The 288,358-nt window shown below is 44.9% G+C and overlaps 3 non-coding genes and 1 pseudogene across 3 annotated transcripts; all 4 read left to right on the forward strand.

The window, feature by feature from the left end:
- The first annotated feature begins 272,040 nt into the window (after nt 1–272,040).
- Nucleotides 272,041–272,254, forward strand: LOC112101736. The gene has a single exon (XR_002907688.1). It is a non-coding gene; the product is annotated as a small nucleolar RNA U3 (small nucleolar RNA).
- A 693-nt stretch (nt 272,255–272,947) lies between these two features.
- LOC112101733 lies at nt 272,948–273,130 on the forward strand (annotated as a pseudogene).
- Nucleotides 273,131–276,520: 3,390 nt separating this feature from the next.
- LOC112101732 lies at nt 276,521–276,736 on the forward strand. The gene has a single exon (XR_002907686.2). It is a non-coding gene; the product is annotated as a small nucleolar RNA U3 (small nucleolar RNA).
- A 3,141-nt stretch (nt 276,737–279,877) lies between these two features.
- LOC113405982 lies at nt 279,878–280,096 on the forward strand. The gene has a single exon (XR_003369592.1). It is a non-coding gene; the product is annotated as a small nucleolar RNA U3 (small nucleolar RNA).
- Nucleotides 280,097–288,358: the final 8,262 nt, after the last annotated feature.

A 288,358-nucleotide genomic window follows, 5' to 3' on the forward strand; every position in this document is an offset into this window, starting at 1 on the left:
TGCCAGACAGTAAACACATTTATTCTTAAGGTGAAAGCATTACAGAGAAAACATAAAACCCAATCAAAGTGCCTATATGGAGCCTAAAAACGTCCTCCCCCCGCCCCACTTTCGTACAAAAGGTCTTGTTTTTGCTGACTTCCTCCACCCATTTTTTGTTGAATTTTCAATTAAAAATGTTCTGACCATCTCAACTAGCCAGAACTATAAGAATCTAAAACTTCCAACAATGTCTTTTTGGAAAACAAACCAACTGAGACCTTTGATGTGGGTTCGGCAAAGGAAAAACAGCACTTTATAAAGAACATGCATCATGTGATATTAAAAAACTTCTAATACTAGCAATAAAAGACTGCCCTGATTCACTAGTGTGACACTGCCAGAAAGAATGGCCGTTTGTGCGTATGTCAAAGATCCCAAGCTCTCTTTAAATATGCATGCAGTCTCGCAGCATTGGAAACTCACCATTTGCTACCGGACACCTGCATTAGCTGTGGACTCTTTCAGATACTTACAATGAGAAAAATGTGGTACCATTGTAACACTGCTAGATATTGAACTTTCAATAGTATCTTTAGTATTAGGGCTGTCAAGCAATTAAAAAAATTAATTGTGATTAATTGTGTGATTAAAAAAATTAATCGCGATTAATCGCGCAGTTAATCACACTGTTAAACAATAATACAATACCATTTATTTAAATATTTTTGGATGTTTTCTACATTTTCAAATATATTGATTTCAATTACAACACAGAATACAAAGTGTACAGTGCTCACTTTATTTTTGATTACAAATATTTGCACTGTAAAAAACAAAAGAAATAGTATATTTCAATTCACCTAATACAAGTACAGTAGTGCAACCTCTATATAATGAAAGTTGAACTTACAAATGTAGAATTATGTACAAAAAATAACTGCATTCAAAAATAAAACAATGTAAAACTTTAGAACCTACAAGTCCACTCGGTCCTACTTCAGCTAATCGCTCAGATAAATAAGTTTGGTTACAATTTGCAGGAGCTAGTGCTGCCCACGTCTTGTTTACAATATCATCTGAAAGTGAAAACAGGCGTTCACATGGCACTGTTGTAGCCGGCATCGCAAGATTTTTACATGACAGATGCGCTAAAGATTCATATGTCCCTTCATTCTTCCACCACCATTCCAGAAGACATGCGTCCATGCTGATGATGGGTTCTGCTCGATAACGATCCAAAGTAGACTGGACCAATGCACGTTCATTTTCATCATCTCAGTCAGATGCCACCAGCAGAAGGTTGATTTTCTTTTTTGGTGGTTCAGGTTCTGTATCAGAGGGGTAGCCGTGTTAGTCTGACTCTGTAAAAAGCTTTTTACAGGTTCTATAGTTTCCGCATAGTTTCCAGGTAGGGACCGTCGAATTGTGGAGGTGAATGCATGGTTACGCAGGTGGTGTCAGAGAGAGGACTTTGGATTTTTTGACCATGGGATGTTGTTCCGGGAAGAAGGATTGCTAGGAAGAGATGGGATCCACCTAATGAAGAGAGGGAAGAGCATCTTTGCAGGCAGGTTTGCTAACCTAGTGAGGAGGGCTTTAAACTAGGTTCGCCGGGGGATGGTGACCTAAACCCAGAGGTAAGTGGGGAAGTGGGATACCGGGAGGAAACACAAGGAGGAGGGTACAAGATGGGAAGCCTCTTGATTCATACTGAGAAAATAGGGCAATCTGCTAGTTTTCTTAGGTACATGTACACGAACGCAAGAAGCCTGGGAAACAAGCAGGAAGAATTGGAAGTCCTGGCACAATCAAGGAACTATGATGTGATTGGAATAACAGAAACTTGGTGGGGCAGTTCACATGACTGGAGCACTGTCATGGATGGGTATAAACTGTTCAGGAAGGACAGGCATGGGAGGAAAGGTGGAGGAGTTGCACTGTATGTAAGAGAGTAGTATGATTGCTCAGAGCTCAAGTTTGAAACCGGAGAAAAGCCCGTTGAGAGTCTTTGGGTTAAGTTTAGAGACGAGAGCAACAAGGGTGATGTCGTGGTGGGCGTGTGCTATAGACCACCGGATCAGAAGGATGAGGTAGACGAGGTTTTCTTCAGACAACTAACTGAAGTTCCCAGATCACCGGCCCTGGTTCTAATAGGGGACTTCAATCACCCTAACATCTGCTGGGAGAGCAATACAGCAGTGCACAGACAATCCAGGAAGTTTTTGGAGAGTGTTGGGTACAACTTCCTGGTACAAGTGCTGGAGGAACCGACTAGGGGCTATGCTCCTCTTGATCTGCTGCTCACAAACAGGGAAGAATTGGTAGGGGAAGTAGAAGTGGGTGGCAACCTAGGCAGCAGTGACCATGAGATGGTTGAGTTCAGGATCTTGAAAAAAGGAAGAAAGGAGAGTAGCAAAATACAGACCCTGGACTTCAGAAAAGCAGACTTTGACTCCCTTAGGGAACTGATGGGCAGGATCCCCTGGGAGGCTAATATGAGGGGGCAAGGAGTCCAGGAGAGCTGGGTGTATTTTAAAGAAGCCTTATTGAGGGCACTGGAACAAACCATCCCGATGTGCAGAAAGAATAGCAAATATGGCAGGCGACCAGCTTGGCTTAACAGTGAAATCTGCAGTGAGCTTAAACTCAAAAAGGAAGCTTACAAGAAGTGGAAATTTGGGCAGATGACCAGGGAGGAGTATAAAAATATTGCTAGAGCATGCAGGGGTGTAATCAGAAAGGCCAAATCACAATTGGAGTTGCAGCTAGCAAGGGATGTGAAGGGTAACAAGAAGGGTTTCTACAGGTATGTTAGCAACAAGAAGAAGGTCAGGGAAAGTGGGACCCTTACTGAATGGGGGAGGCAACCTAGTGACAGATGATGTGGAAAAAGCTGAAGTACTCAATGCTTTTTTTGCCTCAGTCTTCACAGACAAGGTCAGCTCCCAGACTGCTGCACTGGGCTACACAGCATGGGGAGGAGGTGAGCAGCCCTCAGTGGTGAAAGAACAGGTTAAGGACTATTTAGAAAAGCTGGCCGTGCACAAGTCCATGTGTCCAGATTTAAAGCATCCAAGAGTGCTGAGGGAGTTGGCTGATGTGATTGCAGAGCCATTGGCCATTATCTTTGAAAATTCCTGGCGATCGGGGGAGATCCCGGATGACTGGAAAAAGGCAAATATAGTGCCCATATTTAAAAAAGCGAAAAAAGAGAACCCGGGGAACTACAGACCAGTCAGCCTTACTTCAGTCCCCGGCAAAATCATGGAGCAGGTCCTCAAGGAATCCATTTTGAAGCACTTGGAGGAGAGGAAGGTGATCAGGAACAGTCAACATGGATTCACCAAGGGCAAGTCATGCCTGAACAACCTGATTGCCTTGTATGATGAGATAACTGGCTCTGTGGATATGGGGAAAGCGGTGGATGTGATATATCTTGACTTTAGCAAAGCTTTTGATTCGGTCTCCCACAGTATTCTTGCCAGCAAGTTAAAAAAGTATGGATTGGATGAATGGACTATAAGGTGGATAGAAAGCTGGCTATATTGTCAGGCTCAGTGGGTAGGGATCAACTTCTCGATGTCTAGTTGGCAGCCGGTATCAAGAAGAGTGCCCCAGGGGTCAGTCCTGGGGCCCGTTTTTTTAAACATCTTTATTAATGATATGGATGGTGGGATTAATTGCACCCTCAGCAAATTCGCAGATGAGACCAAGCTGGGGGGAGAGGTAGATACGATGGAGGGTAGGGATAGGGTCCAGAGTGACCTAGAGAAATTGGAGGATTGGGCCAAAAGAAATCTGATGAGGTTCAACAAGAACAAGTGTAGAGTTCTGCACTTAGGAAGGAAGAATCCCATGCACCACTACAGGCTGAGGACCCACTGGCTAAGCAGCAGTTCTGCAGAAAAGGACCTGGGGATTACAGTGGACGAGAAGCTGGATATGAGTCTGCATTTGTGCCCTTGTTGCCAAGAACGCCGCGGCCAATGGCATATTGGGCTGTATTAATAGGAGCATTGCCAGCAGATCGAGGGAAGTGATTATTCCCCTCTATTTGTCATTGGTGCGGCCTCAACTGGAGTATTGCATCCAGTTTTGTTCCCCCCACTATAGAAGGGATGTGGACAAATTGGAGAGAGTCTAGCGGAGGCAACGAAAATGATTAGGGGCCTGGGGCACGACTTACGAGGAAAGGCTGAGGGAAATAGAGTTATTTAGTCTGCCGAAGAGAAGAGTGAGGGGGGATTTGATAGCAGCATTCTATTACATGAAGGGGGGTTCCAAAGAGGATGAAGCTAGGCTGTTCTCAGTGGTGGCAGATGACAGAACAAGAAGCAATGGTCTCAAGTTGCAGTGGCGTAGGTCTAGGTTGGATATTAGGAAACACTATTTCACTAGGAGGGTGGTGAAGCACTGGAATGGGTTACCTAGGGAGGTGATGGAATCTCCATCCTTAGAGGTTTTTAAGGCCTGGCTTAACAAAGTTTTGGCTGGGATGATTTAGTTGGGAATTGGTCCTGCTTTGAGCAGGGGCTTGGACTAGATGACCTCCTGAGGCCTCTTCCAACCCTAATATGCTATGATTCTATGATTCTAGGAGTGTTGCTCTTTTAAGACTTCTGGAAGCATGCTCCACACCTCATCCCTCTCAGATTTTGGAAGGCACTTCAGATTCTTAAAACTTGGGTCAAGTGCTGTATCTAGCCTTAGAAATCTCACATTGATACCGTCTTTGCGTTTTGTCAAATCTACTGTGAAAGTGTTCTTAAAACGAACATGTGCTAGGTCATCATCCGAGACTGCTATAACATGACATATATGGCAGAATGTGGGTAAAACAGAACTGGAGACATACAATTCTCCTCCAAGGCGGTCAGTCACAAATTTAATTAATGCATTATTTTTTTAACGAGCATCATCAGCATGGAAGCATGTCCTCTGGAATGGTGGCTGAAGCATGAAGGGGCATATGAATGTTTAGTATATCTGGCATGTAAATACCTTGCAACGCTGGCTACAAAAGTGCCTTGCAAACGCCTGTTCTCACGTTCAGGTGACATCGTAAATAAGAAGCAGGCAGCAGTATCTCCTGTTAATGTAAACAAACTTGTTTGTCTTAGCACTGTCTGAACAAGAAGTAGGACTGAGTGGACTTGTAGGCTCTAAAGTTTTACATTGTTTTGTTTTTAAGTGCAGTTATGGAACAAAAAAAAATCTACATTTGTAAGTTACACTTTCACGATAAAGAGATTGCACTACAGTACTTGTATGAGGTGAATTGAAAAATACTATTTCTTTTGTTTATCATTTTTACAGTGCAAATATTTGTAATAAAAAAATAATAATATAAAGTGAGCACTGTACACTTTGTGTATTCTGTGTTGTAATAGAAATCAATATATTTGAAAATGTAGAAAAACATCCAAAAGTATTTAATACATTGCCATTGGTATTCTATTGTTTAACAGTGCGATTAATTTGTTTAATCACAGTTAATTTTTTTGAGTTAATCGCGTGAATTAACTGCAATTAATCGACAGCACTACTTAGTATACTTAATAGTATACTTAGATTGCAATAGTATACTTTAGATTTAATAGTTGACTTAGATGGTAAGCTCTATAGGCCAGGGTCAGTCTTTTTGTTCTCTCTGTGTACAGCACTTATCACAGTGGTTGATACATGACTGCAGCTCCTAGATGATACTCCAGTATAAATAATTAATATTAAATAATATCCCCTGTGAGTATAGGACACAATTTTTAGGGGCTGACCCAAAGCCCATGAAAGTCACTGGAAAGGCTCCATTAGGCCCTTTATATTTTTAATACATAAATAAATAAATCACTGAAATAAGTAAATGTAAAGGTGACATGCCCTGGTGGATGCTTTGGTTCGGGCCAGTTGCCGAAGGAGTAAACACCAGTAATTGGGATGCCTCGCTTGTGTCTGTTGCATGAGCCAAAGCCCAGCACCCTGTATGGGACTTTGTTTGAAAAGACAGTTCCAGCTGCGTGCGCTGAGCACTTGAAAATCTGCTCCTGACTGCTTCTGAAAACCTGGCCCCGTGTATCTCTTGTTATCGCTGTCCCAGGAGTTCATACGGATGCTGACGTTAATGTTTTTAAGTGTGATTTTTTTTTGGTCTCCAGGGTGGCTTTTGACATTTGGGGATGGGTAGGTGGATGTGATAGTTAACAGCTCTGCTATTTGCCATTTTTCACCCAGAACCTAGGGAGCTGCCAAGTTAAAACCTGGGCTATATCATCAGTGTGATGAGAGAGAGAGGGAGGGAGGGAGAGGGAGAGCCTGCAGAAACTGCCATAAATTTAGGTTAGTGGTTTGTCACTGGGTCACTCAGGGGTCATGCATTCCAAGGGTTGGGGCAGAGTCACTGGTGCTCATGCGGGGCTGGGACCACAGCACTGGTAACTGGCTTTAAACTGGTATTTTAAAGTTACAAATGGCTTGAATAGTTTTTATTGCAGAACAAAGGACAATTTAATAAAACAAATGGAAGTCTGGCTTTTCTAATTGGACATCATGACTTTTTCCCCAGGACCAGATCATGCCCGTTTAATATAATCTGGCAAGGTAAACTGCTCGTTCAAATAATCTGTATTGCCCAATTTCGTTTAATCCACTTTGGGTTTATGGCGAAGAAGGATTTAAATGGAAGTAAGTGAACTGTGTGTAGCTTAGGGCAGTGGTTTTCAAACTGCGGGCACTGGTCTGAAAAGGGAAGCAGAGACCGAGCCATTAAAGTCCCCTTGGCGGTGCTGCCCGGCTAAGGCAGGCTAATCCCTACCTGTTCTGACACCACGCTGTGCCCCAGAAGTATCCAGCAGGTCCAGCTCCTAGGCCGGGGGGGGCACTATGAGGCTCCACATGCTGCCCCTGCCCCGAGCACCGGCTCCGCATTCCCATTGGCCGGGAACCGGGGGGGTGCCTGTGGGCGAGAGCTGCATGGTTCCACTTGTGCGCCTCCACCTAGAAGCCCAACCTGCTGCTGGCCACTTCCGGAGCACAGCGCGATCTCTGGTGCCAGGACAAGTGAGAAGCCTGCCTCTGCACCTCAGCTATGCCGCTGACCGGGAGCCGCCACAGGTAAGCCCCTGCCCCAGCCCTGAGCCCCCCCCGAAGCCCCTCCTCAAATCTCCCCTCAAACCCTTCTTGCACCCCAAACCCCTCATCCCTGGCCCCAGCCCAGAGCCTGCACCCCCAGCCCAAAGCCCTGACTCCCTCCCACACCCCAACTCCCTGCCCCAGCCCAGAACCCCCTCCCACACCGTGAACCCCTCATTCCCGGCCCCACCCCGCAGCCCTCACCCCCGCACCCCAAGCCTCAACCCCAGCCCTGAGCCCCTCCCACATCCCAAACCCCTCATCCCTAGCTCCGTTGGGTCGCAGGCATGAACAATTTTCTTCAACTGGGTCACCAGAAAAAATGTTTGAAAACCACTGGCTTAGGGCTTGCCTACAGCAGTACAGCTGTGCCACTACAGCGCTTCAGCCACTACCTATGCCGATGGTAATCCATCTCCCCGAGACGCGGTAGCTAGGTCAATGGCAGAATTCTTCTGGCGATCTAGTGTCTACAGGGGGACTTAGGTCAGCTTAACTACGCTGCTCAGAGGTGTGGATTTTTCACACCCCTGAGAGACGTAATTATGCCAACCTAATTTAGAGGTAATTATCCGTAGAACAAGGTCCTAGGAATATCCTAAACTCAGCCCTTCCACTGTCTTTTGTCTGGTCACTTCCGGCTCAATTTTCGGAAAGTTTTAGTTTTAGCTGCTTCTAGTTTTGGGTGCCCAACCGAGGTTCAGGTTTCCAATTTGAGCCACAAACTCTCTGTGCCTCGTTATACCTATCTGTGCAATGAGGCTAACAACAGCTAACAATAGTGCAATAAATCTTATGTGGATATACGCCTTTTTTCCTTGAAGGATCCCAAAGCCTCTTTTAAAATTAACAAACAGTTCACAGAGGTCACTTTATCTACCACTGAAGTGCAGCCAGCTTTGGGGTGATCTGTGGCAAATATTTAACATTCCATAGCAGCAGGAAGTGAAGAAGAGTCCCTTATCCAACTGAAACTAAAGGGTAGTTTTAAATGGGCAGGATGTAGATAGCTATATTGGGATTTTGTTAATACTTGGCTACCTCACAGGGCTGTTGTGTAGCTTAGTTACCTATTTATAAGCCCTGCAATCCTCAGAGGAATGGCACTATAGAAAGGGAATTTCCGAATCTGCTCTTGCAAACTTGAATGAGTTAAACATTATCTGATAAGAAGTCACTGTTTTGGGGTTTATTTTCAAAACACCCCATGTGCAAATGAATAATGCAACATTCAACCTGTTGAGCAAGTGGCCATGTACATAAGATGCTGTTTACTCAAGATACTTCCATCAAACACAAGCAGGTTGCTTAACTTAAGTTTGCAAGCAAACGTTACAAGACCACCATTGCAACAGGTACTGACCTAAAAGGCGGCAGGCGAAAGGTTAGGCATGAATTAAAACAAAATGTGACGCAGGTCGATCAGAAACATAGGGGCCCCTACAAAAATGCTGTCGTTGAGGGGGAGAGGAGGGATCTAGGTGCTGCTGGAAATAAAACTCCACAAGCAGCGGTGGAACACTGCTAGGGACTAGCTGCAGGCAAGGGGCAAAGCTGAGGGAGAGTTAAATGTTGATGAGAAATCAAATTTTAAGTGTCCTTTCTGGGGCGGGGGGGGGGGGGGGGAGAGAGAAGAGGAGCACAGGGCCTGAAGGTTCATTTGATCATTGCTTAAACCAGTCTGTCCTGAAAGGTCACACACACTTTTACCAGGCTGCATAAAATCTGGATCTGACAAATGAAGCTTTTTATAAGGCCTATGATACAAGATATCAGTTTCCTCTCGACAAGAAAGCCATAAACCTGAGAGGTAATCAGCCGACGCGTCATAAGGAAATACTGCTAGGGGGCATAGATTATTGTGAAAGTGCTGGTCCTGGAAAGCTAAGATGTAAAGCTAATAAAATACTTGCTCCACACAAGAGTCATCAATCTGTCAGGGCTGGACCATTCCCACAAGGACTGGCTGTGGAAGGTAACGTTCAAAGTTATGGTGCTAGCAGAGGAGGCAGCGCAAAGCCCTGTGTCCTGTGCAGTACATCACACCTGAATTATACTTCAGAGGCCCTGAATTAGATGGCAAGAAACCCAGAATTATACACTGCTGCCCGACCCCAGCCCTTAAGCTCTCTCCCCGTGTCATACCAGGAGCCCTAGGGTAATATTAAGTTCAAGGTATTTTACTTTACCTGCAAGATTTTTGTATTGAAAATGCATCAGTGTATCAGGGGAAGCTGGAGGTTTTGACACCTGTAGGCAGCCAGGAAGGCATAGCAGTTTTCCCCCCCTGACAGCCAGGATGCCCTTGAGGCTCTTGGGACCTGAGGAAGGATTAAGCTCCTCTTTCCTTACCCCCTGCCCCTTTGGGTGGAGACTGAGAGAACCTGAAATTTGCGAAAGAGGACTGAATTCCTCATTCACAGCTCTGCCAAGCCTTGACATGGCCGTCCCACTGCTCTCTGTCCAGTGTCTGTCCTGGCATGCAGTGCTGAGGAAGTGCATTTGCTTCAAGTCTGTGCTCAAATGGATCAGCAAGGAATGTTAACCAAGCGTCCTCATGGGGCTTCAGCATTCTGGCTAGAGAGCCCTCCTGCTAACCTGCTCCAGAAGCCTCAGGCTGAACCTGGGCCAACCGTGTAACCATGGGGGACAGTACACACAGAACCGGTGGGAGAGGGGCAAAAATATGACTTGTTTTGAGAGGGGGCTGGGAGCAGGGAGGAACAGGAGATGGCGAGGGACTGAGTGAGGGGAAAATGCTGGAGAGGGATGTGAGAAAAGGGAAAGAAAGACTTGCTGGTTGGATGGCTAGGGCAGTGAGATTCAGGTTCTATTCCCATCTTTGTCACTGACCTGCTGTGACCTCTGGCAAGTCACATCATCTCTCTGGGCCACTGCCTCCCCTACCACCCATGGTCTGCCTTGCCTGATTAGAGTGTAGGCACTTCAGGTGCATCAAGTGTTTCCTCCTCTTTGGGTTACAGAGCCTAGCACAATAGGGCCGTGATCTCAGTCCCGATTCCTGTGCTGGCAGCAGAGCCTGGCTATCGGTTTCAGTCAGTAGCGGTGCATTTCAGATTGGCATTTGGTTTCCCCATGGTGTGACTCAACCTCGGTGTGACCCACCGGCTTTTCCTTCCTGCCTTGAAGAGAGTGGGGCTGTTTGGGAGGCTGGGGAGCAGTGGTGGTGGAGGTGGAGGTGGAGGCGCAGGGGGACTCTGTTAGGGAATGTCAGAAATAAAAGTTTGGCTTCAGTTTTGCGATTGCCAGGAAACTGCTGCATTTGTTTCCTTTGAGCAGCTGAGGGAGGTTGTTTTTCTGTCCGTGGAACTTTGTATGTTACCTGATTGTCAAGGGAGCCTAGAGTTTGGGGTAGCTGCTCTCAGTTGAGGTCAGATACATCAAAATAAATGACAGATACACTTCGCCCTCCAGCCGAATAAATGGTGGGGGCGGAGGGGAAGAGGGGACTTTCACTGGTCATATTAAAAATGCACAGCACAGAGAGGGGCTGTATGGTGCACTCGCACAAATTAGAGTTCTTGTTTGCCACTGTAATCAAGTGAGCACTACAAAATCAGTGTTATCCAATATGATTATGACCCACAAAACATCATTACAAATGGAGTCAAATGAGTCCAAGCCAAAATAGCTTTCACTTGTTGAAGGACATGCGCAGTGCATTAAGGAGCAACCACAGCACACAAGGTAAAGCAGGCGATGGTTCCCTGAGGGAATCTTTCCATTGACTACAGAGGGCTTTGGATCAGGGTGGGAGGTGTGGATTGGGCCCATTGGCAGATGAATGACATTGAAGTCAATGGGAGTCTTGAAACTGACTGCAATGGTAGCAGGATTGGGGCTACACCGCAGAGGAGTTTATACACGGGGATTACGTGTATTGCAGCAGTTTGCACTGGTTCCAGCATGTGAATAAACAAAAGAAACAAGTTTCCATGCAATGAGCAATGGACAAGTATTTACCACGCCAAAAGTCAATATTTTACTAGCAGTAGGACTGGGAGAGCTTACGAAACCAATGTATTTTGTTTGTAAACAAGCTTCAAAGCTTTTTTTTATGTGACATGTTGTCAGCTACTAGTATTTACATTTATTTTTAATGGCGAAACATTTCCCAGAAGGATGAATATGGTGAGTTTATGACCCTAACAAAGAGGCAGAGTCACGCCAACCCCTGAGTGGTAAGCACCATGGAGCAGGCCCCAGTTGGCTGGCATACTGGGCCAAGATGCTGAAAGATGGTGCCTACTGTTACGCTGCTGAGTCTGTTCTTAGACACCGAAGTAAGTGGCCTGATTTTCAAAAGGGCCCAGCAGTTCCCATGGAGGTCAGTGGGAGGAGCTGTTTGGGGCTCGCCACTTTTTTGCAAGTCATGCATTGGAATGTGGATCCAAGCTTTAGGCACCCATGTTTGTAAAGCTTAGCCCAGGTAAACAACACTGTGCGCTCCTCTAAGGACCTCAAAGTGCTCTCAGAGACTTTAACTGTTTAAAGCTTCACAGCACCTCTGTCCAGTAAATAGGAATTAGACCCATTTTACTGAGGGATAAACCTGGGCAGGGAGGGGTTAATGCCATGATCCTCAGAGATATGCAGAGATAAATATTGAAATCAATGGGCATTAGGTGCCTAAATACCTTTGAAGATGTGGGACTATGTGACTTGCCCAGGCCACACAGCAAACTGGTAGCTGAATTTGGAAGACAATTCAAGGGTCCTGTCTCCCAGCGTTTCTCCGGGCTCCTCTTGTTAACACTCCCTGCTTATCAGCAGAAAACTAGCAAGGTACTCTAAGCTCACACTCCAGCCTCCATAACACCTCATTCTAATTTTCAAATGCTAAAATAAAATGGATACAGACGTGTGCTTTATACTCAACCCTCCTGCCTAGCTAGGCACTGAAATACAAAAGATAAGGTACAAAACTGAAAGGTCACGGAAAGATCACCAACCACATGTAACTCTAGAGTCAGCAGTTTTTATCTTACCCGGCAAATTATTTGTTTCCTGCTTGACAACTTTGAATGGGCTGCTTATTAGCACTGCCCTCCTGGGCCAGGGCATCCACAAAGATTCACCTGCCCCACATACGACAGTTTCTGTGAAACAAATTCTGTGCCTTGACCTTTTTATATTTTTGCTTTCTTACTATTTCTCATAAGTAGGACATCACTGCAGCACAGCTCAAGGCAGCATGACCTTAGAGTAGTAGCTCTGTGTAAGCAAATCTCCGCTGTTTGGCTGCTGCTGAACGCTGCCCTGCGGTTGGTTAATGTGACAAGGCCTGCACTTTCCAGCTCATTCCTAGAAAAGCAGTGTGGTTCAGTAGATAGGGCATGAGGCCGCGACTCAGGCATACAAGAGTCTAGTCCTGGCTCTACCAGTGGCCTGTTGTAGGACCTTGATCAGCTCACATTTTGATCATGGTAATGATATTTGCCTCTCTTTGTAGAGCTCTTTGAAATAACTGGCTGAAAAGTGCTATATAAGAGCTCAGTGTCATTCCCTGCAATTTTGCTACACAGCAATTTTGTGATGCCAATGGCAAAGGTTTACACTGATAACACCAAACTTATTTCATTCGGGAATTCTGGTAGCCCTTGAACCCCAGTGGCACAGCTGAGCAACTTTGTGCTGACTCCATGAGTCCTCTAGCCCCTGCCTCCACCCCACTGAGTTGTCATCTCCCGTGCTAACGTGTTATAAACTCACACTAATTTTAAAGAAAGGCTTATCTGTACGGCAGGGGAAAGGGTAGTACAATAGAGAGCATGCCACCCTGGAGGAATGGCATGCAATGAAGAAAAGGGAATATGAGGCTGGATTTCAGAGGAAAACTTCCTGACAGTGAGATGTCTCTCTGGAATGGCTCTCAGACAGCCAGAGCCCAAACCATATAGCAACATATGCCCTGATCCTGAGAGGTGTTGGAATCAGTGGGAGTTGTGTGGAGCCAAGCATTGCTCAGGATCAGGCCTTAGTAAATCAGAGCCAGCACCATGACTGTCGCCAGAAGTGACTAAGAAGCCAGTGCAGTGGGTGCTTCACTCAGTATATCCTCAGCTAAACTGCGCTGGAATTGGAACCTACCCAACCCTCCTCCACAGTCTGGGGCATGGCTCAGATGATGTTATTGGCCTTTTCCGTCTCTAGTGATTATGATTCTATGAGTCATCTGGAAAGGGGAGATCTCCGCTATGCTGTTTCATTGGTTTTAATTGCTTGTTTGCTAAAATGGAATCTGGTAGGACACAAATATGGTCTCTCCTCCTCTGTCAGTTTGTCTCACGTATGGCTGTGTTTTTACACCCTCTCTTCAGAGAGGGACTTCTGGCTCTTTGTTTCTCCCTTACATCCTGCCCATTTCTCTTGCTTCTCTCTCTTTTTCTCCATGGTCCCAAGGTTTTCTAAGGCACATCTTCTTTGGATCTCCTCCAAGAGGGGGATTGCTTGCAGCAGGAGTTTGGTTATGGGATAGGAGAACCATTACCTCTGTACTGCTACTTTCCTCAAGCCCAGGTTGGTTATAGAAGTTACCATCTGAGGGCTGTTCAGTGGCCTAAGTGAAAGGACAATTTCCCAGAGGACAAGTGTCCACATCATACAAATCACTCAGAGCAGAGGCCAAAGACTGAATGGGCATGTAGCTGACCATGGTCATCCCTCCATTTCATTATCAAGAGACATGAGCAGTTGAATGTGAAGAAGTTTGCGCTACCGCTGCCTGTCTTGTATGTGTTCTGTGGATAAATAGCAAAATTGATTGTCCAAGGTTAGCTCCTTCCAGCACCCTTAACAAGCACCAAATTCCAATAAAAGGGCAAACAAATTGACCAGAGAAGGTCTCTTTTCTCCCTAGCCTACACTCCTTGTATGCTGGCTCCCTCTGCCATTACTCATTATTTTAACTCCGTAGGCTAATTTCTCAGCTCTTGTAAATTGATGTAACTTCAGTGAAGTCAATGGCGCTATGTTGAATTATACCTGCTGATTACACTTGGCCCTGTAATTCTGTTCTCTCATGCTGACAGTTGTTTTAAGATGTGTGAGCGGTGAAGTTGTAATATATTGTGCTGGTTGGGCTTGTTCCCTGCGTTTCTTTTTCTGCATTCCCATCTTGATGTTTGTTAATATTGCTCCTAATTTGACTGATTTAGGCCTGATTTTCTAAAGCAGCCTCTAATTTTGTCTCTATTTTAGAGTGACCAATTTTGTGCCCACTAATTTCTCAAATTGGGTACCCAACCCTAGTTCATGGGAAATTTGGAACACTTTAGCTCAAGGGCCTATTTTTCAGATGTGCTGAGCATGCAGCGATCCTGTTGGTGGTTTCATCACAATTCCAGATGACTTGAAAAAGAAGTCGGGGAAGAAGGGGACCTAGCTTTACGGCTGTGTGTTCACTTTTGCACCAGTAGACAGTGTAAAACTGGAGTAATACAATGGTGACTCAGGCTAGGTCTACACTACGGGGGGGTGTTGACCTAAGATACGCAACTTCAGCTACGCGAATAGCGTAGCTGAAGTTGCGTATTTTAGGTCGACTTACCTGGCTGTGAGGATGGCGGCAAGTCGACCGCTGCCGCTCCCCCGTCGACTCCGCTTCCGCCTCTCGCTGCGGTGGCGTTCCGGAGTTGACGGCAGAGCGATTGGGGATCGATTTTTATCGCGTCTACACTAGATGCGATAAATTGATCCCCGATAGATCGATCGCTACCCGCCGATCCGGCAGGTAGTGAAGATGTGCCCTCAGACCCAATAAGGTTCAAGAGACGAATATGCTGTTGTCTTGATTATGTAAGAGTATCCTACAGGCGATTTTGTGAGCACCTTACATTGGGGAGCAGTTACTCTCACAAATAAGCCCATTGGTGTCAATGGGGACTATTCATGGGAGGAACTGTTCACCAATATGAACCAGGGGTTCACTCTGACCATAAAGCACTTTTTTTTAAATCTAGTCACCTTTCAAGGATGCTGTAGTTAAAGCCCAATGCATTAATCAAAACCTCCACCCTTATACATAGGCTTGAAGGATTAGATTTTTACTGGTAAATGTTGGAAAATGTCAATTTCACTGTACGTACAAAAAACATATCTATCGCTAATAATCAAAATTCACAGCTAGGCCAGGTAAGAAAAAAGCTGCTTGAGAACTTATTAGAGTTTGATTTAAGGATATTGACTTTGCATATTATGACATGCGATGTTGACTATGTTTTAACAATTATGAAGCTTCAACTTTTTGAATCTCAAGTTCTATCATTAAATAATTATTGTCTGACATCCTGATTGTCTGACCTTTCCCCCATAACTTCTTGTAACTGTGAAAATTTAAATCAATACGTTTTGAAAAAAAAAGCTTAAAATATACATAGAAAATTATTGGTCAAAATTATAAAAAATAAATAAATAAAAAAAATCCTGCCAAGCCTATTTATATACAAAGGGCCAGATTCTGCTGCCCTTACACACAGAGACAACTCACTCACCTGACTAGTTCTATTGAAGTAAATGGGGTTACTAGAGTGACAAGTGCTAGTTTCCAGAGTATAAAATTGAACTGGGCCCAAAAGGAGCAAATGAGGGATCAAATAGCATTGATATAACATTGGAGGAAATGCTTTTTAATCGGATCACATGCTTCACTGTGCCTGACAGCCATTTACCTGTCTGGTGAAAAAGAAAAGAGAAATATCAGCTCCCCCGCAAAAAAAGAAAACACTCTCCACAGATTTTGTCTCCCTTTTTTTGTTGAGTTTGCATATTTCACTTCTACAGGGGGAATAACAGCTGCGATCTTGCCTCATCACAATTGCAAAGAAACGATGATCCCCTTTTGCTGCATTTCCTAATTCCCCCAGTTCCTCTTTCAGGTTTATGCCTTTCAGTATGAAGCTGTCTTGGTAGCATGGAAATTAATTGAAACGAGTATGACTAAGAGGGGAAGACCCGAGAATGTCAGGATTTCAGTAGTAGCTCCTGAATTGCGTAAGTGCTATTTTTAAAGTGATGGCAGACAATGTTATGAATCATGGCAAATGTATTCAGCTAAAGACAGGCCATTTCTTCTCAAAGGCTGAGCCTGACCGTTTAGCATCTGACTTTAGTCTGACTGTGACAAAGCTTGCAAATTGATACTGCATGGGTCCTAATAATAACCACCACAGTTAGATGGTGCTGTTAATTTGATGCATTACAAACGTGGGGCCCGATCCAGAGAGGTGCCATGTAACCACAACTCCCATTGGAGCAAAGCTCAAGTGATTACTGATTATTATAGTCTCCTCTTTTATGGCCTTCTTGATAACCACAACACTCCTTCAGTCCACTAAAAATCCCACAGCCAGGAGATCACACTCCATAGCCATCAATCTGACCAAAGCCTCATCTCTTTATATCATTCCACTTGCTCTCCCTGCGCCAAGACACCAAATATGAGTTTCTTGTCCTCACCTTCAGGTCCCTCCATATCTCTTCCCCTCCCTACTTATCCAACCTTGTTTCTTCTGGTGTCCATCCCTGCCTCTGCCTGCCCACCAACAACACCAGGTTTGATGCCCACTTTTCCTGCCAACAACTTTGGACTTTCTACATGTGGGATACCCTCCTGAGCTGTTCAGAAGGAGTCTTTTTCTCCTCCTGCAAACTTGCTCCAAAATGAACCGTCTAAGATATTTCTTCAGTTCAAAAAAAAAAAAAAAAATAGGAAAAGGAAACAAAGAAAGAGGAAAAGAAAAGTCATCCTCTTTATTCCATCATGCCATGCAGTCACCTTCACTAAGTAATCACATAATCTTATTGGCGAGTTCCGTCCCCTCTCCTCTCCTCTCCTCCCTTCCTTCTTCAAGCTAGAGTTGGTCAGGAATTTTCTATTGGAATACTTTTCCTAATGGAAAATCAAAATGAAATATTTTGTTTTGGACTGGGTCAACATTAATATGTGTGCACCTGAGCTGCTGCAGTGCCTCATGGGAGTTTTAGTTCAAGTGCCTCATACACCCATTTTCCTGTGTGGGCCAAGTTCTCTAATTGGACTATATCCCCCACTATGCACTGTGGTTTCCACTTTGGCTGAACTACCATGGTGCTTCGTGCGATCCAGTGACTGCAGTGTATCATGGAAGATGTAGTTTGGCCTAGGACCCAAGCCTGTAAGGAAGAATGATGGCATGGGGCACCCAAATAACATCTCCCTTGAGGTGCTGCAACAGCTCAGGCAGATGCAGTTTAACGTCAAACCTATCCAAACCAAAACATGTTTTGACATTTCTGAGCAATTTTTTCCCCTGAACTTTCCATTCCATGAAAAATGTCAATAGTTTGATTTTTTGGGTCATGATTTGAGATGAAAACAAATGTTGAAATATCAGTATTGCCAGCTCCAGATAGTCAAAAATCATGAGCAGGTCCCAGAAGTCATGAGACTGGCTTAGGGTATGTCTACACTACGGGATTAATCCGAATTTAGATAATTCGAATTTGGGAAACAGGTTGTATAAATTCGATTGTGCGCGGCCACACTAAGCACATTAATTCGGTTTTTAACCACATTAATTCGGTGGTGTGCGGCCACACTACCCCATTAATTTTAACCACATTAATTCGGTGGTGGCGGCCACACTAACCCTAATTCGAATTAACAAAATCGATTTTGGCTCTACTCCGCTCGTCGAGGTGGAGTACAGAAATCGATTTAAAGCGCCCTTTAATTCGAACTAAATGGCTCTGTTGTGTGGACGGGTGAAGGGTTAATTCGAATTAACGCTGCTAAATCCGAATTAATCCCGTAGTGTAGACCAGGCCTTAGAAATCATGAGATTTTAAGACTTTTTTTTTTTAATAGGTTTTTTATAATTACCTTCTGTTTTTTGGGCCTTTGCATGTTCAAGCATTTTTCAGCAACCATGGAGGCTAGAACTGAATTAAAAAAAAAAATCAATGGAAGTCAGGTGCCTAAACACCTCTGAGGGCCTGAGAGCTATGATCTGTCGAGCACTTTCATCACTCATTGATTTCCCATTGTAGTCAATGAAGCGGAAGGCACTTGCTATTTTGCATTCCGCACCTTTCAGGATCAGGCCCCTTGACTAGCAGTCTGGAACATGCCAGCCTTCTAAGGTTTAAACCCAGCCCTGAAAGTGCAAAACAGACTCCTCAAGTTTGAGTAATAGTCAGTTATTGCACTTAAAACTAGACTGGGTTTCCTGTTTCCTAGCTGACAGTCCTGGTTTCGAATGGCCTAGTCTGCCTGAGGTTAGCCCATCAGTATTGCAACTTGTTGCTGTCTTGTTTACTGTCTGCATTGGTGCTGGAGAGCAACGGAAGGAGCATATGGAAATCCCTTAAATCCAAAAGATTGAACTAGGCTGAAAATTGTCTCTTCTAACCCTATTATTAGGCTTAGTAGAGTGACAGTTAGCCATAAAGGATGACAGATTGCTTTTCCAAAAGAAGATAAGATGTGTAGCTCTATTTGTGAAAATCGGAGACGTTTTGATGGCATTGCAACCAGGCAGCACAACCAGATCCAGAGGCTGGGATTGGATTTGAAATGGAGTGAGATATGTCATGTCTAATAATAACATTTATAGTTCTGCCAGCTACTGCAAGATAAGGCTAATCAAATCTCATGTTTCAAGATGCAAATTAATAGCAGCAGGATACAGGAAGGATTTTAAAGAAAGCTCAAGATAAAGACTGTACAATTAACATGATGGGGAATTTTGCCTTCCTCTGAAGCATCAGGCAGTCTGGTTCAGTGGATAGAACATGGGCATGTGGTTTAGGTGATTTGGTCCTAGTACCAGCTCTGCAACGAATGCACGGGGTGACTTTACACAAATCACCTAACTTCTCTGTTAGGGATGATAGAAATTTTTGGGGAAAACTCAAATTGAAACACAAATTTTCCTCCTTTTTTCACCGATGGTAGACCTCATCTCAATTTTCTGAATTTTGACGCAATTTCAAAATTTTGAATTGCAAATAACAGGGGGAGGGGAAGGAGGCAAAACTTTTCCTGACCAAGTCTGTCCTCTGTAGCTCAGTTTCTTCATCTTTAACATGTGGACAGTGCCGTGATCCTGCAGTGGTTGTGGATGGAAGAGGACCAAGGGGGAGATCCAAGATTTGGTCCATGGACCGTATCTCAGTGTATCGCAGAGAGACCAATCTACAGGACAGCCTGGCATCCGATCACAATCATGAGTTCTGAAAGAAGGCTATACAAAGTGCCAACCCTGAATAGGGAAGTAGCAAGAAAGAAAAAGGAGAAGAAGAGATATTTTATACAGAGATAATTGAGATCTATAGATGACAAGCATGATGTAAAGGCTAAGTGTTATTGCTATGATGCTTTTACAGAGGCCCATGAGATCATAGTGTATCTGGTGACATGTCACACAGGCACAAAGCTTTATACAGGTTTCAATAAAAGTATTTTCATTCCGTTCTATGCTTGGCTGCTGACAGTTGATTTTCTTTGCTGTATAATGAAATCCCAAACTATTAAAGATAATGAAGACATAATGAATAACAAGCTTTAAATAAACCGTATTTTAACGTTTGAGATACATTCCTTCCAGGATCTCTGAGAAATTCTCCATTGAACAACTCATAGTAACACAATTTTATCAGTCTCCTATAATATTAGCATCCAGAAGCCCCAGCAGAGGCAGGGGCCCCTTTGTGCTCGACAGTATCCAAACACATTACAATAGAAAGTCTTTGCTCCAAAGAGCTAACAGTGTAAGTGAAGGAAGCAGGACATGCTCTGGGATGGGGTATGAATCTATGTCTCCAAGGGAGACTATCTGATCATCCTGAACTGCCCACTGCGCAACATTTTAGGACAGGAAGTAAAGAAGAATTCCATATTCAAATGAAACTGCAAGAGGATTGAGCTAGCTGGAATATAGGCCCATTGGAATTTGGCCAGTTCACTGGGATTAACACCCATTAACATCATTAATGAGCCCAGGCAATCAGGGTTTCAGGTTTACATGTCAGGAAGATAGAATAGTGCTCATCTAAGACCGGCGTTGGTCATTAGTCTTGAAGAGAAGAGCGCCTGGTACCACCTGTTGAATCACCACAACTTGTGCTTTGTTGTTCCTTGGAAGTCTCCCAACCAAAGACCAATCCATTTTCTTTTACGGGACCTGCCAAAATCACAGCTCAAGCAGGGCCAAGGGCCTGATCCTTTTCCTACTGAAGGCAACCATCCATCAGTGCTGTGCCCTGTGAAAACAGCAGCTGATGTCCAGTTACATGTATGTATTTCAGAAATGTAAACAAAAGGAGAGTTTCAGGGTTTCATACAATCTGTTATTCACAATCTTGCTAGAACCAAGAATCATAGAACTGTAGGACTGGAAGAGACCTCGAGAGGTCACCAAGTCCAGCCCCTTGCGCCGAGGCAGGAGCAAATAAACCTAGACTATCACTGACAAGGGTTTGTCCAACGTGTTCTTAAAAATCAAGGGCCACATGGCTTTGAGTCTAGTGCTGAATCCTGCAGCCCTGGTTCAGTCCTTACTCAGACAAAAAACCCATTGAAATTTCAGCCCTTGGGGCATTTTGCTTTCACAATCTCACTGCTTCCCTATGTGCGGTGACTCCTGAGTTTCCCTAAGCCTGTACGGATAGGGACGTTGGCACTCACAGCAGAAGGTGGGAGGCGTAGTCACCTGTCCTTGGAAATGTATATCCTTAGGCATGTTTTACACCCTCTCCCTGAAGGAAAATGCAAAAAGTGTAACATGTGCAGCAATCTGATCTGCTGTGCTCATAGAGAGAGGGGCACAGTCCTGCTTTTACAAGTCATGCTGCCTCCCAAGCCTCCCCAGCACACGGAGTAAAATTCTACGCTCCTCACGCCAGTCCTGTCCCTTGGCACGGATGTCACACTGGGCCCAATCATGCGAGAGACAAAATGTCTCCTCTGGTGCCTGAGCACCCTCAATGCCTGAGGAAATCAATGGGGCATAGCTCCTTTTGTGCTGCTCCAGTTGCTCTCACATGTGCCAGTGCTGTGCAGAGAATCTGGCAGCCACCGCCAGCTCTGTCTTAGAATCATAGAATCATAGAAGATTAGGGTTGGAAGAGACCTCAGGAGGTCATCTAGTTGAACCTCCTGCTCAAAGCAGGACCAACCCTTTGCTTTATGAAGCACAGAATCTAGCCTGGTGGGAACCCTGCAGGACCAAGACCACTATCCACAGTGCAGATTGGAGAGGGGAATTTGACCTGCAGTTGAGATCTCTCTCCCCAAGACTAGGAATGCTTAAATACATGAATAATTGGGTCTTCTACTGTGGGTTTGCTACCCTGCCAGCTTCTCCTGCATTCATGCATTACACAATGAACACAACTATGCCTGTGAAGTGCAGCCCTAAATGCGAGGTGGTGCAGACTTGCGCTACTCCTGGGGGAGCTCTGGGTGGGCTTGTGCATCGAGGCTGCTCCCTCCTGGATGGGAAAGAGAAGTATGCCTCTGTTAGCCCCCCACCTTGCACACTCATGCAGGGTTCAAGCACGGCCTCGCCTTCTCTTTCTTCGGTGTCCTTCTAATGTTCTAGGGCAGGAATCTCCTTTCCCTGACACTAACCCAGCTCCGCAGGATGTTGTGGGCAGTAGTATCTTTTATATGACTGGGCCGGGCAGCGGAATTCTTTTCTGGATGAAGTCCAGGCCTATTTTAAGGGAGCATAGGCCTTTGGCTGGCGTTCAGCACAGGGGTGAATTACATCCTCTGTCAGTGCAGGAATTGTTTTTCTGAAATGCCGTGCGACGGTGTCCATTTCTCTGAATTTCAGGCAGCTCTGTGCTGTTAAACATGAGAGTGGAAATGACATGTCTGGTAGTCCACAGATTATGACAGAGAAAGATGGTCATTTCGTTTAATGTGTGGCATGACAGGAAATGTTTCACTATCTGTGGACACAATCCCTACAGATAAGAAATTCCCTAGGAACAGTGGAGAGCTGGAAAGGGCCGGTTTAAATGGGATTTGCTGGGATCATCTGCAGAATGAAGAGACAGGAGGTTCTGGGCCTTTGCAATGGGAAGGCAAATGTAAAGTCTGCAGATACCATCTGAACAGTTTCCTGGTAACACTATGAAAGAGGCAGGTGGGATTTCCCTGCTACCTTGACGTCCAGTTTCAGCAATAGATAGAGCTGAAAAGTTCTGATTCCAGTGCTGGAAGTGTAATCTTCCTTCATTGATCTGTTGCTGATGGGAGCCCCTGATGTGTACTCGCTCTCACCACATCTTACTTGTATGTGAAATGTTAGGTTTCAACAGGCAGCCTTCTTTCTTAATATGGACGTTACTCCATTTCAGTTGCTTTATATCACCATGTACTGTGGAACTTCTGAAATGCTTCAGGACCAACCGACTGTTGCTTAGATTTGCTCAAAGATCAGGGCATGAAGATACACTGACTGGTTCTTTCAGGGCCACTTGCTTTTTATTTTCTGGGAGGGAAAAATATCATGATTCTCACCTTTTTTTTTCCAAAGTTTCTAAACCAACCACATTAAAAACAAAGGGCAGAGATGATTTCCCACGTCTACCCTGATGTGACACATTGAGGCAGGTTACAACAGTGCTGGTCGGTTATGTCACACAATATGATGTGGTAATGCAATGTGACAGCAAGACAAAACGCAAGACCCTGGGTCAAAAAAGGGTTGCTTTCAAAACTTTGCCTGTTTCTACCCTTCCCATGGTGCAAGAAACATTTCACCCAGAGTTAATGTCACAGATGCCAAACCAGCCCTCTAGCCCCAATCGCTGTTTGTAGCTCTTTTCTGTAGCTTTGGTTGGCATTGCTGATTTCGATCTTTCCTGGGCAGCCAAGGAAAATCGAGGGGAGAAAGGCAGACAGGAGATGCTACTTTTGTGCCTTTACCTCCCACTCACATCCCTTTCTTTTTTAATACTCAGTGAAGTATTGAGAGGGAGAGATAGCTCAGTGGTTTGAGTATTGGCCTCTTAAACCCAGGGTTGTGAGCTCAATCCTTGAGGAGGCCATTTAGGGATCGGGGCAAAAATCAGCCTGGGGGTGAGTCCTGCTTTGAGCAGGGGTTTGGACTAGATGACCTGAGGTCCCTTCCAACCCTAATATTCCCTCTATGGGGAAGCCAGCTATGATCAGCTTCATTTCTAAGAATTATAATGTTGCTTACCCATAGTTCCACCTGCTGAGTTACATTGCTTTAGTTGGAATTTATTTATGTTCTGAATGAAAGGAACGTCTGTAGGAATTGTGCAGGATATGCCCTGCAGGGACTGGGTCCTCCTGAGTTTACAGGTCGTGGACTTTGGGTTGGTAACAAAATCCAGGTTTAATAGAAAAGCGTTTGTTTTCCAGACCAAGGGTGTGTGTCTCTCTCTGTGGTAATTGAAGGGGTGATTACAAGTTGAATTGTCATATCCGTGCTAGCTGTAATCTAGCTAGCATGGCTAAAGATGGTAGTGAAGATGTGGTAGCACAGATTACAAGGTATGCATTTGTATTATTAGCCTGTGTGGATGGTTTTACTTCTGCATCTTTGTGGCTGTTTTTAGCCATGTTAGCTAGATTAAAGCTAGCCTAGGTAGGCCTTCCTGAGCTTCAGTTACACTTTTGATTGCTATTCTGTTATATCTTTAATTGCAGGGGACTGGACTAGATGACCTCTCGAGGTCCCTTCCAGTTCTATGATTCTGAGGAGCAGGTACTCTCAGGGTCCTGGTTTGCTCTGGGATCCTTCTCTGGAGTTTCTGTACTCTGTGTGGAGAGAATTGGCATGCCTTGAGCAGGTCAAACCAGCAGCGGCCCTAGTTCAGAGCTGATTTTGTAACACTGCCTGACCAGAGCAGTGGTGCAGAGCTGACTTTGCAATGTGGCCTGAGTGGACTGGCAGACACAAAGAACTGACTGCTCAGTGACTTGACACATGGTGGCAGTGCTGAGCTGACTTCATAACACCCCAAAATACCAGGCCAGCAGAAGTAGGGCTGAAATCACAGAACTGGACTAGGCAACTGCCCACTGGAGTGGGACCTGGCAATATCATGTCTCTCAGGGCTGGAGCAGATCAGCAGAGAAATGCCACCCCATGATATTCTTTGACTACCACTGAGACTAATTTGACCCACGAGTGGGATCTGCAGTGGGACTAAGAGTTCTGGATCTCTATAAGATGGACATTCGTTACTTTGAACTGTGGTGTTGACCAAACTCCTGATGCACTGATTTGGGTGGCTTGTTTTCTTTTATGTAGGTAGGGCTTGTTTTGTTTCTTTGGTTGTTTTACCCCTTTCCCCTCCAAATAAAAAATATATTTGTGGTTTCATGTTCACCAAAGCGCCTTCCTGTGATTGGGGGAAAACTGCCTGCAAAGGTTGACCGGGGAGGTTTTATTTTCATTTCCTGGAGCCAGAAATGAGTATGGGGACTCAAGCTACAGTTTTATTTATTTTAGAACAAAATCAATAGAATTCTAGACAGACCGAACCCAGCCCTTATTGGCCCCTGGCAGAAGGGTTACAGCTACATAGAGGTTGCCTGTTAATTTCTATGGTGGAAGTTGTTTTTTTGATGTGGACTATAAGTGAGCATGCTGGCTCCTCTAAGAGCTACCAGGCTGCCTGTAACTGGGGTTTGGTACTTTAAAGCAAGGGAACTCTGGGAGATGTAGTCACCAGAGACACACTGGGAATTGTAGGCTGCTGCAAGGTATGCTGGGAAGGAGTGAGTAAGACTATATAAGGAGCTGCCACTTGTTCAAAACAGATGAAAGAGTTGCAAGGAGGAAAAAAAAACCACCTTGGGAAGGGGGTGAAGGAAAGAGGCCTGAGGTAATATACTACTGATGATGGTTAGAAGCTCAGTGTGAGTTATTGTTTACAGGCTCCAGGTTGTTCAAAGGTGTGAGGGTGGCCCCTTCAATCCCTGCACCAAAATGGGAAGGGTCAGTGTGGATCCCGGAGAAGGACTCTGGAACTGCAGAGCCAGGGGTGGGTGTAGGAGCTGTTTAGTCCTGTGTTATCAAGGTAAGAGACTGCTTAGCAGTGCTTAATTTGTGCCAGGGCTTGCCAGAGCCAAGACCTGGCACCTCTGGGCTGGCTGCATCAGTTATGAAAGTAAAAAAATGGCTTGAGCCCCAGTACCTCTTTCATTACAAATTAAACACTGCTGTGTAGCCTGAGGAGGATGAAGACCCATTGTGTGTTAAGACTTCTGGTTTCCTCTTGAAAGGGGAAACTTTCACAGCTTTGCAGGAGGTCCTAGCTACTCAACCAGGGGTGGACACTGAGGCAGTGAACTGCTGGCCACGGGGTAAGAGTCTGCAGGGCCGGCTTTAAGCCGATTCACTTGATTCCCTGGAATCAGGCCCCGTGCCTAAGAGGACCCCGCTCCGGGGGTCTTCGGCATTTTGGCGGTGGGGGGTCCGCTCCGGGGGTCTTCGGCGGCATTTTGGCGGCGGGGGGTCCTTCGGCGCCGCGGAAGACCCGGAGCGGACCCCCCCGCCATGAAGTGCCGCTGAAGCCCTGGACTGCCGCCGGGTATTGGAATTGGGCCCCGCAGGTCATAAAGCCGGCTCTGAGAGTCTGCTATGTGGATGTTTGTGGAAATGGACTGGGATCAGCATCCTGCATTGCCACCTATCTGGAAAATTGCTCAACAGTCCTGGAGCTGTTGAACATCGATTCGGTTTCCTTCCTGTAAAATGGCTGTGCCAATAGCTGATCTTTCAGGGAGGGGAAAACCATATAAACTGCTCTGGTTGCATCTTCAATAAAAACAGAGATAGGCAAACCATGGTGTGGTTCAGATGCAGATCCCATTTAATCCAAACCCCCAAAGCTGAAGAGATGGGAGGCTTTGCCCAACTGGTTCCCATTTCTGCTCATTGCTATTTGAAACAGAGATCTCCAAAAAAAAAAAAACCACTTTTGGTTTTGCAAAGTCTGTTGGGTTTCTTGTGAAATTAAATCCTAACAGAGTAACTGGGATTGAGCATCAACTCTGTAAAGTGTAGGAGTGGTTGAGAGAAATACAGGTCATCTTGGGCCAGAGCTAATCTAAATCCCTGATGTCTACAGGGAAATAACAAGTTCCTTGCTAGCCCCTCTTCCCCACAGTCCTTCTAAATCTTTGTGTAATAGGTAGTTCTCACATGGTAGCCTTCTGCAAAAGCTGGCAATTCTACCACCATCTCATTTCACATAGATCACTGAACAGTTATCTGATGGTAACAGCCTATGACTTGGGCTGCTTTCAATTCAAGAAACAGGGTGCAATTCTTCACCCATCCCCTAAATCATCCACCCCCCTCTTCTTTGCAGTTTCTAAGGAGTAAAAGCCCATTATAGTAAAAACTAGTTTTAAACACTTTGGCAGGTTTTCCTACCAGTCTTATAATTCTCTGGTTACCCAGTTTATAGTGGGGGTAAATTTCACCCTGTGAAAAGGTCCAGCATGATATCTATGCATCACCTGAGTCTCACTTAAAGCCTTGCACAAGGACTTTGGTAGCATATAGACCTGGCACTTCGCGCAGGGGTGAATTTCACTCTGCACGATTTTATAACTACTTTGACTCTAGCAATCAAGGACACTTGTGCAGAGGACACATTCTGAAGAGCTTATTACTTAGTACTCGTCATTCGCTTAAGCCCTTGAATCCTTTGTAGGTACCTATAGAAGGAGCATTTTCATGAGCTTGAAGACTTTTATGCTGCATGCTATTCATTTCCAAGGGAACAAACAGGAATGACTTTGAAAAGCTGAATAGCCTGTGAGCTAACTTATGGATTTTTCAAAGTCTGTGGGTTTTTTTTAACCACTTGTTTAGAACTCATCTATGTTTGGAGAGATTCCAGACTTCAATCAATAGGGGATAGGATTTTCAAAATTGCTCAGCATTGGCCTAAATGTTCCCATTGATGTTCAAGGGGAACTTTACCATCGATTCGAATGCGAGAAGAGTTAGGCCAATGCTGAGTGTTTTTGAAAATCCCAACCTGCCTCTTCTGTGAGCCCTGAAACTTGACATGGGAGTCTTACTTAGGACAGGTCTACACTTAAAACGCTGCCGTGGGAAGACACTACTACACTGAGGGGAGAGCTTCTCCCCTCAGCGTAGTTAATCCACTTCTGAGAGAGGTGGTAGCTATGTTATCAGGAGAAGTCCTTCCATTGATGGAGTGCTGTCTACACCAGCAGGTAGATCGGTATAACTTTGTCACTCAGGGGTGTGGATTTTTGACACCCCTGAGTGACATCGTTATCCCAAGGTAAGTTGATAGTGTAGACCTGGCCTTAGTGTTTTATAGAAAAGAAAGGACCAAACTCTACCATCGGTGGGTTGGCACAGGTGGATTTGATTGGAGAATCTAGCCCAGTAGATTCAGACGAAGTTCATTGTATCAAATTAGGTGTAGGAATGTGCTAAAGAAGTCAGAAGAAAATCGGTATTGGAAAACCCTGGAAACACAGCTTGTCTTATGATCTGACATGAAAAGAATGTTGCTGTCGGTCGGTGTTTCTGGAGGGAGCTTTTCTGGAGTACTGTGTAACCTAACTGGAGTCCTACTAAGGTACTATTGTACTGTGTTTAGACTGGGGTGTAACCTTTCCCATTCCACTCTGGTGTGTCATTGTTCCACTGGCCGATAGTATTATGCAATGAAGATTGTTTTGTCATCCTGAATCGTCAGGTACTGGCCAATGCCAGGAGCATGGTACTATTAATTGCTACACATTTAAAATTAGATTCTGCCAAGTGCTGATCTTTGTCCCCAGTCTAGCAAAATAATTAGAAAAGAATACAAGTTTAGAATGTGCTCAGCTGAAGGCATTGGGATTAGTGTATAAAATTAAGTATGTATCTAGAACTGAACCTTGTAGACAGGGAAGACTAATGCAGACAAGAAAAAAATATGTGCAAAGGGAGAGTATTGGAAGATAACTGGTGAAGAGATCAGTGTTGGGAAGGTTCATGGGTGGGGGGAAAGGGGTTTTTAAGAATTCATATAAAGAAGGCTAGTAAGTATTGACCCTGTTTGGAACAGGCTGCTGTTGTACCATTGGGACGTGTGTTCTTACTGTGCAGACAGTAAAATAAAAGACAGGGTAATATGAATGTCAGTCTGTCTTGTAATGTTAAGGTTGATGAACAGATGTTTCTGGGTTTATCTGAAGCAGTAATTCAACCACTAGGGCTTCAGTACTGGTCTTGCTGCAAAAGTACTTAGGGGTCATTATGTCTTTGTTGTTTGATTTTTGCATTTAGCTGTGTCTCTATTGGGTGCTATTGAGGAATATGGCAGCACAATAACCAAAAGAGATTTAACAGACAGATATCTGGAGAGTGACTGTGTTGTTCTTTCCTTTTTGTCATTCTTGGGATCTATACAACTTTTGTTTTGGGAGCTGTACATTGAACATGATGTTCTGGAGGAATGGCTCAGAAGGCCCTGAGTTCTAATCCTGGTTTTGACACTGGGTAGCCTTGAACATATCTGTTTCCATTTTCTTATCTGTGAAGTAGGGACAATAATACTAACTCGCCAAATTGATAGGGGTGTTGCAAAGTTAATATCCGTACAGTGCTTTGTTCACACAAAGGATATATATCACTATTCAAGAAGACACAAAACATGGAAAAATAGCATTTTCTGAAATGCTTCATGGTCTTCCTGGGGCATTGGAAGTAAAAGGCATAATACTTACAATGAGGCTATGTCAGCCAAATAGCCAATCTGATGTCTCGAATCCAGAACAAGCAGTACTTGATTGCCTTTTACAATCTAACTGTTGGGGCTTTCTCCATTTATGACTGAACAATTGCATTATCATATAGGAAATCACTTCCTATTCATGCCATTCTTAATAGATTTTAAATGCAGGGCTACTTTAGGAAAGTGGATTATAATAGAACAGATTATGCATTTTTCTCCAGCTATTTAGGTGTACTCGTAACGACAGCTATTATTGTTGATGAGAGCATTGCAGAGCAGTCGTGTAGCAACCACCTCTGAATAGCTCAGTGTCGAAAGCTTTAATTCTCCATTTAATAATAGTGAAACTAGTTAATACTAATTCTATACAATCATTTCCAAAGCTGCTTAGAAAGCGTGCATTCATGGATTTAGTCTACGACATGGAGGAATGGCATGCGACATAATTACAAGGCCAAGAAAAGAGGAATTATAATAGTGATTAGAATTGTATGGAATTAGGTGCATCAAGCCTTGGCCCCACACAAAGCCAGTCCGGGTTCAGGTCTGTGAACATGTTCTGAGGTTCCTAAATATTTTCAAACAGCCTCTCCTCCCAATCTGACTTCCCTCCCTGCGCCAGAAGCCATGAGACCCCATTACTTGCCCCTGATTTGTCTGAGAGGCAGCAGAGTCTGTATTCAGGCCAGCCTGATCCCTTCTGGGGCTGAGTGACCCCCACAGATTTAAGAAGGTAGGATATAGCCATTCCTCCTATCAGGCTCATGGGTTGGGAACACACAGGATGGGATGACAACCCCACAACCTGCTAGTCTTTTGGCGGGGGGGGGGGGGGGAGGAATGCTCAGTGGGGATGAAATTCATTCTGTGCAGGGGGCTCTTCATACATGTTGCTTAACCCACTTTTTGAGGTTTGTGTGGTATCTTCTTCGAAAGCAAATTTCAAATTGCAATATTTGGCTGTAGATTTCACAATTCGCTCTTCACACTGAGTTGGTTAGTTACCTAAGACACTCAGTCAAGGAACAGAAGCAATACCACATAACTTGTGTAACTAGCCAAGGCTTATGAGGGACTTGGTGTTGAATAGGTGTTGTGCCAGCCCTCTACAGAAGGGTAAATTTCATCCACAGTGACTAACTTCCTGATGCCATGCGGCTCCAATTTGGAAATCCCGGAACACCAAATAACAAGTCAATGGGCATGCTCATGTGCTTCTAGAAAAGCACATATTTAAGTGCTTTGCTGGATCAGCATTAGGGTGCCCTGCACCTTACAAGATCAAGGCGCAAGTAGAGTCCTTTCTGGGACTTTTGTCCACACCATTATAAACTTCTATAACTCTAGCCAAAAAAATCATCTAAGGAAAAATGTAATCAACAAGCTCTGGCTGGAAACCCTTTTTCCAATAATAAATAATAGTAACCAATAATAACTTTCAATCTTCAAAGTACTTTATAAAACACTATCTAAGGAATCCTCACTACATCCTTGTGCTGGTAGCAAGCACTGTTTCTTTAGCTGCTGTAGCTGAGGTCCATGGTTGTAATTACACCCCCAGAATTCAGGCCCGGATCAGCCAATGTGCGCTCAATGCACTTGAATGGAGCTCCCATCTCAAATTTGGCCTGTCCCCAGCCAAGTCTGGCTAAGTGGCGTTGCGACCTGGCACACAGGATCATAGTGCTTCTCAGGTTTGGCATCTGCCATCAGTAGGGTTGGGAGCAACTCGCCAACCTCAGCTGGGCCCAGATTCCACTGTCACCACTACCATCATTGCACCAGGTCTGAGGCCAACCACCAGACTGAGAGCTCAGAGGTAAGAGCGTGTTTGGGGTTGGGATATTGGCAGTGGGGCTGGAGCTCAGGGAAAGGCAGCTCCCTGGGGAGAGCAGCAACCCCACAGTGGACTCATTGATTTGGAAGGCTATATCCACCCCCGCATTTGCTACTCCTGGGGGAATTCTGCGCCACTGCACAATGCAGAATTTTGCAGAAATTAATGTTGTGTGCACAGAATTTTCTTTCCCCCACATAAATGGGCTGTAGTGTTGCGGGCTGCCACTAGGGGGGCACTGAACCCAGCAGAACCCAGCTCGCACATAGAAGACACTGCTGGGGGGAGTGGGAGGGAGCTAGAGGGTTCCTGACAGCTGCAGTTCCCAGCATGCCCTGAGGGAAGGAGATGGTGGTGCACAGGAAACTCCATGCGAGCCTAGGACCGAGCATCAGGCTGTTTCTTGCTCTGGATCCCTGGGCTCTGGGGGTCAGAGAGGGTGTGAGTATATGGGCGAGGGGGGGGGGGGGCCCTGCAACTGGACTCTGGGGGGAAGGGTGTTGGGTGTATTGGCTGGGGGGCACCGTGGCTGGGCTCTGGGGAGGAGGAGTTGTAGTTGTCTGGCCCCCTAGCTGTGCTCTGGGACAGGGGGCGGGGGAGAGAGCAGAGAAACAGGAACTGGGTTTTCATAGGAGTTTCTTTAGCTCTTTACACCTAGGGGAATTTTTGTTTGTCTGTATTGTTACAGACATATTTGCTGACAGGTATTTTGAAATAAATTACCAAAATAATTGAAACTGGTGTGATTATGTAGTGTTATTTTGACAAATAAAATTTGCAGAATTTTAAAATATTGTGTGCAGAATTTTTAATTTTTTGGCACAGCATGTCCCCAGGAGTAATTTGTAATAAGGGAGTTGTAGGCAAGTCCCATGCGGAAGAGTTCAAAATCTAGCAGCCTACCTCCAGTTTGGAGTGCTGACTCTGGTGTCACACTGCTCAAGGTCCCTCCTGACCCTTTCTCCAGTTCCGCTCATAGCAAAGACACTTCGGGAGCAGATTAATTGAGGAAGATGTCATTGTTGTACAAGAGAGACAAGGTGGGTGAGGTAATATCTTTTATTGGACCAATTTCTGTTGGCAAGAGAGACCAGCTTTTGAGCAACACAGAGCTCTTCCGCAGCATCTCTCTCACCAACAGAAGTTGGTCCAGTAAAAGATATTACCTCACCTACCTTGTCTCTCTCCTATCCTGGGGCCCACACAGTGACACACCAACACGTCAGTTTTATACAGTCACTCTTTAGACAATTGTTACTCTTTAAATTGTTCTGTAAACTTCAACATTTATTAATCTGTTGCAGAGGTGGGCAAACTACGGCCCATGGGCCGTCCTTCCCGGCCCTTGAGCTCACAGCTGGGGAGGCTAGCCCCTGACCCCTCCCCTGTTGTCCCCCCTCCCCCGCAGCCTTAGCTCGCCGTGCTGCCAGCGCTCTGGGCGGCGGGGCTGCGAGCTCCTGCCGGGCAACATGGTGGCGTGGCTGGCTCCTGCCGGGTGGCACGGCTGCCAGTCCTGGTGCTCTGAGCGGCATGGTAAGGGGGTGGGGAGTGGAAGGGTTGGATAAGGGGCAGAGAGTCCCGGGGGGCAGTCAGGGGACAGAGAGCAGGGGGTGGTTAGATAGGTGTGGGAGTCCTGGGGGGCCTGTCAGGGGGTGGGGATGTGGATAGGGGACAGGGAGCAGGGGGGGTTGGATGGGGAGTGGGATTCCAGGGGGGTGGTTAGGGGTGGGGGGTCCCCGGAGGGGGCGGTCAGGGGACAAGGAGGTGGGGGTTGGATGGGTTGGAGGTTCTGAGGGGGTGGATAGGAGGCGGGGGCAGGCTGTTTGGGGAGGCACAGTCTTCCCTACCTGGCCCTCCATACAGTTTCGGAACCCCTATGTGGCCCTTGAGCCAAAAAGTTTGCCCACCCCAATCTGTTGACTCTACAGACTCTGGCACCATTTCTTCAAAGCATCACACCCATTGAACAAAAGGCCTGAAAATAAGGACATGCACTATAAACTGACCCTCAGCTCAATTGGAACTGCTTATCCTGTTTGAAGTCACTTCCGTGATATAGGTACCACAATGGAAGAAGAGTCATGAATGTGTTTTATTGCTACATTAGGTTGCTTCCGTCAGGATTCGTGACTGTAAAACAATGCTAACCTTGAGAATGGGGGTGCTGTGTGTGTGTTTAAGTCTTTAGCTAGCTAGGATGTAAAAATTATTCATGGGTTTAGCAAGACCTACCATTGTCTTGCTTCATGAAAGGAAAGCATGCAGTGTTGCACTCTGAGGTTTTCAGTGACAACACTTATTTGTTGTGCTGCCCTGAGTGGTAGTAACTACAGCAATACATAACAAGCATGGGAGGACCCTATACATTGAATCTGAGGCTCATTATACAAGAGGGACGCTGACTCTAAACTGCTTTTTGCTGAGGAAATCAGAACTTATTCCACTCATTAAGAGAAATCTACAGCAGGCATTTCTAAGTCAAAGTTGTCCTTGTTAATATAAATATCGTGTACGTGCAGAGTCCCCTCAACTCATTGAAATCAATGGGAGTTAAAAGTATGCTCAGAAACACCATTAACTTGGCTTGAATTCTGTAAGGTGATGAGCATCTCCTGTAAGTGGAATGATAAGTCTCTCAAAATCACCTGTCCTTTGAATTGTATCTGCAAATTTCTTCTGAAATTTAACAAAGCAAGATTTTGGCTGCATTCAAGCCAGAACTGGAAAACTGAGTCTTGCAAACAACATGGTAGCAGCAAGTTCAGATCTTGAGATTCCTCCAGAATTCAAAGAGGTTCCAGTCTGAGCATCCTGCTCCGGCCAATCACTAATATTTGATCCCTTTAAACTCTGTCGATTAGGCAACCACATCATTATTAACTATTTTTATTACACTAGCACCAAAACTTCCCAACTGTGATCAGGGTTCCACTGTGCTACGTTCTAGACATTCACCTAGTGAGAGACACTTTCTGCCCTGAAAGACCTACACTCGAAATAGACAAGATGCACAAAAGGTGGGAAAAGAAATGGAGGTGAAGTGACTTGCCTGAGGTGTTACAGCAGATCAGAGACAGGAATAGGTCCCCGTGTCCTACCCACTACACCATCTTGCCTTCAGCCTCTACAGGTCATTTCTTATTATTTTGAAACGAGCCAGCAGACAGTCATCTGCTTTGCTGATTTTACCTGATGATTACAGGGGTTTATCTATGAGAGAGCTGTATGTGATGAGCAAGGCCGTTTCCTCCCCATGATAGGATAATTAACAGCGTTTACAGTAAAATCTTCAGTCTATAGATGAAAATGTTGCTGTCTCAAGATGGATGTCATTAGAGTGCCCACGCTGCCGGTGCTTAGGTTCACCAGTAGTGTTTCCCTCTCAGAACCAGCAGTCTCTGCAGCTTGTATTGGCATATGTTGCAGTGGTTAGAGAGTTTGTTCCCTTTGTTTGTGAAATACCGCTGAGGCACTTTTTGCCTTGAACCTTCCTTCTCCTCCCAGTCCAGTTTTGCCATGGTTCTTGCTACCTTAGTTCACTCTGCAGACAATAAATAAAACTTTGATGTGATACCAGAAAACTCCCAAGGATGGAAGCATTAATACCACAATCTGGGCAGAAGTAACCTCTTCCCCTGAAATTTATGTAACTCCTTTGGGGTTTAGAGAGCATGGCCCTTTAAATCTTTTTCCTGAGGGGGAGAGTAAGAAAAAAGGAGGGAAACTCCAGGGGGCAGCTGGAGCTCCAAGGAGAGGCCGAGGCAGCCTGCAGGCTCTGGAAAAGTGAAGCGGCAGAGAACCTGCCCGAGGCCTGGGACGGACAGGGCCGATCGGGGACACCCCAGGACAGGAGCCAGGAGGAGCACTGTGCCAGGGAGGAATTGCCGAGAAGGACAGGCCGGAGCTGGACCCAGTATCACTGCTGCCCAGAGCTGCATGGGGCTGTGAGTACGGGGGCTTGGGACTCTGCATTGGGGACAAGGAGGGAGGCTGTAGCTAGTTAAGTGGGGAGGTGGTCGCTCTGTGTGGCTTTGCAGAGAGCGGCAGAAGAGGGCAGCGGAGGGGTCTGTTGGGGGGAAGTTCACTGGCGCCGAAGACGACCAGGAGCACCCAAGACTCACCACTGGACTGGAACTTTGCTCAGGACTCCTGAACTCTGTGTGCAGACACATGGCTCGGTGTCTGCCCTTCCAGACTGTGCTACCACTGGGCCTGTGGGGCCTCGGCTTGGATGCAGCCCTGTCTTACTGCTCCCCCTATACTTCCCCTTGTTGTTTTTCTCCTCTCATCCCTCTGTAAATAAATATTTCCCTTGTTATATCCACTGTACTTTTCCTGTGGGGGTGTGTGTTCTCTCTGGGGGGTTTGGAACAGGTGCCCCTGGGGTGGAAGGGATTTCTCCTGCTGCATTCCTGCACGCGCCTTCTCTTGGCCAGAGCTGCCTGCAGAGCAGACTCCATCTTGGCCACGAGGGCGCTAAAGTTATATTTAAAAGCACTCTAATTTTTAGAGAGAGTTTATAGCTCAAGCTAAAGGCCAAACCACTGTTTTAAAGTTGAACTAGGTGGTTATAAAATGATGCGCCGTTCATATGTAAGCTACACACCTCCTGGGTGTGATGTTCTGCTCTATCTAATGACACTGAGACCACTTAAAGAGAGAGATTAATGAGTCTGCTCTAAAGCAGTGTTTCCCAAACTTGGGACGCTGCTTGTGTAGGGAAAGCCCCTGGCGGGCCGGGCCGGTTTGTTTACCTGCCGCGTCCGCAGGTCCGGCCGATCGCGGCTCCCACTGGCCGCGCTTCGCTGTTCCAGGCCAATGGGAGCTGCTGGTATATCTAATAAGGAAATGAAATATAACAGACTGGCAAATTTATTTGCAAAACCCCTTATGGACTGAGTAATTACCCTAGCAGGTGTAATGACAAAGTGGAATAAGAAAAACCCAGACTCTCTGGCAGATTGTGCAAGAACATCACTGATACAGACACGTTCTGATATAGTACACAGATCACGTCTCAAAGTTTGCCAACTCAGTTTAGACTAGTCCTCATTGTTAACCCAACCTGGTAACTGCTTCAGCTCCCCATGGCTAGCTCCAAACTATTACTTACCCCCAACCAAGTCGGCTTCAGCCTAATCCACTAATGCCAGCTTCTTTAGGATGCTAGAATCACTTCCCCAGAAGGCTCCTACCCACAGCCTTAGACTGTATCATTATGAATCAATATTGTCAGATAAGAATCTTTGTCCACGGTGGGCTTGACTTCCCAAGCTGAGCCCACCAACTTGACCATTAGAGTATCCCATAGAGAATGTCAGGCACCATTTCACACACTTGTCCACCCTTCTGCACAGATAGCCACTTAGCCAATTTAAAGCACGTTCCTGTCAAGAACACAAAGAAACTGCAAGTACTTTGAGACTACACTGGAGCATGGGACAAATGTGCAAATTGAACTGGTCCATCCACATGTAACAGCACCTTCAGTTTCCCTTTCTACCTATAGAGGGAGCCAGAGAGCTTGTGTTTCCTGCAAGACCACTAGTTCTGTGGCTTTCAACTGATGATAATAAATATTATGCAGCTACTTCTGATTTACAGTAGTGTGAGTGAAGAAGCGGGCCTAGATCAAGGCTCAAATATCATAATTTTGCAGCACTGTGCTACAAGAGTCCTTTTTGCCCTGGCCCTAATCCTGGATTGCAGGGAGGAGTAGGAGTTTGGGGAAACTTGTGGCCAGAAGCAGTGTGTTTCTGTATTCAAACAGCCCCTAATTATTGCGTTCATTAAAAATATTAATAAAACGTAAATAACTCACATCTGATAATGCTGGAAATGCAAAGAGCAGCAACAAAGGGCCTGGGGATTGAGGGTGAGTGTTTTTTGTTTTGTTTTAAATCAGCTGTGTGTTTGTTGAACTGTTCCTCAAACATTATTTCTGGTTCTGCTTTTTTATCCTCTGTTAAAGGAATTGTAATGTCCTTTGATTGTGTTAACAGAAATGTATTGAACGGGCAGGAGAGAGGGGGAGGGAAAAGCAAAGCAGGGCAGTGTGATGGAGATGGAAATGAAGAATTCCCACCCACGCACTCAGCATGTACTACAATAATGGAATAATCATGTACGGTTTCTTTATAGCTGTCTTTCCATAACATTTACCCCCTCTGGCTAGAGATGAAGCAGGGTGGGTACTGCAGTCAGTTTTTACAGTCATGTTTGCATCATGATTTACATTTTATTATCCCCATTAGAAAGCTGAGATGCATAAGGAGAGCTAATGCAGTAGCTTCAGCTCACAGGGGTTCTGTTGATTCATTTCAGTTAGCATGGGCTTGCACCCTTTGATTTTTTTCAGAGTCCTTCAACCCCCAAAATCTTGAAACAAAACACAGTTATTTCCCCTGGTTTTACATTGATGTTGCCTCAAATTGAGCCTTACATGGTTTTGACTCAACTCTCTATATCTGTCCAGATTTTCTCAAAACGAGATCAATACTGGCCCAAAAGAATTGCCAACCTTTCAAGCAATGTGTGCTGGGTTTTGGATGAAAACCATAGCCAGATGGCTTCATATGATGGATGTAACTGCTACTAGAATGAGTAATACGGTAGAGTTCCCTTGCTGGTGTTTCTGTATTTATAGGCGGTTACAGGATGTTCTTGTGTATTCTCCATGCTTGTTGCTAATAAAGTTGAAGACTGGTTTTATGTGTCTCATCCTGCACTCCTGAAGGAAGCCTAAATGTGCTTGTTATGATTTTCCGTGTGCTGCACCTTTAAATTATTAGTATACCGCCGCTTCCTGAAATCAGTCACCAGTTTGGTTCAGTTGCAGTGTGTCAGATACACTGCCCCTCTCACGTTTGTTCTTGTTTTTGCTCTCTTAATCTAAACTAAATGACACTTAGACTGAAAGTCTCTGGCTGCTCTTGGTGTATAGGAAACAAAATATTTCATTTCCCATGGTGCTTGGGAAAACATTTCCCACTGCTCTGTGTAAAATAACAGCTTCCACCTGATGATCATTATCTCTATTGCGATGGATGTCATACTGTGGTCCACATAGCTGAGAAGAGAAATGGGAAGTACTTGCAGATTAAGAGCAAGAAGATCAATAAATAGAAATATAATGGGAAATAGATGCAAAAATTACCAAAATAATACTTGACTCTATAGCTACATCTTTTGCACCTTGTCTCTCATATAGGTTGTGAGCTCTTTGTGGCAGATGTTGTCTTTGTTACATGTCTGTACAGTGCTTAGCACCACAGGGGCCTTGAGTGAGGTTTCTAGGCATGATTGTAATATCAATTAATCAGATTAAAGCTCCTTTCATCTTAGGCCTCAAAGCACTTTGCAGATATTAACCATGAAATCTCATAATATACCTGCCAAATAGGAAAGGTGTGTATGCAAACATCCATCAAGGAACAAAGAGTCCTGTGGCACCTTATAGACTAACAGATGTATTGGAGCATAAGCTTTCGTGGGTGAATACCCACTTCGTCAGACGCAGGCTGGCTCCTTCTCCTCTGAAATTCAGCCGTCTTTTGGAGTAGAACAGAGCATACAACAACTTGGATGAGTTTAGGAAGAGAAATATTATCTACTAGATAGCACCTAAGTGTGCTAGAAATTTTACAAATAAGGAAATAAGGCCTCTCTCGTGAGGATATTGCAAGCTAACAATATTACTATTGTTATCCTAGCCAAGTAAAACTTTAAGGGGAATCTAGAGAGGCATGATGTAGTTATTAGAGCTGGACAAGACCCCAAGTTACTGAATCGGAAAGAAAAGTCAGATATGTGAATTTTTCCACGGGAGGCACATTATATTTAAATAAAAATTCTGTTTCAGACGCACCAAAATGGAATTAAAAAACAAAACAAAACAAAACTGGTCTGGGCTTTATGGCTCCCCAGGCACCCAGCAGCGAGCTAGGTTGGCAGCTGCAGAGCTGGGGAGCCTGGAAGCCCTGGCTCCCAAGTAACTTGCCAGGGGAGTTTCTGAGGAGCCTGAAGAGGCGGGTGCAGGGAACCGGGCTGCCTGGGCAGCCTGCCTGTTCTCCTTCAAAAGTTTCAACAGATTCAACAGGTTCCCATGAAACATTTAGATTCCATCAAATCATCATTTTCTGATGGAAAAAGTCTTCCACTGGAAAAATATGTCTAGTTCTCCTAGTTATCTAACGTGGATGACATGATGAACAATTGCACAAGGACTTTAACACTGCCTCCCCCAACGTAAAAAGACAAAGAAAAGTGGATGGACCTAGATTAGACATCATGGTCTAATGGACTGACCATAGGTTTGGGAACCAGGAACTCCTATTTTTTTTAAATCTCAGCTCTGTCTAATTTACTGTGCAACCCTGGGCAAGTCAATTCTCTGTAATTCTGTTTCCCTTCACTATAAAAATAGTGGTAGTACTTGATTGCCTGCTTCACTAGGGTGATTTAAGGTTTAATTTAGTTTCATTTTAAAGTGCTTTGAAGATTTAAACCACTAAGTACTATGGGAAACACATGGAGTAATAATAAAAAAAAGAGGCTACAGAAGACATCAGAGCCAGTGTTGCAACAGGCAGTACACAGTCATGAAGCCTAAAGTAAGAGGCTTAGGCCTTGGTTCAACAAAGCACTGGGGCACATATTACAGTCCTTCACTGAATCAGGGCCTAATACTGGGAGCTCCTTGGGACAGGGACTGTCTGCAGTTATCTCTGCCCAGTGCCTAGCACAATGGGGCTATAACGTGGTTGAGGCCTGTAAGCACTAGCATAATAAGTAAATTATCAAGAGAAATGTAAGACTGAAGATGATACCAATTGCCATAATACTACAAGTCCCTTACGGACCAGAGAAGAGAGATGCAATCTAAAGTTTCATATTATCTGCAAACCTATATACCTTACTGCTTGCGCTGTTCTCTAGGACCAGGTCATTAAAGCACAATCTTGTTCACTATAAATAAAGACTGCAAAAGGATAGGGTATACGTATGCACACTAGCTAGGCAGCTGAATGGGAATGAAAGGACTTGGTTTCCTTCCAACTCAAAATCTTGTTGTGTTACTATGTAATCAAATAAATGAGTTCTTAATCGGAGTGATGTCAGCCTAGGATTTACCCTAAAAAAAAAAAATAATCCTGTTGCAATCAAACTGTATAATTAAGCAATGAGGCACAACAGGGCATGAATTATGGTGTGACAACTTACACCTCGGAGTGTTACTGATGTGGTTGTGGCTTTATGCCACGACACTACCTAACTGTCGTTTGCTATACAACAATCCAAGCACTGACAGGGATTCCACAATTAAAAGTTCTCAAGACTAACACTGAAGGTGCAGTGTAGGTTTACGGGCTGGTTGCAGGGAAAAGCTTCCATTTTCAAGGTGCCCTGAGAGGTGAGGGTTCCTAATGCTGGGAGTTCTGATTCCCCACACGCCCCTCCCTTTCTACACTGCAGCTGAGACATGTTGATACAGATGTGCCACGTGTCACTCTGATTGAGAACTCATTTTTTTAACATACCCTTCCATAATGAAATACTAATGGCAGAAGGAGGAAAAACAAAATATAACTTTGGCTCGGGTTGTGGAGCTAAACGTCGTTGTGTAGATTTCTAGGCTCAGGCTGGAGCATGAGCTCTGGGACCTTCCATCCCTGCAGGGTCCCAGAGCTGAGGCTCTATCCCGAGCTCAAATGTCTAAACAGCAATTTTTTTTTCCAGCCCCGGAGCCCAAACCCCATGATCCTGAGCCAGCTGACCTGGGCCTACCATGGGATTTTTCTCCCTGTGTAGACGTAGTCTTAGTTTGTCTCCAACTAGAGGCTTTATTGTTCAAACATACATTTCATTTAAAATGTATTTAGCGTGATAGTAAGCTGCAGGTCCTGCAAGAAGTAGGGTTGCCATGTGTCCAGTTTTCGACCGGAACGCCCAGTCGAAAAGGGACCCTGGCGGCTCTGGTCAGCACCGCCGACCGGGCTAAGGCAGGCTAGTCCCTACCTGTCCTGGCACCGTGCTGCATCCCGGAAGCGGCCAGCAAGTCCGGCTCCTAGGCAGTGGGGGCACAGGGCTCCACGCACTGCCCCCGCCCCGAGCACTGGCTTTGCACTCTCATTGGCTGGGAACTGCAGCCAATGGGAGCGGAGGGGGCGGTGCCTGCGGGCAAGAGCAGCGCGTGGAGCCTCCTGGACCCCCACCCTAGGAGCCAGACCTGCTGGCCTCTTCTGGGACGCAGCGCGGTGCCAAGACAGGCAGGGAGCCTGTCTTAGCCCTGCTGCACCATTGACTGGGAGCCACCCAAGGTGAGCCTGCGCTCCAACCCTGAACCCCAACCCCCTGCCCCAGCCCTGAGCCCCCCCAAACCAAGAGCCCCTTCCTGCATCCCAAACCCCTCATCCCAGGTTCCACCCCAGAGCCCGTGTCCCCTCCTGCACCCCAACCCCCTGCCTCAACCCACAGCCCCCTCCCACACTCCAAATCCCTCGACCCCAGCCCCCATCCTGGAGCCCCTTCCTGCACCCCAAACCCCTCATCCCTGGCCCCACCCCAGAGCCCACACCCCCAGACAGAGCCCTCACCCCCTCCCGCACTCCAACCCCCTGACCCAGCCCAGTGAAAGTGAGTGAGAGAGAAAGTGGGGGAGAGCGAGCCATTGATGGAGAGGGAATGTAGTGAGTGGTGGGCCGGGCCTTGGGCAGGAGCAGGGCCTCGGGGAAGGGGTGGGGTTAGCTTGTTTGTTTTTGTGCAATTAGAAAGTTGGCAACCCTAGTAAGAGGGTAATGACTTTAAGCCATTGTTACTAATTAAGCTCCAACTATGGGCTTAGGCTGAGATTCTCATAGGTATTTAGGTGCCTAACTTCCATTGATTTGAGAATCTGGGCCTAAGTGTTGTAGGAGACACCCATAAAGACAGTTTCTGCTCACAGATGCATACAAAAACATACATGAGACCCGAGGAACAGTTAATGGCCTAACATTACATTTTTCTCCTCCTCCCTTCCCCATGCTTGGAGTAGACCGAGTATTGATGGAGTTAGGGTATAGCTACACTGGGAGCTTGGGGTGTGACCAGGAGCAGCGCCAGGGTTTTTGGCGCCCTAGGCGGCGGTCCTTCCACGCTCCCAGTCGTTGTCGGCAATTCTGCGACGGGGGGGTCCTTCCGCCCCCGCATTGCTGCCGAGGGCGGCAAAATGCCGCCCCCCAAATCCTGGTGCCCTAGGCAACCGCCTAGGTCGCCTAAATGGAAGCGCCAGCCCTGGGTGTGACTCCCATCTCAAGGAGACAGACTTGCGTTAGCTCTCATTGAGGTAGCATGCTAAGAACAGCATTGTAGCTGCACTTCCATGGGCAGTGACGAGCGGATGGTAGCTGTCCTGAATATAAACCTTCCTGGATCCTGTCGGTACATACTCAGGTGGCTATAGGGTGACCAGACAGCAAGTGTGAAAAATTGGGACAGTGGGTGGGGGGTAATAGGAACCTATATAAGAAAAAGACCCAAAAAACGGGACTGTCCCTATAAAATCGGGACATCTGGTCACCCTAGGTGGCTATCCTAAGCTGCTGCCCCGTGGCTATTCTACTATTTTTTAGCATGCTAGCTCAAGCTGGGACTAACACCCCTTGCGCCAAGGGTTGACATTCCCTTAGGAGAGTGGTGGTGAGCCTGCCAGGGGCAGAGTGCTTGGGAAGGAATTGAAAAGGGTGGGCTTTGGTGGCACATTCCATGCACAGGGAAGAATATAGCCTGTCAATTAAAGGGACTTTTCAAAGACTTAATTTCCTTTGTCATCTGAGGCTGATGCTGACTGCAGAACATGGTCTTTTGGTACTCAGGCAAAGCCCCCACTGAAATCAATGGGAGTTTGCCTGAGTAGGGACCTCAGACTTTGTTTAGCAAAACTTGGTTTTGAAGCGAAACCAAAAAACACTGTGGTTGAAAATCTTCCCTTTCAAAGGAAAAACAGGTCTTTGGAAAAACCAAACATTGCCCCTTTCTTTCTTTCTTTCTTTCTTTCTTTTTCTTCTCCTCCCTCCCTCCCTCCCTGAACATTGGCTCTGAAGAGGGATATTAAGTAATTGCCTCCGCCCCCACCCAAACTTTCCAATGGCAGCATGTCCTGGCTGCTTCCTGCATGGGAGTAGCAGTGGCAAAGTGCGTGCTGTGTTCTCTTGCCTTTCCAACACACCTGCACTGGTTAGTTTGGCGCTAAACATACCGTGGGACAGCGACAGCAACAGCATTTTCAAGTCCCATTGGGGAAAGGGAACACATTGTCATGCAAACTTCTCCAGTGTATAAACAAAAACCTCTCTTGGCAATGCTAACAGGCAACAAAATGCCCCAGAAGCTAAATGTGTAACAAAGCTTCACCACTGACATACCCGCCCCTCCAATCCTGGATGCAGTGCCAAAGTGTTCCAGGCCTGTAAAATTAAGTTGCTAGCAGAAATGATTCTGTGTCTGTTGGTGGATCAGTAAGTCAGTTCAGACGAGCAGCTCTTTGAAACCCATTTCAGCTGACGTATATGCTCCTGAGAATGAATGAACTTCCGAGTTGTTAATGCCGCTGTACTTCATAAGTCAAATTTCTTCACAGGATAGTCGAGTCCTCGGGTGATAGTAAAAACAGGAGCTGACAAGATGCACGAGAATCAATTCCTTGAGAGCTTTCACCTTGAAAGACCAGCGGTGTCCTTGGTTTTTAAATACTGTCAAATTAAAGTGCTCACAACTGGAATCCATGGAGAGAGGGATTTAAATTAATTTGCTCTTTTCTTGCCCTTCAGGTGAATTTGTGGCTGGTGGGAGGAGCTGGCTTGACAGTTGGATTCCGATGTCCTCCATCCATCAAAAGAATGGGTACAGTATTAGCAGCAGCAGTGCACACTTCTCTAAACTGTCTGTAGAGTTAAATTTATTCTGGAGGGGACATCTCTCAAGGTGAAAGGTGTCCCTGGAGCTTGCTATTTATCTTTCCTCATCTCTGAAGAACAAGGAGACATCCAATGAAAATTAAAGGCAACCAATTTGAAATTGATGAAAAGGACTCGCTCTTATTGTTAACATAATGTATGCTTAATCTGTGGAACTCCCTGCCACAAGATGTTATAAAGACCAAGAACATAGTAGGATTCAGAAAAGGGTTAACACTTCTTGATAATAAGAACATCTGAATTAAAAATATACAACCCTCATGCTTCAGAATATAAATCAACCAGTAACTAGGTGGGGTTAAGAGCAAGAAAGCTTCCCTGTAAATATGTTGTTGAAATCTTGTTAATTCTGGGGCTTTTTGCTGCTCTAAAGCACCTGGTACTGGCCTCTGTTGGGGACAGGATAGTGGGCTAGAGGGCTCATGGGTCTGATCCAAAATAGCAATTCATATGCATTACTTGGCCCTCATGTTGCCCAGTCTGTCACCTGACTGGATGGTACTGTCCTCCTGTCCACTGCCTGGTTCTGTCCTAGTGCTGGCCAGTCTACCTGCTGATGGGATGTTGCCATCCTACTAATGGTGTTTCAAGAGATTTTAAGGGGCAAATCTTATCCCCTCATCAACCGCCATGCATGTAGAGATCTATTATGGTTCTACTGTGCAAGAGCTAGGAGTCAGGATGCCTGGGGGCTACGTAGGGGATTGACAATCCTTGTAAGCCATAGAGTTTGCTATATGGATTCATCTCCATTGCTGTGCAGGGAGGCTTGGGACCTCTTGCCTGTGGAGGAGGAGGAGGAGAAGGAGAATGGCCAACCACCCTGACCAAAGGCAAAGGCTCTGTTACACTGCCACAGCTTGGGAAGAGATTCTGACTCTCCTATCCATTTTCTACCAAAACTTTGTATTGTGGTTTGATGCTAAGATCGGGATTTGCCATTAAAGGATGGGAGAGATGAGATCTCTCTCCACGAAATGTCTTGAAGGGCAAATTCTACCCTTCCCTTCTTCTGACATCCAGATATTTTGCTTCAGGAGTCTGGTTCTGAGGACACTGGGCAATTTGTTCTTTTTCCACTTCGTTCTCAGCTATAGATTAAACACTGCGACTATTTAATTAAGTAAACAACAAATCCTATGTGACATGAGATTCTGTCTTTAAGCACAGGCTATCTGCCCCTGTGAGAATAGAAAGCTGCCCCAGGAGTGATTTGGAAACTGTTCTATATTAGATCTGTCATCTTTGTAATTAAATCTTTACTCCTAATAAACCACCCTGAACTTCTTCTATAATGTACCCTGTGTCTCTTTAAGGCCACCTGTTCCTAAGATCAAGCTCTATGATCTCACTTTGCACTGTTGTAACTCCATTGATTTCAGTGGTGTTGCTCCTGATTTACACCGCGGTAAGTAAGATCAGAATTAGGCCCTATAAGTAAGAAGGAATTTTACTAGACCACGTCTTACAACTTGAATGGAGCGTGGTTTAGTTATGCCTGAGTGTAATGAATCAGGCCTTTAATCTAAAGGTGTTTGAAAGGTAAATAGCCAGTGCTCCTTGGGAGACAAGGTTTTCATTATAGTAAAACCACTTTAGCTAAAGTTTCCAAATAAACTAAACAACCCCATTGCCAAATTTAATGTACAGTGGGTAGGAACATAGGATATCCCTTCCGTCAGGATCACATTCCCTCCTTGGGACACATATGAACCAAATCAGGAAAACACTTAAGCACACGCTTAAGCCCCATTGAAGTCAAAACAAGTCCCTTTAACTTTGCGCGCATGGTTAAGAGGTTCCTGAGTAGGGACGGACTTAAGCCAAGCTTTCCTAAATCCAGGCCTATGTGACTCATAGAATTCAATGAGATGCATCCAGACTTGAATACCAGTGGACATATGTTACCCTCAGTTCACAGCATCACAGGCTGCAATGTTGCTGGCATAAGAAAATACTATGTAGTGTGAAGACTTCTTGCGTGCCATATGCAAACGAAGAGATACATACTAAATGCTGGGGTTGCAGAGTGTGTCTAATGTATTTACATATAGAAGTGTAAAAGGGAAGTAAAGATGGTAAAAAATCTAAGCCCCAAGAGGAAATGAGACCCGGAATTTTATTTCTGTTCAATTTCCTAAAGGAAAGGAATTAAACACTTGAATGAAATGAATGAACACAGGGCCTCATCTTGCATTTCTTTTACAGCCAGAACTTTCACTGACTACAAGGAACGCAGGATCAGGCCTGGAGTCCTCTGTGTCTAATTTAGGAATGTTACTGTGACAGGGTAATGATCCCTATGGTTTAACACTGATACTCAGATAAGATTACTAATTAACTTAGAATTCAGTCAAAGTGGGCAAAATTCATTTTTGTTTTCAAATTTAGCAGTGCCATCTGCAGGAAACTCTGTGCATGTAATCTATGCACCCAGAGGGCAAACCTCTGCTCTCGGCGCCGCAAAACAGATTTCACTGTCAATACTTTGGTCTCCAGGGATAAGCAGAATTCTCACTGATGATGGTGGGAGATCTGTGCATGCAGCTAATAAAGAATATTGGAGTAGAGAGCCCTTGAGTACAGAATTTTGCCCAGAAATCCCATGTCTGGTAACTACTATCTATTCTGACAAGCTTTTCCAGCACTCTGCATTGCATTTAAGGCTGGGTCCAACTCCCAGTGAAGTCAATGGAGTCTTTCCACTGAGTTGGATCCAGCTCTTAATGCTCTGGTGTATCCCGTGGAAAGCTCTTTACATCTGTGCACTAGGGCTCTTTAAAGGCACTCAAGTAGATAGACAGATTACATTATTTAGCCCCAAACAATGCTGCATAAGAAGTGGTGCTGGTGAGTCATTACATGGCATTCTTCCCTCTGACTCAGTATCGAGTCAATGCCCCAGCGTGTTGCTAAGGGGCCCTGTGTTGCTGGTGGTGCTCTCTTTCAGATGAGAAGTGAAAACCAACGTCCTGGCCCCCTTCTTTATTATTATTTATTGACAAAGACCATTTGCTTATGAGCCACTTGGTTGTACTTTGTAGAATTCTAGCCCTAGAACAAATTATCTTTAGTTTCCAGTAGAGAACTGGAGATTTCAGTGCCAAGAGGGATCAGTGTTTTTGAATGATCTGGAACAAAATGTTTTATTAAAAAACCCCAGCAACACAACACAGCTATTGCACATTCACTGCAGGGTGTGAGTCCTTAATACGTGAACATTTACTGTGCATAAATGTCACGCTCTCTCCACTTCAATGACTGCTTTCAATTACTGTTGCCTGCATGCAACCAGTTTACTTATGCCTACTGCATATGCAGTAGAGCTAAATGGAGAATGACAATTCTGTTTCATGGCAACTTTTGAGGTTTTATGAATTTGTTGTCATTCTGCATTGGAATGAAAACAAAATTGTGTGTGTGTGTGTGTGTGTGTGAGGGGACTGGTCTGGGAAATGGGAGACCCGGGTTAAAGTCCCCGCTCTGTCTGATCAATGCCATTCATCCCAGATCATTTTGAGTTAGGCAGAGAAGGGGCTTCAGCCTGGGTCTCTCACATCCCAGAGCAGTACTCTAACTACCCAACTCTAAAACCTTCCAGGTGAAAACGTCATCAAAATTGATATGTCTCCGCAAAACATTTTGGATTCAACAATTTCATTCAGTAAAAAATGTTCTGACCAGCTCTAATACGCAGCTGTGTTTACTTGACAAGATAAATAAATGGCGTCTTTAAAATCCCATAATGTTTCTTGGAAGTGAAGAGTTACCCTGTCAAAATTCCGGTTACTCCATTCTGCCCACAGTACCCCAGACTCCTCCCCTGGTTTCAGTTAGATAAGTTAGTCTCCTCTTTTCTTCTTAAAAAAAAAAATCCCCTCGTCCCCCCCAACATTGCATGAGGCTGGTGGTGCAGAATGGCTGCCATTCAAGAGATGGCTTCATTTGGATGGTTGGTCAGTGAAGCCTACGTGTGACTTTTTTTTGGACTAGATTCTAAGCTCAGTGAAAATGTTGTACATCCAGCGTAACTGAGATCACAAGTCCATGGAGTTACCCTGGATTTACATTGGTGTAAGTGAGATCATAATTGGCCCCTGTTCTGTAAAGTATGATGGCACCCTGCAGGCTGAAAAGGCTACAGAAATGTAAAGTGGTTCATAGTGGAATAACGGCATCTGTGCCACAAAAACCCAAGGAGAAAGAGGCAGAGAGAATTCAGAATTGCCTGGCTTTATCATTCGATATTATTTGTATTATTGTAACACCAAGGAGCCTGGGCACTGCATAAACAAGCTTGGGTTCTCACATGTGCAAATCTTTACATCTGTATAAAGGAGACTAGATAAAAAAGCCATATTAAAATAACACCTCATCTGCGACTCCAGTATTTTTATCTGTAACTCCCCTTAGCATCAATGAGTGGGAGTTATGGGCAATGAAGTCCAGAATACTCAGAAATCCAGATTTTGTAAATTAAGATGCTTTAATTAAAGCATGTAAAAAAGCTAGTGAAAGACTTCAGGTTCCGCAGCTGCACATCTTCTTGAGAGAGAGTAGTTTTCACATGAGTTCAGAGGAACAGAGATAACTAAGTTATTTTAATTGCCTAGGAAGGCATCCAGGGCTCCAAATGTGAGTTTTATTGCAGAAAGGTCACAAACCCCATAATTCTCACCCATAAATGTACTCTTGACAGCTTCCACGTATAAATTAGGCTGACTAAGCTGAGAATAGCAGAGAGATCAGATTAATTTTTTTAATGCCACAGTCATGTCATGTAAGGGACTCATACTGTCAGTTTATGGCACATTTTTATGGCCAGCTGCCAACCTGATGCCATTCCATCCTCCTCTTTCAACTGGACTTGGGACCATCTATGGCAGAGAAACTAGATGGGCAGACAATACCAAAAACACAATTCAAGTATCTGGGTTCCAGAATCCGGGGAAATGGAGGATGAAATGAGAGCTGGGATAATAAACGCCTGGCTCAAATGTAGAGAGATAAATGGTATGTGAGAAGAGGATACCAGTAAGATTAAAAGGGAAAGCCTACAAACGGTGGCCTGTCCAGTTGTATTGTAAGGCACTGAGTGTTGGGTCACAAGGAAGAAACATGAGCAAATGATCTGTTCCACAGGAATATGAATATTGAGATGGATAAGTGGTATAAGCAGGAAAGACCATGTGAGGAATGTATATGTTAGAGAACATGCTCAGAGTAACACTTATAAACAAAAAAATGAGGAGTGCAGGCTCTGATGATTTGCTCATGTAAAATGCAGTGCTGAAAACTGTGTGGGTAAAAGGGCCCAGCAGATCAAGATTGAAGGGCAAAGATAGCGAGGCCGACCCAATAGGAAGTGGTGGGAAATCATAGAAGAAGGCTTGTTAGCATGTGGTATGATAGAGGATATGGCAGTGAACAGAGCACTTTGGAGGGAGAGGACTTGTAGAGTGGACTCCTTTTGATGGGATTATTGCAAGGAAGAAGTCATATGCAAGGATTAGCATGGATGTACTGCATATGAATGCATATAAATCACTTAATTTTTCACTCTGGTCCATGATTTACCAATGGAGAGAACATACAATGGCATTGAAATGCTTCTTAAAAACTTATTTTACAGTTTTAATTAGTGTCTGGTTATCTCCACTGCTTCTTGGTGGTATTATGTTTCATCTCATGACATGTTGCAAAGGGATGTTGATAAATTGAAATTGTTTGATGTGAGTGATGTTACTTACCTCAGGATTAAAACTACATGGTACATTTTGATAGTTATGGCAAGTAAATGAAATTAGATTACAAATTAGTCATTTAAGATTACTTAGATTTCTTAATTACTGTTTTTATTACAGTAGCACCTCAAGGTCCTAAGACACCAGAGCCCCATTGTGCTAGGTTCTGTACAAACATATAGAAAGAGACAATCCCTGTCCTGAAGAGCTTACAGGAGATGGAAAGGGTGAATGAAAGGGAAATATCTCTCTTACAGAACTGAGCCACTGAGATCAAAAGAGTTGCAGAACAGGGACAGAATCTATGGCACAGCCAGGAATCAAAGGCAAATGTCGAGTCCAGTCCTAAACAAAAGATCATCCTTCTTCCTTAGATTCATTGATCTTTGTGCTGTGTTTGTTAAAACACATGTATTGGGCCACCTTCTGCTCTCACTTACCTGGGGTGTCAATCTGGAGTAATTTAGCTGAAAACATTAGAGTTCCTCCAGATGTACACAATTGTGACTGAGAGCAGAATCTGGCCTGTAATGCCTGAAGGTGAACTTCCCCCCCAGGTTCCAAATGATCAGGCCCAAAATGTCATGCACTCCATTTTTCAGTGCCAGTTTTCTAACACTATACATTCCCTGTAAAATGTTCTGGGAGGCCTGGCATACAGGGTGATAAAATAGAAGCTTGTTTATCAGATCAAAGTTTGTTTACCCCTGCCTTCATTCGGAAAGAAAGGTGAGTGTGAGGTGATTCCGTGCATGTAAGCTCAACATAATAGATTAATTGCTTTGGAAGTGAATTGCAAATAATAGTTTCTAGAAACTAGATACCACAAGAGCAAATTCTACTCTCCATGCCCAAACACCTCCCGATGACCTCAGTGGGAGTCACATGCAGGCATTTGAAGGCAGAGTTTGAACCACAGGGCATTACAAGAACTGGTAGTTGTACAAGCAAAAATGGAATGCATTCTGTGCTTTGAACATGAGTGGTCATGTCAATATCAGTGGAACTACTCGTGTGCTTTCATGATGGCTGCCATCTTCATGGACATTGAGTATTGAACTGGAGAATCTCCAGAGCGGAAAGGATGCATCTCTACTGCTTTAATTAAAGAGCAACTCTGCCAAACTAAGAGCTGACACAAATTCCCCTCCTCTGTGTATTGGGCACAGATGAGGATATGTAACACAACTGATGTGTGAGTTACCCTTAAAGTTAGGCACATGCTTCAGTACCTTGCTGAATCGGGGGCATGGTGACTAATTGGTCCCTATTAACTCAGTTTAGGACTCAACATTGGTTTTAGGAAGTAGGCACAAACCTGGGAATGAATGTAAAATTCCAGGATAAACTGGGGGTGCGTTGGGTGGGGGAGAATAACAACCTACTTTGTATACAGGACTGGGTTTCTACTTTTTTTTAAAGAGATCAGAAGCAATTACGCTACGCTAGCAGAAATGAGAGCAACTTTTTGGACAAACTTTTCCACAATTGCTTGTGGCCTTGTTTATGAGTAATGTTTCCAGTTACTTGGCATGTGCAGTACACAATGAAATATAAATACCATGTGGAATGCTCTTTGTCACAGAAAAATATTTATTAAGAGCAGATTTGCGTTCATCATCCTGACTTTAATTCAAGCAGGATTTTTTTTTCTCAGATAAGGTGCTTTTAGTCTGCTCAGCAGTGACTGATGTGTGTGTGTTTATTTCAGTTGAGTCATCAATGTCATTAGTATTATCTTATTTACCAATGTTTGTCATTTTTATAGCTTTTGCCTGTGCAGGGTGACTCACCTTGCACAGAAACCGAGAACGAGAACATAAGAGATTTTTTTTTCTTCTACTTCTTCCTTTTTGGCTTGGGATAGGAATTGAGAATGACCTTTGAGGCATAGTCTGAGTCATGCAGTTATCATATTTACCTCTGCTTTTGTGAAACTAATATAACTACAAACATTCACTCCCTCCCCCCAGCATACACCCCACAAGGAAAAAGTTTGAGGTTCAGGGCACACTGGCTAGGCCCAGAGATGGACGCTCATAATCAACTGCCTACCGCTTCTCAAATGGAAGGAGAGGTTCTAACCACAGCTCACTAGGCGGAGGAGATGCTCAACACCTTTTTATTATTGCCCTCTGCACTATGATAGGGGACGTTGGGAGAGAAAAGACAGAATAAAGCAAAGGAGGAACACTCCCAGAATTGCCATTCTATTGGCCATCATTGAACTAAGAGAAATAGCTTAGGGCTGCGTAAAATGTTTGCAGCTAAACCCAGCAACATGCAATCGCTTTTCATTTTGAATGTGGGAACAAACCTAGAAGAACTTGATCCAAACCTGTTTGTTCAAACCTGGAAACAACCTTTTCCCTCCCCATACCGGTGTATTAATTACTGCTGTGCATCATTTGCATTACACTGGCACCCTAACCAAAAACAAAAATACATACATGGGTCCATTTCAGATTTAGATTATATTATGTAAACGTCTGCTGTGCTGCTTTAATAAGGTGATAATCTGAGCAAGACTATGCCTTTACAATCACACAGTAGATAGAATCTCATACACTAGAATTCACAGGTCATAACTCATGGGCTATCTCTATGAAATCACAGGACTGTGACTGTGCTGTTCTACTAGATTTATGTAATGACGTAGGGAGACCTTTTGCTCTGTGCACTTTCAGTTGCTAGAAGTTGGGGTGCTCAGTGGCTACAATGGGGCTAGAGTGCCAAGGAGTTTTGACTGAATCAAATTCTCCCTGGGGTCTCCCAAGGCAGGGGATTGGGGCGTTCTGTTCCCCGCCTGACCATATTTATTGGCCGTTGTTAAGGATGGACTATGAGCCAACCCTGCCCACCTCTCTCAAGCAATAGTACTTATGCATGTTGGGGGTGCTTAGTTAAATACCTAACTTCCAAAGCTTGAGTGCCTAAAACATTGGCCTTCCAATCTCATCCAGAAAGGATATGTTTGCACTGGGGTCTTTCACCAGCTGTTAATAGTTGCTAGTTAACTCAAGTAAATTGAGGTTTGTAGAGGCTGATCCAAGATCTGTGGTTTGCCCTAGGGCTGAGGCCTGGATGTAATTGTCCTCACTATGCAACTCCCAGGCAGGGTTCTCTCTTTTATTGTATTTCACCTGGAGTATTCAGCAGCATCCTAGGTAATCCCTCACAGGATTATGCTAATTATCTTAATTTTGCTGACCTATTAAAGGTTCATTAGCCTACAGCAATGCAGAGGCTGTAGATAATTGAGAAAACCAGGGGAAAGAGCAGTCTGTAATGAACTGCAAAAAATGCAAATCTAGAAGAAACCAAATACCCTGGTAGTTTTCGGGAAATTTGGACACAACTCTCCCTTAAAGGAGGAGGCAGCCTCCTGGCCCCCAGGCCAGGCCAAGCCAGGCCAGGCCAGGCACAGCTGGGGGAAATGTGACTAAAAGCTGGTGCAGTCTGCACAGGCCTCTGTGTGCAGCAAGGGTCTTGGAGAGGATTTGAGCTCCCTTACTCTGGCATGGTGCAGCTCCCGCATTGCATTGCTCCCTAGTCAGACTGGTGCCTGACAGGCAGATCTGTCCCACAATAATATTTGTAAGCAACAAACGCCGAGCTTTTAGGCCACTGAGGGCTGATTACTGCACGAGCCCTTCCTCCAGTGTCCTCAATTCCCATTGCACTCAGCACATTTCAGGATTGTGGGTCCCTATTAAAGCACTGGGGACGCATTCAACATCTGTATGAGTAGGCACAACTCCACCCTTCAGCTATTAAACGATAGCTTCTGATATAATTTAGGGCTTGTCTACATGGTGAGTTAGTGTGTGGCAAGCCAGGTGTGATTCTAGCTTGCCATGCACTACTTGGCCATGTGGTCCCGCCTACCGCAAATTAAAATTCCATAGTGCGCTTTGATGTAGTCCTGTTTCAAATAGCAATAAATGAAAGTGTACTCTGGAACTTTTAGTGTGCATTAGCAGGGTCCACATGGCCAGTTAGTGCACGGCAAGCTAATGCGCTGTAGAGTCACACTGTGGCTTGCCCCAGACTAACTCTGCATATAGACAAGTCCTTCCAGAATAATTCCTCTGTGTGAACAGTCTGTTCTGGAATAAAAGGGATTTTATTTTGGAATCATTACTCTGCGTTTGAGTGGAGTAATTATTCTGGAATAACTATGCTGGCCAATTTCTCCATGCAGACAAGTCCTAAGTTTTAGGCCTAGTGTACAGTCTCCTGATTTGAAAGAACAACCGTGTGACTCTTTTCCACTGTTACAGACTATGTGGTAGATCTCAGAGTAAAACTCAGACATCCTGGCTCCTAGTCCGCTGCTCTTACCTCTAAACATCATTCCCATTCATTCGTTTGCTCTGCTAAACGAACCAGGAAACCTGCCAAATGTAGCCCCGTCTTTCAAACGTGCTAGACAAAACCACAGAAACTAATTAACCAGGGAGATGTACTTAATCCCATGTCAGCTGTTCCAACCTAAAAGCAGAAACCTACACACTTTAGTGCTAGGAAAATGGCTAAAGGTTCGCCATTGGGGCTCTGTATTAGAGGAACCTTAACTGGTTTTTTTTTTAAAGCATCTAAGTGACTTAGGCTCCTAAGGTCCCATTTTCAAAAATGACTTAGGATCCTACATCCCATTGCAAAGATAGTCAAAAGCATCTGATGATTTTAGGTGCCCAACTTGAGATGCTTTAATAGGGGCCTGATTCTCAGAGAGTGGGTGCTCAGCACTTTCTGGGAATCCCCTTTCAGGAGTGTCTAACTGGGTACCTTGTTGGGGTGCCCCAAATCACTAGTTGCTCCTGAAAATCTTGGCCTAGACCATTATCATCTTAGTGCAGTTTGGGATGAGTCAATGCCTTCTCTCTTCCCAGCCATAGTTCAGTCTACTACTTCACAGAATAAACCAATCATTCCATTAGCCTACTTAACAGTTTTGTGCACTAAAATATAACCCGAGTACCAGCATGTGACACTTCTGATTTCTGCCGTTGGCCTATGCATGCAGTCACTGACACTGCCTGCTAAAAATGGACAGTGTTGTGCCCTTGCTCCACAGATGGGCCCATTGAAACAAAAATCAAGACTAGAACATGGCTTCATATTAGGAACTTTTTTGAATAGCTTCACAAGTCTACACTTCAGACTCAAAACCAAACCTTTTCTTATTCATATTTAGCTACCTAAAAAAAAAGAAAAATCCTTTCTAAGCTGATGATTTGCTAAATGTTGCCTTTCCCCCTAGTACTTATGGGCACCCAAAGGTGGTGTGTGTCTGTCCATCCCAGGTAGGATTTTCTGGTTATAAATCCATTCAGGCCAGAGGTGGAATAAGACAGATAGGATCCTTGGGATCTAAGCTGTTGCAGGGGAACCTGTGCTTTAGGTATTCCACTAGAGCAGTGTTTCCCAAACTTGGGACGCCGCTTGTGTAGGGAAAGCCCCTGGCAGGCCGGGCCGGTTTGTTTACCTGCCGCGTCCACAGGTTCGGCTGATCATGGCTCCCACTGGCCACGGTTCGCTGCTCCTGGCCAATGGGAGGTGCTGGAAGCGGCGCGGGCCAAGGGACGTACTGGCTGCCACTTCCAGCAGCTCCCACTGGACTGGAGCGGTGAACCACGGCCAGTGGGAGCCACCATTGGCCGAACCTGCGGACGCAGCAGGTAAACAAACCGGCCCGGCCCGCCAGGGGCTTTCCCTACACAAGCGGCGTCCCAAGTTTGGGAAACACTGCACTAGAGAATGAGTGGCCCAATTTTATCCTTGGATATACACAGGTGACTCTAGTTGAAACCCAGGGGAGTTGTGGTACAAGTCTGAGGTCAGAACTGGGTCCATGAGTTTGTGGGGTGTGGGAAGGGGAAGTCAAAACCCAGCACTAGGGGGTGCCATGACAACCGGGAGGACTCACCTATTCAGGTGAAAGAGGTTAAGCATAAGAGTCAGTTTGTGAGACAGGGATTAGAAAATCAAGCTGTCCACGGAAATGGAATTTTTGGTGGCTCTAGACCCCTGACCACTGTTAGACCATTTAATGGAAAAGGCCTTTTCAACACTGTTCCTCAGGTCCTAACCACCCTGTTTATACAGTGGTGGGACTTTTATATATAATTAAATTGATTTTATTTGCAGACAGCAGGGGGAGCTCAAGTTCTGCCAAAGAAGAACTCAACAGGCGATTTGTTACAACTCTTTTCTTTTTTAACCAGAAAGAATTTAGATGGAGGGTTTTGTTTTTGTTTAAAAAGACTCTTATATATGCCATAGGGAGACCGTGTAAAACAGCTGATATATTAATTAATTTGAACAGGAACACTGCCTGAATGGCTCTTAAGAGTTACACTGAAACACTATAAATATAATCTTAAAGGAAATATTTCTACAGACCTGGAGGAAGGTCAAAAGCAGTTTTATTTCCCGTTTCACAGAAGGGGCAGAGGGCAGTGAGCAGACCTGGTGGGTCTGTATGGGAAGAGTGAGATGTTCCTGCCCTCCACTAGTCTTGGGGTCACCTTGATTAAGTGTGAATAACCCCTAAGCCTTCCTGCTAGGGTCAGGACGAAGTCTTCGTCGGCAGACAATGCAGAAGAACACACTTGTGTCAACAAAAGGGATGGCGATGAAGCATATGCCTTGTGATGGCAAGGGCAACCTGCATTATATACGCAGTTATTGGCCATTCACTACACGCATGGGTAGATGAGGCTCTTTAGCTCAGGTCAGCCGCTCATCTAGGAGAAAGACAACTCTGAACACGAGTCCTGAACCCAGGCCAGCTGCTGTGCTTGCGGCATCTATTGCACCAGCATGGCAACAGCCGCTTGGGCAAGAGAGCGGGAAAAGCTCCGCACAAATCTCTCTCACTTAAATCCATTCATAGTGCAGGACATTCTGCTAACTCAGCTAACTCACCCAATGCACCAGAGTCTTGTGGCAATGCAGAAGTAGTGACAGGGACAGGCAGAGGATGCTGTTGGCAGTCCTTAGTCACAACTTCTGCACATAGACGGCCTTAGGGTGACGGTTGTTCTCCACAGATCAGTGACGTTAAGGAGCTTGTATCCTCATAAGGTGATGGAGCACAGCACTGATCTCCCCAGTCTGGGGAAGCGGGGCTGAAAAGAAACCCAACACCGCCTGCCCTTTCTGTGTCTCTCAGGCTGCTGCTCCTGGCCGGTCATCCAATTCAGCAGTCAAAATAAAACAAAGATTCTTAGACTGACTTTTGGGTTGTGGAATGTCAGAACTCTTCTTGGCAATGACCAAAGACTGGAATGAAGGACCGCTCTTATTGCTAAAATACTGAAGGGGTACAACATAGACATTGCTGCCCCAAAGGAAACCAGACTCGCTGATGAGTCCCCTCCTGAGGAGGTGGGAGTAGGCTATACCTACTAGTGGAGTGGCAAGGGCAAGGATGACCCGAGACAGTCAGAGTTAGGGTTCATCAGACAGTCTGACATTGCCTGCAAACTTGACTTGCTCCACAAGAGAATCAATAGCTAAGTTTACGGTACGCTGCATAAACTTGTCCAGCAATCAGTACACCATCATTATCATTGCCTATGCACCACTAGTGACGCATACAGATGAGATCAAGAAGATGTTTCATGAAGATATCAGCAGGGTCATCAGAGGAGTGCCACACCAGGACAAACTCATTGTCCTTGGAGACTTTAATGCTCATTTGAGAGCTGACGCTGACACTGACCTGTGGAGCAGCGTGCCAGGCCATCATGGCATTGGAAGATCAAACTCTAACAGTCAACTACTTCTCTCCAAGTGTGCAGGGTTCAATCTCACTATTCCCAATACAGTCTTCCAACACGGCAACAAATATAAGACACCATGGGTGCATTCCAGGTCAAAACAGTGCCACCTGCTGGACTATGTAATTGTCTGTTCTAAAGATATTAAAGATCTGCACATCACTCACTCTTTGAGAGGCACCGAATTCTGGTCAGACCATTGGCTTGTGAGAAGCATCATGGCACTACACTTCTCACCAAACTGCCGCCAAAGAAGATCAATGTGGCTGCCATGAAAGACCGCAGCAAACAAGCAAAGCTATAACAGGCATTGGAGACTGCGTTAGCTGAGGTCCTAGAGAACTCCACAGACATTGAGACAACCTGGCAGAAGCTCAGACATGTCGCATATAATACGGCATCCAAGGTTCTTGGATTTGTGAGGTGGAAACACCAAGACCGGCTACTGCAGACCATGCACACCACACACAAGTCCTACCTCTTGGACGAGAAATCAGCAATGAAGAAGGCCAGGTACCATCAGGCCAAACATACACTACAAACCCGTTTAAGGCTAATGAAGAACTATTGGTGAGCGCAGAAGGCTGTATAACTGCAGGAAGTGGCTGACCAGCATGACATGAAGGCTTTCTATGAATGTCTCTGTGCTGTGTGTGTCCTGAAATCCAGTGGTACAGCCCCTGTAGGGTGACCAGATAGCAAGTGTGAAAAATCAGGACAGGGGATGGGGGGTAATTGGTGACTATATAAGAAAAAGCCCCAAATATCAGGACTGTCCCTATAAAATCAGGACATCTGGTCATCCTATCTGTCCTCACAGCAGATAGTAACTGGCTGCTCACAGATAAAGGTGATATTCTCTCTTGCTGGGAGGAGAACTTTGGTAGTCTCCTGAACTGTCAATCCACTATGTCTGATGAAGCCATTGACTCACTCCTGCTGTGTCCTGTCCTGGAGGAACTGTCTGTGGCCCCTTCTCTCGATGAGGTTACTGAGGCCATCAAGTACTGTCCACACACAAGTCTCCATGCCCTGATGACATTCCGCCTGACATATACAAATGTGGATGTGCCCACTTGGTCAGGAAACTCACTAGCTGTTTCAAGACTATATGGGAACAGGGTACTGTGCCCCAGGACTGTAAGGATGATTTCATAGTTCATCTATACAAAAGGAAGGGAAGCATATCTAGCTGTGACAACCATTGCAGGATCTTACTGTTCTCTATAGTGTGGAAGATCCTTGCACTAGTCATCTCTCACCTAGTTGACTCGATCTATCCAGAGTCACAGTGTGGCTTTCGTGCTGGCCGTGGCACCATGGACATGATTTTTGCAGCCCAACAAATACAAGAGAAGGCTGGTGAACAGAACAAGGACCTGTACACGGTGCTTGTTGGCCTAACCAAGGCCGTTGACACTTTGAATTGTGAGGGCCTATGGAAAACCCTTCATAAATGTGGTTGCCCAGAGAAGATAATTGCTGTCATCCACTCATTTCACGATAGCATGATGACCAGGGTGATGAAGTGCGGTGACTCATCAGAAGCCTTCCCTGTCACCAACAGCACCAAACAAGGATGCGTAATGGCTCTAGTCCTCTTTGCCATTGTCTTTTCGGCCATGCTCTTGTTTGCATTCCAGGACTTTGACAGAGAAGTACACATCTGGCTTAGATTGGATGGGGGTCTATTCAGTCTACAGTGACTCAGGGTCCACACCAAGGTACTCAAACAGCTATGAAGAGAGCTCCTGTTTGCTGACAATTGTGCCCTCACTGCACACACACTCGAGGACATTCAGCTTATTGTGGACCACTTTGCCTATGTCTCAAAAGGCTTCAGTTTCACAATCAGCCTGAAAAATACAGAGGTCTTGTAACAGCCAGCACCAGTCCACCAGCATCACATGCACCATGATCACAACTGACAACCCCACCCTGAACTCGATCAGGAAATTCTGTTCTCTGGGTAGCATGCTTTCTAGCAATGCCATGTTGGATGATGAGATCATTCAGCATCTGGCAGAGGCCAGTTTGGCATTTGGCAGGCTCACCCACAGGCTCTGGAGGGAGCATGGAGTCTGCCTCAGACCTAAGATAAAAATCTACTGCGCTTGTTTTATACTCATCTCACTCCTGTACATCTGTGAGACATGGATGCTCTACCAACGGCACATCAAAAAGCTGGAGAGCTTCCACCTTCTCTTGCTAAGATCCATGTACAACATCAAGTGTCAGGACAGATCCCCAACATTAGAGTCCTTGAGGGGTGCCAAATCTTGGTTATCGAGAGCATGCTCATCAGGGCTCAACTTCGCTGGGTCAGACATGTGGTCCGTATGGAGGTTTCCCACATACCGAAAGCAGTGCTCTACAGACAACTGAGCAGTGGAACCCACTCTATGGATCGACCCATCCTGAGATATAAAGACACCTTGAAAGTCAACCTCAAAGCATGCAAGATAGATATTAAAACCTTCATTGCACTGGGCAGATCCAGATGGATTGGTCTGTGCCATGAGATGGTGTCCACTTTTGAGGAGTGGCATTTGAGGTCTCTGCAGAAGAGAGCATGTTGTAAGGCCAATGTCTCAAACTCTCCCCACAGCAATGACTGCACTTGCAAGATATGCAACTGCATTTTCAAATCCAAGATTGGACTCCTCATGTGAGAAGCCCAAACAAATAAACCCAGAATTCAAGTCAAGCTGAACACTGTATCTGTCAAAGCGACAGGAGAATCCATCCACGGAATGGTCGCACAATACATTCAGCATATGGAACTACTAAGAAACCATTGCCATAGTCGTAGTGTATGCCGCAAGTAATATTGCTTAGATATAATGGGCCAAATTCATCCCGGTTATAGCTTCATTGAACTCAGTGGTGTTACATCAGGGATGGCTTTGGATCAAATATGCTTAGTACTATAATAGTGCTTTACATTGTCAAAGTGGTGTACAAATGCTAATTAACCCTTGCCACCACCCCATAAAATAGTGTAGGTAAGTGAGTATTGTCATCCTCATTATGGAGCTGGGGAAACTGAGACACAGAGGGATCACTGCAAGATCACAGTGTGGCAGAGCCAGGGTAGAGCTCAGTACTTCCCACTTCCTAGCCCTGCCCTCTCAATGACTAGAGCGATAATTCTCAATCTCTTTTTCACCCGGCACCAAAATCCATCTGTAATTGCTTGCCAGGACTCTCGCAGATCCCACAATCCTTTGTATCTCAGCATGAAACAATAGGCAGATTTGCATGGGGACTGATGAATAATGGCAGGGAATGAGTGGGGCCCTGGTGGATACTGGTTTGGAGGATGCAGGAAGCATGTTGGTCCTTCTCTCCTCTACTTTTGCTCCTGTGGTGTCCAAGTGTCTATGGATTCATGTTGCTTTTCCTCCATGTAAAGCAGTGCCCAGTGAGCGTTCCCCAATGTCCCGCCTGTGGGTCATGCTCTGTGTGTGTTGCGAAGTGCTCAACTCACTTAAGAGGCTTCCTGTGCTGTCTTCAGTTACCTACAACTGTGGGTGTTCAGAATCTCTCTGGCAAAGCGGGTGTCTAGCATCTCCTGTACCCTCCTTGAGCAGCAGCGTGAAGAGCCTGAAATCCCACAGCCACAGAATTTTACCCAGCCAGAAAAAGGAACGAAGAAACATCATGCTAGCTGTCAAGTCCTTTCATAGCCCCTTCTTAACTGGGCAAGATCATGCTTCCATTGTCTTCACTGTGACTTTTTCCTTGGGAAGCGAATGCTGGATAGGGTCATAAGGGTTGCTTACCGCTAATCACTAGTAGAAGTGGCTAGCATAGAACTATGGGGATATGAATGACAATAGCTTGTATCTGCCATTATAGCCAACATGAGTAAAACAAAACTGGCCCATCCTGGGTTTGGGCACCAAGATATTTTGCAAAAAGAACAGGAGTACTTGTGGCACCTTAGAGACTAACAAATTTAGAGCATAAGCTTTCGTGGGCTACAACCCACTTCTTCGGATGCATATAGAGTGAAACATTGAGGAGATATATATACACACATACAGAGAGCATGAACAGGTGGGAGTTGTCTTACCAACTCTGAGAGGCCAATTAAGTAAGAGAAAAAAAACTTTTGAAGTGATAATCAAGATAGCCCAGTACAGACAGTTTGATAAGAAGCAAGTGTGAGAGTACTTACAAGGGGAGATAGATTCAATGTTTGTAATGGCTCAGCCATTCCCAATCCCTGTTTAACCCTGAGTTGATTGTGTCTAGTTTGCATATCAATTCCAGCTCAGCAGTCTCTCGTTGGAGTCTGTTTTTGAAGTTTTTCTGTTTTAAGATAGCCACCCGCAGATATTTTGGTTATGTATTTAATTACCACAGTAACCGAGGAGTTAAAAAATGATGATAATACTTCAGCCCTATTTAATCTCTTCTAGCTTTGTCTTGTATCTGTTGTTTCACTATAGTGAAGTAAGTAAAGCAATATCGGGGTATACAAGCCAAAATAATGATTCTATTATTACTAGTTTGTATTACTCTAATGCCTAGAAGCCAGGACCAAGGTAAGGGCCCCATTGTGCTAGGCACTTACAAACACAGAGAACCAATATCAAGAATCAAGTAATCTTGAAATCAAGAAAGACAAAAGGTAAGGGAAGAGGATATAACACACAAGTAGATTGAGCATTGAAAGGTTGCAAATGTCATCTAAGTGACACTTTTTAAATGGAGGAATTGGTGGTGATTTTCTTTCCTCTCTTGAGGGGCAGGAGAGGTGGGGTTCAGGAAGGGATTAACTAAATGGAAAGATAAAGGAAGGGAGGGGAACCATTGAATGGGGAGTTGAGAAGGCAGGAGAGGAGCATGGAGGCAGAGTGAAACGAGTTGCGGAGGTAATGTGTGGGTTGGTGGGGGAATTGGAGCAAACACTCAATCAGCATTGGGAGAGAGTGTCCGCCATCAAAACTGTAGAAAGCAGCTGCTTCTGAGTTTGGTGCCTATTGAGTCTTTTTGGCTGGTTCTGCCCATGCTCTCTCCCTCAAACATAGTTTTGATGCCCCCAGTGAAGAGAGGTTTCCTTGCACAGCACTGGCTCCAAGGAGTGCAGTGTGGGAGGGGTAACCTTGGCTAAGACTCATCTTTCCTCACCCAAGGTGATGCTTTACCTGTTGCAACTGCTGCTGTATCTGCTTCTGGCACAGTAGTCTCCTATGTGCCCTGTTGTGTCCACCCCACTAGAGTGCTTCTAGTGGCCTGGCACAACATAGCAGTTCTCTCCCCTTTTGGTACCCCTTGCAGACAGCCGCTCTGGTACTTCAGTGGTCTGCCGATTCCCCTTGACGGCTGTCTGGCCAGGTCATGATTTAAGTCCACACCTTCCTGGTTAATAGGAAGTCCAACAAAATAAGTCTAGTGTCCTTATATCAGGTCTCTGGCCCCAACTCTGGGCCCAGTGGTCCTTCCTCCACTTCTCAGGCATCCTTGTCCCTTTCTCTAGCCTCATGCCTCCATAACCGTGGCTGATAGGGGAACCTGGGCTTGCCCACTACATAGGGTTGCCAACTTTCTACTTGCACAAAACCGAACACCCTTGCCCTACCCCTGCCATGCCCCTGCCCCACCCCTTCTCTGAAGCCCCATCCCCTGCTCACTCCATCCCCCCTTCCTCTCTAGATCGCTCTCCCCACCCTCACTCCCTTGCTCATTTTCACCGGGCTGGCTCGGGCTGGGGTGTATGAGGGGGTGAGGGCTCCAGCTGGGGGTGCGGGCTCCGGGATGGGGTCAGAAATTAAGAGTTCAGGGTGTGGGATGGGGCTCCAGGCTGAGGTAGTGGGTTGGGATGTGGGAGGGGGTGAGGGCTCTGGCTGGGGATGTGGGCTCTGGGGTGGGGCCAGGGATGAGGTGTTTGGGGTGCAGGAGGGGGCTCTGGGCTGGGGGGTGGAGCCAAAGGGTTTGGAGTATGGGAGGGGGCTCTGGGCTGAGACAGGTGGTTGGGGTGTGGGAGGGGGCATGGGCTCTGGGCTGGGGGTGTGGGTTCCAGGGTGGGGCCAGAAATGAGAGGTTCAGGGTGCAGGAGGGGGCTCTGGGCTGGGGCTGGGATGCAGGGGGCTGAGGGCTCTGGCTGGGGGTGCAGGCTCTGGTGTGGGGCCAGGCATGAAGGGTTTGGGGTGTAGGAAGGGGTGCCAGGCTGGGACCGAGGGGTTCGGAGGGCGGGAGGGGGATCAGGGCTGGGGCAGGTGGTTGGGATGCAGGAGGGGGTCGGGGTGCAGGCTCCGGGCAGCGTTTACCTCAAGCAGCTCCCGGAAGCAGTGGCATGTCTCCCCTCTGGCTCCTAAGTGAAGGAGTGTCCAGGCGTCTCTGCACCCTGCCCTGTCTGCAGGCGCTGCCCCTGCAGCTCCCATTGGCCACAGTTCCTGGCCAATGGGAGCTGTGGGGGTGGTTCTTGGGGAGGGAGCAGCGTGCAGAGCCCCTTGGCTGCTCCTAAGCCTAGGAGCCAGAGTGGGGACATGCCGCTGCTTCTGGGAGCCACGCAAAGCCACTGCAGGCAGGGATCTTGCCTTAGCCCCACTGTGCCACCGACCGGACTTTTAACCAGGGCCGGCTCCAGGCACCAGCTTAACAAGCAGGTGCTTGGGGCGGCCAAGGGAGAGGGGCAGCGCCTGCGGCAATTCGGGGGCGGCAGGTCCCTCACTCCCTCTAGGAGCGAAGGAGCTGCCGCTGAACTGCCGCCGCCAATCGCGGCTTTTTTTCTTTTTTTTTTTTCCAATTGCCGCCGCCGGTCGCGATTGCGATCGCAGCTTTTTTTTTTTTTTTTTTCTTTGGGGGGGCAGAATGCTGGAGCTGGCCCTGCTTTTAACAGGTCCCTTTTCAACCAGGGCCCCTTTTCAACCGGGTGTTCCTGGCAACCCTACCACTATACTGGGTTCCAGTCCAGGGACCCTATAACTAGCAGCCAAGGACTGTCCAACTCCTTGCTGCTGCCTACTTCCTACTTCTAGTGTAGACACGATAAAATCGATCCCCGATCGCTCTGCTGTTGGCTACGGAACTCCACCGCCGCGAGAGGCGGAAGCGGAGTTGACGGGGGAGCAGCAGCGGTTGTCTCGCCGCCGTCCTCACGGCCAGGTAAATCGACTTAAGATACGCCAACTTCAGCTACGCTATTTGCGTAGCTGAAGTTGCGTATCTTAGGTCGACACCCCCACCCCCAGTGTAGACCAGGGCTGAGACTACACCCTCCCCCCAGATGAAGGATCCATCTTTCTCAGCTTGCAAGACCTCTGGTCTCTTGTGTCTGTCTAGTGATGGAGGCAAAGATGTTTTCTCTTTGCTTATATCTTCCAGAGTTCATTCATTTTGTTTCAAGAGGTAGGATGACCTCATGCTGTTTCTCTCTTCCTCTGGGCTTCCCAACCCCCATACGAAAATGGGGCTTCCATTGTTTTGATTCCACCATGATACATTTATATAGGAGACAGCTAGATAGCTGCCTTCTTTCCTGTCTGGGAAGGAAACTGTTTCTCCTTGTTTGGTCACAGGCTTTAAATCATAATATCATTAAGTATCCATATTTCCTCATGTTGTGTTAATACATACTTTTCACAATGACATTAATCACCAGTGTCATTACCTTTTAGAAAAGTCCTCATGCTATGTACTTTTTAATACAGTAATATTGTTACAATCAGTTGATTCAATTGCTTATCTTCAGTCCCCTCTGTTTTTATAGCCCAGTAAACTTTTGAAATGGATTCTTCTGAAGGTTACCCCTCAAAGTAAAGTTTATTCAAGCTGTGAGGAAGGTGACATGGAGTTTGGTGGCAAAAGAAGGTGCACACTCTTTCTACCCCTGCTGGTGTTTGCTAAAATGCAAATTGCTCTGTTTCCTGCAATTTTCCCCCTGCCCCTTGTTAACTTGATGGCTCTGTTCATTGCTTATATGTAAATTGAGGTAAATCCACATTCCTTTTTCTAATGCAGATTGTGCTTATGCATTGCTTGCCAAACACATTTTAAGAATATAATTCTAGCACATATTTAGAACTTTTTGTACTCACACAGTGTGTACATCATACAAGAAAATTAATGATCCGTGAGTTATTAGTTTTCCAACGATATCTTACATGCCTGCTTTTATATACAGATCATGTCTACAGTGCGTGAGGTGTAGTGAGCATGTCCAAACTGACAAAAGCAGTTGAGACAGAGTGCTGAATCACAAATGGGCCTCTGTGGCACACAATGACAATCAAAACTATATTGATTACTTCGCCTTCTAAGTACAGTACTGACATTGCTTCAGGTATAATTTAGACTCAAATTCAGCAAGGTATTTACGCAAATGCATAAAATTCAGCATGTGCTTACGTGGTCTGCTGAATGGGAGCCACAGGTAGAATAGATTCCCTTCTAGAATAGCTTTTCAGTTACATGCCCAATGTCTGCCAGTCTCTATGGTATTATAGTGTAACTCATGTTACCAAGTATGCTGTTGCAGAAGAAGTAATGTACTTCCTTTTGATTAACTTCTCCCAACATAAAAGGGCTATTAACTATACCCTCAAGTCATATCAGTATCATTGAAATAGCACTTTAAAATATGTGACCGCACCGCATGGTTCTCCATTAATTTAGGAGATGCCGTATAATTGAAGTCACATTGAAATTGAAATCTAGCTCACTTCTCCATCTATCACTTTGGTTAATACAGCGGTTTGTTATTTGGATAAATTACTCTGGTGTTGCAGTGTCCTAGTTGCACAAGAGTATATATTCTCTGGAGATTTGTTGGAAGACCTGGTTTATTACGTACTTCAGTTCCTGTTCAGTACTAGAAGTTAATACATACTATAGTTATTGCAAACATCAACATTTCAGCAAGACCAGCCGTCTTTTCTATATAAGGAGAACTGGAGTTCTATATAAGGAACTGGAGTGTGACTTTGAACAGATCTGTTGAATTTAATATGAAGTTTTCATAAAAGGGTCATCCCAACCTTTTGTTGAACCAACATAATAATACTCATTGACTTTACTGGATCTATTCATTGAGTGAGGGGCGTGAGTGTGATTATTTCCTCCATTGTATTTTGCTTAACTGAAGCAACAGAGTCTGAGAGATGCTGAGAGCCTGAAGCCCCATTGAAATCAACACTTTATGATTGGGCCCATTATGATTGGGCCCAGTTTCAGGGTGAACTAATGGAAGGCATTTCACTTAAATATGATAATTCTTAACAGGACTATATTTGTTATCATTGTAATAATAATAATTAATTTCCATTTTATATGGTAACATTAATCCTGTGTTTTTCCCCACTTAAAAAGATATAGGGAGCCAAATTCTATCTGCCTTGTGAAAGATTTGGGAAACAGAACTTCAGAATCTTCATTCCAATCCATTGTTCTAACCACTAGACAAAACTCCCTCCTTATGGACTCTAGTACTTTCTTCTCCAGAAGATACTACTCACACGTCTACGCATTGCAAAATGAATGCCAGTTTCACATTTGTAGCTACACAAATCACGTAATATAACATTAACATGTCAAAGAATGCGATGCTGCTAATTATGCCTTGTATACAGGCAATACCAATACTGCTGGTAAATGGGAAACCACATTATTTGAGTAACAGTATACTTGGGAATATACAGGAAATAGATAAAGAGAGGCTGTTCCCCAAGGATCTTGCCAACTAAAAGACAAATAAGACAAGACCCATGGAGAAAACTGGAGGAAGACATTAACGTAAAGATATTTTTTCTTAAGGTAGACATACATTTTATTTAGTTTTGAATAGAGATTGGTGAACTAGCATTCTTTAATGTTGTTAGTAAGCCTACAAGTCTTTTTCACCACACCACTGTATGAGAGGGAGATGAAAAACTAGATTCTACAGCAAATTTGTTGCTGTCAAATTGCAGAGCTGGTGGAGCTCAACTTGTCTTTTGTTGGTCAGATAGGTATAATCCTCTGTGGGCCTACTTTCCATTTGACTCCATTTTTCAGCCATGAGGAGTGCCCATAGAATACAATTTCAGTGGGAGCTACACCCAGCGTCGAAGTTGGCTATAAGTGTCTCATGGACAGTAACATGGCGCCTCATCCTAGAAGCCTTGAACAGTGATAAATAAGCAAGTACATGTAGTAATTTCATCCATTTTCAACGGAGGCAACAGTCTTTTCTTTGAATATTTGGCATTCTGATCACAAGCACTTTAGAGATGGGCAATGAGTCTGTTTACATCAGATGAACTCAGAAAACAAGTTGGTGTGTTTGAATGCCTATGGTTGGAAGAAGTAGGAATCCTAGCATTGTACGCATCATTTAGACTTTAAGTATATATCACTTCAATAGACAAGCCTCTCCAGCATGAAGCAGCAGGTTTGGAGATGGTCACGTTATGGGCTACAGGGCTTTCCTAGACTGTAATAAAAAGGAGGACAAAATTCAGCATCATTTATACCTATGCAGCTTTATTAGAGACAAAAGGGATGGATGTAACCGAGAGGAAAAATCTGGACCATGGAATTGAGCTTCTTTATGAACAGAGGTGACAAATGAAGAGAAAAATAAAAATTGTATTATTTTTCCATGACAAACTCCTTTTCAAATTTTAACTATCCAGTAAATACAAGGGAAGTGATCTAGTCTTGGGGCCCCTTTAATCTAGCAGGCAAAAGGATAGCAAGATCCAATGGCTGGAAGCTGAAGCTAGACAAACTCAGTTTGGGGAAGAAAAAAAAAATCAACTTTTTAACAGAGTGCAACTAACCATTGGGACAGTTTACCAAGGGGAATAGTAAATTCCTCCTCCTCATCATCATGGAGTCCTTAAATTGGGCTTGGATGTCTTTCAAAATGATTTAGTTGAGTTAAATTTCACATTTTGGGGCGTGATAGTGTCCACATGCATAGTAAGGAAGAATAATTGCCTGCATGGGGTGAAATTCTATGGTCTGTGTTATGCAGGAGGTCAGACTAGATGATTTAATGGTCCCTTCTGGCTGTAACGGATGAAACAGTTGGGGTTACATTGTATTTTTTGGCAATCTAAACACCTTTTGAATAACACTGTGATGGTGACGAAGCTAAGTCAGCCAGAGTTCTAAGCTCAGTTTGCTAGCTTTCCAGACAGTATAGCAGGAAATGGATCATTTGCCAGTTACTCAGAATGCACAGCAGATAGAGAAGCTTCATGTTTTATTTTTCCGCACTGCGCTATAATATCGGAAGGGGGTTAGATGACCAGCCTGTCACTCTGACTTTGGTGCCACATGAAGCAGAGGAAGAAGTATAACATTATCTTTAAGCCATACATAAATATTTCACAGCAATGGTTACAGACAGTACCGGGACAGATCCTGCAAGATGTTGTGAGCCTGAAGTCCCATTGAAATTAACACTTTATGATTGGGCCCATTTAGGCCCACATGGCACCTACTCCTTGCTCTCAAGGACCTTCCCCCAACTTGACGAATCCCCCTACGCAGTGGCCAGACATAATCACAGCCCCTGTGTTCTTCTACTGGTATCCCTTGGGGGACGCTCAGCACACAAGAGGCCACGCTGAATGGGATGGCCTATTGTAGGCATACCCAGTACTCCATGAATTAACAATTACACCTTTGTTAACTGCAGTGCACTAGACCACTACCACAAAGCACCATAGTGGTTTTTATGTAGCAATTGATATTGAAGGGTGCAGAAAATATTGTTTGCATTAACACTGGCATATGCATTTTGCCTAATTTTGAACCCACTTGGGAAAGGGACTCGGAACTTTCTGAGGCTTGTGTTGTGTTAGAAACTGGCCCTTTGCCAGCTCCTTTCCAGTGTTTGTAGCAGCAGGCTTTTGCTGCTGGCGACAGAAAGCCTGAGCTGCTTGATGCCTGTATCTCTTGGCACGAGAGGGGTTTCCCCACCATGGATGGAGAAAGGAAGAGAAACTTCTGTAGATCTGAATCTTAAACTTGATTAGTCTGGAGGATGTAGTGATCACAAAGACGAAAGCCAACTTTCCTTCCTTTCCCATGTGCCCCAATCACAGCAATGGGATAACTCAGAATCAGCCCCACTCCATTACACAGTACTTTTGTGAGTGGTACTTTTTTCTGGATGTTGCGTTTCAATGCATTGCTACATTGTTGAGCATTTTCTTGAAGTTAAACTATAGTTTAGAAAGCCCACATGCATGCTTTTAAAAACTGGCTGTATATTGCATTCCAAACAAACCAACATTATTTTATTTTTTATTTTAATTAAAAAGAAAATAGGAGCTATTTTAATTGTCTCCTTTCTGGAACACTATCGCCTCTCACTCTGGAAGCGGAATAACAGCCACCAGCGCATATGGGTGTTGCAAGATAACCACATCTATCTGGCGCTGGAAGCCTTTGGCTTGGACTTCATGGCTCATTATGCACCTGATGTGTTTAGTTATCTGACAACAACTGCATGCTCCTGGGTGTGTGTGCCCTTAATCATTTTGTAAGATGCACCTCCCTTGTACGGGGATGGTTAGCTTTTTTACTGCACATTTCATATATGGTCCAGGGTAATAGTAGCTTTTAGCCAATATTTTCTATGGTGAAGGCATTCATAACCCAGTACAATTTTGGCAAATTCATTGTACTCATTCATTTACCCACGTAGAAATCTCCTATGTGTATTCCAATCTGCTCTCCAATCTCCAATCTAGATAAGAAAAGACACGTGGAATGGCATTGGTCTGGAAAAGGGGCTAGAAATATAGTGGTATCAGCTGCCTAATGAGATTTCCAATGCTTTCCGGTTTGGGTCCTGGCTGAATTGAGCTGCATGGATTTGAGAATATTCTTCTAAATTACAGAAAAGTTTAGGAATGTGGTTAGGGGACTGGAGGGGCTGACTGAATTAAATAGACATAGCTTGTCTTGACTAATGGCTAAAAGCAGGAGTAGGGAGTGAAACATCCACTTACCTTGGCAAAGGGAGCACTGTACAGCATTAGCTTCTGCAGAGCCTAAAAAAGAGTTCAGAACAGGCCAAATCCAGAAGCCCTTAATTAGGATGGGATCATCTCTGTCTCTCCCAGATTCACATGCAAAAGTAATCAGCCATCTCTGCAACACTTTCTCCCCCACTATGGCACTGCACTGATCTGGTGTAGGGCTTGGTGAGAAAGCAGAGACTAGGCAGCCAGGGGCCATGGTGTGTGTGTGTCACATATCTCACTCTGGACCTGCAGGGCAATGGCCTGCAGAATATACCTTCTTACCGCAGGGTGAGAACAGCCAGGTGTTGCCTGAACTTGGTGGATCACCATAGCAGTGCTGAACACTGGCATGCCTACAAGTCTGAGAATAGGGTCATTTCCGGAGAGAAGGTGCAAACCTAGGGTTGCCAGGCGTCCAATTTTCGACCGGAACGCCTGGTCAAAAAGGGACCCTGGTGGCTCTGGTCGGCATTGCCGACTGGGCCGTTAAAAGTCTGGTTGGTGCTGCAGCGGGGGACCGGGGCTAAGACAAGCTCCCTGCCTACCCTAGCTCTGCCCGGCTCCTGGAAGCGGCCACCAGGTCCCTGCAGCCCTTTGATGCATGGGTGGCCAGGGAGGCTCTGCGCACTGTCCCCGCCCCGAGGGCCGGCTTCACAGCTCCCATTGGCTGGGAACCGCGACCAATTGGAACTGTGGTGGTGGCACATGCGGGCAGCGGGCAGAGCCTCCCTGACCCCCCCTACAGCTCCCATTGGTTGCGGTTCCCGGTCAATGGGAGCCGCGGATCTGGCCCTCAGGGCCGGGGCAGCACGCAGCGCCGCCCTGGCCACCCATGCGTCTAGGGACTACAGGGACTTGGCGGCTACTTCCTGGGAGCCGCGGTAAGCACTGCTGGGACCCCGCAGCCTGAATCCTCTCCTGCACCCCAACCCCTGCCCCAGTCCGGAGTCCCCTCCTCCATCCAAACTCCCTCCTGGAGCCCCCTGTACCCCAACCTCCTGCCCTAGCGCGGAGGCCTCTTCTGCACCCTGAACCCCTCATTTCTGGCCTCACCTGGAGTCTGCATCCCCAGCCCAGAGCCCATACTCCTTGCACCCAAACCCCTTGCCCCAGCCTGGTGAAAGTGAGTGAGGGTGGAGGAGAGTGAGTGATGGAGGGAGGGGGGATGGAGTGAGTGGGGGCGGGGCCTTAGAGAAGGGGCAGGACAGGAGGTGGGGAAGGGGTGTTCGGTTTTGTGCGATTAGAAATTTGCCAACCCTATGCAAACCCCATCTTTAATGTTCCTTGAGGAACAAATAGAGATGAACTTTCCATGGGAATCCCAACAGAGGTTTCTTCTTCAAGACCCACTCAACCCTCCTATGGGCTTTCCCACTGGAGGGAAGATTTACTCTGTCCCTACGCGAGAGGATGACTTGTTTTTGAAAGATAAGTTGTCTTGGTCCCCCCGTCTCCAAAATAGCCTTTTTTTAAAAAACTTCATTTGGAAATGTTTGGCTTTTTCAATTGTTTTCATTTCTATAACAGTTTTTATCAAAATATTTCCAGTAAATGAGAAAAAGAGTTCTACAGGACATTAAAAAAAAAACCAGAAAACATTTCTAAAAAAATTAAAATGGCCCATTTCAGACCCCCCGAAACAGAAACCAATTTGAAATTTCAAAAGTTTTTAGAATATTTTTTCCTTAGGCAAAACTCCTATGGCTTCTTGTAAGTAATATGTGAAAACTGAGGAAGGAGTCAAGGATTTGAATCAGTGTTAATGGTAGGCAAAAGCTTTCCTTAAAGCAAGGCTAAGAATAGATCCATCATGATTTCCTATAATGCTGCAACTCAGATTTGAGATGGAGAATGGAATACAGGGGCGGAGAATATATAGAGCAATATAGGAAATTAGTCACCAATACAGCTCTGATCAGACGCTTACAGCTCTCTCTCTCTCTCTCTCTCTCTCTCTCCCCTTAGTTACTGCAGCATTTCTGTTTTAGTCAAATGAAACCAGTGCTTCTATATTCTGGGAAATTTCCCCAAATCCGGGAATTTTTGAGTAAAATGTTTTGAATGAAAATTCCCAATTTCCCAAGTTGAAACATTTTACTCACAAATTCCCAGGTTTTGGGAAATTTCCCAGGATATAGAAGCACTGTAAAACACTTTGGGAATTTTTCACCAGATTTGGAAAATGTTTAGCGCTAGGTTGGGAAAAGTTGGCATCACGATATAGAAGCACTGAATGAAACCATAAGAACTTTGAGTCTGATGCAGGAGAAGATCTGGTACTTGGCTCCCAGAAGGAAAAAGTGAGCAGGAACTCAGCTTTGTTCACGTTCATGTTACATATTGGATGTAAGCTAACTAAAGAACCAACCCTGGTATCTTTCCGCAGGTGAGCTGGTCCATTGATGTCAATAGGATTACTTGCCATAGTAAGAATTTCTCGCATGAGTAAGCATTGAAGGACTGAAGAATAACCATTGAATCCATTCTTGTCCCTCCCCAAAATCTTCTGTCAATAACTGACCCTCCCCATCGCCGCCACCAGTCATATCACTCCCAAATGTGAAAGGCAGTGATGGAATTAACAAACATATTAACATGTACATATCAGTTAGAGCTGGCCAAAAAAATGAGGATTTATCCTATGGAAAATTTTGATTTTTTCCATAAATTTAAATATTGAAAAATAAAAATAATAATTTATTTATTTATCTATCTTTTTCCATAAATTTTATTTTATTTATTATCTTTTTCCATACATTTAAATACTGAAAAATATTGATTTGGAAATGCCACCATGGTGCATCATGTGAGTTTTAGTTTGGGTGCCTCATGCTCTCATTCTCCCCTATAGGACAGGCTCCTTGGTCAGGCTACATCTCCTAAAAATGTGCCACGAACACCTATCTTGGAGAGAGGAGGCAATGGATCATGGGAGCATCTGGCCCTGGTGCATTATGGGAGATGGGAGCACAGAGTACAGAGACAATGGGAACATGAGGCACCACAACAGCATTTCCAGATTGAAATATTTCATTGTTTTCGATGAAAAAATGAGATCTTTTATGGTAAAGCAGACAATTTTCAGAACTCCTCCCCCCATCATTTTGTCAAACAGCCAGTTTTCAGTCGAAAAACAGTTTTGACAGAAAATTTGCGATCAGCTCTACTATGGCTATTATCTATAAAGTAAAGAACAAGTCTGCATCGTGACTCTGATGGAATCTGCAGGTGTGTCGGTGCTACCTTTAAGGTTCTTGCAGCCCTGGACAAACTGGAAAATGTACACCTCTCACCACACACAGCACTCAGAATATCAGCAGTTGATAAATGCTTTGCAGTTCTAGGCAACTGTTTTTTGCCTAGAGCTAGCCCTGTAGAGAGAATTGCATCACACCCTTGTTACTTTTCCCTCCCTCTTCTCCAAAATATAAGTGAGTTTTGCTCATAAATAGTCTGAGGCTAACAGATCTGGAAACTGAAGTTCTGGTTACAGAAAGAAAGGGGCTACTCACTAGATCCCTGTAGTGGAGGTAGCGACCAAGAAGAAGAGTTCTTCTAAAAAGCTTACTCCCCCACTCTAATATTACCTGTGCACAGAGCTGGTCAGAGGAACTCTGGCAACAACTTGTGTCTGTGTTTAATGATTTAAAAGAAAATTATAAAAGTAAATTAATACAAATTAATTGGAGATGCCAGGCTCTTAAGCTTGTAGTGTTTGCAGAGAATGGCAGCTGTAGCCCCAGCGCTGGCGTCTGTTGTGCCAGCCTTGTTGAATTAGTTATGTCTGGGAGCTATTTAAAATTGAACAGATGGATATTTCAACACAGGCATTTTGAAAGAGGTAAAACTCCTGTCTTGCCAAATGTCCCCATGTCACCAAGAACCAAAATCTCTTCCTCCATAGGCGCCTTTTTAAGGTCAGCCCTGGAGCGTGGGCGGTTGTTCTGGGCAGCGTAGTTGACGAATGTGAGAACACAGGATTGTTATTTCAGCTCACGAAGGTGGAATGCCAAAAGGATTGTCTCTCTGCCTTGCTAACGAATGCCAAGTGGTACAGCAGAGCCTGGTGCAGTGTGACAAACGTAAGGACCCTTCCATGTAAATCACACTTACTTGGAAACCCGGTCTGTCCGTTAGATTCACAGGGCTTGATTTTGAACTTGCCCTGGTGTAATTCCATTGGCTTCAGTGAGGAAACTCCAGGTTAACATTGCTGGAAGTGAGATCAGAACATGGCTCAGATTCTGGAGAAAGCAAGCTTTAATATAAAAATGTCTAGCCCTTATGTCCATGAGGACAGTCTTCTGAATGTAACCCTTAGACAACTAATGCACACACAACTTCATTGGGAACCAAATAGGGTTTCTACACACACTAGAGTGTCACCCACTTTGTTGCTTCTCTAGGCCAAGATCATTGCATTTCTCCATTCCACCTTACCCTCCTATTGCCCTCCATTTCAGGGCATACGGAAGAGTGAAGTGTGTATCATTTGTAACTGGTTAAAATATTTCCTTGCTTTCTGTTTGGAGAGAAGTCATTCAGGGTAGCCATCTTTTAAATTCCAGTGGGCAGAGCTGAGAGGGGGGATGTTATTTTGGAAGGTGTTAATGGCAATGACAATTGGAGAGCTGTGGTCAGTGTGCTAATCAGATGTCAGGGGTGTAGTGTGTCCCTCACTTTTCCCCTTCTGGTTTTCTGATTTCCATTAAAATCAATAGGGTTGTTCTCACTGATGCCTAAAACGTGCCCTGAAATTTTGGAGTTGATCAGATGCAGTGTTCAAAAGTTATCGCATTACATTCAGCCAGCCAGAGAGATGCCGTCAAGCTCAGGGTAGGACCTCACTTTGCGCAGCTGACAACATGCCTAACATACACCCCAGAAGAGAAGGAAATACAGATTTTAAGCCCCCTGAGAGTTCATTCCCCAGTTCATTCCACCCACAGCACATCCCTTCCACATGGAATCACAATTACTGTACACCACAGACCATGCACCTCACCTCTGTGACTCCTTTTGCCTTTCTGCACAACACCCCTTCTCCCAGGTTTCTCCAACACTGGTAACTGTGGCTGTTTGGTGTTGTAGGTAGTTATGTTGACTGAGGGTGGTCTGGTGAAGGATTGTGTACACAAGGGTGGTTAAAGGGGCTGATGGAAGCCTGGTGTACTGGTGTTGAGCTGTGGTGCACAATAGTTGTGGTAACAGTAAGGTATATGTTTTGGATGGAGGAGTAGAGGGAATGTACTGCTAGGTGGCTTAACTTTTCACTTCCTTGATTTCTGGGTTTGTATCAGGCATGTTGTGCCTATAGCAATCCTAACTGCTTCACAATGATGCTTTTTGTTTATTCATTTCCAGAGGGGTGGGGACAGGGGCGGCGTTAATGCTTAACTGCAGGGAGTTGTACAAAGGGGTGGAGGATGGACCAGAGGAGGTGGGGTTACTCCAGCTGCTACTGCTGCTGCTGGAGAATATTTTATCTATTAGCAGTTGTGAATGAGCCCTGGGCTGGTGTAAGGTAACATCTGACAGAAAAGTGTAGCTCAAAATGAACAAAGTTTTATGTGGGCAGAGTTCATAAGCCAATCAAGCTTGCATATCCCTAGCCCAGCAGCTACTCAGGGTTGTGTGCACAGGGTGTAAGATTTCAACTAATTTGAATAACGGCTAAAAATGACTCTTAAACCAAACTTTAAAAGAAAAAGGTCCCATTGCACCAGATGTAGTCAGGATCCACCTCCCTACAGAGTCTTCTGTCAGACAGACAATCTTTTTGAGAAATGAATCAATCATGACAAGTAGGATGGTGAAAGACAAATGTCATTTGGAGCGCAAATTCAAAGATTGTCTATTAAAGAAATCTGAAAAGAAACTCAACAAAAACTGCCTAGAATATTAAAAGGGCAGCAACATTAACCCCATGTGAAATTTCACATCAATAGGCCACCTACTTCGGAAAAGCAGGAATTTATGCTCCAGTTTAGAAGGCAGTCTCAAAGCGCGGCCAGGCATCTTTAATATAATAGTAAAAGCACCTTCGTCCTGTTTGCACTAGTGCTTCCACTACCGCTGGCACCAGGAAAGCTGTAGCCATGGTGAATTTATGTGTCTGATGGTTGGTTGTATACAGGGCCGGCGCAACCCGTTAGGCGACCTAGGCGGTCGCCTAGGGCACTACAATTTGGGGGGCGGTATTTCGGCGGCGGGACCTTCCGCCACCTCTGTGGGGGGCGGCATTTCGGGGCGGGACCTTCTGCCGCCTAGGGCGACAGAAAAGTTGGCGGCGCTCCTGGTTGTATAGTTGCACTTGTTAAGTCAGTGGCAGAGTGCAGGGACATGGTAAATGTTAATTTCTTAATGGCCACAGCTATTCAGCTATTTAGAAGCAAACTTTGAAAAGGGGTCACTGCCCTTGGTGCCCAGCTCGTGACCCAGGGGACTGGATTCTCAGATGGCTAATCTGTCCGATGCCCACCACGGTTTCAATTACAGCTGCAGGCGCATGTCTGAAAATTGGGCTTTAGCCTGAGACAGCTAAGCGCATAAAAAAACGGAGGCACCCAAACTAGAGACCATGGAAGGAAAGTTATCATGCTGTGTGATGAGGTGTCTACCCCACACAGGATTAGAAGTGGGTAAGTTGGCCAGGTAGGCCAATTAGCTGCCCTGGCTGCAGCTGGAGGAAGAGCCAGGGAGCAGGGAGTTGATTAAAGGAGGCTCAGCTGGGCAGGAATAGGTGGGGCCTATAAAACTTAGGAGCTGAGGGCAGAAAAGAGGCTGCGGGGAAAAGCTGCAGGGAGGCAGGTAGCAGTCACTCCTTGGGAAGCAGGAGGAGTGTTTGGGGGCTGCAGGGAGGTAGTCTGCGGCCACTCCCTGGAAGAAGGGAGTTGGTTTGGAGCTCGTTCTCCCAGAGGGGGGGTGGGGACCAGAGAGCATAGGAAGCAATCCAGGGAAGGAGCAATGAGGGTTGAGAGGGCAGAGCCCAGAACTGCTAAACTGAGGGTCCCTGAACTGGCACCTGGAGTAGTGGGTGAGCCCAGGGTCCTCTACTGGCCACTGGGGAAGTGGCATCATCAGGGCAGCACAGGAGAAGACAACCTGGGGCTGTTTGCACAGAAGGACGTTAGGGCAAGCCAGGAAGGGGGAAATATGGATGATGACCTGGCCTGAGAGCCAATTCATGAAGAGGGTGCTGCGGTTCCTGCAGTGAAGCAGGTCCACCAGGTGAGAGGAAGATGAGAGAGGCACCACCTGAAGAGGGTGCACCAACTGGTAGAGCTAATCCCCAGGACGGCCAGCGGGAGGTGCCACTGTGGCGAGTGGACCCCGTCATATGCTGAATGAAGAATTAGCTGAGAGCTGCTTTGGCCCAGTTTGTAACTCGGGAGAACTGGTGACTGACTCCACCATTTTGCTGCCGTGTGAAGCACCAGTCCACAGGGCAAATGTACCTTCATTTCCACTCGAGCACGATGCCGAGTACTGCAGTACTGACACTTCAGTTTTCATAGACAGCAGTGGAGATCTGCAGGGAAAGGGTTAAATAAAATATTAGATTAGAACCCACTGTCAGGCAGAGAAGAATTTTTTTTTTTCAAATGTGGTGACCCTTGAATTGCTAAGAGCAGCTTCCTCGCGGGCCGCTATTACAAACTGAAGCTGGTATTACAATGAAAGCAAAGCCCTTCAATGTTATACATGATATCAACAGTCATCAAACACTAAGCAGTGCAAAGTATTGTGTCTGCTTCTGGAGCGTCCTCATTTCTCTTCTTTTATTTAATTAGGGAAATAAATGCATCTCTTAGGTAACCTTGCAAATCACCTGCAAATTCAATATATCAGCTCTCTCTTTGCTTCAGGGCTTTACCCAGCAATCAATATAAGGGTCATACATTTGTACAATAGGTTAGAGATATTTTTGAATAACACTTTGATTGATATACAGCATTAGGTTTTCAATTTAATCATCCTCATGCTCCCCTCCGCAGATGATGTGGCGAGGACTCCAAGTTTGGCAGACATCACAGTGTGGGGGAGTGCCAGCCTCAGGCCATGATTTCCCTTCTCCTGCCGATCTTGTGGATGTCCCTCCATGAATTCACAGTCTAGGGTCTTCTGCCTTCTCCAGACTTTCAAGCAAGCTGGGCACAAGTTACTGTTGACAGAATCTGCAGTAATTTTGCTGATTTCCCCTCCATGCCTTGAGGGGCTGGCTCTAGGGGCATCTGTGGTTGAAGATCAGCATGTGTGCTGCTTGTGGGCCAGAAGGCATGGTGAGGAATGGGAGAGGGAACGGGAGGTTGGGCAGAATGGTGATGTGGAGCCCAGGGTAATTTTACAGGGGCTTGGAGCCTGTGTAGTGGCTTACACACACCCTCCTACAGCCATTCCTGCTGTCATGTAGGGGCTGTGGCAGAGCAAAGGAGGTGTGGCTTACTTACACCCTTTTGGACCCATGGGGCACTGATGACTGGGGTAAGTTAGAGCAGCTTTCAGGCTGTTGTAACTTATTATGGGGAACTCCCTGCAATATGTAGCCAGTGCAGGATCCAATAAGCACAAAGGTGAACTGTGTGCCACATTTTCACCCCTACCCCAAGCTGTGCTACACACTCCCCAGTACCTCTGTTCCAGGGGAGAATCTGGAATGTTGTCAATAACTCAGCAAATATCTGTGAAAATGTGAGGAGACTTACATTTCTTTTGCACCAGAACTTTCCATTTCTTGACAGTTGAGGAACTTTCCCTTCCCGTTTGGTGGATTCCATCAGAACAGCCTATACAGTCTCACCTTTTCCAGCAGGTAAAGAGGTCAGTGTGTATGCCATGCGGCACTCTAATAAGGAGAGCAGGGAGTGAAGGTGCCACAGTACCTTCATTCTTCGCTTACATTTCTAAAGAAGACTGTGGCAAATCTTGGACATTTGCAGGCTGTAACCTACATGTGAAGGCCAGTTTTCTCCATGGGATGCTGCTTATTAAGGTTCTGCTGCTTACCACTGGACTCAGCTTGCTTTAAACAAGTTAGAGTGCTGGGGTAATGACTGTTCTGCCAAATACTTTATTCATTTGTTCATAATCAGTTGGGCTATTGGTGGAGAGCAATAATGGAGATCTACTTGAAGTAACCCATGTCTCATGGCAGATAGCACAGGTATGTACGTGACCTTTAATCCATTCAATGGATTAAAACTGGCTAACTGATAGGTCTCAACATGTAATTGTAAATGGAGAATCGTCATCGAGCAGGTGTATTTCTAGTGGGGTCCCATCGGGATCAGTTCTTGGCCCTAAACTATTTAACATTTTTTATTAATGACTTGGAAGAAAACATAAAATCATCATTGTTCTAGTTTACAGATGACACACAGATAGGGGGAGTGGTAGATAAGAAAGAGGAGAGGTCACTGATACAGAGTAATGTGGGTCTCTTGGTAAACTGTCACAAGAAAACAATATGCCTCTTAGTAAGGCCAACTGTAAAGTCATACATCTAGGAACAAAGAACGTAGGCCATACTTACAGAATGTGGGACTCTATCATGGAAAGCAGCGACTCTAAAAAGGGTTTGGAGGTCATTTTGGATATTCGTCTGAACATGAGGACCTAGTGTGATGCTGTAGTCAAAAGGGATAATGCAATCCTTGGGACGTATGAACAGAGGAATATTGAGTAGGAGTAGGGAGGTTATATAAGCATTTGGCACTGGTGTGATCATTACTGGAATACTATGTACAGTTCTGGTTCCACAGTTCAAGAAGAATGTTGATAAATCGCAGAGGGTTCAGAGAAGAGCCATGAGAATGATTAAAGGATTGGAAAACAGGAAAGACTCAAGGAATTTGATATATTTAGCTTATCAAAGAGAAGATTAAGGGGTGACTTGATCACAGTCTATAAGTACCTACGTGGGGAACAGAAATTTGATAATGGGTTGTTCTATTTAGCAGGCAAAGGTATAACAAGATCCAATGGCTGGAAGTTGAAGCTAAACAAATTCAGATTAGAAATAAGGTGTGCATGTTTTTAACAGTGAGGGTAATTAACCATTAGAACAATTTACCAAGGATTGTGGTAGAGACTTCATCATTGGCAATTTTAAAATCAAGATCAGATGTTTTTCGGAAAGATATGCTCTAGTTGAAACAGGAATTAATTCAGAGAAGTCCTGTGGTCTGTTACACAGAAGGTCAGATGAGATGATTACAGTGGTCCCTTCCAGCCTTCATAATCTATGGATCTATACATCTAGCCTTCTTTACAATTTCATCTGGAACTTTGGAACTCTCTCCAATTCTTGCTGAATCCTGCAGGCTACTCACTCGGATGCCCTTTCCACAATCTCTGATCTCTCTTCTGAGCTGCTAGTTCTCATCATCTGCTTGCTCTTTGGGCAGTTTCCTGGCTACTTGGAGCACTTTCACAGTCTTTCCAACAGCTCCCTGCTACATTCCTGGATCATCTTTCTGATGCTTCTGACTCTCTTCAGTACTCCTTGGTCACTTGTGGATATGATGTCATGATTTTCTCCATTCGCCCAGCTGCCCTTTTGGGCTGTTCCTGGGAAGCCTGTCTCTTGTAGCTTTTTTTGCATGCTGCTCTCTCTCCCCACTTTTCCTCCCTTCCCTAGGTGTAGCCCTCCATCACTGAGATTTCTATGAAAGGATGTAAGGCTTCTTAAAACAAGGGAGGAGAAAAAAGCTTAAACAATTTGTTAGGTTTGCAAACAAAATGAGGGAGAATCCACTTTTTTCCCCAACATACCCCAGGGTCTTTGGAGATTGAACACCACATATTTCTGGTTATTTGTGCTGTTATCCTTTGCAACACCGTTCAAAAATTCAGATGTGTAGTGTTATTCTTTGGCCAACTTGCATTATATAGCAAATCTGTAACATTGCTCATGGTTACAATACTTCTCAACCACCAGGTGGTATCCTTGACCAGCAGATGATGGAGCTCTTTCATTGGGCCTTATGTCAATCCATTGCTGGTTGAGAAATGGAAACATTGCTGCCATTCAAATATATGCTTAATGCTAAATCACAGATGCACTTTGCTTGGCATATTCTGAGAGCCATAGCCTAGATTTATCTTCATGATGAGGGGTTCTATTATTTACTGGCAATTAGTATGGTAAATGCTGTTCTGAAAGTAGCATTGGAATACCAGCTCTTACCAGGAATTTATGTTCTTTAGAGAGACAAGGTGGGTGAGGTAACATCTTTTATTGTACCAACTTCTGTTGGTGAGAGAGACAAGCTTTCGAGCTTACACAGAGGTCTTTTCAGGTCTGGGAAATGTACTCAGAACATATGTCTACACTGCAATTAAAACCCTGAGGCTGGTCTGTGACATCTGACTCAGGCTTCTGGGGCTCGGACAAAGGGGCTATTTAATTGCAATGTAGACATTCAGACTTGGGCTGCAGCTTGAGTTCTGGGACCCTCCCACCTCACAGGGTCCTAGAGCCCGGGCTCCAGCCCAAGCTCGAACATCTACACCACAATTAAACAGCTCCTTAGCCCAAGCCTCGCAAGACTGAGCTAGCTGGCACAGGCCACAGACTGGTTTTTAATGGCAGTGTAGACATACCCAAAGTCACTGCTAAATACAAGGTAGAACAAGTTGTTTAGCATACATAGTTACACATTTCAAGGGACCATTCATGGGAAATGGCCCATTAATACCCCTACAGGGAGGGTTGTCAGTGGGTTATAGATTGTTGTAATAACATAGGAGTTATTGGGTTGGGAGCATCCATGGAAAAAAATAGTGGGTGATCAGCACCCACCAGCCGCCTGCTGATCAGCTGTTCAGTGGCAGGCTGGAGGCGCTTGGGGAAGGGGGTGGAGCAGGGGCAGGAAGAGGCAGAGCAAGAGTGGGGCATGCTTTGGGGAGGGGGCAGAGTAGGGGTGGGAAGAGGCGGCGTGAGGGTGGGGCTTTGGTGAGGGGGCAGAGTAGGGGTGAGACCTCAGGGCGGAGCGGAGGTGGAGCACCCACACAGAAAAATGAAAGTCGGCGTAATAAGTCATAAATTCAGTGTCTCTATTCAGGCCATGATTTTTAATATCTACCAAAATTATGAATTTAAGCTTAAATGCAAGATCCACAGGTCCTACATATGCCGATCCAACATGTGGTGTAACTCATTCAGTGCACTAAATGCCCCAATAACAACTATGTGGGTGAAACCAGATAATCGCTATACTCTTGAATGAATTCACACAGGAAAATGATAAAAGCCCAAAACACCATATCAGCTGTGAGTGAACACTTTTCACAAAGCGATCACTATATCTGACCTCAAAGGAAATCTGCACAACTTCAAAAGATGAGCCTGGGAGCTTACATTCATAACTTTGCTAGACACTAAAAATCATGAACTGAACAGAGACACTGGATTTATGGCTTATTACAGTATATAACCGACTAAGACTCCCTCACTCCCAGCTGACTTTTTTTTTGCCCTCATAGATTGAGACTTTAAGGTCAAAAGGAACCAGAGTGATCATTTAATCTGACCTCCTGCACTTTGCAGGCCACAGAATCTCACTCACCACTCCTGTAATAGACCCATAACCTCTGGCTGAGTTACTGAAGTCCTCAAATCATGATTTAAAGATGTCAAGTTACAGAGAATCCACCATTTACATGTGTTTAAACCCGCAAGTGACCCAGGCCTCATGCTGCACAGGAAGGTGAAAAACCCCCAGGGGCTCTGCCAATCTGACCTGGGGGAATATTCCTTCCCCACCCCAAATATGGTGGTCAGTTAGACCCTGAGCATATGGGAAAGACCCACCAGGGAAATATTTGGGAAAGAATTCTCGTTAGTAACTGAGGCCTGGTCTACACTAATGTGGTAAATCAATCTAAGCTATGCTACTTCAGTTACGTGAATAACGTAACTGAAGTTGACATAGATAGATCCACTTTCTATGGTATCTACACTGCCCTGTGTTGATGGGAGATGCTCTCCTGCCAACGTACCTTATGCTTCTCGGGGAGATGGAGTACAGAAATCGACGGGAGAGTGCTCTCCCATCAATTTAGCATGTCTTCACCAGACCCGCTAAATCAATGCTGCTGTATCGATTGCAGCAGCACCGATTTAGCTCTGTAGTGAAGAAGTGCCCTTAAAGCTCTTCTCTGCCTTCCTTCCCCCCTGTGACTGGAGAGGTGTTAACAGGCCACTTCACCTTGAAAAGTCCCTTGAAATATGTGTAGGCTACCTATGCTAAACAATCTGTTTCACCTTGTATTTAGCTGTGATACTCAGTACCTTTCTCAGACGTGAAGAAGAGCTCTGTGTAAGCTCAAAAGCTTGTCTCTTTCACCAATAGTAATTGGTCCAATAAAAAAATATTACCTCACCCACCTTTTCTCTCAAATGTTGTGGGACCAACACAGCCACAACACCACTACATACACTCTTCTTTAATCTGCCATGATCATGATGACTGATACAAGTGCAATGTCTTCTTGCATCTTGCAGAGACCGACTTTCTCCTCCTGCCCTCAACATGGGCTATACCTGATTTAATATTCCATTACTGCAGAGACTTATGTTTTCTGACCCATTGACATATCAAATGAGTTTTTTTCTTCCATCCGCTACATTACTCTCCACTTAACTGAGACAGTCCTGAGACATATCCCAGGAAATAATTTAAATGTAAATAGTTATGGGTGGAATTTTCAAACACACGTACATGAATTATGAGCACAAATCCCATTGAAAATTGATTAGCCTTGTGCACCTAAATCACTTAAGTACTTCTGGAAATCCAACCCTATATTAATAATGAAAATGAATGGCAATGGCTACATTTTAATTGGGCGATAGGCCACTATTAACATAAATTCAATTTACTAGGCATGCATTGAGTCAATTCCAAGGGTATGTGTGGTGTTTAAATAATAGTTAAATAGGTATGAAATTCTAAGTTCTGTTCTCACAACACTGAGGTTGCCAAATAAGATGTGAAGCAGAAGTGCAGAACATATAATTGCTCTTGGTTTTTATTCAGGATAAGATCTGAGTAGTTTTTAAGCCTTTTCCAAGCTTTCTTTTCAAATGACCTTCCTTCCTAACTGGGGCAGCTGCTTTAACCAGGGTAGGAAGCGCTGATACACAAATGTATAAATCCAGCACCCAGATCAGATAATATATGCCCATAAGTAATCTTAATTATTTTTAGTGTCTCTGCATCTCTACAAGGAAACTGAAAAAAGAAAACTTTTCCTCGGTCAAATGTTGGAGTTATAAAATTAGGGTATTTTATTTTACAAAACAAAACAAAAAACCCTACCTAAGTGTCCCATTGATGGACATTTTGACCTTTCCGAGGATTTTCATTATTGTGACTTTTATAGTTGATACGATTGAAAGGTTTGTTATAAACACCTTGCTGTAGTATTTAAGTACATAAAAGGTTGCGGTGATGTCATTGTTGTGGTACAGAACTTGTTTATGTTCTGCGAGCATCCACTGTGATTGTTTGTTGTGACTCTGGCCCTGATTCTGATTTCACACTAATTTAGTTAATTTGAGTAGAGTTCCTCCTGATTTTGTAGCGAAAGGAGAATCAGGCCCATTGTGTAATGATGGGCTCTATCCCTCGACCTTTTGTGCAAGAGGACAACTTGCATGAGTATCAGACCCTATAGTTCTGTACGCTCTCTAAATTCCTTTGCAACATAAGAATGCCCATACTGGGTCAGACCAATGGTCCACCTAGCTCAGTATCTTGTCTTCTGACAGTGGTCAATGCCAAATGTGTCAGAGGGTGTGAACAGACCAGGACAATTTGTCGAGTGATCCACCTCCTGTCGTTCAATCCTAGCTTCTGGCAGTCAGAGGTTTAGGGACACCAAGAGCATGGGGTTCCATCCCTGAACATTCTGGACCTATCCTTCATGAACTTCGTGATGCTGGCAAACCAGATGCCAGCTCATGCCTAGGCCTCAACACTGACCAGTACATAGCTGGAAACCAATCAGGCTCCCCCGTGTGTTAGTATTATATCCCACAAGAACCAGTGGTCACCCAATGAAATTAATATACAGTAGGTTTAAAATAAACAAAAGGAAGTACTTCTTCTACTACCTTTTGGGACCTAAGCTTGTAACTCATTTGTATGTGTTTATTTACTTACTTTAACCTTGTAAATAACTCTCATTTCTTTTTCTTAGTTAATAAATCTTTAGTAAATTTATTACAGGATTGTCTACAAGCATTGTCTTTGATGTAGGATCTAAAGTGCAATTGACCTAGGGTAAGTGACTGGGAGTAACTATCAACTATCAACATTTATTAACATTGACTTTCATCTGCCATTTTCTTGCACTGTTTTGAGATTCCTTTGTCGTTCTTCACAGTCTGCTTTAGACTTAACTATCTTGAATCATTTTGTATTTTCAAACTTTGCCACCTCACTGTTCACCCCATTTTCTAGATCATTTATGAATATGTTGAGCAGCACTGGTCCCAGTACAGATCCTTGGGGGACCTGGCTATATACCTCTCTCCAATGTGAAAACTGACCATTTATTCCTACCTTTTGTTTCCTATCTTTCAACCAGTTTCTGATCCAGGAGAGGATCTTCCCTCTTATCCCATGACTCCTTATTTGGCTTAAGAATCTTTCGTGAGGGACCTGGTCAAAGGCTGTCTGAAAGTCCAAATACACTATATCCACTGGATCCCCCTTGTCCACATGTTTATTAATACAGTCAAAAATTCTAATAGATTGGTGAAGCACAATTTCCCTTTACAAAAGCTGTGTTCACTCTTCTCTAACATATCGTATTCATCTCTGTCTCTGAGAATTCTGTTCTTTACTATAGTTTCAAACAATTTGCTTGGTACTGAAATTAGACTTACTGGCCTGTAATCGTCAGGATCACCTCGGGAGCCTTTTTTAAAAGTCAGCATCACATTAACTCTGCTCCAGTTATCTGGCACAGAGGCTGATCTAAGCAATAGGTTACATACCACAGTTTGTCGTTCTGAAATTTCATATTTGAGTTCCTTCAGAATATCAAGAATATCAAGAATATCATCTGCTCCTGATGACTTATTACTACTTAATTTCTCAATTTGTTCCAAAACCACCTCTACTGACACCTCATTCTGGGACAGTTCTTAAAGATTTGTCACCTAAAAAGAATGGCTCAGGTGTGGGAAGCTCCCTCACATTCTTTGCAGTGAAGACCGATGCAAAGAATTAATTTAGCTACTCTGCAAAAGCTTTCTCTTCCTTGAGTGTTCCTTTAGCACCTCAATCATCCAGTGGCCCCAGTGATTGTTTGGCAGGCTTCCTGCTTCCGATACTTTCGATGATTTTTTTGCTGCTTGCTTTTGTCTTTTGTTAGTTGCTCTTAACATTCTTTTTTGGTGTGCCTAATTAGGTATACTTTTATTCTTGAGTATTCTATTCCTTTCTATTTCCTTTTTCAATTTTTTTCAGCAGGATTTGACTTCCAATGTTTAAAGGATGCCTTTTTGTCTCTAACTGCCTCTCTTATTCTGTTTAGCCATGGAGGCATTTTTTTTGTCCTCTTGTTGTTTTTTTAATTTTATTTGGGGTACATATATGGCATGAACCTCTATTATGGAGGTTTTAAAAAAGTTTCCATGCTGCTTGCAGGCATCTCACTCTTGTGACAATTCCTTTAGGTTTCCATTACTATTCCTTTAGGTTTCCATTAACTAGCCTCCAAATTTTTGTAAAGTTCCTCTTTTTGAAGTTAAATGCTACTGTGGTGGATTTCTTTAATATTTCCCCCCTACAAGGATGTTAAATTTAATTGCATTATGGGCACTGTTAGTGAGAGATTCAGCTATATTCACCTCTTGGATGAGATCCTGGGTGCCATTTAGGATTAAATCAAGAATTGCCTCTCGCCTTGTGGGTTCCAGGACTAGCTACTCCAAGAAGCAATCATTGTGACTAGACACACCTCCCACTTTACACCAGTTCATCAAGTGAATTTCATTAAAGGACTGATTAACAACTCATCCCCTTTTCAGATCCTTAACGAAGATGTTACATAAGAATAGACCTAACTAAGAAAGAAGGATCATTTGGTTTTCAGAGCCGATGAGGATTGAATCCCCTCCATTCTTCTTGGGCAGAATAACATCTGAAAAGTACAGCGGTCTAGGAAATGGATCGCAGTCCTGATGGCTTTACACTGACAATAACAAGTCTTACAATTCCCTCAAAGTTAGTCTTAATCTGTTCTATTGTTTTTGTCAGTTTCTTCCCTGCTTATCATGGCCCACCTTCTGTCTGCATTGGCCAACAAAGCAGGACCACTGCTGTAGGGAGCACCGATTATGGAAGGCGTACATTTCCCACACTCAAAGCTCCCAAGGCATTCTGGGTGAGTCAGTCAGAATGCTTTGGGGCAGGGGGCGGAGAAGGGGGCTGCACCCCCAGCATGGGGCTGTCTTAAAAGGTCCACGCTGTGAACTGACTTTAAGTAGCTTAGATGTGTGATACAACAGCCTCCTCCTCCCTGGACATAACCCATAATTATTACTGTTGTCTCTGCATGACATGCTACAATTAACATGTGCAGGCTGTATCAGATTGATTCACAATACTAAGAATTGTAATGTTTTTAATCAGACTGACTGAAGTGCTGCCTTTGAATGAAACCCAGTTTTAAATACATGGCCAAATGTTTTCCCTCTGGTGATTAGTGCTAATCTTTGTGATCCAGACAAATAGCATCCCCACTGTCTTGTAACTCAAAGCAGTGTAGCCCTTTAGTGTATGACATTTCTAGATTAACTCCCTGAGCAACAAAGCTACATGAAATAAATAGATGTTAGTTTAAAACATCTTACAGAGGATCAAAGATCCACAAATGACAAAGTAAGTTTCTGCAAATGTGTCAGCTCCTGTAAAATTCCGCTTTGAAGCTACTGTAATGGCCATAGAAAAATGTTAGTGTTTTTATGTAAAAAATTGTTCATTCTAGAAACAATCAGACGGTCTTGGCTATCAAACCTGGAGATAAAAATAGAGGACCAGACTGGCAACTGATGTAAATCAGCATATCTCCATTGTCTTCAATGGAGCTACCCTGACTTGCACCTGCATATATAATTTTGATCATATTAATTTTAATAATAAGAATAATACCTAGCTCCTTCTGTAGCACTTTTCATCTGTAGATCTCAAAGCTCTTTACAAATGAGATTAGTATCATTATCGTTAGTTTAAACACTGGGAGAATGTGGAGAAAACAGAGCGAACTTGAATGGATTCATTTTGTTAAGTTCTCCATGTTCCCCAAGGTAGAAGTAATAAGGTTTAGATGTTGCCTTAACTTGTATGAATTCTTAAGCAGCAAACTAAGGGGGTTTTCATGGCTGTCCTTTGTTAAACTATTGGCAGCACATCAGTAAGTGGAACTATCAGCAGATTCAGCCCTACCAGACTTAATTACTGCAAAAGAGAAACCCTCAAGTAGACTAGTCTGCTATTATTTAAATGTTATATACTGTACAGCAAGACATTGAAGTGCAATCACTGAATAACAGGCTGCTAAGAAAGTTTCTCTCCTCCCAAGACAATTGCCTGACAAGATCTTTCCCCCTTTCTTCCACCCAGATGCCCTTCCCAGATGATGAGATTCCGACCTTACTTTCTGAAACTACCTGTTGCCAGGCAATAGGCTAGCTGTTCCTTTTGTCTATTGCCTTACTGTAGGCAGCTTCTAATTATCTTCTGTGCTTCCTAGAAGTAAGAAATACCTGGGTTAGCACAGTGGGGAAGCACCAGTCTTAATGCTGAACTCCATGAACAACCAGAGTGATAATAAAGTTCCTGTTGATGTTGTGGATGAAGAATGTAAATGAAGCAGGATACGAGATACATGGCTTGTGGCCTGTGAAGCGAGGGTGTTCTGTAAACATGTTATCACTCAGTCCATAACTACCATCCTTGCGCATTTAAAGAAGACCTTCAATCTTTTCCTCTGAGGCTTTCTTCTTGGCTCCCAACTCTTGCTTGGTCACTGATGCTTTTTGGAAGAAGTGGGGGAGAGAGAGAAAACTTGTGAAGTGCTGATCTGCTGCTCAGTACAACTTCCTTTCCTCTTTACCTAGTTGATTACAGACACCAGAAAATGGTTGGTGGGTAAGTAAGTAAAGCTGTGAGAGCAAGGTGTCTGATCCTCCAGTGGACAGCCTCAGCCAGTGGTTTGGAAGGGGATGAGGAGGCAGAGGGGATCATGCTCAGGGCTGAGAGATGATGAAGAACACACGGAGGAACAATTTCAGGACTTTGGAAAACTGGCTACGAAAAAAAAATCAAACCACAAATCAATCAGAGAGGCGACCTTTCCCTAGGGAAGGATGACTAGAAATGGAAAGGGAGGGAGGCTTAGAGCAGGAGTTCCTGAGAAGGAGGAGAAACAGAGCAGTCTTGAGGGAAAGGGGGAGCAGAAAGTTTAGCATGGTAACTGGGGACCAATAGGCAACACTGGGCAAATATGAGCTCATAGCATTGACTCTTAGCATTAAGGAGGAAGTAAATCCTTCAGCAGGGTTTAGTGACATTTCGAGCTCTTGAGGCTGATACCTGGCTCAGCGAGGCGTGCTTGCTTCTGAAGGATGGCTGCAGAGTGTGAGAGGAAGGGATAAGTTGGTTAAGCACAGAAGAGAAGACCAAATTGCACTGGGGAAGGAGGTAAATTCTTCAGAAAAAGAAGAGAAAACAGAGGGATTTTTGCTGATAGTTTGCTAGTTCTGACTCTCATGAGGGTCAGAATAGGAAGAAATCCCATGTCTAGGGAAAGAGAAATTAAAGGCAATGAGTTAGTGGTTACCAACAGTGAGGCCATTGGGCATGTGATAGAATGAAATGCTGATGATGAGGTCAGAGATTCATTATAGAGGTGTCTTAAGCTGGTGATTTCTTGGCTGAAAGAGTCACAGGCAGTATCAGAGGCTATAGGGTCATGGAAATTCACAGTATAGATATTTATATCTGCACTGGTGATTCTGCCTGAAGAGGAAGACTGATGAGTAAGAGGAGATGTAAGACTTCTTGAAGGAAGGCAAGTTTGCCTCTTGTCGTATGATGGAAAAGTTGACAGACATTTGAAGTCTATGAATCACAGAGATTAATCGCAAAAAGTACAGGAGTACTTGTGGCACCTTAGAGACTGACAAATTTATTTGAGCATAAGCTTTCATTAGTTTTGTTAGTCTTTAAGGTGCCACAAGTACTCCTGTTCTTTTTGCGGATACAGACTAACACGGCTACTACTCTGAAACCAGAGATTAATCGGTTGCATAAAGGAGACGAACTGGAAAGAGAGGGCTGAGAATTTGAACTCAGATCTACAGATTGTAGTGCCATGTCCCTGGGCACTCCCTGGGAGCTGTAAAGATGGTATCCCAAGGGAGTGATTTCAGTGAATAATTGCCATATTTGAAATAGCAGAAAATACTGTCACAGGACCTCATGGTCTCCTTATTTGTAGATGAATGCTTTCAAGTTTCCACATAGCAAGTTCAAATTATTCCTTCCAGTGTGTGTCACCTTACTCTTGATTACAGTGAATTACAGCTGCTGTTGTTTTGCCCAATTGCTTAGCTTTGCTGTGTCCGCCTAATTCATCACATAACCCTTTCCATTGTTGATGAGATCATTTTGTGTCATCTGCAGATTTTGCCACTGCATTGTGCACTTCCCAAATGGGGAAAGCCACAATCCTTTTAGAGTTGTGTCTCTTGTCCTGCCCCAGGCAGGACAGGAACCTGTTACAATATGTGTGTTTACCTGCTAATAGCTTAGTAAAGTGTTTAACAAAACTTTCTGAAAAAGTCACATTCAGGAAACAAAGATGCAAGGCTAGATTTGATCCTGGCAGTTCTCCCATTCTGTGCTAAGTGACTTCCTAACAAGTCACAGGTGATCACCCCAGGGGCATAGGAAGCACATGATTATCAGGAGGATGCGATGATAGCTCCATGCGGGCTTATTATATATTTCAGTTACTTGGTTTTCCTGGCAATTTTAGAAATGTTTTACACAGCTGATGCTTTTTTTTTTAAAGGAAGAGACTGTGTCCACTAGTTAAAGGATGAGACTGGGAGTCAAGACTCTAGGCTTCTATACCCAGTTCTGCCAAGGATTTGCTTGACTAGAGCAAGTCACATTAGATCAAAATTTCAAAAAGTGTCAACTTATTTGGGGTACCTCCAGATGTGGGTGCCTTACTTGAGTCCCCTAGACCAGGGGTGGGCAAACTTTTTGGGCTGAGGGGCACATCGGGGTGAGAAACCGTATGGAGGGCTGGGTAGGGAAGGCTGTGCCCCCCAAACAGCCTGGCCCCCACCCCCTATCCGCCCCCACCCCCTATCCGCCCCCTCCCACTTCCCGCCCCCTGACTGCCCCACTCAGAACCCCCCACCCATCCAACCCCGCCCCTGCTCCTTGTCCCCTGACCGTCCCTTCCTAGGATCCCCACCCCTAACCGCCCCCCGGAACCCCACCCCCTATCCAACCCCCCTGCTCCCTGTCCCTGACTGTCCTGCCCCCATCCACACCCCCGCCCCCTGACAGGCCCCCCAGGATCCCACCCCCTATCCAATCCCCCCGTTCCCCATCCCCTGCCCCCCCCACCTCTGCCCCATCCAACCACCCCCTGTCCCCTGACTTCCCCCCAGGACCCCCTGCCCCATATCCAACCCCCCGGCCCCCTTACCATGCCACTCAGAGCACCATGTCTGGAGCTGCACCTCCTGGCCGGAGCCAAACACGCTACCGCACTGCCCTGCATGAGCGCGCAGCCCCACCGCCCAGAGCGCTGCCTGCACGGCGGTGTGGCTGCGGGGGAGGAAGGACAGCAGGGGAGGGGCCAGGGGCTAGCTGTCCGGCTAGGAGCTCAGGGGCCGGGAAGGACGGTCCCGCGGACCGATGTGGCCCGTAGTTTACCCACCTCTGCCCTAGACCCTTATGTTAAGAGCGTTGAACACCCATAGCTTCCAGTGACTTGGAGTTGTGGTTGCTCGTCACTTTTGAAAATCAGGCTATAGGTGTCAAGTTGAGCAACAACAATACAAAATGGAGACACCCCAAGTTCCTGGAAGCTTTTGGATATCTTGACCTGAATCTCTCTGTGCTTCAGTTTCCCCCAAAAGAAAATGAGGGTAACATTATCTCAGTGGAGCTTTGTGATGCTTCATTAAATAATCAATGTTAGGAAAGTGCTTTGAGATCCTTGAATGAAAGATGCTGTAGAAGTGCACATGATTATCATTATTATAACAGAAGTCCAAATAAGGGAGGAAAATGAAAGGTGTATGCTGCGTTTGGACAGAGGTTGGAAGTTGTGCTCACAAGTATCATGGCTGAGCCGCCTGTGAAATACAGCATAAAAATGCTTATTGGTAACACATTTCAAAAGGGGTCTCATCTGAATTGCTGTGCAATATAAAGAACTTGATAAGTTGTTAGAGGAATAGAGAGTATTTTACCCAGGCAGCTCTAATTATGCCTAACTGTAAGTTTTAACTGAGCAAGTACCTCCATCTGCTTTTACAATACAATTTATGATACTGTAGCTTGGCATGCTCAGAGTGCCCCTGAACAGTAAGATGCAATAGCATATGTAAATACTTCCTAATTATGCACAGCAACGGGAATTCACAGATGGGCAACACAGCCACCCACCAAAGACCTGCTACCTATAATTCCTCCTTGAAACAGTCTCTTGTTGCAGTAGATTTCGGTAAGTTTTTGGAATGGAATACTAAGATTCCATTATCTAAATTGGGTTTCAAGCAAGTGTGAGCTCTCGCTTGCATTTATAGTAGGACATATTGCAGATGACAGCAGCGCCTAACTACATTGCAAGATACTCACGCTCCTCTACTGCCACAAATGCAGTGTATGCTCTGTAATGATGGAAATAAGGATTACGCAGATGCAGAGTTGCTGTGCTTTAAACATGAAGCCCAGTTCAGTGAATTTGTTTCCTTTATTTTGGAGTCAAATAGTCCATGGTGTGCAAAATTCACTGTTGTCAGATATGTTCAAGATATTGAGGGGTGAATTGTTAAAGCCATCTGCAAGATTTCTGCTAACATCAATGGACCTGCACTGAGAAATACCCCATGCATTGCATGGATAATGCTGATATAGAGGTAAACCCTTTCAGCGTCTTGCCTAAACTTCATAGATGGCTATCATTTAACGGGGTGAAATCTGTTACCTATTCCACCATTACAGCCTAAGTGAAAAATAAGAATTAAAACTGACATTTTCAATGGCACATAAGGAATTCCTGTTCCTTTGACAATCCCAGCCCCAAGCCAAGGTCTTTAGGAGATCAGTTTCTTTTTCCATCTCTGAAAAATAAGAGCCTTTTTATATGGATTATGTCATCAGACCTTTACTGGGCTAATTTCCAAATAGATGCACATGCTGAATGGGTAAAATGGATAAGTGCATGCTGGGTTATTTTTTCCATGGGTGACCTTTAGTACTGTACCCTAATTACTGAGTAAAAAGGAAAGTGAAGTAGTCAAGCCTGGGGCTTAACCATCTGTTAAGTGTGTAAGTGCATTTTTATTTTATAGGAGGTACACATTGCGATCCTAAATGCAGTCAGTGCATATGCACACTTCAAGGAATTTGACACATCAGCATGCAGAGTGGAGTTGCATGCACAAAAACCTAACCAATACTTTATGGTGGCGAGACCCTTCTGTTGCACTTCTGAAGATGATACAAGCTTTTGCTCACATGTATTTACATGCCTAAGCATATATTGATCAAATAGCCCTTGAAAGTAGCTCATCATTAACCATTTGCCTTGATGGAATTGGACACAGATCTACTTAACCCATGTATAAAGGGAGCCTGACCTATAAAGGAATCTGTATTCACACCATAGTCTCATTGAGATGAATCAAGAGAGTAAGTGTTGGCAGGATCAGGGGCTGTAGGTTGGAGGGAGAACACCGTTTGAAAACTGCAGCGAGAGAACTAAATGTCGTGATGATTCTTCTTCCTCTTCATTTCCAGACAGTGACACAAACAGGCAGTGCCCTGACCGTCAACAATTTTTAGTTAACTAAAAGCAGACTTTGGTATGTAGCATAGAACTTTGATACATCTATTAACCATGGAGGAGGATGTGATATAAATATAATGAGCCTTTGCAATGCCAGTGAGCCTTTCTTCCAGGATATCCAATTGCTACAGAAATAGTGATTAATCCTCACAGCATCTGGGAGATTGGTATTATGGTATCTATTTTATTATACTTACTTGTGAGCACCTGTTCAACACAGGTAAACAGAGGAAAAGTGACTTTTCTCAATGCCCTTCAGCAAGTCAGTGACAGAGATAGGAAAAGGTCTATCTTCTCGCTCGGGATAGTCAATAGGCGGACCACGGCCTGCTCCCCAGTGCAGGGCCCCCCTAGCAGGCAGCAGGTGGTTGGGCTAGGCTGCGGGGTGCAATGTGTCCCCGGACAGCTGCTTCTGTAGCCACAGTCCGACCAGCTGTGTCCTCCGCTGGCCGGCAGCAGCGCAGGGATGGGGAGAGTGGGCTATATGGGCGAACGAGCAGGAGATGGCCACGTCACATACCCGCCATCACAACAGGCACATTGTTGGCACAGTTAGCAAAGAGGTCAAAGGCTAATGGGGTGGAGAACAAACTACATTTTTAGCCCTAGAGGTGATCACTTCTGGTCAGGCTTGAAGGATATTGCTGTGAGGGAGCTTGTGAAATGCATATTGATACCAGTGTGGCTCGGTTCTTCTTCAGTAGCCGGACAACACTGAGGTTTAAGTCTGTTACTGCTTATGAGCTAATGGACCTGATCATTTAGCTCAGATTGTAGAGACTCATGTCTTCAGACCCAGAGATTCTGGATTCAAGGCTTGCTGATTACCCCACCCTATGCGTCTTCATTACTCTTGCATTACTTTTTTTTTCTATTCAGCCCCTTTTATGGCTAAGTCGGGGATGACAGTTGCAAAGGCTTGCAGTCCAGCAGCTTCCATGTGTTCTTGGTGCTTCTGAATGACTGGGGCGGGTGTCTGGCAGATATCTTTTGGGCAGCAGAAAATACCTACATGTCTTAAGGTGCCACTGATTTCAATGGAATATCAGCTGAATATGGGTGTGCAGGTTCAATACTGAAGTGTCTAGCAAAGTCACTTGTGAGTTCCATTTGTGAGCAATTTAGGAATTTGATAGTCTATAAAACAAACAAACAAAAATAGGACAATTTCACACTTTGGGGCTATAATTCCACCTGCAGATTCAGTTTAAGTTTTGCTCTGGACACCACAAAAGTTCTGGTCCATGACAGGGACTCCTGGACGCTACTACAACACTACTACTAATAAAAGGAATTCACAGATTTGTATTTCCTTTCTATTTTATACACATAATTGAGGCTAACTTGTGTGGGTCCTACAAAGGTCATCTCTTTCAGAATATTGGTGTTGGAATCCCTCATCCTTATTGTTCTTGCTTGTGAGAATGACACCTCTTTAACATGAAATGTACCTCCTTGCTTTCTATTACCATAGCAGAAGGGAGTGGGTGATCAAACATTTATGACTTTTGTTCTTGGTTATATAAAAGAAAATGAATGTAATTTTCACCTACATGCTTTTATCTTTTTATGAGTATAGCTGCTTATAGGTAAGAAGGCAAACTGAGCAGTATTAAGATGACAAATAGAGAAAAACCACCCTTAATATTTTCAAAGTAATGCGTTAAATTTGAATAAATTTAAAACTCAACGATACATACAATTAGTGCTGGTTTCCGTGGTTACAGCTCCGTTTCTTGTAATCGGAACTCTAAATGAAATAAAAATCAGAGCACATCCAAATGGAAAATACTGCTAGAATATTGTGTCCAATCTGGCAGCCAAACTTAAGCAAGTTAAAACATGTAAAGATTTGTGGCAGTTAAGAAGATTATTTCCTTGGCAAGTCAGAACATACCTAACCAAGATCAAACTTGCACTTTCATCACTGCAGAGAAAACAATATTTGGTTTTTTTGTTTTTTTTAAAGAAACAATTCTTTGTGCCACTGAAATGGCACCTGTATGACATTTTACATCCTTCTGCTTTGTAATTTTGTTGGCTGATGCATTACCACATGCATGTGTGGTATGGAAGGAGTTAAAACATTGAACCACGATTTGGTTGCACTAAATTACATAGTTAACATGCACAGATAGGTTGTTGCTAGCCAAAGCAGGTGTTCAGTGATGTAGTGCAGATGGGTATATGACAGCTGTGCTGCTTGGCTAACACACATGGGATTGAACTGGGGGCTTCTAGAGCTAAAGGCAGGAGCTGCTACAGCTTGAGCTAACGAGCCAATGCTCTGCCGCTGACGGCTGTAACCATTCATATCCTCTGTGGACCGGCCCAGTGCGGTACCTGCAAAACACATTCATCAGTGGGTTACTCACAGTCAACTGGTGAAGTAGACATGATGTGGTGGTTTCCCTTCTGATCCCATATTTTTTGAGTTCTTGGGGGAGTTCCCAGGAGAGCGGAGAAAGGGATGGGGGAGAAAGTGAAGGGAAATGGGGAGAATTGGTGATTTTTTGGGGGGAGCGGAGCACTAGTGTAGTTGGATGCAACTCGACTCAGTTTCAGTACAATGATATTTTATTGGCATATTACCAAAGAGATAGACCCATCAGGTCTGTGTGAGAGTAGGGCTAAACATTGTGTTTGGGATTTTGTCATTACTGTCCATTCCTGATCTGGTGGCACTCAAATCACTGGAGCTTCACCCACTTACACCAGGTCCTTTTGTCTTCTCTCTGTCCTGTCCACTTCCCTCTGTCCTTCTCCCTTCAATATGCCTTTTCTCTTGTTTGTATTCATCTTACAATGCTCCTATATCCTCTCTTCCTTGTATCATTCGTACTTTTAAAGAGTTCAGATGGCAGTTTCCTCTGTCTCTAACTGGCTGGTACCCAGCTTTGCCAGCGGGATTGTTTTGAAGGCATTGCTTCCTGCCTGCAATTGATCAGAGTGGTGCATTTGGCACAGCAAAGGTTACTGCCGAAAGGAGTTTTAGACAGCAGCAGTGGAGGAGTGTTCCTTGTACCAGACATGAGTGGGCAGAAACAACTTCCATTTACCTTCTCTTCAGTGTCTCTCTTCCTTTCTTCCTGCCATGCTCTTATGCTAGACTGGGACTCTGATAAGGCTCTCACACGGGGAAATAAAGGCCTAGCTCAGGAGTCGGCAACCTTTCAGAAGTGGTGTGCCGAGTCTTCATTTATTCACTCTAATTTAAGGTTTTGCATGCCAGTCATACATTTTAACGTTTTTAGAAGGTCTCTTTCTATAAGTCTATAATATATAACTAAACTATTGTTGTATGTAAAGTAAATAAGGTTTTTAAAATGTTTAAGAAGTTTCATTTAAAATTAAATTAAAATGCAGAGCCCCCCAGACCGGTGGCCAGGCCCCGGGCAGTGTGAGTGCCACTGAAAATCAGCTCGCGTGCCGCCTTTGGCACGCGTGCCATAGGTTGCCTACCCCTGGCCTAGCTGGTGAGCTAATCAGCTGCTGCTATAATTCAGAAGCAAATCACTGCCCGCTGGAGACAAGGGGGAAAGCAGGGAGAGAATTGTGCCTCAGAGGGGTGTTTTGGAGGTACAATGCCTCCTGGAGAGGTGCAGCTTCTTCACGTGATGGTCCCTATCTGTATTCCAAACATGGGTGCACATGCACACCATGCGCCTCAGCACCCATGTTTGGAATACAGATAGGGACCACAGATCTCAAAGAACCTCCCGTTACAGGGGAGTAACCTCCCCTTATGCCTCATCCGTTGCTTTGGGCTGCTAGCCCAGGAGATTTTTTTTTCTCTGACTGTACACAATGGGCAACAGTTGAAGAAAAACAGCTTTGAAACGGCATCTTTTCAGGGTTTTATGCATAACATCCTTGGTAATGATCTTGGCCCCAGTAGCAGGGCTTATCATGAACTCTGAGCTAGCATTCAAATTAAAAGTTAAACCCTGATTTTCATATTTTCATAGCTGAATGCTTAATTTTCTTTCGTATGAATTGTTGGCCAAATCACTCCCTTTCGCTTTACTTTTTATGTTGGCTGTGCCATGCAAAGGCTTATGTATGTGCATAATTTTACACACATGTGTAGTTCCATTGAAAGCAGTGGAATTATTCACATGCATAAATTAAGTATTTTATGTAAGTCTTTGCAGGGATGGGAAATATTCAAGGAAGCGATGCAAAGCAGAGTGGAGGAAGTTATTGAAAGATGTAGGCAAACCATGAAAAGCTGGACAAGCAGCAAAACAAACACAGGAAAAGTGCAAAGAAGCCAAGACTGCTGGGAATGCAGGAGAAGTAAAAGCATTATGCAAAGGGGTGAAGACTGGAAAAGAACAAGTTTTTTAAAAGAAGAGGCTCATCAACTAGAGGAGGCATCAAGAAAGCATGATATGAAAACAATATACAAAAAAGGTTAAGTTGCATGGAAACGCACAATTAGGTCAATGATACATGCAGTAAAAAGGCTACTGGTGAACTGACAACAAATGCCGAAGAAGTACTGGAAATATGGAAAGGGCGTTTCGACAAAGTGCTGAACCCCATAGTTCATCCAGATGCAAGCATTCTAGACATACTAGATCAGAGGCTCTAAACCTTTCCAGACTACTGCCCCCCTTTCAGGAGTCAGATTTCTCTTGAACACCCCCAATTTCACCTTGCTTAAAAACTACTTGCTTACAAAATGAGACATAAAAATACAAGTGTCACAGCACGCTTTTACTGAAAAATGACATACTTTGTCATTTCCCCCATATAATTATAAAATAAATCAATTGGAATATAAATATTGTACTTGCATTTCAGTGTATAGTACATAGAGCAGTATAAACAAGTCATTGTAGAAAATTTTAGTTTGTACTGACTTTGCTAGTGCTTTTTATGTAGCCTGTTGTAAAATTAGGCAAATATCTAGATGATGTACCCCATGGAAGACATCTGCATACCCCCCGAGGTACGTGTACCCCTGGTTGAGAACCACTATGCTGGATGAACAGGGCAGCTTGCAAGGTGGAATGGATATCAGCACTGAACCATCATCAGAAGAAGAAATAGAAAGAGCAGTGAAGCAGTTAAAAACTGGGAAAGCTCAGGAATAAATAGGGGTACGTCTACACTTACTTCCTGGTTCAGCGGCAGGCAATCGATCTTCTGGGATCGATCCCGGAAGTGCTCGCCGTCGACGCCGGTACTCCAGCTCGGCGAGAAGAGTTCTGTGGAAGATGACCGCTGGGCAGTGGTATGATTTTAAGACAAATGAAGAAGTTAGAAGGAGAGCATGATGTGATGTCAGGGTACAGGATTGGCTAGAACAGAAAAGATTACAATGATGGGGACACTGCAGAAGACAAACAGATGATAGGATGCCAAAGAAAATAATGCGAATACAACCAAGGTCAGTCAGACCTAGAGACTGATCACTGACTAGATGACGGGACATCATAAGTAGGGACGTGACCAGGCTGGGCTTAATGGAGGAACAAGCAACAGGATTTAACAGCAACTCAGTACTGATCCTGTGTCTGCAAAGATGCTTTGGGGTGAAGAGAGAGAGAGAAGTCTTTGAGGGTCAGGGCCTAAATTCGTATTAGATTTCTGACTAAATGAACATGGAACACATACATTTGCTTTGTATGTTTATATTTTTATTGAAAAGTCAGATAAATAACAGATATATTAAACATCCTTTCGGGGCATATAGACGTATAGTAAATATTTTATAATTGAGCCTCCCTCAGCAGTGACACTTAACCATACAGCAGAACCCCATTTAGTCGATCTAACTGGGACTGGGACCAGATTGGATGATCAAAAATTAGGATAATTTAGAGAATGGGAGAGTGTGAGGCTGCAGCGCCATCTAGTGGCCACAGGAGAGATCACCTGCTTCTGGACCTGTGTGCGCTGGTTATTATGGAGAGCAGGGTAATGGAGGGTCGGATAAACGGGGGTCTACTGACTAAGCTAACACTTTTTAATTTAAATTTAAAAAAAAGTTACTGTAGTTAAGTGATTATGACAAGTGTCACATTGTCTGGAGTGGCTCACGATCGTGAGTGCCAACCTCAGGGCAGACTGTCAAAAAGCAGGGCAGAAACCCCAAACTGGTTATATGTTCCATAATTAGATTCCACCAACTCAGTAACAAATGTGAACTCCTGAAGTACTGTAACAGTCTCACCCTGGAGTCACAGACGGTCCCCTTGGGTACTCCAGGCTAGCTTGCCACTCAGGCCAGCTGGACTTAGTGATAAATGGTCACTTACACCAAAGATCACAAAATGTTCAGGTTACTCCCAGTCCCAAGAAACCAGTCACTTACCACAGGTCAACTTGTATTGTAGATCTCACTTCAAAGACAAGCTTGTAGCCAATCCTGTAATAAACTAACTAAAGGTTTATTAATGAGGAAAAATAAATGAGAGTTATTTATGGGTTAAAGCAGGCAACATATATTACAAATGAGTTACAGTCTATGTTTCCAAAAAGTAAGTGTGATACAGTAACCTGTCAGCATTGAATGTCTTTTTGAGCTAACCCAGGCTGACCCTTGGGATATCTGCTTTTGTTTCCTAACTCCAGCCCTGTGAGAGGTCCAAACAGCAATGAGATGAAAAATCTTCATGTCAGCTATCTTTATTTCCTTCTTCCAGAATTCAACTGATGGGACAAGACCTTCTGCACATAGTCTGAGTAGGGGCAATTAGCCAAGTCTTTGTAATGTGCCGTCTCACAATGACCCACTTAGTTTTAGTATCAGGGGGTAGCCGTGTTAGTCTGTACCCACAAAAACAACAAGGAGTCCGGTGGCATCTTAAAGACTAACAGATTTATTTGGGCATAAGCTTTCATGGGTAAAGAACCTAATTTCTTCAGATGCATGGAGTGAAAATTACAGATGCAGGCATTATATAATGACACATGAAGAGAAGGGAGTTACCTCACAAGTGGAGAACCAGTGTTGACAGGACCAATTCAATCAGGGTGGATTTAGTCCACTCCCAATAATAGATGAGGAGGTGTCAATTCCAGGAGAGGCAAAGCTGCTTCTGTAATGAGTCAGCCACTCCCAGTCCCTATTCAAGCCCAAAGTAATGGTGTTAAATTTGCAAATGAATTTTAGTTCTGTTGTTTCTCTTTGAAGTCTGTTTTCTGAAGTTTTTTTGTTCAAGAATAGTGACTTTTAAATCTGTTATAGAATGTCCAGGGAGATTGAAGTGTTCACCTACTGGTAGCCACTGCCAGTGTTGTTATGCTATATAAAGCACACGAGATCTTTTATAGGGGAGAAGGCAAAAACGCCGCATTTATGTTTGAGGAAGGGCAGATTGATGACCCTGAGGTGGAGGCCGGCACCCCTAAATACAATTAAATCAAATCCGGGACAAGATGACCCTCTCGGAGGTGTTTTGAAATGTTTACATCAAAAAATAACACCAATTAAGAAGTAACCGGTCATAAACTGACACAGCAAAATCCATAAACTTCAACAACAAAAAAAAAGACTATAAGAGCAGGGTGCTTTGCCATGGGACTTTGGGTTCGTCTTGACACTACTCCAGGAGCATTGAATCGCGACCGACAGAGCCCGGCTCCGCTCTGCAATCAATCTGGCTGGCCACTAGATTGATCCAGACTCTGGACTGGTAACTATAAACAACAACTGGCGGGACTGTGTGCATGGTGTGTGTGTAATTAAAAAGCATATGCTAACTGCTGTATTCTCAATAAATGCGGCGTTTTTGCCTTTTCCCCTATAAAAGATCTCGTGTGCTTTGTATAGCATAACATTTTTGGTTAACTGGGTTACCTACAGTATTATGGGATGAAGCCAGGCTCCACCCCACTCTTACTTTCTGTTTTGTAAGTGGGAGTTTTTCCCTGACTCTGTTGTGATGCAGCTGAGTAAAGCAGCAAGTTCCCAGCCTGCAGGCCTGTGAGTAAAATTTTTGTTATTTTTGTTGAACTGAGCACTCCCCTTACAAAAGCTACACTGAATTGTTTTCTTAGATTGCTAGATAGGAATATGTGGGGCTTGATGCTTCACAGAAACAATTTACAAGCATTTATTTAGCGCCCATCATCATGACTGGTCATCACACAGCTTGAGACATGCAAGAGCTCAGTCAGAGGGACCAAACTCAGCATGACTCCCATTGTCTGCCCACGTCATCTAAGCAACCACAACGTAAATGCAATGGGTCTTGCAAGCTCTTTCTAAAAGTGGCTGGGTTTGTGCTTTACTATATTCCTACAGAAAGTGAGTTGCCAAGTCTGGGCCCTGCTTCTGAGAGAGCTTTGCCATCAGCATAGCTTTAGGTAATGGTGTTTGAATGGGCAGATTTTGACTTAAGGAAAATGATAGCAGTGTTGGAAAGTGCGATACATACGGTTATTTGTCATATTTGGATTACGCTGACTTACATATAACACCTGTAAGCATAAAAAGATTAATCCTTGGGTGGATTTTAAAATTATCCAAAAGCTAAACCTGGAAAATAGCTTTTGAGGCATTAATGGACCATTATATGAGCTGAAACATTTTTTTAAAATATAACCTATTTGTCTCCTAGGATGAATTGGCTTTTTTTAGAGCTGTTACAGTCAAGACTTTGAAAATGTAGGGATGCATTTTTTGCAATGTACTTATTGGTTTGGGTAATAAAAACTCATTATGGAAAGCACAGTAGATACAGTTCAGTAGCCATTTTTTTAGAGTGATCAGCTTTTAAAAAAATAACAAAATCCTCAAAGTGATTCACCAAATTGTTTGATTTTACTGTCCCTAGCACAAAATAGCTTCCGGTGGCTGTAAGATCCTGTTGTGTTTTTTTTTTAAAGACTCTTACCATGTAAGCTGTAGCCCAAAGCAATTTTTCACTGCCAAATTCTAAATACTGAATTTATAATAGACACCTTGTCATCACCTTAACTACATATGTGTACAAGCAAACCACTCTAATCAGCCCAAATGACAGAGGCATGTGAGTTGGGACTGGCATTTCAGCAGTTATGAAGGTATCTCCCGTGAACATTCAGTGCCGAGGGACTAAAAGGCGGCTTGGTACCTTTTTTTTAAAGCTTTTTCATCTTCTGAGTACTTAGTCTTAACCTTGGTAGAGCTTCAATATGAATCCTTACTTCTTCCAACTTTCCTAATCCCTTCATGCTGGCCAGCTGAAACTGAATGCAGAACTGTGGGCACGCAAAGGCATAATGAAAGATCACCACGTAGTCTGGAGAGAATTAGTGCCTTGTAATCTCGCAAGGGGCCTTGGACCCTTCCCCTGCCTCACTCTGGCTGCAGCAAAGATAATTCATATCTTCTTGTTTAATCTCATAGAACTGGAAGGAACCCTGAAAGGTCATCGAGTCCAGCCCCCTGCCTACACTAGCAGGACCAAGTACTGATTTTGCCCCAGATCCCTAAGTGGCCCTCTCAAGGATTGAACTCACAACCCTGGGTTTAGCAGGCCAATACTCAAACCACTCTATTGACCTCTTTTCCCTCCCCTACTAACTGGAAGCATGTGAAGGGTTTATGTAATACTTTCATATGTTCCTGTACAATGCAGTAGCTCTGAGTAGAGGGGCACATAGCTAGCTGGCTCTTTCCTGAGAATCAGAGGAGACAGAGATGGGAAAAGGCCAAGGGGCTGCTATGTGAGATGTCCAAGTGCAGTAGCACAAGAGGAGGAAGTTCCTGCTTGCCATTCTCTCCCTCCGTGGCCAAAGACATCACACCATCTTGGCCTAGGTGAACCTAACCACTAGGAGTGTGCAGAAGTCCTTGCACTGTTAGTATTAACAGAATCTCTAAACAAGCTCTTGGAGAAAATGCAATGTACGGTGTCTTAATGTTAGTAAAATGCTTCATTGGAAACCTGGTGATCCCCACAATAATGCAAGTTTTGCACCAGAGTAGTGAGAGGAGAATCAATGAATATTGATTCAAAGGACTGGATTTGGATATGAATATAACTGGGTGGAAAACTTAAGGTTTTTGTCAGAAAAACAAAAATTGGAAAAACAAAGGGGAGGGAGGTGGTCAATGAAAACCCCTTCACAATTCACACAAACAAAAACTTATTTTCATTTAAACTTTTTTTGGGAGGGAGGGGAGAAAAAATATTTCCCACCTGGCTCTAGATCTGAGCTCGGTGTTCTTCCTTTCTCTACCCCATTGTCTTGGCCATTTAGGCCGTGATCCTCCAGGTGACTGCATGAACATCCCTGCAACCTGCATAGGGTCCTGGTGAAATCAATGGGGCTTTGCAATGATGCAGGTCTCCACCCACATGCAACAAGATGCAGAACTAGAGCTTTACATTATAAATTCTTCCAAGTAGGGACTGTCTCTTTATATGTGATTTATACAGTGCCTTGCCCAGTGAGGCCTCAGTCTTGATTGGGGCCACTGGGGAGCTACAGGAATGCAAATAAGCAAAAGGAAGGTGCTCGATAAATGGGGAAGATGAAGCATACATAGGTAACTCGGCCCTGAGGCATGACCAACTTTCTCCCTTTTCTCCTAAGGGGTATGGGTCCTGGATTCACCTATAAGAGCGCTTGGTGACTTCACCCAAGAAAATCTTTTCTAATGCAGACAGCATAGAGGGCTTGTCCCTTGGAAAAATATTTAACACCCATTCTCATACATTCCATTAGAGCACAAATAATAAAATAGCTATCACAATCCCAGAGTAGTAGAACAGTAAGTGGGGCTTTATTAGGTATGGGGAACTCCGGAGAGGGGATAATGGAAAAGGGTTTAGGATAATAAAAGACAAAAGCAACAATACATAAACTCTACCCCACCCAACATTTACAGCCAGTACAAACTAGCCTGGGCTCCTTCCCAGCACCACCGGAGGCAAATAGTGAGTTTAGGCTCAGTCTTTAATAGGTGTTACAGAGCTGAAATTGGTGGCTGGCTTAAAACACAACATCCAAATAAATAAACGTGGGTGTTCATACAAAGCATCCACACCAAGGATGGTAAGATTGTCCTTGTGGCTCTCTGGTCTGAATTTAAATGTATAGCTGGGCTGGCTCTTGGTAGCCTGACCTGGACTCTCTCCTCAGCAATCCTGGGTTTCTGGTTTCTGCTGAGCTGACACTGCTCATGTCCCAGTCGTCCCCAAAGGACTCAAAGTCTTCCCTTGGGTAGGAGTGTGGAGGTTAGAAGGGTCCTCCCTGGCTGTGATGCTTCTCTGCCTGCTACCTCCAAACACAAAAGTTAAACCAAACTTTTGTCTCTGAGTTCTGGCTTACGATTGGTTCTGGTAGTGGTGCTAGCTACACAGGATGTCCAGCAAAAGTAGCTCAGTGCAATCATTGCAAAAAGATTGGGCATTTTGCTGAAATATGTCACAGTAGCCAGTTCAATCAACAGGTGCATGCAGTTACAATACCAGATGTTACTGTGCTGAGTGTAGACAAAATCACTACTGCACATATTTCAGAACAGATAAAGTGCACTGTAAATGTTTCTGCCATACCCTCAGGCAAATCACACTCTATTCAGCTAATGTTGGACACTGGCTCAGCAGTATCTATACTACCTGATTCCATCTATTTGCTTTACTTTAAAGATGTGCCTCTGACTGAACCCAAACTTCACTTGGTATGCTATTTGAAAAACCATATTCCAGTACATGGCTGCCTGCCAGCAATAGTTACTTTTGATGATTGCTGTGTAACTGCGGAGTTCTACATTGTCCACAAAGGCACTCCTATCCTTGGCAGAGATTTATTAGCTGCTTTAAATCTCAGGGTAGTTAATGGACGAATTGATCTTCCTCAGCAAAGCACTCTTGCGGTACACACACCAGTTTCAGCTGGGACCCAACTCCAGGGGTTGAGGAGAAACTTGGCTGTGCTTATGGGTTTCTGCATAAAGTTAAAATGCGGAATAATGTGATGCCTGTACGACAGAAATTACGGCGCTTACCATTTTCAGTCAGGGAAGCTGTTTCAGAGGAACTTAGAAAACTTGTTCCAAAGGACATTATTGAAGAGATTAACTCCTCGGAATGGGTTTCACCTATAGTAGTGACGCAGAAGAAGGGTGGAGACATTCGCCTTTGTGGGATTTAAGGGAGCCAATTAAAGCTATTGTGATTGACAGCCATCCTCTTCCTCACATAGAAGAAGTATTTGCAGAACTCCGTGGAGCAAAGATGTTTTCTACTCTTGTTTTGCAGAGTGCATACTACCAGGTTATGTTGCATGAAGATAGCAGAGACCTCACAGCGTTTATTACACATGAGGGACTATTTCGTTTTAAACGTGTTCCATACGGTCTCGCATCAGCCCCAAGTGCCTTCCAAAAAATGATGTCATTGATTCTGAAGAATCAACATGGAGTTCAGTGCTATTTGGATGATATTATCGTGTTTGGAAATACTACTGAGGAGCATGACAATAACCTGCAGTCTGTACTACACTGCATCAGCAAAGCAGGCCTCAAGCTCAATAGGTCCAAATGCAAATTTAGACAAACTGAACTCTCCTTTCTGGGGCATACAATTTCACAGGCTGGACTAAAACCTGATCCAGATCATATCCTGACAATTTCAAATGCTCTTCCTCCAACAGATTTGCAAACATTACGTTCCTTCTTGGGTCTTACCTCCTGGTATGCAAAATTCATTCCCAATTATGCTTCTGTCATTGAACCGTTACGAGAATTACTACGGAGAAGTTCAACCTTAGTGTGGGCAACGGATGCACAAGCTAGTTTCGAAAGGGTGAAAGACTTGATTGTACATAGTCCAGTACTTGCACTATTCAGTCCCGCATTGCCCACAATTGTAACTACTGATGCTTCTGATTATGGACTTGGGGCTGTCCTCACACAACTTCATGAGGACAGCACAGAGAGGACTGTTGCATTTGCTTCAAGGACACTAAGTAATGTTGAGAGAATATATTCTACAGTTGAAAAAAAAGCACTTGCTTGTGTCTGGGCTACTGAAAAATGGAGAACTTACCTGTGGGGCCGCACGTTCAAGTTGCGCACAGACCACAGCCCTTTGACGACATTGCTCACCACGAAAGGACTGGGAAGAGCAGGATATCGTATTGCTAGATGGTCTGCAAGACTACTCTCTTTCAATTATGAACTGGAATATAAGCCTGGAAATGAAAATGTGGTAGCTGATTTCTCGCCTGCCTTTGCCTTCACCAGATGGTCCACCGGAGGATGAGGATGTAGTAGTTGCGCTTATTACAAGCACTCTTACTGCAGTTACAAGGGAACAATTTCAATCTGCTTGTTCAGCGTGTCCAATTCAACAAAAATTACGGGAATTTCTGACAAATAGATGGCCCAGTAACCCTAAAAACCTTGACCCAGTTTTGCTGCCTTATTTTAGAGTTCGGGATGAACTTTCTTTGCTCGATGGGTGTATGCTACGAGGTACACACCGGCTACTTGTGCCAGAAGAATTACCGTCAAAACTCATACTCCTGGCACACGATACTCATCAAGGAATTGTCAGAACCAAACAATGACTACGGGATCTGTATTGGTGGCCAGGGATGGACTCTCAAACTGAAGCACTCATAAAATCCTGTGTCACTTGCCAAATCCATGATAAGACAGCAGTGACATGTATCCCTCCATTACAGCTTGTTCCTCTTCCTGAATCTGCATGGGAAAAAGTGGCAATTGACATTGTAGGACCCTTTGATACTGCTCCAATTGACTGTCGTTATGCCATCAGTTTAAAAGATTATTTCAGCAAATGGCCTGAGGTAGCGTTTACATTGCAAATTTCTTCTGCTACAGTAATTAAGTTCCTCTCTTCAGTTTTTAGCTGGGAAGGTAACCCCAAAGAACTGGTTTCAGATAATGATAGTCAATTTACTTCCCTGGAGTTTGAATCTTTTCTAGCAGAGAGGAACATCTTACACAGGAGGTCATCCCTATATTACCCTCAAGCTAATGGGGAAATCGAAAGGTTTAACAGAAGTTTGAAAGAGAGTTTGCAAACAGCTAAACTGGAAGGGCGATTGTGGATACCCTTCACTACTGATTTCTTGCAAGTATACCGGGCTACACGACATGCCACAACGCAAAGATCACCCGCAGAGTTACTGCATGGGAAACAGATGAATACTAAACTGAACATTGCTGTATTGTTAAAGGCACGACCTGATGCCCCAAACAAGGATGATGTGAGAAAGACAGTTGAACAGAACCAAGCAAAGTCTAAGGCTTTCACAGACAAACGGCGGGGTGCTAAGGAACGAAAGTTTGAGTGTGGTTCCTTTCTTAGAATACGAAAACCTGGAATCTTACGCAAAGGGGACCATAAATTCACAGCTCCTCTTAAAATCATAGAGAAGAAGGGACTTTACACCTATCGACTTTCTGATGGGCGGGTCTGGAATGCTTCTTATCTTGCACCTGCCTATGCACCAAGAGGAGATTATGCCAACACCGAGTCTGCATTGGATGACTTAACCGTAGAACCAACACAACAAGACATTGCACTGGAACCGGAGCTTGAGAGACGGCCTGTCAGACTCAGACGACCACCTGCCTGGACTAAAGACTATGTTATGTAGTATCTACAGTGTTTTCAGTGTAATATTCCTGCCAACAGTATAGTGTCTTGTTTCATATTTGTTCCTGTGGTTAGAACAACAATGTTTATTTTAATTTGGAAAGTTTCTTAAGAGAGGAGGGAATGTGGTGTTTAGATGCTGCATGTGATTATGAGAACTGGGAGCACTGGCTGTTGGGAGTCTGAAAGGACAGGAAACGGGAAGGAGGGGGGAGGAGTTGAGGAGACTGGGTGAGAGTTACAGAGTGTGCAGCTACAGCTTGGTAAAGAGATTTCCACTGTAAATAAAGTTCTGTTAAAGTTTGTTAATACCTTGCCTGGTGGATACAACACCACATCACACTTTCATCCCAATAGACTACTAGGGGCCAGCAGGCTGGGTTTCATCAGCAAATAGATCTGGTCCATGCACTGTTAGCATCTCATCCTGTAATGACAGGAGGCAAGGGAGCTCAGCACCTTGCAGGATTGGGCTTTAATGATCTGGGGTATTCTGTAAACCTATGTGTATTGAAGAAAATCTTTGCATGGCTTGGCCTTTAAATATTTATTTTCAAACAAGAATAATAAACCAGGAGCTGTTTTCAAATGATGATGTGAAATTGTTCAAGATGCATGGAGTATTGGATCCAGGAAGAAATTGAACATCGGTTGTCCTTTTTAATACATTTTGAAAAGATTAAGTTAGTGAAGTTTTGTCCTGAAAGCGCCAGTAAAAGTACCCAGACAATCTGGGGGGGTGGGTGTCTCTGGCAGGGGGAGGGTTAGGTGCTAAGGGCCAAATTCTCTTCTCAGTTACGCCAGTATAAATTTGGAAAAAACTGGGCCTGATTTTAGTCTCTTCTACAACAGTGTAACATGAATACCACTGAATTCAATAATGATTTTGGATTTACGCCAGCAAAGTGAGAGGGAAATCAAACGCCTGAGGACAGATTTCGGCCTTAAGTGAAGTAATCTGCAGCTATGTCAAAAGTTTCAGATCAGAGTAGAAAAAACACTCATTTTACAACTGTTTCACTTCACAATCACAGTTCCAAGATTCACAGCAACATGAAGTTACTTCTAAAAACATTCCGACTCAAATCCTATATGATAGACTATAGTAATTAGTCAACTACCTGCTGTGGTGGGATCACAGCGAGATTGCCAGCACAGGCCTGCAATTAGGGTTCTTTTAACAGTGGGAACTCAACTTCACATGGAACTGATAAGGACTGCAGGGAGAATTTCTAACCAGCCATTGTTCTTAAACTCAGCCAGCCTCCTTGTAGCTTGAGGTTATAAATAGGGAGACCACAGAGGGAGCTGGCAGATTTCTCTGAAGCACAAAGCTAGGTGACATTGAAGAAAAGCGTAACTGATAATAATAGCAAGGGTACCCTAATGGGAACATGCAGCACATAAATTTGTTTTAGGAACAAATGCAAACTCTTTTGTTTTTAGGGAACAATATGAAATGCATTGTCCCCTCACTCACTTTCCTTCTCTGAATAGAATCAGAAGGCAGAGGAAATGCCCCCTACTTTACTCTAGATTAATAAAGAGGAGGCGATTTATTCTAAAATAAAGAATTAGAACAGCAAATCATTGTCTCTCCAAAACCAGGACAGCTGGTTTTCTCCCCCTCCATTAGCCTGAAGGCAGAATGCAGACGGCAGCATTTGTTATTGTCTCCTGATGACAAAAGGAACCAAGGCAGAAGAACTGTCTATTTTCAAATGATCAGAAGGCTCAACCAAATTGGGTATTACAACTTTTCTGAGGCTAACTAGGGAGCTTCAGTTTGTCAACAAAGCAGTCAGGAAGTTATTTGTTGCTGGAATTGGGGTAAGACTGAAAAGTCCACTCCAAAAACATCATTTCTATCCCCCACTACTTTCCATTATTGCATGGAAATAATATTGATAGTAGTTGAGGCTGAGCGCCAGGAGATTATGGACTTTAAACTCTCCATAGAGAGAAGGGATTGTCTAGGGATTAGGTCACTAGCCTGGGATACTAGACTGCTCTGTTACCTTGGGCAAGTCACTTGGGACCAGAATTTCAAAGTATTTAGGTGTCTAATTCCTATTGAAATCAATGGGCGTTAGGTGCCTGAAAATCTTTGAGATCTGGGCCTTCGTCTCTATGTCTCAGTACCTTGTTTGTAAAATGGGATAATAGCACTTCCTACCTCACCAGGATATTGTGAGATGTCCAATACTTGGATATGGGGATCAGTCAAGTACCTTGGATAGATGGGCATGGGCAGAACAGACTTGAATACTTTAGGTCCTGCAGCTCTGAGCAATCAGATCCCTGTCGCCCTGCAGAGCCCCATTGATTTCAGTGGGGCTACAGGTGAGTGCAGAGGTCTGCAGCGCCTTGCAGAATCAGAGTTTGAGCCTTTACTCAAAAGAATTTGGGGGGATTTTACCCTGAAATTTTAATGTTGTTGCGTTTTAGCTTCTAATGTTCTCTTCAAAGAAAATTGGTGGCAAGAAAAGTTACTGCAATCTTCTCTATTAATACTTAAGGGAATCCTTGAGAATCATGGCATTGAGCCAGCATAGCTTGTGAGTTATGGTATGTATACCATAGTGGGACAAATCATCAGCTGGTGATTGGACCTAGCTCCACCGACTTCAGTTTACACTGTTTTCTGCCGCTTGGATTAACATCTGAACTGCTGGAAGAAAGATGGGCCAAATGGGACGAATTTATTTTAAAAAAATCATTGTTATAACTTGTACAAAAATAAGGGATTGTTAATATTTAATCCGTTGATTTTTTTTGCTGGCATTTGCCAGTGCAAGCGAGAACAGAACGTGGCCGACTCGTATGTCTGAATAAATAGACTGCAATAGCTAATATCCCTTAAAGTTTTCAGCATTCGTAAAATAGTTTTGACAGAAATTGTCATACTGGATCAGATAACTGGTCCAGTGTATCCAGTATCTTGTCTCTGACAGCGGTCAGTACCAGATACTTCAGAGGAAGGTGCAAGACACCCTGTAGGGTACCATAATGCATAACCTTCCCTGAGAAGAAATTTCCTCCTAACTCCTGTCAATCAGTGGTTGGTTTATGCCCTGGAGTACAATGGTTACATCTGTCAAACTGTCCTACAGTGGCTTAAGACAGTGAGTATCAGCCTCAGGGCAAACTGTTAAGAAGCAGGGCACAAACCCCAAATTGGCTGTGAGTGCTATACTTAGATTTCACCAATCAATTATCAAGTGTAACTCCTCAGGCACTACACCAGCCTTAACATGGAGTCATAGACAACCCCCTTGGGTACTCCGATCTGTCTCGCCACCCAGGTAAGCTTACCTTTGTGACAGATGGTGACTTACACCAATGATCACAGCAATATTCAGTCCCAGTCAAGTTATTCACATAGCTGGAGTAGCATAACTTAGGTCGACTTACCCCGATAGTGAAGACAAGCCCTTAGTAATCATTGCCCCTCAGAGTCTATGCAGCATAAAAGATACAGTTCCTCATCAGGGCTTTTTATTCCTTCCCCCGTTCTGTTTCAAGCTGCAAATTCAGCTGTTGGGAGCAATTCACTTGCGCCTCTCCTCTTCATGGGCGGTTTGGGGGAGCAATCAACAAAGTCTTTTCCCCCCTGATGTTCCACAACAGTTCGCCTGGTGTTGATGGGCCTTTTTTATTGTGCAGGAGATACCATTTCCTGTTGGAAAGTAGTATTTGACACTTGTTAATGCTTCTCTCCTATCTGGTGATTTACGGTTAACGGTCAAACACTTAAATATTGCCTTCTAACACAGGATACAAATATTACAAGTGAGATTAATGCATACAGCAATTTTCAAGCATTTCATAAAGTCTAAACACAGTCTTATAATTCTAATACCTATTTGAACAATACTAATGCAAAGGTGAGCCAGCCAGTTCGCACAGGAATAAGCTATAGAGATATAAGCACACAGGTACTGGTCTATGACTAGGGTTCCTAGGTGCTACAGTAATATAAACTATAATGATTAATAATTATGTACATCAGTACAACTTCATACACACTAGAGGGGTTGTACCAGTTTACCCGTATGGGTATTGTTAAAGAGGTACAACTTTGACGCCTAAGGCCATGTCTACACTAGAAAGTTTTGCCGCCACAAGTTACATTGGCATACAGCAGCCACAGTCAGTATATCGCTTGTGTGCATGCATACTTGGCTCTTTGCATCGGCGCAGCGTGTACTCACCAGGAGGGGTTGTGTTGCTGTACAGTGCGATGCACCATGGACCTTGGGCCCTGAATCCTAGGGAAGGGGGGGAGCTTCAGAGGCCGAGTTTCTGCCTGAGCCCAAAAGTCTACACAGCTATTATTAGCACTGTAGTGCAAGCCTGAGTCTGCAGACCTTGGCTCTGAGACTTGCTGCCACGTGCAATGTACATGTACCCTTTGAGGCAGGAATTCCCGCTCTGTCTGTAAATTGCTGGGCAGGCTTACGGTGCTACAGAAATAGTTACCAGTAAATAAAATTGGGCCATATCCTGAGGGTCCTTGCTCAGGGTCTGACTCAATCCCCCTCTCTGTTGTTGTTGTTATTTATTATTTGTGTTACTGTAACACCTCGGAGGCCTATTCACAGACCAGCACCCCACTGCGCTAGGTGCTGCACAAATGAAAAAAGTGCCTTACCCTGCAAGCAGTTCTGTTCGGAGCACCAGTTGCTGACATGGATTTTTGGTTTCTGATTCAGATCTATTTGTTAGGTAAACTCCCAATGAAGTCAATGGGAATGGCAAGTGCTCGGCATTTCTGAGCAGCATGCTGCTCTTGTTTAGGTGCCTACATTTAGGAACCCAGGTTTGGAAAACTTGGTCACCTGCTCTCACTTCACTTACCTGCCAAATGCATCCAAGATCACTTACGCACCCCCCCCTTAGGTACTGGAGGGGTGAGTGGTATTTCTTTGCATTTGTAGTTGTATTTGTTTGTATCTGTATATTTTTATGGGATTATAGGATAAAAAACCAGCACAGGAGTGTAAAATGGCAGTGTTATTACACGCACAAAGGGCATGGCCTATACTTTTTCTGGAAGGCACCTTCAAGTATGAACATATTATAGCGCATTTTATTGCTGTTATTTATAACTTAATTTAGAACTGTAAAGGACAAAGTTATTAACTGTGAAGTTATTAATTATTAATGTCTTTCAATTAATTAAGGTCCATAAGTTCCAGCCCCTAGATTGTGCTTCAGCATAGCTCTCAACCTACCAGGGGACCAAATGTGTAACCCTGGCTTTTCAAATGCAGGGTGGTTGGGATCACAAATAAGTGATATCACTCATAATTTGGTATTCATGGCATACATCATAGATGTTAGACAGGAAGGATGATCCTGTGATTAAAGCTCTTGATGGGGACCCAGGAGTTTTGGGTTCAATGCCCAGCACTGACATGAACTTGTGTGACCCTGGGCAATCTCTCTGTGCCTCAGTTCCTCATCTGTAAAATGGGGATAATATTACTTGTCTCTGTCTTGTCTATTTAATTTGAAAGCTCTTGGGACAGGACTGTCTCTTCCTCTGTGCATGTAACGCACCTAGCACAAGGGACGTAAATCTCAATTGCTGTTACTGTATAAATAAAAATGAGAGCAAGAAAAGCTCCATTCCTCTGACACTCTATGCTCCAGTCTCTATACAAATGACTCCCTGAGGGGTTGAACTCCCTGAAGACAGTAATCACACTAAAATCAATGGGACTATTCGTGTCAGTAACCCAAGCAAGGTTTGTCCATTGATAGTGAACTGAACGCCAGAGCCAGGTACAGTGTCTTGTCTCAAGAAAATTATTTCACTGCTTAACTTCTTTATTTTCTTTCTTTCTCCCATTCATCATCTTTAATAGCTTTTGAGCATTTGAAAAATAAACTGTACTATATTGGCCATAAAGGACAAATGGCTAATGCTTTAATTATCTGGGGTCATAAAAGCTAAGCCATCAATTATAGAGAATGAATGAGCCATCCTCCACTTGTTCATAACAATTCTGCGGCTTATCTGATAATCATGTATTCTGATTAGCTGTCAAGCTCTTCCGGCATATGCCAAATCCTGGTGGGGTTTTGGTCAAACTAAGGCCTGGTCTACGATGCAGGGGGGGGGGTGGAGGATTGATCTACGAATAGCGTAGCTGAAGTCGATGTAGCTTAGATCGACTTAGACTCCGCTTCCGCCTCTTGCCGTGGTGGAGTTCCGGAGTCGACGGCAGAGCAATCGGGGATCGATTTATCGCATCTACACTAGACACGATAAATCGATCGGCAATAGATCGATCACTACCCGCCGATCCAGTGGGTAGTGTAGACGTACCCTAAGAACAACGCCGTCATCGATTTCAAAGCCAGGGGGACCATTCTGATTATCTAGACCGGGGTAGGCAACCTATGGCACGCGTGCCGAAGGCGGCACGCGAGCTGATTTTCCATGGCATTCACACTGCCCGAGTCCTGGCCACCAGTCTGGGGGGGGGCTCTGCATTTTAATTTAATTTTAAATGAAGCTTTTTAAACATTTTAAAAACCTTATTTACTTTACATACAACACTAGTTTAGTTATATATTATAGACTTATAGAAAGAGACCTTCTAAAAAGGTTAAAATGTATGACTGGCACGCGAAACCTTAGATTAGAGTGAATAAATGAAGACTCGGCACACCACTTCTGAAAGGTTGCCGACCCCTGATCTAGACTGACCTCCTGCATCACACAGGGCATGGGATTTTACTCAGTAATTCCTGGATCAAGCTCATGTTTTGTGGCATCCACTAAAGGAAACCTGGTGTTTACTTATCCCTGGTTTACACTACAAACTTATGTCGGTATAAGTAAGTTGCTCAGGGGTATGGATTTTCCACACCCCTGAGCGATGCAGTTATATTGACAAAACTCCCAATTTAGACACACTATGTGAATGGGAGAGCGTCTGCTGTTGACATATTTACTGGCTCTCGGGGAGGTGGAGTTCCTATGCTGATGGGAGAAGCTCTCCCGTTGGGGTAGGTAGCATCTTCACTAAGCGCTATAGCTGCTCCGCTGTGCCACTGCCGCGCTGTAAGTGTAGACAAGCCCTTAGTGTCTGGCTGAAAAGCACTTGGTGTGTGTTCTCTAATATAAAGTGGACAAACTCTTTCGTTGTGGAATAATTCCACTCTCCCCAGTGTCAGCCCAGATCGATCATCAATTTAAAAACAAAACAAAGCTGTAAAATTAATTTTAACAGCCATTAATGTAATGTACCCGATTAGTATTAAACCAACTTTACTTCTGCAGTTCATCAAGACCCTGATAGCCTCATAGACTTTAAGGTCAGAAGGGACCATTATGATCTTCTAGTCTGACCTCCTGCACAACGCAGGCCACAGAATCTCACCCACCCACTCCTGTAACAAACCCTGACCTATGTCTGAGCTATTGAAGTCCTCAACTTGTGGTTTGAAGACTTCAAGGTGCAGAGACTCCTCCAGCAAGTGACCCGTGCCCCACACTGCAGAGGAAGGCGAAACCCCCACAGCGCTCCATGCAGGTGATCCACTGCATGGCACTCTAATGATTCTGTAAGGCTCTGTATACGGGCACAAGGGTCTGTCTACATAGTGCCAATTGCAGGATCAGGGCCCAAGGATTGTGTTCTGCCCATCACTATCTTTTTTCTCTCTCCTCTCTTGGGTGGAATTCAGCCAGCAAAAGGGCCTATGCACAACTGCAAAACAACTCAAAATACGGCTCATGTAGAATTTAGGCAGTGCGTAGTCCTTTGGCTGGCCCTGCGATTAATTTTACCCTGAACTAGTGTGAGGCTTTGCCCTGTACTGCAGGATAAAATTTATGAACCAATAAATCAAGACAAGAACAAATGGGGGTTTGGACTATGTTTTCAGTGACATGTTTGTCATGTGATGGGAGGTGATTTTGGCACTTTAGTGGGCTAACGTAGAACTTAAAAGCAAAACATATCACTTTATTCATGGACTCAGCTGAGAAAAATACACCCCGATGAGCATGGTGTGCTTACTTCAAGGCCATTCCCAAGTAAACAGCAGCTGCGGTATGGTACTTTCCTGGTACACAACTAAATCCTTTACATTGCTACATAGTGTATTTTTTCTGTATTAAGTTGTCTTTAGGAAACAGTATTGAAGCCTTTCCAAGAGCTATTTCCCCATTGGTTCAAAACAATGTGTTTTACTACTTTCTATCTCTTGCTAAGGACTCTGATTAGACAGGATCTAAAGAGTCAGTTTTAATGACCCAGGCATCCGCACCCACCCCCATAGGAAGAGATTAAAACAGCCAGAATCAGCATGAAGATGGACTTGTTATATTCTCACCTCTCTGTACTAGTTGCTTAATGAGCTGCTACACTGTTCGAGCAATTGTTGCAGGCTCCGAACAAGGCAAGACATCTCAAAGGTTAGGCCTGCCTTCCCCCAGGGTCACGGTATCCTGTGAGACCTACTCATTATGTCAGGATAAATCCACCCATGCGGTCGGGAAATACCAGGCCTTCCTTGCAACTTTGAGAATACAAAGTGAGAAGGGAGGGGAAAAAAAGTACAAAAAAGGAAATGCGTCAGGATAAATTATCATAGTCTGATTGGCTCTAAATTGTCAGAACACAATGGTATCGTGCACATGGTAGCATTGTTTTCATATTCACAGCTGAATCAGAAGGAAAAAGCAGAGAGGCATAGTATATAAACTAGGGAAACACCCAGGGCCGGATTTACTCTCCTGTAGGCCCGGGGCTATTAGATTTTATGGGGCCCCTGTATACAAGTCTTTTTCCTGGGAGGGCGTTTGGTGCAGGAGAGGGATGGGGCAGGGGATTGGGGTGCAGGGGGTGGGGTCTGGGAGGCAGTTTGGGTGCAGGAGGGGGATTCTGATCTGGGGCAGGGGGTTGGGGTGCAGGAGAGGGTGCGAGGTGCAGGCTCTGGCCGAGAGGCCCTTACCACAGGTGGCTCCCGGCTGGCGGTGCAGCACGGCTGAGGCAGGCTTCCTGCCTGGCCTGGCCCCACGCCGTTCCCAGAAGCGGCCAGCTGCTAGCACGTCTCTGCGGCCCCTGGGGAGAGGGGGACAACATGTCTCAGTGCGCTACCTGCGCCCGCAAGCGCCACCCCCCGTAGGTGACGGTGCTGGGGGTGGGGGCAGCGTGCAGAGCCACCTCTCCCCCCCCCGTGTCCCCCGCCAGAGACCGCAGAGACGTGCTAGCAGCTGGCCGCTTCCGGGAGTCGCGCGGGGCTACGGCAGCCAGACAGTCTGCCTGAGCGTCCCACTGCGCTGCAGGACTTTTAGCCGCCCGGAATTGGAGATCGCTGCCTGTGAATTATTTTTGCAGGACCCACCTTGAGCCGGGGCCCTGGACTGCAGCCCCTAAAGCTCCTGCCTTAATCCGGCCCTGCAAACACTGATAGTGATGGCGGAAGCCTTCATTTGTATTTAAAGCAGGAATTCATGTGTAAGTTTATGTTGTACATGGAATGAGCTAAGGTAGTAGATTTGGTGTTATTTTTATCCCCCCAGATCTATAAAATATTCCGGTAAAATGTAGAGCACGGCTGAAGTGTTTTAAATACAGCGGATCCACTTTAATGAACTCCGACCTAGATAGTGAAGTAGCATGAAAGCTCCCAATTGTTGTTTTGCATTGTAGTGTTAAATTGCAATTCCAGTTCAGTGAACCACGGCTTGAACTCTATGAGGGGGCATTCACAACTTCAAAACAAATAAATCCCACGAAACTAGAAAAACTAGGAAATTGCAGCATGATTTTGGGTTACGTCTAAGGCACTGATCCTGCCAGGCTTTAAGACACTCTGCAAGGTGCTGAGCAGCTTCAGCTCCCATTGAATTAGCTAGTGTCCATGAGAGCAACCTCAAGACCTTGCAGGATTGGACCCAAGGAGCATCTCATCCTCAGAATTTGGGCGTGGCAGTGATCCACTGGAGGGAGCTCTCAGGGGCTTGTTAAAAATCCCCCCAGCATTCTCAAGGAAAGAATGAGCATTTCCCTCTTTCTGATGGAGTTCATCCCCTCCCTCTGGATACTGCCACACAGGATCAGGAAAATAAAACCTTACAAAGAGCAATTTGTTTGGAATTCAGCAGACTGCAGCAAGCGTCAAGTAGCTGCAAAACATATTCCTGGGGACGGATGCCTCCTAACCTGCTCTCCAAGGCGTGTGTGTGTGTGCATGTGTGCACATTCATTCACTTCCAAGTACACAGGTCAGTCCTGCGCTATCTCACACTCTGATTACACATTATTATTCATTATACATTGTACCTTTTCTCAGCAACAAAGAATAAACAGTTCCAGCGTTCCCAGCAGGTGCACATTTAATCTACCTTTATCACGTGGTGCTGCTTCCCTCTTTGGTTCTGGTTTTGGAGAGAATGTATTTTCTTCCAGTGGGAAAACAAGTGAATAGATTCTTCACTGCCTTTCCTCTCCATAAACGGGCATCCCCGAGGTCTGGCACAGAGGAATGGACCAAGCGTGCAAGGTGCTGAGTCAAGAGTGCTCAGCACCTCTAAGCAGGCACTCAACACCATTGCACAATTGGACCGTAAGGGGGAGAGGGGTTTTGGTAGAAGTCCCTTGTTAAAGTAAAAGGAGCATATGTCTGAGGCCAGAACCACCTGGTTTCTCTTTGCAGTTTTGGGTCCCATCCTACCCGCACAATTAAGCGCCAGGGACGTTAATTTCTATAGAAGAAACACAGTGATGAAAACAGGGCTCTTCTCTGATTTAGTTGATACAACTCCATACAGGTGTTTTGAGAAAAGACAACAAGCACCATTTCCTTGCTGGAGATTCTTCACTGCCTCTTCCCCCCAGTCTGCTAGGGAAGTGCCTGTGCTGACAGATGGCAAATGGTGCTTTGCCTTCCTCCCTGCTCTTATCACTTCTGATCTCACACACTGGAGCGCTCATGAAGACAGAGCAGCCTTTATAGAAATGGGGCAGAGACAATTGATACTGATCATTTTCAGTTATATAATACAGCATGCAAGTCTCGTGCACACCTCTTGGAATTTGCTATAAGGCCTGGAGGAAGGAGGTATATCTCCCACTAATGACAGGAGTGCTTGCTGCAGGGTTGAATTTGACCTTCTGTTTTCAGCAGCAGAGTGCAATGGGGAAGCTTCAGCACATGAGCTGAATTTGCATGTGTCTTACGCCTCTGAGCCACCCTAAGATACAGATGCCCAACAACATTCGGTGCAAAATTACCATGTAGGCTACTGACAAATACAGCGCATGTTGCTGCCACTTGTCAGTGGGAGCGCAAAATGTTTCAACAGTTACATAATGTAAAAGTAAATATTTTAACATTCCATCTTTAAAGTTGTCTTTCAGTCATTTGCATCCTTCAGCTGATGTCAAATGAATGGTAGAGAAGAGAGGGTTCTGAGTGACAGCTTTTAAAAAAAATAAAAATTCCAGTCTGAATATACCTCCGGCACTCTTGGACTGAGATTAGTTTCAAGGGAATTTCGAACGGTTCCCAATAGCTCATTCAGATTTCACCGAGTAATTTATCAGTCTTGGCTCTCACAGGCGACCGTCTGTTCAGAGGCTTCTCCCTCCTGCAAGGAAAGAGGGCTCAGCTGTCTCTCCAGGTCCTTGCAGGTGGGCAGTACACAAGCTGGGATTGCTGGCTTTTCAACCCCGCCCAGTGGTGCAGGTGCATTTCCCTCTTGCCTCCCTTCCATCCTGGTTGGCAGCCAGTTTATGCAGCCCACTGTGATGGATAGGCCTCACAAGCTCTAGTTCCTCAGTGAGGTACTGATCGGTAAAACAAAAGGAAATGCAGGCGGCAATGACACCTGAGGGCAGGAAGTGAAGCTTATTGGATCAAGTTCCTTAGGAGGTCCTTATTACCATAGTAACTGAGCATCTCACAATCATTAACGTATTAATCCTTCCAAGCCTGCCCCCCATACAGAAGTACCATTATACCCATTTCACAGATGGGGAATTAAGGCACAGGGAGACTATGTGACTTGCTCAAAGGTACCTGGGAAATCTGGTGCTGGAGGGAATTTAACTTGTATTTATCAAGGCCTAGGTTAACATTCTAACCAGTGGAGCAGCCATACTCTTTACATGCCCACTGAAGCCAATGGATTAATAAACTGGACCCTATGATAGTCTCTAAAAATAAATCTTCATGTTATCATGTCCTGTCCAATTGAGGATATAATAATAATAGAGATATCCCATCTCCTAGAACTGGAAGGGACCTTGAAAGGTCATCAAGTCCAGCCCCCTGCCTTCACTAGCAGGACCAAGTACTGATTTTGCCCCAGATCCCCAAGTGGATTGAACTCACAACCCTGGGTTTAACAGGCCAATGCTCAAACCACTGAGCTATCCCTCCCCAATGCTGGTCTGTTGTGAGATTTGCTCTTGTGTAACTATAGAGTCCAGTATTAGATGGCTATATGGCACTCCAGAAAATGGAGGAAATACTTAGTCACAGAGACCATGAGTTCTGTAGCTTATTCTTCGCTGTTCTGAACCTCAAAATAAGAAAGTTCTCATTTGCATCTTGGGCAAACATTTGTGTTTATCCTTATTTAATCACAACCATTTTCCCTTTCCCTTTTGCAAAGCACTGAAAGTAGGGATTTATAAAAGAAACACTGAACTTCAACCATAGTATCACTGAAATGATATTGGTCTGTAGTTCAGTGCAGCATTTTGTTCACACTCTCAAATAATTTACTGTTAATATATGCATGACATTAATTTTGTTCAAAACAGGTGTGTCTACAAGTTGAAATACTTAGTTTAAAGAAAACAGATTTGTTTCTAGTTAATTGTAGTCTGAACAGATGTACAGTAGCAATGCTGGAGTTCTTATTAGATGGCTCTTCACAGCTCTGGAAATGCACTCGGTTAATTGTACAGCCACCTGCGGTTGTGCAGATGGAAACATCTCTACTCCAGCTGTAATGCTTGCAGAAAGCTCTGCTGTCCTTAACAGAAGCAGCTGTAGGCTTCAGAGAGAGAAGAACTTGAACAGCTTGAGATGTTCTCACTTCTGGATTCCACATTGCCAGTTGTCCCTGCAAACTGGCTCTTAGGTTCACACTGCACGGCAACCTTTTTATGACTGTAACAAGCAGAAGCAAAGTAACAGCTAAAATATTGAAATCAGAATAGACTGCTGAACATAAATGCTCAGCAATGGGACTGTGCTGCATTTTCAGCAGCTGCTGTGATGTAGGATATTTGTAGCCCTTCTGTCTTGTGGGTTTATGTAAATACTGAGATAAATTAGATCTTATTTGAGGACTAGGAAAAACCTGTGTACGCTCAGCTCTCAGATTCTCTGTTATACAGCTTTTAAGCCTGGCACTATGAGTCACCGTTTCCTGACGCAACCTGCAGTGCATTAACATTTATGTCCATGTGATGTGGGGTCTTAACTTACTGAAATTAGGCAGATTAGAAAATGTGACAATTTTGGAATATTCCACTTGAATTGGAAATAAATTGGAAATTAAAAATGGACACACAAAATGCCCAGTAATGGAATCTGTCCGCCCCTCCCCCATAACTGCATAGTTGGTTTAGCAGAGGAGCATGGGCTGAAGGTGGAGCTGGGGGCAGAACTGGGGATGGGGAGGAGCTGGGGCTAGAGGCAGAGCTGGTCTAGGGGCAGAGCAGGGGGCAAAGTGGAGCTGTGGCTGGGGGTGGAGCTGGACTGGGGGCAGAGTGGGGCTGGATGGTGTATGCCCCTCTGAATGTTCCTCCACACACACCTCAGGGGCATGCCCCACAGTTTGGGGACCACTGATTTAGTCTGACCCTGTTCCTCCTGAAATCAATGGCAAAGTTGATGTTACTCTTTTCCTGAAGCAGCTTGGGGGCAAAGGCGGTTTTATGCTGGTTATGCAATTCCCTGGTCCTGGAGCTAATTGAAGAACAAAGTTGGAGCTGTCTCAAAGATATTCTAATTTATGCCCAGAGGCCCCAAAGGGTTGTACTGTGGGCTTGATATCACTGTGACCTCTAGTTCTTGTGTTATGCTTCCCTATTCACTTTGTCTACACCTCTATCATATCCCTCCCCTTAATTCTCTTTTTTTCTAAATGGAACAGTGCCGGCCTTTTCAATCTCTCCTCATCTGGGAGCAGTTCCATAGCCCTAATCATTTTCGTTGCCCTTCTCTGCCCCTTTTCCAATTCTAATATGTTTTCTTTGAGATTGGGCGACCAGAACTGCACAGTATTCAAGGCGTGGATGCACTATGGATGTATATTTTGATATTTTGTGTTTTATTATCTATCCCTTTCCTAATGGTGCCGAATGTTCTGTTAGCTTTTTCTACTGCTACTGCAGACTGAGTAGATGTTTTCAGAACGAGAGGGCTTCTTCCGTCAACGTAGCTACCACTTCTCAGGGAAGTGGAGTAACTATACCGATGGGAGAAGCTCTCCTGGTGGCGTCTTCACTCAGCGCTACAGTGGCGCAATTGCACTGGTGCAGCACTGTAAGTGTAGACAAGCCCTATGTCTTGGCAGGATGGTGCCTTATTAAGGGCTAGAACAGAATGTGGTCCCTTTTTGTAATGTCATTGAGTCTTTGAGACATATGTGTTTCACACCCTGGTGCATTACAATGTCTACCAATCCCATGACTGTTCGTTATGAGCTGATTGCTTTATGACTAGTGAAGACTCACATTCAATGCTAATTTCAGTAACACTGGCATAAATATGTAGTGATTCCACTGAGTTTATAGTTTTAATGGAATTAATCCAAATTTACACCGGTGTAATTAAACTCATAACCTAGTTTATAATTAAAACTAAAAAAACAATGTGTCTGATTCTCCTCTTGCTTATGCTGGTTTTACACTATAGTGACTGTAATGGAGATAGTTTTTCTTTATGCTAGTGTGACTTCAGAATCAGGCCCATTGCTTTGAATTACTGATCTAATGGGCCTTCAATGAGGGCCTGATCCTGCAGTCATTGAAGTCAATGGGAGTCTTGCCAGTGACTTCAGCGGCAGCAGGACTGGGACCTAAAGAGTGTTGCCTGAACTAGGCCTGCAGGATTTGTTCCTTCATTTACAAGAAATAAAACTCAAAGTCTCCTTCTCAGAAAAACAGAGAGCCCAATTCTTTACACCAGCTGTGGAATTCCATTAACTTCAACTCCCCAACAGATGGCGCTGTTATGAACAAAACAGTCACCGGGTAATAGTAAGAGCCCTTTTATACAAAGACTTGCATGAATATAATGAGACAAGAATTGGGCCCACAGTATCTAGCTGAGTCATCTTGTAATATTAATTTCTAACCCTATTGTCCTTTGTGGTACAAGAATTGACTGGTTAAAATAGATTTTGTTGTTCATTTAAGTGCAAGAAATATTTAAACCCCTAATATGCAACCTGTATTGAAGTACCAAAAAAATGTACACCAAACATTGGAGTCCCTAATTATATTATAATTCCAGAATGTAAACTCTGATTTGAATAAATGAAGGAATATATTACTTCTGTTATAAACCATTAATACATGTGTACACTTTAATTCTTCTCAGATATGTTTTTGAAATAAAATGACTTGTATTCACTGACCTTGCCTGGGATAATCTCTGTGCATGTGTGGGTAGGTTATACATTATTTTTAAAATTAATTTTCCAAGCAGAACGCAGGCAAAGAACATAAATCAAAAAAATCATAAAATATGGGCAAAATGTGATATAACAATAGTAATTTAGCTCCATCTAGCTGACAAGCAGAGATCTCAAGTGGAAGGCGATAGTGTAGAACGAAAACAATTCAATCTAATTCTAAACAGAGTAGCTTCATAAATTTAAATACTACAGATCATAAAACCATTCTCCAATGTACTTAGGGTGAAATTCAGCCTTGTGCAGAGGGACAGCCCAAGACATTTGCACCCTGAGGGGGAGTTTCAGAGAAGTGAGTGAGAGTTAATTGCTTAACTTCCTGTCACGGGGCCAGTACCCCCCCGTCACCCTGGGGTGGGGTATGTGCGTGGTAGCCTTGCGGTTAAGTCAATATGGTTGTGCTCAGTCACTGGGCTGTGTAGTCCAATGGCCAGAGTCAACAGGACTCCCCTTGTCTGCAGGGAAGCATAGCCCCATGGCCAGAGTCAATAAGACTCCCCTTAACTGCAGGGAAGTGTGGCCCAAGGGCTGGAGTCCATAGGGCTTCCCCTGTCTGCGGTGAAGCGTGGCCCAATGGCTGGAGTCAATAGGGCTCCCCTTGTCCGCAGGGAATGTGGCCCAATGGCTGGAGTCAGTAGGGCTCCCCTTAATTGCAGGGGAGTGTGGCCCAATGGCCAGAGTCAAGACAACCACCCTTGACTATAGGGTAGCATGGCCTAGTGGCCGGTCAATATAATCACCCTTGGCGGCAGGGTAGGGTGGCCTAGCAGCCAGAGTCAATACAGCCACCCTCGGAGGCAGTGGCTGGTACCTGGGGGCCATCACCAGGGGGGTGGTGGCCCTGGTAGGGGAGCCCCGACCCAGGGCCCTAACAGCAGCGGAGCGGTCCGCCACTGGGTCAGCGGAGAATCCCACCGAAACATGCTGACCTCATGAGGGTGGGAGCTACCACTCCCTCACCCTCCCTGGGTCACTTCCTACCGGCTTTCCTGCAGCAGCGGTTCATGGGGTATCAGGGCCTCCAGGTTCCTCAGTGCTGGACGTTCCCTGGGGTTCCGATAGCGGCAGGCCTCTGGTCCAAGTCTCGAGCTCTTCGGCTCCTGTAGGTAAGGGCTGTAATGGCTCCTGGGCTGAAGCCCCTACCAAATGTCCTTCTTCCGTGGCAGACTGCCCAGATTGAGCTATGCTGCTCCCTTTTATACTGCAGCAGCAGTTGGAGCATGCCCATGGATCAGAGTCAAGGGGGCGTGGCTTCAGCTGCTGACAGCGCTGCTTTAACCCCTTCTGCTCCAGTGCGAGGCGAGTCCACCTTGTCCCACTTCCAGACTTTCAATGGGAGATGGGTATATAACTCCCATTTGTCCTTTGAAAATCTTCCCGCACAGAAGAACTCTTTGATCCTTCTGAGTAGGGTTTGATTAGGACTTGTTTGGTGTGTGGACCTGTGTTAGTCCTCTGCACAGGGCTAAATTTCAGTCTTCTACTGTACCACCAAGAAGACGAGAGTTGGCTGGATTTTTGTTTTGGAGGTCATAGTTCTGTTGACTGGCATCAGTGGTAGAAAAGGCAATTTCACAACTAATCTGACTAAAACCATTAGCCAACTTCCACCTACCCTTTTACAACCATTTTCCCCTGATCACATGCGATAGGGTGGACAAACCCCACACTGGAAAGGAAGGGGTTAAAGAGCTGCTCTGGGCCCAGATGGCCCCGCCCCCAACTCACCTGCAAAGCCTGCACAGGCTGGAGGAGGATCTTAAAAAGGGAGCAGAGTAGCTCAGTGGCAGCCTGCACTCTGAGCTCCTGAGAAGGAGCACCCCAAGAGTACTTGCTGCCTGAGGCCTGGCTGTCATGACCTGACCAAGCCTACAAAGAAGGGACATGTGACTCTCAGAAGGTTACAACTTTATTTTTGTGTTTTAGTTCTTTACCCTGGAAGAGGAGATGGGGTTAGTAAGGAGTGATCCTGGGCGACAGCTGCATAGCACCCTAGGGTGCAGGACGTAGCTGCCTACCATTGTGTCCTGGATCAAAGCCCAGTGGAGAAGATGGGCCCGGGCTCCCCTAACAACTTCTAAAGAGGGACAACTACAGAGGCGTATCCCTGATGTGGAGAACCCAGTTTGGGGTAGAAGACCCTGGAGATAAAAAGCTCTGGGCTGCAAGATCGTAACCCAAGACGGGGAGCTCTGAGGCCTTCCACTTAATCCCGAAAGCTCCCGCATTGCTGGACTCTTTATATGTGCCCTGAATATGTGACCTGGCTGGAGGACAGAGTCTCTGGAAAGACAGACCACCACAGGGCAATATGGCAGCCAGAAATGGGGATGCCTGGGAGGAAGACAATCTGCCACCTCCCTGTCCGACCACGAGGAGGTGCTGGTGGTGAGCATACCCCTTCACACCACATTATTTAAGAAAAGAAGAAAAAATACCAGGTTGGCTTCTGACATTCAAGAGAAGCTACTGTCAAAATTTCAGTACAGGCACAACATTTGCCAGTCAGATTCCTACCCAGGTGTGTAGGTGGGGAAAGCGCACTTTGCCTGCTAGAAGAGTGAATGATTACCCACACTTGCCTGAAGGTTGGGGAAAAAAGCAGTCTGAGCGGGTGAGCTCCTCACCCCTGCGTCAGCCTCTCTATGCCTGTTAAAAAGACCAGAGTTGTGTAAAGGGGCCCTAAAAGCCCTGTATCCAGCTGAAGAAGATTCCCCTAGTATAGGCACCATGGAAGACAGCTTTAAAGTTGCCTTCTGAGACCCCCTCACAAAGGCTGGCTTAGAAAATGGGCTGGGGGCACGAGGCTGGAGGCAGAGATTCCATTAAGTACGGCTTCCTATAAGGCAGGCCTGCGAGGCTGCTGTAATTTAGACAGGCCTCCAGGGTTGCTTAAGCTACACAGGGGCACCCTCGAGTGCCCAGAGCATCTCAGGATAAGAGGGGCACGTAGCTCCCCCTTCTCTTATGTTGTACCTTCTGTGCTGTACCTCTTGCAGGACGTCTGGTTAGAACTAAGCAGCAGGTGCAATAGAAGCAATAGAAGCTTTAGCTGGCACCACAGGTGCTAATGGTTCTTATTTATCCAGCCATGTTCCTTCCCTCTCAAGGCCACTGGCAGAAGGGGAAAGAGCCTAGTTCCATCAAAGTGAAAACTACGTTGATGATCTTTGATTTATTCCTTTAAAAGCCTGGAGGAGGTGGCTAATCACGGTGACACTTTGGCTTTGTCCAAACTACAAACTTGAGTCTTCGCCAGTTACATCAGCAGATAGCCAGCGGAGTTTGTATATTGCTCATGTGCGTGCATACTTGGCTGCTTGCGTCAGCACTGTGCATGCTCACCAGGAGTGCTTGTGTTGCTGCAAACCGTGGTGCACCATGGGTAGGTATCCCAGTGTGCCACGTGCCGCCGTCCGGCACAATGCTTTCTGGGAGATTTTCGCAATGTGTTGTGGGATAGAAATGACTTGCCTAGGGGCTCGCTGGGAGCTAGTGGCAAGTTCCCAGCATGCAATTTTCACCATCCCCTAATGCCATCCATATCCCATAATTTTTGTGCTTTTTAAGAAAAATCCCACAAACCTGCGCGGCACTTTTGCAGATCTGACAGATACACAGAGCCTGCAGAGCTCTGCACTACTTTCATGAATGCTGCAAATACAGAACTCATGAGTCTCCTGGATGTGCAGACCTGCCAGAAGTACCACAACAATGGGGACATGAGGATTTGTTCGAGGACAGCTTGCTAAAAGACATTTCAAAGTTGTTGATCATGTTCCTGGAGCAGCTGCCAAGGATGTAGCACTGCTTCGGAGCCTGAGAAATGAGCACGGATTGGTGCTATTGCATTGGGACAATGAGCAGTGGCTGCAAAACTTTTGGATGTGAAAGGCCATATTCCTAGATCTGTGTGCTGAGCTTGCCCCAGACCTCCAGCACGGGGACACCAGAATGAGAGCTGCACTGACACTGGAGAAGTGAGTGGTGATTGCAATGCCAGATTGCTACCCATCCATGGGGAAACCATTTTGCAGTTGGACAATCCACAGCGGGGGCTGTTGTCATGGAAGTGTGTAGGCTCGTTAATTATCTCCTGGTAGGCAGGACTGTGACTCTCAGCAACGTGCAGGACACAGTGGATGGATTTGCAGCAATGGGATTCCCAAGCTGCGGTGGGGGGATGGATGGCATGCGTATCCCTATTTTGGCACCAGCCCACCTTGCCACAGAGTACGACAGAAAAGGCTTTTTCTTTAGTTATGAAACTGTTGGTGGATCACCGGGGTCATTGCACCGATATCAGCATGGACTGGTCAAAGAAGGTGCATGACATTCGCATCTTCAAGAACACTGGACTGTTCAGAAAGCTGCAAGCAGGGACATTCTTTCCCGACTGGTGAATTACCTGTGGTGATACTGAAATGCCAATAATGATTCTGGGGGCCCCAGCCCGCCCTTTGCTCCTCTGACTAATGAAGCCATACACCAGCCACCTGGACAGCACCAAGGAAATATCCAACTACAGCTCAGCAGGTGCAGAATGATGGAGGAATGTGCATTTGGTAGACTGAACGGACACTGGCAGTGATTATTCACTCGACTGGATCTCAGTAAGAAAAATATCCCCATGGTTATAGCTGCCTGTTGCGTCCTGCATAATATCTGTCAGGCAAAGCTGCTGCTAGGGTGGGGGGCAGAGGTGGAGTGGCTGTCTGCTGACTTTGAACAACTAGATACAAGGGCCATTACAAGTGCCCAATGTGGAGCTATGTGGTGGAGGGAGCCTTTGAAAGAGCATTGTAACAGTCAGTCACAGTAGTGTTGTCTGGGCTGGAGCTTTGGGTGCTGCTAAGAACTGTGTAGTGGTTGCTGAACATGTGTAAACATGACTGGGTGTTTTCTTGAACGTATGAATTATGTGGTGCTTGCTGTACATGGACAAGTACTGTTTGCTTTGAGTACTGCTATGCATTCTGCAATTTTTGTTGTGAACTAAAAAAGATAATGGGAACTTTGCTGAGTGGGAAAAGCAGTGCAGAAAGACTGCGCAAAAATACAGGCAATGTAATGCAATTTTTTAACAAATTAAGGGTGGAACTTTAAAATTGGAAAGGCACCAAGCATTTCTGTCCATTTAAGGGTATGTCTACACTACGAGAGTAGTTCGATTTTAGTTAAATCGAATATGTGCAATCGATATTAGAAAGTCGAATGTGTGTGTCTACACTAAGGACAGTAATTCGACTTTGTCAGTCCACACTACCAGGGAAAGCGTCGACATTGGAAGCAGTGCACTGTGGGCAGCTATCCCACAGTTCCCGCAGTCCCCGCTGCCCATTGGAATTCTGGGTCGAGCCCCCAATGGCTTCTGGGTAAAAAATTGTGGCGAGGGTGCTTTTGGGTAACTGTCGTCATCCGTCAGTCACTACCGCCCTGCCTCCCTCCCTGAAAGCGCCGGCGGGAAATCAGTTCGCGCACTTTTTGATCAGTGACAGCGCGGACGCCACAGCACTGCGATCATGGATCCCGCTGCGACCATCGCTGCAGTTGTGGCCGTTCTCAACGCCTCGCACCTTATCATACACCTTTCCCACAGGCAGATGCAGAGAAATCAGGCGAGGAGGCTACGGCACCGCCGTGAGGGCCTGAAGTCGGAGAGTAGCACAGAGCTGTCAGAAACCACGAGCCCCAGCGCCCAGGACATCACGGTGGCAATGGGGCATGTGGATTTTGTTGAACGGCGATTCTGGGCCCGGGAAACAAGCACGGACTGGTGGGACCGCATAGTGCTTCAGGTCTGGGATGAATCCCAGTGGCTGCGAAACTTTCGCATGCGGAAGGGGACTTTCCTGGAACTTTGTGAGTTGCTGTCCCCTGCCCTGAAGCGCAAGGACACCCGCATGCGAGCAGCCCTGACTGTCCAGAAGCGAGTGGCCATAGCCCTCTGGAAGCTTGCAACGCCGGACAGCTACCGGTCAGTCGCGAACCACTTTGGCGTGGGCAAATCTACCGTGGGGGTTGTTGTCCTGCAAGTAGCCAAGGCAATCGTCAAGGTACTGCTGTCAAAGGTAGTGACCCTGGGAAACGCGCAGGCCATCATAGATGGCTTCGCTGCGATGGGATTCCCAAACTGCGGTGGGGCTATAGATGGGACTCACATCCCTATCCTGGGACCGGGCCACCAGGCCAGCCAGTACATCAATAGAAAGGGCTACTTTTCAATGGTGCTGCAAGCACTGGTGGACCATCGGGGACGGTTTACAAACATCTACGTCGGATGGCCGGGCAAGGTTCATGATGCTCGCGTGTTCAGGAACTCTGGTCTGTTTAGACGGCTGCAGGAAGGTATTTACTTCCCGGACCACAAGATAACTGTTGGGGATGTGGAGATGCCTACAGTGATCCTCGGGGACCCAGCCTACCCGCTAATGCCCTGGCTCATGAAGCCCTATACTGGCGCCCTGGACACAGAAAAAGAACTGTTCAACTACCGGCTGAGCAAGTGCAGAATGGTGGTGGAGTGTGCTTTTGGCCGTCTCAAAGGGAGATGGAGAAGCTTACTCACTCGCTGTGATCTCAGCGAAACCAATATCCCCATCGTTATTGCAGCTTGCTGTGTGCTCCACAATCTGTGTGAGAGCAAGGGGGAGACCTTTATGGCGGGGTGGGAGGTTGAGGCAAATAGCCTGGCTGCTGATTACGCCCAGCCAGACAGCCGGGCGATTAGAAGAGCCCAGCGGGACGCGCTGTGCATCCGGGAGGCTTTGAAAGCCAGTTTCAAGGCTGAGCAGGGTACCCATTGACTTTTAAGTTTGTGGACACAGAAGCTGAACTTGCCCCCGTTTCTTTACCCAGTTGCCGTCGACTATCCTCTCCAGTTACATACCCCCTTCACCCCCTTCCCAAAAAATAAAATCTGTTCTGTTTTGTTAATGGACACCGTTGTCTTTATTACTGTTTTCGCGGGAATGTTTTAAACCTGGGACGCAGACTGTGGCGGGGGGCGGGTTTAGGGTTGTGATGCAAATGATGCTTCTAAACTCCAGGAATGACAGGCTCCGCGGTGGTGGACTGGTTGTTTCAACGGAGCCTGCCAGCCCTCCTGGCCGGGACTGCGTGTACGTGTCGGCTATGTGACTGTCTTGCAGGGGGAGGAGGGTTACAGATCCCCTGCTGCGCGGCTCTGTGATGCAGGGTAAGGACCGCTGCATAAGATCTGTAACTGCCCTCCCCCGCCACCAAGTCACAGAGCAACACCACCGCCCCCACCACACAAAACATGAAAACCACCTCCCAGACTGACCAGGATAACTAGTCACTGCACTGTATATGTGCCCTGCTGCTGCACCTGCCCCCTGCTAAAGGTGACTGTCCTGTCCAATGACCAAGCCCCTTCCCCCCCTTCAGACAGACTCCCCTCCAAAAGAAGAGGATGGAAACAGAAATGAACAGAAACGTATTCTTTATTAACAACCGCACATGGAACGGGGGGGGTGAAACTTGGACGGGGTCTTGTGTGAGGCGGGTAGGAAAGGACTTTTCAAATTTTGGGAAATGAGAGCCTTCTAGTGGTAGAGCAGTCCGCAGGGGTGGAGTGAAATTTTTCACGGCCCCTTCCACCCCTCCGTGTTTGGACTTTGGGTGAGGGGGGTATGGGACTTGGTGGCGGGGCAGGGCAGTTACAGAGAGACTGCAGCGGGGCTCTCTCCTCCTGCCTCCGGTCCTGCAGAACATCCACAAGGCGGCGGAGCGTGTCCGTTTGCTCCCTCATTAGTCCAAGCAGCGTTTGAGTAGCCTGCCTGTCCTCCTGTCGCCACCTCTCCTCCCGTTCCATGTTTGCCCGGTGCATTTGGGACAAGTTCTCCCTCCACTGTGTCTGCTGGGCTGCCTGTGCTCGGGAGCATCCCATTAGTTCAGCAAACATGTCTTCCCGTGTCCTCTTCTTCCTCCTCCTAATGTGCGCTAGCCTCTGGGCAGATGTGGCTGTGGGAATTGGAAAAAGGGAGTGAATTCCTGAGACAGAGCAATGTATCTGTGAACAGAGAACATAGTCTTTCTCTGTGAACAAGACCATGCAGAGCACCTATCACACGCGCACTGAGGACAAGGTCGAATTTTCGGCCCTCGCCTACAGTGCCTGCGGTCTTGCTGTGGCGAGCTGAGGAGCAGGGCAGGACACCGGACTTTGTCTAGATGGCAAACATGGTAAGCCGTAGACTTGTGGCCGCTTAAAACTTTAAGAGTGGCACTGGCCTCCTTTCACATAGAAAGCAATGCGAGTCTCTGCTGGCAGCAATCCTGTAAGCATGAACTCTGGCCCTGTCCCACCCCCTCGCGGCTGTAAACCACGTGGCTGTAAACCGGCGGTTGCAGTTCTGTAAAGGGACGGGCAAGCAGTCCCAATACTAACTTTCCCCTACCTAATTCACAGCAGGGAGTCATGCCAGACATCACCCTCCTGAAGGTCTCCGAGAGCCAGAAGGAGAAGATGCTCCGGGACAGCCTGCAGAAACCGGGGCCATTTGCTGCGCTGCTCTGCAAGGCCATGATCCCGGAGTACCTGCTGGCGTTGTGGCAGGGAAACGTGTCCTACCACGGGGGGCCTAATAAGCTCTCCCTGCCCAGGAACCTGCTGCTGAGGCTGGAAAAACACCTGCAGGAGGTGTATGAGGAGTTCTCCCCGGAGGATGTCGCCTCTATCCCCGGTTACATTGACCAGTTTTTGGCTTAGGTGCCCTTGGAGGGACAAATGACTGCAGGGTTTTGGGCACTATAATCATGAAGCGGACATTGTGAGATTTTTTGAAAATGGTTCGGACTATATATTGAGGCGCCCAAAGACAGAGTAATCATGATACACTTTGCACTGATTCCCCTTTTGTTTGACTTTCCTGTTTACATGTTTTGAAGCACTTTACCCACTGTTAATATTTTCAATCTTCCTGTTTTGTTGCAAATAAATGTTTACATGTTTTAAAGCACTTTAGCTACTGTTAATATTTTAAATATGCCAGTTATGTTGTAAATAAATGTTTAGATATTTAAAACACTTACTGCTTGATCCTTCCCCTGAATCTGTGGCTGGGGTAACGGCTGGGGAGGGTTGGTAGGGGATCTCTGTCAGGGTGATGAAGAGCTCCTGGCTGTCGGGCAAATCAGCGTTGTAAGCGCTGTCTACTGCCTCGTCCTCCTCATCTCCTTCCTCCTCTTCCCCGTCCGCTGAGGAACCGGCCGCGGACAATATCCCATCCTCAGAGTCCACGGTCAGGGGTGGGGTAGTGGTGGCGGCCGCACCTAGGATGGAATGCAGTGCCTCGTAGAAACGGGATGTGTGGGGCTGGGATCCAGAGCGTCCGTTTGCCTCTTTGGTCTTCTGGTAGCCTTGTCTCAGCTCCTTGATTTTCACGCGGCACTGCGTTGCATCCCGGCTGTAGCCTCTCTCTGCCATGGCTTTAGAGATCTTCTCATAGGTCTTTGCATTCCGTCTTTTGGAGCGCAGCTCGGAAAGCACGGACTCATCTCCCCACACAGCGATGAGATCCAAGACTTCCCGATCCGTCCATGCTGGGGCCCTCTTTCTATTGGATTGCACGGCCATCTCTGCTGGAGAGCTCTGCATCGTTGCCACTGCTGCCACTGCTGCTGAGCTCGCCACGGTGTCCAAACAGAAACTGCGCTTCAAACTGCCCAGACAGGAAAAGGAATTCAAATTTTCCCGGGGTGTGGCTGGTCAGAGCATCCGAGCTCGGACTGCTGTCCAGAGCGTCAACAGAGTGGTGCACTGTGGGATAGCTCCCGGAGCTATTAGCGTCGATTTCCATCCACACCTAGCCTAATTCGATATGGCCATTTCGAATTTAGCGCTACTCCTCTCGTTGGGGAGGATTACAGAAATCGATTTAAAGAGGGCTCTATGTCGAACTAAATGGCTTCCTGGTGTGGACGGGTGCAGGGTTAATTCGATATAACGGCGCTAAATTCGACATAAAAGCCTAGTGGAGACCAGGCCTTAGTGCACAAACGTAGTCCATTGTAGCTACATGTACACTGATGTGTGAGACTCATGGCTGGTGTTTTCCTGGCTGTTTCTCACTGCTCTGTAAGGATGTGGTCCAGTGACCCTTGGGCAGTGGAGTTAAAAATTGTGACCAGAGTGGTCACTGTCACAGCGAATGGGGCATTGTGGGACAGCTGCTGGAGGACTGTTTGGGTCAATACAGGTCACGCAGTGTCTACATTTGCACTGGGTTGACCTCAGTAAGTTGACCGTGGCTCCAAACCATTCAGGGAGATGTTTTCACTGTGTTGCCTTAATGGGGCGCTTGTGTTGGTCAGGGACAAATTGGAATGTAAACACATGTACAAATAGGTTGATACAAGGCTACTGACTTCAACCTCACTTTGAAGTGTAGACCAGGTCTTCGTTAAGTAGTCTGCAAAACCAGCAGAAGTATGGTGTACAGGAAATGATGTTCCTTGTAAGCCAGGCTACTGTCCCAGCACAGAACCAAGGTGGTTTGGAAGATGTAGGCTTGGAAACAATGCACACTGGGAAAGGAGATGGGAATATAAAAGTGCTTCCCTTTGCCAGTAAGAGACAGATAAGGGTAGAGGTAAGGAGCAGCACAAATAGCTCAGGAGTGTCTGCACTGATGAAGCAGGAACTGACTGATTACACAGGACCTGTGATCCTAACTGGAGACTATGGGTGTTCCTATAAGACAAATATTGACTCATCTATATGCTTGCCCTGCTGTTATCTGGCAATAATTCCAGTTCTGTTTCAATGTCAGCCAACCACATAAACACAGCTGCAGTTCCGAGCATCAGGAATAACCATTAAATGACACGTGCTCTTTTTCTGATTGTAAACGTTCCCAGATCCCAGTGCATCTTTAGCAAAGATGCCAATTTTCTGCAGTTACCCAAAAACGAGTAAAAATGAAATTAAAAAGAAAAGATAAGCATCATGGTGGATGCTTTTACCCCCCTCTCATGTTCTCTTTACCCTCTAAGCCTTTAAACATGATTTCTTTTATTTAAACTAAAAGAAGGACCTCTAAAGGGATACAGAAATCTCTTCTGCCAACCAGCTTCCTTAGTTTCTCCTTTCAATGCTTCCAAGCAAGATTGTTGTTGCTCTGTTTCAAACTCCCAATCCTCCAGCGGCTGCCAAAGGATTCTCAGCATTAGAAGGGCTTTGAATTTGTTGTTCTCTTTTTTTTTTAAATGTAAAGGTAACTGTTTTTTTTAATCTGATAAATTTCCCCATTTAACCATATGCCCTCCCGCCTCCCACAATGTCTCATTCCCTAACATCACAACCTGTTGAGCTGTATTCATTGTCACTGGTGGAATGAGCAGCCAGTCATGCAAAAAAGGTTGTGTGGAGAGTGGAATGTGAGCAACTAGTTCTTGGGGACCGGGGGGAGAATGCTACATCATACCTAGCCAGACAGCAAGAGGCTGCAAACAAAGGAAGCATGCCGTGCTAGAGGTTTCCTTTTCATCTCTAGGAGTCCCTTGGTTAATAGATATGGCGTTTCAAGTTCCTGCATCCTCAGAGCTAGATTCCTGTTTACGGTCTGTGACAGCTTCCAATCTTCCTCCCTGATTGTTATATGCCCGGCTAGGGTTGCCAGGTGTCCTGTTTTTTTTCCTGGGAAGTCCAGTCAAAAGGGGACCTATACAGTGTCCGATCAGAGTACTGACTGGACACCAAAAGTCCAGTTACCGTGCCAGCCCCAGCTCAGCTAGAGCTGCCTCCTACTTGCATTTCCTGGGCAGGCAAGCTCTGCATCAGGAGCTGCAGCTCCTGTCCTAGCCCCAGAGCAGAGGAAGACCAGCTGGGTGGGAGGGGGTAGGTGGAGAGGATCAAGCGACAAGGAAGGGAAAGGGGGGAGAGCAGCAGGGAAGGGAGGCTGAGGAGTAAGTGGGAGGCTCTTGGGGGAAGAGGCGGGGCAGGGGGTAGGGCTTTGGGGAAATATGCAGGGAAGGGATGGAGCCTTGGGGGAAGAGATGGGACAGAGGGCGGGGCTTTGGGGAAGAGGCATAGCAGGGGTGGGGGAGGTTCCAGTTCTGCTGCTGTAGTGTCCGGTTTTCAGAAATTAGAAAGTTGGCAACCCTATGCCCGGCCTACAACCAGAGATGTAAAACTATAAAATATTATACTATATAGTTATATTAAAACTATAAAATACTCTTGCTGGAAGGTTGCAACATAACATGACTTTATTTCTTAAAAGCCAGAACTTTACCACCACCACAACAACAGACACAGACAGAGACAGACAGACAAAGCAGGCTGTCACCTAAAACAAATAGGCACATCTTCCACCACTTTACCCTAGGCTGTCTCTCTGCAAACTGATTTCTGTTAGGCCCAGAACACATACTTCCCTATAGCACTGCTTAGCCTGCAAGCAGGACCAGGAACCCCCCTGAAATTTAAAGTGACAGCCTACAATTTAGCACAGTTTTCAAAACATCTTACTGGTCACTTAACACAAATGCGGCATGGTTTCAGAGCTGTGGTGCTGGAGGAAAGGGGACAGTCTTCATTATCTCCCTCTAGACACCCCTCGCCAATAGAAAGTTAGGGCCACTGGCAGTGTCCTTCCGGGCTTCATCTATTCTGTTCCCAGGGGTGTCTTTACCCATGTCAGCTATGCCCTATCCAATGAGAAACAAAGGGGGAGAAAGTGTAACAGAGGAGGTCTGTCTGGGGATAGGGGGTATTGCATGGAGAAGTGCTAGGTCTGGGTAATCAAATATAGAGCCAAGACGGGTAGTGGTGGTCGGGGACTCCCTCCTAAGGGGGATGGAGTCATCCATCTGCCATCCAGACTGGAAAACTCGTGAAGTGTGCTGCTTGCCTGGAGCTAGAAGTCAGGATGTGACAGAGTGTCTGCCAAGACTGAGCAAGCCCTCGGACTGCTACCCCTTCCTACTTCTCCACGTGGGCACCAGTGATATGCCAAGAATGACCTTGAGCAGGTTCACTGCAGACTATATGGCTCTGGGAAGAAGGATAAAGGAGCTTGAGGCACAAGTCGTGTTCTCGTCCATCCTTCCTGTTGAAGGAAAAGGCCCAGGTAGGGACCATCGAATTGTGGAAGGAAATTGCACAGGTGGTATCAGAGAAAGGGCTTATTCTTCGACCATGGGATGTTGTTCCAGGAAGAAGGATTGCTAGGAAGAGATGGGATCCACCTAATGAAGAGCAGGAAGAGCATCTTCGCAGGCAGGGGTGAGGAGCACTTTAAACTAGCTTCGCTGGGGGATGGAGACCTAAGCCTTGAGGTAAATGGGGAAGTGGGATACTGGGAGGAAACACAAGGAGGAGGGTGCAATGGGGGAGGCCTCCTGGTTCATACTGAGAAAGTAGGGCAATCAGCTAGTTATCTTAGGTGCCTGTACACGAATGCAAGCCGCCTGGGAAACAAGCAGGAAGAATTGGAAGTCCTGGCACAGTCAAGGAACTATGATGTGATTGGAATAACAGAGACTTGGTGGGGTAACTCACATGACTGGAGCACTGTCATGGATGGGTATGCCTCTCCCTCCCCCCCAGCACCTCTCCCCTGCTGGTGGCCCCACCAATTAGCTCCTCCCCCTCCTCCCAGCGCCTTCTGCCTGTTTAGCGTTGTGCAGGAGGCGCTGGGGGGGAAGCAGCGAGGGTGGAGCATGCTCGGGAGAGGGGGCGGAGCAGGGGTGGGAAGAGGCTGGTGGGGGTGGGATGGGGGTGGGAAAAGGCAGGGTGGGGTGGGGGCTTGGGGATGGGGTGGAGTGGGGGCGGGGCCTGGGGCGGAGCGGGGTGTCAAGCACCCCCCGGCAACTCATAAAGATGGCGCCTATGCCTGCTAGTACTGCTTGAGCTAGCGCACTAAACACAGCAGTGTAGCCAGAGCACCATGGGTGGCAGCTTGGACTAGCCGCCTGAGTACAAACCCACCTGGACCCCTGGGATATGTACTTGGGCAGCTGGTCTGAGCCTCTGCTCATGCTATCCCAGCTACACTGCTGCTTTGGCATGCTAGCTTGAGCAAAGTTTGCACGTGTCGGTCTACCTAACCTAGGAAGCGTGCTCATAGCTGCAGTGTAGGCATACCTTGTGTCAGCCTGTCTTCCCTAGACAGCTGCTGACAAGTGACCCCCCCCCCCCCCCCCCCCCCCCCCCGAGAAAGGCTTTATAACTGTGTAGTGTCCTTCGGATCTTCAGGCTCCTTGCTGGGGCAAAACAAGTCTTACAACTTATTGGAGCCAGGATCCTTCAAGGAAACAGCTTTTCCCTTTGGGTACGTCTTCACTACCCGCAGTATCGGCGGGTAGCAATCGATTTATCCGGGATCGATATATTGCATCTCGTTAAGACGTGATATATCAATCCCCGAACGTGCTCACCGTTGACTCCGGAACTCCACCAGAGCGAGCGGCGGTAGCGCAGTTGACAGGGGAGCCGCGGCCGTCGATCCCGCACCATCTGGACCCCAGGTAATTCGATCCAAGATACTTCGACTTCAGCTACGCTATTCGCGTAGCTGAAGTTGCGTATCTTGGATCGATCCCTCCCCAGTGTAGACCAGCCCTTAGTCTTTCAAGAGTGTCCTTAACTAGATCTACTGTGCTGCTTTCCTATTTGCTCTTCCCAGAGCCCCTTGTAAGTTAGAATTTCCCCTAATCATATCCCACCACTGGGATGCTTAGCTCACTGATCAGATCACTTTCAATATTCAGACCATTTTTATGTATAGGTATCCACAGATTAATACACAGCAACTTCTATTCCGTCACACTCCCCTTGTTGCTTCACACCCAATTCAGGGCCGTAGCTAAAATTGACAATTCAGCGCTAACACGCGGGATATCTTCATTGTCACCATCCCTTCAGCGGGGCTGCCAAACCACTCCTCGAGCCTACAAAGGAAAAACCAACTGCAAGAGGAGGATGCCTGGCTCCTGAACAAACACCATTCTGCGAGATTCAGTATGGAAATTGCTATGTTCAGTGCTATGACAAATCTCTCCCTTCCATGAGAGGGATGCAGTACATTTGCAAGACAGCTTTGGAAGTCCTGAATAAATTACGGTTGCCTTTTTGAAGTAACGATCAGCTATTAAATATTCACACACAACACACATAGGAAAAGCAGCTCATTACTTTAAGTAATGAATTACTATTTCTAATTACTTATAGTAGTTAATTACTTCTAATTATTACACTGAGTAATAAATTACTACTTCTAATTATGCTGTGGGTACAGTCATAGCAGTTAGAAATGCAATTTGCACAGTTGTTTACATCACAAACATGTTTAAGTAATTGTGCTTCCATAATTATATGGAATGGTTGGTGCTAAATAATGTAACTCATTTTGTAGCTTCAGCTGCCATTTGATTGCAGTTTGTGGGTGGGTGGCTGGTTTTTAGGAGGTGCCTATCTGAGAAGCTTACATGCTTTCCTTAACGGACTCTTTGGGGAACATGAACCGCATTATTAAACTTTGTGTGGTTCACATTTCTATTCAGCCTGAGCCGAATTCCCTAGAAGCATTGGCCAAATCCTGCCGCCCTACTCAGGGTAAGTCACACTCCCTATCCTTCACCCCTATTGCCAAGAAATACTGGAGGGTAGAGAGATCGGGGGAGGGGATAACCTTCCATATAAATCTCACAGGAGTTCCCTCATGCCAGGCCTGCCCTCCGACCCATGGGCTGAGTTAAGGGGGCCTGCTCTCAGACCGAATTGGTTTCCTGCAGATCCACATGAGCCACCATACTGGCCCATTTACTCTGCACCAATGGAGTAACGCTGTCAGAGCTTCCACTGGTTATGGCTGCAAGCAGGGGCTCCCTGGTGAGGGTTGTATTAATTTCCTAAATCTTCTCTGTGGGGTTAGTAGGGAGGTGGTGTGTGCATTTCCCACTTGAACACCGACCTTTCCAACCCAGACCCTGCCCTGGAGTTGATTTCCACCCTGCAGAGAGTCTTCTATAGTGATCCAAGAAAGGGGTGGAAGGACCATACAGCAGAGGCTGTCTGTCCAATCTGGGACAGGCAACATTTATGCACAGAAGGTCCCACAACGGAGGTGTGGTCTGGACCCAAGTTATCACTCAATCCTTATTTGCACATGGACCTCAGTGTGAGCTTTGCTTGAGTCAGGCCTTCAGGATTTGGCCCTCTTTTATTTCTTAATTTCTCCTGCACCTCATTTTGCATCTGCATTTATAATAATCCTTTGTAACATCAACACTGGTTGCTGTGGAAACAATGATGTCACAAGCAGAGAGAGATATAGCATGCCATCCGGCGAAGCATCAGAGGCAGAAGCAAATAAGCTACAAAGAATCAGCAATCCTGTTTATAATAGACACATCCTTACTTTTTGGTAAACAGAGAGGGAAAAGAAATAAAGCACATTTATGAAACATGAGAAATTGCTTCTACAATAATTTTAAGTTTTCTATGAGGCCCCTATGGAACTTTTAAAAATTAAGATGCTGAAAAGTTCACTTCACCCCCAGCAGTGCATAATAGCAAAGAAACATTTGGGCTAGTGGAGGAATACCCAGCAGTGTTGGGAAAAGCAAAACCCAACTAACACTAATATTTTGTCGTCAATGGTGGATTGTGCCTGAATCTCATGTTGGGGGGCAGGGAGGGAAACTATCTGCCAATTTGTTGGGGTCAGAGGGATGCTATAAAGAAGAAAACAATGTCAGAAATGTGGATTACCTGTGAAATGGACTCCAGGACCTTCATGCTGCTTTAAAGTGAGCTAGTCTATGTTGTGTCTGCATTATGGGGCTAATGCATCTTCACCCTACAGTGGCGCTAAATAACATAGGGGAAAATGGTCTTTGAAATCAAAGCCTTCATATTATGGAATGCACCTCAGTAGGGTTGCCAGGTATCCAGTTTTCGACTGGAATGCCCAGTCGAAAAGGGACCCTGGTGGCTCTGGTCAGCGGTGCTGACCGAGCCGTTAAAAGTCCGGTCAGTGACGCAGCGGGACTAAGGCAGGCTCCCTGCCTGCACTGGCACCGCGTGGCTCCCGGAAGCATCCGGCATGTCCCTGGGGCCCCTAGGCATAGGGGCGATCAGGGGGCTCCACGTGTTGCTCCTGTCCCAAGTGCTGTCTCCGCAGCTCCCATTGGCTGGGCACCGTGGTGAATGGCAGCTGCGGGGGTGGCACCTGCAGGCGCAAGCAGTGTGCAGAGCCCCCTGGGGCCGCAGGGAAATGCCAGATGCTTCCGGGAGCTGCGTGGAGCCAGGGCAGGCAGGGAGCCTGCCTTAGCCCTGCTGCACCGTGGACCGGGAGCTGCGTGAGGTAAGCGACACCCAGTCGGAGCCCACACCCCGAACTCCCTCCAGCACCCCAACCCCCTGCCCCAGGTCAGAACTCCCTCTTACACCCTAACTCCGTCCGAGAGCCCACCCCCCAACCCCCTGCCCCAGCCCTGAGCCACCTCCTGCACCACAACCCCTCATCCCCGGCCCCACCCCAGAACCCTCACCCCCAGCTGGAGCCCTCACCCTCTTCCACACCCCAACCCCCTGCCCCAGCCCTGAGCCCCCTCCTGCACCACAAACCCCTCATCCCCGGCCCCAACCCAGAGCCCTCACCCCCAGCTGAATCCCTCACCCCCTCCCACACTCCGGCCCCAGCCTGGTGAAAGTGAGGGTGGGGGAGAGCGACTGACAGAGTGGGGGTGGAGTGAGCAGGGTGCAGGGCCTCAGAAGGGGTGGGCAGGGGCAGGGCAAGGGTGTTTGGTTTTATGCGATTAGAAAGTTGGCAACCCTATGTCTTAGCAGTCAAAATCCATCAAAACAAAATATCGTTCTGGATGTGCTTAGAGATTTCATGGTACTTTCTCATCTCTGAAAGGGCCTGTTTCCAGTGCCACTGATGTCAGGGGGAGTTTTGCCCTTGACTTTAATGATGGCAGGATGCCGTCTATGGGTCTGATCCTGAAAATGCACCCAGCGGAGTGCTTACTAGCCCGAGTACTCCAGCTGGTAGTATTTTCAGGAGTGGGCCCATGTCTTACAAGCCCATCCTATTTAACATTCTAACCAAGTTATAAACCAGAGGCAGCAATTGTGTTAAAACTGCCTCGCTAAATTACTATTTTGTTCTGCCTTTGTAGATCTCCTGGGTCTTCAGTCCTAATCGAGGTGTTGGTGTCTGTTTCTGAGGATGTGGGGATACAGTGTAAAGTAGGCAGTGATAAGATTATGACTATTATACTCCCAAATGGGGAATAGAGAGCTATAATTCTGCTAATTATCATGACTAATTAGCTCTATTCAGAAGTGAAAAATCAGAAGGCCTAGATCACTGCCTCCAACTGTTAATAATGGGTTATTGAATGGCAGTCTATGAGACTAGAGGGATGGCTGCTTCCCCCATTACCACCAGTGATGAGACTGGGATGAGTTTCCAGTATCATAAAATCATTTGGCCCAGGAGTTTGAGAACATTTCAATGTGAAGACGGAAAGTACATTCTGTTACTTGAGTTAATCATGGTGAAGTTCAACACAGTGGGCTCAATTGTCAAACTTAGACACCAGCTGTAAATCAGGTTACCCAGTTCCACACAGAGGGTCAGATCGACTGAAAATGGGCTCTGGTGGGTCCAGTGGAGCAATGGTGACTTATTCCAGCTCAGAATCTGTCCCTGAGTTCTCAAATTTGCACTTAGTCACCTACAGCCAGTTTTTTAAAGGTATTTAGGCACCTAAGGATGATCAGAAGTGCCTAGGCCCCTACCTCCCATCAAGAATCTGCCCCCTAAATAGCAATCTGTGGACCTGGACACCTGCTAATAGGCACTTCTGATTAAGTTTCACACCGGGTCTCAGGTGTGTGGAAAGGTCGAGGCCATGTCCAAAACAACCAGCCATTCTCTTGTATGGAAAAAATTCCTTTTTGCTGTACGATAAAATCATCAAGGCTTGTGAACAAGCATGAACCTGTCATCTGACCTGTCAATCCGCTCCTGAATTTCTCCTCTATGGGTGTGTTCTCCCGTGTACTGTGAGAGGAGATGAGACTTGGATTCTTCCTAATCCTGCAAAAGTTAGGACACCCCTGTACAAACAGCCCCTGTGAGTGCTTGACAGGACTCAGCATTGATCCCTTGAGACATTGGCCAGTGTGACAGTGCTGCCCGTGGGAGCCAGCTGAGGTCACTCAATCAGGGTGAACTGCAAACAGAACGGGGCAGACAAACCCCAAACGCTGGTGGATATTCCAATACTTAGATTTACCAAGCCAGCACAAAACAGCTTCTATAGTACCTCACTGGTTACTCAGAAGTCCAAACAACACAGTTCCCTTAAAGTACCCAGCCTCAGGCCTCCGTCCAGACACACCTGTCAGATATGATGATGATTACTGAAAATCTCATCTCATCATATAAAAGAAAAGGTTCTTCCAATCCCAAAGGATCAGCCACATACCCAGGTTCAATTATAACTTAGATCTTGCCCAAAATACCCACTATAGTCAATTCTTATTAACTAAGCTAAAATTTATTAAAAAAGAAAAGAGAGAGAGTGTTGGTTAAAAGATCAATATACATACAGATTTGAATTCAATTCTTGAGGTTCAGATACATAGCAGAGGTGATCTTGTAGTTGCCAAAAGTCCTTTTAGAAATAGTCCATAGGTTATAGTCCAATATTCATATTCAGGGTGGCTCCAGTCACTGCCTGGGGATCTCAATCCTTGTGGCTTAAGGTTTCCCCCTCTTGAAACCCAAAGCAGAACTGAGATGAAGAAGGATCATGTCCCAGGGTTCTTATACATTTCCAGCAGCCTTTTGGCCCGAGAAAACAATAGGCCTAACTCTCCTTCTTCTAAACATCCTGGCAATTAGCACAGGATAATTTATCCATTAAACAGTTCAGATACAGGTTACCACAACCTTCAAAGAGACATATAGACAATAATACTATTTCACTCAAGTATCATCATAAATGTTAATATTCCTTTTTTGATCTTTGAATTTAAAACTATAGCAATAGACAAGACGTGTTTGCTTCATCACAAGCCCTGAGCAAACATCTACCCTTTTACCTCTAACAATGCAGACTTGCATTTCAAAGCTCTATTCATTTACATATCTTCCTAACCAGTTTCTACAGTTCACCCATGGGTCAGGTCAGTCTGAGTTAATTAACTCTTTCTGGCCCTGTCACCTTTCAATTAAATACTATTTTACACTCATAAAGTCACAGCCAGATCCTCAGACTTGGTCTTGTAACCATATGGTGCTTCATTGACTTCAATGGAGTAATGCTGATTGACACTAGCTGAGTATCTGGCCTATTGTATTTACAGGCTTCAAAGCGAGTTCCGTGTAGTCTTCAGACAGTGGAGGGGAAGCTCCCTAGAGGGCATCTGTGTAGTACCCTAATGACATCTATAAGACCACCGTTATCTTTTTTTCAGGTACATTCAAGATTACCTGGGCTCTGTGTTTTTAACTAGGAGTTCAAAAAAGAGACCAAGAAACTTCACTGGCAGTTGCTTATACCCGAGGTAGCTTTGGCACATAGTCAGTATTTGAAGTCAAGTAGCTGTTTGAAATCTAAACAATTCTCTTTGATGTGGAATAATTTTACCATGGGGCTCCCCAAGTACAGCAAAAAGCTTGGTAACCCAACTGCAAACCCTGTTGTGGACAATTTCACAGGCAATTCCAGCTTGGGTGGGAGTGGGGAGTCTTCTAATGCAGTGGTTCTCAACTACCAGTATGCGTACCCCTAGGGGTATGCAGAGGTCTTCCACGGGGTACATCAACTCATCTAGATGTTTGCCTAGTTTTACAACAGTCTACATAAAAAGCACTAGCAAAGCCAGTACAAACTAAAATTTCATACAGACAATGACTTGTTCATACTGCTCTCTATATTATGCACTGAAATATAAGTACAATATTTATATTCTAATTGATTTATTTTATAATTATATGGTAAAAATTAGAAAGCAAGCAATTCTTCAGCAATAGTGTGCTGTGATAATTTTGTATTTTTATGTCTGATTTTGTAAGCAAGTAGATTTTAAGTGAGGTGAAGCTTGGGGGTATGCAAGACAAATCAGACTCCTGCAAGGGGTACAGTAGTCTGGAAAGGTTGAGAGCCACTGTTCTAATGGTGCACAGATGGACCTGCGCGTGCTGTAATTGACACTGATAAAAAGTTATGGTTTGTATATCCAGTATCCGTCTGACCCATTAACATAAATTATGTTCTTTCTCTTGATATGTGGCTTTTAAAAGAGTTTTGAAAAGCTTTAAAGTTACCTTTAACTTTTAGATGTGATATGATTCAAAAGTACTTTGATAAACTTCATACCTCAGTTCCTCATCTGTGAAAGGGGGATAATACTTTCCTGCTTCATACGAATGTTGTGTGGATAAGGCACTCAGATACATTGATGGGAACATAAGAAAGGCCGTACTAGGTCAGACTAAAGGCCCATCTAGGTCTATCCTGTCTTCCGACAGTGACCAATGCCAGGTGCCCCAGAGGGAACGAACAGAACAGGTAATCATAAAGTGATCCATCCCCTGTCGCCCATTCTCAGCTTCTGGCAAACAGCGGCTAGGGATACCATCCCTGCCCATCTTGGCTAATAGCCATTGGTGAACCTATCCTCCATGAACTTATCTAGTTCTCTTTTGAACCCTGTTATATTCTTGGCCTTCACAACATCCTCTGGCAAAGAGTTCCACAGGTTGACTGTACGTTGTGTGAAAAAATATTTCCTTTTGTTTGTTTTAAATCTGCTGCCTATTAATTTCATTTGGTGACTCCTAGTTCTTGTGTTATGAGAAGGAGTAAATAACACTTCCTTATTCACTTTCTCCACACCAGGCATGATTTTATAGACCTCTATCATCTCCCCCCTTAGTCATCTCTTTTCCAAGCTGAAAAGTCCCAGTTTTATTAATCTCTCCTCATACAGCAGGCGCTCCATACCCCTAATAATTTTTGTTGCCCTTTTCTGAACCTTTTCCAACTCCGATATATCTTTTTTGAGATGGGGCGAGCACATCAGACCACCAGATGGGGACAGCTATATTATTTGTGTGCTAGGCAGGCAATGGATAATTTCATTATGACTGTGCCTAAAAAAACTGGGCCTTAATTCTGATCTCACTTACATTGTTCATCTGATGTCAGGAATAGCAGTGTCTTGAGTGACAGTTAAAAAAAAATCACCACAAATATATATAAACACACAACAGAGCAATTTTGATTAGTTTACAACCATTCACTCACACCAATTCAAACTCCAAGTGATAAAAGCACTGGAAGAGATTCTGAGCTCTTTAAGACTGGTGCAAATAAGAAGTAACTGGTGTAAATCAGGAGTAAATGTACTTACATCAATGAAGTTTCATTACTGCAAAGGCTGTCTGAGATCAGAATCGGGCACATTGACTTAAATTATAATTTGCAGAGAACAAAGTCTCTTACATGGGTCTTATAGCTCAAAAATATTTACACTTAAAATAATTCTCTAGGAATAGCACATTGGCTGGTGTTGCCAGAAGCCTCTGATGTAGGATCTATCCAAATTTATCTCTCTAACATTCTGGTCCTTCCTGTACAATTGTCTAAAAGTAAATTATTGCAGTGCATAATTCCCAGCATTGTGGAATCTTGTGATAGACGCCATATGTGCAATTATACCTACATATAAGAGGGTTGAGTTAAAAGTGCCAGCCAGACATTTAATGTTATTTGAGCAGCTGTTATCAGAGATAGAGGGCTACAGAACCAACATAGCAAGCTTCAACTACAGAGTCCCAGCAGCCATGTGCCAGAAGAGCGTATGCTTGTCATTCCAGAACGATCAGTTCCTTGCCTCTGGAACCATTCTGAGCACCACGCTGATAGCCGCTGGGTTTCCCACAGGTTCTCAGTACGTAGCATCAGGAGGTCCAAATGGCATGACTAAGCAGTAAGGAACTGCTGGATTGTGCTGTATTGTTACAGTGTGGATACAAGGCTTGAGGGCCTTCAACCACCCGAGAAATTGGATTATGGGAGGATGCACATCCCAGAGCGCCTGACAGTATTCATAGAATAAACTATATTGTAAAGAGATTAAAAACAAGAGGCAGAGACATTTAAAATGACTTCAAACTCTGTGTTTGGATACTTGGGCTGGTGGTGTTAACCGGTGTTAACCCCGGTGATAGATCTGTCATAATTGTACAGCTATGGCTATCCATGACCATAGTTTGCAGGGCCTGTTTCTTACAATAATATGCTAACGTAGCACTTTTTCATCTGAGGATCGCCACACTCCTTGAAAACATTCAAAAATATCATTGTTCCCATTTTACAAATGAGAAAACTAAAACATGGAGAGGTTAAGGCTCACATTCAGCAAAATACTTAAGCACGTGCTTAACTTTAAGCTCAGGGGCAGTCCACTGACTGCAAGGAGACTACTCAGAAGTCAACGAAGTGTTTAAAGTCAGTGCTGAAATGCGGCCTAAGTGATTTTCCCAGGATCATACAGCAAGTCAGTGACCAAATCCGGGTGTCTGACAGTGAAACCCCTCTAATTTATTATACCATGAATAGAGATACAGTACAGCTTTGATTTTATGAACACCAGTCTTACAAATGGCCAGTTGTACAAACCAATTTCCTGCCCAGGAGGTGCGGGGAAGAGAGGGGAGAAATCACATACCAAAAGTGATGTTGATGGAGAACAAATCAACATCCTGTCACATTCCGATGCCTTCAGTGCATTGGAAATCACTTTGTGGTGATTTGAAGAACAAGAAGAAAGCCATGCAGGCCTCCATACTTCCGCTTATGCACCATATCTACCATCATTCTGAGACTTTTGATTTTATGAGCTTCTCAATCCCTCATTCATTTGTAAAATAGGCGTTCTGCTGTAAACGGTATTATTATTTGAAAATAACGTGAGTATTGCAGTAAATGCATTCTGTCCAGAGACAGCTAAAGGAGTCTTACACATCACTTGCAAAAAAAGTCAGGGAGTAAACATCATAATCAGCCAGAAGAAGATGTGCTCTGGTAGGTCTTGGGTAGGGTGACCAGACGTCCCGATTTTATCGGGAGTGTCCTGATATTTGCTTGTTTGTCCCGCGTCCCGACCAATGTGCGGTCGGGACACTGGACAAACAAGCAATTTTGCCCTCCCGGAAGGGCTCTTGCCCCCCACCCTGACTCCGCCCCCTCCATCCCCCATTGGCTCCCTCCCCAAATCCCCGCTCTGGCCCCGCCTCTTCCCCATGCATGTGGCATTCCTCCTCCCTCCCAGGCTTGCTGCTGTAATGGCAGGGCAAGCCTGGAGGGAGGGGGTGGTGGCCGGCTTCCAGTTCCTGGAGCTGGTGAGTAGGGGCACTGGGCGGGCAAGGGAGTCTGGCAAGGGGGCTGCTCCCCCAGGAGGTAGACGGGGGGGGCTCCGGACCCCAGCAACGGCGGGGAAGAGTGGCTCGGGGCCGCACAAGTGGCCATGTAAAGTTTATCGGCTTGGGGGGGACCTCGGCCGGCTCCCCGCCCCGCGCCAGCATGTTGCACCGGCCGCCGCAGGCCAGGTAAGGAGCCGAGTCGCCCCCTCCCCCCTCGTCCTGGCTCCTCAGCTGAGCCCCCCCGTCACCCTCCTGGGGGACCAGCCCCCTTGCCAGCCCCCCTGCCCGCCCGGTGCCCGTACTCACTAGCCGCAGGAACTGGAAGCTGGCCACCACCCCCTCCCTCCAGGCTTGCGCCTGCATTCCAGCTGCAAGCCTGGGAGGGAGGAGGAATGCCGCTCAGCTGAGGAGCTGGGGGGAGGGGGGACTCGGTTCCTTACCTGGCCTGCGGCGGCCGGCGGGACATACTGGCGCGGGGCGGGGACGCTACCCCCCTACAGGGCAGGGCGAGGAGCCGGCTGGGGTCCCCCCCCAGCCGATAAACTTTATGTGCCCACTCGCGCGGCCCTGAGCCGCTCTCCCCCGCTGCTGCCGGAGTCCGGAGCCCCGCGCCTCTCGCTCCAGCGGCTCCTTCCCCGCGGGGCGGCGGGATGTGCCGCATGTGGGGGGGGGGGGCAGCGGCCACGGGGGGCCGGCACCTGCAAAACAGCTTTTTTTTTGCTCTGCCCCGCCCGCCCCCCCCCCGCGCGTCCCGATATCCCCCCTCCTCCTCCCGATATTTCCCGTCAGTGATCTGGTCACCCTAGTCTTGGGTGTCTTGTAAAGTATGTCTACACAGCAAATTAATTAATTAATAAATGGATTAAATAAAAAGAAAAAGTGTGATTTTAACTCAGGTTAGCTAACCCATATTAAAATAGCAGCGAAGACACTGAGTTTAACTTGGATTAGCAGTGCAAATTCAACCCCAGGCTCCCATATAGGTGTTAACTTGAGCTGCTAACCTGAGTTAAAAACAAAGTTGCTGTGTCTTCAGTGCGATTTTGGCAAGTTAGGTAACCTGGGTTAAGAACAGATCTTTTTTTGTAGTGTAGACATACCTGTAGAGACACGAGGCCAAAGGCAGACTGCCTGCAAAGCACACCAGTAACCTACTAATATGCATCCTATCTTATTGTTACTGTATGGCTTGCTCAGAATGGTCTGTTTTGAGGAGTTTATGCAGCTAGCTCTTGATTGATTCCCTTGTCCTCATCTTAGGCTACCCCATCCTGCAACCAGAGGTGTAATTTGCAGCTTGTTTGACATACCTGGGCTAGCTTTAAAAATAACAGCCAGGAGGCCCAGCCCCCCGGGTACATACTTGCATTGCTAGCATGCGCTGCAGCCTGCACCACCATGTCCTTGCTGCTATTTTTAGCATGCTAGTCAGATTAAAGCTAGCGCAGGTACATCTACATGAGCAGCACTCCTCACCCCTGCCTGCAATGGAGAAATAACCTTAGTGTAGCAATTACACACTAAGGAACAGACATAGGGTTGCTAACTTTCTGATCGCAGAAAACCGAACACCTTTGTCTCACCTCCTTCCCTGCCCCTTCCCCGAGGCCCCGCCACACCCTGCCTTCACTCACTCCATCCCCCCTCCCTCAGTTGCTTGCTCTCCCTCACCCTTGCTTACTCGCTCATATTCACTGCGGGCTGGGGCAGGGGGGTGGGTTGTGGGAGGGGGTGTGGGCTCAGGGTGGGGCCAGAAATGAGAGGTTCAGGGTGCAGGAGAGGGTTCCAGGCTGGCATAGGGGGTTGGGGTGTGGGGGTGAAGACTCCGGCTGGGGATGCAGGCTCTGGAGTGGTGCTGGGGATGAGAGGTTTGGGGTCCAGGAGGGGGCTCTGGGCTGGAGGGTGGGGCCGAGGGGTTCAGAGTGTGGGAGGGGGCTCAGGACTGGGGCAGGGGGCTGGGGTATGGGAGGGGAGGCGGGCTCCAGGAGGGAGTTTGGGTGCGTGAGGGGGCTCAGGGCTGGGCAGGGGTTTGGAGTGCAGGAGAGGGTGCAGGGTGCGGGCTCTGGGAGGGAGTTTGGGTGCGGGAGGGCACTCAGGGCTGGGACAGGGGATTGGGGCACGGGAAGAGGTTCGTGGTGCGCTTACCTCAGGAGGATCCCGGAAGCAGCCAGCATGTCTCTCCAGCTCCTAGGTACAGGGGTTGCCAGGAGGGCTCCACAAGCTGCCCCTGCCCGCGTTGCAGGCGCTGCCATGAGCGCCGGCTCCGCAGCTCCCATTGGCTGGGAACTGTGGCCAGTGGGAGCTACAGGAGCAGTGCCTGAAACCGGGGCCAGTGTGCAGAGACCCCTGGCTGCTCCTGTGCCTAGGAGCCAAAGGGACATGCTGGCTGCTTCCGGGAGTCAGCTGTGCTGACCGGAGCTGCCAAGGTCCCTTTTCGACCTGATGTTCCAGTCGAAAATGGATTCCTGGCAACCCTAAGCAGAGAGTGATTTGGTAACAACAGTGATTCTGCTGCTCCTACCATGAAGCAGGCTGAGGTGGGGCATTTTTAACCTTGTGCTTACAAGGAATGAATTGTTCCCCTTTCCAAATCAGTCTGCATAACAATGCGAGTCGCTGAGCATAAGAAGGAAGATTTAAGCTGCAGGAGAAGCAGTGGGGAAGATGAAATCCATCCCTGACCCCAAATTCAGGGGTGGAGGATGTGGCTGTCTATGTGCTGGAGTAGCAGTTGGAGCTGCTGTGCAGCATTGGCATAGTGTGTGGGCCACAGAATCTGTGTAAATATGGATCCTTCCCCAGACCCCCATCACTGTCCTCCATGTTGGCCTGTGCAGTGAGACCCTTTCTGCATCACACAGGACTCAAAGCCACCCCTGCATGGTTGCTCTGCCTCCAGCAGAGTTCCGAAATGAGGGACTTTAAGCGCTGCGGAGGAACTTGGACTGGGGTTCCACAGCGGTAACTGGGCAAATATATCTCCTGAGAGTTACAAAGCCTATGTTGTGAAGGGAGAAATCAGGATAATGGCTCTAACTGGAGGGAGGAGAAGCAACAGGGGAGGAGTTAGACACTTGAGGACATGAGACCCAAACACTGGAGACAAAGCTGCCATCTCCACGGGAAAGGGAATCAAGCCAGGGATTGTGAGGGAGCTGTCAAAGTCCAGATTGCTCCTGCTGTTTGTGCTGACCTACAGAGAGCCAGCTGCTGTGCTAGTTGAGTGGCTTTGGCTTGTTTTCTTAAATGGCTTTTTGCCAAAGGAAATAAAATGATGCTGATATTTAAGAGAATTGCTGAAAGACTAGTGGAGCAGTGTGTAGCCGAATTCTTCTGGCGCTTGGCATCACTTGGATAATTTCTTGGGGCTGTGGGTGAGAGCCAGAGAGAAAAACTGGACAAAGGCACCTTAGACTGCTCTGGATCATTTCATTCTTCCTACCTAACCTCACTCATCTCTGCTATATGTTGTTTTGGGTGGGTTTACTTGAACCCTTAGCATCTGTTGCGTACTATAGGCTGCGTACTACAGTCTGTCTCACCTGATAGAAAGATACTGGCTGATCACAAGGAAGAAGAAAGAAAAGACTTGCACCTCCCTGAACTGAGCCAAAAACACCATGCGTGATAAAAAAAAACATCCACAGAAGAGTCAGAAAAGTTGGACGGAAATCTTCAACCAAGTCAACATATACTGTGTATAGGCTGTGAGAGATCAGAAGTCATCAGGTGATAATGACATTGCTAAGCACCTAAAGAGTCAGCAGCATCAAGCATTGTCTCTTCTAGCTCAATGCCAAAGTGCATGAATCCTTTCAAAGTGATTGTTCTTGAGATTCAGGTGGGCTGACATGCTTTTGTCAAGCTGTCTGGGTGACTACGCTATATCTAATAACTCTGTCAGTCGACACGTGTCACTATAATGTAGGATACCCCATACAGCTCCATTGCTGTGAATACGCATACACTACATACACTGCACTATACTACATACACTACACTACATCCACTACACTATACTACATACACTACACTACACCAGGGGTAGGCAACCTATGGTATGCGTGCCGAAGGCGGCGCGTGAGCTGATTTTCAGTGGCACTCACACTACCCGGGTCCTGGCCACCGGTCCGGGGGGCTCTGCATTTTAATTTAATTTTAAATGAAGTTTCTTAAATATTTAAAAAACCTTATTTACTTTACATACAACAATAGATATATTATAGACTTATAGAAAGAGACCTTCTAAAAACCTTAAAATGTATTACGCAAAAGCTTAAATTAGAGTGAATAAATGAAGACGTGGCACACCACGTCTGAAAGGTTGCCGACCCCTGCACTACACTATACTACATACACTATTCTACATACACTACACTACATACACTGCACTATACTACATACACTACAGTACATGCACTACACTATACTACATACACTACAACTTCAACATTAACCTAATGAAAACAAAAAACAAAAAACCTACCAAAATGGAAGCCAATTTAGTCCAGGGAGAATATGAGGTTCAAAACCTTATTTTACAAACACAACCAAATGTTCTGCCTCTGTTACTAACACCAGTTTAGACCACAAAACTTAAATCCTTATTCAGACATAACCAGCTTTTCACTCTTGGTACATTTTCTTTACTTTCTGCACCTTGTCCTGCTTGGGCAATGAATCAAAACTGGTCAGAGGAAGAGGACGATCCTGTGATTAAGCCACTGAACTGAAACTCGGGGAACTTGGGTTCAGTCCCTGGCTCTGTGATAAAATTTCTGTGTGACTTTGCTTCCAGCATTTAATCTCTCTGTGACTCAGTTCCTCATCTGTAAAATGGAGATAATACTACTCCCTTTGTACACCCTTTCTATTTAAGCTGAAAGCTTTTTGGGAAAGAGATTGTGTTTTAATATGTTTGTACAGTACCTGAGACGGTGGGGCCCTGATATTGACTGGGGCAACTAGGCACTGCTGCAATATAACTAAATATCAATGCAGTGATCTGTCAGTCCAGAAAGAGAAAAATGTGGCCATTCTTGGTATGATGGAGGAGGGGAAATCTTACCCCGATACATGTCTCTGTGTAAAGCTCTCAACAGTAAAAAACATGTTCTAAAATATTATGTAAGGGAAGGCCTGGGAGTAGGATAATATTTCTGGAGGCTGAGCAGCTAGTTCTTTTGCAATGGATTGGGACTATGTCTAGACAGTTAATAACTGTGTGAGATTATGAACTCGATGGGTCTGTGGCAGGCTGTGTGAAGGGGGTCACTCACTGCAGAGTGGTCAGGCAGGGTGTGGCAGGTCTTTTTTTTCCTGACGACCACTCTGGTCCTGCAATGGTTCCCCTTCTGATACTAAGCACCCCTCCAAGGTCATGTGTTTTATCCCCACTCCTTTCAGCATATATAAAGAGTCCAGCAAGGGGATAGGCCCCTGGCTTAGGTGAGGAATGTGACATTCCCCAGGGTACAATCTAGACTGTTGAACAGCTGGGGGTGCCTTTTACACTGCTATGCTGTCAGAACATCCATTCCTGGCCTGCTCACACAGCCTTCAGCATGCAAATTCACTCCCGGTTAAACACATGAGCACTCTGACCAGTCACTCATGAACTACATACAGGGTAACACCCGCAAATTCCTAGTCCCAGCAGAAATGTGCATCTTGTACTGCTCAGTGCCCTTCTGAACAGTACACGCTCATAGGAAGTCCGTCATTTCATCAAAGAAAAATGATAATGTACAAGCCTTGCTATCTCAAATGGAGTTTCCTCGCACACTTTTATCCAAATACACTGGTTAAGATAAAACAATAAGGTAAGTTTGTTAACTACAGAATGATAGATTTTAAGTGATTACAAGAGATGATGCATAACAGTCAGGATTGGTTCCAAAAGAAAATAGAGTAAAATGCAAGTTAATACTTAACAAGCTAAGTGAATTTAAAAGGAAAAAGGTTTGTCTCACCATAAGCATACTGCAGTCTGTACTAGCTGGAGAGCCTTCCAACTAGAACCACCCCTCCCCCATGCCAATGATACTTTTTTTGTCTTTTGAGTGTTGTAGCTGCTGTGAGTGGAGATGGGAGGAGACAGAGAAGTGCGATGAAGGCCACTGTCTCTCATTCTTATATCCCTCTCTCCACTTTGAGGATTAACCCCAGCTTGTGGATGTGAGAGTTGAACTGGCCCTGTGATGAAATGTAAATTTCTTATTCACATCTTCCCCCAGCTGGAAAATGGCTACTTAAACAAGTGATAGCCCTTTAACACCTGGCTGGGACCAATGTGTCTGTCTCTGAAAAACTGGCTTGTGGGTGTTACCCAGAATTACAGCACATTTCAGTAACAGTCATACAGTAGAATCTTGTAACTTCACATATAGTGTTGCTACACATATTCCATAATGATAATGATATTCAGCAGATTATGACAATTCACATGATACATCACAAGGTATAATTTGTACACAATGTATCATAGTTTTGTAAAACTGGTAAACATAATAGTACAGAACCTTCACAAGGGGGCTCTGGGTCTCCCCCCTGAAATGAGGCCTCGGGATCTTGACCTCCCCTAGACTCCTCATCATGGTCAGCTTCTGCCTTCAGCAACCCCTGGGTTCCCCAAGGTTAGTTGGGGAACCCAGGCCCCACTCTCTCCTCTGGGCTATGATCCAGGGCCCTGTGTAAGCAGCTAAGTCTTTCACCAACAAAGTGCTCTACTGCTGCCTCCCTGGATCATTTCCAACCAGACCCCTCTTCCCCAACAGATAAAGTACCTGGAATTAAAAGTAAAGTCTCAGATCTTCTGAGACTCACAAATCTCTTCCCCTTGAGTTTGGCATGGTCCCTATAGCCAGGACTCAGGCAGCAGGAGCTCAAAGTGCAGGTGACTTCACCTCCATCTTCTCTCTGCTGCCCCCCTGAATGGGCTGCTCTCCTTTTGAGCTCTTTCTCCAAGCCATGCATGCTTTGCATGTGTAGTGGGGTTGCCTGGGCCCAGAGCAGCTGCTTAACCCTTCTTTACTGGTGCAGGATTTGTATACCCCATCACAGGCTGCAAACTCCATTGTGAAGGAGTAGCCTCTTGCTTTCAGTTCCCTGTGGTCTGTTTGCCTCCATGTTGTGTTAGAAATTCAAAAGGCTGGTGACAAAAGAACAGCAGTAGAAGATAGTTGACTCTTAAGTACCCAGCCATTAGAAATCTGTTCACTCTAGGCCAGTGGTTCCCAAACTTGGTTCGTGGTTTGTTCAGGATAAGCCCCTGGTGGACCGCAAGACGCTTTGTTTACCCGGAGTGTCTGAAGGTACGGCCACTCACAGCTCCCAGTGGCTGCGGTTCGCCGTTCCTGGCCAATGGGAGCTGCGGGAAGTGGTAGCCCAGCCCACGCTTACAGGGTCAGACCAAAGGTCCATCTAGCCCAGTATCCTGTCTTCCAACAGTGGCCAATGCCAGGTGCTTCAGAGGGAATGAAAATAACAGGTAATCATCCAGTGATCCATCCCCTGTCACCCATTCCCAGCTTCTGGCAAACAGGCTAGAGATACCATCCCTGCCCATTCTGGCTAATAGCCATTTATGGACCTATCCTCCATGAACTTATTTAGTTCTTTTTTGAACCCTGTTATAGTTTTGGCCTTCACAACACCCTCTGGCAAAGATTTCCACAGGTCCACTGTACTCTGTGTGAAGAAATGCTACCTTTTGTTAATTTTAAGCCTGGTGCTTATTAATTTCATTTGCTGACCCCTAGTACTTGTGTTATGGGAAAGAGTAAATATTAATCTCTCCTGATATGGAAGCTGTTCCATACCCCTAATAATTTTTGTTGCCTTTTTCCAATTCCAATATATCTTTTGTGAGATGGTGCGACCAGATGTGCATGCAGTATTCAAGATGTGGGCGTACCATGGATTTATATACAGGCAATATATTTTCTGTCTTATTATCTATCCCTTTCCTAATGATTCCCAACATTCGGTTAGCTTTTTTGACTGCCACTGCACATTGAGTGGATGTTTTCAGAGAACTATCCACAAAGACTCCAAGAGCTCTTTCTTGAGTGATAACAGCTAATTTAGAACTCATCATTTTATATGTATAGTTGGGATTATGTTTTCCAGTGTGCATTACTTTGCATTTATCAACATTGAATTTCATCTGCCATTTTGTTGCCCAGTCACCTAGTTTTGTGAGGTCCCCTTGTAACTCTTCGCAGACTTCTTTGGACTTAACTATCCTGAGTAATTTTGTATCATCTCCAAATTTTGCCACCTCACTGTACAGTAAATTATGTGTATAAAAATAAACTTTCTTCATCATGCAGTAAAACCATGGATTAGTTAATAATCAGGACAAGCAAATGCCAGCAAGACTCAGTAGATGAAAAGATTTCTCAGTTCACTTATGCAACAAATTCTCCTTTTTGTCTTGTTCAGAACAAACATTTCGTTGACATGGTTCTGTCATTATGACCAGGCCACACTCATTGCTGGAAGGCTGTTGGATACAGTGTGTGAGAAGGAAATTGAACAGTGCATGGGAAAAAAAATGGATGGGAAATTCTTTAATCTGAGTCTTGATGGCTGGTGCAATGTACACAATGATCCAGAATATGTGCTTGTGTGACAACAGAAGATGGGACTCTCTATCTTACAGAAACAACGGATACATCAGGAAATGCCTGTACAGCAGAATACTTTAAAGAAGTAGCAGTAAAAGCTATAACAAACTGTGAACAAAAATTCAAGTGTCATGTGCGTATCTTTGTCATAGACAATGCTGCAAATGTAGCAAAGATGAGAAGAAACCTTGAAGAACATAAGGAAGGGAACCTGAAACTTATAACATATGGATACAGTGTTCATTTGATGCATCTTTTAGCCAAAGACTTAAGTACAACTCCAGGAATAAAGTAAAATGTTGTTGAAATTGCAAAATATTTCTGTAACAATCACTTTACTTCAGCTTGACTGAAGAGAGCAGGAGGATCCCAACTAATTCTCCCCCAGGACGTACAATGAAATTTAGTGGTTGAGTGTTTTGTGCTATTCGTTAAGAACTGACCTATTCTGATGATAATTTGTGAAGAAAATTGTGACAAAATAGACATAGGCGGCGAGTTATATGAGCCCATGGTACCCGTGATCTGCCAATATTCAGGAACATGGGCCCGGCTCCACCAATGTTTGGGCTTATATTTTCAGAGCCGTCCCATCCATAGGACGGAACGGGGCAACCGCCCTGGGCCCTGCGCTTTGGGGGGCCCCGCGATTCAGGGGAATGCAGGGTCCAGGGCGGCCTGTGGGGTTAGCGGGGGGCCTGGGGCCGACAGCAGTGAGCGACCTGGCCCCAGCCCACCCTGCTCCGCCCCACCCCTTCCCGCCCCTGCTCCGCCCCCACCCCCACTCCACCCCTTCCCTCAAGCCCCCGCCTCTTCCCACCCCTGTTCTGCCTCCACCCCGCCCCCACTCCACCCATTTCCCCAAGCCCCCACCCCACCTCTTTCCTGCTTCCGCCCCCTCCCCTGAGCAACGCTGGGAGCCGGTGGAGCAGGGTGGGCTGGGGCTAGGTTGCTCGCTGCTGCTGGTGCCAGGCCCCCCACTAACTCGCCAGGCCACCCTAGACACTGCATCCCCCTGAAGCGCAGGGCCCCCCAAAGTGTGGGACCCCGGGTGCTTGCCCTGGTCCGTCCTATGGATAGGACGGCTCTGCTTGGACCTATTCTGGGCATCACCAAAAATGATACAAACCTGGCACCCATGAAAATAGATGGAACTATCACCGCCAAAGTCGTAAACATCAAGATAAAGAGAAATAAAGAAGATATGCTGAATATACTCAAACATTATTTCCATAGCCTTGGACAGACAAGAAGATGACTTCTGTATTGCTGATGCAGTTGAAATTAGGAAAGAACTTCAAGAGACATTGAAGAAAGAAATACCCAACAACAAAGTTAAATTGCAGGCTGTAAAGAAGCGGATTGATCAAGCACTTACGCCCCTTCATTTTCTTGCCAATATTCTCAACCCAAAGTACCAGGGGAGATGCCTAACTGCTGTAGAAGAAGATGCTGCTATGACATGGCATTTAATAATCACCCATCAAACATGCCAACCATAATAAATTTCAGGGCTGGTGGTGAATCATTCAAGTAGTATATGTTTGCTAATGTTTTACAGAAAGTCACACCACTGAACTGTTGGAAATCACTAGCTAAGCAAGCTTTTGACAACAGTAGCCTCATCTGCAGAAAAAAATATTGGGAATTGAAAAACCAGGAAAACTTGTCTTTCTGTTCCAGTGTATGAGTAAAAGTTTGAAGGAGAGCCTAAGTAACTTAGTAGTTGTCTCATTTTCAAGTGACTTAGGTGAGCAGGAACTTAAGTTCTGGTCACTTTCACTTTGGCATATTTGAAAAATGTTATTAGGCTGACCTGGAATTCACTGGTTTAATTCACTGACTACAGTTAGTCCTTCTGTTCCTATAATAAATCATCTAGCTGTACCTTTGAAATATGTTTTGAGGAGAGAAGTTTACATATCCATAAAATTTAAGGTCATTTTTTAAATAAAAATTTATATGCTGTTTTGTGGGTTTAATTAAATTCCAATTACCATCCTAATGCTGCTTGACACAAATCATGAGCAAAAAGTTAATTATCTAGTAAATAAACAATATATCATTCACCATTTATTAACATACTAAAAATTTACAATTAGTAAAAATCTGATAATATTAAGCTATATAATTGCTTAAATAAATCTATGTAGTTATAGTGTACCCTCCTATGTAGCAAAAAGATGTACCAAATATAGAGTAGAAGCTCTATTTAGTTGTAAATAATTGTTTTAATGGTTATATCAACCTATGAGAATGCCCCTTTCTTAAGAAAATAACTGACGTACAAATGAAAAAGTTGATTAAAATCGATGATTTAAATCTAGGCTTTCCACTTGGTGATTCAAATCATGATTTAAATTGCTTGTTTAAATAAGTCCACCTGGTCCTCAATTGTTCCAAAGTCCTGGTTAGGAACATGGAGGGGATGTTCCTAGGCACTGCTTTAGTAAGTGTAACTCAATGTATTCATGTCTGAAGGTCGGTGACATCATAGCAGAATTTTCAGAAGCCTTCAGCCTCCATTGCTAGCTTCAAGCATTCAGCAGTGACCTTTCAGTGTTCTGCTGTATACCATCCATCCATCCACACATCCATCTCCTTGCTGGTCGCCCTGTACTATGATGACCCTCCACCATTCCTTCCACGATAACTTTCTCAAAGTTATTTCCGAGGTTATTTCCATCTCTATGCCTAATGTGACCAAAGTACATAATTTTGCATCTGTTGATTTCCACTATTCAGGTCTGTTTCTCTCCAGTCATATTTCTCACATAGGCACACATCCTTTTTTTCCATCCAGGAGATATGCAAGAGTGTTTGTCAGCACCACACTTCAAAAGCTTCAGTTTTCTTCTTGTCAGCAACATTAACTTCCCACTATTCACATCCATAAATGGCTATGGAAAAAATTAGGCATTTCATCAATCACACCTTCATCCTTTGGGAGATGCCATGTTTTTTCCAGTTTCTGAGGGGAGGCCAGAGCCATCCCTAGTCTTCCAATTTTTTTGGAATAGTCACATGGTCGGTCATATATGATCCCAGATAATTAAATTCATATATTGCCTTTACAGCTTGTCCATTAATTGTGATGTCCACTTGCATCCTGTTTTTGTTAGTTGTGTCAACGTATGTTCATTTTGTTTTCATTAGATTCTGGAATAGTTCATATTCCTCACTAACTGTTTTTACAGACTCCAACAGTTGTTGCATTGCACTGGTCGTTGTAGCAAACAGCATTATGTCATCAGCATGTCTGAGGTTGGTTAAGAGGTGACCATCAATGGAAATCCCAGCTCCTTCCACTTGTCAAAAGCTTCCAAGGCTTGTCTTGTAATAAATTCTATGTGTATGTTAAAGAGGCTTGGGGACAAAATACGCCCTTTTCTCACACCCAGCCCAGTGGAAAACTACTTGTTGCCTACTACTGTCCGCACTGTGGTCTGTTGGTGGTAGAGGCTTGTGATGAGTTCAGTGGGATGCTTTGGAATTCTCATGTCTGCCAGTGTCCTCCAAAGAAGGTTGTGTCAGACGGTATCAAATGCTTTTGAGTAGTCGATGAAGCACATAATCAGTGGGTGATTGTACTCTCTGGTTTTTCAATGATGTGACAGACATTTGTGATGTTGTCACATGTGCCTCGGCCCTCTCTGACACCAGCTTGTTGTGGTGGTAGTTCTGCTTCTACCCTACATTTCATGTGATTCTGGATTATGTAGAGCAGAACTTCATCTGCGTGTGATACGGAGATGGCACGATAGTTCCTACACTCTGTCTCCTTTCTTTAGTAAGGGTAGAAAAATTCCCTTTGTCCAGTCCTCTGGCCAATATCTAGTCATCTATACATCATTACAAATGTTCCATATAAGATCAGTACTGCATTTACCAACTGCTTTTGATAATATTGCTGGCACATTATCTACCCTGATGATTCATTTTCATAATAGCATGCCCCGCTTCCTGTCACAGGATTGATGGCTCTGGCTCCGTGCTCTCTTTTCTGTTGTCCTGTAGTACGAGTGGCTCTGGTGAGGCATACATATTGTCATACTAAGCTCGCCACCTGCATTTAATATCATCATTCTCAGTGGGCACTCTGCCTTCATGATCTTTTCTTATGTTTGATCACAGAGAAAATCTTTTGTAAGAAGTCCAACCATTTGAACATACATTTTGTATTATTACTCCCTTTATAATTCTCAAGTTCCATACATTTTGCCCTTATATATCTGCTCTTTTCTTGTCTAGTCTGCCTTTGAATCTGTCTGCTCATTTTATAATCTCTCTTACGTTCTTCTGTCTCTACGCTGTTCTCGTCCACTCTGCATCATTTTTCTGCCAGCTCAAACACCTTCCCCATTAATCATGGTGTGGTCCGATACTGACTTTTCAGAATATGTGCTTGAGGTTATTCTGCTCTGTCACCTGTGCCAATGCCTCAAATCCATTCTTGAGAGAAGTTCCATAATTTTTGTTGATTCTGGACAAGTCCAAACACAATGGACCCATCCAACACTGTATCTTTTTAAGTTTTACTTTGATGTTTGAGGCTAATAGCTGATGGTCTGACCCATAATGTGCACTCGGGAAAGTTTTTGTCCATTGGACACTTGATCTCCAGCATTGCTGTGTGATTACAAAGTTGATTTGATTCTTTCTCATGTTTTAGTCAGGTGGTATTTCCTTGCCTAAGGACATTGATATTTTTATATCCGCAGGTTCCAGACAGCAGGCGCCCTTTAACGAATTTTTCCAAGAGAAGAGCTAGCTCGGCAGTCTGCCACTCTGCCATTTGAAAAGAAGATTCCAAAACACATACCCTTTTGTTGTGGGGCTTGCCAAGGGGTGTCAATTGATACACAGTCTTCAGCAATGAGAGAAGATTAATTTGGCTGTGAGCACATGTATCTTTTCTGAGCCACTTTCTTACTAGAGAGGGGCCCAAAGCAAATCCCCAGATCCCAGCACAAACAAACGGAGAAATTGTTGTTAACAGCATCCAACACAGTACAGGGTAGGGCCAGAGGCCCAGCTTCTGGGCTGACCTGCACCCACCCCATGCAATCACTGCTCCACGCTGGGCTTCTTGAGACAATGTTTCTGTAGCAGACACCCCTTCGGTAGACATTGTGGCTCAGGGCTGAAGGGGCGCTTCTGGTGCCAGTAGTTTCTCACAGGTTCAGTTAACAGACATGAATGAGTGGGAGCAGTGGAAAAGCTGACTCAAGTAGAACCCACTCCTGAACTTAGCTACATCTGCCATTTCAGATCCTGCACACACAGTACAGGGGAAGATTGGTAGCTAATGAATTCAGATTCATCTTATGGATTCTGATTATGAATCAGATGGTGACTGTGCAGCTACAAACTGCCCACAGTGCAGGGTTCATTGAGTCCTTAGGCAATTGAGATGCATCAAGAGAAACTAGGGAGTTACTAACAGTGAAGCAAACGTGACTGAAAGCCAGGGAGAGGGAGGAAACTGCTTTGGTGTAATAGAAAATGACCAGCATACACTATGTGATGCACTGTTACTCACGTCTTAATGGCAGTAATGGAAAAGGAGACTTTTAGGGCTAATCTAATTTACCCACATTTTTTTTGAAATTATGCATAACAATTCCACCCACCTATAGCACAAGTTAAGTTTAGATAACCCTACTTAGTAATGCGGTGCAGTATGTCCTCTAATCTAGTTTCTAATGAATAAAAGTCTGCATGTTGGCATGTTCTATAAATAAAAAGCACAGGCCAATAGCTGAACACTGAAAGCGCTAATAATTCTGGAGAGTAAGCAGTTGCTGAATGCTAACATAAAACCAAATGCCCATTAAACTGTACATTTAGTGACAAACCCAGGCTGCAAAATTCATGTCCTAATTTGAACACCTCAGAGTTTTAAAGGAATATTTGGATCGGAGGTTTTGGTTTGGCACAGTGTAAAAAGAGAGGCTATTTGCAAGAGCTGGTCTTGGATCAAGATTTCAATTCTGAGTTTCCCTCAGAGTTTGAAGATATTTGGCCTATGGCTTCATAAAGCATTATAGTCAGAGAGAGTCAAGCTTTTCCAATCCAAAGAGCTACGTATGGAATATAGAGAGACACTAATGGACTAAGGAAAAATGCAAAAGGTTAGAGGAGCCTCTCTAAGGCTGACTGGCAACTACATTAAAGATGACCTTGTGAATCATGCAGACATACAATATTTCATTCTTCAGTGCCTCGTGTTGTCATTTATACCTGTAGAAGGTGGGGGGAAAACTCTCTAAATCTAAGTGTAACCCTTCTGCCAGGTGGTGTCAGCAGCAGCAAGGGCTGGGTTCACTATCTAGGGGTTCCTCTCAACAATACAAAACAGAACTGGCCCCATAATCTGAGAAAACTTAACACCACCGCTGGGCACCTCTAAAAGGCAATTCATCCCCACTCACAAGCATCGGGGATTGATCCACACTACCGCTAAAGTCGATGTAATTTACGTCCCTTACGGGTGTGAAAAAGACACCCACCCGAGTAATGCATGTTAGAGTGACCTAAGCGATGGCCACACCGGTGCTATCTCCCACTGATATAGCTTCCACCTCTTGTGGAGGTGGATTAATTCTGCTGACGGGAGAGCTCCCGTCAGCATAGCGCGTCTTAACCAGGCGCACTACAGAAGCGCAGCTGCATCGGTACAGCTGAGCGCTGTAACGCTCTAGTGTAGACTTGCCCTGAGTCTCTGTATAACAAAATAAAACATTGATTAAAAGGGAGAGGGAACTCAGCATTAATTTGGGAAAACACTGCAACAGTGATTCAAAAGCATGTAAACCGCAAGTAAACATCCACCCCACCGCGCGTTGGGCAGTGTCCTTTGACTCAGTTTCCCACCTTGTGGTGTGAAAATTTAACAAAGGGACGTGACTTCTCTTTTCCCTCTGCTGCACCCCACTCAGAGTTTGTTATCCAAGGTCAGTAACATCTCCAGAATCGGGGGATGCGTTTCGGGGGGTTCACCTCCCATTCTTGAGGGGAGCAGGTGGTTGAGTGATGCCTCCACTTGTGCTCATCAGTGTCTCTTCAGCTTCTCACAGATGCTACTGTCACTGTTGCCTCTTGCTACAGTGCTGAGTTCAGAGGTTCTATCACTCACTCACGTTCTCAGTGATATCAGCTCTTTAATGATCGCTGTGGTTACTTCTTCCGCATTGTCTTTTCACAGCCACAGTCTAAAGCTTAGTCACATTAGATTAGATTATCACTGAGAAAGAACCAAGACTTTCAAAGAATTTAAACAGCTCTGTTTTTTCACATTGGATGGGGGAAGCATCAAATATCTTACAGGGCCTTTTCAACAAGGCCACACCACCAGATGAGAACCCCTATCCCCGCCCCTTGATTCTTACTTGGATTTGGCATCACTACCCCCTACTTAGTGAGTGAATTTAAAATTAGGGTGACCCCCTCAATTAGTGCCTGCTAAATACAGTCTGCTGCCAGTTACTCATACAATCAGGATAACAACATGTCATTATCCCTGCATTCAGCACTAAAGTGAATTTTAACCCAAAACAGCCAAAATTGATCAGTTTGGCAAAGCAGCGCTATCCTGTACAGTCGGATCCTGAAGTCCCCCCTCGTTTCCCCCCAGTTCGTCACTAGATGTTAGGGGAGAGTTCATTCAGACCCTGGCTTACATCAGTGATAGCATTTTACCCTGCAGTTGCCCAGGAGTAAATGATGAAACACAGGGGAAGGCACTGAAAAATCAGGCTCATATTCTGAAATCAGCATTTACAGCTGTACTTTGGCTTCAGTCACATTTTCCTCTTCTAAAAGTTCATCCCCAAGTTTTCAACTCAAGTAAAAGAAAGGCGTTCTATTCAAATTTCCCTGTGTACTTTTCTAGATGAAAGCTAAGCTCTATAATTAGTGCCCACTTCAAAAACTAAGATTCCTGAATTATTTATTGGCATAGCAATACGGGGCATGGTTAAGGGAGCCTGGAGATATTCTCCAACAGTCAGGCTGGAGGGATTCAATTTAATAAAAGCAGAAAATAGTACAGCTTTTTTTCTAAAATACTGAGGGAGGAAAAAAAGTAAAAGCTATGCTAAAGTCAGAACAGTATCATACGCCTAAAGGCTTAGGTACAATGCTATTGAGATAAAATTAGAGGAGGCTGGACACCTCTGTGAAATGATACATACCAGCCACCCTAAGGGAACAAGCAAGTCTCACCGAACTTTGCTCAGAAGAATCATAAAATATGACTTCTGATTTCTGCTTGTAAAAGTTTTGCATTGCGCTAATTGTCACAGCTCAGCTTTAATTATATCTGTTCAGAGGCTGTTCCATATGGGACAAAAGCAAGTTTAAGTGCTAATTAGGAAGATCCTTTTTTCTTTCCTTTTGTATGAGTTACAGTGAGGATGAGAACGTCTCTTTGAGAACTAGCAAAAACAATCAAGGGAGTCCACTCTAAGACAATGCCATTTGTGATGCTTATGTGTCTATTAAAGATTAAACCCCAGCTGCAAACAGAGACTCAGATATTACAGTGGTGATGGGGGGGGGGACATATAAGAACCTGGATATGCTCTCTGTCCCTACTTGTGTTTCTGAAAATGGGTGGGGGGAGTATTTTTAAAAGAATCATTTTCATTTTACTGTAACACTATGTGGTCTAAATCTCTAGAGGGGAGGAGCTTTCTGCTGTCATCCCTTGATGAACTGGACAAAGAGTCAGAGAATGAGTCAGACCTTATTGCATGGTTGTTACCTATTATCCCAGTGTGAACATTATGGTTCCTTTTTAAAAAAAATTAATCATTTAAGTTTTGGGTGTAGGGGTAGTGAAATGTTATCTTATTGTGTGACAAAAGGGCAGCAGAAACGTACTGAATAGGTCCGGAGTGAGAAGTCACTATAACTAAAGTCTCAGTCTTGCATGGCTTGGTAAAGGAACTTGGACACAAGTCAGAGAGAAGAAAGAGTGTGTGTGCGCCTATGTCTCTGCCTGCCTCATGATAGGGAGTTTATTTGAGAGCTTTATGCACTAGTGAACTTTCTTCTTCCACAGTATAATGGCAGAGCTGAGCAAATTCTGGAAAGGATCCTCCTATCTCATGTTACTGGAAGAGAAGTTCTTATAACAAATTTAAATGGGATGTGAGAACCTACGATTGGTATTATGGCAGGAGATAGCATTGAGGGGGTATTGTTGTGAGAGGTAATACAGAGGTGGCCCAAGACATTCAGTTGCTATAGCTAAGTGAGATGGTAGAGTCTCTAGACTGAACTGACTGTAGAGCCAACATCGTGGTAAAAGATGGTGTAGATGCAACATTCACGGTAAGCGAGCACAGAGGAGGCATCACGGCATCTTGTCATGGAAGTCAGACAGCATCTCTAGGGACTAGAGGTGGACCTGCCTGAGTGCAATCAGCGATTCTAGGGCTCCCCTGAACGCTGACAACAAACCATGAGTGAGGTGCAGTGGAGGAAAGTGATGTGTTAAAGGGAACATTTGTCTATCAGACACTCACATCAGCAGATGGGGGAAACTGAAGCAAATGTTTACTGCTAAAGATGAGGGGTGGTGTTTTACTTATTATTTGTTTACATGTACTGTTGATTTGTTATTGTTGGTTTTGCCCACATCAATGCTGGTTCCTTTCTGCCTTAATATAATTTTCCTTGTTACATACACAGATTCAGTGGTTGCAGGAAGGGAAGTATTGACTGATAAGGAGGCCAAAGGGAAGATATTTTGTTTGCTCTGGTTTCTGGGCGATGGAGGGGGTCAAGCCAGAGTATTTGCAAATTTTAAGAGGAACCCCTGGTGCTCCAGACAGAAAGGTTATATTATTTTTTGGTTAAGGTCAAGTTTGGTATTACTGTAGCATATGATGTGTCCCTCTTCTTGGGGGACAATCTCCTATCCTGTGAGGGGAATTGACGCAACAACCTATTCAGTCTTTTCAAACTCTATGTCCCTTTGGATTACAATCACCCGCAGAGCAGTGTTTCTAAACCTTTTCAGGTTGGTGACTACTTAGCAAAGTAAAAAAATTCCATGACTCCTTTACATTTTCTATAAATGAGTAAAAAAATATCAGTGGTAACAATGATAAAAGCCTCTATAACTTATTTGTGTAAGATTTGAGAGGCTGACAGAGAATACAGGACCTTGAAGAGCCAGGGTGTGTGCGGAGTCAGGGAGTGAGATTTTCTTTGCTTTAGACAATAATAAAATTTTTAATGCCTCACAATCCCCGTCATTGCCCTTTGTGATTCCTCCGGGTGCACGCGGGGGGGAAGGGGGGAGTGGCGGGAACCCATCTGTAGAGAAACATTGTAGAGAATGTGCACTTTTTATGCAGCCGGTGGTAGGCTGGAGACACTGAAATGTCCTAGGCTGATGTGTGAAATGCCCATGATTTTTTGCAAATGTCAGCATGCAATAGAGTTAAGATGAGGTTTTATTATCAGTAAAACAATCCTAATGATTCTTCATTTTTATTTATTGTTTTACAGCCTCCATGTGTGTGCTAGGCACCTCAACACAGACAGACATGACCCCCTTCCCCAAGGAGTTTGGAAACTAATTCCAGACAGAAGGGGAAAGGTGTTTAACCAAATCGTAGGGTGAAGGAGTACATGGGCCCCATCCGTAAGAGTATGGGTAAAAGGTTCAAAAGCACCTATGTGACTTAGATACTGATTTCAATAGGAGAGAGGCGCCTACAGACCTTTGATAACCAAGGCCTAACCCCCTATGTAGACTCCCTCCTATATGGATGCTAAGCCTCAAACCCTACCACTGCTCTGCCTACAGGGTCATTCCCACTATGGGTACATCTATGCTCTGAGGTGGGGGTTTGCTTCCCAGCTCGAGGAGACATTCCTCTGCTAGCCCTCTGTGGGCTGGGCACACTAAAAATGAAGCATATTCCCAGCAGCTTGAGCAGTGGGAGAGGATAGCCATGCACCTAGGAGTGTCTCTGACGGGCACACACTCAGGGCGGCTCGTCCTTCCTGTGGCTTGTGCTGCCACAGCAACGCTCTCTTATTAGCATGCTAGCTTGATGAGAGCTACTGTGGGTATGTGTCCTTGATTGGGGAAGCACACGCCCCGGCTCGAAGTGTAGACACACCCTATGCTGTGGTTAACTAGCTGCACCTGCTGCAATTAGAAGGAATCAATTAACATCTCCCAGCAAGGTGAGACCACCTGTTATCAGGGTGGGTCAACTAAAGGGCCCAAACTCTCAGGTACAATGATCTTTTGTAGGTTTGGAAGGGCACCGCTATATGGCCTGGCCATTACACCACTCCCAGTGGTGATGACCAGGGAGTCTAGTTTGTTTCCTGTGATAAAATTTTTTTTCTCCATTAAAAATCATAAAAATGCGCGATTAAAATGAAATGCTGAACTTTAGTTTCCCTAGCACAGTATAAATAGGTATCAGTTGAAAACAATGTTTTATTGTTATCCAGTAGATCCTCATTTATCCAAGCCTCTATTATCCAGCTCTCTGTATTAACCAAACCTCAGCCCCCCAGGGCCGACAGTGACAGGGGTCTGGCTGTCATCCCCAGGTTGCTGGGGCAGGAGAGAGACAAAGAGAGTGGACACTAGCTCTCTGCAGCCCACTTCGGGGGTGTGTGTGCGGGGTGTGGGGACAGGTACTTTGGAGGGGGAAGAAAAAGAAGACGCACAGAGCCCCTGGCATGGGGGGGAGAAGGTAATGGGGGCACACAGACTTCCTAACATGGGGGAAATGGGGAACCCTGATGTGGGGACAAGGGGGGAATAGGGGCACACAGAGCCCCTGGCATGGGGGGAGGGAAATGCGGGACCCTGGTATAGGGGGACAGAGGTAATGGAAGGCACACAGACCCTGGAAGGGAGAAAGCTATAGGAGGAAATGGGGAGCAATGGTATGAGATAGAAGGGAGATGTGGGGGCACGCAGTACCCATGGTATGTGATGGAGGGAGGAATGTAGGGGGCAAACAGAGCCCTGGCATGGGAGGCAAGTGGGGGACCCTGGAAGGGGGTGGAAGGAGAATGGGAAGTGATAGGGAGTCCCTGAAATGGGGGGGCTTGGGGGGGGGGCATACAGGGTGGCTGGGGGAGGGGGGGGGGAATGGAAGGATGGCAAGAACCCCCTGCTGTGTGCAATCAGCTTGGCCTACAGCGACACTGAAGAGTGTGACCCTATAGTCAGGGTCAAAATTTGGCCATATCCCAAGATTCCACCTCTTATTTAGTCCCTTCTACAGTTAGCAAAATGACCTCAGAGATTTGGAACTCTGAAACAAAACAGCTGATGCAAGTTGAAAGGGCTGTCATGAAAAGTAAATGGGTGAATAATAGGTGCATGGAGGGAAAATTTGTCACATATGGTCACAAACACATTGATCAAGGAAATTATACCTTTTGGATTATTGCATTCAAAATGATGCCTATATTTTTTAATCATTACACAACTTCACATTACCATCAGAACCTAATATTGTAATGTTAAAAAATCGTGATGCTAATTCTAAATCCCTATTTACAGATGATCATTACTGACAGTATGATTGATTTGGTTTAATATGGGATACTGAAAATTCAAACCATGATGAGAGTTGCTACATGCTATGTCATGATAGCTTGCAATATAGGGCTAAAGAAAAAAATATAGATGTTCATTTATGTCACACTCAGGACAACAATCATTTTAATACAGCAGGGATCTCTAGGGGCAGTTTTTCTGGAGGGCAGTTTGACACAGAAGATTGAGGCAGAACAGGATGCTCAAGGATTTGTACGTTTTATAAGGCACTATTTTGTTGTAATGCTGTGTAATGGTGAAGCATTGCTTTATTTTGAATAATATAATCCAAAAGATATATAATTTTCTTGTTCAATACGATCAAGTGATTACATGTGAAACTCCACCCGCATCCGCCCCCTACTTTTCGATACAGTTTTCATGAACAATAGTAGAGTGAAGTGGGTCTCAGCATTGGCCAAAACCATGATGCATGCATAGGAGTGTGGTTTTTTTAATAGCTTAGACAGTAAAACTGTCCTTCTTTGTCCAGCCAGGTGAGATCTGTTCTCTGAGTGATTCTCATACATTTTTAGTACTCAAGATGCCAGGCTAGGGAGCCCCAAAAAGATGAATTCTGTCCTAAGGTGAATGTACTTTCCAATGATCTCTTATCATGCATCTCAGAGGGATGCATGGGTGGATGAATTGTTTGTGTTAATGGGACTAGCATTGCCACAGCTACAGGTAGCTAGCAGTTTTAGGCCTGCATCTTGGTTTGCCCACTGCGTGTGCCCATTGTTACAAATCCCCCTTTAGGTCAGTGCAACACATGCTTGGCACTGAGACTACATTAATTTTTCCATAGATCCCCCTCTGCACTGGACAAACTCCCCCACTACAGTGGGCTTTAGGGGTGTCTGCTGGCAGGAGAAGCCCTGGGAACCAAGCTGCCTGGGAGCAGACTGAGAGAAAGGGAACTCGGGGGCAGGTGCGGAGGCAGAGTTCCAATATGGAAGGCCTTGTGCCTCTGACAGATTCCCAGAAAACGGAGGTATAAACCCTGCTCTCCCAACACAGGGATTTGTGAAAAATTCAATGGTGGGAAAGAACGCGGCATTTACCTTCCCTCCCCACCACCTCTTTTACAGGGACCTCCGAATGTGGCTCCATGTCAATCTAAAACATTGTAGGAGAGTTTCACAAACTTGTCTCTCCAAAGCTAAAGCACTTGCCTGAAGCTTCCTTGAAAAGTCACTACACCTAGGTGAGATTTAAATCACCTATGACTGAGTCCTCCCACTCCCTGGGCATCTGTCACCCACCTCCCCACAACCAGCAATGACATAAGAATCACTTTACACCTGTAGCAGACATTACTAAACAGTAAGAGAAGTCTCCCTTCCCATTTTCTATCCACCTTTCTCCCAAAGCAGGTAAGAGCAACAAACATGTCGTGACAACATGGACAGAGTATTTTAAGTAAATGGATATCTGATGCCATTGACACCTCCCTTTTTGCTGGGCCCATCACTACCTACTATTATCGTCACTATTATTATTTCCAGTGTTATTATGCCACCATGCTTCCAGCACACCCACCACTACTCCAGAAACACACTGCTTCAGCTCCACTGACTCCCAGGACTCAACTATGTTACAGTTCCAAAAGACTTGCTCTTCCGGTGGGACTTCAACATGCATGTCAAAAAAGTCACATGTGCAAATGCCAAAAAACTCATCTCTTTATTTGCCTCCCTAAGACTTTCACAGGTCATCTCTGGTCCAATCCAAACAGCTGGTTACACCCTGGACCTCATCTTTGGCCTAAGTGTCAATATCAAGGACATCAAAACCCAGCCACTGTGTTGTGCAGACCATCACCTCACTAAGGCAGCAGTCAGACCTTTTCCAGCTCCAGGCAACAAGACAGACCCATGATCCTGATTCAACTATGAAGACTCGTGGACTTCACCAAATTCCAGAGCCTGCTAATGGACAGCAGCACTCCATCCACAGAATGAGGACTTGAGGATCTGGTGAATCATCATTATATGGTAGTCTTGGTCATCACATCCTGTCCTCCAATGGGCCCTTCTTCCGCAGTGGCCACACAAATCTCCTTGGTTTTCTGACACCCTGTGACAGATGAAGAGAGGGGCAGAGGCTCAAGCGCAGATGGCAGAAAATGAAGGCTGATTCAAACAGGATGAAACATAAATTGCTTCAAGCCTATGCTGAGTCTGCATTGCAGGCCAAGAGAAAACTTCCTTCTCCCCCTGGGAGAAGGATGAGAGAACAAACACGTGACAGATTTGTAGTTGCATTACTTAATGCGCTGCAGGAAGATGCTCAGATACTATGGTGATGAACATGTTATAAAAAACTATATAGAACAGAACAGACTCTCCCCACACACACTTCCACTGAGGCTGCACAAACTTCAGTGTCCCCTTTCCATCAGTGCTTCCACCCTCTACCACGTTCTGCCTACAAATGCCAAAACTCTGACGCTATTTAGCATGGACATATGTGGCTGGCTTGGGTGGGTTCAGCTTCCTGCCCAGTGGTGGCTCTAAGTCACCATTTTAGCTGTAATTTGCCATAGCTGCACACGTGCTCGTTAATTAAAGGGCAGTTTTTAAAATGCCCATCTGTGCACTGCTGTGGCTGCCAAGTTGTTCAATTAAGCTGCTGCTGCTTTGGAGCCTCCTACTGGAGCATGCCCATGTGCGTTACACATCCTGGGGCTCCGAGGCAGCTGCTTCACACAGAACGGCTGCTAATGGCACAGAGAATTGGGATAATGATACATTTATTTCACTTTCTCATTTCCCTGAATGGGCTAAGGTCCCAGCCACTGCAACAGCAGAATCTTTACTGTCATCACCGAAACCATCCAACCCTGCTTTAGAATTAAGCACATTGTGGTGTGGTATGTGGAAGCTGGAACTGCCACTGCCTGGGCTTTAGCTGTTTCCTGGATAAATGAAGAACTCCAGTTTCCCTTCCTGGAAGTGGAATTTAATAAAGACCAAAACACATACTTTTAATAAGGACCAACTTCATCTAAGAAATAAGATTGTTCTGTGGCTGTTACGCTAGATACTATATTAGCGTAAATAAGTCCTGGACATCTCAGTAAAAATGGATGTAGCCTCAATCATGGGGACACTTGCTGATGAGTGACTCTAATGATTATAACACACGGCAGGGAGACTCGCTGCAGTATTTGAGAAAAGATTTGTGGTTTTTCTAGGGAGGTCAGTTTCACAGATATGGGTTGCCCTAGAGTTTATGGTTGTTGTTGCTTATAGATTGAAGAAATGTCAGGATTAAGATATTTTTAAAAAATACATATTTATTTTGTTAGAATTAATAATTTAGGGTATAATACAGTGACCAGACGTCCCGATATTATCAGGACAGTCCCAATTTTAGGGGACTTGTTCCGCGTCCCGACCTTACATTGGTCGGGACGACCTTTGTCCCGATATCGGGGACCGTCCGGACCGCAGCCGCGGCACCGTAGCCGCGGTACCGCTGCTCACCACTTCCTGGGGCAGCTCCCGGCGCTCGCCCGCCGGCAGGAGCACCGCGTGCTGCAGGGGCGGGGCTTGCAGGCATCGGGAATGGGCAGAGAGCCCTCCGCCCCCCCACCCCACCCGACCCGACCTGCAACCCTAGGAGCCAGAGGGACCAGCCTGCTGGATGCTTCCCAGGATGGGAGCCGCCCCAGGTAAGCCCCGCCGGGACTCCCCACCTCGCCCTCTGGCAGGTCCCTCTGGCTCTTAGGGTGGGGGTGGGGGGGCTCTGTGTGCTGCCGGCGCCTGCAAGCCCCACTCTGCGGCTCTGGCAGCTCCCATTGGCGCTTTCCCCGGCCAATGGGAGCCACGGAGCTCGTGCTTGTGGTGGACGCAGCACGTGGAGAGTCTGGAGACTCCCCTTGCCGCTCTGACCCTAGGAGCCAGAGACCTCCCAGCAGGGCTGGTGAGTGCGGCCAGGGAAGGGGGCAGGGTGTGATGGAGTGAGTGTCTGGGAGGTGTGTGCGGGGTGCTGGGCTGTGAGGGTGTGAAGGGTGCTGGGCAGTGGGGGAGATCTGTGTGTGTCAGGGCACTGGGCAGTGCGGGTCTGTATGGGGCATTGTGTAGTTGTGGTGGTGTGGCTGTGGGGAAGGGCACTGAGAGGGAGAAAGGAAGGGAGGGAGGGAAAATCTGTGTGTATTGGGAAACTAGCAAGTGGGCGGTTCTGTGTGGGGTGCTGGGCAGCTGTGGTGGGGCTGTGGGCAGGGGGGCGCGGTGTATGTGCACTGCACTGTGCATTTGTGGTGGAAGGGTTGTAGGGGGGCTCTGGGCATAGTGGATCCAGGGGGCCTACCCTCAACAGGAAGGGGCACGCTGGTAGCACAGGGCCAGGCGGACCAGTGTGCCTCTGGCTCCGGTCGGGGCTGTGCACCTGTGTCTGTCTGTTCGCCCCCTCCCCCATCCCGTTCGATCAATGTGCCCTGATATTTCACTCTTGCGATCTGGTCACCCTAGGGTATAATAACAGAGAGACAGTTAAAAATTAATTTACTTTGCACTTTTTTTAGTGATGTGCCTGAGCTGCAAAAATTGCATCTGACTTGAATTTCAAACCACCTAACTTTGGAGCGGGGCAATGGAGCTTAGGTTCTTCTTTAAATAGATGTAGCGGCCAACTGTGAAATTTAGAACTGGGCTGAGATGCTAAATCTATTCCAAAGTCTGGGAGGAGAGGGGTTCACATCAGAGATTTTAGTGGGTCCTGTCTTTACCGTTTATTGCATTTCTTCAGACAATGAAAATGGACTAGTCGTTTTCTCTGTTGTTTGTACTCAGTTGCTAATTATTTTCACTCTTTGTCTTAGGTACTAGCTGGGTAGCCAAGGTAATTTTTTTTGTTTTAAGTTTTCATTGAAATGAAAGAAAAAGTTGATATTAATATTAGCTTTTGTCTATGTTTTTAAAGCTAAATTTTAAGGTAAAATTTGAACTAAGCAGGGTCCCTTTAAACAAAACAGTGAATTTTCATATCCACTAAAGCACACCAAACTGTGGGCCACGGCCCAAAGGTGGGCCACAAGACAGTCCCAGCTGGGCCGCCATGGGTGGAGTTGAGGGGCCATGGGGGGCGTTGCCCCCCCCAAACTGTGTATGTTGGCAGAGTGGTGTCTTGTAATAGTCCCTGTCCAGCGCCGGAGGAGCCCAACACCCCTAATGGGCAGCAGAGGGCGAAGCGGAGCTGCTGGGCGAGGAGAAGGGGCTGGCCCCAAGAGGCAGCTGCTCCCATCGCAGCTGGAGGAGGCTGGCGGGTTCGCGGCCATTCCCACTCTGAGCCACTGTATCCCGGAATCTGGGGCTGTTGGGTCCCCTGGAGTATCGGCCCTGCCTCCTCCCCACCGGGGACTGGGGCTCAGTGGTGCTGCTCCGTTTCTGCCTGGACTATGCCGTGATTGGGACTGTCAAGGTAACGCCCGGCCCCGGCTCCAGCACCTGCCTCTTCCTGGCCTTGGCAGGCCCTGAACCCTTCCCTTGTTCCCAGGTAGGGGGTATCTGTGAGGCACGCCAGGGTGCTGGGTTGGAGGGCAGGTCTGCTGGGTGACCAACTCAAGGCACTCAGTGTGCTGCTGAGGCAGGGGGTATTGGCAGGGACTGGCTATAGCACCTGCCTGGCCCCTTCTCCCTCTCACTGACCCTGATCCCTCCTGAGGTGAGGGGCTAGGCACGCCCAATGGGCCCCCCTCTCCCAGCCAGACGCATGTTAATAGTGGACCACAGTGCCTATTGCTGCTACACAGGTGGGCTTCAGGGACACACGTTTGGAAACGCCTGCACTAAAGTGTAGTGTAATCAGCAGCCTTCTTCATGAATGCTTCGTCCATGCAAGATATAGGAATGATACTAGTTGTGATGAATCTAGACAGCAGGGTGTTAGTGTGGGAACAAGAGAGAACGATAGATTCCTATCCATGTCCAGCAGCCCCAATCAAATCATCTGATTTATCATTAATTGCCACCTCTTTCTTCTCTACCATGATGGACACTTACCCAAACTGCCCTTCCCTTCTTACATTCTCTCTCTCCCCAGCAAAAGAGGATGTAGAGCATTTTCAGCTTCATGAGATTTTCTTTATAGATCCTTTGGGTCTGATTCTAATCTAATTTACATCAGTGTAAATCAGGAGTGACTCCTTTAAAGGCAGTGGAGTTAAAAAAAATTGTGGAAAAATCAGTCTCTTTATCTTTGCTCATTTGTATAGATGCCTTCCAAGGTGGTTTCATATCCTGCTCTTCTTCTTTTTCCTTATCACAGTAAGACTTGAATAGCATATACTGGTAGCTGACCTTTGGATTAAAAAACAAAAAAAGTCTCCCCCTTTTGGCTCATCTAAAGTTTTGTTAGCATAGAAACTGCTGGCAGTTTACTTTGTACAGCGCCAGCAATTAAATAACTCTCATCCATAGACCCCAAGTACTCTACAAGTAGAGGTATAATCATTACCTTTTTTACAGATGGGGAAACTGAGGCACAAAGAAGTTTAGTGTCCCCAAAGCAAGTCAGTGTCAGAGCCAGGAATATAGGCCTCCTGACTTCACATTCCATGCTTTGTTTCCTGGACTGTGCTGCCCCCTATTGCCTTATAGATTTTATTGCACTGCTATTTTATTAATAAGCAAAGGTGCGTGGATGAGAGAAGACTTCTGGGGAAGACATAACAGTGTATGCAGTAACAACGAGGAGTCCTTGTGGCACCTTAGAGACTAACACATTTATTTGGGCATAAGCTTTCGTGGGCTAGAACCCACTTCATCAGATGCATGGAGTGGAAAATACAGGAGCAGGTATAAATACATGAAAAGATGTGCGTTGCCTTACCAAGTGTGAGGTCAGTCTAACGAGACAACTCAATTAACAGTAGGATACCAAGGGAGGAAAAATAGCTTTTGAAGTGGTAATGAGAGTGGCCCATTTCAGACAGTTGACAAGAAGGTATGAGTAACAGTAGGGGGAAATTAGTATCGGGGAAATTAGGTTTAGGTTTTGTAATGACCCAACCACTTCCAGTCTTTATTCGGGCCTAATCTGATGGTGTCCAGTTTGCAAATTAATTCCAGTTCTGCAGTTTCACGTTGGAGTCTGTTTTTGAAATTTTGTTGTTGAAGAATTGCCACTTTTAGGCCTGTTATTGAATGACCAGGGAGATTGAAGTGTTCTCCTACTGGTTTTTGAATGTTATGATTCCTGATATCAGATTTGTGTTCATTTATTCTTTTGTGTAGAGACTGTCCGGTTTGGCCAATGTACATGGCAGAGGGGCACCGCTGGCACATGATGGCATATCTCACATTGGTAGATGTGCAGGTGAACGATCCCCTGATGGTGTGGCTGATGTGATTAGGTCCTATGATGGTGTCCCATGAATAGATATGTGGACAGAGTTGGCACCGGGGTTTGTTGCAGGGTTTGGTTCCTGGGTTGGTGTTTTTGTTGTGTGGTGTGTATTTGCTGGTGAGTATTTTCTTCAGGTTGGGGGGCTGTCTGTAAGCGAGGACTGGCCTATCTCCCAAGGTCTGTGAGAGTGAGGGATCATCCTTCAGGATAGGTTGTAGATCCCTGATGATGCACTGGAGAGGTTTTAGTTGGGGGTTGTAGGTGACGTCTAGTGGCATTCTGTTACTTTCTTTGTTGGGCCTGTCTTGTAGTAGGTGACTTCTGGATACCCTTCTGGCTCTGTCAATCTGTTTCTTCACTTCACCAGGTGGGTATTCTAGTTTTAAGAATGCTTGATAGAGATCCTGTAGGTGTTTGTCTCTGTCTGAGGGATCGGAACATAGATTCATAGATTCAGAGAATATCAGGGTTGGAAGGGACCTCAGGAGGTCATCTAGTCCAACCCCCTGCTCAAAGCAGGACCAATTCCCAACTAAATCATCCCAGCCAGGGCTTTGTCAAGCCTGACCTTAAAAACCTCCAAGGAAGGAGATTCCACCACCTCCCTCGGTAACCCATTCCAGTGCTTTACCACCCTCCAAATGCGGTTGTATCTTAGAGCTTGGCTGTAGACAATGGATTGTGTGATGAGGTCTGGATGAAAGCTGGAGCCATGTAGGTAAGTATAGTGGTCAGTAGGTTTCCGCTTTAGGGTGGTGTTTATGTGACCATCGCTTATTAGCACTGTAGTGTCTAGGAAGTGGACCTCTTGTGTGGACTGGTCCAGGCTGAGGTTGATGGTGGGGTGGAAATTGTTGAAATCTTGGTGGAATTCCTCAAGGGCCTCCTTCCCATGGGTCCAGATGATGAAGATGTCATCAATGTAGCGTAAGTAGCGTAGGGGCGTAAGGGGATGAGAGCTGAGGAAGCGCTGTTCTAATGACAATGACCAACTCTACATTCTTGGTCCCTCTTCTTCTCTTCTGTTTTCTGGCTCCTCCTTCAGTGCCCCTTCACCTTCTCTGGGAAAACTGTATCTGTAAGAGTCTGCATGAGCCAGTTGGAACCAGTTGTTATGTTATGCAGCGGTTCATCTTATGTGATGCTGATCAATTAGAATTCAGACAGAACAAAGAGTTCTTGCAAGTACCTTAATCACTGAGGGTGGAATTCACGAAGGTATTTAGCTGCCTAACTCCCACTGAAGTCAGTGAGTGATCACTGACCACCTCCATACTTCCCTCCCCCTTGGACACTTCCCTTTCCTCTCTACAGTTCACTGACTTTTGTTCCCTCTAGCCCCATCTCCTCTGTTATCCCGTTTCCCATGGCGCTGTTCTACCCCTCCCCGCACTTTCCTCTACACACTGCTCTGCTCCAGGAGCAAAGCCGAAGAGAACCAGACGCATATTAGTCCTGGTTCACTTAATTCCTTTCACTTCTGCAAGTTCAGAGTGGGGGAGTGAGCAGTGTGGGTAGGAGTGCAAGTTGCAAACTCTGAAGCTTGATAAGGTTAATACTCTTCAGAGCATCATGTTAATTTCAGTTGAGCAGACTGGTGCCAAGAGAATAGTATTGGTTGGTTGTATAGACACACTAGCTAGTCTGACCTTGGACAAAAAAGTCCTGTTTGATTTCCACAATAGTCACCACTGGGTGACCTCTCCTCCCTAGACCTCAGAGTCCGAGCCACAATGTCTACAGAACAATTTTCAACGCAATACCATGAGCCCTACAAGCCCGAGCCTGTCGATCCGGGCTTGGAGACTTCCTGCCACAGGCTGCTGCTTGCTGTGTAGATGTACCCTAACTCACTTCAGGGGGAGCACTGGACAGGCTTCAGATGGCAATGACTCCAATTCACTACCAAGCTGGATGGATCAAATCAGTGACCTACAGTGAAATACAATACCAGTCCTCTGAACCACTTATTTCTGCTAAACCTTTTTAATTGTACGTTGACTGTGAATTAGAGATGTTGTTGAGTAATGTGTTCCGACTTTGCTGAACGAACAGCAGAACCACACCATACACACTTCTAGGGGAAAGACAAGGAAAAATGGGGTGCAGAGCTTATACACTATTGATAAAAGCATTTAAAGAACTGGGTGTGAGAGATATTTCAACCCCAGGCAATATCTTTGGGGATCAGATTGTATTACATTTATGTAACGCTGTGGGCCAGGGATTGTATACATCTCCAGGGCAGAGGGTGACCACAGCTCCTCCAGGAACCAAAAACAGTCTGTGCATATGTGTGTGTGTGTATGATTAAGGTGGATCGGACTGTCACACCTCCAGAGAAGTATCACCCCCAGGAGGCTTGCATATACCAGTTCAAACTGGGTTTTCAAGAGATCAACAGACACAGGTTTTGATATAAAAAGTCTGCGTTTAAATTGACTTGGGGCCTCCTTTCTGATCCACAAATAGACAGGACCTTCTGACCAAGGGCACCAACCCCTGCAAAGGAATTGGAAAGACTTTGGCCTACAAGGGCACCATAACACCGATGGGAAGCTATTAGCATGATATAGGAACTTTTATTGTTATGTTTTCTCTGTAATGCTTGTAGAATATAGGTCCATGCTTAGAAAGAGCTGTGTGGTAACTTGCAACTGCTGGCAATACTGTTCATAGCTCTCTGTGAGAAAGCAAAGCACAGTCATTGTCCTTTATGCAGAGTGGCTTGTCAGGAATATCCATGGGCAAGGTGTATAATAGGCCCACTGCCAGACACCTGTGCCATGGGGGCCCTGCCTCTTCCCCTCCCTGCTCCACCCCTTCCCCGAGGCCCCCACCATCTGCTGCTGCTGCTGCCTGCCTAGTAAGTTTTCCTCCACTCCACCCCCCCCCGTCTGGAGGTCCCGCTGCTCTCTGTGGCCCTCCTTTGCGGGCAAGGGGTCTGGTGGGGGAGTGAGGAGATGAGTGGCAGGCAGGCGCGGGGGTGAGGAGGGGAGTGGTGATTCAGCAGGGGGAAGGTTCGCGGCGTGCAGGGGGGTCTGGTGGAGGATTGAGGAGGCAAGTGGCAGGCAGACGTGGGGGTGATGAGGCAAGTAGCGAGCAGCGAGCCAGCAGAGGGGGTCCCGTGGCAGGTGGGGAGTTGAGGAGGAGAGCAGCGGGCGTGCGGGGTTCTTGCTGTGGGTAGGGGGAGTTTGGTGGCTGGGTAGGAAGCAAGTGGCGGGTGAGCGCAGGGGTCTTGCTGCAGGTGGGGGGGTCTGGCAGGGGAGTGAGGAGGCCAGCGGCGGGCGGGGGGTGTGTGAGGAGGGATGCCGGGGCGGGGGGGGGGGCCTGAGCAGTGTCGGGGCCTAAGGTGGGGCAGAGGTCGAGTGTGGGTGGGGTTGAGGGTGGAAGAGGCAGGACAGGGAACTAGCCTCCCCCAGGGAAAGCTTCATCCGCCCCCATGGGAATATCACAGTGTAAAGCAGGCAGCTGTGGAGCCTTAACCCGCCCAGAGAGACAAGGGTCCTTGCCCATTCTTGTGATGACTGGAGGCCTAAGACCTGACTGGATATTCCTGGAGTGGACCACAGAGCGGAGGGGATACAAGTTAGTTACCCTGAAACTGTGACACTATATTATGCAAATCTTACTGTACACCCTGTATTAATTCCCCACATCTTTTTAAAAAGAACTACACAGGTTTATTGTCTGTAAATGTACTGGCCAAGTGTCGGTTCTACATGTAGAACAATCATAGACAGATGTACTAGAGAGACAAGTGGGTGAGGTAATATCTTTCATTGGCCCAACCCTGTGTAGCTCAAAAACTTGTCTCGTTCATCAATGGGAATTGGTCCAATAAAAGACATTACCTCACCCTCCTTGTCTCTCTAATACCCTGGTACCAACACAGCTACAACACCACTGCAAACAGAAATGTATACTAGCATTTTCAACAAGTGATATCATAAAGTTATTTTAAATATAAAAGTGTGAGACTATATGTAGTAAATATATCAAGTACATTGAGATAGTATCTATTTGATAGAGAAAGCATGTAATAAATAGAAGAGCCTTGTGATGAATAAGATGTATCATTTTCTGCTCTCTAGTCTCTGCAAATATTTCAAAATGTGGACAACTTCATGTAGCCAGCCTGCTACTGAAATGTTTTCTCCTTCTCCCCACAAATACAGAACTTGCTTCCAAATTACCCTACCCCGGAGGCTCACGTCAGATAAGATTTAGCTCCTCTACCAATAACAGACTTTCTATAAATTAAAGTCTTCCAGCTTCAAAGTCCAGTAGCTCATGGCTCTGCAGGAATCATTTATACCATTGCAAATTAGAGCTGTGACATTTTTAAGTCTAGGAAAGCTATTTTAGGTTCTTTAAAGAAGTTAGCCAGTTGAAGTCAAAGGCCAAAATTTTCAAACTAGAAGTAGCCTGATTTTCAGAGCTACTAAGCAGCTCAGTTTTGTATGCTTATCACCTCGGGGAACAAATCAGGATAAATCTATATTTAGATACCTCAAATAAAAATAAGACCAAGATTTTCAAAAGGGACTAGTGCTCAACTTGAGACCAGTGCTCAAATTACAGGAGAAGCAGGAGAGGATCCATACTATTTTTAGGGGCTATACCTCTTTTGACATTCAAAGGCACTGGGGGGCCCGGCTTTGGATCCCTTACTTCTCCCTGCATGACCAGCAGCAGAGGCAGGTGCCACCGCCCTATGGGGTGGAGGGATAATCAGGGGATGGGCCCTGGAGAGAAGGGGAGGCCACCAAAGTGATCAGAGCCTTAGTGCTACTGCTCTGTTGGGGTGAGGTCCACCCAACCACACCAGGTCCTCCTGTTTGGGTTTGGTGCTTCACTGGCAGAAACTGAGCTCCGACGCCCCGGTCTGGAGAAGCCCGTTCATCACAGCAGGAAGCAAGAGACTCTGCCCAGTGCCCTGGCCAGTTGCTCTGCAGCATAGGCGCCGACTCAGTGGCTGGAGCACCCAAAGGACTAAAATAGTGGGTGTTCACCACCCATCAGCGGCCACACCAATCAGCTCCTTCCTCTCCCTGCCCAGCGCCTCCCGCCCGCAAGAGGGCCACACCAATCAGCTCCTCCCCCTCCCCCCAGTGCCTCCCACCCACCACGGATCAGCTGTTCAGTGGCATGCAGGAGGCGATGGCGGGGGAGGGGGCATAGCGAGGGCAGGGAAGTGCTCGGGGGAGGGGGCATAACAGGGCGGGAAGAGGTGGGACGGGGGTGGGAAAAAGGGGGGCACAGGTGGAGCAGGGGCCAGGAAGAGGCAGGGTGGCGAGAGTGCGGCCTGGGGTGGAGCGGGGATCGAGCATCCCGGAGGAAAATAGAAAGTCGGCGCCTGTACTCTGCAGAGATCAGCTCAAGCCTGCTATGTCCCATCCTGCCTGCTCCTCCTCTAGCAGCATGCTGGGGAAAGAGATGGGAAAATGGGTCAGGGATTGGGGGATCCAGGGCAAGCTGGAGGGTTGGGGTCTGGGGAACAACATACCAGGGGGCAGAGAACAGGAGCTGTCACCCAGGGGACGAGGAGTCTGTGGGTCGGGTGGGGGGGAGTCAGAGTGAAAGGAGGGACAGAGACGGGGGCAGAGGCAGGGCTAGGCAGGCAGAGGAAGTGTTAGACGCAGGGGGAGGCAGGAGTGGAGCAGGGGAGCTAGAGGGTGTTAGGTGGATTCAGAGGGCTGGAGAGAGACAGGGATGTAGGAACTGTAGGTGGGGGCAGGGCAGAAGGCAGAAGGAAGTGTAAGGGGAGTGGTGGGTAGAAGGGGTGCTGTGGGGGCGGCAAAGAGGGAATTAGAAGTGGGGGAGGAGGCAAGGGGAGAAGGCGGGGGGGCAACAATTAGGGGAGATGGGAGAAGATACGTGTAGGGCAGGAGGGACAATTAGGGCTAGAGGAGGCAGGAGCAGAAGGGGGGATCAAGCAGTAGGGGCAGGCAGGGAGAGTTATGGGTAGGGGAGGAGGGGACCGTCTGCATTCATTAAGCACCGCCTTGCTTGTTCCCCTGATTGAGACACTTTGAAAGGGCCCAATTTTCAGGGGATGGATGCTCAGCGCTTTCTAAAAATCGTGCCCCTATAAGATATCCAACTAGAGACACCGAAAAGTTGAGGCACCCCAAAAATCAATGGTTACTTTGGACGCCTTGGCCAAGATTTTCCAACTTTAAGAACGTAACGTTGAAAGTTTAGTAGTGGTTGTGACAGATATGGCAATTTCCTGCAATATTCTGGGAAAATCTTATTGAATTAAGTTTAAGTATCTTAGGAGCTCATTGTATTAAAAATTCATTTTTTTTATTACTGGTGGGATTATATGTAGTGTCTGTAGGGAGGAGATCTGACTAACGTAAACCTTGGGAAATGTTAGGAGCTTCAGAGGCCTCTTTGAACCAATGTGCCAGACAAAAGAAATTAAGAGGGATTCCTGGGAAATACTTGGGAGGAAGCAAACTTCTCATCTCCGGACCCATCCTTTTGAAGCTGTGCCCTGCGAAGAAAGCCTTTGTCTGCTGATCACTTATTACATGAGGACCAGACCAGAGGCCCAAACTGGACAAAAGAATGATTCAGATTCATGGGCATGCCCTGAATTGTGATTGTAACTAATACACCTGACTTTAGAAGCCGACAGATGCAAATCACAATAACATTTTTAACAAAATCTTTACAGAAGACTTAATGTTGCTAAAACAGTTTCTGTAACACATGAAAACTACAGAATTTATGGTGGGATAACATGGTAGTTTTTATCAGCACTCATTTGAGATCATGGGTTTGCCACTCTTGAGAAGTGTATCCTAAACACTAAATATATTCAGAAGTATTGGAGCATAAGCTTTCGTGGGTGAATGCCCACTTCATCAGACGCAAGACGTCTGATGAAGTGGGCATTCACCCACGAAAGCTTATGCTCCAATACTTCTGTTAGTCTTAAAGGTGCCACAGGACCGTCTGTTGCTTTTTACAGATTCAGACTAACACGGCTACCCCTCTGATACTTGACACTAAATATATTATTAATATATTACAATTAGGGCCAAAGACTGCAACACCCTTACTTACGTCACAATTTGACTTCCATGGGGGCTATTTGTAAAGGAAAATAGTCATAGAAATGTAGAGGAAGGGACCTCAAGAGGTCATCTATTCCATACTTAATGTGAGTAAAGGTATCACAGTCTGGCCCTTAATGCACGTATCTGTTTTATATAAATTATAATGATGCAGTATTTGAAAGACTCCTGAAGTTGTGTTACAAATTCTTTGATGATCCAATATTAATGCTCATTTTCAGTTGGCATTAAAAGCTTGCAATATTAGCTGTGAAAGAGTAAAATGCAGTTATTGGCTTGGGTCAGCACATTAATGATGTTTTGTTTAAAATGGGTAGCTTGCAAGCAATGGCTTTTAAACTATTTATTTAACTTCAGTGATCTCCCACTGGCAAATCTTTTAAAACAGATACACAAAGGGTCAGTGGAAAATTAGAGAACCTTTCCCCACCATTAACCTATTTCTGTTCTCTTCGTGGTCAGAATGAAAAGCAGAGAGTTAAAAAGAACTGCCGTCTGCTTTAATTCCTGGTGTGCCTGAGGAATTCAGAAGTAGACCCAGTAATATGCAAGAATCACTATAAATTCCTGTAATTCTCCACAGATACATATAATCCAGTGTGGTGGCAGATAAAAGAATACTGATTAAGGAAGAGAATCTTTAATGTTCTCTTTTTTTTTTTTTTTTGCTGTCTTAACCCTTTGGGGGGAGTTCATAATTATGTAAATCTTTTATTTCTACATCAAGGAGTTTGAACAAATGCTGAATAACATCAAAACACTACATGAATTGTTTTATTTCATCTTTATGAAGCCATTAATACTCCTTGTTCAAAGAGGAAATATAGCTCGAGGTAACTCAGTTATTCTGTGCTAGAGGTTCTGACCGAAGGATATTAAAAGAGTCACAGCCATATACGTTTTACTCAATTAGATCAATACATCTGAGTTACCAGGGACAACCCAAGTATCTCAGCAGGGTCAACCTGAGCAAGCGCTATGGACACAATTCTGCTCCTAATGAATCCCATGTTAAAACTCCCAGCAGCCTCAAAGGTGTAGGCTCTGGCCCTAAGGCCACTGGTCTCCCTTCATGTTAGCTTGTTATGTCTTTCAGGATCCTTGGTATTTTGCTGTTTTTACTGGAAGAAGTTCGTTTGAACTTTCCTGTCACCTACAGACTAGGAAATATTTGAAAGCATCTGCAGAGCCCTCTTGACACATTTCAGAATCCTGCTTCTTGCACTTCAAGGATGCCATTGTCTGTCTGACAAGGCCTCTCAGCCCCTGCCCCACCCCGCCGTTGAGTGCTGCAGTTCAATTTTCGTCAAAAGTTTCACTGAACACAGTTTTGCATATCACTGAGGTGCTGAAAATCAAACAGTCTCCAAGATGCAGCTCTGATATTGGGTCTTGAATCATGTTTGCTTAACTTTCTAGTTAGAGACAACCAGTGTTCTTGGTAGCAAACAAAAGATATGTGTGGTGTCTGTGCCTTGTACATATTTGGCTGGTTTCCCGTCTGCTGTACCTTTAAAATTAAATAGGCCCTATTTTCTGCTATGTTGGCGACTGCAATTTCACATTCATAAGCAGCCTGCTACACAGCAGACACACACATTTTTCTCTCTCATTACCACTAAGAACATGCACCAGCTAAAGTGCAGCTAAAGTGTATATGACCCCAATATAAGTGGTCATAGCTTCATTGACATTTACCCGCATCTGGGGATCTGTCCCACAGCCCCTTCTCTGGAGAGCTTGCAGTGAAAGGCCACATCCTACAATATTCTTTGTTAGGAGGAGGGATCCCTGTGTCTGCCTCGAGCCTGAAGTCAATGGGGCTAAGCACAGAAGCAGATCTCATTGCCAGACAGGGATGCTAAAAAGTAAATTCAGAGAGCAGGTTACAATTTAAAGAAGTATAAACACATTAAGCTATGAAAATATACAGTTAAGGCACTTAAACCACCTTAGCTCACCCTGGAGTGGGGGAAGATAAAAAGCTTAATGTGTCTTTAAAAGTTACTTGCATCAGACACACTAAAATCCCCTAGTCCTATGGGTATTCTAAAGTGTCATGACAGAGCAGAGTTAAGGTAGTTTGAGTGCCCTATTTGTGCATTTTCATATCCTAACATATTTGGATGTCCTTTAAGTGTAACCTTAATTTAGAATTTCCTGAGTTGGTAATGTTTTGGGATAGTTCCAGCATCTCTGTAATGCCTTTTAAATCTTTCAGTTACTGATATGTACTTTCAACCTTAGCTTCATCTTACTGTAAGGTTGTTGTTGTTTTTCTATTTGGCACATAGAGAGACTTCATGGAAAACGAGGCAAGAACTAAAAGCCTTAAGTTGCAGACTCTGCCTGACACTGAACTATCCTTTTAAGTGGGAAAATATATCATCGCTGGCAAGACAGCTGGTGCTCTTAAAGCAGATGAGACCAAATGAAACTTCCTAGTGATATTTGTAGATAGTTTTCATTAGTTTGGGTCTGATCCATAGCCCACTGAATTAACAGAAAGACTTCTATTGACCTAAGTAGTCTTTGGATCAAACCCTTTGTGGGGTGTGATCATGACTGAATGAACCACTTATTAAAAAAAGGTCATATGGATTTGAAAATACCTAGCATTGTAAAAGAGCCATCACTAAATCATAATCTAGCCTTTAATAGTCATGCAGAGAAGAAAGAGGAAGTGAGAACCCCACTTAGCCTCCCACCCTCCTTGCCCAAGAACAATGGGGGGGGGAGAGGAAAGCATTTGTACTTAAGACGCTCTTCCGGTACCCAATGCCTCCCAGAGCAGCCCTTGACATGATGTGCAGCTTATACAGCACATTTTGTTCAGAACTGAGCCTAAGGTACAATCTATCCCAAATATATTAGGGCCAACATGTGAACATGTTCCAGGACTTGTCCTATCAGAACTAAATTAGAAAATAAAACACTTAAATTACCTCAGAGCGGAATTTTCTCAAATTAGAACTCAAAAGGTGGTGTCCTAGCCAGCAAAACTGAGTGTAGGACTGAATTAAGTTTTTATGAAGATGCTTGGGCTAAAAAAGATTCTTTATTTGCAGCATATCCCTTGCTACCTTAAAGAAGAACCAGATATAGTCACTGCTGTAGAACAATGAAGGACTTACTGTTGCCAGATTGTCTATCTTCAAGGACTTAGTTTTGCTGGGATTTAATTGAACTAATTCCAGATGGCCTAATTCAGTTGTGTAATTTGGTCCTAGGTTTAGCTAATGAAACAGATGATTCTAATTATTGTGCAGGATGTCCATTGTTACAGGCAATACTATATTGTTTATTTTTCCTCTTAAAAATAATTTGCATGAAATATTGGGAAGACTTATTGCAGGGCCGGCCCACAACATTTTGGCACCTGAGGCGGGGAGCTCAAATGACGCCCCCATGCCCCCTCGCTTGGGCCAAAACTTTGAAAGGTCTCAGTTCTGCCTTCTTCCTGTTCTACTCCTCTCGTGGTACTGCTCTGCTAACTACTCCAATAAAGGAGAACTAACAACTTAAAATGCCTTGTTCAAAAATTTTAAGTAACACTTAACTTTCAAAAGCCTAAACAGCAAATGCAATTTTTCTTGTCTGCATAGGAAACACTGGCATTTTTATCTGTTTGAATAATCAAAGTGGTGCTTTCCATGCCTTCTTGGTTGCAAAGATTTGAACTGCTTCCTGCTGAAAGTCCACAGTCTGGGCCAGCTCATGCTCTATTGAGATGGTTGCAAGGCTGACCAGCCTCTCTTGTGTCATTGTGGAGCATAGATGTGTTTTTATTAACTTCAGCTTGGAGAAGCTGCGTTCTCCACTGGCAACTGTTACATGAAGCGTTAGAAGTATGTGCAGAGCAACAAAAGCATTTGGAAAGAGGGTGGTCATCTTATTTGTGCACATATATTCCAGAACAGCCTTTGGAGTTGATCCTGCTGAAATGTATCTTGAAAGGGCTTTCAGTTCATCACCTAAATCACTCGCATCAATATCGCGCATGTCATCATGTGTCAACACTGTCTCTAGTGCCCTGCATTGCTGGTGTAAGTCTTCTTCAAGTATAGTGAGGAGTTTTGGAATATCATACAACATCCCAAATATACTGCTGCGTTCCTTGAGCTGCATGAAACGTTCTTCAACTGACTGTATTGCACAATCTAGCACCTGGTTAAAGAATTCAACTTTGAAGTGTTGTTTGGGGTGTCTTGTGGGATTATCCCATGCCTCATAATCAGAATGTCTTCTTCTTCGGTGACTCTTGTATTCTTGAATGGGTGGGAAAATAGCTTCAGTGTGAAGTTCCTCTGCCAACTTCTGTGCACTCTTCAGAACATTTTGAAATCCCTCATCTGACCGGTATGACTGTAGGTATGACTTTGCTTTGTCCAGTTGTTCCATTGCTCCAGATATATCAAGGTCAACACCTTGGAGTCTCTTGCTTACAACATTTATTTCAAACAGTATGTCATGCCACAACACTAATCCACACAGAAATTTGAAATTATGTATGTTTCTGGTGATTCCATTTCCCTCTGCCACTGTTCTCCCACGAGTAGTTCCTGTCATAGCATTATCCTCCATAATGGCAACTATGACATCATCTATCTTTCCAATTTGGTGTTTGATAGGCTTTATCGCCTCTACTCAACTTTCCCATCATGTGGCACTCAGTGGTTTCAGTGTCAGAGAGGATGTTCCCAGATGTTGCTTCAAAATTTGCCATCGATGAGTTGATGCAGAGAAAAAGACATAGATGCTTTGAATTACATTAAAAAATTCAGCAGCCTCACTAGAAGCTGATGCTGCATCACTGACCACCAAGTTCAATGAATGAGAACTGCATGGGACAAAAAAAGCTCGAGGGTTTAACTCTCGGATCCATGTCTGCACTCCTCTGTTCTTTCCTCTCATGTTGGCACCATTATCGTAGCCCTGACCTCTCATGTCAGCTATTGCAATTCCCGTATCTTCCAGCTTTTTAAGAAGCGCATTTGTCATGCCAGCTCCTGTAGTATCATCAATGTCAATAAATTCTAGAAAATGCTCTGACAGTCACCATTGCAGGGACATTTTCACTAGGTTCTGTTGTTGTTACAAAACGCACCATTAAAGTCATTTGTTCCGTATGGTTGATGTCAGGTGTGCAGTCCATAATAACAGAGTAATATCTTGCTGACTTCATATGTGCCACAATCTTCTGTTTGACTTTTGTTGCCAGTAATTTTTGTATGATCTCATTTTGAATTGTTTTTCCAAGGTAGTGGTGTGTGTACATTTCTTGGGTGGTGACTCTTCTTAGATGCTCCTGGAGTACAGCATCAAACTCAGCCATCAGCTCCACAATTTTAAGGAAGTTTCCATTGGAACATACAGCTGATCTGAAGTGCCACGCAATGCTAGGTTTTGGGTAGCAAGCATTCTCACAATGGCAATGAGCCTTTTCAGAACATTTTGCCAGTAAAGAGACTCTGATGCAATCTTCTCTTGATGCTGATCATCTATGGTGGCCTTTAACCTTAGTCTCATCCCAAGCTCCTTCCAACTATGGAATGCTCTCTGGTGATTTCCTGCCTTCTCATGGCATGCCAGATTTCTAGGCAGATTTTTCCAGTCCTTTGTTCCTGTAGAACCCAATGTGGCTGGAACATTAGACTGGAAGAGTTTGCAACAAAAACAGTATGCAGCATTCTGGGTTTTTGAGTACATAAGCCATGGCCTCTCCACTTTGTCACCATTGGGGATTTCACGCCAGTAATGTGTTGGATGGAAACTTCTATTTTCATTGTCTTTGGGGAACATGAAGTTTTTCACTTGCTGTGGCCCATGCAGTACAAGGAAGTCCCTCAGGCTACTGCTCAAGTGGGTCCACAGTCCTGGATCATCTAGACTTAAGGAACTAAACACAGCAGCAGCTGTTTCTTGCGCCTCCACCACACTCTTCTCTGATCTACACTTTACTTCAGGAATGTGCATGGTTACATCCATTTGAGATGGAGATATGGATGCTACAGTAGCTGCCAAGTCACCTGCACTCTGACTAACTGGAAGATCAGGCATCTCCTCACCACTCACATCCTCACTGGGGCCGGAAGGCTCACCGTGAACATTTGTGTCTATGTATCTCAGGAGTGATCCTTCCTGCTTAGATAGAAAAGCTTCCTTTGCTTTCTTTCTTTTTCTGAATGCTGCCCCAGAGGGGCGTTTTCTTCTTTCACTCATGACTGCTGTTCTGTGCCAGCTATAGTGGTTCTCAACACTCAGTTGAAGGGGACAAATAAGCAGGCTGGTAGCAGGGCCTGAGTGAGGGAAGATATCAGCATCTTAAGGGCTTAACTGGCTCCTACTACTTCAGTTGACTGCCTGTTCTCCTCAAGTGGGTTCAGGGAAGCAGCAGGAAACAGGAAGCTCCTTGAGAAGCTGGTGTTAATCAGTCCAGGCTCCTGGGGGTGCTAGAGAGGTACATAAGAGGCTCCTCCTCCTCTCTCTCCCTGCAGCTCCTGCTGCTTTCTGTTATTCCCTCTCACCTTTTCTCCTGCCTGCCTGTTATGTCTCCTGTGCCCGCCTTCCTCCAGCACAGCATTCCACCATCTCTGTGCATCTAGAGCAGAGAGAATACATATGCACCAGCAGCAGACACAATTTTCTACACTCTGGGTCCTAGTGGCGCTCCCCCCCCCACAGTCTGGCACCTGAGGCGGGTGCCTCAGTTCGCCTCATGGTAAGGCCAGCTTATTGAGACATCAGTCTGAATCCATTTAACTGAAGACTTCATAGTCTTTCCTTATTGATCTTTGTTTCCTTATTGACTTTTTATAACAAATAATTGGACTGGATTCTATTACATACTATGTCCATATGTAGTTTAGTTGTTTTGTGAAGCTCTCACCCTAATCTATGAACAATGGAAAACAAATGAAACTACTGATGATCTCTATTTTCTACCCATTTGTATTTGCACTCAGGGGATTTGTTGGAATTTGCTATTGCCAAAATCTAGATTGCTGATTCAAATCCAGTCCAGGTTACTAGTAATCAAAAGTCTATAGGTATCTGATGTTTATGTAGCAAGAGGCTTGAGTGTTGTAGTGATTATGGGGGAGGTTTTCAGAGGCGCAAATGTCAGTTTGAACCCTAGCTCCATTTGTGCCTTTGATGGTTTGTTCCTACCATTAAAAATAATAATAATACTTTGTTTTCCAAAAGATGTTTGATCACTGTATACACAACTGATCACAGACTCCCAAAGCAAAGGATCTCAGGTACTGAAACCAGTCAGACCTGCTGGGTAAGCACAGGCTGATAAAACAGCGCATTGTAGCATGCGGCCTGGTCTAAGAGTGGGAGAATTGCAGAATTCCATCCCTGGAGAGATAAAGGCAGGAGACCTGGGCGTTAAGGGGGTAAACTCAAACCTGCAGCAGGACTGAGATGCAGCTAGCTCTGTAACTGTGGCAACCCAAAGCAGGGAAACAATAAAAAAATGCTCTTTCCAAACACCTCTCTGTCCAAGAGCAAAAACTACATCCATTTGTCTCCCAAATTTACAATTATCTCCAAATTATCCAAGCATGATTAGATCTGGTTAATGCTCACCTGCTATATAACACATCTAGAGAGCACATTCTTTAGAAATTCTATTTTAGAAACATACTTCACAGATCAGAGCTGACAATTGGACCCAACGCAGCTGCAGAGACCCCTAATTTGGGAATCCTAGAATTTAAGGAGAATTTCAGCTTTTGTTATTAAAACACATTTCTCAGCCCTTTCCCTTCACTAGGGCATATACTTGGGGCAGCTAGCCCTCCCGCTGCTCGCACCATCTCGGCTACACTCTATTTCTAGCATGCTAGGTCAATTAGAGCTAGCGTGGGATTTCTCCTCCAGCTTGAATGTACACCTCCAGCTGAAAATGTAGACATAGCCTGAGAGACACAGGACTCAAAGGATTTTATAGGTTAGAACCAGCTGCTTGAGTTGCATGCCTCAATGGACTGAAAGCTAAAGCAGTTAATACAACTGAGAAAAATAGTGCTAATAGGTTGAGCTACTGCATTTTGCTTCAGCTCAAGTATTTTAATGGTCTTCAGTAGTATCCTTGTATAGAACACATTGCAATAATTCAGTCTGGAGCATGAATGATTGTGGCAGGGCCTGCATCCAAAAGAAGAGTTTATACCTTCTTGGTCAGTTACAGATGGAAGAAATAAGTGTTATTGGTCTCTCCTATTATCTGGCCTCCTATTAGGTCCTAGAACCCCAATCAGATTGTAAACTTAAGCAACAAAAGAAAGGCAAACCCTTTCAATCAGAGGAGCAGATATCACTTCTGCTTTCTTTCATCCGTCACCCAACATCACCAGAGACGTACCAGGCCTGAACTCCAAACAGATCACTCTCATCCTGCCCCTAATCTTGGCATCAATTCATCTATACAGTAACACATGCATTTTAATGGATGATGTGACGAGACAGCTCAGTCTCCTGTAAGTTCGACGGTCAAATTTTACAGAAGGTGCAGATCAGTGATTCTTTGACTTTTAGGCAACTGTGCTACTTCATCAGATTAAGACCTCTGATGCACCAGCCAGATCCTTGTGACAGTCCCTGTGTGACATCTGCCCATTGCAGGATTTCTAACCCAAAAACTGCAGCTCATGCTACATCTGATGAGACTGGTCAGGCAAAATTCGATTTCAGATTGAAATTGAGACATGATTTCATAATTAAAGGAGGAATGGAGGTTGCAAAGACTTCCACACATGGGAAGAATGGCCAGTCAAATATCGGTACTGAATACCAGTACCAGTAGAAGTACGATGGGTGAGTGCCACTTACAGTATTTATGAAACGAGAAGGCGCAGCGAATCATTACATGTAATGATCTATTATGGAAAAGAAAAAGCATGGCCCAGGGTCACCTCACTGGTAGCAAGCACCAGGAGAGTTACTTATATGGTATGCTTTAGTGCTGCTATTCACATGCTTCTCTAATAGCCTTTTAAAGAGAAGGTGACCAGCCCTCTGTGGAGAAAGAAGTGGTTCGGGACTATTTAGAAAAACTGGACAAGCACAAGTCCATGGGGCCGGATGCGCTGCATCTGAGGGCGCTAAAGGAGATGGCGGATGTGATTGCAGAGCCATTGGCCATTATCTTTGAAAACTCATGGCGATCGGGAGAGGTCCCGGATGACTGGAAAAAGGCTAATGTAGTGCCCATCTTTAAAAAAGGGAAGAAAGAGGATCCGGGGAACTACAGGCCAGTCAGCCTCACCTCAGTCCCTGGAAAAATCATGGAGCAGGTCCTCAAGGAATCAATTCTGAAGCACTTAGAGGAGAGGAAAGTGATCAGGAACAGTCAGCATGGATTCACCTAGGGCAAGTCGTGCCTGACTAACCTAATTGCCTTCTATGAGGAGATAACTGGGTCTGTGGATGAGGGGAAAGCAGTGGATGTGTTATTCCTTGACTTTAGCAAAGCTTTTGATACGGTCTCCCACAGTATTCTTGCCAGCAAGTTAAAGAAGTATGGGCTGGATGAATGGACTATAAGGTGGACAGAAAGCTGGCTAGATTGTCGGGCTCAACGGGTAGTGATCAACGGCTCCATATCTAGTTGGCAGCCGGTATCAAGCGGAGTGCCCCAAGGGTCGGTCCTGGGGCCAGTTTTGTTCAATATCTTCATTAATAATGTGGCGGATGGCGTGGACTGCACTCTCAGCAAGTTTGCAGATGACACTAAACTGGGAGGAGTGGTAGATACGCTGGAGGGTAGGGATAGGATACAGAGGGACCTAGACAAATTAGAGGATTGGGCCAAAAGAAACCTGATGAGGTTCAACAAGGACAAGTGCAGAGTCCTGCACTTAGGACGGAAGAATCCCATTCACTGTTACAGACTAGGAACCGAGTGGCTAGGCAGCAGTTCTGCAGAAAAGGACCTAGGGGTTACAGTGGACGAGAAGCTGGATATGAGTCAACAGTGTGCCTTTGTTGCTAAGAAGGCTAACGGCATTTTGGGCTGTATAAGTAGAGGCATTGCCAGCAGATTGAGGGACGTGATCGTTCCCCTCTATTCGACATTGGTGAGGCCTCACCTGGAGTACTGTGTCCTGTTTTGGGCCCCACACTACAAGAAGGATGTGGAAAAATTGGAAAGAGTCCAGCGGAGGGCAACAAAAATTATTAGGGGGCTGGAGCACATGAGTTATGAGGAGAGGCTGAGGGAACTGGGATTGTTTAGTCTCTGGAAGAGAAGACTGAGGGGGGATTTGATAGCTGCTTTTAACTACCTGAAAGGGGGTTCCAAAGAGGATGGATCTAGACTGTTCTCAGTGGTACCAGATGACAGAACAAGGAGTAATGGTCTCAAGTTGCAGTGGGGGAGGTTTAGGTTGGATATTAGGAAAAACTTTTTCACTAGGAGAGTGGTGAAACACTGGAATGGGTTACCTAGGGAGGTGGTGGAATCTCCTTCCTTAGAGGTTTTTAAGGTCAGGCTTGACAAAGCCCTGGCTGGGATGATTTAGTTGGGATTAGGTCCTGCTTTGAGCAGGGGCTTGGACTAGATGACCTCCTGAGGTCCCTTCCAACCCTGATATTCTGTGATTCTATGATTCTATGATTAAAGAAAACACAAAAATTTTAACTTTGTCTTTCATAACTAGAATAAAGTTGATCTCATTGAAGCTGACAGTGAAGTGGAGAAGAGGATCCAAAGAGTAATTTGAGATGACAAAAAGAAAATCCCCCCCAAAAACAAAATACAAAAAAATAACCCCCCCAAAACCCTAGCATTCCACTTCAAAAAGTTAACAGTCAACCAGGCTGCTATCTCAATAAGGCAAGAAGAAAGTCAAAATATTATCTCATCAGGATCCAGAGGAAACACTTACATACTCACTTGGGTATCGTCATAAAAACAGCCAGAACCAGGTATGCAAGCAACAAGGCTCCAAGCCTAGGAAAGCCTGGCTCACCATCTACAGAATGTACTGTGTGCTTTGTTCAGTGGTTAAAACAGATTTCAAACAAGCTTAACAAAGACAACCCAACCCTCTGCTAGTGGAGACTGATTTAACATGAGTTGGGGGAAGGGATTATTTTCAGTTTTCAAATGTTTTCATAACATCGTAATACACCTGGCTTAATAGTCATGTTTTGCTATCAGGTTTTAACCTTACCAGACTCCTGTGGGTTGTTGTATTTCTTAATGTGTACCAAGTTACAAGCTGTATGTAAATGTTTCATGTTGCAATATGAATTGGAATTTATGATATATTTACTGCATCTTCAATGGGTTTTTAATTACTATGGTAATTTTTTGGATTTTTATGTGCATCTCTCTCTCTCTCTCTCTCTCTCTCACACACACACACACACACACACACACACACACACACACACACTCACACGTAGATGGATATTGGGTAGTTATTAGGGTGACCAGATGTCCCGTTTTTTGGGACTTTTTCTTTCATAGGTGCCTATTACCCCCCACCACTTGTCATGGTTTTTCACAGTTGCTCTCCGGTCACCCTAGTAGTTATCCTTCGACAGCATTTGGAAATATCTAGAGGCCTCCCCTCCCCCAGTTCCTACCCCCAAAATAAGTACTATGACTGCACTCTGTACAGGTAGTAGTAAAGCAAGAGTATATTTTTTCCCAAAATACTAGCTCAGTTAAATGTTTCTGCAGCTGAGTTCCCAGAGAAATAATGAAAAAGTGTTTGCACAATGACTGGAGATAGCCAGAAGCCTGTCCCTTTAAAAGGGAATTCAGCTACAAATGCTCCCTGAAATTATTTTCTATCACAAAGGGAAGTCCTGAATTCAAGAAGCATGAAAAGAAAGAAATCAGTCTAGGATGAGAAGCCAGAAGATAAGGATTATATTTCTGAGAGTTTCTCATGAGTTTGTTGTGTGTTGCTCGGACTCTGAAGGCTCTGGTTTAACTGCCTTTCATGACGTTTGAGGTGGAGGAAGATCAAAGCTGTTTGCTTTTTACCCCATGTCATTCCAAAAGCACATTTTACTTGCACAATATATTACTAAAGGACAAGAGTTTTGCAAGGCACCACATTTTTCAAGAACTCCTCATGAAAAGGTAGATTATAAATTTGTTGCAAACTTGCAGGGTTTGCACCTTGGAGAGATCCAACTTCAGATGTCTTGGATTAACTGGTACAGATGTCAGATAGGAAGGACTGTAACAATTAATGCAGTTAGTAAGCACACTGGCCAAATTAAACTAAGGTTATTAGGCAAAGCTTTAACTAGCCTATTTGGCCAGGAATCAAGAGAGATGTGTCTGCAACCATACCTTTGCTTATTAATCACAGTATATTGTTCATTACATTTGGTGGTGGAGGAGTCCCCCTGAACACAAAGGCAGATTTGACTGTGGCAGCTGAATTTGCATAGCAAAGAGCTTGACTCTTTTTCACACAAGTGTAACTAGAAATAAATGGACTCTCAGGCACTCAAAACAATTCTGTCCCATGTATGATTCTGATGTACAGGGCCTCTTTGTTCTCCGTTTTGGGCCCAAGATGGCTTGTGTGAAGAACATGAACATCAGAGAAAACACACTATGCAAAAAAAAGGTTTTTTTGGTGAATATTCAATGTTGTGTACTCCCTTAGTTTGATAATATAGTCTCTACAGTGACTTTTTACCCCTCTCTCTCTCTCTCTCTTACAGGGCACGTCTACACTGCAACATGGAGTGAGCCTCCCAGCTCAGGTCCACAGACTCACACAAGCGTGGCTCTCACTAGTGCTCTAGAAATAGGTGTGGCTATGTAGCAGCTCAGGCCCTGAAGCCTGGGAGGGAAGGGATAGTCTTGAGAGTTTTCCTCCCAGTGCAGGAGGTGGAAGCAACATTTCCAGATAACAGTAATATACTGAGTTTAGAGTCTATCCCTGTTGTAGGCCTCCTTACCTTTCTGGCATCAGGTGTGGCTGTGACTCAGTTTCTCCTCTGGTATGCTGACTCCCTCTTCTGGTAGGGTTGATTTGGATTTTTGTAAGTACTTTTGGCTCTTGAGCCAAAGGAGACGTCTTCCTCTTCCAGGGAAACGAAAACATAAACACATAATGGTCCTTCAATCGCTTGGGTTCAACAGTCTTTCATCCCATTGATACAGAGCACCGTAGTCCTTCAGCCTTACCAAACCTAAATAGCCTTTTACCCTGTTATGCAGGGATAAACAGGTTCTTGGCTAGGGTTGCCAACTTTCTAATTGCACAAAACCGAACACCCCTGCCTGCCACCTGCCCTGCCCCTTCTCCCAGGCCCCGCCCCCACATGCTTCATCTCCCCTCCCTCCGTCGCTAGCTCTCTCCTACCCCCACTCACTTTCACCGGGCTGGAGCAGGGCGTTGGTGTGTGGGAGGGGGTGAGGGCTCTGGATGGGGGTGTGGGCTCCAGGTGGGGCCAGAAATGAGGGGTTCAGGGAGAGGGCTCTTGACTGGGGCAGGGCGTTGGGGTGCGGGGAAGGGGTGAAGGCTCCGACTGGGGGTCTGGGCTCTGGGGTGGGGCTGGGGATGAGGGGTTTGCGGTGCAGGAGAGGGATGAGGCAGGGTGTTGGGGTGTCGGGGGGTGTGCAGGCTCTGGGAGGGAGTTTGGGTGCAGGAGGGGAATCCAGGCTGGGGAAGGGGGTTGGGGTGCAGGAGATGGTTTGGGGTGCGGGGTCCTGGTGGCGTTTACCGCGGCTTTCGGGAAGCAGCCGCCAGGTCCCTGCAGCCCCTAGATACATGGGCGGCCAGAGAGACTCCAGGCGCTGCCCTCGCGCTTGCAGGCGCCGCTCACGCAGCTCCCATTGGTCACGGTTCCTGGCCAATGGGAGCTGCAGAGCCATCCCTCGGGGCAGGGGTAGCGCACGGAGCCTCCCTGGCCGCCCATGCGCCTCGGGGCCGCAGAGACATGGTGGCCGCTTCCGGGAGCTGCGCGGAGTTAGGGCAGGCAGGGAGCCTGCCTTAGCCCCAGGCCCGCACTGCTCCACCGACTATATATATCACATCTTTCTGTTGCTCTAGTAGCACCACATCTGGACTATCTATTGTACATCTTTTATGGACACCCTAAAAGAACCTATGAAGAGTCACAGTGAATTCTGCACTTCCCAGGATATTCATTTCAGCAGAACTTGTGACAGAGATGGAATGGAGGTAAAAACATTCTTTTTTGGACAAAGCACACGCTCTTTCAGAAGTGTCATGAATGCAGATACTCAAGGGCTCAGTCACTGCAAATCTATATTTTAGAGCACAGATGCATCTGGAAAACAAGCATTTTCACACTAAGACTGAGATAATTTGCCATACCTGGACTCGCTCTGATGGGAGAATTTTGCTGCACTATTGTAATGAGCTCCCTACGGAGGTTTCTGCTGGAACACTGGTGCATGATCCAAAATGAAAATCAACTCTGGGAAAGGGCTGGTGGGATTTACCTTGCACGTAGTTTTATATATTTTAAAGAGGTTTGGGATATTCAGTGTTATTAAAGTAAATGTAGCTTTTGGCAGTGAGGGAAAAAAATTGTTTGGTGTACCCTTTAGAGAGGAAGGCTGGCCTAGTGATTAGGTGCACTAACCTAGCCTTAAGAGACCTGAATTCTATTCCCTGGACTTCCTGAGTGATCTTGGGTAAGTCATTTAGTCTCTCTGTTCCTCAGTTCTCCATCTGTAAAATGGGGATTATCACTACCTCACAGGTAGTGAGACACTAAGATCCTCGGGTAATGGGGGCCATATAAATACCTTAGATAGATAGCCTGGGATAAATGTGTTACATTTGGATAAAGTGCTCATAACCCTGTCAGTTAAACACTGCACTCATCCAGAACATTTCTCAGGTTGACCAAGATGCCTTCAGCATCCTAAACACCTTGGGCCTATTTGCTGACACCTAAACTAGGCCTACCTCACCGCTTCTGGATACCAATTTCTAGCTCTATGGATACTAAATTCATCCATCTGGATGCCATAAAAAGTCAGTGTGTTTTTTGCTCGGATGGGGATGGGGATGGTACAGAGAGTCTGCCTCACTTGCAAAGCCCACACAAAGGCATGCTTCTTTTTGTTCACTGTGGAGAATTCCTTTATGAGCTGCTCCAAGGGCCGGCCAGCTCCTCACAACCCCAATACAGGGCTGTGCCACATTGACTCAGGGCTATGCCTAAGTGTCACAGCTGAGCCCACATTGCCCTAAGGATTAATGGCATTCCCGACTATTAGTGCAAACTTTTAGTGATTTGGGCATAAAAATAAAGGAAGGTCAAATCTGCTTGTTTGTATCAGCTTCCTGAAAGAAAAAATGGTCTTTACCATGGTCTACTAATTTTACTAAGATGCTGCATGATTACCACTCTGTGGTCCAACAGCTGGAAGGGGTGAAAACTGATGTACCTACTTATTTACTACATCTGGGGGAAGCTTTTGAAGATCAATAGACTGCAACTTTTAAAACTGTATTAAGTAAAAATCTGTCCAATTCTGATTACAAGTAGCTTATGTGAGGGGATTCACTCCTCTCCACATTATATTTTCTGCTACGTGCTTCTATTTGTTTATTAATTAGAGTTTGCTTCTCAAGTCAATAATCCGCAAAAATGTTCAGATAATGGACTACTCTTATAGACCACCTCTCTTCCCAGCCTCCCTATCCAAATCCAACACATTTCCTAGAGACAGCAAAGCTGGACTATATGGATAAAAATCTACCATGAAGGAGTAATATTTGACTACCACTCCCTTCTCTGTACTCCCTCGTTTTTGCACATATTCCTTCCCTGCCAGTTATAAAACAGATTATATCTATGTTATTATATTATTAGAGAGACAAGGTGGATGAGGAAATATCTTTAATTGGACCAACTTCTGCTGGTGAGAGAGACCAGCTTTCTAGTCATGGGGGGTGGGGAGGTGGGGTATGAGAGTAGTTGGTTATAGATTGTTGTAATAAACCATAAATCCATTGTCTATTCAGTCCATGATTTTTAGTGGCTAGCAACGTTATGAATTTTTGAAGGTGTTGTGCAGGTTTCCTTTGAGGATGAGGACTGAGAAGTCAGATGCAGGGTGATAGCTTTGTTAAAAAGGGTTCACCCACAGGTGATATGGTGTTTTTGTCTTTTGTCATTTTCCTGTGTGAGTTCATATGAGAGTGTTGTGATACATTTCACCCATATAGTTGTTATTGGGGAATTTAGTGCACTGGATGAGGTACATCACATGTTGTGATAGGCATGTGTGGGACCCATGAATCTTGAAAGGTGTGTTATGTGGGGGTTTATCATCCTAGCTGAGGAGATATGTCTATAGGTTTTGCACATGTTGTTCTGGCAGCGTCTGGTGCTGCTTTGAGTTGCTGTGTCCTGATCTGTGGGGAGCTTGCTTTTGATGATAAACTTGGAGCAGTTGGGGGGATGTTTGAAGGCCAGAAGAGGGATCCAGAAAAGATTTCTTTCAGGCTGTGGTCCCCATTGAGTGTGGGTTGTAATTGTTTGATAATACCCCATATGGGTTCCAGTGTTGGATGGTAGGTGACAACTAGGGGTGTGCGATTGGAGGCGGTTTTATTCCTATATTGAAGCAGATTCTCTTAGGGTATTTGGGTGGTCTGTTCCACGATGCAATCTACATCTCTGGTGGAGTGTCCTTGTTTGGTGAAGGCAGTTTAAGTGTGTTAAGGTGTATATCCTGTACTTTCTCCTCAGAGCATATTCTGTGGTATGAGTGGCTGGCTGTAGATAACAGATTTCTTGGTGTGTTACTGGATCTGTGAAGGTAGGTGTGGTGATCTGTGGGTTTCTCGTATATAGTTGTCTGTAGGATTCCATTGTTGAAGCTGACTGTGGTGTCCAAGAAGTTTATGCTAGTGTGGGAGTGTTCCAGAGACAGTTTAATGGATCGGTGGTGGTTGTTGAAGTTGTGGTGGAAATCAGGTCATCCCTCCAGAGGATGAAAATATCATAGATGTGTCTCAAATATATCACTGGTGTTGTGGTGTATTTGTCCAGAAATTCTTCTTCAAGGTGGCCCATGAAGAGGTTGGCATATTCCCCTCCCCCACCCCCTTGTGATTGGAGAGGTGTTAACAGATCACTTCACCTTGTATGCTCCTTTGAAATATGTCCTAGCTACTTATGCTAAACAATCTGTTGCACTTTGTCTTTAGCTGTGACACTCTGAATACATTTCCCAGACCTGAAGACCTCTATCTAAGCTTGAAAGCTTACTTCTCTCACCAAGAGAAGTTGGCCCAATAAAAGATGTGACCTCACCCACCTTATCTCTCTAATATCCTGTAACCAACACAGCTACAACAACACTGCATTCAACAATCGTTATTATGTTATTGATGGTAGAAATAATCTGTGTTCCTTTTCAGCCTTCAGGAGAAAGAACGTGAATAGCAGTGGGTTTTGTATTCCTTTATAAGTGTGTGTGTGTGTGTGTGTATGTGTGTGTAACTTGTTGAGGGAAAGCAGAGTCAAAGAGGTGAGTTTTGCGTTTAGTTCTAGGTACTCTCATAATTATAGTTTCCATCCAAATGGACCATACCTCTACCCCCCCTTCCCCTGTTTTACAATCATTAATTAAGTGGGAGCCCTCTTGTTATTTGTCTCCCAGATAAATGCTTCAAGCAGCTGCATTCACAGTAACAGGTTGAAGAGCCCCACAGCGGGCCTGATCCAAAGCCCATTTGGAGTCAGTCGGAATCTTTTCAATTACTTCAATGGGCTTTGGATCAGGCCTGGAGAGAGGAGTATTACATTGCTCCCTAAAAGTGCATCATAAGTTAGGTGCATCGTGCTCCCTGCTGGCAGGGTATTCTATAGTCAACATTACCCATTCCAACATTCAACCAAGAACTAGATAAGTTCATGGAGGATAGGTCCATCAGTGGCTATTAGCTAGGATGAACAGTGATGGTGTCCCTAGCCTCTGTTTGCCAGAAGCTGGGAATGGGCGACGGGATGGATCACTTGATGATTACCTGTTCCGTTCATTCCCTCTGGGGCACCTGGCATTGGCTACTGTTGGAAGATAGGATACTGGGTCTGACCCAGTATGGCCTTTCTTATGTTCTTATGTACCCCACCCCGAACACTCCGCCCCATGGTCAGGGCCGTCCTTACCCATATGCAAAGTACGCAGCTGCGTAGGGCACCAGGAAATTTGGGGCACCAAATTTCCTGGCAGGGCCAGCTCCAGGCACCAGCCCAGCAAGCAGGTGCTTGGGGAGGCCAAGGGGAAGGGGCAGCACGTCGGGCAGTTCCGCGGCGGGTCCCTCTCGGAGGGAAGCACCTGCCGCTGAATAAGAAAGCGGCGCGGTGGAGCTGCCGCTGGAGTGCCGCCGATTGCGATCACGGCTTTTTTTTCCCCTTTTTTTCCTGCCGCTTGGGGCGGCAAAAACCCTGGAGCCGGTCCTGTTTCCTGGTGCCCTGCACAGCTGCGTGCTGCTCCAGCCCCTGCTCTGGCTCTTCCCCAGGGCCCCAGCCCCGCCTCGCCCCTTCCCCGCCCCCACCCCCCTGAGGACTCCAGAAGCGGTCGGGCCTGCACTCACTGGTAAGTAGAGCGACCTGCCCCCAACCTGCTCCACTCCCCTGGCTCCCACCCATGCCGCCGGCGAGTGCTGGGGGGCGGTTCCTCCCTCCCCCAAAGCCTGGGAGCCAGGGGAGCAGAGCAGGCTGGGGCTGGGTCACTCCACTTCCCACAGGAAGTGGCCAGCTTTCTCCCCCCCCCCCCCCAGCAGAGGCCTGGGGCGGGGCCCCACACAGCCCCCCCCTTGGAGGCCTGGGGCCAGCCCCCCAGCTCCTCCCCATGGAGGCCTGGGGCCAGCCCTCCCCCCAAGGAGGCCTGGGGCCCCACACAGCCCCCCCAAGGGGGGGATGCATAGGGCACAAAAATAGCTAGGGATGGCCCTGCCCATGGTTTTTTAACCCTGTGGACCATCAACTGCAACTTCCCTGTTGCACTGGGACATGGACAGGTTTCTCTCAGATTCTCTCTCAACAATATTTCATTGAGAACTTTAAAGATAAGAACAAGGACCTTGGAACTGATTTGAAATGAGGTAAAGAGTCATTGTAAAGCACAGCATGTGATAGACTCTAATCTCATGGGATGTTTGACCTAAAAGGTAGCCATCTGCCGGCTGAACAAGCTGAAGCTTTCACACCACCTTCACTCTGAGCCCTGGGTGGAGCTCGCTGGGCTAGGCTAGTAGTGATGAAAGCCTGGATCATCATGTGAGAAGACCACATCTGAAACACATACCTGTATGAAGTAGAGAGTGACTGCTTCACCTATGTGCACAGGCCAGGGATGGCAAAACAGAACTGAGTGTTCCAGAGATGTTTTCGAAAATATCATAGAACCTCATTTGAAAACTGAAATGTATATTGTTTCTCTGCCATTCCTTTGTCCCTTCTGTGGCAAGAAACAAAAATTCATCAGTGTCACTCTCAGAGCAGAGCTTCAAGGCTAGCACACCCCAAATATTTAGAACCACAGGCTACTTTCATCCATGTCGAATTGAGCAGCAATGACTGAAGGAAGACAGACAAAGCAGAGGAATTTCATTCACTGAATATGAGAGTGTCAGTTCCAGACACCTTAAGAAGCAAAAACTACAAGATATAAGAAATGCAAAATGCTTGGCTGGTAGAGAGCTGGCTTATTTATCTAATTTCTTCATGTGTGAAGCTCCTTTTGCTGTAGCAAGGTGCAATGCCGGGTAGCATATCAGCATCATAACACACTACATCTAATGCACAGCAAAGAGAATATCCCAGGGGTGCTTACCATGCATGGAATAATAAACAATAACAGAGTATTTTACATTTATATGGTATTTTTCCATCCTGGAGGATTACAAAGCACTTGACAAATTTAAACTGCTCTACAGATTATATATAGAGAACCACTTCTCCCATCACTGAGACACAGCCAGCCTTGTGCACAATACAACATAAATCAGGCGTTAGGTTTTATGACAGAACATCAAGAATAGCTAATGTAATTAAAAGTGCAGCAGAAATGTCATGTCACTACCAGGATGCAGGCAGTCTGACCTAATGGCTGAAGCTGTAGTCAGGAGCCAGGCTAGGTCAGATACCAGGGGATCAGAGTCTGCAGCAGTGCCAGAGGGCAGACTCAGATGTCAGGTACCAGGAGATCAAAGTCTGAGACGGGGGGGCTGGGTCAGGATACCAGTAGGTCAGAGCAGACAGCAGGAGCAGAGAGCACAGCAGAAGCACTCCTAAGCAGGGGAAAACCCAGTTGCACGGACAACTTCCTGTTCCTCTCCTTGGTTTAAATAGAAGCAGGTGTAACTTTAGCGCCCGCATGACCAAGATAGAGTCTGTTCTGCAGGCAGCTCTGACCAAGAAAAGGCATGTGCAGGAATGTAGCGGGGAAAGTCCCTTCCACCCCAAGGGCACCTGTTCCAACAATCCCATCCTCCCCCACCCCCCGGGAGTGAACACACACACTGGAATAGAACAATGAATATAGGAAAGGGAAATATGTATTTATAGAGGGATGAATGGAGAAAAACATCAGGGGGAAAGATAGGAGGAGCAGTAAAACTGGGTTGCATTCAACACGAGGCCCACACAGGTCCAGTGGTGGACTCTGAAAGGGAAGACACTGAGCAACGCGTCTGCACTCAGAGTTTAGGAGTCCTGGGCAAATTTGCAGTCCAGTGGTGAGTCTTGGGTGCTCCTGGTATCTTGGACATCAGTAAACTTTCCCCAACAAACCCCTCCGGTGCCCTCTTGTGCCACTTTCTGCAAACTGGCACAGAGCAACAACCTCCCCACTTAATAGCTAACAGCCTCCCTCTTTATTCCTAATGCAAGGTGTCACACCCCAGTACTCAGAGCTCTGGGCAGCAGTGGTACTGGGTCCAACTCCGGGTTGTCCTTCTTGGGAAATTTCCTACCTGGCACAGTGCTCCTCTTGGCTCCTGTCCTGGGGTGTCCCCAATTGGCCGCTCTGTCCCTCCCAGGCTTTGGGCAGGTTCTTGGATGCTTTACTTTGTGAGGACCTGCTTGCTGCATAGGTTTGCCAACTTGGTAATTAAAAACCGGACACTCCAGCAGGTGTGCTGGAACATCACCTGCCTTGCCTCTTCCCCCAAAGTCCCGTCCCTGCCCCATCCCTTCTCCCAATCCCCCAGCCCTGCCCTGCCTCTTCCCCTGAGGCCCCGCCCCCGTCCACTCCTCTTCCTCCCCCTGTTGCTCACTGCTTTTCCCCTCCCACCCCCTGCTGCCTGGGTCAGGAGGGGCTCGCCTGCGGAGCCGGGGCTGGGAGCTGCAGCTGCCCAACAAAGGTAGGAGGCAGCCTCGGCTGAGTAGGGGCTGGAGCGGGTGATGACCCAGCGCCTCCCTGCCACCCCCACTCACAGTAACCATACTTGGGGTGTCCAGTCAGTAGATCTGACTGGACATATCAGGTCCACTTTTCAACCAAACTTTCCGGTCGAAAACTGGGCACCTGGCCACCCTATTGCTGCAGTCCTTCTGTGTGGAGCTCCAGACACACATACCCTATTGCTCCCCCTCTCCCTCTACTCCCCTCCCCCAGCCCCCTCAAAAACAGCACTTCCTCTTCCTGGAACAATTAGCACTTTCCCCCACCCATCAGGACAAAGATTTAAAGGGGCCATGCTTTCTAAACCCCAAAGGGGTTACACAGGGAAAGAATCACGACCCCTGGAGCTCCACCAATCAGATCCCAGGACTGGAGTCCTCTGTCAGAGTTGAGTTTCTAGTTCTGGTGACTGTTAATGGGTCACTGGGCAGCAGGTTGGAACTTACTGGTGCCTAAGAGCTCTGTGGACTCTGACCTGTAGCTAGGCAGAATGCAAGTACTGGCGTACATGCAGGAAACATGGTTGAAATGCCAGGGCTAATGCCCCACTCTTTCAAAAAAGTGTCATGGGATCAAAGGTGATCAGGAGCTCTCTTTTATGGCCCACACAGAAGATGGCTCCTTCAGGAGTACAGTATTCTACAGAATGTAATAGCATGGAATATAGCATGGATTTACCTTATAGCCGAGCTGGTTCAAATGAGGATATCACCGAGACAGAGGTTTTTCCCTTCCCTATGCAGGCTGACAGCCTGCTCTGCCAGGATCGTGAAGCCGAAGAAGGGCAGAACATGGAGGATGACCGAGTGGAGGAGAAAGGAATCTGGTTTTAGGCAGAGGGAAACTTTCTTTTAAAGACCTTATTTTTGGGCTGGGGTCCACAAAGGTATTTAAGTGCCTACGTCCTGCTCAGTTGCTGCCTAACCCTGTAGGTGCCTAGGTGGCCTCTGAGCATGGCTACCAGATCAGGCTCCTCAGGGGAGTTCACACAAAACAGCTGGGGGGGGGAGGGAAGGCCCTCCCTTATAAACTATGTGGATAGGGTACTCCCCCAGGATTTGGAATCCCCTGGTTTAAGTCCCTCTTCCCCTGAAGGGGAGAAGGGATTTGAATAAGAGTCTGACCCCTAACATGAGATGACGGCACTAGGCAGTAGTGTCATTCTAACTCTTTCTCTGACCTAATTAATATTTAAGTATTCCATTGCAGAGGTGCTGGAACAATTTGTATAGTGGGGGTGCTGAGAGCCATTGGACCAAACTGTAAACCCCATATATAATGGAAACCACTTCAAGCCAGGGGGTGCTGCAGCACCCACCACATCCCTAGTTCCAGCACCTGTGTTCCATTGTTTAATTAAAGTGGAAGAACTTCAAGTGGAGAGATTGAGGAAGACACACATCAGACTGTTCCGTAGCCTAGTGGCTAGGGCGTGTGCCTTAGAGGTGGCTGATCCCTGTTCAAGTCCCTCCTCCTCTGGCAGAGAGGAGATTTGAATCAGGAGGGAAGGTGGGTCTCCCACATCCTGGGTGACTACCTAACTGCAAAGCTAAAGATTATAAGAGAGGGCCTCCTTCCTGGCTGTCCTGTTTCAGGTCTTGCACACAGTTTAAGGTGGCTCAGCGCCTCTCTTCCCCTCCAATTCATGGATCACTAACAGAATTTGATGCCAATTTCCAAGAGAGGGACGGGCTTAGCATGTGCTCCTCTCCTTGGTATCTCCCATTGGTTATCTTAGCTGCTCCCCACCCAGCATGCTGGTTTTCGTAGAGTTCATTCTATGGTGTTTATGTCTCCCCATGCATTATATAAAAGCCTAGCATCTAACTCAGGCTTTGTGGATTGCCGTATTGTTCCTGTGATATTTTAGGCACTGCAGCACTCTGCACAGCAATGCCTAAGTCCCTTTGTGGATCCCACCCTTAGGGACCTCAACAACCTAGGTGGCAAGGGAGTGGAGAATGAAAAATTTCAGGTCAGGAGCTGACTGGTGGCACATCTCAGCACTTGATTCTGCAGAAGGTACAAATTAAAGGGGAATGAGTTCTTATCCTGATTGCCCTCCATTAAATCCAACTCCATAGTGCAGAGGGAAGTTGACAAGCAGGAAAGGAAAGGAGGAGATGTGGGTGGGGAGAGGAGGATGGGTAGTTGGCCTGTAACCTGAAGAGGGGTGGAAGGGACCTGTGCTACAGGGTACCCAAAACATCACTCACAAGGGGTGGGAGGTTGGAAGAGAGGAGGGAGAGGGCTTGAAGGGCCAGCATTACAGGAAGACCACACCCAGGAACTGTAGGATGCAGAGAATGGAGCAGGCAGTGCTTTTACTACAGGTGGGGAGGCTGCCACTGAAGAGCCCCAGTAGTGGACAGATGGGTGTTTGTTGCAGAATGGCTGGGAGTCCCTGGGGATGGAGGAGTAGCAGGAAATGGAACGCTTCAGAGAAGCTGGGGGTCCCAACTGCAAAGTGGAGGAGTGAGCTTACTTGAGAGAGGAGAGGACAATTCTGAATGAAGCCTGAGACCCAAACACACCTAGGTTCTGAAGTGGCTTGGCAGCTGCAAGTGAAGATAGAAAGACTGCTGTGGAGAGTTGCAAGGTAGAGCTTCTTCAGGCAGGTCTCCAGGACTAGGGTTGCCAACTTTGTTTGAACGAATTTCTGGAGATTTCATCACACGACATAATCTTTAATTAAAGATTAATTTTTAATTCCTGGAGACTCTAGGACAATCCTGGAGGGTTGGCAACCCTACTCCAGGCATAGATGCTGGAACAATTTGTATAGTGGGGATGCTGAAAGCTGTTGAACCAAACTGTAAACCCTGTATATGATGGACACCACTTCAAGCCAGAGGGTGCTGCCACACCCCCAGCACCCCTAGTTCCAGCACCTATGTCTCCAGGCAGACGGGAGTGCATGGTCCCTGGACAGAGAGTGATGATGACTGGACCCTGCAACATATTACCTGATTGGGCCTGTAGAGGGAGTTCACCTTTTGAGTAGGAAGGGAATGTATTTGCTGAACATCAGGAAGTGGGCTCTAGGTTCTCTTCTCTCCCTCTGGTGTTGAGGGCTAGGAATCTAGAAGGAGGAGGCATGTCGGGCTAGATTCTATCCAGACTTAATTCTGATAAATGTTGCTTAACCATACATCCTTAGTTTTAGTTGTAAAAAGATCTGAAGTAAAATATTTTTGGAAGCACATGGGTATTTTTTGGTGGGAGACTTCACAATTGTTTTGTAAATATGCACATGCCTCTTTAATCTGGAGCTGTGAGCATCCCCAACCAAAGTTCCAAATCAAGCACGGACATGGGATTAATCATGATAGTGACACCTCACCAGATAGCAGTGATGAGAACTCAGCCTTTGAGGAAAGAATCCTTACTGACACAGGATCACACCTTTATTGATTTGAAAGCTGCGTAAAGGCCAGGTACTGGTACAAAGGCCACGTAGTTAAAACTGTCTGTGAGGGGCTGCAGGGGCTGGTGTGCTCTACACCTCTCAATCTGATGCTTGGGATTACAATGGATGGTTCCAGAGCTGGAAGCCAATTTTGACTTTCTAACCATGCTGTGCCCCTAACGATAGAATTGTGTTAGAGAGCTCCTCAGTCTCATGGAGTGCTTCAAATTCCCTGGGATAGTTATCAGAAGGCCTCTATTGTGTATTGAGACATGCCTGAACATTAGCAGGAAACTTTAGGTGATCAGAAGTTAACACACACATTAGGATATGTAGCCACGCACTTTAGCCAAAGCCTGTGAAGTATTTCACAAGTTTGAAGCTACTAGGTAAAATGAGAAAAGGATTAGCGGGTTTATCCACGTGGGTGGGAAGGGTGTGTCAGAACATAAAGTTCCCACGGTGAGGCCCAGAAAATCCCCTCAAAGGGAAAGAAAACTTGAGACTAATTGTCTTGCTGATTTTAGCCAAAGGTCCAACATGTGTCCACTGATTTTAGACTGGTTAAGGGTAGGCCAAAATCAAAACCCTTTCCTAGGTAAATACAATGTCAGAGAGAGGACTCAAAATATTTGGATGTTAATTATTGCTTAGCTGAAACAAGGGCTGATCTAGGATTATTTTCCACATAACTCGGGGTAGGGCATTATCACAAATACCCTCACCGAAAAACTTCAGTGAGATGAAATAAAATAAAATAGAATGAAAACCTAAATCTGGATTGATAATGCTGCCCTGACATGGAGAGGGCAGTGCGTAGCCAGTTGGGTTCATATTTTCCTTCATGATAGAAAAATATGCTCTGCGCTGATAGTGATGCAGAGAGAAATGTGCTGCCCCTCCAAAATTACTGCAGTTTACCAAAAATGTCAGCTAGAGATCTCTGGAGATACCTCCTTAGGGTATTAGCCATGCCACAGTTCAGGTGGATGGCGAGATTAAATTGCCAGTGCAAACTGGCACACAAACAGCCAATATACATTTCCTTGTGACTGTTACTGCAGAGAAACAATATAGTCCACAATATGGTTAGATTTTGGAGATCACAGAATAAATCTTTATTGGAAGATAATATCTTAATTTTACACTAGCTACAAAGGAAAAGCCACAACTCTGCACAGTCTGAACTGTAGTTTGGGGTTTATTTGTGGGGGTGGGAGGAATAGGTAGTATCTAAAAATGTCTACTACCAGGGCCAAGTAAATGATGAGGCTCTTTTCAGCACTACTTAAGGTTTTATGTAGAGTTTCACTGTACTAAAAACCAGAACTCTGGCAAATAGACTGCAAAAAATGTTCCTCTAAGAATTTACAAGATGTGACCAATGCCATAAACTTTAATGAAGGTTGCTATGGCTAGGGAGATAGAACAAGTGGAAAGTATTTCTGTTGACAGGTGCAATGAAGGGATAGTTGTCAGCACTGTTCAGCAACACGGTAAGGATAATCCCTCTGCTATCCCAGAGCACTGGTGAATACAATGATGGAAAGCCGTTCCACAGAACTATGCTGCTAGGAAGAGTTGGGATTGACTCAGGTGCTCCAGAATATGCGTTGAAGTGTTTTCCACAGGACCTTGAGGTTTGACTAGTGCAGCATGGCATACAAACTAGAAGAGCTCCCTGTAAAACCGTGGCTAAGCAAAAACAGAAAGATAGAGCTGATCAGACTGAGTTTAGTTTAGAATCAGAGAAGCGACAGCTTATGGGCTTACTCATTTGTGATGGTTAAGGCCCTTTGTTATTGGCTTTTATTTTGTTTAAAATTTCCTAGGAGTTTATCAGTGTGTATTACAACAAATAAAAAATGGGTGGTATTCAGTGCAACAAATTAACTTTACTGTTTTATAGATAAATATTGGGGGACAGAAGGTCAGAAAAAAAAGCAACAAACAGAGAAAAGTAAGTTTATGAAACAATTTTTCTAATCTCCATTGCAGAAATAAAGCTTCCTTTTAAAACAGTTTTCTGTTTCTTACTCTTGATAGAAGGGGCATCAGTGTGAATTCCAAAAGTCCTGTGTGGTGTAGGCTCACAACAAGTTGTTTCAGTGTCTTTTCCAAGGTCCATCCTCCTGCAGTCCTGGATGTAGCCGAATTCAGAAAAATATTCTCTCCACGTTAGCTGAGCCAGGCAGGACAGTGCGGATGTGAGAAGCTGCATGGCTCAGCTTTGGGAATTCGGTGCAGTGGATTTTCCATATTTCAAATGGAGTGATGTCACTGTTGTCTGGAGAAAGCATCGCCATGTGCACATGGAATTCACTTTCCAGTTTAGCCTTTTTTTCATTAGGAGCCACAATGGGGAATCTAATACAAAAATAATCATGACATTTATCAGTAGAGGCCACCCTTTTGCAATGGGAGATCAAATAGCACAACGACTTTCCAGAATGATGGCTTGCTCTAAAGATTTTCAGGGGACATTTATGAGTGACAGTAGCTTTCCATTTCCTTGACAGCTCTGCGTTAAGGTCTTTGGAAAGCCTTGCCGAGCATATCCTGCTCACTGACTGGCAAAATGGACATGAAAAGATTTGTTTTTTTTCTGGACTTTCCCCAGATGTGCTTTGTGCTAAAGTTCCACAGAGACATTGCTGATCAAAATGCAACACACCTTTGTTAGAGAACGTTCTGTCTGTTGAAGAACAGGATTCCCGTTTCTTCTGCACTTCATATCATGGCTGAAAGTTTCAATCAGCACTCAAGGAAAGCAGCAGGTGGCAGGTGCCTGGCTGGTGAAGGGATGCCCAGTACTCATGGGGGGGGGGGGGGCAGGTGGGACTTGGGGGGGGGGGTTGCCTGGTATTCACTGTGATGTAGCAGTTGAAGAAACCTTTTTCTCCTTGCGGGTCTGTTGCTGCAGCAGTCAGGTGACCTTGCCCATCTCGCTCCCCCACGGCAGCATAGCAGTTACCCTCCTCTGAGCAAGAACACTGTGAGAGGAGACTGAGCCATCATCTCTCCTTCTGGAATGGGGAGCAAAGTCCAGGAAGTTCTGGAGCATCCAAAATTTGGTGAAAATAATGGTTTTTTTTTAAATCCCAGGAAGTTTGAGGGGGGGGGGAATCTATAAAAACTGAAAACAAAGGGCCTTAGTGATGGTGTGGAGTTAAAGATGCTCAGATGCTACCGTGCTGAGGGTGGCATAAGAATCTATCTAGAATAGTATAGAATGGTAGATAAAAAGGACCAAATCTTCATCTTGTGTATCGAAACCCAGGCTCTCACTGATGGTACAGTTAAAGATGTCTGTCCATCACCACAAATGCAATACACCTTCTACACATTAACAGTCACTGGTTTTCTACCCTGAATTTGGTATCTGGTTACTGGTAGGTCACAGGGACCCCAAGAGTACATAAAGCAGCCACATCCTGTAGTCACAAGGACTTTCTTGAATGGAATATCAGGCTATTTGGACTTTGCAATGCCCTGGTAACATTCCAACTCCTTTTGGACAGAGTCCAAGCAGGGCTATTCTTGGATGATGCTATAGTTCTTGGAAAAAGTGTACAGGCAATGCTAAGTAGGCTCTGGTGAGTTTTTCAACACTTATTTACTGCTAAATTAAAGCTAAAACCTATTAAATATTGTTTATTTGGGCATCAGTTCTCATATATATTGTACCTAATCTCTGAGACAGGGATTGCTATTAACCTGGGAGAGATCTGCAAAACTGAGTGACCAGTCTCAGGGAATTATCAGAGTGCAGAGAAATGGAATCCAGTCGAGGTTCTGCCAGATAGCATATCTGAACTGTGAGTTCATTGTTTGATTTGACATATTTGTACTTAGGAATGTAAGAGATTAGATATCAAACAGCTCTGAGCTCTAATATATTTACATGAAGGCAAATCAGTTCACGAGTCAATAGGCCTTCGGTTTGAAGATGATCCAGATGTGCTCCCCACCCAAGCATAGAAGCATCCTTCAACAGTGTCTTGATGAGAAGAGGTGGAGAAAACAATCCTCTTATGCATACCCAGAGTGGGTCTTTCCACCAATTTAATAATGAGAGATCTTCTGGGAGAACTTGTACACTTATGTCCATGTGATGTCTCTTTGGTAGATACACAGATTTCAGTCACCCTTGCAGGCAGTGTAGGTGAAGCCTGGCATGCTGTGTGACATAAGTGTAGGAGGGCATGTGACTGAGAAGTCTGAAGCAGGCTCATATGGACATTTGAGGGTAACCCTGAAGCTGGCTGATGAGGTCTACTGTGGCATTGAATCTGTCTTGTGGCAGATAAACTCTTGCCATTGTGGACTCTAGCACTGCCCCTATGAACTCTATTATCAGAGTCATACTAGAATTGACTTTTTTCTGTCGATTCTGAGACCCAGGATAGTGAAAAGTTGTAAGAACATGTGAATGGAGTAATTCATTTGTTGTGGTGATTTCCCTCAAATTAGTCAATCATCAAGCTACAGGTGTACCTGGATCCCTTGCTTTCTCAGGTAAGCCACCATGACTGCCAAGCTTTTGGTGAATAGACAGTATTTGGTCCTGCCATACGGGCAGGGGACTGGACTCGATGACCTCTCGAGGTCCCTTCCAGTCCTAGAATCTATGAATCTATGAATATTCTTGGCACTGTTGAAAGACCAAAGGGCAGGACTATGTGCTGATAGTGAGAATTTCCCACTTGGGATCCCAGGTATTCTCTGTGTACTGGGTGGATTGATAAGTGAAAGTATTCATCCTGCAGGTTGAGAATAAATAGAACCTCAAAATTTTCCAAACAGTTCTTGATCAAAGCATTAAATTTGCTGTCTTCAGGTGGATGCGGGATGAGTAGTCATAGAAGAGGGTCTCCTCCAATGAAATTTCTGCTTTTCCCTAGGTTGTTCAGAGGATCTTTGTTGAGGACCTCTGTCTACAACAGGGATCGGCAACCTTCGGCACGTGGCTTGCCATGGTAAGCACCCTGGCGGGCCAGGCCAGTTTGTTTACCTGCTGCATCTGCAGGTTGGGCCAATCGTGGCTCCCATTGCCGGCGGTTCACCGTCCCAGGCCAATGGGGGCTGCGGGAAGTAGCGTAGGCCAAGGGATGTGCTGGCCACCGCTTCCTGCCGCCCCCATTGGCCTGGAGCGGCGAACCGTGGCCAGTAGGAGCCGCGATCGGCCAAACCTGTGGACATGGCAGGTAAACAAAGTGGCCCGGCCCGCCAGGGTGCTTACCCTGGCGAGCCACGTGCCAAAGGTTGCCGATCCCTGGTCTACAATAACCCTGCAGTCTGGGTTATTTTCTTTTATATGCTGTTGCATAAAGGATGAAAGAGTAGCATGCACATCTTTCAAGAAGTGCAGGACTTCATCAGTCTTGATGTTAAAGAGGTCACAGTTGTCTGGACTTCCTTTGATATCCCTGTCACCATGAAGCTCTGGGCATGACAATGGATGTGGCCATAGATCTTGCTGCTGTGTCTGATGCATCTAGTGCTGCCTGAAAAGAAGTACCGGCTATAAACTAACCCACCCTCACTGATAATGAATTTTAGTGCTTCCCTGTGCTCTTGGGGAAATTTTTCAATAAAGTTAGATACTTTGTCCCAATGTAGGTAATTGTATTTTGCTAATAGGGACTGATAATTAGCAATATACATTTCTAAACTTCAAAACAAAATTGTTGGGAGGATCTTTAGCCCTTGGAGTTGCTTTCAGAGGCCTTTGCTGTCTGGATTGCTCATGAACAGCCACTATCACCACGAATCCTTGGGCTGGGCGAGTGTAACAGTATTGGAACCCACTTGATATTGCTTCCTTGCCTTTTTTAAGATGGGCTCTGCAGATGCTGAGGTTTGCAAAAAATGTTTTGCAAGCTCCAATAGCTGCTCATTAACTGGCCTGGCCATTCTCCCTGGCATTATCTGATGCAAAAGATCAAGTAGTTTCTGTGATTTTTCCTGCAGTTTCAACTGGGATCTCAAGAGTATACACCATTTGATGTAGTAATTCTTGGAAAGGCTTCATCGGGTGACAAGAAGTGGTGGGCACTACTGCCTCATCTAGGGATGACAAGGAAATAGCTGCTGGAAATAACTGGTCCTCTATCTGAATGTCCTCCTCATTTTATTGCTCATCTCGCTGCACTGTAAGGAAGCACATCCTGGGGAGGAGTACTTTGTAGGGGAGGCAGTTCTAGCCTTTCAGGGGCAGTAGGGGTTGGTTTCCTTGTAGATTGCATGCCCCAAGGTGCCGAGTAGGACCAGGGCTGAATGTTATCGGAGTAAGGGGTTGAGGGCCTCAGGGTGCGTACTAAGGTTAATTCTCCTCCCTAGATACCTTAGGTCTCTGTCTATAATGTCTGGCCCTAGATTCCCTGTCTGACCAGTAGGAGTCAAAGAGTGGGGCTGAGATGAGTGGGTAGGAGGTGACTCTCTGCTGTGCTCTGAGGGAGAAGTTCAAAAAAGTATTCCTCTAGTGGCAGGGCTACTCTAACAGGGGTTTGAGGGTGAGCTAAAGTCCTCCTTTATTGTCAATACTGAAGACGTGCTTGGCCCTGTCACAGTGTGGTTAGTTTGTTACCCCAAATTTGGACCCAAGGCACCCCAATAATGGCCAGCCTATGACTGGAAGCCAATTGTCAATTTGGCCCATTGCAATGGGTAACAGGAGGTGGTCTGCCCTTGGGGAATTACCCAGGCTTTACCGGGGAGTTTGTCTCTGACCCTTAGAGGACTCCCCAGAACAGACTAGCTCTGTTTACCCTTGTGAGGATATGGATACAGCCCTCCACTCAAGGATTGCCACTCAAGCACTAATTCTTCAAAAATAAACTAATGGTTATTTAAACACATAAATCAATTACAATATATTCAATAATCAGCAGAATAATTCAATAACGCAAGCTGCAGTAAGGTGATGCAATGAACTACACCAGTGGCTCTCAACCTTTCCAGACCACTGTACTCCTTTCAAGAGTCTGATTTGTCTTGTGTACCCCTAAGTTTTACCTCACTTAAAAACTTACAAGATCAGACATAAAAATACAAAAGTGTCACAGCACACTATTACTGAAAATTTGCTTACTTTCTCATTTTACCGTATAATTATAAAATACATCAGTTGCGATATAAATATTGTACTTACATTTCAGTGTCTAGTATTCAGAGCAGTATAAACAAATTACTGTCTATGAAATTTTAGTTTGTACTGAGTTTGCTAGTGCTTTTTATGTAGCCTGTTGTAAAACTAGGCATATATGTAGATGAGTTGGAAGACCTCTGAGTACCCCCAGGGGTACACGTACCCCTGGTTGAGAACCACTGAACTACAGGACCCATATAGCAGATTTTATGTACACATGACCCCTCCTTATACGTACGTATAAAGCCTCAATGCAATGTTGGAATATAATACAAAACCTATTAAAATGTAACATACAAATCCCTTATACATATATATAAGACAACATTACAATATTACACATTAAATAACATTACTAAGTAAATAGCATTCTGTGAGTGGTGATCAGGCAATCATAGAATGGGTGGGGTAAAATCCATTCAGATGTAGACATCCCGCTTTATTTACAACCATACCCATGCATTCTAAGTACGCTTATTAAGTTTGCAGATGATACCAAACTGGGAGGGATTGCAACTGCTTTGGAGGACAGGGTCATAATTCAAAATCATCTGGACAAATTGGAGAAATGGTCTGAGGTAAACAGGATGAAGTTTAATAAAGACAAATGCAAAGTGCTCCACTTAGGAAGGAAAAATCAGTTTCACACATACAGAATGGGAAGAGACTGTCTAGGAAGGAGTACGGCAGAAAGGGATCTAGGGGTTATAGTGGACCACAAGCTAAATATGAGTCAACAATGTGATGCTGTTGCAAAAAAAGCAAACGTGATTCTGGGATGTATTAACAGGTGTGTTGTGAGCAAGACACGAGAAGTCATTCTTCCGCTCTACTCTGCGCTGGTTAGGCCTCAACTGGAGTATTGTGTCCAGTTCTGGGCACCGCATTTCAAGAAAGATGTGGAGAAATTGGAGAGGCTCCAGAGAAGAGCAACAAGAATGATTAAAGGTCTTGAGAACATGACCTATGAAGGAAGGCTGAAAGAATTGAGTTTGTTTAGTTTGAAAAAGAGGAGACTGAGAGGGGACATGATAGCAGTTTTCAGGTATCTAAAAGGATGTCATAAGGAGGAGGGAGAAAACTTGTTCATCTTAGTCTCTAAGGATAGAACAAGAAGCAATGGGCTTAAACTGCAGCAAGGGAGGTCTAGGTTGGACATTAGGAAAAAGTTCCTAACTGTCAGGGTGGTTAAACACTGGAATAAATTGCCTAGGGAGGTTGTGGAATCTCCATCTCTGGATATATTTAAGAGTAGGTTAGATAAATGTCTATCGGGGATGGTCTAGATAGTATTTGGTCCTGCCATGAGGGCAGGGGACTGGACTCGATGACCTCTTGAGGTCCCTTCCAGTCCTAGAATCTATGAATCTATGAATCTTTATATTCAAGATGATTATACTTACACCTACTCTTCTTCAAATCCCTCTGATTTGTCTAGGTCCTTCTACTCTGTCAAAATGCTTTCAGCTCTTTGATAGATTCTTTTGCCTGTTTCTCCAATCTCCACTGTCTGATCTGCTCCACCTGATCTGCTCCAACTGCTAAACACCCACACACCCACACTGAAGCCTGTCAGCTCTCTGCCTTATATAAGATTTTTGACCCTTTCTGAATGGTTGCTCTCTCAATGCTAGCAATTAGCATAGTCCCCTCCTGGTGTGGTGATACCTGTTTGGCCAATCAGCTTCACTTGTCATTTGAGCCAGACCTCGTGGAGAACCTCCTTCTCACTTGACTGACCCCTCCCTTCAGATATTTTGTAGTGAATTTAATCTCACCCTGCTGAACTTTACTTCACTCCAGTAACCTGTAGGCTATTGGTCAGTTCAGCCTAAGTCCTCCATTTTGATTTTCTGAGGTAAAATCATTGCAGCCACCATTTTGGATTTCTAGTTAACCTTACCTTAAACTACCACTATTTAATATTTTTAAAAAGCCTTAAATCTCCAACTAACTACATTTTTGTGCATATTTAAGCATTATGATACTGTCACAACTTTTGTTATGCTAATTGGGGCAGATGAAAGTTAGGATGTTTTCTCCCTCTCTGCATGCTTACAGCTGTGTGGCTGATTGCTCTCCTTGGTGCTGCTGCTTTTCTTACACAGGATAATGCAGCTAAAAGCCTCTTGTATCAAGGTAGCACTGTGCACAGCACTCTCACAGTGGATAGTAGTGGTGATTCAGGCTGTGCAGTCATCTTTAAATCACGCACTGCCAAAAACAGTGGTGAGAAGGTCAATGTCAAAAGCAATTGCTCTGTAGTAGCCGGTACCAGGGTTATGGGTAGTGAGGTCATCAGAACCTTGTGCACCAATGACAGTACTAAACAGTTGGTACTGGGTGAAGGACTGATCTCCATTCAAGACTAACAGTGGTAGGTGACCCATCTCTGTGAAGGTGCCAGAGGAACCCTGATTTGTGTCATGAACAAGTCTTTAACTGAGCAGTTTGAGACCATCTATGTATTCCTGTCTCTACTTGAGCCCTCAGAGGATGACCTCAGTCTGTGCTCACTGCTCCTTCCTACCCCTTTCAGAAGACTGGGTGGAAGAGGACTTAGCTGCTCTCAGAAGATGACACCTTCTTGGATGAATGAGGCCAGGAGTTCAGGGATAAGCTGCTGCTCATAGGAGCACTCAGAGATGCAGTCTGCTTGGGTCTGTTACAGGTTTTTTTCTCTGGAGCTGATGATGCCCTCATTGAGCACTCCAGGAGAAAAACCTTATGTTGGGTTTCTCTAGCCTTCTGAGTTCTTTTGGAGAGAGAATGATACATTGAATGCCCATTGGGGAGTGCCTACCTCAAGTGCCCATCTATCAGCTGGATAGCCAGAAGAGGAGCAAGTTTTGAAGCCTGGGGACTTCGCTTCAGACATAGGGGCTAAAACCTAGTACCAGGGAAGAATCCAACTCTGAGGGGGGGGGGGGATGTTTTGAATAGTGGATGGGTAGTAATAACTAATCCTAACACTACACAAGCTACAATGATACTATTTACACTACTACTAACTATATACAAAAGGGATTTAAATCACACAGCACTCACAAGAAGGGTTCCATCTCACAGCCCCAAGAGGTATGAAGGAATGAAGGGATGGTTTGGCCCACTCAACATTTTATGCCTTTGGGTGGGAAGGCACAAAGGCATGTGGGGCACAGGCCTGGCTCCAACAGACACCACTGGCCAGAAGAATCTGATCTTGCACCAGAGGCGGAATGCATATGGACCTTCACTAGAAGATCAACTAAGGAGTTAGCCCCAGTGTGAACCAACCAGTACAAGAGACCTTCAGCTAAGACCATATTAAAAAAGGTATGTCAGATATACAATGATCTAATCACAGTAGCTATGTGAAGGGGGGACTACAAATCTAGAAGCCACAGGTAGATCTGCAACATCTAGATCTAATGAGCTGGCAAACTGACATTGGAAATGAGACACACTCGTGCACAGAGATCCATAAGGCTTGAGGAAATAAGGCTGTGTGGCTCTCTGAAATGGGTGCATTGTTTATATCTATGACAGGAAGCCAGTCAGGAGGGGAAGTTGGGGAAGGTACTAGGGATATGTGCTTCCATGAAGCAAAGAGAGCTGGAGCTTTGGGGATAATACTACTTTCCTTATTCTAATCAAGTTCCTTGTTCACTGGCAGAGGAGAAAGCAACTCTCCCTTTACCATGCCACTTGACAGTCCTCGTAACCCCAATAGCATTGTCACTCTTAAGAAACATGTGCCACATGTGGGACTCCCATTACATCAATGGTGGTTTATACAAAGATCAAGAGTAGGATATGGCTAAATGACTGTGTCAGTCAGCTTCTTCCTGCTAACAGCCTGCACTACAGTGTACATACCACACAAGGAATAAGAGAGACAAAGGGATCAATTCCCAGCTGGGAAAGCCAGGCTATGGTCCTGCCCCCCCCCCACACACCTTGATTCTCTGACAGTTAGGGGGAGGATGTTTTCACCTGGGTCCAGGAGAAATAGGAAGCAGAGAGTAGATTCTCAGCAGCGAAGGAGAACAAATTTTCTCTCATCTACTTGCAGTGTAAAGAAGAACAGAAAGGGAAGCATATCCAGCATAGAGCCTGCAGCATCAATGCTGCTCATCTGCCTAAAACTCTGAACTCTGCCAAAAAGGCCTGGAGAAGCAATTACTTTATTTCTTGTTTTATTTTGGAAAGAACTGAAAGAGCCCACCAGGGTTGTGGCAGAAGACTTGCTGCCCTGGCTTAGAGAACTGAGGTTAAGCCTGGATTTCCCCCTCCGAATTGACAGGCTAAAGTCTTAAAAGGACAGGTCTATTATTTTCCCTTGGACATTTTAATTTTAGCGCCCGAGACTACCACCCCGGCCTAACATTGAACACAGTCACTCTGCTACATCTGAACTTCAACAGCAATCAAATATACCACTGTGGTACATACTCCTGACACTATTGCTGTCTGTTTCCTATGGCTAAAACATAATTAAAATCAATGAGGACAGCATGCAGTTGGTTGCATGTCCTTGTTTCAACAGAGCATGAAAATGAAGCTAAAGAGAAGTCTTGGTAAAGAATGTGTCTTATGATTTGGTTTCCCCTCTAAATATGCAGCTGTTATGCTGGTCAGCGCCGGCTCCAGGGTTTTTGCCGCCCCAAGCGGCGGAAAAAAAAGAAAAGAAAAAAGCCGCGATCGGCAGCAGCTCCACCGCGCCGCTTTCTTCTTCGGCGGCAATTCAGCAGCAGGTCCTTCCCTCCGAGAGGGACCAAGGGACCCGCCGCTGAAGAGCCCGACGTGCCGCCTCTTCCCCATTGGCCGCCCCAAGCACCTGCTTGCTGAGCTGGTGCCTGGAGCCGGCCCTGATGCTGGTATATGACCAACTCAGACTTCAGAATGTTTACTAAGAGCTTGACCAAAGTTGTTCTGTCAGTGCCTTAGGAATCCTGACATAGTTAACATTTTCTTCATCTCCCAAACTGTCATGAGATGAATTTCTTGTTCTCTGATGATAGAGAAGGAAAGTAATTTTGGATTAGCATCAATGATAAACTCTGTAATAGGCTTTCTAATGACTAGGTTCTGACAGCCATCAACTTTCTTCCAGCACTCTTCAGCTGATAAAATAATTGCCTTGCCCTGGAAAAAAAAGCCCAAAGAAATCCCCCTGGCCAGATGTTACTGGAGAAGGTCCGAATTTCAATCCAGATCTGCATGAGCTGGCTCCTCACAACTAACTTTTATCTTTATGATACTTGAACCATCCCTGAAACACTAGGCATTCAAAATCCAATCCAAATTCTGGGGCTCAGGCTCATCTCTAATATCTCCTTTTCTCTTCCTTTTTAAAATGTCATAGTGAAAGATCTTTAAATTTGAATCTATCTATTATTATTAGCTATTACATTACTTCCTAATGACCCCAATCAGGGTCCCATTGTACTAGGCACTGTACAGACAAATAATGGAAAAACAGCCTGTCTCCTGGAGAACTGTCAATCTAGAAGTACTTATATAGTTCCACCAATGTAATATCTGAGTGTCTTGAAAGATTTTAAAAGTAGAAATAACAATGACAATCTCTTATTCACTCATTCTCCCTTCTTAGCCTGTAGGAGATATAGCTTGATTGGATTATTCTTTTAAAGTGAGTGAGTGGGTGTGTTGTGTGTCTATTAGAAGAGATTATTGAGGGGAAGCCAAATCAAAGAAATTAGTTTTTCACTTAGTTCTGCATGTGGTGAGACTTAAGTCTTTCAGGGTTCCATCATCCAGGCCCAGTTCTGTCTCCAGCTTGCACAAGTCTCCTGTTATTGGTCAACAATGTCAAGGTTCTGTTGGAACACAGCAGTCATGAGAAGTCATATTTTGAAGAGGTAGAGGTGATCTCTCAGGCCCAATGCAATGCAGGGCTTTGAATATCAAGACAATGACCTCAAACTGGACTGTGTATTCCATAGGGAGCCAGCACAGAGGGCAGAGTCCCAAGCTGCTCTGCTCGCTGTGACGTGCGTTGCTAACCACATGTGCTGCTCTGGTTTCGCACCAGTTAAAACATGGTGCAGTTGTATGTGTGTGACTTCATTCCTAAAACTAAGGAGCTTCAGTACCCATGTTTGGATATCATAAATGTGTGGATCACTGTGGTCAGGTCTGGAAGCGCTGCATTCTTCTGACCAATTGTATTCCTCTGAGGGGACTAAAACAGTTCACCTTTGTTTTTAAGGCTATCTGACTGCAGTGTGTATCTATGTTGTTATAGGATTACATGCACAGCAAAATACAGCACGACAATGAACCCAGGCCATATGCTTAAAATGACAAAACGCACTGATTTTCCATCACCATTTTGCTACCTCTGCTACACTACACTACATCCCCACTTTGTGATAAAATAATTTTCTTACAATACAATGATACAGTAAGATAAAGAGAAAAGACTGACAGCATCTAATAATGGCATCAGTATCATCACTTCGTAATACATAACATATAGCATTGACTAGTGAATCCTCTCAACAGCCCTGTAAGGTCATATTTTTATCTTCATTTTGCAGATGAGGACAATTAATGTGGAGTGGTTAAGGGCTGGATTCTGCACCACTGAAGTTAATAGTTGGTTTCAGCCGAAGTGACGATCAGGTTCTGAATGATTTGCTTAAGGCCAGAGTGAGTCAGTGTGGAAGCACAGAAGAGAATTGATTTCCTGGCTCCTAGACCTGTGCTCAGACTACTCTATCTGAAAATGTAGCTTATCAGCCTGCATGTTGGTAGGATAAGCACCACATGTGCCTAGCTGAATTCACCTCACATTCAGTTAAGCTTTAACTTTGAAAAAAGTTGGGGCTTGTCCCGGGAGCAAAGATTTTATGTATTGCCGACACCGTGGCAACAGGCTCACTTCACTGTTAAGGCTGTTCAATCAGAATGACAGATAAAGATTGCCTTTGGCTTCAATTCATTATTCTGTCAAGGATTTAGCCATGTCAACCAATTAAAAATTATGTGCGACCAGTTGAAAATAATTGTACTTGTTAGTTTTTTCCCAGTGACTGTAACGTCAAATCCTTGAGAGAATAGCGATTTGTGAGTGATGCCAGTTGCTTGTAGTTTCATCCTTTTCCAGCTCTGTATTTTATTCTCCCTCAGGAGTTTTTTTTCCAAAATGGCATCTTTGTATTTAATAGATTCCTCTGTCTTTTTCTGATATGCAGAGATTAGCTGCAGGCTCCCCTAACCTTGACCCATGTTGCCATGTCATATAAATTATTCAGAAAGTTTAGTTTTTGAAGTGGGCACTAATTATATAACTTAACTCCCAGATAAAACAGACACAGAGAACTTGAAAAGGCTCCACAAGACTTTCTTCCCCTGAAGTGGGGTCTTGGTGTATCAATTATACACACAATATATTTCAACACTTTCAGTGTACTCCTTGGCATTTTTCGTTTTTAAAGTTTTAGGCTTTTTCTCAGGGCACATCTTGTCTCCCCTCTCCTCATTTTATTTATTTATTTATGCTACTTTTCTTTTTGGGGTATTAAACGCTCAAAGTACTGAAATGTGAAAGGTAAATTTGTAACACCAGCACCGGATGCAAGAAAAAAGTGATCGGTTACAGAGCAGCGTATTTTCCCTCATGACACCCAGCTTCTGCCAATCTCACTGTCTTCAGGACTTGATTCCTCATTTGCATTGGGACTGCAGCTCTGGATTAAGACTGAGCATCACCATGTATGCAGGAGATGTGTAGAAGATCAAATCATTGCACCAGAAAATAAAATAATTTATTATTTCTGCTGCTGGCTGCTTTGTTGCCCAGATTCTCTTCTTCCTCTGAATCATTATGTTTTAAAGCTGGGGGGAAAATGGAATTTCGATTCTGCGGGACAAAATTTCAACAGAAATTGGAGAGGGTCCAGAGAAGAGCAACAAGAATGATTAAAGGTCTTGACACCATGACCTATGAAGGAAGGCTGAAAGAATTGGGTTTGTCTAGTTTGAAAAAGAGAAGACTGAGAAGGGACATGATAGCAGTTTTCAGGTATCTAAAAGGGTGTCATAAGGAGGAGGGAGAAAACTTGTTCACCTTAGTCTCTAAGGATAGAACAAGAAGCAATGGGCTTAAACTGCAGCAAGGGAGGTTTAGGTTGGACATTAGGAAAAAGTTCCTGACTGTCAGCGTGGTTAAACACTGGAATAAATTGTCTAGGGAGGTTGTGGAATCGCCATCTCTGGAGATATTTAAGAGTAGGTTAGATAAATGTCTATCAGGGATGGTCTAGACAGTATTTGGTCCTGCCATGAGGGCAGGGGACTGGACTCGATGACCTCTTGAGGTCCCTTCCAGTCCTAGAAGCTATGAATCTATGAAAAAAACCCCACTTCCTTTCATACCCGATCAGGCCAAAACGTTGACATTTACCATGGAACAGAAATTCCAAAATATTTCATTTCAGAAACATTCAAACAATCTTTCTGAAACATTTAATGTCTAAACATTATACTATAATAAATTTGAATGTTAAATAAAGCCATAAAGATAATATAATAAAGCTATACTAAAATTAATTACAAATTAAACAAATTAAGCTAAATCAAAGTGAGAAAGGCAAAATAAAACACTCCATTTTAATTCAAACGGTTTCAAAAATGTTTCCATTAAAAATGTCATCAAAATCAACACCTTCCTGCAAAACGTTAAGATTTTGAAACAGCATTTTCCAACAGAAAATGACTAGTGCTATTGAATTTCCCCTTTTTATATTTGTCTTTGAAGTTATAACATTAGAAATATGCCATATGATTCCCTGGCTCCTTAAAATGTGGACAATTCGCTCTTCTCCTTGAGCCTAGGAGTCACCCCCTCAAGCCAAATGAGCTGAGTCAAGGATCAGGACCACAAGACACCCAGGGGCATAGTTGAGAGTACAGCCAAGTATCAGAACCAGGGATCAGAAGCTGAATGCCCAAGCCAATGAGTGAGCCAGAGACGTGATTGAGAAGCAGACCCAGGGGTGTCAAGGATGGAGCAGGGCAGGAGTTGAAGCAGGCACAAGAGCAGGTGAGGCAGGAGCAAGCACAGTGAGCATGGTACAACCTGGAACTGGAGTGCCGCTAAGCCCTTTGGGCCCCCTCTCATGCTGGGACAAGCTGCAGACTGCTCCCGGTCCTGGACTCACACAAACATTTACACAGGCAGGGACACACCCAGCTGCAGTTACATGAATGCTTCTCCTCAGCCATTCATGAACTAACAAAACCTAAACGTAATTTCCCCAATACTAATTTCCCCCTACTGTTACTCACGCCTTCTTGTCAACTGTCTGAAATGGGCCACTCTCGTTACCACTTCAAAAGTTATTTTTCCTCCCTTGGTATCTTGCTGTCAATTGAATTGTCTCGTTAGACTAACCTCACACTTGGTAAGGCAACTCACATCTTTTCATGTATTTATACGTGTTCCTGTATTTTCCATTCCATGCATCTGATGAAGTGGGTTCTAGCCCACGAAAGCTTATGCCCAAATAAATTTGTTAGTCTCTAAGGTGCCACAAAGACTCCTCGTTGTTTTTGCTGATACAGACTAACATGGCTACCACTCTGAAACCTAACAATAGAGAGACTCCAGCCAATTCCCCACAGTTCCCTAGCCTTGCATCCCTGGACTGTACCATCCTGCCCTGATCAAAAGCCTGACCAGTATAAAATTAATACCTAATTGGCTCTTCCCTCAGTGTGGAGAGGACATGCACCAGTTTTTGTTCACTGAGTAGATTTCCCATGCACTTCACTATTTTAGGTGAAAAATATAAAACAGATTTATTAACTACAGAAAGACAGATTTTAAGTGATTATAAGTAGTGAGCATACAGATCAAAGCAGATTACCTAAGAAATAAAACAAAACACAATCTAAGTTCTATAAACTAAACTGGATATGAATTAAGCAGTTTTTCACTCTGATGGTACAAACAGTCCTCCAATCTTCCATACACAGTCAGGGCCACCTTCTTTCCCCCTTGGTGCCTCTTTCCCCAGTTCAGTCTTTGTTCGCAAGGTGTTTCCAGGTGTTGAATTGTCAGGGGAGTGAGGCCAAGTGATGATGTCACTTCCCTTCTTTTATAGCTTCTTCCAGCTTGCTGGAAAGATCTTTGCATATGACACTGGGGTCAACCCCCTAGGTCAAGCATCCTCCATTGCCTACATCCTCCCTCTAGGAAGCCTGCATTGCAAACAATCCCTGTGATAGTCATTGGGCATGTGGATTCCCTTTAATGGGGCCATTAGCACTGTCTAACTTCTTCATTGTTGTACCTGAAAGGCCAGTTGTGGGTGTTTTCAACTTCATAACATATTTCAGTAACACACAAAACTCCATAACGTCACATACAATGACAGCACATACAATCCAACAGGATATTAATGTTCAACAGATCAAGACTTTTAGCATGATACCACAGAAGGCATACTTTGTACAAAACTTATGAATATGGGAGGGCCAGGGTGTTGCTCTGGGGCATAGAGTGTCACAGTAGTAGCTAGCTCCTCTTCTCCATCAATTAGGAAGTGCCATAAATCAGGCAGTCCGTGCTGGGATCAGCTGTGTCAAGTGTGTTTCTAGAAGACTGTCTCCACTGAAAAGGCGCAACTCAAGTTTGAGCTGATCCAGCCTGATTTCTGTGGGTGCAGTTGCACCCGTGGGCCCCACCTAAAGCTGCCCCAGTAGCTAGTCTCTGGAGTTGTTCATGTTATTGCTGCTGTGATTCTTGGACCATCAACTGGCTTGCTACCGTTACCACATGAACTGCTACTGTGCAGCTCTTTGGGAGTATTGGAGCATGCCAATCACTTAATCAAATCCCCCATTTTCCTGTTTAACTAATGGGGTTTTATGGTCCTTCTAACTATATCGCTTAGCCACAAGCCTTACTGAAGTAGAAATCCTGGGATTGCTTTAGCTGAAAATTCCTTTTTCCTGAGCATCTTTATTTTGAACTGCTGTAGCTGGAGAACACAAAAGAGAGATAGAGAGAAAAAAGATTCCTAATCTCAGAGGTTGGCCCTGACACTCTATAGATCTGTCCACCTCATATATGACTTCCCCCCATGCATTAGTCCCACATGTCATCACACACACAGAACTGGTGTAGAGGATCAGTGGTTTGCAGAAGGTCAGGTCTGACCAGGAACTCCTAACTAGGATTTCTTTTAAAAGAGAAAAAATAATAGCTCCAGGTATTAAATCTTGGTATGTCATGGAACAGAGGAAAAAATATTAATCATTTTTACTAGGGCTTGCTCTGTCATACAGACCATCATCATCCAGTCCACAAATCCTTTTTATTCTCCAGTATTGGTATCTATTTGTAATTACAACACTGGCAAAAATATTAGTTCACAACACCCGTTACCTTCTTGTAACACGTTATTGTGGGGTACCTTGCAGGTGCTGCTGTCTTCTCCTCAAACTGAGTGGTTTCGTTCTCTTAAAATCCCATCCAAAGATAGTTGCTTTCAGGAGGCTGTAGTTCTGTTCCAACTCCTCATCTACACCTGTCATAACTATAAAGGGAAGGGTAACAGCTCTCCTGTGTACAGCACCCTCCGACACTTTTTAGCCCTTGCTAAAGAAAACCTAAAGGATGCTCAGGAAGAGCAAAAGGCCTGGTATGATAAACATTCCAGAGAGCGGTCCTTCAAAGTAGGAGACCAAGTCATGGTCTTAAAGGCGCTCCAGGCCCATAAAATGGAAGCGTCGTGGGAAGGACCATTCACGGTCCAGGAGCGCCTAGGAGCTGTTAACTATCTCATAGCCTCCCCCACCTCCAACATAAAGCCTAAGGTATACCATGTTAATTCTCTTAAGCCCTTTTATTCCAGAGAATTAAACGTTTGCCAGTTTACAGCCCAGGAAACAGATGACGCCGAGTGGCCTGCAGGTGTCTACTACGAAGGAAAAAGGAATGGTGGCGTGGAAGAGGTGAACCTCTCCACGACCCTGGGACGTCTGCAGCGACAGCAGATCAAGGAGCTGTGCACAAGCTTTGCACCGATTTTCTCAGCCACTCCAGGACGGACCGAACGGGCATACCACTCCATTGACACAGGTAATGCTCACCCAATTAGAACCCCACCCTACCGGGAATCACCTCATGCCCAAACTGCTATACAAAGGGAGATCCAGGACATGCTACAGATGGGTATAATCCGCCCCTCTACCAGTGCATGGGCATCTCCAGTGGTTCTAGTTCCCAAACCAGATGGGGAAATACGCTTTTGCGTGGACTACCGTAAGCTAAATGCTGTAACTCGTCCTGACAACTATCCAATGCCACGCACAGATGAGCTATTGGAGAAATTGGGACATGCCCAATTCATCTCTACTTTAGACTTAACCAAAGGGTACTGGCAAGTACCACTAGATGAACCCGCTAAGGAAAGGTCCGCCTTCGTCACCCAGGCAGGGGTGTATGAATTCAATGTACTCCCTTTCAGGTTGCGAAATGCACCCGCCACCTTCCAAAGACTTGTAGATGGTCTCTTAGCAGGATTGGGAGAATCTGCAGTTGCCTACCTCGATGATGTGGCCATTTTTTCTGATTCATGGACAGAACACCTGGAGCACCTGGAAAAAGTCTTCGAGCGCATCCGGCAGGCAGGACTAACTGTTAAGGCTAAAAAGTGTCAAATAGGCCAAAACAGAGTGACGTACCTGGGGCACCAGGTGGGTCAAGGAACTATAAATCCCCTACAGGCCAAAGAGGATGCTATCCAAAAGTGGCTGGTTCCAAAGTCAAAGAAACAGGTCCAATCCTTCTTAGGCTTGGCCGGATATTATAGGCGATTTGTACCACACTACAGCCAAATCGCCGCCCCGCTGACAGACCTAACCAGAAAGAAACAGCCAAATGCAGTTTAGTGGACTGATGAGTGTCAAAAGGCCTTTAACCAGCTTAAGGCAACTCTCATGTCTGACCGTGTGCTAAGGGCCCCAGACTTTGACAAACCGTTCCTAGTAACCACAGATGCGTCCGAGCGGGGCGTGGGAGCAGTTTTAATGCAGGAAGGACTGGATCAAGAATTCCATCCTGTCGTGTTTCTCAGCAAGAAACTGTCTGAGAGGGAAAGCCACTGGTCAATCAGCGAAAAGGAATGCTACGCCATTGTGGACGCGCTGGAAAAGCTACGCTCATATGTTTGGGGACGGCGTTTCCAACTACAAACAGACCATGCTGCGCTACAGTGGCTTCATACCGCCAAGGGAAATAACAAAAAACTTCTTCGGTGGAGTTTAGCTCTCCAAGATTTTGATTTTGAAATACAACACATTTCGGGAGCTTCTAACAAAGTGGCTGATGCACTCTCCCGGGAAAGTTTCCCAGAGTTAACTGGTTAACAATTGTTCTTGGAATAAAACATATTCTTAGTTTCTATATAATCAGTAGTATGTCTAAAGGTACATGTGTCTTATTAACTCTGTTTTCTCCTAGAGCTCCAGGAAGAAATCACAGCCAGTGTGGAACCGGACGTCCAACACTATCTGTGATTTGGGGGGTGTGTCATAACTATAAAGGGAAGGGTAACAGCTCTCCTGTGTACAGTACTAAAATCCCTCCTGGCCAGAGACTCCAAAATCCTTTTACCTGTAAAGGGTTAAGAAGCTCGGGTAACCTGGCTGACACCTGACCCAAAGGACCAATAAGGGGACAAGATACTTTCAAATCTTGGGGGTGGGGGGAAAAGGCTTTTGTGTGTGCTCTTTGTTTTAAGGGGTTGTTCGCTCTTGGGACTGAGAGGGACCAGACATCAATCCAGGTTCTCCCCATCTTTCTAAACAAGTCTCTCATATTTCAAACTTGTAAGTAAAAAAGCCAGGCAAGGCGTCTTAGTTTTACTTTGTTTTCTCAACTTGTAAATGTACCTTTTACTAGAGTGTTTATCTTTGTTTGCTGTACTTTGAACCTAAGACAGAGGGGGGTCCTCTGAGCTCTTTAAGTTTGATTACCCTGTAAAGTTATTTTCCATACTGATTTTACAGAGATGATTTTTACCTTTTTCTTTAATTAAAAGCCTTCTTTTTAAGAACCAGATTGATTTCTCCTTGTTTTAAGATCCAAGGGGGTTTGGATCTGTATTCACCAGGAGTTGGTGAAAGGAAGGAGGGGGGAAGGATCAATTTCTCCTTGTTTAAGATCCAAGGAGTTTGGATCTGTATTCACTAGGGAATTGGTGAGAGGTTTCTCAAGGCTTCCCAGGGAGGGAATCCATTGGGAATGGTGGCAGCGGGACCAGAGCTAAACTGGTAGTTAAGCTTAGAAGTTTTCATGCAGGCCCCTACATTTGTACCCTAAAGTTCAAAGTGGGGATACAGCCTTGACAACACCCTAATAAGCCTGAGCTCCCCTCTTAGGAAAGAGGCCAATCTGGAAGCTGAAGCCTCCCTGACCCACCTGCCAACCACGGACACCCTCTCAACAGTTGATAACAATGTCTCCAGCTCTTCCTCAGATTCCCAGTCATGCAGCCCATATTGGGATTTACACATGAGCTGCTTTTGCCTCTCTACCCCTCAAGGTTTGAGCCCAGCAGTTTTTTGAAGTTGTGCCCCCCAAAGTCATTACTAAAAAATGATAAAACATAAAGCACTGTGTCTTCTCATGTGTTTGTTCAGCACCTATCAAAAGGGGGACTATTCCTTATTGGGCCTTTGGGTACCACTGTAATATAGGTAATCATGAGAAGCATCTATAGGGATGGAGCAGGGTATTTTATCCCCACCAAAGACACAAAGCCCATGAACCTACTTGGTGGATGGTTTATAAAAATGTGTATGTCCATTCACTCTTGCAGGAGATGGAAAGATTCTGCAGTGGACAGTGGACATTATTTTAAAATGCTGTCCATCCGAAATGGATTTAACTGATTTTTTAAGTGCACCCCCAAATTCTCTGCACAACCATCTGTCAAGCAGCTTCGTCTGGGGAACTAAGTGGTGGTTGGGTGGTAGAGGAAGAGGACAATTCATCTGCCTACTATGCTCAGGCTTTGGGTCTATGGGTTGAGCTGGAATAATGGATGCTTCCCCTTCATGAGTTTGGAACTGCTGGGTCTGTGATAACTAGAGCTGGCCAGAAAATGGAATTTCTGTCCTGCAAGAAGTTTTGAGATTTTAAAATGTTGTTTGGTCTCCCTTTGGGACACAAAGCCACAAGCTCAAAGTTTTTCTCAAAATGAAATATTCCAAAATAATTCACTTCGCAAACAATAAACTATTTCATTTCAGTAACATCAAAACTACATGTTTCCACCATATTTGACTTGGAACAGGAAGCCAAATAGTGGCCATTTTGCTTCAATTTCTAAAGTGTCGGTTAGTCAGGGGAAATGCAAGAGGCGGGTTGATTAGGTAGGACTGATTGACATAAATAAAATTAAATAAACAACAAATAAATAAATCCTCCCCGCCCCTATAATGGGAGATAAGGGGTAGGGAGGGAGAGCCTGAGGGACCCCCTGCCACTCCATGAGGTGATCCAACATCTGACAACCAGCATAAGAACATAAGAACATCCGTACCGGGTCAGACCAAAGGTCCATATAGCCCACTATCCTGTCTACCGACAGTGGTCAATGCCAGGTGCCCCAGAGGGAGTGGACCTAACAGGCAATGATCAAGTGATCTCTCTCCTGCCATCCATCTCCATCCTCTGACAAACAGAGGCTAGGGACACCATTCCTTACCCATCCTGGCTAATAGCCATTAATGGACTTAACCACCATGAATTTATCTAGTTCTCTTTTAAACACTGTTATAGCCCTAGCCTTCACAACCTCCTCAGGTAAGGAGTTCCACAAGTTGACTGTGCGCTGTGTGAAGAAGAACTTCCTTGTATTTGTTTTAAACCTGCTGCCTATTAATTTCATTTGGTGACCCCTAGTTCTTGTATTATGGGAATAAGTAAATAACTTTTCCTTATCCACTTTCTCCACATCACTCATGATTTTATATACCTCTATCATATCCCCCCTTAGTCTCCTCTTTTCCAAGCTGAAGAGTCCTAGCCTCTTTAATCTCTCCTCATATGGGACCCGTTCCAAACCCCTAATCATTTTAGTTGCCCTTTTCTGAACCTTTTCTAGTGCGAGTATATCTTTTTTGAGATGAGGAGACCACATCTGTAAGCAGTATTCGAGATGTGGGCGTACCATCGATTTATATAAGGGCAATAATATATTCTCAGTCTTATTCTCTATCCCCTTTTTAATGATCCCTAACATCCTGTTTGCTTTTTTGACTGCCTCTGCACACTGCGTGGACATCTTCAGAGAACTATCCACGATGACTCCAAGATCTTTTTCCTGACTTGTTGTAGCTAAATTAGCCCCCATCATATTGTATGTATAGTTGGGGTTATTTTTTCCAATGTGCATTACTTTACATTTATCCACATTAAATTTCATTTGCCATTTTGTTGCCCAATCACTTAGTTTTGTGAGATCTTTTTGAAGTTCGTCACAGTCTGCTTTGGTCTTAACTATCTTGAGCAGTTTAGTATCATCTGCAACCTTTGCCACCTCACTGTTTACCCCTTTCTCCAGATCATTTATAAATAAGTTGAATAGGATTGGTCCGAGGACTGACCCTCGGGGAACACCACTAGTTACCCCTCTGCATTCTGAGAATTTACCATTAATTCCTACCTTTTGTTCCCGGTCTTTTAACCAGTTCTCAATCCATGAAAGGACCTTCCCTTGTATCCCATGACAGCTTAATTTACGTAAGAGCCTTTGGTGAGGGACCTTGTCAAAGGCTTTCTGGAAATCTAAGTACACTATGTCCACTGGATCCCCCTTGTCCACATGTTTGTTGACCCCTTCAAAGAACTCTAATAGATTAGTAAGACACGATTTCCCTTTACAGAAACCATGTTGACTATTGCTCAACAGTTTTCTATGTGTCTGACAATTTTATTCTTAACTATTGTTTCGACTAATTTGCCCAGTACCGACGTTAGACTTACCGGTCTGTAACTGCCAGGATCACCTCTAGAGCCCTTTTTAAATATTGGCGTTACATTAGCTAACTTCCAGTCATTGGGTACAGAAGCCGATTTAAAGGACAGGTTACAAACCTTAGTTAATAGTTCCGCAACTTCACATTTGAGTTCTTTCAGAACTCTTGGGTGAATGCCATCTGGTCCCGGTGACTTGTTAATGTTAAGTTAACAATTAATGTAAGTCAATTAATTCCAAAACCTCCTCTAGTGACACTTCAATCTGTGACAGTTCCTCAGATTTGTCACCTACAAAAGCCGTCTCAGGTTTGGGAATCTCCCTAACATCCTCAACCATGAAGACTGAAGCAAAGAATCCATTTAGGTCCAGTTTTGGGCCCCACACTACAAGAAGGATGTGGAAAAATTGGAAAGAGTCCAGCGGAGGGCAACAAAAATGATTAGGGGTCTGGAGCGCATGACTTATGAGGAGAGGCTGAGGGAACTGGGATTGTTTAGTCTCCAGAAGAGAAGAACGAGGGGGGATTTGATAGCAGCCTTCAACTACCTGCAGGGGGGTTCCAAAGAGGATGGAACTCGGCTGTTCTTAATGGTGGCAGATGACAGAACAAGGAGCAATGGTCTCAAGTTGCAGTGGAGGAGGTCTAGGTTGGATATTAGGAAACACTATTTCACTAGGAGGGTTGTGAAGCACTGGAATGCATTACCTAGGGAGGTGGTGGAGTCTCCTTCCTTGGAGGTTTTTAAGGCCCGGCTTGACAAAGCCCTGGCTGGGATGATTTAGTTGGGAATTGTCCTGCTTTGAGCAGGGGGTTGGACTAGATGACCTCCTGAGGTCCCTTCCAACCCTGATATTCTATGATTCTATGATTTAGGCTACATCTACACTACAGGGGGGAGTCGATTTAAGATACGCAAATTCAGCTACCTGAATAGCGTAGCTGAATTCGACGTATCACAGCCGACTTACCCCGTTGTGAGGACGGTGGCAAAATCGACTTCTGCGGCTTTTTGTAGGTGGCGCTTACTACCACCTCCCCTGGTGGAGTTAGAGCGCCGATTCGGGGATCGATTGTCGCGTCCCGACGGGACGCGATAAATCGATCCCCGAGAGGTCGATTTCTACCCGCCGATTCAGGCGGGTAGTATAGACCAGACCTTAGTTTCTCCGCAATGACTTTATCGTCTTTAAGCGCTCCTTTTGTATTTCGATCATCAAGGGGCCCCCTGGTTGTTTAGCAGGCTTCCTGCTTCTGATGTACTTAAAAAACATTTTGTTATTACCTTTGGAGTTTTTGGCTAGCCGTTCTTCAAACTCCTCTTTGGCTTTTCTTATTACATTCTTGCACTTAATTTGGCAGTGTTTATGCTCCTTTCTATTTGCCTCACTAGGATTTGACTTCCACTTTTTAAAGGAAGTCTTTTTATCTCTCATTGCTTCTTTTACATGGTTGTTAAGCCATGGTGACTCTTTTTTAGTTCTTTTACTGTGTTTCTTAATTTGGGGTATACATTGAAGTTGGGCCTCTATTATGGTGTCTTTAAAAAGCGCCCATGTAGCTTGCAGGGATTTCACTTTAGCCACTGTACTTTTTAACTTCTGTTTAACTAACCCCCTCATTTTTGCATAGTTCCCCCTTTTGAAATTAAATGCCACAGTGTTGGGCTGTTGAGATGTTCTTCCCACCACAGGGATGTTGAATGCCATTGTATTATGGTCACTATTTCCAAGCGGTCCTGTTATAGTTACCTCTTGGACCAGCTCCTGCGCTCCACTCAGGATTAAATCTAGAGTTTCCTCTCCCCTTGTGGGTTCCCGTACCAGCTGCTCCATGAAGCAATCATTTAAAGTATCGAGAAATTTTATCTCTGCATTTCGTCCTGAAGTGAAATGTTCCCAGTCAATACGGGGATAATTGAAATCCCCCACTATTATTGGGTTCTTAATTTTGATAGCCTCTCTAATTTCCCTTAGCATTCCATCATCACTATCACTGTCTTGGTCAGGTGGTCTATAATAGATCCCTAATGTTATATTCTTATTAGAGCATGAAATTTCTATCCATAGAGATTCTATGGAACATGTGGATTCACATAAGATTTTTACTTCATTTGATTCTACATTTTCTTTCACATATAGTGCCACTCCCCCCCCCGCACGACCTGTTCTGTCCTTCCGATATATTTTGTACCCCGGAATGATTGTGTCCCATTGATTGCTCTCAGTCCACCAGGTTTCTGTGATGCCTATTATATCAATATCCTCCTTTATCATAAGGCACTCTAGTTCACCCATCGTATTATTTAGACTTCTAGCATTTCATAGAATCATAGAATCATTTGTGTACAAGCACTTTAAAAACTTGTCACTGTTTATTTGTCTGCCCTTTTCTGATGTGTTAGATTCCTAATTAGTTCCTAATGAATGTAACCCCCTCCTCTCTACACCATCGTCTCATCCACGCATTGAGACTCTGAAGCTCTGCCAGATGATCATCTGGCACCACTCTGAAAGGAGCTCCCCTGTATACAATGGGAGCTTCCCCCCAAGTGTTCCCACCCAAACCTTGTCCAGCGGAGGTGGAGGCAGTGATCTTCCCCCTCACCTAGGAACTGTGTCTAACAACTGCATCCTCTCCAGAGCTGAACTAGTGGAGTAAAATTTTAGAGGAAGATGATGGTCTCTGGACATTAGCCTGCCGGGGTCAGCCTCTAGAAGTGAAGCAGCCTCATGTGGTGCTGGACTAAATGGAGTTGAGCTGACCTCCTCCTGCTCATTATCATTGCTATCACCACCTCCAGCACCCTGAGTGATTGATGCTGCCTCAGAGAAATACTCCTCTCGGGGGGAGCTGTGTGCCTCAGGCCAAGTGGATTCTGCTGGCTCCCCCTCCTCAAGGAAATCTAGTTCTCCTCCCTTTGCTTCCTGGGGTTCATGGTGCAGAGCATCCACAACAACTTCTCCACTGAGCAAGCTCAAGATTCAAGAGTTGGTCTTCTTCCCCACCATAAGTTGCTACATAGAAGAATTCTGCTTCCAAGCAGCCTCACGCTGAGGTCTACGGGTTCCTCTAACACAGCTCTGAGACAGGGAGTGTGAGAGATGGGGCAACACTGCTTGCATTGGGAGCAGCACTAGACAAATTCCTTTTATTTGTTTATGAGTCCGACCTGAGTTCCCTCCAGTTCCCTTTTTTCATCATTCAAAACAGGGGGGTAGGCTATGTGAGGTGGAATCAATGTTTATGTCTTGCTTCACAGCAGTAGCCATCAGCTGTGGGGTAAGAGAGAGTGACACAGTACCTGTTGCTGGGAGTCCAGTTCAAACCCTAATAGAGGGAGCGCGGCCAGGAACAGAGAGCTGCCACTCCCACTGTGAATTCATGTGGCTAAACGGAACCAGCCTGAAACAGCATTCCCTCATCCAATGAAAGAACACCCAGGGCAACATCTGACAGGAATCATCACCCTGAAATGGAAACTTTTCCACATCAAGTTGAAATGAAAAAAGAAAGTCAAAAATGAAATGAGAAAGTTAGAATGAAATGAGAAAATTGGAATGAAACGAAAGAGCTGAAACAAAACTAAATGCTAAAGTCAGGACAAAATAAAACAATCCAGGTTGATTTTGAACCGTTCTGAAATTTTTTCATTGAAAATTTCATCAAAATTGATGCATTCCCTCAAAACATTTAGATTTTGACAAAACTGTATTTTCTGACAGAAAACTGCTCCTTCAAAAAAATTTGAGCCAACTCTAGTGTTAACCGTAGATTCTCCCCTATCCTGTCCCCTCCATGCCAGCTCATGCTAAGCTGGCTCAGGTCTGTGTGCACCTCCACTGTGAGATGTGATAAGGTCCAGAGGCAAGGAGGGCCTTTTTTGGGTTCTCTGTGAGGATCAAGTTTTATCCCAAACTATTTTACATCCTAACACTTCAAATTAATTAGTTAATGCATTTATTTGTCTGAAAGCATTTATTTCAGGCTGCCTTTCACGGTTTCCCTTGAAGAGTGCTATTGTCATTAAAAAAATAGGTGGGGATTCATTTGAAAATAAGGTCTCTAAACAATTTCATTGTGGCTGGAAAAAGAGGTGGGTGCTGAAGGCGCTTTCATTGTGGTTGATTAGACAGAGCATGGCAAATGTTTTTATTTCAGCATGAGCAATATTAACCCTTTAAAGCCTTTTGAAATGGACACACACTGTGGAAATGGAAAAACACCAGCCAATTGGTTCTGTGGTGTCCCGTTTGAACTGGCTGGCATCTTAGTGTGAAATTTCCTCCCTCCCCTGCACAGGCACCACACAGAGCATCAAGAAATGGCTTTTGGGTGGGGGAAGTCTATGCTGGGGCCGTGGGTACAGAATTCACCTACAACTCCCATAGATTGTGGGGCAGCCTCTCCACAGCGACCGCTCCAGCCCCTGGGCTGAAATAAGGATTGTTACACCTGCATATTCCCTAATTTGAGGGCTACGGCTATCAGCTCTGGGTGACCAATGACTCACTGTCCATGAACATGGCGTTCTCTGGCCTGCCCTTAACTACCCCCTCTGTGGCCTCTGTGAAGCTCAGCTTTGCAGCAAGCAAATGGGGGTGTGCAAAGACACGCTGCATACCCTCACTGCAGCCACCCATGCACTGTACAGCAGAATTGTGACCCTTGGTCTGTGCTGTGGGCTTTCTCGGCCCCTCTTAATATGGGTGAATTTTGCTCAGTGCATAACCTCATACGATCACACAGCAGTGCCAGTTCTTCCTGGAGTATGGAGTTTGGGTAGACAGACTCATGCTAGCGGGGCTTGAGCTAGGTTGGAGCTCCTTGAAGAGGGCAGGAGGGAGCATCCATTCTCCTCCCCTTGGTATCAGGACAACACCCGGGGCCTCTCCTTCTAGAGTCAGGATGCCCTGTGAGTACAGCGGGAAGGAATACTTTCTAAAGTTGTGATTCCATAAGGTGTCATACGGCAGTTACCACTGGGGGGAAGAATTGGAGGATGAGCTCATGATGGCAGCTGTGCATGTGCGAGCTCCTAGGCTGCCACTTTAAAGCTTATTTAATAAAAACTTTACTTGATTTAATTCTTTAGTTACTGAGCCATCAGCTCTTGCCACTGCTGTGCCAAACATGCCAGCCTTCTCTGCCCATTAATCCAATTTACCCTCCAGGCCTTCACCTTTCTCCCAAGCTGCCCATCATACATGGGAGCACTCCCTGTAAAAATCCATAAAGGCATCATTATCCTCCTTTAAAACCATCCCCTGCCACGAGGCCTTCAAAACACTCAGCAGTAGCTAAGTAGCTGGTGTGCTCTGACCGCTGTCTACTATACTAAACAAGATTGCTTCTCTCTTACTTTGTCCTTTCCCCACCTTTCCCCCTATTTGTTTGAAGTATCCACCTGTTCGCAGATCATATGGCAAGACTGTATGGATAATGCTTGTCTTGCATGTACAACAGCTAGCACAATGGAGACCTTGATCCCTGATTAGAACCTGTAGGCCAGAGACGACAAGTAACTCTTGATGTGGAGGGGCACAATTTAAAGGTTGGTGTTGCCTCTGGGAGGGGAAGAGACACGGGGAAAGTTGAAACTAGCCTGGACTTTTGCTGGCAGCTGGAGCAGAGCCATTCACAGGTGAGAAGCCCTGTCCTGCAAGTTGCCTGGCCAGCGGGCTGGCTGGGGGAGGCAGGCAATGCTGCGGGTCGGGAGCTGTTTTGCCTGCAGGGTGTGAGCCTGGGAGCAGTGGTGGAAGACAGCCCAACCCAGGGAGTGAGGGGAAGAGGAGGGGAGCTCAGTGCAGACTGTGCTTCCATTAAATCAGTTGCTTTGTGCCCCGGTGGAGAGTGGAAGGCGCTGAGTTGTTAAGAAACAAGCAGGACTAAGCCCACCCAGTCCCCTGCTGTCTCTAAGTGCAGTGGGAAAAGGAAGGCAGAAAGCAGAATCTGAGGGGGCATGTGACCCTGCGTGTCCCCCACCTCATGCATCACCTCTGCTCTAGGTGCTACTACAACACTGCTATTAATAATAATAATGTTATGTATTATTTAATTTGTGGACGTAGCTTCAATTTGAATTTTTTTCTGTTTAAATAGGAATGTTTAATTCTGTTGTGGTTTTGAATTCACTTTGCAGAGAGAGATACACCTCTGCTCACATGGGATCCAGAGTGCATTTTAAACTTGAAGGGTCTGCTTCTTCCCCACTCACATTGACAGGTTTTTACACTAGTGAAGTGTCATAGATGTTTGTGGAGTTATTCCTAGCTTATACCGGTGTAAGTGAGAGATAAATTGGGCACTGATGGTCCAGTCTGCTGTCCATCAAATTGGTGTGAACTCAGTAATTCCATTTACTTCAATAGTGTCATTTTGAAATTACAATAATTCAACCAAGAGCAGGATTTGTCTTAAACTTACGGGAATGTAGCAATGAGGAGACTGGATTTTTAACAGGGCTACTGGGCCACATTTCATCCATGTGCCTCAATTAATAGCAGTGGTTTTGCACGGGTGTAACTGAATACATTTGCTCATTGTTTTCAGGTAAGCAAAATGGAGGAAATAATTCTTTATGATAAATGTTGTGACTGTGTTTACCTTGCTGGGGGTGGGGTGGGGATCTCTCTCTCTTTATGTCAGGGGAAAAAAAAGTCTATGGAAAAATAGAGCAGAATAACGGTTATTCAAAAGATACAGAAAAATAAACCAGTGATGATCTTTTTCACCAAGACAACCACTTTGTTAATTACAATGCATCAAAGGCATGAATGAGCCTGCAGCACTCTAGACAAAAAGATAGCAATCAAATCAGGGACAATGGTGCTGTGCTGTCATGTTCAATATTTTAAATCCTAAAGACCAATCTTCAGTGGAATGCTAGTATGACTGGGATGCAAACATAATGTCATTCAGATAAAGCATTAAAGATGAGTTAGACTGAGCTAATTAACAGTGAAGCTTATTGTGCATTTTTATTAGAGATGGGTGAGAGACATGAAGTTTGGATAGGATATGAAAGTTCCTAAAGTTTGAGGATTTTCAGTTAAGGGATCTCTGTTCAGTCTATTATACAGGCTGCCATAAGGTTCAGATCTGGAGGCTTCCAGATCCAGACATTTCCCCCATGTTTGGGGATGTTTGCATCTAGGGATATGGTTCATTTCTGTTTATTACTGTGTCAAATTTTATACCATCTGAAGCACTGTTGATTTCAATTGATTAACACTCAGCACAAGAGTTTTCATGCAGTGACTTCTATCGTGATTTGGTTATAAAATGGGTGGCCTGGGGATGAAAAAAAAATCTTCCACGTATGTTTATAGCATATGAATAAAGATACTGGAGGAAAAGCAAAACTAGGGCTAATTATATTTTAATTATATGTTCAGGATAAACATATTGTAAGAACATGACTTGGCAGCAAAACAACAGGATCCTGACATGTCAGATTCTGTGTAGACAACAAATCATTTGACAAATTCAATCTCCTTTGGTTCCTTTTGCTAAATAATCTATGCAGCAGCTCTAGTGAGTTACTGGATTTCAAAAAATACATTGCAAGCTCCTGATGTGTACGCATTGCTGATAATGTATTGGGATAAAGGTTATACTTTGCTTAGGGGCAAGCTAAATCCAGCTTTATTGGCATGCTCTTGTAGACGCTCTGAAGATCAGTGGTGAATTAAAGTTGCAGTGCTATTAAAGGAACATTGGCAATCTTTAAGAAACATCTAAAGTACAAAAGCAGATTCCTTTTACTTGTTGATGGATATAGAACATGTTGTTTTACCATGTGCAAAGAGCAAACAGATCCTTTCGGTCTGAATAACATATTTTTAGATTAATAGAACAACAAAAGTAACTTTGCCTTGAGAAAACTCATGGTGTGTGTCTTCTCTGACCGTCTGGGTTAGCCTAAGAACATACCACACAGTGAGAAAGAGTTAGCTATTTAAAGATGCAGTTCACCATGGGCATTACAGTTTCAGACACCAAATGAACATGACAAAGACTTCCTTGCAAAGGAGTCCTGTCAAATGAGTGCCACAGTGGTCTGCCAGAAGGGCAGAACAATGGGGCTAAGGCTACTGCTTACGTTGAACTAAGTGAACCGATGTTCAGATCTGCTGTGGCAAACTCTTCATTCAGTGTGATACTAAATCATGTTATATAGCATCTTTCCTCTACAAGCAGTCTTTCAAAAATGCTTTATAAGTTTAAAAGTGCTGAAGTACCTCCTTTCCCTCTCCTATTGAAGAGAGAAATCATACCAGGCACTGATACATTTTGGCCACTTGGCCACTGCTTTGGAAATCAAGAGACATTTTGTATCTAGCTGGTGTTGACATCTTTACAGTGCCTTTTGAATTTTGATCAAGGCCTGTATTCATTCAGCACATGCACTCGGGTATACACTGCCATGTTTCTCCACTTATGTGGATTGTGAGTAAGCGTGGATGGTTCTCATTCATACAGAGAAATTCCTGCTTGGGCTCATACCCATTCCCAGCAGATCATTTATTTCCAGCATCCATATCACACTGGGTTTGGTTCGAGTTCCAGTATCTGTAGGTATCCCCCCTGTCCTGCTTATTCTGCTCCAGGCTGTTTACAGGCTTATTACACTCATCCTTGAGGGCTGTAGCCTGTGACTGGTGTTTGCTATGATATATTCATGTCGTCGGGCCATTTTCCATGCACAGAGGTCTGTCTCTGGCTAAACAGATTACCGGGTTTGTTTGTTATTTTCTTTGCCCATTATTCCCTTTGAGACATTCTGTCCCCTTTTTTTTCTGATCCTAGAGGGGCAGAGTAGACTATGCCAAGCTCTAGCCTGTGCTGGCTGCATGGTCAATATTCTTCACAAATGTGTGTGTGTGTGTGTGTGTGTATTTTGTATAACTTGTCAGACTTTTGGTGCACAGTACTGAGCACTGAGTGTCGCAAGTGTGCTTTCCGCTGCAAGTGGGGACAGCTAGGCTCCATGAGAATGGCTTCCCAGGGCATATCCCCCCCACAGATAGAGTTAAATTATACCTCCCCTGCCTGCATGCATGTGGGGGTGTGCGGGGTGTGTGTGTGTGCAGAAAGCCCATCCTGCCTCAGTACACCACCTACAGATAGCTAGAAGAGCATGAAGGGGAGGGGACAGCTTGCTGGGGTGAGGAGAATCCCCCGTTGCACCACTAGAGCTGGACTGGGGAGCAAGCAGTGTTCCCAGGGCTCTACCCTCAATACCCAGGAAACATAATGCCTCAAGACGCTGCTGCTCAAGCGCCTCCACAGCATACCTCAGCCTCGCAAGAGGCATAATAGAGCCGTCTGATGGGCTCTCTCTCTCTCATATGATAGCATTTTGTCCTGAAGCAGTATTCTTCAAAGCACCATTTCTCCCTGTCAAGCTGTTCCACATCTAAGGCAAGAAGCTCCTTTACAGAATCACTTCTACTCTCAGGCAAACTTTTTAAAGTATATAATATCGTTACCAAAACTCAGTAAAGACTCCTCGAATTTTTCATCATGTCCTTTCATGCCGTTTGCCAAGAGATCTGTGGGAATATAACTTAATGTCTATAAGTGTGGGAAATGCCTGGTTTTCGCCTTTCTTCACGGGGGAAAAAAAGTTTTGTTTGTTGAGAATTGAGGAAAGTCAACCTTATGCTTTGAAGGTATGAGGCAGGTACAGCAAGTGGGGGGTCAGAGTTAACAGGTTGAAGAATAAAGCTCAGTTGATACAGTAGCTGCAGCAGCATCCATGTCTGTGTAATAGCAGCTTGGGTGAACAAAATAAGAGGGGAAAAGAACAGAAGAGCACAAAAAGGAACAAGGGCCAAGATTTTCAAAAATAACTAGTGATTTTGGGTGCCTCAGTTCTTAGGCACCCAACTGAATCCCGAGAAAGTGCTGAGCATCCATCTTTTGAAAAATCAGCCCCCTCTGAGATATCTCAACATGGACACCTCAAAATCGAGGCACCCAAAATCGTGAGTCACTTTTGAAAATCTTGGCCAGTGTAAACAAAGGAAAAAACAGCTTAACTCTGCAACATAGCGGAAAGCTACAGAGCTGTCAGCTACAGTGGAACAGTCAGAGCCTAATCCTTCCTTCACTTACATCACAAAATCAAATGGTGCCACATGCACAAGGTGAGCATCAAGGGATTATAGAGAGAAAGAACCTTTTTTAAGTGAAGGATCTGGTTTTCCCTGATGGACGCATTAGTTTACAAGTAGCATAAAGTTTGGATTCTGTGTCTTGCTGCCATGACAAACACAAAATTAGAGTCACAAAAATAAGAATGATCAAACTATCCCAGAGGCAATCGATGGAAGTACGTGCAAAATTGTGTAGCCCTTTCTCAAAAGGGATTCTAGTTGGTGAGTGTTCACAATACTTTGAAGTAGAAATAGTACATTCTATAGCAGCCAACATGAGGTTCCAACTGTTGGATAAGACACTTTCCATACTTAGAATTCCAGAGATAATGAAAATGGAGATGACCTACCATTCCCTTTCAGGGTCAGAAATTTAAGAACTTTCCCAGATATGCAGGGTTTCATCACAATAAGATTCTAGCCTATGGCAAATGAGCAAGTCAAAGGATTTACCACAAAAAGCCTATTAGGAAAGGTATTCTATCTGCACATTGTGAAGAACTGGAGACAGGACGTGTAGACATTTCTATACCACCATAGAGCTATGTCCCTAGTATTACCAGACTGTCCCTGGCAAGTATCATCTTCAACAGCAATATTCAGACAAAGTTACCACCACACAGGATGAGAGAAAAGAATGGAAGCGTGACGAGAAAGCAACCAAGACTTCACATCTAGTTGGGAATTGGTCCTGCTTTGAGCAGGGGGTTGGACTAGATGAGCTCCTGAGGTCCCTTCCAACCCTGATATTCTATGATTCTATGATCTCAGAAGGAGACCTGCTCTTCGGAAAACAGAAGAAAAAGAAAAAGACTGATCCTATTCAATGCAAAACTCATGGAAGTAACTGATATTAAGGGCCAGAGTCTGATACTCTTACTCATGTTAGGAAGCATTTTATTCCACAAGTGGCCCAATTGACTTGAATAGTACTATTTATAGAGTAGGGGCTGGATCCACAAAGAGACATAGTAACTTACAGTGTTCCTAACTTTTAGGCATCTTGCCACCCAATGGAATTCACGGCCCTGAGTTAGGCACGTAGGCTCCCTGTACAGTACATGGGGATAGTTAGGCACCTTACGAAGGGATCCACAAAAGGCAGCATGCTCAGTGTGGAGCCACCTAATCTGGCCAATAGGAAATGCCAAGAATAGTGATGTGATCTAAGCTCTGCCCCTCATATGGATGTAGGCACCTAACTCTGGGTCGGAGCTAGGCACCTCCATCTGCTTGGGATTCACAGCCAGAACCCTCTCTTGGAGTTAGGTACCTAAGCCGTTTCTTGCAAACAATGACACTGCCGAAGAGGTAGCAGTGGCGTCCCCCTTTAACTGTTAGCCCAGTGGTTAGAGCACACATCCAGGATGTGGAAGACCCTGGTTCAGTTCCCCCCCTCTTCTTGATGTAGAGAAGGGACTTGAACTTGGGTCTCTCCGCTTCCAGGAGAATACCCTATGGGCTATTCAGGTTGCTCTCATTCTCGCCTGTTAAAGCTGTTCCACTATGCATAAATAACTAAATAAGCTTTGGAGTAGGAGGCCTGTGTCTCCTACATCCCAGGTAAGTGCACTAACCAATGGGCTGTAGAGTCATTCTGACTCTCTCTGTCCGAATGCACATTTAAGTATTTATAACAGGAGTTGGCAACTTTCAGCACGCGGCCTATCAGGGTAATTCACTGGCGAGCTGCGAGACATTTTGTTTACATTGACCGTCAGCAAGCACGTCCCCCCGCAACTCCCAGTGGCCGCAGTTTGCCATTCCCGGCCAATGACAGCTGCGGGAAGCAGTGGCCAGCACATCCCTGCAGCCCGCACCACTTCCTGCAGCTCCCATTGGCCGGGAACGGTGAACCGAGGCCACTGGGAGCTGCAGTGGGCTGTGCCTGTGGATGGTCAATGTAAACAAAACGTCTCGTGGCCCACCAGCAGATTACCCTGATGGGCCATGTGCCGAAGGTTGCTGACCCCAGATTTATACACATTGGAACAGCTTCAACAGAAGAGACTGAGCAAATCTGCACAACCCAGTGGTCAGGGCACTCTCCTGGGAGTGGGAAGACTCCAGTTCATACTCTTTCGCCACATTAGGCAGAGAAGGGAATTGAACCAGAGTCTCCCACATCTGGGGTGAGAGCTCTAATGACTGGCCTGAAAGTTGTAAAGAGGATACCTCCTCCTCTGGCATTTTGTGAGCAGTACAATCTGGTAGGCGGCTTCTGAGACAGCTTACTGGATCGATAGGTAGGGGAAATGCTTAGTTTGAGGATGACATTGGGTTTAGGTGATTGGCACCTGGGCATCTAGACTGAGATGGCTGTGTGGATACTCAGATTTTTAGACACCTACGGGAATTCACCAGTGGACATTTAGGTGCCTAGAGATTTTAGACACCTACAGAGTTAGGTGACAACTCAGCAGGGGTTTTGAGGACCTCAGTGGCACCTAAATGTTGGGATTAGCCACCTAAAGTGGCAGTTATGGACCTAAGTGCTTTTGTGCATATAGCCCTAAGTCCGATTCATCCAGAGTAAATTGTCAGAATCTAGGTCAAAATATCCCATGGTTACACCATGGAACAGAGGCCTAAAAAATCACAGGGATAAAAAAAATAGCAGCATCAAAATGCAAGAAAAAAATCAGCCGTCAAGAAGGCAATTTTCATCACGGAAGAGACTTGTCTTTTTCAAAATATCATCTGTACTGCCTTTTAAACTCAGAGAGAAAAATGTAGCCAAAGTGTTTTATTTTGGAATTTGTGTGTGTGATACTCGTAGGGAGTTATTTTAGAAAGTGTTTTGGGACTACTTAACACCTCTCCGATCTTAAGGAAGCAGATGTAACATTACTGGAAGTCACCAGGTGGCGCTATTACAGATAGTACATTCAAATGAACAAAGTGGGTTATCCAGAAGTTAAATCTTGGGGAAAATGCTGTTTGACAACTGAGCATATCTCCAGCAAAGTCTGTTCTGCCTGAATATCTCCTTCTGACTAGATTATTTTTAGATGTAACTGCTGCCAACAGGTTATACCTGCTCAAGAGAACAAAATATTAGATGGGGCCAAACAGTACAGCAGAGACAACAATTAGACGTGATTCTCATGCTGAAGGCTATGAGTAACTCTCAATGGGAAAAGCAACAGAGGGTCCTGTGGCACCTTTAAGACTAACAGAAGTATTGGGAGCATAAGCTTTCTCAATGGGAATTATCTGTAACCCACATTAGAGGAATAATGCCCCCCCCCCTTTTTTGGTTCTGTTTACACTGGTGTAATTCCAAGTGAGAGCAGGATTTGATTGTAAAGGGTAAGAGGAAAGTAGTGAGGGGAAAATAATTTCTTCTCTAATTTGCTGAGGAATGGATACTCATTCTCTCAACCACCACCCTCTCCTGCCATACCCAGCTGTCTTTCAAGTATCCTGACTCAAGACACTGGCATGTGACATGTTCAGTCAGCAAGGGAAACAGATATTTAGGATGGTTCTTGCTAGCTATAACCATCCATCCATCAACATTTGGAGATAAATCACTCACAGATGTTCCCCACAATGGGAGAAGGACCACTGTCTCTAATTCTAATCATTCCTCCATAACAAGCTGAATCAATAAGCTCCTATCTCACCCTTACTCTGAATTACTCCCAGAGTTTATTTCTATATTCTTCTTCTTTGCTGGTATTTTTAAATTAGATACAGATGGTAGCATCTGCTTCAAGCACTTTATGTACTGTTAGCCCTAAAGCAGCTCTTGCTCACTTCAGTTGATTCAATGGAGGGAAAAGAGGAAGATGAACGTGAGATTCTGGGCCCCTGAGGTATGTTCATCAATACTGCTAATTTTCCTACAATGGCAATTGGCCTATTGGCATAGACTGCTCTGCTTGTGTGGAGACAGAATGTATCCATACAATGCAGCAGCCTTGCAAAATTCGACTCTCCCACTCACCCATCCAAGAAAAAGGTTATTCACCTTAGGTGAGTAAAATATCATCACTAGGGTAAAGGAGGGTGAGTAGATATTGTGCCTGGACTGGTACTTCTGAATGAAAATTTTGCAAGGGTGCTATAAAGTTTAACATCTTGCATAGTACACTCGATGCTTCTATATATCTGTGTCTGTCTATAAAGGAAGAGCGAGGGGGTGAGATTGTTTGCAGGGCTCAGACAAATGTGACTGAAAGTGTTGGAAATGTCAGACTACAGGGTGTATTTTGTTCATATGTGCTAGGAGGAGTAATCTTAGGAATGCGCACTACAGAATGAGGTGATCACACAGAATGCTTTTGTGCTACACACTGCTATTGAGCGCAGTACTTCATCTGTTTTCTTGCTTTAAGAGTACATTAGAAACCCTGACAGTGTGTGGGAAGCTCTGGTTCTGAAGAGTTCTGAGTGTAGCGAAGATTGATTTGAAGATGCAACCCATGGCACTGAATGTAATGAAATGCTGCACCAGTATTGGAAAAAGCAAAATCTACTAAGCCCTGTTGTTATGGCAGCCCTTCATGGAGCAAAAAGCTAAATGATTTGGAGCAATCTGATGATAATATCTAGAGTGACCAGATGTCCTGATATTATCGGGACGGTGCTGATATTAGGGGCTTTGTCTTAAATACACAACTATTACACCCCTCCCTCAAAAAAAATGTGTCCCAATTTTTCACACTTGCTATCTGGTCACCCTAATGATAACTAACCTGAATTCCCCAACAACCATCTTTTGAGGAATACACAGTAGACTAAACAAAATAGGGAAAAATCCTTCAGTCTTTACTTGGGTTTAAGTAAAACTCCCTTTAATAACTCAAGACCAAACAAAATTTATGCAAACAAGCACATAATTGTAATGTCTCAACACTATGTACTGTTTTGATAGCATGGATATAAACCAGTAGGCAACAACTACACCTAAGAATGAGTTTTAGGTGAAATTCAGGCACAGGGGAGAGGTTTTATTTGGTGGTATGCCTAGCTGAAAAAAACAAAATTCATAGCTGACAATAAGCATTTATTTCAAGGGCAACCTGTTTAACTTGACTGACTCTCAGTAGAACTTATGCATCTAAGTCTTTTGGATGATCTTGAAAATCCCACCCTGAATGTATGAGCATTTAGTTCTTGGATGAAATGCTTATTCACAACTGTGATGCAGTTCTTTTTAGATGCTGAACATAAATTACATTAAAAGTCAATGGATATGTCTACACGGTAGCTCAGCTAAAAATAGCAGTGTAGACATTGTGGCACTGGTGATGGCTCAGGCTAGCTGCCCGAGCTCAGACCCAGAGGGTTGGGTGGGCTTGGACTCAGGCAGCTAGCCCAAGCCACTGACAGTATTGCAGTGTCCACACTGCTATTTTTAGCGTGCTAGCTTTAGTTGAGCTGGTGGGAGTTTGTCTGTCCCCGCCCCAAGAATCACACCTGCCAGCTGCAGTGTAGACATAGTCAATGAGAGTTGTGCTCTCAGGTCACTTACGTCAAACATACCTAGCAAGAATATCTGTAATAGCTACATCTAGTGATTCTCATTAATGATACAATATTAGGAGGAAAGAGAGAAACATCAAGAGTAACAAAATCACCAAACACCGACAAATCTTTTGATAGTCTCACTCTAGTCTATCTATACTACAAGCTCAATAAATGCAGTTTTTAATATAAATCTGGAAAGTTAATCAAAGCACTATACACATCCCCATCTGTCACGAACCATGATAGCAAAATGTCTGCCACTAACAATACACAGAAAAACACAGTTATTCATCTTAGAACTTGAAACATGAACACACACTACTGGAACCAAAAAGCATACAAAAAGGACAAGACAAATGCCCATATATTATTAATGTATGCAGGTGATTCTGCTTACAATTAAAAATCTAATATACAAACCACCAAAATCACTCAGCATTATATCAAAATCTGGAAAAGCATCAGGTTATAAAATATATTGGACAAATCAGATGTACTTCCCTTGTCAAAATGCTGCCCAAAATTTTATTAGCCTCTTGGAATTAGAGCCAGAAAAACACAATTTATATACAGCTCAAACTGAATAGTGGTTTGACTGGCATAATCAAAGACAAAATAGAATCAGCAATCTAAAGCCTCTGCAATGAGTTAGTGCTACAAAAAACACTGTTTGACAACTCAAAACATTTTTTGTGGGGAGGGGGGAGAGAGGATGGTTAAATGCTGTCAATTCATATTCCAATAACCTAGGGAAAAATCATTCATTTGGTATAATTAAAAGCTGTAATTAAAATTCTGAAAATCTTCAGAAAAAAGGGGCTGTGAAGACCACCATGGAAAATTCAACCTCACCCAAAGCTGTAGGAAAATCTGGGCTGTCTGGATGTCAGAAAATACTTCCTGTTGTTGAGATCTACAGTAGCAGGCTGTTAGGGTTCCCTCCCCACTCTGAACTCTGGGGTACAGATGTGGGGACCCGCATGAAAGACCACCTAAGCTTATATTCCACCAGCTTAGGTTAAAAAGTTTTCCAAGGCACAAATTTCTTTCCTTGTTCTTGGACGGTATTGCTGCCACCACCAAGTGATTTAAACAAAAATTTAGGGAGGGGCCACTTGGAGCCCTATTCCCCCAAAATATCCCCCCAAGCCTCTTCACCCACTTTCCTGGGGAGGCTTGAGAATAATATACCAACCAATTGGTTACAATGTGAGCACAGATCAAACTCTTTGGTTTTTAGGACACTGAAAATCAATCAGGTTCTTAAAAGAAGAACTTTATTATAAAGAAAAAAGTAAAAGAATCACCTCTGCAAAATCAGGATGGAAGGTAACTTTATAGGGTAATAAAAATATTTAAAACACAGAGGATTCCCCTCTAGGTTCAGCTTCAAAGTTACAAAAACAGGAATAAAATTCACTCTTAGCATAGGGAAAATTCACAAGCTAAAACAAAAGATAATCTAATGCATTTCCTTGCCCTTACTTACAATTTTTGTAATCTTATATGCTCATTTCAGGAATGTTTTCAGGAGATGTTTTTCCTGTTTGGTCTCTCTCTCCATTCAGAGAGGGAACAAACAAAGAGAGCACAAACAAAACCTCCTCCCCTGCCCCCCCAGATTTGAAAGTATCTTCCTTCCCCATTGGTCCTTCTTGTCAGGTGCCATCTAGGTTAATTGAACTGATTAACCCCTTACAGGTAAGGAAATTCACTACAGCTACTCAGGAGGGATTTTATGCTACCCTTAGCTGTATGTTTATGACACAGGCTGTGAAATAGTGTCTGTAAGGAAGAGGTGGAAGCTCTATAATTTGAGTCCTTTAAAACTAGACAAAGTAAAAAGCTGGAGAACATACTCTAGGGAGCATTGCTATACTGGCAGTGGAAGACTAGATCTAATAGTGCCTTTCCAATTCCAAGAAGACCTAGGCCTATATTGCGATTTGCTAGCATAGACCTTTGCGCTTATACAGAGTTCCACTGAAGTCAGTGTTGAGTGAAGGAGTCTACACTTGCAGTTTCAGATGCAAGGCCAGGCCCTGAATCACTATGTGACATAGACATAATGTTGAAATGAAACTGATCACTTGCCCTGGATAATAGAAAATAATGTGTTTTGGGGGGCGGGGGCGGGGGAGGAATTATAGCAATTAAGAAGCCTCTTGAATCTCTTGATGAATATTCCAGCAACCCGCCATAAATGGAAGTTTGGGGATCAGATTAATAAAGCAATAAAATTACTGTCAAGCAAGAACTAATGGGCCAAATCCACAGATTCATGTTCAGAGTTTACTTCTTGTTTATTCAGTCTTTCCTTGCACTGACATTACTACAGTCAATGGGAGTTAGAACCTCAGGATTTGGCCCCATGGGCTTGATCCTCAGTTGGTGTAAACTGGCATAACTGCATTATGCCAGCTGAGATTCTGGTCCTTTTAATGAAGGATTTATTTCAAATATACAAATAAATTGGAAGAAAAAAACCAACCAGATGAATGATGGGACATGGAAAATAAGTATATTTTATATATAAAATAAATATGTATTACATAACATAAGAATGGCCCTACTGGGTCAGACCAAGGGTCCATTTAGCCCAATGTCCTGTCTTCTGACAGTGGTCAGTGCCAGGTGCCCCAGAGGGAATGAACAGAACAGGTAATCATCAAGTGATCCTCCCCTGTCGCTCGTTCCCAGCTTCTGGCAAACAGAGGCTAGTGACACCATTCCTGCCCATTCTGGCTAATAGCCATTGATGGACCTATCCTCCATGAATGTATCTAGTTCTTTTTTTAACCCTGTTATGGTCTTGGCCTTCACAACATCCTTTAGCAATGAGTTCCACAGGTTGACTGTGCATTGTGTGAAGAAATACTTCCTTTTATTAGTTTTAAACCTGCTGCCTATTAATTTCATTTGGTGACCCCTAGTTCTTGTTTTATGAGAAGTAGTAAACAACACTTACTTATCTACTTTCTCTACACCAGTCATGATTTTATAGACCTCAATCATGTCTCCCATTGGCTGTCTCTTTTCCAAGCTGAAAAGTCCCAGTCTTATTAATCTCTCTTCATACGGAAGCCTTTCCATACCCCTATTACCTGGACTTACAAAGTAATCAAAACTATTTGCTAGATATGGGGCAAATTCTGCTTTTCATTCAATTCAGAGTAGCTCTATTGACTTCACTGGAGTTACTCTACATTTAAACTACTGTCACTGAGACCAAAATTTGACTTGGGGACTTGATTTTATTTTTAATTTAGATTTGTATTAAAGTGTGAAACTTCTTAATGATAATTAGCTTTGTTGCTATACAGTCTGGCCCTGATGGTTTGTTATAATATTATTTATTGTGCAGATCCATCACCTCTCACAGACGTCTCCACTGCCCCATTTCTTCTTATTATTTGTTTGTATTACAGTAACACCCAGAGGCCCCGAATGAGACCAGGGCTCCATTGTGCTACTAGACACTGTACACACACAGTAAGAGATGGTCCCTACCATAAAGGGTTTATAGTCTCAATAGACAAAGGATGGGAGAGGAGAGATGGCCCTGAAACCGACTTACCCAAAGTCACACAGAAGGTCAGTGACTGTGCCAGGAAGAATCCAGGTCTTCTGAGTTCCAATCCAGTGCCCTACTCGCACTGCCTCTATTGTAAAAAGTAGGTACCCTGGCATAGGTATTTCCCCATCATACTCTGTTTCTAAATGCAAAGGAATTACTTACAGTTGCTTCTATGGCCTGGTCCACACTAACCCCCCACTTCGAACTAAGGTACGCAAATTCAGCTATGTTAATAACGTAGCTGAATTCGAAGTACCTTAGTTCGAACTTACTGCGGGTCCAGACGCTGCAGGCAGGCTCCCCCGTCAATGCCGCGTACTCCTCTCGCTGAGCTGGAGTACCGGCGTCGACGGCAAGCACTTCCGGGATTGATCCGGGATCGATTTATCACGTCTAGACAAGACGCGATAATTCGATCCCAGAAGATCGATCGCTTACATCCGGACCAGGAAGTAAGTATAGATGTACCCTTTGCAATTTCCTGACTCCTTTGATTCCTACATTCTGCACTGCAGTGGCCTGGCAGCTCATTATTGTACAGCGGCTCATGGTTCTGGACAGCTGGCATTGGAAAGAAAAACAGATGTGGGATTTTTATTTTGAGACTAAAGCAACCCAGCCGTTATTGATTTCCCAAAGTGATATCAGAAAAATATGTCAAATCTGGGGCCTTTCTCAGGTTTTGTGGAATTATATCCATTTAGCTATTTCATTCTTTAAGAGAACACCATTGGCCAGTAACCTTTATGATTTGCAGTATGCCTCATTTAGTAACATGAAAATTAATTGCCAAATTCCCACCTAGCTGATAGGCCTGCGCATGTAATGCTGTGCTTTTTTTATTGGCTGCGCTGCGGTATGTAGACCTCAAGAAGCCTGAAAATGGTTAGGTAGTGCATATTACCCAGCGCAGAATGAGTGCATTGTACTTGAGTTGCAGACAATGCAGAAACAGAACTCTCTTGGATTTCCCCAGTTGTAGGTAGATATACACTACTGACCCTCAGGCATGTGAAGGGAAATAATGGCCAACCTAATTTACTAACTCTCACTGCCTTCAGTATTATGCCTTGCTATACAAATGTCTACACAGCTTGGAAATCATCTTTATGTACGGTTTGGGATAGCAAATGAGATCAAGTTTGAAAGGACAGGAACCACCGTATCAAATTCTGTCAGAGTCAACTTCGTCCTTCTAAGCACAGTTGGTATCAAACCACAACTCCATATTCAAACAGCCCAAGCACTGGGACAATATGACTCTGAACCTTGAGGTTCTGACCTATCTCTGCTTCCAAGGCAGATAACTGTGAAGTTTTGCATGAGACCCAAAAAACCAGTGGTCCAAGTCTGATCTCAGTTAAAAGTACATCAGGATTAACACTCACGTCAAAGTAAAAATGCCATAAAATTGATCGGAGAGATCAGAATTAGGCCCCGATGTCCTAGCTAATCTGCGTGGAACCACACATGACACACCCCAGTCATGCTGAAGGTGCAAGGATACTATGGGATGAAGGCTGTATTAGAAAAGAACAGAATGGATATTAAAGATGCCATGGCATTTTTGTAAGAATTTGGGTTTTCCTTCCTGTCTTCACCCAGTATTTCCCCTCTCACCACTGTTATTTCCCCAGCTTCTCACTCCAGTGATGGCTGCATTTTAGCTGTGCTGTATGTAAATAGCTTTTATTTTGGATTCCCGCAGGAAAAAGTATTATCTTTGAAAAGTCATGGAAGATGGGAGAGATTCCAGAGGACTGGAAAAGGGCAAATATAGTGTCAATCTATAAAAAGGGAAATGAGGACAACCCGGGGATTACAGACAGACCAGTCAGTTTAACTTCTGTACCTGGAAAGATAATGGACCAAATAATTAAGCAATCAATTTGCAAATATCTAGAATATAATAAGGTGATAAGTAACAGTCAGCATGGATTTGTCAAGAACAAATCATGTCAAACCAACCTGATAGTTTTCTTTGACAGGGTAACAAGCCTTGTGGATGGGGGGAAGCGGTAGATGTGGTATATCTTGACTTTAATAAAGCTTTTGACATTGTCTCACAGACCTTCTCATAAACAAACTAGGGAAATGCAACCTAGATGGAGCTACTATAAGGTGAGTGCATAACTGGTTGGAAAACCATTCCCAGAGAGTAGTTATCAGTGGTTCACAGTCATGCTGGAAGGGCATAATCAGTGGGATCAAATAGGGATCAGTTCTGGGTCCGGTTCTGTTCAATATCTTCATCAATGATTTAGATAATGGCATAGAGAGTACACTTATAAAGTTTGCGGATGATACCAAGCTGGGAGAGGTTGCAAGTGCTTTGGAGGATAGGATTATAATTCAAAACGATCTGGACAAACTGGAGAAATGGTCTGAAGTAAATAGGATGAAATTCAATAATGACAAATGCAAAGTACTCCTCGTAGGAAGTAACAATCAGTTGCACACATACAAAATGGGAAATGATTGCCTAGGAAGGAGTACTGCAGAAAGGGATCTGAGGCTCATAGTGGACCACAAGCTAAATATGAGTCAACAGTGAACACTGTTGCAAAAAAAGTGAACATAATTCTGGGATGTATTAGCAGGAGTGTTGTAACCATGACATGAGATGTAATTCTTCCGCTCTACTCCGCACTGATTAGGCTTCAATTGGAGTATTGTGTCCAGTTCTGGGTGCCACATTTCAGGAAAGATGTGGACAAATTGGAGAAAGTCCAGAGAAGAGCAACAAAAACGATTAAACGTCTAGAAAACATGGCCTATGAGGGAAGATTGAAAAAACTGGGTTTGTTTAGTCTGGAGAAGAGAAGGCTGAGAGGGGACATGATAACAGTTTTCAAGTACATAAAAGGTTGTTACCAGGAGGAGGGAGAAAAATTGTTCTTCTTAACCTCTGAGGCTAGGACAAGAAGCAATGGGCTTAAATTGTAGCAAGGGAGGTTTAGGTTGGACATTAGGAAAAACTTCCTAACAGTCAGGGTGGTTAAGCACTGGAATAAATTGCCTAGGAAGGTTGTGTACTCTCCATCATTGGAGATTTTAAGAGCAGGTTAGACAAACACCTGTCAGGGATGGTCTAGACTCTAGATAATACTTAGTCTTGACATGAGGGCATGGGACTGGACTAGATGATCTTTTGAGGTCCCTTCCAGTCCTATGATTCTTTGATAAACATAAAATAATATTAAACTTCTCAAGATAGTGGACCAGATCCTCAACTGGTGGAACTCAGCTTCAGCTATGCTGAATTATTTCTGCTCAGGAACTGGTCCAGTATTTTTAATTGATACACAAATATTTCTAACCTCTTCATCCATTCACCCCCCGCCTTTTATTTTAATGTGTGGATGTTACGCTTCCATTTTTAATTTTGATTTCACCCAGGATGTTCTCACCAAATGCCAATCTGGCAGCCAGTCAAATAGCTCTCCTGGTTCCAAGTGGATTTGCTTTCCCAAGCAAAGGAATAACTTAAACCTAATTTTTCTGCAAGGTATCATCTGCACCAGCGGCTCATATCCTTTTTGGCCTCTTCCCATCTGACGACCGCTGTCAACAAGCACCTCTTTTGTTTAGCCGTAAGATTCAAGTTTAATAGCTGTTCTCACAGCTGCTACAAATCCTCTTCTTGATTAGTCTGCAACGAACACTGCAGCACAGCACATCGAAGATTTTTTTTCCCTCCCACCCAGGAGAAAACACTAGTCACACACATCTCAGAATTGCCTTCTTGAATACATTGTCCACATAGCATCTGAATGTAAGCAACCTCTATTCTCAGGGCCCCGGCTCTGTTGCTGAGCTTCTCGCCATACACACCAATAGTGTGTGTTATTGCTTTAGACTGTTTGAGTTCTTGGAAGCGATGACACATCTTGATTTTTGTTATTTTCTCTATATGTGTTCCTAAAAATGCCATTGTAGTAGGGCTGTCAATTAATCACAGTTAACTCAAGCGATTAACTCAAAACAAATTAACTAAGTTAAAAAAATTAATCATGATTAATCGCAGTTTTAATTGCACTGTTAAGCAATAATAGAATACCAATTTAAATTCATTATAAATATTTTGGATGTTTCTCTACATTTTCAAATATATTGATTTTAATTACAACACAGAATACAAAGCGTACCATTCTCACTTTATATTATTATTTTTGATTACAAATATTCGCATGGTAATAATGAAAAACAAAAGAAATAATATTTTTAAATTTACCTCATACAAGTACTGTAGTGCAATCTTTTTAATGTGAAATTGCAACTTACAAATGTAGAATTATTTTTCTTACAAAACTGCACTGAAAAAAAAACAATGTAAAACTTTAGAGCCGACAGGTCCACTCAGTCCTACTTGTTCAGCCAATCGCTAAGACAAACAAGTTTGTTACATTTATGGGAGATAATGCTGCCCGCTACTTATTTACAATGTCACCTGAAAGTGAGAACAAGTGGGTTCTGGGCTTGATAATGATCCAAAGCAGTGTGGATCAATGCACCTTCATTTTCATCATGTGAGTCAGATGCCACCAAAAGAAAATTATTTTCTTTTATGGTGGTTCGGGTTCTATAATTTCTGCATCGGAGTGTTGCTTGTCCCTCTCCGATTTTGGAAGGCACTTCAGATTCTTAAACCTTGGGTCGAGTGCTGTGTTTTGTCAAATCTTCAGTGAAAGTGTTCTTAAATCAAACAACATATGCTGGGCCGTCATTCGAGACTGTCATAACACAAAATATATGGCAGAATGTGGGTAAAATCATAGAGCAGGAGACATACAATTCTCTCCCAAGGAGTTCAGTCACAAATTTAATTATCACATTTTTTTAACGAGCATTATCAGCATGGAAGCATGTCCTCTGAAATTATGGTCAAAGCATGAAGGAGCATATGAACGTTTAGCTTATCTGGCAGGTAAACGCCTTGCAACACCGGCTATAACAGTGCCATGTGAACGCCAGTTCTCACTTTCAGGTTATACATATGCATAAGGGTTCCAATCCCTTTCCCCATATCCATGCTTTCACACCCCACTAATTTAGGTGTGCCTCATTTCTTATTGCCCTCATTTCCCCTTAGACTTATAACATCTACATCAATGAGCTACCATAGCAACTTAAGGTTATTACAGAATCCCCTGAAATGTTACATTCTACAGTATTAACTGGCACACTACAATATATTTTTCAGACTATTGCTGCATAAGTTTCAGAACATTATCACTTAACACATCTTTTACTGTAATCTTACACTTTACTGGGACAAGGTTGTCTTTCGGTCAACTATTCATGCCAACCTGCTTCAGGCCTACAGCCTTGTGTGGCTAAGCTAAATATTTTGCAGGCCTGAGGCCTGTAGGCCCTGTGTTACAACATTAATTAATACTTATATTTCACCTCTATAACCTAAATATACTTAATATCTTTTATTCTTGGCTACAGGGGGACAGGGCTGGGAAGAAGAGGGTAAGAGGTGGGACAGGTACGGAGTGAAACTTAAGTGACGAGACAGAAAGGGGAGGTATGGAGCAAACATTCAGTCAGCACTGGGCAGAGAAATGCTGGGATTCCCTCCGAGTAGGGTTGCCAACTTTCTAATCCCACAAAACCGAACACCCTAGCCCTGCCCCTTCCCTGAGGCCCGCTCCCACTCACTACATTCCCCCTTCCTTGGTGGCTCGCTCTCCCACACCCTCACTCACTTTCATTGGGCTGGGGCAGGGGTTTGGAGTGCGGGAGGGGGTGCAGGCTCTGGGCTGGGGTTGCGGGCTCTGGGGTGGGGCCGGGGATGGGAGTTTGGGGTGCAGGAGGAGGATCCAGGTTGGGGAGTGGGGCCGAGGGACTTGGAGTGTGGGAGGGGGCTGTGGGTTGAGGCAAGGTGTTGGGGTGCAGGAGGGAGTGAGGGCTCTAGGGTGGGGCTGGGGATGAGGGGTTCAGGGTGTGGGAGGGGGCTCTGGGCTGAGGCAGGGGGTTGGAGTGCAGGGGGGGTGAAGGCTCCATCTGGGGATGCAGGCTCTGGGGTGGGGCTGGGGATGAGGGGTTTGGGTGCAGTAGAGGGCTCCAGGTTTTGGGGGGCTGAGGACTGGGGCAGGGGGTTGGGGCGTGGGTTTACCTCGCGCAGCTCCCGGTCAGCTGTGCAGCGGGGGGAGGCTAAGGCAGGCTGCCTGCCTGTCCTGGCACCATGAAGCGGCCAGCAGGTCCGGTGCTAGTAGGCAGAGGAGGGGGGCAGGAGGTGCCTCACACACTGCTCTTGCCTGCAGGCACCCTCTCTCCAGCTCCCATTGGCCAGTGCTGGAGCGGGGGCAGCGCACAGAGCCCCGTGGCCCCCCCTGCCTAGGAGCCGGACCTGCTGGCCACTTCCAGGACACAGCACGGTGCCCCAGGACAGGTAGGGACTAGCCTGCCTTAGTGCCGCAGCACCGCCGACCGGAGCCGCCAGAGTCCCTTTTCGACCGGGTGTTCCGGTCGAAAAACGGACACCTGGTCACTCTACCTCCGAGACCTCTCCATTCAGCTTATCTAGAACACCTTGTCCAGTCCTGGAAGAACACTTCATACAGTTCTCTAGGATCCAAAAAACTCAATTAGTCTCCAGTGCATCATTCAGGTTACTTTATTAGGCCTGTAACAGCTCTTTGCCCACTCTTGACCCAGACACAGTGGGTTTAGGTACAGGGTGATACCACAGTTCCAATTCTTGTCACATACTACTCAGTTTATATACATCTTTCCTAGCTACGGACATCTCTAGTTTTTGTATGTAAGGACCGGTCACTTTGCAGATTGCATAAGGACCAGTCACTTTGTAGATTGTGTAAAACAAGTTTATCAATTCAGGGCATTCCTGCCTGCTTTGTTTACCATCAACATACCCACATTAGTTTAGTTAGTTTCTGCCTCCCTTATTTACTGTGAACGTTCACAATAGGTAGTTGTTTCAGGAATTACTTGTTTTGTTCTGGCTTGTTCAGGCTTGTCTCATGTCAGTTAAGTTAGACCGACAAGAAAGTCTGCTGAGAACTGTAGAAAGTTCTCTGACTGTCCAAAGGTCCCGGCTTTGGCTGCCTTTACTCCTGCCGGCTGGAGCTTCAGGTTGGCTTGGCTGCTCTCTGCAGTTTTCCTCCAAGATACATGGTTCGGGAAGGGGGGGCACCACTAGGGTTGCCAACCCTCCAGGATTGTTCTAGAGTCTCCAGGAATGAAAGATTAATCTTTAATTAAAGATTGTCATGTGATGAAACCGCCAGGCATACTGGCAACCCTAGGCACCACCTGGGTCCCAGTGCCCCCAGAGTGTGTGTCGACGGAGCCCTCTGCACAGTTCTGGATTCAGGGAGATGTTGGAGGAGGGGTGGCCCAACCTGCATCCTATTTTCCCCTTCCCCTCCCAGTGTAGCAGTCCCACTTTAGCTGCTTCTATTGGGAGTCTGCCTGGCTCTTCTCTGCAGTTTTTCTCCAAGTCCACATGCCAAGCTGAGGGCATTTGACTGGACTTCCACCTTTTTTCAAATCTCACCTGACCAGATGTCTTGCAATCCTTGCCTTGACCTGTCTGCCTCCCTGTCCCTCATCGCTGAATGCTCTAATATATTTGCCATACTGCCCTTTCCTATGATGAATACTACATTGTCATAACTATAAAGGGAAGGGTGGCAGCTCTCCTGTGTACAGTGCTATGGAATCCCTCCTGGCCAGAGACTCCAAATCCTTTTACCTGTAAAGGGTTAAGAAGCTCGGGTAACCTGGCTGACACCTGACCCGAAGGACCAATAAGGGGACAAGATACTTTCAAATCTTGGGGGGGGGAAAGGCTTTTGTGTGTGCTGTTTGTTTTAAGGGGTTGTTCGCTCTTGGGACTGAGAGGGACCAGACATCAATCCAGGTTCTCCCCATCTTTCTAAACAAGTCTCTCCTATTTCAAACTTGTAAGTAAAAAGCCAGGCAAGGCGTCTTAGATTTACTTTGTTTTCTCAACTTGTAAATGTACCTTTTACCAGAGTGGTTATCTTTGTTTGCTGTACTTTGAACCTAAGACAGGGGGGGGGTCCTCTGAGCTCTTTAAGTTTGATTACCCTGTAAAGCTATTTTCCATACTGATTTTACAGAGATGATTTTTACCTTTTTCTTTAATTAAAAGCCTTCTTTTTTAAGAACCAGATTGATTTCTCCTTGTTTTAAGATCCAAGGGGGTTTGGATCTGTGTTCACCAGGGAATTGGTGAAAGGTTTCTCAAGGCTTCCCAGGGAGGGAGTTCTTGAGATGGTGGCAGCGGACCAGAGCTAAACTGGTAGATAAGCTTAGGAGTCCTCATGCAGGCCCCCACTCTTGTACCCTAAAGTTCAAAGTGGGGATACAGCCTTGACGTACATAATGGTCTGCTTTCTTGAACTTTTTATTTGACATCATCCAGACTGCTCACATGCTTAAAGTTAAGTGCATGCATAAGATTTTGCAGGATTGGGGCCTGTGGGTTTATGTCCCTCTTAGGTGGGATTGAAGTAGTACCTAAGCCTTGTGCTGATCTCTCTGAACAGGGGTGGATTTCATGCAAAATATATAGGTTTTTTTGATCCCTTCAAACAGGGATCTGCTGGTAAATATCTGCAATCCCATTAATATGTCACCTTAAACTAAATTATGGATTTATCCACTGTAGCATATGAGGGAGTAAGGAGCAGCCTGTGCCGCAGGGTATGTTGGAGAGCGGAATTACGACTGTAGAAGTCATGGGAGTCTGTGGGGAGCATGGTTTGCAGTGTCTCTTTGTGTCCCTGCTGTAGTCTGTGCTCCCCTTGCAGCTGCTTATTGGTACCATGGGATGAAGGGCCATGACCTTGCTTAGAAATGTTCTGTAAGGCCACCTAACACTGCAGGCAGCAGTAGCTGCCCATTCCTGCCCTAGCCAATTATGACTTCCTCCTATGCACTGAATAAACAGGACTTTTTGGGCCCTATGTCCTCTCGGTCATGCACTCTGGAGGATCGCATGGTTTAACCTATTCACTGGGCGTGATGCTGCTTTCCCTGAAGTTAGTGGAAAAATTCTTTTCTTGAGTGGGAACAGGATCAAGCACATTATTTGTTATGGCTGGGAATTACACTGATGTACCTTCACTAGGTGCCTTTCTAAATTAGCAACACAGGAATGTGAAAAGGAGTCCAGCAGCAATGGCTCTCATGTTTTAGGGTGTTTAATTACTTTTCAATTACTTTTTAATTTTTTTCATGTTTAATTACTTTTTGTTTCAATCGAACATTTCTTCTCATCCATCTTTCCTCAGTCTGCCTGACTATTGAATGGCAGCTCATGTGTAATAGCAGCATTGCATAATCTTTGATGCACAGAAGACCATCTTGAAGTTCTTGGCTCCTTGGATAATGCAAACAAGGCTGATCAAAAGATTTTTGACTGAACCTGAATATTTCCTGACAACACTATATGAAAAGATGCCAGTGTCTTATATTTGCCAGTCATGATATGGGGAAGACAAAGATTAGACCATTAATCAGCCTTTAGGCTGTAGAAAAATCCATTTTGATCTTGCTGAAACAGTCAAACTACTGCTGTATCAATTTAGTTCTTTCCACATGATGCAGAGACTGAGAATATAAATTCGTCCCAAACTTTCATCTCTTGAGCTTCCTCCCCAGAGGAAAATGAAGAATGGGCAAGAGGGGGAAAAATGGTAAACATGATTGTACAAAGAACTTCCAAAGGAAGGATGAAAGTCAAATGTTGAAAGCCCATCGATGTTTCCTTTAGTCTCTTCCTTGTGTGAGTCGTGAAAATCTCAGTTATACACTCCCCTCCCCACCCCAACCCCCCAGCTTATTGATTTTATGGCTTGATGGAATTCATACAATTCAAACCTTTCTTTAATCCTTAAGTTTTAAAGTGTGCTTTCTTTAACCTTGCCTAAATCAAGCAAGCATACTTCTGTCTTCACAAAAGCTTACAAATATAATTGACAAGCTGATATAGAAGATTCTGCCAAGGGAACAGATCATGAAAAAAAAGTAATTATATCGAACAAACAAGGTAATACTGGAGAAGGCAGGAACTAGGCGAACTGGGTGACAAGGGCAGACAAAAAGCAGAGACAACGGCTGATTGATAAACGTTAATGAACTTATTTCTCAGCAGGGAGTAACTAAAGTAGGCAGTGTAGCACGTTGCAAACTCTGGTACTGTTGGACCAATACTCCACATATCTTGTTAGGAAACAAAATGAATCATGATCAAAGTAGGTTTGGAGCTGTGGATATCGTGTTGGACTATTACTTTTCTTTTTGGAAATTTTTCTATCCAGCTCTTCTATTAGGGCAGGCAAATTTTAAATAGGATCCTTCTGTTAGAACTCAGCAGTTGATTTCCAAATGATGTCTACAACTCATCTTAATGTTTCTTTGTTCTCAAACAAGTCTACATTTTCAGCATGCTGGATCACTTCCAGCAACAATGATGGGAAATGGGCATCTGATTTCCCACACTGCTCAAAATGCCTTGGAGTAACACAGCTCCAGGGGAAGAGAGAGGTAATCTCAGCAAATGGCAGCGCTTTAACGTGGCTTGTGTAGTCACGGCAGAGCACTGGGAGAGAGCTCGCCCAGTGCTCTAATAAAAACACCTTCATGAGGGGCGTAGCTACCAGCGCTGGTGCACTGTCTACACTGGCGTTTTACAGCGCTGAAACTTGCTGCGCTCAGGGGGGTGTTTTTTCACCCCCCTGAGCGAGAAAGTTGCAGCGCTGTAAAGTGCCAGTGTAGACAAGCCCTCCGATAAAGCCCAATTTTCAGAAGCACTCAGCACCCAACAGCTCGCATTGTCTCACTTGTGTTGAGGTTCTCATGGAAGCTCAGTACTCAGTGTGCTGGATTGTCTGGAAACTTTAGCTTAATTGTGGCTTAGAGCCACACCCCCTGCAGGAAGTGTGTGCGAAGGGGATCTGCTGCAATAGGACTGGAGTCTTCATAAAAAGCTGCTAGTGAAACACAAACTAGCCAGGAGGAATTCTGGCCACTGTACTTCCCCCTGGGGAATTCATGTCTCAGTGGCAGCTCTGCTGTGCCAAAAGAGGGCATAATATGTGCTCCACTCTGTGACCAGCCAACTCCAGCGGCTATAGTTGATTGAGTTACATCCATGACCCCACCTGCCTCTCCCCCCTTCTTTTTGGGGAAGACTAGCACTACCACCAGTACAAGTCATATGGAGGCACTGTAGTTGCTAGTTGTCGCTCATGCAGTGTGTGGTCCCACCTGTGTAAACCCATTCACAACTTTAGAGATTATAACAATCCTTATCTATCTCTCAGGGGGAATTACTTGTCCTATAATTCTTTGAGGGTACTAAATATCATCATCATTAGTCTTTCATCACCCATTTCCCCATGCAGTGTCTCACCCAGAACGTCTGTCCAGAGCAACTGTGTGTGGAAGTTTGTCAGATGAATCTTGCTATGCAGCATTTTGTTGCATGTGATTGCATTTAGCATGTGGAAATGTGTGCTTACACTAGCGGATAAACTCCGCCCAAGTTGTGCCCATCCTTTCCTGGTTTGTAGTGCCATCAGATACAATACAATCAATAATGTGTTCATGTAGAGAGTCAGCAGCTAATTAAAAGCCTAATGAAGAATTAGAATAAAACAACCTACCCATTCACATGCGACAAACAGTATTTCCCATTGGAAACTAGCAGCTAAAGTAGAGCTGTGCAAATAACTGATTTTTTTGATTCGCTGTCAGTTCCAAAATATTGAAAATGTTTGTTTTTGGATCAACCGGAACAGAAAAATGTTTGTGAGCCAAAAAGTCAAAAAAATCACTTAGGGTTGAATAAAATGTTTCATTTGCCCTAGAACAAAGTGATTTGAAGATTACTTACTTTTTTTTTAAATTAAAACTGAAGGAAATTTCAAAATGAAAGGTCATCTCAAACTGAAAAATCAAGACATTTCATTCTGAAAGTGTCAAAACAAAATGGTTCAGGTTTTTTTTTCAGAATTGTTTTTAGGGGTTTTTGACTAAAACAATTTGGTGAAATTGAACCAAATTCATAAAAAGTTTTGGTCAAATCTGCATTTTGTGGTGAAAAAAAAAATTGTGGTGAAAAAAAAGTTTTAGTGAAAAACTTTTGCCCCGCTCTAAACCAGAGCCTCATAGACTCATAGACTTTAAGGTCAGAAGGGACCACTATGGTCATCTAGTCTGACCTCCCGCATGATGCAGGCCACAAAAGCTGACCCCCCCACTTTCCCTTAACTCTGCTGTTGAAGTCTCCAGATCGTGATCTAAAGACTTCAAGTTGCAGAGAATCTTCCAGCTTGCGACCCCTGCCCTATGCTGCGGAGGAAGGCGAAAAACCTCCAGGGCTACTGCCAATCTACCCTGGAGGAAAATTCCTTCCCGACCCCAAATATGGCGATCAGCAGAACCCCGAGCATACAGGCAAGATTCTCTAGCCAGACCCTAATTTTACCAGCGATGGCCGTTATTGCCTAATTGATTAAAATCACGTTATCCCATCAAACCATTCCCTCCATAAACTTATCTAGCCTAATCTTGCTTTAGATTTGCCCACACACACTGCAGATATCTTGGCTATGTCTATACGCCACTTATGTCAGCCTAAAGTATGTCACTCCGGGGTGTGAAAAAATACCCTCCTGATCAATATAAGTTGCACTGACATAAGCACTGGAGCAGGAAGATTCCTGTAGGAAGCTTTGGGTTAGGGGAAAGGACCTGGAGAGTGGCTCTCCACTCCAGCTAGGTGCAAGATCTCTCTGGAAATGCCTGCTGTGTGGGCAAGGGTGGATGTATGCTGAGGAAGAGGCTGCAGGACCTGGCTTATTTGTTTTGATTTATGTTGAATTATTTTGGTTTTGGAATTGGGGCTTCAGCCCTGCAGGAGGCACACCAGGACTGAAACACCTCCTCCCCTCCACCCCACCTCATGGGGCTGAAGCTGCAAGCCCCAGAGCGCCTCAGGTGGGACTGAAGCACTGAGTCCCTGCGAGGCTGAAGGCCCGAGTCCTGGCATGCCCAGCCATCCATTGAAAAGCCTCTGGCAGTCCGGATTTGGACTGTGGGCCGCCTATTGACTACCCCAACTTACATCATTTTAAAACTGGTGAAGTTCCATGAATGCAGGAAAATACTTACAAGTTCTCAGTGTAAACCCAACCAGGAGTCTGCATAAGTGTGTGTCCATCTGAATCAAACCTAAATCTTTGAACCCTTTGAGTTTCACCCATTTATTTCACTATCCAGTTGCCCTTGTAGTTGAATTTGTATCTCTGAAGATGGTGGCTGGGTTGTTGACACTAAGATGGGCAAAGTTTCAGTTTGCAATATGGTAGCATTCTACTGCTGCTAAAAGAAATTCAGTACTTTTTTGAGACTTTTTCTGTTAGGCACACAATTACATCTTTTGTTCAATATATTAACAATAGAACTTTTTTTTTTACAGTCTAAACATGAGCTGGGCATATGCTTCAAGAAGACAAGCACCAGCTAGGACAACCTTCCTCCTTTCCTTCTTTGCTGGAAAATCCCATAGGTGGCAGTGGTTGTTGTTGAACTCCTTTTATAGCCTCTTAATAGAGGAAACTAGTGTTTAAGAAGGAAGCTTATGGTCAAAATGAAGCTTGTGTTCATTGGATATCCTTAAATGAATCTCTGTAGGTAGGATATTTAATGGAGCAGTACCAATGTCTGCACCTTTGTCCTGCTGCAGAAACTAGCTGGTTTATATTTCTTTCCTAGTAACATTGTTTTATGTTGAAGGAAATGTAAACAAATAAATAATAATTGGAGATATACCTATCTCCTAGAACTGGAAGGGACCTTGAAAGGTCATTGAGAGTCCAGCCCCCTGCCTTCACTAGTAGAACCAAATACAGATTTTTGCCCCAGATCCCTAAGTGGCCCCCTCAAGAATTGAACTTATAACCATGGGTTTAGCAGGCCAATGCTCAAACCACTGAGCTCTCCCTCCTCTCTAGAAAGATGCCACTGTAATCATCCATGGTGTGTTGTCATTTGAAAGCCCAGAAAACATAATTCACTAAAAAGTGAACAAAAAGCAACAAAGCCCGATGCCAGCTCTGTCCACGTATCTATTCAAGTGACACCATCATAGGACCTAACCACATCAGCCACACCATCAGGGGCTCGTTCACCTGCACATCTACCAACGTGATATATGCCATCATGTGCCAGCAATGCCCCTCTGCCATGTACATTGGCCAAACTGGACAGTCTCTACGCAAAAGAATAAATGGACACAAATCTGACATCAGGAATCATAACATTCAAAAACCAGTGGGAGAACACTTCAACCTCTCTAATCACTCAGTGACAGACTTGAAGGTGGCAATTTTGCAACAAAAAAACTTCAAAAACAGACTCCAAAGAGAGACTGCTGAACTCGAATTAATATGCAAATTAGACACAATTAACTTAGGTCTAAACAGAGACTGGGAATGGTTGGGTCATTACACTAATTGAATTTTTTTCTCCCATGTTAAGTTCTCCTCACACCTTCTATGGGTCATCTCGATTATCACTTCAAAGTTTTTTCTTCTGCTGCTACTGATAGCTCATCTCAATTGATTGGGCTCTTACAATTGGTATGCGTACTTCCACATTTTCATGTTCTCTGTATGTATAAATATCTTCTGTCTGTGTGTTTCACTCTATGCATCTGAAGAAGTGAGCTGTAGCCCACGAAAGCTTATGCTGAAATAAATTTGTTAGTCTCTAAGGTGCCACAAGTACTCCTGTTCTTTTTGCGGATACAGACTAACATGGCTGCTACTTTGAAACTAAAAAGTGGTGTGCTATTTTCTATGTCCTCATACATGTTTCATTATGATGTTCTGATTATACCCCAATTTCCCAGTTTTAATAGACAATGATCTCTGAGGAGTGGTCAGGTATACATGAAGTATGTGGAATAAGCAGGAAAGACTAGAAATGCTAGTGAATAAACACAAATATAACATAGTTGGCATTACTGAGACTTGGTGGTATAGTCCACATGACTGGAATATTGGTATAGAAGGGTACAGCTTGCTCAGGAAGGATAGGCAGAGAAAAAGGGAGAAAGTGTTGCTTTATATCAAAGATGTATACACGTGGACTGCAGCTGAGAGGGAAATAGGAGACAGACTTGTTGAAAGTCACTGGGTAAGGACAAAGAGGTAAAAACAAGGGTGATGTCATGGCAGGAGTCTACTGCAGAGCACCTAACCAGGAAGAAAAGATGGATGAGGTTTTTTTCAAACAACAAAATCATCCAAACCACAGGACTTGATGGTGATGGGGGACTTCAGCTACACAGACATCTGTTGGGAAAATAACACAGTAGGGCACAAATTATCTAACAATGTATTGGAGACTTTTTTTATTTCAGAAGGTGGAAAAAGCTACTGGGGAGAGACTGTTCTAGATCTAATTTTAACAAATAGAGAGGAACTAGTTGAGAATTGCGAAGTGGAAGGCAGCTTGGGTGAAAGTGATCATGAAATGGTAGAGTTCATGATTGTAAGGAATGGTAGGAGAGAAAACAGCACAGTAAAGATAATGGATTTCAAGAAGGCGACTTTAGCAAACTCAGGGAGTTGGTAGGTAAGATTCCATGGGAAGCAAGTCTAAGGAGAAAAACAGTTAAAGAGATTTGGCAGTTTTTCAAAGAGACATTATTAAGGATACAAGAGCAAACTATCCCACTGCTTAGGAAAAATAGGAAGTATGGCAAGAGACCACCCTGGCTTAACCAGGAGATCTTCAATGATCTGAAACTCAAAAAAGAGTACTACAAAAAGTAGGAACTAAATCAAATTATAAAGGATGAATATAAACAAACAATACAAGCATATAGGGACAAAATTTGAAAGGCCAAGGCACAAAATGGGATGAAACTAGCTAGAGACATAAAGGGTAACAAGAAAACCTTTTACAAATACATTAGAAGCAATAGGAAGACCAAGGACAGGGTAGGCCCATTACTTAATGAAGGGGGCCGGGGGTGGTGGTGGTGGAAAACAATAACAGAAAATGTGGAAATGGGAGAAGTGCCAAACAACACAACAAATCCTGCATCTTGGCAGGGGGTAGACTAGATGATCCATGCAGTCCCTTCTAACTCTGTGTGCTTGGATATACTTGCAAGTTAGAGCTCATTAAAGCAGCCCCGAGTGCCCTAACTCCTGAGGTGTTCACACTGGCAAGGTACTTAGAGTACCTGGACTCTGCAGCTGGAGTGCTCCTGGTAATCCACCTCCACCAGAAGCATAAAGCTTGCTGCGCCCCGGCTGAAACGCCCGGGCGTCAGTGTGGATGACATGTTGCATTACTGTGCTGTGATTGGCCTCCGCAAACATCCCATAATCCCCTGAAGTCAAGTGGCCACTGTTCTCATTGTTTTGAACTCGGCTGCAGGAATGCAGATATCCCCTTTCAAAGCTCTGTTTCTGACAGCCGGCATGCTTATCTGCTCCGGGACAAAGCAACCATTACTGTGGAATGTTGTGTGTGAGAGAGAGAGGCGGGGGGGAGGGGCAAGGGAGGACCTGCTGCTGTCTGAACTTACAAGTCAGCAGGCTGATACACTCTCTGCCCCCCAAAACACACTGTCTCTCCCCCCACATACACACAATGCACTCCCCATCACACTCCACCTCCCCAATTTGAAAAGCATGTTGCAGCCACTTGCACACTGGGATAGCTACCACAATGCACTGCTCTTTGTGGCATTGCAAGAGCTGCTAATGTGGCCACGCCAGTGCGCTTGCAGCTGACAGTGCAAACACACAGCAGTGTTTTCCCTGCTGTGGTCTCCGAAGGCTGGTTTAACTCCCAGTGCTCTTCATCTGCAAGTGTAGCCAAGCCCTATGATTCTATGACTTTTGTTTCAGTTTTCACCAAAGATTTTTAGTAGCAATTGGATGTCTAACACAGCAAATGCCAGTGAAAATGCAGTTGCATCTGAGGCTAAAATAGGGAAAGAACAAATTAAAAATTACTTTAAAAAGTTAGATGTCTTTAGATCACCGGGGCTTAATGAAATACATCCTAGAACGCTCAAGGAGCTGACTGAGGAGATATCTGATCCATTAGCGATTATCTTTGAAAACTCATAGAAAATGGGAGAGATTCCAGACAACTGGAAAAGGGCAAATATAGTGTCAAGCTATAAAAAGGGAAATAAGGACAACCCAGGGAATTACAGACCAGTCAGCTTAACTGCAGTACCCAGAAAGATAGAGCAAAAAATCAAACAATCAATTTGCAAACACATTGAAGATAATAAGATAAGTAACAGTCAGCATGGATTTGTCAAGAACAAATAGTGTCAAACCAACCTGATAGCTTTCTTTGACAAGGTAACAAGCCAGTGGATGGGGGGCAAGTGGTAGATACAGTATATCTTGACTTTAGTAAGGCTTTTGATAACTGTCTCACATGACCGTCTCATAAGCAAACTAGGGAAATAGAACCTAGATGGAGCTACTATAAGGTGGACGCATCACTGGTTGGAAAACAGTTCTCATAGAGCAGCTATTGGTGGTTCACAGTCAAGGGCATATCAAATGGGGTCCCACAGGGATTGGTCCTGTGTCTGGTTCTATTCAATATCTTCATAAATGATTTAGATAATGGCCTTATAATGTTTGCAGATGATACCAAGCTGGGAGAGGTTGCAAGTGCTTTGGAGGATAGGACTAAAATTCAAAATGTTCTGGACAAACTGGAGAAATGGTCTGAAGTAAATAGGATGAAATTCAATAAGGACAAATGAAAAGTATTCCACTTAAGAAGGAACAATCAATTTCACGTATTCAAAATGGGAAATTACTGCATAGGAAGGAGTACTGTGGAAAGGAATCTGGGGTTATAGTGGATCACAAGCTAACTATGAGTCAACAGTGTAACACTGTTGCAAAAAAAGTGAACATCATCCTGGGATGTATTAGCAGGAGTGTTGTAAGCAAAACCCGAGAAATAATTCTTCTGCTCTACTCTGTGCTGATAAGGCCTCCACAGAAGTATTGTGTCAATTTCTAGATGCCACATTTCAGGAAAGATGTGGACAAATTGGAGAAAGTCCAGAGAAGAACAACAAAAATGATTAAAGGTCTAGAAAACATGACCTCTGAGGGAAGACTGAAAAAATTGGGTTTGTTTAGTCTGGAAAACAGAAGACTAAGAGGGGACATGATAACAGTTTTCAAGAACATAAAAGGTTCTTACAAGAAGGAGGGCAAAAAATTGTTCTTGTTAACATCTGAGGATAGGACAAGAAACAAAGGGGTTAAATTGCAGCAAGGGCAGTTTAGGTTGGACATTAGGAAAAACTTCCTAACTTCAGGGTAGTTAACCACCGGAATAAATTGCCTATGGAGGTTATGGAAGTTTTTAAGAGCAGGTTAGACAAACACCTATCAGAGATGGTCTAGATAATACTTAGTCCTGCCTTGAGTGCAAGAGACTGGACTAGAAGACCTCTTGAGGTCCATTCCAATCACATGATTCTATGTGAATCCTTCCACCAATTGCACAAAGACTTCTTACAGGAATAAACCACTATAGCAACAAAGTGGTAGCTGAAGGGGTGAAGGATATGGCAAGGAAGATGAGAGGTGGGGGTTGTGACAGATTCACTGTCTTTCACCCTGCATCTGGGATGTTTAAGGGGTGTAGAGGCCCCATCAAAGTTTCTGGAGTGATTTTCAGAAAAGGTGGGATTTCCTGATAGCAGGAGAATGGTAGGATTGGCTCTGAGGTTCAGGAAACATCCCTCATTGGCGATCCTGGCTCCCCACTGCTGACTTCCTCCATTATGGTCACTGGTGCCAAAGAAACATGCTCTGGGTGTCCAGAACTGCATAGGCTCTAGAGAGCTCTTGGCTTGTCCAGCTAGAGGATTGTTGTCTTAGGCATTGCAGAGGGGAGCAGAGAGAAGATTGGTGGAATGGCCTGTCTGTATCTTCAGTTTATGCAAATGAAAGGGGATGGCTACTTTGAGCATCTTGGCTTTGATAGGCAGCCTACGGAAGGAGGCTATGGAGGGCAGAGTTGAGAGCCAGCATCTGCTCACATGGGGCTTCTCGTAGTGCTCTCTCTCTCGTGAAGGCCAAATTGTAGCACCCACGACTTAGAGGACAATGCGCCGGAATGGTTTGTGACCGGCAGGGTAAGTATTGGTTAAGGCTGTGCTTTCAGGGATCATTTCTCTAGTTGGTGACTGGAGAAGGGTGGTTATAAAGGCCTGGCCTTGCTAACCACAATGAGGAACTGTAGTGTTTCTTTCTGAGCATGACAATGGCAGAGAGTGCTGTTCTGTGGTAGCTGCTTTCTGCTGTGGAAGAGTGTCTTGCTCTTCCTGAGAAGAGCAGGGGAAAGAAACACAGTCTGAGTGGCTAGCTTTGAACTTGTCCTGTTGGGTGTGGAAAAAAGTTTGGGTGTGGCTACTGGGAGTTGTACTCCTTGTAGGTTTGGTGTGCTGAGTTCTCAGCAGTGAAATCCTCCATCTGCTTTCAGGTGTTGTGTGACTGGGCAGTATCTATCAGCAGGCTTTAGAGAAGGGCTTTCTTTGTGTGCATTACTGTGTTTCCATTACATCCTTACTTCTAGTCTCTGCAATCAGCAGGTTTACCATAAAAAGATTGTCTTTGATCTCTTGCTTGTTCTACTTCATCTGAATAGCTATTTCTCCTTTCTTCACTGAGTCTGACAATGCTTCTCCCCATGGCACCTGCCAATTGTCCTCCACACTGGAAGAAATGGATGAGGCTTCCCTGCTAACACCACCGGAGCCACTGGCACTTGGGAAGATTTTGTCTGTTCCCACCTGGCATTTCAGAGATCAGGACAGCAGCCTGTATTCCCGCCATTCTTGCTCTCTAAGGAGCCTAGAACACGCCACCAACTCTAGGTTACACAGTGCCAAGCAACTTTCTTTCAAGTGAATAGCGATTGGACATTTTGACAGGGTTTATTGAGACTCTGGTCTGTTTCAAAGGAAAGCCTATGGCCATATATCCTTGCTTTAAAGTAAAAGCTTCTGGAGTGGTTTCCAGAAAAATTGGGAGCTCCTGCTCCCTGGAGAATGGTGAGACTAATTGGTGACTGGAGAAAGAGAGCTGCAGAAGGCTGGTCTTGCTATCTATGATGAGGTACTGTAGTGTTTCTTTCTGACCATGAGTGTGGTAGATAGTGCTGTTCTGTGACAGTTACTTTCTGCTGTAGAAGAGTGTCTTGCTTTTCCTCAGAAGAAGGGAGCAAGGTCTGAGTGGTTAGCTTTGAGCTTATTGTGCGGGTGTGTGAAAAAGGGTGTGGATGCTGGGATCTGTACTGCTTGTGGATTAGGTTTGCTGAGCCCCCAGCAATGAAATGCTATCTTTGGTCTCAGGTACTGTGTGAGTCAGCTGTGTTTTTCAATAGTTTTAAGGAAAGGGCTTTCTTTGTATGCGTAGTGTGTTTCTTTTATGTTTTTGCTCCAAACTCTGTAGTCAGCAGGTTTACCATAGAAAGACTATCTTTATTCTCTTGTTTGTTCTGCTTCATCTTCATAGCTACTTCTGCTCCTTTGCTAAATCTGACAGATTATCTCTTCATGGCACCCTGTCAATTGTCCTCCACACTGGAATGAATGGATGATTCTTCAATGCTAACAACACGGGATCCACTGATGCTTGGGAAGTTTTTGTTTCTTCCCACTGGTATTTCTAAGATCAGGAGAACAGCAACTAGCATTCCCACCACTCACACGCTCTGGGGAGCATTTTTGAGATCAGAAGGATAGTGGCCAGTATTCCCAAAATTCAGCGTCCATGAAAAGCCTAGAATACATCACCAACTCTAGGTTACATACTGCTGAGCAACTTTCATCCAGGTGAATAGTGATTAGAAATTTTGGCATGGTTTATCTGGACTCTGGTACAAATCAAAGGAAAGCATCTGGTATATATCCTGGCTTTTAAGTAGTATCCCACATTTTCTTTTTTTATTTGTAAAAAGAAATCTAGGATTTTTTCAGTTTATTTTCCAAACATTAAACCTGGGATGAAATCATGATAAAAATAAAAAAAATAAGAAAACCATGAAAAATCAGTGGAAGAGGGAAGGAAAAAAAAGCTTTTGTAATATACACATTTTACTACAGTATAATTGAAACTTCTTTTTTTAATGCACAAAGGTATATTTTGTCTCTCTCAGAGCTTGTAGTTTTTCCCCAGAAATTCTGGTTTGTGTATACGTGTATAATTTTCTTCAAAGTATCCTCTTGCTGGCTTAGAGGTAGTCCACCTTTGAAAATACGCACTCTGCATCAGCAGATCCTGGGATACACTCAAAGCTCACCGTGCCACTTTGCTGAAGTTGGGAAGTGTGTCTTGATGACTGTTCCAAAAAGCCAGCACATCCAGTTTTGCATTGTCAGGGTTAGGAAAGTTGATGTAAGTAGTAAATTCCCCTTTCAGATTTGAAAGTTCATCTTTAGTAACAGAGCCACTGTCAGTTGAGCTACTCTGGCATAATGGTTGTAGTTCTGCTGCTCAACTCACTTTGAGAAAGGGGGTGAAACACCTGGATGACATTCCAAAAAGAATATTCAGCAGTTTCTGATTTAGAACCAACAAACTCAGGATGATCTAGGAGATGCTTTAGCATAGTCCACGCATTATTTACATGGCAGGCAGCAAAGTACAAGGTCCTATCTCCTAGAACTGGAAGGGACCCCAAAAGGTCATTGAGTCCAGCCCCTGGCCTTCACTAGCAGGATCAAGTACTGATTTTTGCCCTAGATCTCTAAGTGGCCCCCTAAAGGATTGAACTCACAACCCTGGGTTTAGTAGGTCAATGCTCAAACCACTGAGCTATCCCTCCTCCCCCAGTATAGCAACACAGGAGTAGGTAATCAGCAGTTGGCTCTGCACTAGTCTCTCATTGTAAAACAAAGCCTTCAACTTGTTTGCATGCTTGAAAATGGCCCCGAATCCAATGATGCAAAATTTCACTTCTTTCATTTCTTCTGTAACAGTAGCTGCTGATGGCACAATGTTGAGCAAGACAGGTAATATGTAACAGCTCCGGTTTCTGATTGAGTTTAATCTCCTGTGTAAATTTAGCTATGTCGGAAGCAGAATCTGTGTTAGTTGTGGCCACATTTCCCCAAGTTAACTGGTACATCTCAAACATCTCAGTTATTGTTGTGTCGACAAAACCAGTGTCAGCAGAGGGGATGAATGTCACCTCAGCACAAAACAATGCAGATTTATTCACTTTGAAATCAAAAAACAAAAACAAAAGGCCAAGAATCGAATGGTCGAAAGCATCAGGAGACTAATCAAAAATCAGACTAGACATCACATTTCCAGCAATTCATTCCATCATTTTAGCTACTAAAGCATCATCATTTTCTTTCAGATACTTACGAGTGAAGTTGTCCACATTAGGGAGGGTTTTTGCTGCTGGACACTATTGTTGCACAAAGTCACCAATAGGCCCCCCAGCAATTAACAGTGGTTGTCCAGCAAAACAAAGATCACACACACATTCATGGCTATATTCTCTCTTTCATTAAAGCCCTGGTGAAAGCTCCTGATACTGACTGTTTATCCCAAAGCTCACTTTCTTCTTTAAGCTTCTTGTGTTGCTTGCTTTTTATTCTGTCAGCGTGCGTACTGACCTCAATGCTGCTGTACTTGCAATGCAATGCATCCTTTTCACTCCTGTCTTTATGTGTCTTGAAAAGTTCTAAGGACTGATTTTCTTGTTGGTATTCAGGCATAGATTTGTGTTTTCGCCCCATGTTTACCTTTTTACCTTATCTTTATCTGTGGAGGATTGATTAAATTCAGTGCCACACTAAACAGATGCAAAGAAATAGGCAGGCAGTATCTCCTTGTGAGCCAATCATATCATGATATTCACATTGTTTGATTTTTCTGACCTCTGATGTGTGTGTGTGTTCTGTATTTTACACTGCGAGACTGCTTCAATCTCAGAGCTTCAGGACACAACAATCACGTAAAGCGTTAATGTTTAAATAAGTACCCCAAAAATATTGAATGGCTTGATAAATGGGTGTAAATCAGTAAAATCTGAACTCCTTTAATTAAAAAACCTGGTAATTTATCAGTGAACATCAGTAAAAACTGAAAACACAGAACACTACTTTTAAGTCAAAGCTTCTGGGGTGGTTCCCCCCAAAATTGGGAGTTCCTGCTCCCTGGAGAATGGTGAGACTGGTTCTCAGGTTCAGGAAACACCCCTCTTTGGAGCCTGGCTCCCCACTGCTGACTTCCTGCATTATGGTCACTAGTGCCAAAGAAACGTGCTCTGGGTGTCCAAAACTGCATAGGCTCTAGTTTCTAGAGAGCTCTGGGCTTGGCCAGCTAGAGGATTGTTGTCTTAGGCTCTGCAGAGCAGGGAGAAGGAGAAGATTGGTAGAGTGGCCTGTCAGTGTCTTCAGTTTATGCAAATGAAAAGGGATGACTACTTTGAGCAGCTTTGCTTTGCTAGGGAACCTACAGAAGGGGGCTATGGAGGGCAGAGTTGAGAGCTAGGATCTGTTCACGTGGGGCTTCTCATAGTGCTCTCTCTCTTGTGAAGGCCAAATTGTAGCAACCACCAGTTAGTGAGCAATGCACCAGAATGGTCTGTGACTGGCAGGGGGTGTTTGTTAAGGCTATGCTTTCAGGGGGGTTATTTCTCTAGTTGCTGAGTGGAGAAAAATAGCTATAAAAGGTTGGTTTTGTTAACCTTGATATGGCCTTGTGGTGTTTCCTTCTGAGCATAAGAATGGTAGAAAGCACTGTTGTGTGATAGTTGTTTTCTACTGTAGAAGGGTGTTTTCTTCTTCCTCAGAAGAGCAGGAGAAAAGAACACAGTCTGACTGGTTATCTTTAAGTGTGCTCTACTGGCTGATGAAAAAGTGTTTGGGTGTGATGGCTGGGAGCTGTGCTGCTTGGGAGTTTGGTGTTCTGAGCCTCCAGTGGTGAGATGCTCTGTCTGTTTTTCTTTTGCTTGTTTTGCATTATCTTCATAGCTATTTCTGTCCTTCCACTAAGTCTGACAGTTCCTGTCTCCATGGTACTTGTTGATTGTTCTCCACACTAGGATGAATTTATAATGCTTCCCTGCGAACACTACTGGAGCCACTGATGCTTGGGACTATTTTGTCCGTTTCCTCCTGGCAATTTGGATATCAGAGGGTAGCAGCCAGCATTCCCATCATTTACTCTCTCTGAGGAGCCAAGAACACGTCACCAACTCTAGATTACACACTGCCGAGCAACTTCCATCTAGACAAATAGCGATTAGACATTTTGATGGGGTTTATCTGGACTCTGGTCTGGTTCAAAGGCAAGCCTATGTCTATATATCCTTGCTTTTTTGGAGCAGTTCCCCGGGGTGGGAGGGTTTCCATGCCTCATCACACATCTGCCCATCATGTCCAGCTACTTTGGCTGTGTGAGGGCAGAGGGATGTTGCCCTAAAACCTGAATATGCAACATGCATGCCCAGCTGTTGCTCGATGAGTTGGTGCAGTAGCAGTCTCCAAAAGGCACACAGTGCCAACTTTTCCAAACACTGACCTTAATGTGGGTCATTCCTCAGCGATTCGGAATTAAAGGAAAAATGGCCAGCACTTGGCAGGAGCAGGCTGAGGTATTAGTTAATTAAATTCCTTGTAGTTTTTCCTTTCATAATAATGCTAAATCCAGGGATAAGTTGCTTGGCAACAGCTCTGGCTACTACTATTCTTCCAACCCTTGCTTTTAGGCTTGAGATTAAACGTACTTGAGTATGTAAATCACCAGCTGAGGCCTGGCGGATTTTATGTATTTCTTAGAAAAGAGCCAAACATTAATTGATAATACAATGCGCTTTCATTTACGTTTGAATAATAAAGCAGTGCGATCACTGTTCAGAACTCAGCCCTCAGCCAGCTCCATCTATTATTCATGGTTTCAAAATGTAATAAAGATACGTACTTAATATCTGTTTTCCAATTAAAGTTTATGGCTGGAGGTTGATGATGGCTGTATTTTTGGCAGTTCTTTTTAATTTTCTTCAAATGCTTCCCTGGGAATTCCAGAGGCAGTTTCAAACATAAAGACGTTGGGTGTTTTAAAAAAAGTGATGATGTATTTTGTGGCCGAAATGGTATATATGAACATATGTGGAAATTGTCATCTATGGTGGCTAAAGGTAGGCACTTAAATAGATATCTGGGCACTTGAGCCAAAGTAGCTTGGCTTTCCAGTGGTCCTGAGCAGCCACATTTCCCACTGACGCTGACGGGAATTGGATGCACCTTAGATAAGTAGCTTAATTTTTCAGATGGTTAGCATCTGGGGCTCACAATGTGACTCGTGAAAAATACTAATATCATTCTGGGCTGTATTGACAGGAGTGTTGTATCTTAGACATAGGCAGTAATTGTCCTGCTCTACTCATCACTGGTGAGGCCTCAGCTGGAGTACTGTATCCAATTCTGGGTGCCATACTTAAGGAAAGATGTAGACAAATTGAAGACAGAGGAGAGCAACAAAAATGACAAAAGGTTTAGAAAACCTGACCTATAAGGAAAGGCTCAGTGTTCGGTCTTGAGAAAAGACAACTAGGAGACGACTTGATAACAATCTTCAAATATGTTAAGTGTTATAAAGAAAACCGAGATCAATTTCCATGCCCAGTGAAGGTAGGACAAGAAGTAATGGGCTTAATCTTTAGCAGGGGAGACTTAGGTTAGATATTAGGAAAAACTTTCTAACTATAAGAGTAGTTAAGTTTTGGAACAGGCTTCCAAGGGAGGTCGTGAAAACCCCATCACTGGAGGTTTTTAAGAACAGGTTGGACATTCACCTCGCAGGGAAGATCTAGCCTTTCCTGGTCCTGCCTCAGTGCAGGGGACTGGGCTTGATGACTTCTCAAGGTCCCTTCCAGTCCTACATTTCTATGAAGCATTGGTGCCCTCAGTGCGTATAGACTGGGGCTCTCAAGGGTTCTGTTGCCTGGTGTTCCAGGGGGTTGGACTAGATGATCTCCTGAGGTCCCTTCCAACCCTAATATTCTATGATCTATGATCTATGATCTATGATCAGGCCATTCATGGCTCTTCACAGCATTGCAGCCTGCTACGCTAAAGGAAAAGAGGCTGCAGTGCTTCTGGAAAAAGGAAGGTAGTTGGGGAAGTGAACAGTGGAATGTAGAAGGGGTATTGAATGATTTAACTGCTTGTTTCCTGATTGGCATTGGTGGACTATGCTGCCTCACAACCGTAGGGCCTGATCCAAAGCCCGCTGACATCAATGAAAAGCCCTTAATTTGTAAGCACTCCAGGGCAGGAATAGTCTTTACTTGTTCCCATGGACTCAACAGCAACAAATTATATGTGTGGGGGCTTATCTGTGATAGTTCAGCCCTGCTGGTTAGAAGCTAGTAACACAGACTGAACACTGCAATTATTTTTTTTGCCCTCTTTTATTCCAATTACACCCTACACAGTCTTGAATCTTTTTTTTTTTAAATTGCAATGTCGGTTTTTCTAGAGAAGGACGTTCAATGAGGTTCTTAAAAGGAGTTTAACATGAGGGTAGTGTCTCATAACCCCCCTATGAGTTAACTGGAAATGGAGGAATGTATTAACATTTTTATTGACTGCATTTCCCCCTCAATCAAACTGACTGTCGTTCCTTCTTCTCCAAGCATTTAGAAATAAAAGGGGAGGCAATTAAAAAGAGCCCTGGCTGAATGCAGCTCCACAGGGGACTATATCCTAAGCCGCTAGCCCTGTATACAGCTGTAGTAGCACAGCCTGGATCACAGCTCCAGGTAATGGGAAGAGAGCAGGCTTGTGGAACCAATGCTTGGGCTGCACCAGTCCCTGAGTGCCTGCCAGCAGAGTTGAGAGCTAGGATCTGTTCACGTGGGGCTTCTCATAGTGCTCTCTCTCTTGTGAAGGCCGAATTGTAGCAACCACCAGTTAGTGAGCAATGCACCAGAATGGTCTGTGACTGGCAGGGGGTGTTTGTTAAGGCTATGCTTTCAGGGGGAGGGGTCATTTCTGTAGTTGCTGAGTGGAGAAAAATAGCTATAAAAGGTTGGTTTTGCTAACCCTGATATGGCCTTGTGGTGTTTCCTTCTGAGCATAAGAATGGTAGAAAGCACTGTTGTGTGATAGTTGTTTTCTACTGTAGAAGAGTGTTTTCTTCTTCCTCAGAAGAGCAGAAGAACACAGCTGCATGAACAGGGGAAAGCATGCTGCACCCTTTTAAAGGATGTAGCAATTGACTTCCCGCTCCCCTACAGCACAGCAATAGTGCGCCAGAAACACGGTGTCTCTGAGGCCCACTGCCTCCTAGTGCTTCCCATAGCAAACCATGCACATAGGCACACTCTCCCTATGTGTGCCATGCCCCTTACTCAGGGCTATGCTTGGACTCAATCTATCCTTAGCGTTACTGACTTGACTTCTGTGCCATATCCTGTGAGCAGAGCTTGTGCATCAATGGAGCTTGTGCAGACTGTTCAGGGCAGGGGCTAGTAATCTGTCATTTGGGTTGCAAGTCTGGAGAGGAAGTGGTAGGTGGCTTTAAGTCACCTTTGCTATCCCGACACCAGGCTAGTTTCTGGCATAGGTTAGAGCCTGTTCTACTCAACCTTACAGCCTTTAGGGTCCATGAAGGCAGCTGGGCACATGGAAACCCCATCCACAGCCCTGCTTCCTTGGTCATGCAGTCCTCTAGTAGAGGGGATGGCTCTGAAGCCACTACAGTAGCTGTATGCCACCAGAGGAGGCAGGGGAAAACTCCAGTGGCTAGTTAATCTGTTTAGGGGTGCTTCCCTCGACCTGTGGAACAGGGCAAAAAAGTCCTAATGTCCCAGGGTATCAGGTCACTTGTCTTTATCTGCACTTTGTTTTGGGCCTAGCAAGGTTTTGCATCTTTAATATTAATAATGAACAATGTTGCAGCAGCCTAACTTGCCCCACTCTACAAACTGACTTCCAGAATCCAAGATCAGCAAGTGTCAGAATCTCCAGCAGTGCCCCGCCTCAGAGCCCAGTAGGATGGCCCCCAGGGTAGGGAGTTATCGAGAGGAAGGCGTAATGTTATTCCCATGCTTTACAAACCTCCTAGATACTTTAAAATTCATGTTTCTGTTACAGAACAGCTGAGTTTTAGATTTGCCTATTCTATTCCCCTTTTCTCTCTATGCAGATGCCACCAGCCTCCTGGTTCCTTTTGCTCAATTTCTCCAATTTCTGCATAAGCCCTTTAATAACATTCTTTGAGGTTTCAGTGCTTCTTCCCTTATTAGTACTTTCAAATCCCAAATTTAATCTGTTAGATAGTTCATTTCATTTGCAAGCACACTCATCCTTTTTGTCTCTCTCCTCAACCTGGTCTTTATGCTTTGAGCTTTCCTTTCTTCTCTTCAATACTGCTGTGTAGCTGGCATTCCCCCATGAGCTCTTTCTCATGAGTCTATTGTTTCTGCAAGAACATTGTTTGGATGAAATCTGCCCCATCTGTATAGGCTTTATGTACCCCAAAATGACATTAATATGCCACAAAAGTAAACGCCTCTCTTTATATCAGTTCTCCATCCATACATTCAAGTTACTATTGCGTCTTGGCCTTGTTTTCTCCTGAACAAGTCATAGGTAATAATGAAGAGGAACAATTACAAAGGTTGTCCTGACCCTTGTTCCCTATGCTTTACATTTGCTTCCTGTAATTCCTGGTCAGAAATAGCTCAGTTCTGATAACCTTCTAGGCACACCGCAAGACATGTTGTCTTAGGAGAGCTGCTAAAAAGAAAGCAAATATTGTTGCAGGTGATGTTTAAAGAAAAAAAGCGGGGGAATTCGGTGTATTTTTGTGCTACTCGGTTATTGCTGTATTTTAATACCCTAAAGAGTTGCTGCTGCATTTTTTGATTTGTTGGGCCTTATTCTCATTTGCTGTAAGAAGGCCACTACTTTACACCACTCTGGCAGGGTCTTTGTGTGAATGAAATTCTAGCCCATTGTGGTTTTAAAGTATGTATCAGAGGCCTTGCATGTTCAGTTAGGAGCTTCTTGTTACTGCTATGTTACAAATCTAAAGAATAAATTCACTTATTTTTTAAATGTAGAAAACTTATAAACACCTCTTCCTCCTCATCTATTTGTTTAATCAACATGGAGAATGGAATAAAGAAGAAAAGGGAATTTGGGAAAATATTTTTGCATTCAGGAAGAGATTAGAAGAGAGCAAATGCAAAAGAGAAGAGGATTCAATTGGGTTTAATATGTAACACAATCACATGCTGAAACCCTTGCTTATCCCACTGCAGATGAGACTGTTTATTTTAGAGGGGAAACAGGTTAGAGAGGACATAAGGGTACACAGGATGTTCAGAACAGTGACTGGAATATAGTAGATCTGGGACTTCAATTCACTTTCTTTTATTAGGGGAACAAAGGGACAGCCAATACAAATGAAAGGCAGCAAATTTAAAACTAATAAGATATTTTTTCTTTCAATCCACAATTAGCCTGTGGAACATATTGCCATGAAATAATGATGAGACCAAGAGCGTAGCAGGATTCAGGGAACCAGGCATTTATATGGATAGCGAAAACAGACAGACTTAAAGCAGTAAGACTTTTTTTTTTAAATGGGAGGGCATATAAACTTCAGGTTTCAGGGGACAAGCCAACCTCTGAGTCAGTGGTTCTCAAAGTTTTCCATTCTGGGAAGCGCCTCTTAGTCACCCTACCATTTAGCAATATGGTGGGGAGGGAGTGTGATTGCAATCCCCAACACCTGTTTATGACCCCCCAGGCTAGGAAAAAACTTTCCCTTTGAGGAGTGTATGAAGCATCAGCTTTTATATTTATACATGTCAAGAGTCTGCTTTCAATGAGGCAGCTTTACATTCCATCCTCTGCACTGCACCATCATATTATTTAAGATCTCTGCTGCAGCTTTAGGTTGTTCCTTCACTGAGTTTTAAACCTCTGCTGTCCAGTGGCTCTGTGTTGTAAAGTGAGGGATTCAGTGTGTCGTTCTTGTCTCTGCATACAGATGCTTAAAGTATTCAAAGTCAGTACGAAAGGTTCAGCAGTAAGGCTGAAAGATATGTTACCAGAATAAATGGTACAGCCATGCAGGGAATGAGATACATCTGACTGACAGATGATATGTTATTTCATATATATATATGAAAAAAATGCTCAGCAATCATAGATTATTTGTCTGCAATTTTTCCATCATTTCTCACAAGTAATTGTTAGCATTATTTGACATCCATCTTCCAATTTGCTGCAGTGATGGACTCCAGCCTGCCAAGCAGAGGGATGAAATCCTGCTTATCTCTGTTTTCTTATCTTCCCTCTAAATAAAACCCTGCTACATACAAGTGTCTTGGACAGAGAACTACTTGTTATACCAAGTCACTTCCTGGTCTTTCAGCATTCAATTTCTTGATGTACCCCAACACTCAAGTTTTTCTTGTGTTCTGTCAAGCAATGGAGATGAAGGCAACACACCATGACTTGCTTACTGGCTCATGCTTCATATTTAATTGTTTAAATTGTTCATTGTGTGCTATATTTAGTTCCTAACTATTTATCAAAACTGAGTTTCAGTTGGTTAATCTATAAAAAATCGGGGGGAGGGGGGGTGTTGTGGCTGGGTGAACCTGAAAAGATTCTGAGGTACTTATCTGGACCAGGGCCAGCTCTAGCTTTTTTGCCGCCCCAAGCAAAAAATAATATATATATATATAAAAAGGGCGGCCGGACTGCCGAAGCAAAAAAAAAAGAGAAAGAAAAAACGGCAGCCGCAGGGAGCGCGAGGAGGGTGGTCAAGGCGGCTTGCAGGGGGGTGAAGGGCGCCAGGGCGGCGCCTCGCAGCCAGGCAAGAGGGGCTCCCCCCTCCGGCCTTGGGGTGCTTCTCCCGGCAGGGCAGGCGGAGCCCCCGGGGGCTGCAGGAGGTGCTGGCTCAGCCGCTCCTTTAAAGGCGGCTCAGCTGGGCCGGGCTCAGAGCGGCACGGGAGGCGGAGGCCGGTGCAGGCGGCGGGGAGTGGCTCATCCCGGGGAGCCCGGCGGCACGGTGAGTGGTGGGGATCGCTAGTTCCTGCCCTCCCCCCCCCCCGGGCCGGGGTCCGTGCCCCTGCAGGGCTGCGCTGGGACTGGCGGAGCGTGGGGAGCCAGCCGGGGGCACCGGGCTGCCAAAGCAAAAAAAAAAAAGAACCACGGCAGGGTGGCCGGAATGTGCCGCCCCGAGATTGGCCGGAATGCCGCCCCTTACCATGTGCCGCCCCAGGCACGTGCTTTCTCGTCTGGTGCCTGGAGCCGGCCCTGATCTGGACTTATTTATCCAAGTCATTTTGTTTTGGAGATTGGGATGGAAGACTGTTGTATCTAATACTAGCTGAATACAGCTATAGTTCGTAAATTCAGTATATACTTAAGAACACTGGAAGGGGTTTAGGAAATAAGGCAGGATGTTCTCAGATACAGCAATGAAGGCCATAAATACCTAGGCAAGTAGATAGAAAGAGAAGAAAGAGTGAAACAAAAGTTAAATCTCTTGCCTTCTATGGTTTATTTGAATAAAGAATCCAGTTTAATGTTGCTCACTGCTTGACTACTACAGTCAAAATTATAACAAGATTTCCTAATCTCACTAAAAGCCTGATCTTTCCAGCACTTCCTGGTTCTGACTAGGTTAGACACAGCCTCACAAAAAAGTCTTCCTATTACAACCACGAAGGAAATAAATAAATAAAAATGAACCAAACTGTTTTGAACCCCAAAAAATAAGCAGGGATTTGGTTGTGTTCATTTCTGGAGAATGGCTGACTGATTTTAACTCTGTCCAAACTGGCTGACCCATGCACATTGTGGTTATGTGCAGAGAGCTGACTAACAAGAACTAGTGACTACCTGTGGTGGGTTGCACTCATCTCTTGAGCACCCCTGTGCCATCCAGTCTTGGTGCTGCCATTCTCTTTGGCTACCAGCACCTCCTGCAAGTTGTCAGCTGGCCTCTGGGGTCTGTGACTCAGCCAAACAACTGGGTCACATACTCCAAAAGCCATTCCAGGGTATAACAAACTCAAAGAAAAAAAATTAGAAACAGTTCCTTGCCCTTCAGGGCCAATTATAAACAAGATAGGCTCTTCCCCTTTCTGTGTTAAATTCCCTCTCTGGGATTGAATCAGCAGGGTTCCTTCTTAATCCTTGCCACCAATAGTGGCCAGTAATTGGCACTTCGTTGGCTCCAGCTAGGAAATTACTTGCTGTCCGCAGGCAAATCCTTTTTATTTCAGCCTGCTGGGCCTTGTTTGGCTGTTGCTGGTCCCCAGCCCTTCTGGCTGCTGGACAACCAGATTCCAAAATGGCTGCTCTTTTCTTCACCAATAACTCTTTTAACTGTTTTTTGGGGTGGGATGCAGCAGAGCAGCAGGGCCTCCATTAGGTTGCCACGAGAGCCTGGTACACTCAGTCACACTGTCCATGTAGTCTCTGTTGACAAATATTAAGATTTATGTCATTGTTGCTACCATATAACTAGCCCTTAACAACAAAAACAAGACTTGCCTTAATTCTGCAAAAATAGCAGATTATCAGTAGTGAGTGAAATTGCTTAAAAAAGTTAACTCCCAAGTCGGCTCAAAACTATTTCCCATTTCTAGGTTCTGAATGTTGTTTATCACCATTGTATATGTATGAATTTCCACAGATCCCTGATGGATATCTACTGTTGCTGTTCTGTTACCCCTTGCATCCTTCAGATTCTCAGGTATTCATGGATCTCATGGGATCTGTGGATTCAGAGAGCAGAACTCCAGCTTCTGGACTGGTAGGGCAGACTCCACTGTGTGCACTTGTGTACATGGTTACAAAAGTTACATGGGCACCAGTGAATTGGTCCCATTTGTTTTTTTCCCCTTATATCTATCTCCTAAATGTCTATTCTGCTTTGCTTCAAAACATCTTAGGAAAATTCTACCTTTAGATCAAGCCTGCCAGACTGCAGGTGGATTAATTTAGTTTTGACAAAGCTGGGGAGAGGAGTCACTCACTACTGATAATGGGTTTAAAACTGGAGGCTTGTTTCACCCTTATCTGTGCAAGGGATTAGCACCTCTCTATTATGCAATGAATATATAATTGATATATGCTATAGATAGAAATAAAATATATACATCTTAGTTCAGCTGATTAAATATTTTATTTATTGCATGCATCGTTATGAGTTGATTGTAATATTTTTTTTCTAAATAGTGAAAGTTAAAAATATTTGACACTCTCACACACTAACTACTCAACCTTGATTCCACAGGGATCCCAGCAAGTAGATTCATTTTTGGAGGATTAGAATAAATCTTGCTCCCAGCATTTAAAAACACTTAACTCTATTTTAGTTGATACAATGTGTAAAGTCTTACACCAGAGTGCAGTCTGAGTACTTGCAAAACTTAACTGATCCAATCTGCATGTTTTGCCCTGACCAATATGTCTGTGCAGTGTACTTCTATCCCTTTTGGTCCAGATGATCTTAGCTCTGTCACGTGGTGTTTCTTAACTAGCATATACAAAACCTACCAGTACTGCAAACTTTTGAACCTCATTTTCAGTGGTTCCTTCATTAGAGTATGTTTTGCTCATTCATTGTTACTTGTCACCATCAGTCAATTCACTGTTGATTCTGTCCATTAAAAAACCTTTTCTCGCCATCTGCATTAAACATGCCCCAATAATCTTCAAAAAACTTAAAAGATGCTCACATGCCTGGAAAGCTTCAAAATTGTAAAACTCCCACTGAGGTTGATCGGAGTGTTGGTTGCATACAGACTGTGAGATAAGCCCCTATGTTGCCAAGACCAAAAAATGCTCACACACACACCAGCTGCATATTGATCAAATGGCTCTTTGTTTCCTTAAGATGAAAAGCAAGTTAGACTTCCCAGTGGTTTCTGAATTCCTTGTGCAGGCAAAATCCCCATTGTAGTCAATAGAGGCATTGCCTGTCTGAGGACTGCAGGATCAGGGCCCTTACTCCTTCAGCATATTAAAGCCAAACTCAGGACATATTTATTGTCATTTTTATTACACTAGCCCTACATGCTACCTTTTACCAGGCTCAGCACAAACAGATGCAGTCCTTGCACCAATGCTGAGCAATAACTGAAGGGTTGGGGGGAGAGCGGACAATCAAAATAGATACACAGATAGAAACTCTATTTTTGTGTTACATCAATATGTACATAATCATCAGCTGCCCCTCAGCTTCCTATCCATCATATGTTGTCTAATTTCATGTATGCGCTGAGGCAGAAGTGAGTCTTGAGAAAGGGAGAGTGGACAGTAGCTTTATGGATCTGTTCAGGAATGGTGGGACAGTGTTGGGAGAATATAAAAATGTCTGTGGGAAAGAGGAGCAGCTAAGCAGAGGGGAGGGATAGCTCAGTGGTTTGGGCATTGGGCTGCTAAACCAAGGGTTGTGAGTTCAATCCCTGAGGGGGCCATCTAGGGTAAAATCAGTACTTAGTCCTGCTAGTGAAGGCAGGGGGCTAGACGTGATGACCTTTCAGGGTCCCTTCCAGTTCTAAGAGAGAGGTATATCTCCATATTTTTTTTCCACTGGAGAGCAAGGCAGGCAGGTGGTGGAAGGGTCAAAGAAGGAAGGGCAGAGTCAGGAAAGGCCTCTAAACATGTCATGGCAAACTCCTGTTCTACTAATTGCTACTTCTTACAGATTAGTGAGGGAATCCTGGAGCTCTACTTCTGGGCTCTTAAGGGACTAGCAGCTCTGTTGAACCCAGGCCTGGGGGCATTCATAGAAGCAGCTATAGGCTAACCATCCACCTGGAAGCCATAGCTTCCCCGGAACCTATAAACCCAGCCCCAGTATGAGGCTCCACCCCTGAAGTCTGACTAGCAGAGTCCCAAAGCAGCTGATTAGCCCATTGACTTTACATAAGCCAGCAGTAGTAACAGGAAGCTGTCTGAACAGCTTGGTCTCAGGTGCTCCTCTGGGTTGATTTCCTAGCATCTGACTTGTAGTTGCAAACATCCAGGTTTTTCTCCTGATTGGTTCCAGTCTCCAGTTTGTCTCCTGCTTCTGACTTCCTGGTATCCTGACCCAGCTGACTCCCCATGACCTGGCTATGGTAGCTCCTCCTACTTGACTCCTCAGCCTTATCTCTTGGGAGCTGGAGGCTGCCTTAGCAGCTGAGCACACAAACAGCTGGTGCCAGAGACGGGCTGGAGGCAGGTCTTTCCTGTGCTCACAATCTCTCTTCATGACCACCTGGAGGATTACTAAGGGTTTGAATGGGGAGGGGAATGTATGGGCAGGTGAGTTTGGGTTACACTGAACTAAAAATTCTAAGGTGAAGTTCTCTTGGCTTCAGGTCCAGGCTGAGACTCCCTGAGTAATCAGCAATGGTGGTAGTACGGACCAGTGCATAAGGCAAAGGGCTACGCATCAGGAGAGCTGAGTTCTAATCCTG

Source organism: Terrapene carolina, unplaced genomic scaffold (genome assembly GCF_002925995.2).
Source record: "Terrapene carolina triunguis isolate 2854851 unplaced genomic scaffold, T_m_triunguis-2.0 Scaffold58, whole genome shotgun sequence".
Lineage (NCBI taxonomy): Eukaryota > Metazoa > Chordata > Testudines > Emydidae > Terrapene > Terrapene triunguis.